Source organism: Symphalangus syndactylus, chromosome 8 (assembly GCF_028878055.3).
Source record: "Symphalangus syndactylus isolate Jambi chromosome 8, NHGRI_mSymSyn1-v2.1_pri, whole genome shotgun sequence".
Taxonomy (NCBI): domain Eukaryota; kingdom Metazoa; phylum Chordata; class Mammalia; order Primates; family Hylobatidae; genus Symphalangus; species Symphalangus syndactylus.
In genome coordinates this window covers 39,372,485-39,619,219 of record NC_072430.2, presented here as the reverse complement: position 1 = coordinate 39,619,219, position 246,735 = coordinate 39,372,485, and the positions used below count along the sequence as shown (strand labels likewise).

The 246,735-nt window shown below is 45.6% G+C and overlaps 9 protein-coding genes across 34 annotated transcripts; 3 read left to right on the top strand and 6 right to left on the bottom strand.

Moving 5' to 3' along the window:
- Positions 1-9,899: 9,899 nt before the first annotated feature.
- Positions 9,900-15,417, bottom strand: NGB (neuroglobin). Its single transcript, XM_055288659.1, has 4 exons — positions 15,060-15,417; positions 13,568-13,679; positions 12,819-12,938; positions 9,900-11,084 (listed from the first exon to the last, which is right to left on the bottom strand). The coding sequence occupies exons 1-4, from the start codon at positions 15,146-15,148 to the stop codon at positions 10,950-10,952; spliced, it is 456 nt and encodes a 151-aa protein (XP_055144634.1). The 5' UTR covers positions 15,149-15,417; the 3' UTR covers positions 9,900-10,949.
- A 3,812-nt stretch (positions 15,418-19,229) lies between these two features.
- POMT2 (protein O-mannosyltransferase 2) lies at positions 19,230-65,425 on the bottom strand. Of its 3 annotated transcripts, none has more exons than XM_055288615.2 (21): positions 64,883-65,425; positions 56,545-56,629; positions 50,964-51,068; positions 49,329-49,437; positions 47,476-47,584; positions 45,733-45,892; positions 44,091-44,197; positions 43,325-43,407; positions 40,805-40,914; positions 35,938-36,004; positions 33,064-33,133; positions 31,037-31,115; positions 29,781-29,932; positions 29,250-29,341; positions 28,103-28,179; positions 24,687-24,758; positions 24,317-24,376; positions 24,119-24,224; positions 23,045-23,185; positions 22,661-22,775; positions 19,230-21,831 (listed from the first exon to the last, which is right to left on the bottom strand). In XM_055288615.2, exons 1-21 carry the CDS (start codon positions 65,128-65,130, stop codon positions 21,726-21,728), a joined length of 2,253 nt encoding a protein of 750 aa, XP_055144590.1. In that variant the 5' UTR covers positions 65,131-65,425; the 3' UTR covers positions 19,230-21,725. The 3 variants fall into 3 exon arrangements, 2 of the variants coding, with proteins under 2 accessions (XP_055144590.1, XP_055144589.1); XM_055288614.2 differs by lacking the exon at positions 19,230-21,831 and adding an exon at positions 21,840-22,577; XR_008659386.2 differs by lacking the exons at positions 19,230-21,831; positions 22,661-22,775 and having other exon boundaries at positions 23,044-23,185; positions 23,854-24,224.
- Positions 65,426-65,466: 41 nt separating this feature from the next.
- On the top strand, positions 65,467-76,223 carry GSTZ1 (glutathione S-transferase zeta 1). 4 transcript variants are annotated; one of them, XM_055288657.2, is made up of 9 exons: positions 65,467-65,618; positions 69,288-69,339; positions 71,248-71,315; positions 71,883-71,963; positions 72,324-72,449; positions 73,800-73,878; positions 74,438-74,490; positions 75,045-75,094; positions 75,802-76,223. In XM_055288657.2, the coding sequence occupies exons 1-9, from the start codon at positions 65,604-65,606 to the stop codon at positions 75,926-75,928; spliced, it is 651 nt and encodes a 216-aa protein (XP_055144632.1). In that variant the 5' UTR covers positions 65,467-65,603; the 3' UTR covers positions 75,929-76,223. The 4 variants fall into 4 exon arrangements, with proteins under 4 accessions (XP_055144632.1, XP_055144633.1, XP_063500410.1 ...); XM_055288656.2 differs by lacking the exon at positions 65,467-65,618 and adding an exon at positions 68,796-69,041; XM_055288658.2 differs by lacking the exon at positions 72,324-72,449 and having other exon boundaries at positions 65,481-65,618.
- On the bottom strand, positions 72,811-125,022 carry TMED8 (transmembrane p24 trafficking protein family member 8). 5 transcript variants are annotated; one of them, XM_063644297.1, is made up of 9 exons: positions 124,608-125,022; positions 98,610-98,691; positions 91,335-91,464; positions 88,697-88,823; positions 88,174-88,479; positions 86,535-86,663; positions 85,191-85,306; positions 75,338-75,458; positions 72,811-74,896 (listed from the first exon to the last, which is right to left on the bottom strand). In XM_063644297.1, exons 1-8 carry the CDS (start codon positions 125,020-125,022, stop codon positions 75,372-75,374), a joined length of 1,392 nt encoding a protein of 463 aa, XP_063500367.1. In that variant the 3' UTR covers positions 72,811-74,896; positions 75,338-75,371. The 5 variants fall into 5 exon arrangements, with proteins under 5 accessions (XP_063500367.1, XP_063500370.1, XP_063500368.1 ...); XM_063644300.1 differs by having other exon boundaries at positions 88,697-88,838; positions 124,608-124,781; XM_063644298.1 differs by lacking the exons at positions 72,811-74,896; positions 75,338-75,458 and adding an exon at positions 95,993-96,071 and having other exon boundaries at positions 79,725-85,306; positions 91,335-91,457; positions 124,608-124,781.
- A 59-nt stretch (positions 125,023-125,081) lies between these two features.
- On the top strand, positions 125,082-135,854 carry SAMD15 (sterile alpha motif domain containing 15). 2 transcript variants are annotated; one of them, XM_055288616.2, is made up of 3 exons: positions 125,082-126,773; positions 128,053-128,151; positions 135,566-135,854. In XM_055288616.2, the coding sequence occupies exons 1-3, from the start codon at positions 125,082-125,084 to the stop codon at positions 135,800-135,802; spliced, it is 2,028 nt and encodes a 675-aa protein (XP_055144591.1). In that variant the 3' UTR covers positions 135,803-135,854. The 2 variants fall into 2 exon arrangements, with proteins under 2 accessions (XP_055144591.1, XP_055144592.1); XM_055288617.2 differs by having other exon boundaries at positions 128,053-128,160.
- A 2,743-nt stretch (positions 135,855-138,597) lies between these two features.
- NOXRED1 (NADP dependent oxidoreductase domain containing 1) lies at positions 138,598-174,191 on the bottom strand. The gene is made up of 7 exons (XM_055288649.2): positions 174,102-174,191; positions 169,503-169,674; positions 158,970-159,163; positions 152,578-152,758; positions 151,537-151,688; positions 150,765-150,987; positions 138,598-139,378 (listed from the first exon to the last, which is right to left on the bottom strand). The coding sequence occupies exons 1-7, from the start codon at positions 174,136-174,138 to the stop codon at positions 139,204-139,206; spliced, it is 1,134 nt and encodes a 377-aa protein (XP_055144624.2). The 5' UTR covers positions 174,139-174,191; the 3' UTR covers positions 138,598-139,203.
- VIPAS39 (VPS33B interacting protein, apical-basolateral polarity regulator, spe-39 homolog) lies at positions 173,405-205,316 on the bottom strand. Of its 14 annotated transcripts, XM_063644258.1 has the most exons (21): positions 205,074-205,310; positions 204,691-204,992; positions 201,601-201,693; positions 200,899-201,001; positions 198,479-198,625; positions 197,008-197,046; positions 196,589-196,653; positions 195,787-195,843; positions 191,622-191,714; positions 190,499-190,532; positions 189,927-190,029; positions 188,418-188,445; positions 185,137-185,210; positions 182,861-182,936; positions 182,278-182,412; positions 181,294-181,335; positions 180,875-180,964; positions 176,409-176,495; positions 175,735-175,824; positions 175,099-175,203; positions 173,405-174,366 (listed from the first exon to the last, which is right to left on the bottom strand). In XM_063644258.1, exons 3-21 carry the CDS (start codon positions 201,691-201,693, stop codon positions 174,346-174,348), a joined length of 1,482 nt encoding a protein of 493 aa, XP_063500328.1. In that variant the 5' UTR covers positions 204,691-204,992; positions 205,074-205,310; the 3' UTR covers positions 173,405-174,345. The 14 variants fall into 14 exon arrangements, with proteins under 14 accessions (XP_063500328.1, XP_055144610.1, XP_055144609.1 ...); XM_055288635.2 differs by lacking the exon at positions 204,691-204,992 and having other exon boundaries at positions 191,622-191,681; positions 205,074-205,311; XM_055288634.2 differs by lacking the exon at positions 204,691-204,992 and having other exon boundaries at positions 205,074-205,309.
- Positions 205,317-205,389: 73 nt separating this feature from the next.
- AHSA1 (activator of HSP90 ATPase activity 1) lies at positions 205,390-216,930 on the top strand. 2 transcript variants are annotated; one of them, XM_063644328.1, is made up of 9 exons: positions 205,390-205,466; positions 207,182-207,372; positions 209,642-209,724; positions 210,124-210,241; positions 212,085-212,173; positions 213,013-213,141; positions 215,551-215,652; positions 215,925-215,976; positions 216,534-216,930. In XM_063644328.1, exons 4-9 carry the CDS (start codon positions 210,175-210,177, stop codon positions 216,704-216,706), a joined length of 612 nt encoding a protein of 203 aa, XP_063500398.1. In that variant the 5' UTR covers positions 205,390-205,466; positions 207,182-207,372; positions 209,642-209,724; positions 210,124-210,174; the 3' UTR covers positions 216,707-216,930. The 2 variants fall into 2 exon arrangements, with proteins under 2 accessions (XP_063500398.1, XP_055144630.1); XM_055288655.2 differs by having other exon boundaries at positions 205,412-205,848.
- A 4,921-nt stretch (positions 216,931-221,851) lies between these two features.
- Positions 221,852-244,960, bottom strand: ISM2 (isthmin 2). Of its 2 annotated transcripts, none has more exons than XM_063644285.1 (6): positions 244,803-244,960; positions 232,068-232,310; positions 230,077-230,422; positions 226,036-226,176; positions 225,708-225,791; positions 221,852-223,578 (listed from the first exon to the last, which is right to left on the bottom strand). In XM_063644285.1, exons 1-6 carry the CDS (start codon positions 244,941-244,943, stop codon positions 223,061-223,063), a joined length of 1,473 nt encoding a protein of 490 aa, XP_063500355.1. In that variant the 5' UTR covers positions 244,944-244,960; the 3' UTR covers positions 221,852-223,060. The 2 variants fall into 2 exon arrangements, with proteins under 2 accessions (XP_063500355.1, XP_055144621.1); XM_055288646.2 differs by having other exon boundaries at positions 232,068-232,303; positions 244,796-244,943.
- Positions 244,961-246,735: the final 1,775 nt, after the last annotated feature.

The following is a 246,735-nucleotide window of genomic DNA, read 5'->3' as shown; positions in this document are numbered from 1 at the left end:
CAGAAAAAGAAGCTGAAGAGGGAGGGCGGTCACCCCAGGGATGGAACGTCCTCCAGGGAGATTAGCGTTGGTCAATCCTCTCTCCACTCAGCAGGCCAGGAGGGACCGGAGGCCTGAAGGTAGATTTACCTGGGCTGGGGACGGGACTGGGGCAGGGCAAGAGGGAGCCCCAGGAGGCTGGCTCCACTGGGCTGTGCCCAAGAGAGGATTGGAGCATGTGACCGAGTGCTGTGCAGGGAGGAAGCAGCGGGGCCTGAGAGTGCCCCATACCTCTGCCCAGAAACCAAGCCTGGAGCTGCACGGGGCCCCGCCAGGGAAGCCTGAGGCAGCTCACTTCTGTCCTGAGGAACCTCCTTGCTGGCCAGATTCCAGGTTTCTAGGTCTGCTCTGTGGAAGGCCTTGCGGAGGCGAGGAGAGAGCCTGGTCTACGGGGAGACAGGTTCCCAGGCTTTCTCAACAGAGGCTACTTTCAGAACATCTGACAGTCCCTCGGCCTGGACAAGCGGCAGTCCGGCAGCTCTCAGCCTCAATTTCCAAGGTTTTCCAGCCCAGCCGCAAACAAGAGTCACTCTCAATGTCCAGGCCCCATCCCTGAAAAACCAAAATTTCTTGGGTGGGGCCCAGTACCCTGTATTTTACAAAAGTCCCCCAGGTGGTAACAGACGGCACCTGGAATATCGGGTCAGTCCCATCCTAATACTGCGCTTTTCCAACGGGCCTGGAAAACGGCACACTAGGAGATCGTGTCCCGCACCTGGCTCGGAGGGTCCTATGCCCACGGAGTCTCGCTGATTGCTAGCACAGCAGTCTGAGATCACGCTGCAAGGCGGCAGCGAGGCTGGGGGAGGGGCGCCCGCCATTGCCCAGACTTGCTTAGGTAAACAAAGCAGCCAGGAAGCTCGAACTGGGTGGAGCCCACCACAGCTCAAGGAGGCCTGCCTGCCTCTGTAGGCTCCACCTCTGGGGGCAGGGCACAGACAAACAAAAACTCAGCAGGAACCTCCACAGACTTTAATGTCCCTGTCTGACTGACAGCTTTGAAGAGAGTAGTGGTTCTCCCAGCACGCAGCTGGAGATCTGAGAACGGACAGACTGCCTCCTAAAGTGGGTCCCTCACCCCTGAGCAGCCTAACTGGGAGGCACCCCCCCAGTAGGGACAGACTGACACCTCATTCAGCCGGGTACTCCTCTGAAACAAAACTTCCAGAGGAACTATCAGACAGCTGAATTTGTGGTCTCACAAAAACCCGCTGTTCTGCAGCCACCGCTGCTGACACCCAGCCAAACAGGGTCTGGAGTGGACCTCTAGTAAACTCCAACAGACCTGCAGCTGAGGGTCCTGTCTGGTAGAAGGAAAACTAACAAACAGAAAGGACATCCACACCAAAAACTCATCTGTACATCACCATCATCAAAGACTAAAAGCAGATAAAACCACAAAGATGGGGAAAAAACAGAGCAGAAAAACTGGAAACTCTAAAAAGCAGAGCACCTCTCCTCCTCCAAAGGAGCGCAGTTCCTCACCAGCAACAGAACAAAGCTGGATGGGGGATGACTTTGATGAGTTGAGAGAAGAAGACTTCAGACGATCAAACTACTCTGAGCTACGAGAGGAAATTCAAAACAATAGCAAAGAAGTTAAAAACTTTGAAAAAAAATTAGAAGACTGGATAACTAGAATAACCAATGGAGAGAAGGGCTTAAAGGAGCTGATGGAGCTGAAAGCCAAGTTTCGAGAACTACGCGAAGAATGCAGAAGCCTCAGTAGCAGATGCGATCAACTGGAAGAAAGGGTATCGCTGATGGAAGATGAAATGAATGAAATGAAGAGAGAAGGGAAGTTTAGAGAAAAAAGAATAAAAAGAAATGAACAAAGCCTCCAAGAAATTTGGTACTATGTGAAAAGACCAAACCTACGTCTGATTGGTGTACCTGAAAATGACGGGGAGAATGGAACCAAGTTGGAAAACACTCTGCAAGATATTATCCAGGAGAACTTCCCCAATCTAGCAAGGCAGGCCAACATTCAGATTCAGGAAATACAGAGAACGCCACAAAGATACTCCTCGAGAAGAGCAACTCCAAGACACATAATTGTCAGATTCACCAAAGTTGAAATGAAGGAAAAAATGTTAAGGGCAGCCAGAGAGAAAGGTCGGGTTACCCACAAAGGGAAGCCCATCAGACTAACAGCTGATCTCTCGGCAGAAACTCTACAAGCCAGAAGAGAGTGGGGGCCGATATTCAACATTCTTTTTTTTTTTTTTTTTTTTTTTTTTTTTGAGACGGAGTCTTGCTCTGTCTCCCAGGCTGGAGTGCAATGGCGCGATCTCGGCTCACTGCAAGCTCCGCCTCCCGGGTTCATGCCATTCTTCTGCCTCAGCCTCCCGAGTAGCTGGGACTACAGGCGCCTGCCAACACGTCCGGCTAATTTTTTGTATTTTTAGTAGAGATGGGGTTTCACTGTGTTAGCCAGGATGGTCTCGATCTCCTGACCTCGTGATCCGCCCGCCTCGGCCTCCCAAAGTGCTGGGATTACAGGCTTGAGCCACCGCGCCCGGTCTCAACATTCTTAAAGAAAAGAATTTTCAACCCAGAATTTCATATCCAGCCAAACTAAGCTTCATAAGTGAAGGAGAAATAAAATACTTTACAGACAAGCAAACGCTGAGTGATTTTGTCACCACCAGGCCTGCCCTAAAAGAGCTCCTGAAGGAAGCACTAAACATGGAAAGGAACAACCAGTACCAGCCACTGCAAAAACATGCCAAATTGTAAAGACCATCGAGGCTAGGAAGAAACTGCAGCAACTAACGAGCAAAATAACCAACTAACATCATAATGACAGGATCAGATTCACACATAACAATATTAATGTTAAATGTAAAGGGCTAAATGCTCCAGTTAAAAGACACAGACTGGCAAACTGGATAAGGAGTCAGGATCCATCAGTGTGCTGTATTCAGGAAACCCATCTCACGTGCAGAGACGCACATAGACTCAAAATAAAGGGATGGAGGAAGATCTATCAAGCAACTGGAAAACAAAAAAAGGCAGGGGTTGCAATCCTAGTCTCTGATAAAATAGACTTTAAACCAACAAAGATCAAAAGAGACAAAGAAGGCCATTACATAATGGTAAAGGGATCAATTCAACAAGAAGAGCTAACTATCCTAAATACATATGCACCCAACACAGGAGCACCCAGATTCATAAAGCAAGTCCTGAGTGACCTACAAAGGGACTTAAACTCCCACACAATAATAATGGGAGATTTTAACACCCCACTGTCAATATTAGACAGATCAACGAGACAGAAAGTTAACAAGGATATCCAGGAATTGAACTCAGCTCTACATAAGGTGGACCTAATAGACATCTACAGAACTCTCCACCCCAAATCAACAGAATATACATTTTTTTCAGCACCACACCACACCTATTCCAAAATTGACCACATAGTTGGAAGTAAAGCTCTCCTCAGCAAATGTAAAAGAACAGAAATTATAACAAACTGTCTCTCAGACCACAGTGCAATCAAACTAGAACTCAGGATTAAGAAACTCACTCAAAACCGCTCAACTACATGGAAACTGAACAACCTGCTCCTGAATGACTATTGGGTACATAATGAAATGAAGGCAGAAATAAAGATGTTCTTTGAAACCAGCGAGAACAAAGACACAACATACCAGAATCTCTGGGACACGTTCAAAGCAGTGTGTAGAGGGAAATTTATAGCACTAAATGCCCACAAGAGAAAGCAGGAAAGATCTAAAATTGACACCCTAACATCACAATTAAAAGAACTAGAAAAGCAAGAGCAAACACATTCAAAAGCTAGCAGAAGGCTAGAAATAACTAAAATCAGAGCAGAACTGAAGGAAATAGAGACACAAAAAACCCTTCAAAAAATTAATGAATCCAGGAGCTGGTTTTTTGAAAAGATCAACAAAATTGATAGACCACTAGCAAGACTAATAAAGAAGAAAAGAGAGAAGAATCAAATAGATGCAATAAAAAATGAAAAAGGGGATATCACCACCGATCCCACAGAAATACAATCTACCATCAGAGAATACTACAAACACCTCTACGCAAATAAACTAGAAAATCTAGAAGAAATGGATAAATTCCTCGACAAATACACCCTCCCAAGACTAAACCAGGAAGAAGTTGAATCTCTGAATAGATCAATAACAGGTTCTGAAATTGTGGCAATAATCAACAGCTTACCAACCAAAAAGAGTCCAGGACCTGATGGATTCACAGCTGATTTCTACCAGAGGTACAAGGAGGAACTGGTACCATTCCTTCTGAAACTATTCCAATCGATAGAAAAAGAGGGAATCCTCCCTAACACATTTTATGAAGCCAGCATCGTCCTGATACCAAAGCCTGGCAGAGACATAATCAAAAAAGAGAATTTCAGACCAATATCCTTGATGAACATTGATGCAAAAATCCTCAATAAAATACTGGCAAACCGAATCCAGCAGCACATCAAAAAGCTTATCCACCATAATCAAGTGGGCTTCATCCCTGGGATGCAAGGCTGGTTCAACATACGCAAATCAATAAATGTAATCCAGCATATAAACAGAACCAAAGACAAAAACCACATGATTATCTCAATAGATGCAGAAAAAGCCTTTGACAAAATTCAACAACCCTTCATGCTAAAAACTCTCAATAAATTAGGTATTGATGGGACATATCTCAAAATAATAAGAGCTATCTACGACAAACCCACAGCCAATATCATACTGAATGGGCAAAAACTGGAAGCATTCCCTCTGAAAACTGGCATAAGACAGGGATGCCCTCTCTCACCACTCCTATTCAACATAGTGCTGGAAGTTCTGGCCAGAGCAACCAGGCAGGAGAGGGAAATAAAGGGTATTCAGTTAGGAAAAGAGGAAGTCAAATTGTCCCTGTTTGCAGATGACATGATTGTATATCTAGAAAACCCCATTGTCTCAGCCCAAAATCTCCTTAAGCTGATTAGCAACTTCAGCAAAGTCTCAGGATACAAAATCAATGTACAAAAATCACAAGCATTCTTGTACACCAATAACAGACAAACAGAGAGCCAAATCATGAGTGAACTCCCATTCACAATTGCTTCAAAGAGAATAAAATACCTAGGAATCCAACTTACAAGGGATGTGAAGGACCTCTTCAAGGAGAACTACAAACCACTGCTCAATGAAATAAAAGAGGATACAAACAAATGGAAGAACATTCCATGCTCATGGGTTGGAAGAATCAATATCGTGAAAATGGCCATACTGCCCAAGGTAATTTATAGATTCAATGCCATCCTCATCAAGCTACCAATGACTTTCTTCACAGAATTGGAAAAAACTACTTTAAAGTTCATATGGAACCAAAAAAGAGCCCGCATCACCAAGTCAATCCTAAGCCAAAAGAACAAAGCTGGAGGCATCACGCTACCTGACTTCAAACTATACTACAAGGCTACAGTAACCAAAACAGCATGGTACTGGTACCACAACAGAGACATAGATCAATGGAACAGAACAGAGCCCTCAGAAATGATGCCACATATCTACAACTATCTGATCTTTGATAAACCTGACAAAAACAAGAAATGGGGAAAGGATTCCCTATTTAATAAATGGTGCTGGGAAAACTGGCTAGCCATATGTAGAAAGCTGAAACTGGATCCCTTCCTTACACCTTATACAAAAATTAATTCTAGATGGATTAAAGACTTAAATGTTAGACCTAAAACCATTAAAATCCTACAAGAAAACCTAGGCAATACCATTCAGGACATAGGCGTGGGCAAGGACTTCATGTCTAAAACACCAAAAGCAATGGCAACAAAAGCCAAAATTGACAAATGGGATCTCATTAAACTAAAGAGCTTCTGCACAGCAAAAGAAACTACCATCAGAGTGAACAGGCAACCTACAGAATGGGAGAAAATTTTTGCAACCTACACATCTGACAAAGGGCTAATATCCAGAATCTACAATGAACTCAAACAAATTTACAAGAAAAAAACAAACAACCCCATCAAAAAGTGGGCAAAGGACATGAACAGACACTTCTCAAAAGAAGACATTTATGCAGCCAAAAAGCACATGAAGAAATGCTCATCATCACTGGCCATCAGAGAAATGCAAATCAAAACCACAGTGAGATACCATCTCACACCAGTTAGAATGGCCATCATTAAAAAATCAGGAAACAACAGGTGCTGGAGAGGATGTGGAGAAACAGGAACACTTTTACACTGTTGGTGGGACTGTAAACTAGTTCAACCATTGTGGAAGTCAGTGTGGCGATTCCTCAGGCATCTCGAACTAGAAATACCATTTGACCCAGCCATCCCATTACTGGGTATATACCCAAAGGACTATAAATCATGCTGCTATAAAGACACATGCACACGTATGTTTATTGCGGCACTATTCACAATAGCAAAGACTTGGAACCAACCCAAATGTCCAACAACAATAGACTGGATTAAGAAAATGTGGCACATATACACCATGGAATACTATGCAGCCATAAAAAATGATGAGTTCGTGTCCTTTGTAGGGACATGGATGAAATTGGAAAACATTATTCTCAGTAAACTATCACAAGGACAAAAAACCAAACACCACATGTTCTCACTCATAGGTGGGAACTGAACAATGAGAACTCATGGACACAGGAAGGGGAACATCACACTCTGGGGACTGTTGTGGGGTAGGGGGAGGGGGGAGGGACAGCATTAGGAGATATACCTAATGCTAAATGACGAGTTAATGGGTGCAGGAAATCAACATGGCACATGGATACATATGTAACAAACCTGCACATTGTGCACATGTACCCTAAAACCTAAAGTATAATAAAAAAAAAAAAACTTGGAAAAAAAAAAAAAGTCCCCCAGGTGATTCCAGTGTGCAGGGAGGGGTGAGTGGATAAGGAAAACAGTCCCAGCCTCAGGCACCGCATGCCCTGGGTGGCCTCAGCATCTCACCATCGCCAGCTTAGAAATGACAGCTCCCTAGCTCAGGCAGGCTTCTGCCATCTTTATCTTCTTTTGCAATAAGTATGACTACCGTGTGTGCCCGAGGGCCACACACCAGGTGTCAGGGGCACTTCTGGCTACCTTGTCACCTTCAGCGAGAGTTCAAAGACTGTCCCTCTTCCCTCCCCTCCAAACACAGAGACCAAGTGGCTTCCATGACCACCTGCCCATTTCCGTGCAATAGAATGTGACAAGTGCAGTAAACAAACAGGCCTACATAATGGGGTGTCAGGGAGAGACAAACCCGGATAGGAGCAGGGGGTGCCTGGAGGCGGGGAGGGGATGCTTTGCACTAGAGGGGCCAGCACAAGCTCCGTGGGGGTGAGACATGAGTGCCAGCAAAGGGTCTGTGGGCACACATGCAGGGCCCAAAGAACCGGGCAGAGTGAGCGAGGGGAGGAGAGGGTGGGGCGAGGTCTGAGTGGGCAACGGGTTGTGCAGGCCACACTGGGACTCCAAGTTTCACTCATCATCTGGGAAACTATGGCAGGATTCTGGGTAGGAGTATGATCCCCTTACGTGTGTGTTTTCCAGGTTTTTTTGTTGTGGTGGTGGTGGTGGTAAAGTACACATAATCATATTCACCATCTTAACCATTTATGGGTTTTTTGTTTGTTTTTTGTTGTTGTTGTTGTTGTTGAGACAGAGTCTTGCTCTGTCACCCAGGCTGGAGTGCAATGGCGTGATCTCGGTGCACTGCAACCTCCGCCTCCCAGGTTCAAGCAATTCTCCTTTTTCAGCCTCCCAAGTAGCTAGGATTACAGGCACATGCCACCATCATTTTTGTATTTTTTAGTAGAGACGGGGTTTCACCATATTGGCCAGGCTTGTCTCGAACTCCTGACCTCAAGCAATCCACCCACCTCAGCCTCCCAAAGTGCTAGGATTACAGGCGTGAGCCACCGTGCCTGGCCACCATCTTAACCATTTGTAACTGTCCTGTTCACTGGTATGAAATACATTCGTAATGTGCAACCATCACCACCAGCCATCCTCCACAACTCCTTGTCTTGAAAAACTGAGACTGTATACCCATAAACAATAATTCCTCATTCCCTCCTCCCCTTGGCCCCTGGCAACCACCCATGTAACCCTTATGTGCTGAAATGGTTACCATCACCAGGGTGGGACAAGTAGAAGCAGAAAGCCCAGTTGGGGCCAGGTGTGGTGGTGCACACCTGTAATCCCGGCATTTTGGGAGGCTGAGGTGAGAGGATTACTTGGGGCCAGGAGCTTGAGACCAACCTGGGCAACAAAGCAAGACCCTATCTCCACAAAAATTTTAGAATTAGCTGGACATGGTGGCATGCACCTGGAGTCCCAGCTACTCGGGAGACTGAGGCAGGAGGATTCCTTGAACCCAGGAGTTCAAGGCTGCAGTGAGCAATGATCACCACACTTCAGCCTGGGCAACAGAGTGAGATCCTGTCTCAAAAAAAAAAAAAAAAAAAAAAAGCCCAGCTGGGACTGAGTCAGAGGCAATCAAGACAGAGAATATGGTAGGTTGCACCAGGACAGGGAGTGAATAAAGAAGCAGTTAAATTTGGAACAGAGGTCGAGGATTCACGGATGATTAGATGTGGGGTCTGAGGGAAAGCAGGATGACTTCCAGTTCTTCAGCGTGAACAACTCAGCAAACTCTGGTTTGAGGTGGAGAAAGCTAGGAAGAAAAAGGCCAAGGGAAACTCCAAGAGTTCCATCTTGAGCGTGTTCTGGTTGAGATGCCATGTGGGGATGTCGAGGAGGTGGGTGGATATAGGAGTCGGGCTGGAGATGTCATCAGCACCTGAGTGATTAAAGCATGGGACTGGCTGAAACTCTGATGGGAGCAGGTGCAGGTGAGGAGGTCTGAGGGCTGAGCCAGCACAAAGAGATGGGAGGAGAACTGGCAAGGAAAACCAGGAGGGACTCAAAAAGGAAGGAGGGTGTCCCCAGCTCTAACCACGCTTGGCAGTAAATGCGGCGCATAGAGGAGTAAGTCAAAAGATGCCACGAAGCAGCTTCGGGCAAGTGGAGAATGCTGGACTGGCCATTAGACAAATGACCCACTTCTCCCACACAGCAATTGTGAGGGGAAATGGCAAGAGGGGCCAGGCCAAAGTGAAAGAGTGAAGAGACACAATCAAATGCAAAGTGTGCATCCTGAGTTGAACAAACCAACTGCAGAGAGACGTCTGGGAAATCTACATGTGGATGAATGTGGGCCATCAGGGAATTTGAATTAGGTGGTGATAAGGAGATACTGTTCGTCTTATCAGATATATTGATGGCGTGGATTCATATGTGAAATAAGGTGCCAGCTAGAAATTCATATGGAAGAATTTACAGGTAAAAGAACATGAAGTCTTGGATTTGCTTAAAAACTCTCCAGCAAAAACAAAAAAAAAACAAAAACAAAAATGGGGGGGGTGGGTGTGGTTGGGGGAAGAGGTGCATGGAGATTCCCTTATCTCTTGTGTATGTTAACATTTTTCCATAATAAAAAGTGTAAAAGGCACGACCAATTTTTTCAAGTGCTGCTGAGCAGGAGAGGAAGATAAGGACTAAGATGTGACCCTAGCCCAGTCACACGCCCCACCTAATTGCAAGGGTGGCTGCATGACATCCAGCTGTGTGCCCAGGAGGAAGAAGAGCTGGGTTTGTGGTCTGCCAGCCAGTTTGGGCCACAGACCCCACAGATGTCTGCCACTGGCTTCCCAGAGCTTCCTCCCAGGCCCCTCCCTCCTGTTCCACCCACTCCAGCCTTGGCCTCCCTGACTCCATCCTCCCATCCTGCCCTGAGATCCACTGCCCTGCAGCTTCATCTGGCACAGGCCAAGATCCAAGAAAAGATCAGGCCCGAGGGTCAGAGAGGCACACAGACCAGTTTATTTCTCATGAGTTTATAGGACCACAGACAGCACAGAGCAAACGGTAGAAGTGCAGATGGCTGGGGTGAGGGCGGGGGCCTCTGCGGCTGCCTTCTCTTCTCTCCAGCTGCCTGAGTACTGGCACACAGCGGGCAGTGAATCTGAGGAGCTGTGGCCTCACAGTCGCTGCAGGCTGAGCCAGAAAGGAGGGCCGGGGGAGGTAAGACTCACTCCTGCAGGAGCGGGTTGGGGATGAAGGGCTGGGGGAACTCAGGTCTCTCTGGGATGAAGTCACCCCTCCTTCCTGGCCAGTCCCCAGCCCTTCCCCACCTGGCCAGCTAGCTGGGTTCCCGCAGCAGCGGAATAGTCAGGGAGTTCCCAGCAGAAGTGCTGAAGGAGGGAAAGGGAATGCCGCCAAAGGAAACCGACTCTGTCAGGGCATCTGCACAGCCCACGAGACTCAGGTGAGACCCATTGAGACCAGGTCCCCCTTCCCTTCCCAGGCAGTTCTGATTCTGCTCCCACTGCCTGGGATTCCACCAAGAAGGCTAAAGCTGCTCTTTCTCTTTATTTGTGAAAAGCAAGCCATCTCCGGGCAGGAAAGCAGTAAAGGGACTGGGCAGGCAGGATAGAAGGCGCTGGAAGCTCAGCCATCTCACCCCCGCCTTGGCCTGCACTCACCTGAAGAAGCAGGACAGATAGAAGAGCCCCATCCCCTCCCACCTCCATACCTTTCCAGCTCATCCCACCTCTGCGACCAAAACACTCCTCACGGGGTCAGAGGGAGTGCCAAAAAGGTAAAAAGAAAGGCAAGAAAGAGGCTACTGGGGATGAGGGGACACCCAGAAGCCCCTTCCTGGAGGAAAAGCCACTCCTTCTGCAGTTGGACTCTAGGAGACTGAGACCCAGCCCTGCCCCATTACCTCTCCAGTGTGGCCAAGGGGACAAGGACCAAGATGCAGGGAAGCTTGAGGAGCCTGGGCTACAACAGATACAGGCCAACAGACAGACACAGATGGATGGGGGCTGCCGGGCAGGGTCGCCTCTTACTCTCCGTCCCAGCCTCGACTCATGGCCTGCACTACGGCCCCGTAGAGTTGGCTCCAGGCAGCCCGTGTGGCTGGTGTGAAGGCAGGGCCCAGACACTTCTCCAGCATGTAGAGCAGAGACTCACCCACTGTCTGCAGAGGAAAGCGGCACCTTGTCACTTCCAAAGGCAGGAAGGCACTGCTCCATTCCACAGGTGAGAAAACTGAGGCCTAGGGCTGATGAGGGCTCCTGGGCCTTTTTCCTCTACTGCATGGAGTCCATGCTTCCTGAGCAGGGTCCTACCCAAATTTTCACCGCCGTCTTGGTCTTGCAACTACCCCGTGAGTGGGGCCAAGACATTGCCTGGGATCTCCCAGCTTAGACCAAACCAAGTCATTGCCCCCAGACTTGAGTTTTCTCATCCACAAGGCAGCAATGATGGGGTTTAGAGCCTGGGCTGTGGAGCCAGATAGACCTGAGTGCAGATTCTGACTCCACCCTTCATCAGCTGGGTGACCTTAAGTAAATTATGTAAACTCTCTGAGCCTCAGCTGCTTCATCAGTGATAAAAGGAAAGTAGAATCTCCAACTCCTGGGCCTGTTGGGATGATTAAATGGGATAATCCAGAAAAAGCTCTCAGCACAGTATCTATATACAGGAAGCCTACAACGGTAATAGGCCAGGTGCAGTGGCTCACGCCTATAATCCCAGCACTTTAGGAGGCCGAGGTGGGCAGACCACTTGAGCCCAGGGGTTTAAGACCAGCCTGGGAAACATGGCAAAACTCCATCTCTACCAAAAACACAAAAATTAGCTGGGCATGGTGGTGCATGCCTGTAGTCCCAGCTATGAGGGAGGCTGAGGTGGGAGGATCACTTGAGCCTGGGAGGTTGAGGCTGCAGTGAGCTGTGATCACATCACTGCACTCCAGCCTGGGCGACAGAGCAAGATTCTGTCCCCAAAATAAATAAGTAAGTAAATAAATAAATAAAGATAATGGCTCTCATTTGCCATTATTACCCATAATAAAATAAGGTTTATTTATCTCACAAATATTAACTGAATATCCACTGTAGCCCTGGTAGATCAGGCACTGTGCTGGTGCTGGGGATGGAGAGGAGGACAAGACCAACACAGCTCCTTCCTCAAGGTGCTCACCATCTGGCAAGGTGGCTGGACTGTGTGGTGGACTGTTATATCAGTTGCCCTCAATGGGCTACACCCCAAGGATTCATGCCCTTGAGTAGGGTCCTCCCACATTGACACTGGGCTTATCCATGTGAGTGGCTTTGGCCAATGGGACATTAGCAAGAGTGATGCAAGCAGAGGCTTTAGAGGCACTTGCACACTGGGGCTTGTCCTCTAAAAACTCCCCCTTGGAACTCAGCTGCTATTCTATAAAGAAGCTCAGCTAGACTAGTGAATGACAACAAATCACAGGGACAGAGCTCAAAGGCTGACAGGCCTTGGACATTCTAGCCTCATTTGAGCTCCCAGCTAAACACAACACACAAGTAACTCCAGCTACACCATGTGGAGCAGAAGAGCTGCCCAGCTGAGCCCAGCCATGAGAAATCGGAAAGCATTGTCATAGTTCTAGGGTTGTTTGATATAGAGCAATAGAAAATTGAGCAGACCAGCTAATCCCAAAGGCTTCTTAATTTTTATGGTTTTAAAAGAAGCCATATCAGAAAAGAGAACTTGGAAGCTCAGAGAGGTCAAGACCATGTCAGGGCCACACAGCAGGTAACAGATGCAGGCCCGCGGCCCTGGTTATCTAAGGATATGGGAATGGGAGAGAGAACAGGTGGCAAGGGGGAGGTCTGGGAGAGAGAAGTGGCCCCAGGTCAGGAGCTCTGGAGAGAGTCAGAGCTCCTTTACCCACCGAGAAGGAGCTGAGCTTCACACCCACTGCTCGGTGCTTCCTGCCCAGGCTGGCAAGGTACTCCTCCAGTGAGGACAGGTCTTCCACATTGGTCACTGCAGCATCAATCACGAGCATCACCTGCCAAGGCCAAGGCAGCAGTGAAACAGAGAGGCCAGAGCAGCCCCATCTGCTCACAATCACAGCCCAAGGCATGAGGGTCCCAAAGCAAGAGAGGCCAGTAGGACCCTCAGTTCTCCAAGATCAGGGGTCAAAGGCAGCCTGTGTCTACTACATATAGGGGGCACGTGATACGTGGTGGCCAAACTACTAATGTTATACCCATGAAGGAAGCCTCTCTCCTCTGAGGAATTCACATCTCTAAACACACCTACTGGAGAGTGTTGTCTGCTGGGACAAGGAGAAACTGAGGCCCTTTGAGAATCATGAGATTCTAAGAAAATCTCAGCCTGATTTTCATAGGCAGATGGTTCCCAATGACCAGGATCTGTGCTAACACAACCTATGGGTGCCAGAGGACAAAGGCAATGACAGAGGCTGGGACCAGCTCTCTGAACACAGGGTAGGGGAAGAGGCTGATTCTGATGTCCCAGACCAATCCAGCCCAGAGGGAAAGGAGCTGTACCCTGCTTGGGGGAACTGGAGGGGAGTAAGACTAGGCCTGGGGCAGAAAGTCATTTTCCCCATTCTCCACCAGGGAGGTGCTCTGCTGGATCCCAGAGGTCACAGCAGCTCTGCCTCCCTCTCACCTTCCTGATGTGGTCCAGGAACTCAGGCGAGGAGAGACAGTCCTCTGGGCTGGAGAACTGGCGGCAGTTGTACTGGAAGAGGGGCAGCAGGTCAGGCTCCAGGGCAAACAGCCTGTGGGGGTGAGGCCCTGGTGTTAGCCCTGGGGTGTGAGCCCCTGCAAGCCCCAGCAAGCCTGGCTGTCCTGCAGTCAGCGGGCGGGGGTGCCAAGCCAGGTCTCAGCTGCAAACCACAGCTGACTCTCCCACCTGGCACTGCTCCCCCGCCAGCTTCGGTAGTGCCCTCCTCCTCAAGCCTTCTACTGGCTCTGGGCAGCATCCTAGAAAGGGCAAATGTGTCCCAGGGCCTCTGGTAAGCAGGGGTCCCTCGGTGAATAGCTGAGGGGTGTGATATGGGACAGGAAGAGGTCCCCAAACAGGAAACCTGGAGTTACATTGTGTGGAGAGGAAATCTCCTCCCCCGCCCACTCCTGCGCTGAGTACTTTCCGTGTGGTTAACTTTTAACTGTATTCCTCACCGTCCTAAGCAGTGGGTACAACTGTTATCCCGGTTTTATAAAGGAGAAAACAGAAGCCCGGGGAGGCTAGAACTCGCCTAAGGTCACATAGCTTGGATGTAGTGGAGCCACAGCGGGTGCCTGAGAAAAAAGTGAGCTGGGGGGAGTCCGGAGGCAGAAGCAGAGGCTCTCCTCGGCATTTGGGAGGTCTCACCGGGTAACCGAATGTTTTCGCCTTTTGTCTTGGGGGTGGTTTTGCGGAAGCCTGGGCAGAAGTTCTGGACTCTCCAAGGGTGCCAAGGATTGGGAACACCACGGTGAGGGAAGCAGTGCCCAGTTGGTGATGGCGGAGGGGTTACCGAGACTGTGAGCTGAGGCTGGAGACTGGCCTTCCCTTCCCCCGGGGCCTGCGCACCCCCCACCTCTGTCCTCTGCGGTGAGGCTCCCGCATCTGTCACCCCTTCCCTGGCTGCTCTCTGGCTCTTTCCTCGGAAAGGTTTGTCTTGTTGGTTGTCAGGAATCCACACACCTGGAGCCAGACCTCTCACACGCGGGCGCAGGAGCTCGCCCCGCACATCTCCCTTCCCGGCACTCGGGGCACCCCAGTACCCTGATACCGGCAGCGGGGTACACCCCTGCAGTCGCTACCTAAGGAACACGCAGGAGACACAAGACGAGGTGGAGGCGCCGCGCGGGGACGGAGGTCCACCCGCCCAGATGTGGGGAGATCCGCGGGAGGGGATCCCGCCCGGCCCGGTGATCCCCGCTGGGAGCGGGGTGTGCGGCGCTGGTTGGCAACAGGCGCCCACGGTCGAGAGAGAGGCAGAGGGGCTGTGCCACCCGTCGCCGCGCCCCGCTCCTCTGGCGCACATCTGGCAGGCGCCCCAGCACCCCGGCAGCGGCCAGTTTTCCCTCCTTCGGGGCCAGTCCTGCCGCGTGACCCCTTTCCCGCCGAGGCAGCCTCCACCCGCACCCCCGGGCGCTCGGGCCACCCTCACCTGGCGAACAGGACGGTGCCGTGTTCCAGCGGGCTGCGGCTCACTGCCCGCCAGCTCTGCCGGATCAGCTCGGGCTCCGGGCGCTCCATGCTGTCCCGGCGACGCGGAGCGCGGGGCTGGGACCCTCAGGGCTCGGGTGCCGTCACCGCACGTGCCGCGCCATCTCCTCCGCGACGCGGTCCCCTCCACCCCCCGTACGCCCCCCGGGCCTCCGCCCGGCGGGGGCCGCAGCCGCTCCTTCCCTGGCGCGGGAGAGAAAAGGCGCGCGGCCAGCCGTAGGTGGAGGCACCCCAGCTGTGCTTCCGGGGACCCCGCTCGGCCGCTGCGCCCTGCGCCCCGCAGCCGCGAGAGCCGCCCCACCCCGCGACGCCTGGGCTGGGCGCTTTAAAGCCGCCACGGCCCCCGCCCCCTCCAAGCCAGCAAGGCGCGCGCTCCCTTCGCCACCCGCTATGGCCAGCGACGACATGGTGGCCTGGGAAAGGCCCGGCTTGCAGAATCTAACAGACATCTCCGAGGCTCTCCGGGCCTCAGTTTCTCCTCCCGAGCCCCGAGGGCACTGTGTTGAATTTGGTCGCCTCGGGTAGGCGCTGCATGCGCCCCCTCTCCACAGGCCCCTCAACTCAAGTATTGCCAGAGGCATTTGAGTTTGCCACCCACCTGGCCTGCAGGTCAGGCCTGGGGAAGCGGCCTAGGGGCCTAGTTCTCGGTCTGACTAGGGCACCGGCACACGTTGGGGGCCACCAGGGCTTTCAGCCGTAGGGACAGGGCCAAGACCACAGGCATTCCCAGCCAGGCCTGGGTTTTTTTTGAGACTCCATCTTTAGAAAGCCATGAGATCCAGTTCTAATCCCAGCTCTGCTTGGCCGGGGTGGAATCTTGAGGGAGTTCAGCTCTAACATTCTACCATTCCATGATTTAATTTTAATTTTAATTTTTCACCTCTTCCCTCCCTGGGCCCTCCCCACTTCCATGATTTCTCATCTTTTTGTTTGTTTGTTTTTTGTTTGAGACGGAGTCTCGCTCTGTCGCCCAGGCTGGAGTGCAGTGGCGCGATCTCGGCTCACTGGAAGCTCCGCCTCCCGGGTTCACGCCATTCTCCTGCCTCAGCCTCCCGAGTAGCTGGGACTACAGGTGCCCACCACCACGCCCGGCTAATTTTTTGTATTTTGAGTAGAGACAGGGTTTCACCGTGTTAGCCAGGATGGTCTCGATCTCCTGACCTCATGATCCGCTCGCCTCCGCCTCCCAAAGTGCTGGGGATTACAGGCATGAGCCACAGCGCCCAGCCTTTTTTTTCTTTTTTAATGGAAGTACTGTTTAATTTTTTCAACAGAAGTTCAGATAATAGAGTCCATGCTCCCCACTCAGGGTGTGCAATTGGCCACCTGTCAATTAGAACTAAACTTTTCTCTTTCAAGCACAAAGTTCCTCAAGCCCCAGCCCAGTGATGGTGGCCCAGGTTTGGGAGAGCAAGCCCGTTTTCACCTTCATTTCTCTCTCATTATTCCCTCAGGGGTCTCCGAGCCTATCTCCTCTGTCTGTCCACGCCTCTCTGGGCCTGTTTCCTCAGTTGTGCTGCAAAGGGGTTGGGTGGTGAGGTCTCTGGGGCCCTTTAGTCCACCGCCTTTGGTTCCATGGATAGAAGGTGGGTGTTCTTGAACCCCTGGTTATGAACAGCTGGGGCTCCATGCCCAGCCCTGTGCTAGACATGGAGTGGTGAGTCCCGGCCTTTAAAATTTCTCCTTCTGGCCTTGAATCAGAACTGAGTGCCTCAGCAGAACTCTTCTTTCCTACTCCCAGCCATGCCCAAGGAAACCATCTAGCTGTTCTCCCTCTTCCAAGGACTCAGGAGTTTGTGGTAACCCCTATTCTATTTCCCATTTCCTCACAAATCTCTGGGCTGGAGCAGGAGAGCAAGGCTATAAGGCAGCCTGGAAAAGCTGGTGTCCTAGGGTCCAAGAGGTCTCCAGCAAGAACACAAAGGGATGGGGGCTGAAGGAACAAGAGGTGACTAAACTTCCAGCTTGGGGTCCCGTGGACCTGCAGCCAGGGGCAGCAGGTCACAGGGCAAGGCCACATGTCACTGGTGACTTTCACTCTTCAGTGCCCAGATGCTCAGTGCTCTGTGCAGGCCACCTGGCTGGTCTCAGGTACCCCACTCTACGCAGCTCACGCTTGTTGCCAGCAGTCTACACTTAGGACCCATCTTGCTTCCTCTCTCCTCTGGACAGGGTCTGGAGTCTGATGAGGTAGTGGGAGTTAATGGTCCTAGCTAGTAAGTGGAGTCAGCACTCAAACTATGGCTTCACTCTTTGTCTTCCTAGAGCCAGGAGATACGTGCTAAGATAAGCCAAGGTAAGTGCACTCTATCCCTGCTCCCTTCAAGAAAGGCCTGAGAATCTGGATGGGCCTAAGCGATGAGAGTGATGTATTCCCACCAGTAGACCAAGGGTCCGAGCCCACATTTGAGGGGCTCAGTAAAAGTCACAGGGGTCTCCTCCCTGTGGGTCATCCGCCCAGGAGGTAAGAACCTAGAGGAGAATTCAAGTACTGTCCCAGAGCCAGTGCTGGTCATTGAGGTCCATGTATCATTAATAATAATACTAGCATTAATAATAGCATTAATAATAATAGCATTAATAATAATACAGAGCTAGCATTAATGTCTAGACACTGTTCCGGGCACCTTACTTCATTTCCTCTTTTCATCCTCACAATAACTCTACGAAGTAGGTGCTATTTATCATACCCTCGTTTTACAGCTGAGGAAATGGAGGCAAAGAGGTTAAGTAACAAGCCCAAGGTCACATAGGTAATAAGTGGTGGGGCCAGGATTTGACCTCAGGTCTCTCTGGCCCATCCTGTAGGCCTCCATGCCTCCCTTGCTTTACTGGGCTGTGGCCAAGAGCCGCAGCCGTAATTCAGACCAAGCCATGGTCACTGGGTCTGGGTCAGTGGTGTGCTGGAGCTAGCTTTTATATGGCTTTCAAGAACCAACTGTATGCATCTCTTTCCAACTTCTCATTCAGTGACATCAAGTTGGTAGCTTAAAAAGGAACATGTTGGGAATATTTACACCATGGAAATTGGCAAATGCTATACACACCAGTTTTTCCTCCCAGAACACCTGTTGTTAAACATCTACCAGCACACACTGATCTGGGTGCACCTGGGAGAGCCTGGAAAACCTGGGCCCTAGAGCGGCTGCTGATGCATTAAGCAGAAGGCCCACGGGAAGGTGCTGCGTCAGGGACCTCGAGCTGAGTGCTCAGGCCTTCTCCCTAGGGTATCTAGGGCTGCCAGGCTGTTCTGGGAAGGTGCTTCTAGTCCCAGGCAAGACTAGAGAGGCAGAAAAACCCCAACTTGGCACTGAGTCCTGGCTCTACTATTTACTCATCGTGGGACCTTAAGGCAAGTCATTTAATCTCTCCTGGGTAGAATGGGAACAAAAACATCATTGACTTCACTGGGCCTTTATGAGGATTAAATGTCAGAGATGTGTTGAGACTTTGTACACTAAGCTGTGCCACTCAAGGCAGAGAGACTTGGCCCCTTCCTAAACTGCCCGTCATAGGCATGTTCCACCTCCTGAAGATGCACGTCCCTCTCTCCCCACCAGCCCCCACCAGAGGGTGGCTAGGCAGCCCAGAAGCCCCCAGTTCCACAGCACAGTGCTACTCCCCTCCCCCACCCTCTGTCCAACACTCAGGTCAGCTCCTGCTGCCTTCAGCCCCTTAGCATCACTCTTGATAACAAACAGGAGACCCCTGTCAAGATGGGGGCCTCTGTTAGGCAGAATGGCAAGTTGCTACAGTGCTGGGATACTCGGCTGTCTGGGAAGGGGACAACTTCTTCTTGCACTCCTTTCTATACCATGTGAACAGGTTAAAAGAGGACAAATCAGAGGTCCAGCTTCCTACTTATTTTGGAATCCGTTTAAATACCAAAATGATGACCAACATTACTCAAGTAACTGTATACATGGGGAGGTCCAAATGCCCCCTGGAGTAATCAGGCTCACCTGCCCAGCCCAGGTCCTCTGCTGGAATTAGATCAGCCTCAGACATGACACACGGGGTGGTTCCTGCACTCAAAACATTCTCCTCAGGGAGGCCTTTCTGGGAGCCAGAGGGCAAGTCAGATTCAATTAAGTACAAGGACAACAAGGCATTCAAAACAAGTGCTATTTATTATAAAATCAGTGGCTTCTGATTAGAAGACTTTTTTTTTTTTAAACCAAATAATAGGCTCAAGAAGCTGGCTGGAGGTTGAACTGGCTGATGAACATCTTCTTCCTCCACCAGCAGTTTGTGGGACACATCACGTTTCTGCCAAGTGCTACGGCTGAAGCCCATATTCACAGAAGCACTCTGACAGCCTTTCTCCTGCATCTTCCAGAAAACAGAACCTGAGCACTCAAAGTCCATATTCAGAGAAGCACCCTGACAGCCTTTCTCCAGCATCTTTCAGAAAACAGAACCTGAGCACTCAAAGCTGCATCAGCCCATGTGGCTTGCCCCCAGAGAAGCATCTGCCAGTTTGGGCATGCAGGAACAGAAAGTGGGCAGGGAATTCTCCTTGGCTCCTTAGAAGGCAGTGGGAGCCCAGGGAAGCGTTTGGCCCTAGTGCAGCCTAACTGGGAGGGAGGGATGGGTAGAGGCTGGCCGGGCTTCTCCTTCCTCACCCTCATGCAAGGTGGCTGCCCCTCTGGCTCCTTCAGATCTCCTGCCTTCCAAGTTCCTACCGAGAAATAAGAAGGCACAAAGGAAAATCAGCCACCTCCTGGAGGTGACTATGGGCCGCCTGCTTTGCTAAGAGCCAAGCACAGACTCCTGCATTCTCCCTGCAGGAGAGCCCACCCGGCTCCGAAGAAAGCAGTTCTGCCTGTGGGGAGGAGAGGAAGGGAGGGGAGGGGAGGACACATGGTGAGGTGGAAGCAGGGAGCAGAGCTTCTCCATCCCTCCTCTCCTTCCCTGCCAGAAATGCAATTAAGCAAGCAGCCCAGACTCAGCCGCAGACAGCGCTTCCTGCTGGGGGAAGTCGAAAGGGCTGTAGCCGTGGGAAAGGGAGGTCATCAGGCCCCAGATCTAATTAACCAACCTGCCTTGCTTTTGACGTTGCTGCATTTCCTCTATTAACATTAATGATCGTTAGTCTGAATGTCCAAGCATGGCCAGAAGCTTCCCTCCCCACCACCCAGTAGGTAGCACAGCCTGTCCCTGGGACCAATATCCAGTCTCCGTGGCAACCGCCTCCCGAAGATGCTTTAAAGAGATCTGACCCTGTCAGAGTTGTTGGGAGCTACAGAGGAGGGAAAATGGAGTGTGGCAGATTCATCATTAAATCTTGAAGCATCAAAGTCCTCTGAGACAAAAGAAATATTTTGTCATGCACCAGGAAGGCGGAGGCAGGCTGAAGGGCTGGCCTTGGGTGGTTTGGTTCTACCACAGGGTTTTCTTCATCCCTTTTGGGGAGGAAGTGGAAGGGGCAGCTCTGAGCTTCTTGTTCGAGCTGCAGAGTGGTAGACACAGGAAACTGGCATGTATTTCTAGGTGCCATGGGTCTTCACTGCTGAAGCAGTGACAGAGAGAAAGGGAATTGCCCACGGAGTGAGGGAAGGGTGAGCAGAGGAGGACTGCAGAAGTGACACTGGGAAAGCTCAGCAGGTGACAGGAACATTAGTCTAGAGAGGCCAGAGTCCCCACACCCCAGCACCACGCAGATTCCCTGCCCTGTCTCTCATCTACCTTGGGCACTAAGCAAGGTTCCCACAGGCTCTCCCAGCAGCCAGGAGAATGCATCTGCCTTGCCCTCCAGGCCACGCCAGATGCACTTGTGAAGACTTGGCCTCTGGCACACGGGGCCTGGAAACACTGAGCAGCCCAGGATAGGACATCGTTCCTCCCCTGAGTCTCACAGTGTGACAATCCCAAAAAACGAGGAACCAAGGGCTAAGGTAGGCCGACGCTCCAGAGTCCGCTGCTCTCTGTGTGTCACAGGCAGGAAGTCCAGCTACCTGCAGCCACTGGGGTGCATGGTGGGAGCCAGGCCCTCCAGCTCGGGGCGGCGCGCCTTCCTCCACGCTGGATTCATTTGTTTGTGGGAGGGAGGGCAGCATAACTTTGACAGTCCCATCTGCTCTGCCTTTGGTGACATCCCAAGGTGAGGTCAGTATTCTCTGCCCTCAAGGCCCTCTTAGAGCTCTGAGAATTTTTGATGGATCTTACAAACCAAAACCAAAGAAATCCAACATGAAAATAACCCAGAAAATATTACTATAGCCTGGACTATTTCAGAGTTTATGACACTCAGCTGTCCAGTTACACGGTCTGTATTCCACAGGGATATGGACAATGTGCCCTCACATACACACACGCGCACCCACTCCCACCGTCTGGCACCCATCCTCCCCTGTGCTGTGCACAAGGGAGCAGCCCAAGAGGCGCTGTCCTCTCTGTGGTGCTGTGGACAGAGCTGCGGCTCTCTCCCGGCTCTCTCCAGTGCTGGATTCCATTCCAGCTGCACTCCCAGAGCTGGGTCCTGGTGGGCAGCAGAATTCTTGGGGCTCCTTAGGCAGCTTCCTCACAGCTGGAAGGGTCCAGTACTGCTCCCCAGCTGGCTCTCCTGGGAAGTTCTTAGATCCAGGCTGGAATCTTTGCAGTGGCCTCAAAAGTCCCACGAGTCCAGCCACCTTAGTCCTGCCATAGGACTTTGGGGGTCCTGGGCCAGGGGACCAACCATCCCGTAAGCCAGAGGGTGGAAGAGGTAGAAGCTGTGAGAGAGAACCAGCAGGAAGCAGTTGGCACCCCCAGTGCCTCGGCTGAGGGGCTTTGAATTCCATTCCTCCTGTTGGAGCTCCAGAGAAATTCCCCATCACCAAGCCCGGTTCTCTTTCATGGCCTTGTCTGTCTGAGTCCCACTGGGGCACACTGTAGCCAGAGAGCTTAGTAGATGCTGACTCAATGACAATCGTGGAAAGGGCTCTTCCCAGGAGGCCCAAGAGGGCAACCCTTCTAGGGGTCTTGTCATGGGCTATTTGGCCCGGGATGTTTGTCAACATGTGAATGTAACCCTCTTAGGCAGGCATGCGCTCACAGGCCACAGGCCCAGCACCAAGGCCAGGGAGTGGGGAAGTGGGGAGCCTTCCAAACAACTCTCCCTTCCAGCCACCCAGCCACACATTCCCCATTCCCACCCTTCCCACCTCCCTCACCCCGAGAGCTGTTCCGACAGAGGACCATGAGGACTAAAGAGGGGTGCCCTGTCCCCCATTCCCACCCTCCTACTCTGAAAGCTGTTCTGGCAGAGAGTCAGTGTGACTAGAGGGGTCCCCTTCCAGGTGTGCTGGGATGGCACAAAAGCTGAACCACCAGCAAAAGGGGAAAAGGCAGAGTTAACCCCTGCTTCTCCTACCTGGCTACACGTTAGGATCAGCTGGGGGACTCTGGAAACCACGGCCCCACCTGGGCCCGGGTGAAGCAGAACCTCCGGGCATGGGCACTGGTGGTGTTAAAAGCACTGCAGGGGATTCTTGAATGCATCAGGGCTGAGACACTGCTGAGCCCACACTGGGAGGGCATGTGAGGTGCAGGGATGCTCACCTGTAGGCAGTTCCCAGGAGCAGGCTCAGGATTCCTGCCATGTGTAGGCCCCTGGCCAGGGGCCATGAGGCCAAGCTCCAGGCACAGAGCCGCAGGAGGGTGTCCCACAGAATGCCTAGAGGAGAGGAGAGAAACCTGGAGTCAGCCAGGCAGGGGGTGACTTCTGGGCTACAGAAGAAGGCGCCACTCCAAGTCAAGAAGCAGAGAGTCACTCCCAGCACTGCTGCCCCACAGTGGCCTCCCGTCAAGGAGCAGAGTCACTCCCAGCACTGCTGCCCAACAGTGGCCTCCCGTCAAGGAGCAGAGTCACTCCCAGCACTGCTGCCCAACAGTGGCCCACCCTCCACCTGCTCTGTCTCCCAAGTCCAGGTGGGTGGCACTGACCTGTCAACATGCTTGAGAAGAGCATGGCTGGGAAGTAGTGGTGGAAGTAGAGGACCCGGCCCATCAGGAAAAACGGGAAGTAATGGAGTGTCCAGCCGAGCAGGACCTGGCCGCCTCCTCGCAGCAGGACCTGGGACAACCCTGGGCCCAAGCAGCACAGCCCAGTCAGAAGAAAAGGAGCCGGCAGAGATTCCAGGCTCTGGTCCAGCTCTGCCCCTTCCTTGCTGTGTGACCTTGAATATGTCATATCACCTCATTGGACCAACCCAAACCATGCTACAGAAACTGCAGAGGAACAGCTGGGGCTCGAGAGCTCTGGTCAGGGCCCAGCCTAGTGAGGCCTGGGCACCAACAGCAGGTGCACCAAGCACCAGCAGGAGGCAGTCCAGCCTCTAAAGAAACCCCTCTGCGCCTGCAAACAGCTTCACTCCCTACTTCCACCTCCCACATCTTTGCTGCCACACAGATCTTTGCAGCGGCAGACAGGCACTAAGGTGAGGTCACAGGTGAGGATGGAGTGAGGAGGTGTCTGGGACGATGACTGTTCAGAGAGCTGCCGAGGCAAAAGGGCCTGTGTGACTGTCTCAGGTGCTGTGGCCCATGGTCTGGCAGCCAAAGTTACCAAGAACAGCACTGGGATGGGAACCCAATAACCCTGGAGGCTCCTCTCTAGCCCACAAGAGGACAGGGCCATGGAACAAGGAGGTGACAGAAGAGAAAAGACGGGCAGCTCTGTACACAGCATGGGGCTAAAAGTGAGGGCTGTGAAGTCAGACTGCACGGGTTTGAGCCTCAGCTCTATCACTTACTAGCTGTATGTCCTGGGGCAAGTTTCTTAATCTCATGGTTCCTTGGTTTCCTAATCCATAAAATGGGGGTCATAATAGCCAGCACTCTAGTGTTATTGGGAGGAAGTAAAGTGTTTAACACAGCACTGGGTACTTGGGGGTTGTCGGCTTTCAAAAGTAAAGGATAAGGGAAGGTGTGGGGTGGTAAACGCAAAGGATGGCCCATCAGCAGGCAGCCGGCCCTGCCGCCGCCAGGTCAGGGGAGGGAGAGCCCGGAGGACCTGACCTGCAACCTCTGCTGGCAGCCGTGCCCCTCTCTGCATGGCTACAGCAATGATGCTCCCTGAGAGGAGGTAGAGGGCGATGCTCAACAGATTCAGCCACCAAACCACCTGTGCAGAAATGGGAACGGGCAGATGACAACACAGCCGCTCTCCACAGGCAAGTGCTCCAGGGCCTGAGCCGGGAATGTTTAGGTACTCACTGGGTTGCCAAGCAGATAGACTCGGAAATCTGTGTCATTGACCCCTGAGAAGCGTAGGCCCTGTGGAATAGAGATCACCCTGCTGACCCGGGCCCAGCCCATCCTCGGCCACACTCATTAGGGGGAGGAAGATGGTCACCTTCCACAGACAGGGAGCCTGGACATGAAGCTCAGGCTGTGCAAATTCTACATGAGCTCTCTGGGAAGCAGGGTCAGAATTAGGGCAGAAAACAGAGCCCCGCCTCTGGCCAACCCATCCCAGGAAGCCCCTCGCCCTGCCGCCCTAGCACACCCACCGCCACCTCCACCAGTCTCCCTGGTCTCATTCTTGGCTCCATTTCCTGGGAGGAGCCCCAGCCTCGGATCCTACCTGATAGTTGATAGGCCAGTGCCAGGGTTTGGACGTGAACTCATTGTCCTTGGGTTTGAGGCCACTGTTCCCCTGCATGAAGGTAGCAAAGAAAAGCTAGTCAAGACAGAGATCTAGAGGGCTGACAGAAATGTGAGGCCCAGGTTTTTCTGATACAGGGCCAAGCGCCGAGCAGAACCTTCTCTCCTTCCCTTCCCTTGCAGGGAAGAATCAGGCAGCCACTGTCTGCCTGCCTACAACAATTGCTTTACTTCTCCCAGACAAGCCTCCATTTCCCATAAAGGGTCCATTCCAACCTTCTACGCTAGGGAAAAAGAAGGGAAAGAGGAATGAGGAAATTGTTCCAACGGGCACAAAATATATACCCATCTGCCAAGCCAAGGACAAGTGTGAAAATGGTGGGAGAGAGGGGATATAAAATGAGGCTTACAGCCGGGCACAGTGGCTCATGCCTGTAATCCCAGCACTTTGGGAGGCCGAGGCGGGTGGATCACCTGAGGTCAGGAGTTCGAGACCAGCCTGGCCAACATGGTAAAACCCCGTCTTTACTAAAAAATACAAAAAATTAGCTGAGCGTAGCGGTGGGTGCCTGTAATCCCAGCCACTCGGGAGGCTGAGGCAGGAGAATCACTTGAACCCAAGAGGCGGAGGTTGCAGTGAGCTGAGATCACGCCATTGCACTCCAACCTAGGCAAAAAGACCAAGACTCAGTCTCAAAATACATAAATAAATAAATAAATAAATAAATAAATAAATAAAATAATAAGGCTTACTTATTTGTTCCCTTCAGGGGCCAATTTCAAACAGAAAAGTGGAAACTCTCATGCGTGCCTAGACTTGGAAGAGGTTACTTTAGCTTAGTGTTTCTCCACCTTTTTTTTCCACTACTGCCCCTCCACCAGGAACCTTTGTAGACAAGTTTCTCCCTAAACACCCTCCACGACATTTTAATACTTTATACTGTACATCTTACTTGTGCTTTATACATAAAAAATTAGGTATTTTGCCCTCCAAGAACATATTTCATCTATTGGGAGAGAAATCAACCCCAATGTATGCTTTGGTGTGAAGGACCCAGACTCAGCCTCCCTAATCCAGCAGCCAAGAACATCTGCTAACCTGTCTCTACAGGGCAAACCAGGTCTTTGCTAAAACAGGAAGGAGTAGGGTCAGGATCTAGGATATTAACCACTAGGACTGGGGTCAGCCTTATCACTGGGACAGACTAAAAAGGCATTTCCCCAGAAGGAGAGTCAGCTGCCATGACATAGGCTGTAGCTTCTCCACCTCAGCACTCCCGACATTTCAGGCTGGATGAGTCTTTGCTGTGAGGACTGTCCTGTGCATTGCAGGGTGTTTAGCATTCCTGGCCTCCACTCACTGAATGCCCGTAGCACTCCTACCCTCAAACCCCTCAGTTTCCCAGCCAAAAATTTCTCCAGACATGGCCAAAAGTCCCGAGAGGCAAAATCGCCCTCAACTAAGAACTGGTATAGCCTAAGAAAGATCCAGAAAGTTCAGTGGACTGCCACCCAGTGCCTTATGAATCCAGTTCATCAAGGGGTTGGGAATAGTTTACAGGCCTCTGCATGGTGGAGAGGTTGTGCCTCCAAGGTCAGCAGTGCATTCGGGGCATCAGACACAAAGGGGACAGCTGCACAGCCCCTGAGTCACTGTGGCCCTTTGAAGGACCTGGGAATGAGGAATGAATCATTCTGGACCCCTGGAGCAGTTGCTGAGGGAAACCAATTCCTTCAAATTGTACAGTTTGGTCCCAAACCCAAGGACTCCAGCCAGAACTGTACCAAGCCAAGGGAATCTTATTCACTACATTAAACTCTGAGAAATCCTGCTCTGTTGCTAAACTAAAAGAGGAAAGAAAAATCTGCAACCATCACAGGCGTATGTACTTGTAAGTTGTTTTCTATGGCTGAAATCTGGATGGGCTCATTCCTGTAACTGCACCAGGCAAGGCAGCCTTCTCCTCCAGGTCCCCGGCCACTACTCAGCCAGCAGAAGAGCCCTGCCCCTGCAGTTTCTATAGTCTGGACTCAGTGTTTTCATCTCTCTCTCCTCCCTAACTCTTTGTTGGCTGAATAAGAAAGCTCTCATACTTCCCTTTTCTTCTCTGACTCTACTTCTTAGATAATGAAAGACAAAATGAAACTCCTAGATTTAGTCTTAAAATTTGACCCAGGCCCAGAATGATATTCTGACTGACAGGCACATGTTCAAAAGAGCTATGTCATCAGGCCACAGTGACAGCTACAAGCAGAGAGTCAGAGAGGAAGTGACCCAGAGATGCTTAATGTCAACTCATCACCTCCCAATGTGCAAAAATGACAATATTTGAATTTTTAAAATTTAATCTGGTGAAATAAGTCAACTATATTTACTGAGTACTGCTTACATAATCACTTCCAGGGAAGTCCACTTGACAATGACTTACCAGGGGAAAAATAACAAGTGCTACACCTCCCTGCAATACTGTGGGTAGAGTGATAATCACATAGCTGGCTTGAGATAGTGATTCTTAAACATTATTCCTGCAGAACACAGGTTTTCCATAAGCCAGAATAAGGGGGTCTTCCACTAAACAGCAGGACTACAGCAGGGGAAAATTTAAGCTAGTGAGTAGAATTTCCTCAATTTAAAGATTTCTTCTCTGAATTTTTCTTAAACCTTTGATGCTACAACTGCTGTCAGCTACTAATGATAGACAGTGCAAACAATGTCTTAGAAAACCTTAAAAAAGAATCAACCATGCCCCGCCTAAGCAGTTTCTGTCCAGGAATATGAGTGGGCTCGTGGCTGGGATTTCATGCTGCATATAAACAACACACTCAAATTAGCTATCCATCCTAACTGATCCTGATTTCATATGATGGAATCAACTATCAGTATCTCATGATCTTCAACCAAGAGCACTATGATTTTCAGGGGCTCTGCCACTTGGGCAGATTTACAAATCACTTAGAGGTGAAGGAGTGTAGTAGTAACTAGCAGTAACTCTAAAAGCCTACCAGTCTGGCTCTGAGGGCTGGATCTACCTCTTACACTTAGCTGTGTGACCCTGGGCAAGTTCCCTGACCTCTCTGTACCTCAGTTCCCTCTCCTGTAACTGGGAATGATGGCAATCTCCACATGATTGTAATAAGTATCAGATGAGTATAGTGCTTAGCGTAGTGCCTGGCACATGAGCTGTACAAGCATTCACTGGTATCACCATCGTCACCACCATCCTCATTCTGTGGTGAGGGAAATGCCTTTGAGGATCACGGAAAACCGTAGTAAAGACGCTTTCAAATTCCTCCACAAGGGGGAATGGATCTGTAGCATGGCATTGACTTGTGATCCAAATTCATGGCTGCCCAAAAGCTCTTAGAGACGCTATGAAATGAGAAGGGGACACATACCCGGATCATGACCATGTGGGATTCCAGCAAGATCTCAGGAAAACTGGGCTGCAGCACATCCAGGCTGATGTTTGGCACTAGGGGAAAAAAAGGCAGGAGAAAGCCTTTGTCATACATTCTTTCCTCAGTCTGTCCATGGTGTCCACATTCCCACCAGAATCCAAGTGCAGCCTTGCTGACAAGTTGACAACTGTTGAGGAGACAGAAGAAAGCTTGGCCCAATTCTTGATCATTTACTTAGCTGTATAAAGAACTCATCAGGCATTCTGAGAAATGCAAAGGAAACAGACAACGAGGTTTCACCTGCTTGGTGTTCCAACAGCTCCCAGCACCATTGCTTTTCACTGTGGTACTGGCTCAAATGCTGCTCTCCTATTAGGCATAAGGGACAGCTGCACAGCCCCCGAGTCACTGTGGCCCTTTGAAGGGCCTGGAAATGAGGAATGAATCATTCTGGACGCCTGGAGCAGCTGCTGTCGGGACGGGGACCAAGTCTGTCTCCTCACCAATATGCCCACAGGGCCCCACGAGGTTCCTGGCATACTTGATAAAGAGTTGCTGAATTAGTTGATTGGTGGGTTTGGCTAGATTAGGTGGGAAGAAGAACAAAATGAAGGCACATATAAGCTTGAGGTGGGTAGTTCAGGAAAACAGATGATGAATCCAAATACTTACCGAGTTGAAGCTCACAATGCAGTGGAAATATCAAATTGGAGCTTGGATGTAGAGATGTGGGGCACAGATCAGGGCTGTGGGAGTCACTTTCTATAAAAGCGTTGGCTGGATATGTGGGGGGTGGGGGAGCGACTCTACACTGAGGCATAAAGGGAAAGTAGCAGCTTGCTCCAAGCCTGGAGGCTGGGGAGGTGCCCATGGTGCAGGGGAGAGAGGAGCCCAGAAGAAGACGAGACAGATGGATCTGCAGATGGCCACTGGCCACTTTAGGGAGAGGAGTTTACGGAGGGAGTGGATGAGAAGGAAAAGGAGTATGCTATGTAGGTACAGACAACTCATAGGAAGAGAGTGTTAACAAGGAACAAACAGCAACAAGTTGAAGGGATGGCAGAGTCTACAAACACTTTTCTAAGATAAGGGTTTCTTATGAATATTTCCCTCCAGAGCCAGCCCAGAAAGTGACCTAACTCACACTTGGGATTGATATGGTCCTCCACATTCCAGATGGAGTTGAGGGTTTCTTTCAGGTATGGGGTGCAAGTAACTTCCAACTGCTCCCAGCCCCTGTGAAAAGCAGAAGTCGCAGATGTCTCTCAGAAGACCTGAAATCCACCAGAGAGTGAAACTGTCTTCTGCTCTTAAATCCACAGGCTCCTTCTCTTTTCCACCTGGTGGCCATTATTTCTTCATGTTCCGTGTTGAACAACTATCCTAGGACAGTCTAGCATACAGTATTCCCATTTTAGAAATAGACATAGACCCAGAGAGTTATTAGCACCAGCCAGATGTGAAAATGTTGAACTACCAGAACACATAAAACACCGAAGCTCCCCTGGAGTTCTGTGCTCCATAATACACCCGATGCCTACTCTCCCTCCATCTGCCACTAAGAACAAGCAGACAGGAGGCGAACACAGGAAAACGAAAGCTTCTGGCATACTCCTTGTAGAGTGAAAGGAAAATCAGGACCCTCGATTGGGACAGCAAAACCCTAGAGACTTACCACTTGGGCAGAACCTTTCCCGAGGAGCCCAGGACACAACCTGTGACCAAATGGATGAAGCGAATTCGACTTCTCAGCACTTTGATCCGGTTTCCAAATTTTCTGTTTACAACCTCAATCCGCCAGAAATCATTTGAGTCCCCTGTTCCATTCTGCCATAAAAGCCAAGAAAAAAATACAAAGAAAGTGAGGGGACTTTCGGGAAAACGTGTCAGAAAGGGAAATGGCCACCTTCAGATGCCACCATGTTATGAAGGTCAAAGACCAAACTGGGCTCAATGATAGAGATGGGCAAGGTTACAAGAAGGCCAAAGAAATACCCCAGGTGATTGGCATTGTCCCAAAACTCACTATTACACCAAAAAACAGTAGTATGACTCCTGGAACCAGAAGTCCAACTCCTCACTTCATAGAACTAGAGTTCGAGTTCTAAATAGATGTCTTTGCCCTTCAACCAAACTCAAGACATCACTCTGAGCCAACAGAAACAGATCTGGGCCATTTGCATCCATTACCTTGGCCATCTAGGTATTCACTCATCTAAGCCAGAAAGGTCTGGCCTGGGTATTGCACTTTGTAAATTAAGACGTGTATGTCTAATTCTTCTCAGAAGATGCCCACAAAGAAGATGAGAATGTTCACAGTCTTGACCTAGCACAATGTGGGAGGAGCAAACAGAAAGAGGGCTGGGAAATCCACCTGAAGGCCAGAATCTGTATACAGTTTTCCATTAGTAGTTTTGGTCTTCAGTTACTCCCACAGCCATAAGTACTCATAGAGCTTTTGCTCTATTAGCTGCATCTCCTTGAGGTAGTAAAATACAAAAGCTATGGATAATATCCCTCTGCAGAACAGGGAAATGATACTTAAAAACAAAGCTAATGAGAATTTGGGATCTGGCAAAAGATAAACATACATGTTCGTCTGGGGCCATATTGTGGGTCCTTGGCTTCTATGTCCAATGTGATTTTAAAAGAGATCCAAATAGTATTCATATTTGACATTTATTAAGTATCAGAACATGTAAATGGCATGGTTATTATGTGAGGAGAGAGGTGGAGACAAACAGACTTCATAGGCTGCTTTTCCCACAGCAGGCCTAGCCAAAAAAGCGCCCAAATGTTAAGAGAGTCCCTGTGCAGCCTCTTATCCTCAGGAACATTCCAGAATTCTGGGGAGGAGATATCCCACCACACAGCCCTGGGCCAAGGCCCATAACTTTTTACATCCTGCTCACACCCCCGCTGCTTACTTACTATGCCATAGCCGGTGACCTGATAGTGCTTCCGGGTCAGGGGGGCCTCATGATAGTGACTGTGCAAGTTCCGAGAAGTTCTAGAAGTTAGAAAAGAGAAGTGTCATTATCCTATAGAAAGATGATGTGCAACATTTCTTATTTTACCAAGGATGTTCAGAGTCAACTGTCAGGATAAGAAAAATTAGAATCTGAACTATTAAATCCAACATATCAGGAACTTGTTTCGTATTTACTCACAAGAAATATCCTGAGAACTGGAGAAGAGAAGAGCCCAAACCAGGAGAGACAGATGGTAGGAGCACTGGACGGCATGCCAAGAAAGGGGCTAACTTTAGGTGCTGGCAGGGAGGTGGGGGGCGACTTTCACACATTTAGTAGCTTTGAAGCACTTAGCTTGCCTGACTTAGGAGGCAGGTTTGAGGAGAGGAAAAATTAAAACTTGTAATCTGCATGGCCTGAGCTAGATAACCTCCTCACTGTCACTTACTCTTTCTGCTCCCATCGCTAGATTTTTTAAGTGGACATCTGTGGAGGATGAGAGGGGTTTAATTTAGCTTTTATTTATTTAGTTTTATATAACAACTCTCCCTTTTATCTGGAATGAGTAATAAATGTTCATTATAAAATTTCTGAAAATTTGCAAAAGTAAAATTTAATTACAATAAATTTTTATTAATGACAAAATGAAATTTATTTAATAATAAAATAAAAATTTTAAGTATTCAAAATCCAGCTGACTCAAAAAAAAAAAAACATGGCTGATTGCTTCTCTCTATGTATGTGTGTGTTGTGTGTATATATATATATATATATATACACATACACATACACACACACGCACGCACGCACCCCCACACCCCTGATTTTTAAAAATTTGTATCCGATAATTCCAGTCTATGAAATGTTTACGGGGCTGCTCCTGCTGTCTGCCGTTTCAGCTTGTTCACGCACACAGTGCCCTATTTCCTTGTGTGCTCTGTTACTTTTGGGTGTGTACTATTGTCATTAAAAAACTATGGGAACGAATGACGTCTTTCCCCAAAGAGGGCTTACATTTGCTTTTAGCCATGCACCTAGGAGACATGACCGATCTAGGATCATGTTCATTTAAATTCATGGCTTGGAGATTCTGAGATCACCCAGGTGACATGAATTTGAGCTCCAAGTTTATGTGAGGATCAAATGGTAGTTCCAACTTCTCAGGAACTAAGGACAGTTCACCACCCAACCCCAACACTTAGCTGGGTCCTAAAGTAACTTTTCCTGGGCATAGGTGGATAAGGCAGATTTACCCTTACCCCAAGCCTTTGGGGGTTCCAAATATGGGGAAGGATAACTTAATAAATTTACCACTTTGGGTGAGCCTAGGTTTGACTTTAAAACCTCTTCTCTCAAGAGGCAGCCAAAAGTCAAGATTGTGGGATCAAAGCAAAAGTGGCTTCAGTGTCTCACTTATTTCTCTGGATTCCTCATTTCACTTAGGCTTTGGCCTGCTAACTCTTTAATATCTTGTCAGCCTTTTTATGCTCTTAATTATTCCAGCATTTTTAGTCATTTTCAGTGAGAACACTGGTTAAATAAGCTAGCTTGCCATATTCTCAGAAACAGACTCCTACGTCTTTCTAAAGGCAGCCACTTAAGAAGCAGCTTTGGGAGCCGGGTGTGATGGCTCATGCCTGTAATAGCAACCATTTGGGAGGCTGAAGCGGGAGGATCGCTTGAGCCCAGGACTCTGAGGCCAGCCTGGGTAACATAGTGAGACTTTGTCTAAAAAAAAAAGCAGCAGCAGCTTTGGGCAACTCAAATTTTCCTCTAGGAAATGGGAAACTGAAGGGTCCCAGGAAGGCAGGCAAACGCTGGCCTGCAATTTCATCACCTTCGTAACATGCTTCTCCTATTCTCGCACTGCAGCCTTGCTCCATTGACCAGAGCCTCATCGAAATCTAACTTCTGTTTACTTCTTAAAATAACTCCCTCCCCTTGGTGCTCATACCATTTATTTATCCAAACTGCAAATTGACTTACTCTTTGTGTTCTAGTCGAATAATGTCTCCATGTCTTACAAACTCCACTGGGAAGGAAGGGTCTAGGGGATCTGCCAAAAAGAAACAAGCATTGATATCCAAAATCACTCACCAGGCTAGTATTAACCCAGGGCCTACTGGTAAATGGTTACAGTACCATGTGGTATCTGCTAGAGGTACTAACCAGGTACTCTGAGACCAAAGAGGAAGGACCCCAGCCGGGTGCAGTGGCTCACGCCTGTAATCCCAGTACTTTGGGAGGCCGAGGCGGGCGGATCACGAGGTCAGGAGATTGCGACCATCCTGGCTAACACGGTGAAACCCCACCTCTACTAAAAATACAAAAAATTAGCCGGGCGTGGTGGCGGGTGCCTGTAGTCCCACCACTTGGGAGGCTGAGGAAGCAGAATGGCCTGAACCCGGGAGGCGGAGCTTGCAGTGAGCCGAGACTGCGCCACTGCACTCCAGCCTGGGCAACAGAGCAAGATTCCATCTCAAAAAAAAAAAAAAAAAAAAAGAGGAAGGACCCCTAAATTGCCTCAGGGGATTAGAGAAGGGTGTCCCAGAGATAATGCTTGAAACGACTCTTAAAGGAAAGGGAGAATTTTGTCAAGTGAACAAGCGAGGGAAAGGCACTAGAAGTGTGAAAGACGAAAATTTCTGGCCGCGCACAGTGGCTCATGCCTGTAATCCTAGCCCTTTGGGAGACCGAGGTGGGCAGAACACCTGAGGCCAGGAATTCGAGACAAGCCTGGCCAACATGGTGAAACCCCATCTCTTCTAAAAATACAAAAAACAGCTGGGCGTGGTGGTGCACGCCTGTAATCCCAGCTACTTGAGAGGCTAAGGCAGGAGAATCGCTTGAACCCAGGAGGCGGAGGTTGCAGTGAGCCGAGATTGCACGACTGCATTCCAGCCTGGGCGACAGAGCAAGATTCTGTCTTCAAAAAGAAGAAGAAGAAGAAGAAAAACTCCTTCAATGAATAGCAAATGGGTTTCATACTGTAAGGGTGGGTGGGGTGGGGGAAGAGTGGGAACAGATGAGGCTATGAATGAGTGTGGCCAGACTGCATATTCCAGGCTGGAATGTGGCCTTTACCCAATAAGGCACTGAAGCCCCCACTGGAGCTTAAGCTGGGAAACTAAATAATGAGACTTTAGTAGTAATAATAGCCTTCTAAACAATAATTCCATACAAATGACCACTTGCCCAACTGTCGTCAAAATCAAATAAACCCTGACAATTTTGCCAGTGAGTATCTTGTCTGTGGCAATAAACTTGCTAAATGTGAGGTGAAGAGTGATGAAATGATTAAAGGACTACTTCTGTATCATCTTAAAGTCAAGACCAATCAGAATCTAGACAGGTGATGACATGGAAAAGGAGCTGGCAGTAATCATAGCAACACAGAATGGATCCTTGCAAATTTCTGTCCGAAACAGTGAGATACCAACACACTATAAATAGATCAAGGTCAGGAAAGATAAATTTGCCAGTGCAAATCACTGGCTCTCCAAAGAATCAGAGAACTCAACTGCAGAGATGCCCATTTCCATGCTGCCTGTTAGGGTCTCTTAAAAGCATTAATTAGCAAGATGACAAATCAAATAAGTCGATAGGGAGGGAGGTTTTATTTCATATGCATTTGGTGGGGAGGGGCATTTATAGCCTTCAAGAACAACAAAGACCCTAGTCTATACAGCTCCCACAAAATCTTTAATCACTTCGATGAAATGCAACCATCTTAACTCGGAAGTCACAATGGAATAACAGACTAGGAATGTTCAAAGACTTGGTTCATGACCACACGATGGAAGTAAAACTGGTCTTCCCTCGTAACTCCCCACTGTGATAGAACACTCACGTTTGGCCTGCTGAATCAATCAATATCCATTATAAAGGTATAGAAACAGACTCTGCCCAATGGTGTCATAATTTATCCTACTAAGGAGCAGAATGCAGAAAGTGGTTGTATACGCCACATTTCTAGCCTACACGGCAATAAGAGGAGGTGGATTTAGGTGAGCAGCTGCCCATTTCTCCACAAAGGCCCAGGAGCAGCTGAGCTGGGACCGGCTAAGCCAGGTGGGATTTGCTGAGGAGTCACAGAGATACCTGTGGCACAGGACCGTCAGCAGAGATGACAGGCTCGGAAGGTGAGTGGAAGATGCCCTCTGTTCTCTTAGGTGCAGCAGAGGCACAGCCTGCAGGTAGCTAGCTGTCTGACCAAAGAAAGGAAGATCTGGCTCTAGCTCTTGCTCTTGTCATAAAGCCCTGAGAGCCTGATAGGTGTGCTTCAGAGCGACTTCACCCAGGCCAGTTAGGAGCGGATCAGCAGGCATCGAGTCACATCTCAGGAATTAGCCTAGACAAATTCCAGTCACAGGACTAGTAGCCCCTCAGATCAACTGACTGACTCAGGCCAGGGCTGAGCAGTGGGCGGGATTCTATCTTATCAAGACAACTTGAGCCGCACCACATGCTAGAGTGTGCAATGTTTGGTGTGCTCTATGTCAGAAATAACAGCAGCAGCCAGGTGCCCTCAGCTGGGGCCACTCACCAGCCCCCAGTGGCATGCTCAAGTAACCTCTACTTGGATTAAATCTGGGCTCTGCTATCTGTCTTCAAAATGACAGCCCTAAGAGCAAGTTCTTACCTGTTTTGCTCAATGCTTATCCCCTATGCCAGCAATAGTGCTTGGAACACAGTAGGTGCTTAATAAATAATAATTGAAAGGATATCTGAGATAAGTAAAGGTGTCAAAGATGCTTAGCAAAGCCCATCTCAGGATCATTCTTTTGCAGGCATGAGAAATCTTAAGGAGGACTCACAGGGAGTAATAGTACAAGAAGCATCAGTCTCTGACCACATTACCTGAGTTTGTGTTATGTTTCTTGATAATCCACAGGTTGTTGTAGTCCTTGTGCAAATAGGTGGTGACCTGGGTGGGGGGTGGAGGTGGATGGAAGAGGAGGCAGGAGGGAGAATACCATCACTATCAGCACAGCTGGCCAAGGACAATCAACATCAAACCAACATTGCTTAAGACAATTTCAGAATCCCCAGCCACCAACCTGAGGGGCCATGTTTCCCAATGGGGCTCATATGCAGCACTGGTGAGTGAGATTCTCTCCTTCCTTCTGCATTTGGAGGCTTTGTCCCACAAGAGCCTTTTTGTCTCTTTGTATCTTTCTGCATCTTGTCCTAAAAGTTCTATCCAGCCTTCTAGAGGGAGGAACCATGAGGCCTTATATAACCGACTCCAGCACAAAAACATAATGAGGATTTAAGTGCATTTTCAAAGTAATTAAGGCCGGGCATGGTGGCTCATGCCTGTAATCCCAGCACTTTGGGAAGCCAGGGTGGGCAGATCACCTGAGGTCAGCAGTTTGAGATCAGCCTGGCCAACATGGTGAAACCCCGTCTTTACTAAAAATAGAAAAATTAGCCAGGCATGGTACGTGCCTGTAATCCCAACTACCCGGGAGGCTAAGGCAGGAGAATCGCTTGAACCCAGGAGGTGGAGGTTGCAGTGAGCCGAGATCACGCCACTGCACTATACCTGGGCAATAGAGCAAGACTCCATCTTGGAAAAAAAAAAAAGTAATTACGATCATGCCTCAAACTTTCTAAATGAAAAATTCATGCTATTATATTTTCTATAATGTGGCCAAATGAAACTAAAAAGCTCCATAGATATCCTGTCCTAGAATTTAACTCACATTTTGTACAAAAAATCTGGAAACAGTATGACTGTCTAGTAATAGAAAAATAGTTAACATGATAGTATGTCCTGGGATAGAATATTATACAGCCATAAAAAATGTTTCAGAGCATTTTTTTAGCAACATCGGAAAAGGCTCATGAAATGCTGATGCTGAAAATGGCTACCATTTATTACCAGGCACTGTTCTAAGCATTGGGCAAGTCTTATCTCATTTAACCATTATTACAGCTCTATGCCGTAGGTACTATGGTTATCCCCACATTACTTACAAGGAAACTGAAGTTAAGTAATTTGCTCAAAGTCACACAGCTTATGAGTTGGGGAGATGGAATTCAAACCAAGGCCGCTAAATAAATGCTCCCAGGATAGAGACTATATAAATCCAATTATGCCAATTATGTAGACAAGTAGAGAACTCTTACAAATGAGTTTGTATAACCCCAATTGGATAAAATATGACCAATTTATAGTCATATGCCACATAAAGACATTTTGGTCAACAACAAACTGCATATATGATGGTTGTCCCATAAGATTATAATACCATATTTTTACTATACTATTCCCATGTTTAGATATGTTTAAGTTAATACAAATACTTACCATTGTGTTCCACTGTGTTCCAACTGCCTGCAGTGTTCAGTACAGTAACATGCTATACAGATTTGTAGTCTAGGAGCAATCAGCTATACCATGTAGCTTAGGTGTGTGGTAGGCTGGACCACCTAGGTTTGTGTAAGTACATACTATGATGTTCACCCAACGATCAAATCACCTAATGACCAATTTCTCAGAAGGTATCCCCCTGATGCATCACTGTACTTACAAAGAGATTTAGAATTAGCATTTAGGGGAAAAATTATTTTGCTTGCATTATGGCTGCTTCTTTTGAGTGGTATTTGCTTTGTTCCTCAGAAAAAAAAAATTAGGGATAATGGTATTAAGAATATTCAAGAAGCTAAAAAGTTTTGGTGCTCATAAAGAAATTAAAATGAAGTCTACATTCTTGAGAAAAAGCTCGATATCGTCCATCCAGCCTGGATTTGCTCAAGGAAGTTAAGGTTCTATGATGCTCATGTGTGTACTCTGTGTAGATGTGTGGTAGGAGAGCGGTCTTTGTGTGTCTGTTTTACAAGAGCAATTATGATTAAAATTCCTACAAGAAAAATTATTTATTTATCATGAGTACAGTCCATGGCCCCTTTTCCCATTGAAATGTTTGTTTTGACAATGGAGATTTTTATACCATGAGATTTCCTAAGAACACAGGTATCCAATTATAGCAGAATGTTTTATGTTAAAACATTCAGATAAACACTTAATCTTCTGGGATTACATGTAGCTTTTGTTTTCTTTTTTATACTTTTCTATATTTTCCAATTTTATAAATGCTATGCTTTAAAAACATTCTAAAACAGAGACCTAGACATGTTAACAAGACATTAAACTGCACGGCAGGAAGGGCCACTGGAGATTATTTAGTCCAATCCCTCAATTTACAGATGAGGAAACAAGATGAAAGGCTAAGTGATCTGGCCAATGACAAAGCCAGACACCTTCATCCCTTGGCCCAATGCACTTTCCCTATACAACCATCACGTTTCACACCTCCACACATGGGCTCTAAGTACATAATACTAGCTTAACAGTATTGTTAAGAGATTGGCCCTTCTCTCCCTTTGCACAGTGTAGATGTTCTGGTCACCATGTCTGTAACTGTAGTGTCTTCTACATGACACCTGCAGCAATTTATCACCACATGAGAACACAGAACAGCTAGTTGTCTCTGCCCGGGGTGTACATGACTTAGAATAATCTGGACAGTTTAAAACCAGACCAAAAATGCATAATACATGGGCCTCATCCTAGATCAATTAAATCATAATCTCTGCAGTGGAGTGCAGAATTTTTAAAAATCTCTCCGTTGATTCTAAGTGCAGCCAGGGCTGAAAACCACTGGGCCAGACATGAATGGAGAACTAAGGATAGGAAACTGACACTAAAATCCAATACCCTGTAATATGGTTTGGCTCTATGTCCCCACCCAATTCTCATCTTGTGGCCCCCTAATTCCCACGTGTTGTGGGAGGGACCCGGTGGGAGATGATTGAGTCACGAGGCGAGGTCTTTCCCATGCTGTTCTTGTGATAGTGAATGGTTCTCACAAGATCTGATGGGTTTTTTTATTTTTTTTTTGAGATGGAGTCTCACTCTTTTGCCTGGGCTGGAGTGCAGTGGCGCAATCTCAGCTCACTGCAACCTCTGCCTCCCCAGTTCAAGTGATTCTCCTGCCTCAGTCTCCTGAGTAGCTGGGATTACTGGTGCGTGCCATCAAGCCCGAGTAATTTTTTTGTATTTTTAGTAGAGATGGGGTTTCACCATGTTGGCCAGGCTGGTCTCAAACTCCTGACCTAAAGTGATCCGCTCACCTCGGCGTAAGCCACCGCACCTGGCCAGAGATCTGATGGTTTTTAAAATCGTTTTTAAAATGGGATTTTCTCTGCACAAGCTCTCTCTTTGCCTGCCGCCATCCACATAAGATGTGACTTGCTCCTCCTTGCCTTCCGCCAGGGTTGTGAGGCCTCCCCAGCCATGTGGAACTATAAGTCCAATTAAACCTCTTTCTTTTGTAAATTGCCCAGTCTCAGGTATGTCTTTATCAGCAGCATGAAATTGCACTAATACACACTGAGTCACTTTCTAGCAACTAAAAGGGAAATAAAAATAAAGCATTTGGAGAGACACAACTTTTTGCAAAGAACAAATCTTTGCAAAGTAAAGATTCCATGCTTTTTGCCTCTGTTCACTGTCCTTGGTCATAATTATTGCCTCCAAACTGGTTCCTTGTGAGCTATCACATTTCCACTAAAGTTACCTTTCTAAACTAGAGATCTAATCATAATCATAATAATTTTGATTGCCTCCCTAATGTCTATGGAGCAAAGTCAAATCTACTATAACACAGGCCTCTCCCCAATATGGCCCCACCAACCTCTTCAGCAGCCTGCTTCTCCCTGTCAGGCACCATCCACTGCAGCCACACAAACACTCCTTAACATGGACACAGCATCATTCACTCATTCAGATGATACTCACATGGCTAATCTTTCATAAGCACTTCACATTGTTATCTCATTTAATCCTCACAACTGCCCTTTGACGGAGAGAGGTACTACTCATTTTCCCCAACTTAAAGAGGAGGACACAGGCTGGGCGTGGTGGCCCATGCCTGTAATCCCAGCACTTTGGGAGGCCGAGGCAGGTGGATCACGAGGTCAGAAGATCGAAACCATCCTGGCTAACAGGGTGAAACCCCATCTCTACTAAAAATACAAAAAATTAGCCGGGCGTGGTGGCGGGCGCCTGTAGTCACAGCTACTCGGGAGGCTGAGGCAGGAGAATGGCATGAACCCAGGAGGTGGAGTTTGCAGTGAGCCGCAATCACGCCACTGCACTCCAGCCTGGGCGACAGAGTGAGACTCCATCTCAAAAAAAAAAAGAAGAAGAGAATACTGAAGCACAAGAAGATGAACGTGTCCAAAGTGACACTCTATATGAAAGCAGGCTTCACACCCAGATCATCTAGTCTGGTTCCCAGGTCTGTGTTCATAAATACCACACTTTACTCATCACCCATCCCATAGCAGGCACCATGCTAGGCAATTGAGCCTTCCAGGAGCTAGCAAGCAAGTACCAAAGAGACGGCAGGAAGTAAGCACGCATAGTTCCATATGAGAAGGTTTACCACATAGGCATGTGGAAGGTGCCACCAAGCCTCTCATCAGAGGGGCGCCCCACCCAGTACCATGGAGAGATGGGACACGGTTGTCACTGAAGAACACCTATGCTGATGCCTAGAGAAGCTGGAGTTAGCCAGAGAAAAGAGAAGGGTGCAGGGCTAGGAAGAATGTTTCAAGCAGGGGGAACAGGGTGAGCAAAGGACAGGAGGCAAGAGAGTGAACTGTCATGGCGAACAGCGTTGCTGCCGTGCAAGTGCGGAAAAGGCTCACTGACCTGCTGCTGACGGGCACCAATGCCCTCGGGGTAGAGGTGCCTGTGGGAGTGCAGATAGCCGATGGCCATCCGGAGGTTCTTCACAGTGATCACAGAGCCGTAGGCCAGGTCTGGGAGGAAGGGAGACAGCAGAGGGGTGAGCTGGCACAGTGCTAGAGACTGTCCCTGCCTGAGAGGAGCCTCGGAAGCCACAGGGCTCACTAACCCTCTGTGAGACTCCCCTGGGCCCCAGACTGAAGCCCAGCTGCCTTCTCACTCCCACGGAGCCGACTCAAGACAGAGTTCATCACAGGGCCCACTTACTCCCCTCCCTCCTGAGGGCTTCAGAAGAAGCTGGTGTTAACACTGTCATTATCAAAGCACTATGTGTAACAGCAAAAGATGAAAAACAACTTGTCCTTCTCAAGGTCTCCACATGGATTCAATGGAATAAAGAAGGAAGAAGCATTTTCTGTCTTCGCCTGGAATGTTCTCCAAGATACAGCATTTTGACAAACCGTTTTTTTCACTCTACATTCTTTCGTGCCTTTTGAATCTAGTACCATATGAAATAACTGTTCAATTGTGTTTTGTTTTACTCTGAATTAAAAAACAAAAACACAGAAAACCACTTCCCAAGAGCATCCCCTCCTCCTATAGCCCTGAGTTCTTGAGAAGCCTCTTTTCCTTAATACTGTCCCTCTTCCAATCTGCTGGAATGACCTGCTCCTGTTTTTCTTTCTTCATTCAGTGGACCAGAAGAATTACACACTGGATCCAAAGGTGGAGGAGGCCTGCCTGTGGCCCAGGAAGAGCCCTGTCTACAAGGAAAATGGCTTCACACACTGACAAGTATAGGACAGTGGGCAAGTGCCCCACAAAGGCGTGACAATGTGTGACACAGTGGGAGTGGTGGGAACTCGGAACAGGACAAATTCTCTCCCAGGGAGTAAAGAGAGGACGACTTGATCAAAGAGATGACAGCTGAGCTAGGCCTTTAAATAATGAGCAGGAATTTGCTAAACTCCACAGCTGTGTTCTTCTGAGTTCTCAGGCAGGCCAACCTCAGCAGCCCTGCACGTGGCTGACCACCTTTATTTCTTGAAATGCTCTCTGTTCCCGCTTCTCGACCGCACACTCTCTCAAGGGCTGCTCCTGCACAGTCTCCTCTCCTAATTCCTCCTCCTCTTTCATTCCCCAGTGATCTGACCTCAGCCCTATTCTTTTCCTCTTTCTACAGTTTCCTTACAAATCACAGCTACTGCCACAGCATCAATTACCATTTTACTTGTCTGATTCCTCCTTTGAAAGCATCAGCCCCAAATCCCACTGGCCCCATGGCAACAATTTCCCCAAGCAGCTCACCATCAACCCCTCTACTGTGGAATTCAGTATCTGCCCTTCCAACCCAACTTCTTCTCCTGCTTCCCTATTTCTCATTCTTCCCAGTCTGGGAGAGTCCGCTGCATTTTAGGCACTGTGCAAAGTCCTGGAAAGACTAAAATGAGTGAGATGCAGTCTCCGCCTCCAGGAAGCAATCACCTGCACTCAAGTCCTTAGTGACATCTTTCTTCCTTTCTTGCTGTGTCCAGATCTCCCTTGTATATGCCCATCTGCCTTATCCTGTGGCTGCCCCACCATACCCAGCTCAGGTTCCTGCAATAGCTTCCCAGAGGGCTTCTCTTGCCTACAGTTCTGTCCCTTCCCCACTCAGCCTCGACTCTCCCACCCATGTCATCTCCCTACAGCACAGCCTTCCTGGCCTCCTGGCTGCTCAAAGACCTCCACTAGGTCTGTTTGAGGAAGTCAAATACCTCATCCAGACACCTCAAACCCTCATAGTCTGGGCCCAACCTAACTTGCACATTTATCTTCCAGTAGTCTTCTGCATATAACCTGTGCCTCGAGTTTTACTCTGTCCTCAGCTTTGATCATGTCATCCCTCCTGCCTGAGATGCCCTCTCCTCTACCTGTTGAAAGCCACACATCCTTCCAGGGCCTGACTCCAAGGCAACCCACATCATGTACCTCTGATGCCCTTAACCGCCCAGCAGCCATGCTCCTTCACGCCTGTCAATCCCCAGAGCTGTGCTCCCTCTTAATGTACTCAACGCCTCCGGCCACACCGTGTGGAGCTCCTCTACACCAGGCTGCCTCTCTGGAGGGTGAGCACGTGCTCCACTACCATCTGTCATAGATGAATGGATGCGACACTCAGAAAGTGGTGCGGGAAACTGACAACTGGCTCTGAAGGGCCTAGTGCTGTCACCATATTCTCTCTGAGTGACCTTCCCACAGAGCTGGCTTGGAGAGCCACCAAGGAGAAGTCATTCTTTAGGGTCAGAGAGCTTGCTGCTCAGGATGTCTTCCTCTCCTCTGTCCTGATTCACTCTCGAGTATTTTTACCAGATCTATCTGGGTCTTTCTCCCCCCATGCCATCACAGGCTAAAATAACACAAGCCATCATATTTGTCTTTCCCAGTTCGACTCCCAGGAAGCCCCTCTGCCTTCTACCTTTGTAAAGGCCCAGAGACACTCACGTTCAGGGATGGAAGCATTGTGCAGGTTGTTCCCTGAAAGCCGGGCCTGGAAGGCAGAACTGAAGAAACCGTCACCAGGGCCACTGTGGGGAGAGGAAGAGCAGAAGAGAGCCAAGTTAAAGGAGTGAAAATGTGATTTCCCAGGAGCGCTGGGAAGAGCTCCGCTCAGTTAGTTTAAGGGAAGTAGAATCAGATCATGGGACAGAGGTGGGTGACGGAGTTGGAGAAATTGGGGTCCAAATCCCAACTCAGCCACTTACTAGCTGTGTGACCTTGGGCAAGATAACCTTGTTTAGCCTTAGTTCCTCATTTATAAACTAGAGATTTAAAGAAACCAAGAGAAGTCGCAAGTGATTGTGATTAAATGAGATACTGTATACAAAATGCGGAACACAGTTCCTGATTCTCAATAGCTACTCATTAAGTGAGAGCTGTTGCTGCCGGAGTTATTGTTATTGTTACCCTCACTCCTACTGCACATCTTACTGTGGCCTATCCCTGCTAAGTACAGGGGACTCTGTTTAGAGATAAGTGACAATTTGGCTATAAGGAAAATAGCTTCTTCCTTCAGGTTAGGGTGCTGGCCTTTCTGAGCCCTTAGCATATACCCAAAGGATAGAACATAGCGGGAAAGAAACAGGAAAAAGCCCCTGGGGTCCCTCTCCTATCATTTTAACCACAGACCCAGAAAATCACTCGGCCCCTCCACAGGCTTAGGAGCAAAAGGAAAACCAGACGCAAGATGCTGCAAAGGCTCTGTCCGTACCTTTTACTCAGCACCATGAAGTGAACAGCAAAGGTGGCTGTGTAGAGAGCCAGGGGCAGCACTATGAGGCACAGGACACGAGCAGTCAGGTGTTTTCCCATAGTCACCTGCAAACAGAGGCCAGCGTGGGGTGCTAGGCATGTGAGACCTCTTTATTCCCTAGGCACTGTGCATGCATTATATATAGCTTCTAATATGTAGTCATAATCATAAAAAATGGCCAAGAGGAGAGAAGAATATGTGGAAACCCTAAGCCTTTCTGTAACACCCACCACCCAAGCACTACACAAGATAAACATGGGCCAGCCCTCTGCTACCTCTCCAGGCTCTACACCCAAGACTCCAGGATGTCACTGTGCCAAGGACAAGGCACTGCCTGCAACTGCAACATAGCTGCTCATTAATCCCCTCCATGTTCCAGGGACACTAACCTCCTTGAACTTTCCCAGTGCTTCCTCTACTGTCCCAGCCCAACCCATCACATGACTAACGGCTCCTTATCTTAACTTCACGGCTTCCTCTCAGAGGCCTTCCTGGATTGCCTGGGACTGGCTGAGTGCCCTTTTCTGTGCTCTCCCGGCACTCCTGGCTGACTGTAACTGCCTGCTTCCTTATTTCTCTCTCTCCATTGACCACAGAGGGTGGGGACCATCTTGTATTCATCTGTATATTCCATCACCTCACACACAGTGGATGGTCTTTACATCTTTTCTGAATGAATGAATGAATGAATAAACTTGTTAGGAGTTGGTTCAGAGGTGATGGAGCAGCACCACAGCAGAGTGATGGCCTGGGGCCAACCGAACCCGGGCGTGACTCCTAGATACACCTCTCACTCCCTGATGGCTTGGGGAAGTCACTACCTCTGTAGGTTTTGATTTCCTCGTTTGAAAACCAGGGTAATAACTCCCCACCTCATAGGACTATTATGAGGGGTAAATGAGATAATGGAGGTAAAGCATTTTGCATAGTGCCTGGCACAGAATCAGCCCTTAATAAATAATAAAGTGTAAAGGCCCTTACTGGCCTCCAAATATGGAGACTGTGGGCCAGGAAATGAAAATTGTGAGTTCAGGCCAGGTTCGGTGGCTCATGCCTGTAATCCCCACACTTTGGGAGGCCAAGGTGGACGCATCACTTGAAGTCAGGAGTTTGAGAATAACCTGGCCAACAAGGTAGAACCCTATCTCTACTGAAACTACAAAAATTAGCTGGGCATGGTGGTATGTGCCTGTAATCCCAGCTACTTGGGAGGCTGAGACAAGAGAATTACTTGTACCCAGGAGGCGGAGGTTGCAGTGAGCCAAGATCGGCCCACTGCACTCCAGCCTGGGTAACAGAGCGAAACTCCATCTCAAAAAAAAAAAAAAAAAAGGACAGACAGACATTATAAAACAAATGCAAAAAGACAGACACTTCCAAGAATGTTAATTTATCCTCTCCCTTGAACCCTATCCAGTCCTCAGCCGGGCCCACTCCCTGATGTCCTGCTGTCTGCGGAGGGTGGGGGGGGGTCCAGCCCACCTGGGACCCAGAACACAGCCACTCTGCCACCTGCAGCAGAGACAGAGAAGGCCACCGGCTCCTACTCAGCAACATCAGGGAGCAAAAACATTTCCACAGCAAACGCTTGGGTGCTCACCAATGAAAGACTGAGGTCTCCGAACAGGTACCAAAGGTCTGCAATGGTGTTCAGCCCCACTTGAAGGATGATAAAGAGGCCAACAAACTTGACCCCTAAAGCACCAGCAAGACTAACGCCAGTCAGGCTGAGCCAGAACCACCAGGGGGCAGAGAAGGGCCTGAAAATCAACAAGACGGAGTTCAATTTGGCAGCTGGAACCAAAGCCAAACGCAAGCGCAGCAGGGGACAGAGCAGTTCTCAGACTTGGAGCGGCTGTGCTGTGCCCTGTCTTGGGGGCTCTTAGCCTCAAGGGACCATGGCATGGCTCCATGGAGGAGGCGGCTATGAAACCCCTGGAACGGCAGGCAAAGCACAGTCTGAGTGCGCAGGGTATTTTTCTGGGGAGAGTGTCCTTAGTGCTCCTGGCTAAGTACAGGGCTCAGGGTAAGCGGGGGCTCCTTCTTCATGAATGACCAGTCAGGCGGGAGGAAAAGGAGAATCCTTAGGTGCCCCTGGACTCAGGCAGTCCTCTCCTTTGTGTCATCTCTGCACCTGTCAAAGGCAGCATTTACCGAGTGCTTACTATGTATGTGTCAGGCACCATTCCAAGTACGATGCATATATTAACTCTTCTAGCCGTCACTACAGCACACAGAGGATCCTGTCACTAGGTCCTCTTTTTGCACAGGAGGAAATCGAGATACAGAGAGGTGGAGTAATACAGCTAGCAGGCAGTGGGGCAGTTTTAACCCAGGCAATTGGGTCAAGGTTAGTGCTCTTAACCATTTTGCTATTCGTATAGCACCTAGTACTCTACACTGTGATTCTCTGGCTCTCTGGCTGCCTCCTCTGCCAGAGTGAATATTCCTTAACAGCCAAGCCCAACAGAGCTCAGTACCTCCAGCTACCAGCATAGTACCTGGTACACAGTATGTACTCAAGAAATGGTAGATGGAAGTGGATGTGGCATAAGTACAACAACCAAAGCGAGAGTGGGCTGAGTCACTGATCAGGTTTGATTAGCACGATGGAGCTTAATGGGCCTGGCTATACAAAGTTAACTTCCAGAAAAGCCTACGAGGGCCAACTCTTCTGGTTTGAATAGAATGAATGACTTATTCTACATTTTCAGAAGTAGAAGGATGATCTGGAAAAGACTATTCTGGAAGTAGACCGGACCCTCCAAGTCAGCTTTAGAACTGACCAGGACCTGGAAGGATCCTCTTGGCTGGTATGGGCCATTCAAGCCAACCTTTACATACGCTATTCCCATCATTAGGTCAGGACTGGATGCAACCACTGACGGCAGGGAGACAGTTTCCAGGCAGCGTCTACCCTGGTGCCCTCCCTTCTAGGACAGCGTATGTGAAGGACAGCCCTGTCCCGGGATTTCCTAACCAGCACTGGTTACAGGAGGTGGGTGGGGAAAGCATTAGGACCCCTCCAAGATATCCCAAAACTCCTACCCAATTATACTCCATTGTAAACATGATAATAATAATACGCTTGAAAAGGACAACTGATATTTTCTCAGTCTTGAATATGGCAAAAATAAAATCATCTGTAGAAAACTTTTTAAAATCTATTTTATGATCTAAAATGGACAATCTAAGTTAAAAAAACAAACAAACAAAAAGTATGCTTGCCTTAAACTCAGCTTCAAGACAAGTCTCTGGGCACCCGCTCTGGCCCTGGCCATTACAGAAATTTTGGAGCTGCCACAGCTTCTGACCCTCCCTTCCCGGGGATAGAGTTTCTGACCTGTCGGCGCAGGAGTTGTACTTGACCATGCTCAGCATGGCAGCCATGATGAAGAACATCAGGATGGGGTCAAGGAGGATGTACTGGGACAGAGTGAGGCATCCCGTGTCTGAAAAACACGAGCTCACTGGTGAAAAAGCAAGGTAAGAGAAGGGCCCCCTGAAAACCAAACACCCCAGCAGTAGGAAACAGTTCCTCTTGCCACTTAATTGAGTGTAAGCGCTTGTGCAGTCAGGACTAGAGTCAACACTGAGTCATCAGGGAGGTGGAAGGCCACAGCTCTGGGAGACATCAAAGCCCAATGACAAGAAGCAGTAACTCACACTGCCTCTAGGCCCTCAACCCAAGAGAGGATCATGTCATTCACTCCCTCAGACCAACCCTGAGATGAGGGGTCTTCCTCATTTCCACCATCAAAAAGGGAGTCCTGCCACTCTGCTCATGTAACTGCAAACTATCTACACCTATGATAGAATCTTATCATTTTACATGAAGTCTCTCTTGGAGGTCGATTCTCCAGACAGATGGCAGAGTGATCTTCTTTTTTAACTTAAATCCTTAAATCTCATTATATCATGCCCCTGCTTAAACCCTCGAATGTCTTCCAACCTCACTCAAAGTAAAAAGTTCTCATGACAACTGCCAGAGTCTGTGCGGTCTCCCTACCCATCCAACCTCATCTCCCAACACCCTCTGCCTCACTCACTCTGCCCTCGCCATGCCAGCCTTCTTACTGGATTTGAACCCACAGAGCTCCACACCGGAACTACAGTACATGCACCTCCCCCTGCCTGAATGCTCTTCCCTCAGATCTCTGCAGGGCCTGATCCTTTGTCTCACTCAGGTCTCCGCTCAAAGCTTCCCTCTCAGAAGTTCTTTCCTGACTACCCTGTCTAAAATAGTACTGATCTTCATTATTCCATCCCTTACCCTGCTTTATTTTCTACATTGCACTTGTGGCTTAGGCCATCACAGACAGACTTATTCATTTATTTGTTTATTTACTGTCTGCCCCACGATGGGGTAAGCTCAATGAGACCAGAGTGACTCATCAGTGTATCCTCTGAGACTAAGAAAAGTGGCCGGGAGCAGGGTGGGTGCTTGAGAAATAACTATTGAATGAAAAGTGCATAAATGACTAAATGAATGAATAACTGAAGATGGAAATTCAAGATACAAGGAAAAAGCCACCAGTCCTCTATAGGGAAAGCCAATAATCTTGCAATCTATCTGTCAAAACAAAGCAACATATCTGTCAAACCCCTAAAGTACCCCATTTAAATTGGTCTAGACTTCTTTAAATGTTAAGTTCCACAAGGTCATGAATTCACTTTCATAGGAACAAAGCTAGCAACAGGATCAACTTCTACGATGAACTCTCATTTATCCATGTGAAGATTATTATCCAAGTTCCCATTTTGCTATCTCTTGCCACCCAGCTACTTCTGCATTTACCTTTATATTCAGTTGAAATTAGTTTAGGAATGCAAACTAATCTTAACTTAAGAGAAGCAAAATTAGAATTATAAGCTTCCTTCAAAAACACACATACTCACATACAAATCTATCTTATTACCCATTCCAAACTCAACTGTGAATAACTTGGAGGTAAATCTATTCCTTGGAATTACTCATGCCGATTCTCCCCTCCAATAATATAAAGGCTTGTTATATATAACTATTGATATACATTAAGTATTACTAGTGAATGAGATTTGTAGTACATTTTACCCAATCCTAAAATTAATTGAACTGGACCCACAGATAGGGCCCTTGAACATACTGATTTTCAGCTACATTCACAGGGTGGCCCCGCATTTCCCAAAAGCCATGGTATGGCTAAGACAACTTACCAAAGGTGAGGAGGGCAGCAGTGAGCAGTGCTGCCGAGAGGGACTTGGACAGATCCAGTACAGTGAGGTAGGCAAAGGGGACCAGCCAGGAGCCGAGAAATGCACAGAACTGTAGGAGGAAGAGAGAAGCTGTCAAATAACAAGCTGAGCTGGGTCAGGGACCTACTGGACTCAGTACAACCTAACATTTAAGACAGGGGACCTGATGAAGGCATGACTTTGGTAACCTAAAGTCACCTAGGATATCTATAACTAAGAAAAGAGTATTGTAATAGTGAAGAGCCAAATCAAGCAATATACATGTTCCCATTGTGCACTGACATGAAATCAGCAAAGTTCAGCCAGGAAGGTGTGGGTAGGAGAGAGGGAGAAAAGCAACCAAGTAGCTACACACCAGGAAAAGAGAGAAGGGAAGAAAATGAGTGTTATTAACACACAGATAGTAATTGATAGCCATTAGCTTCTATTACACAACTGTAGGTACAAGTTGAGAAAGACCCCTCCGAAGGTATTTCAGAGAATTTTAAGGAACCCCTAGTTCTTTTCTTCATTTACACCAGAAACCAGTCTTTAATCTACACAATGTACATATTTTGATTTTGAAAACAGGAATTGCTTGATACTTCAGTACCTGGATGCCTGTTTTATTTTTTGTTTTTTTAAGCTGCCGGCCCTCTTCCATCCCCTACCTGTCCATCAAAATAAACAGACAAGCCAGAAGAATGGGAAATTCTCACGTTTGGTTGTCACATCCAATTATGTATGGTATGTGGTGTTCAAAAGTTATTAGGAAGACACAGAATCACTTAAAAACATGAACTGGAGGGTAGGATATACTCCTTGTTTAATATACCATGATATGGCCATGCAAATCATCTAATGATGAGGCCAAATAAGCACACAGCCATTTATTTAAAATGCTGTGAAATCCTCAAGGAAAGGGGCTTGTAAATGCAAACTTGTCTGAGAGGTCCACACTGGAGGTCAGCTTCTGCTGGCTTCATTCAGCCACATGTTCGGGATTCCCAAAGAGTTGGGTGTTAAGGCCCTGCCATGTTCCATCAAGGCTGGTGCTGTGAATCAGGACACAGAGGGACTGCAGCAGACATTCAGCCTCCCTTCACATAAGGCTAGAAAACTCTTTCTGTGTGCCTGAAACCTTCATGGGGAAAGACACAGGAACATGGTGACAGGGTGTGGGGATGCCAAAATCTTCAGAAAAGGCTCTGAGATGTAGGCAACACTCCAGCAGCTGTGGCTGTGAGGGGAGGAGCAGGCAACGTGCCAGTGCCTGGAGGCATCGCTGGGGCTGCAGAAGACTCCTGACTGCCCGGGTTCCAGGCTGTTCTCCAACCTGAGGTCTGACAGTACACTGGGGCAGGGCAGCAGGTGACAGTGCGTGCTTGCTCCTATCTATGTCATCTCTGTATTATTTGCGGCCTCCTCTTCCCTTCTTCCTCACCTCAGTTTTGAGTATCTACACCACAGGGGAGGGTCTGATCATCCTCCCCTCTCCTCACCACCCAAAGTCCCTTTATTTACACCTGCCACCACGCCAGGGCTGCTAACTATAACATTTCTGATTTAGTGTGGCCCCAGGGTTCGGTAAGTCCATATCAAGTCAGGAAGCCTTACTCCTCTCATTCCCATGTAGCTGTGATGCTCATATTTATCCCCAGGCTTCTGGAACAAAAAGGTACCATCATATCCACTCAGGTAGCCAGCAAGACCTATCAGCATCTGAGGAGAGAAGAACAAACAAAAAGATGAGAAGCTTTTGGGAGAAGATTCCTCTGTCCTCTGAACTTCCCTCCAGCTGCACCCACAGACTTTGGGTTCCCTTGACAACTGTCCATAGAAAATGTTGCCAATGCGACATTTTCTCCTGCAGCTGCCACAGAGCAAAGAATCTTTTGTCTACAGAGCTCACTGCTTGAAACAAATCCTGTCTTGTATTATGGCCGAGATCTGGGAACAGCACAACCTAAACACTTAGGAAGGAAAAAGAGCCCCACAATTTGAAGGGTAGAGTCAGTAAGGGGCTCTCTGATTCTGCTTTCCTTCAGATGGTATAAAATAAAACACGGCAGCTCTTGGGTCATGGGCAGAGGCTGATTCCTGGGGAATTGGCCTTTTGAAAGGAAAGTGAGATTCCAAGTCACAGTGAGAGAGAAAAGGGACTAAGGAGCTACATACCAGGAATAGAGACAAGGGAAGAAAATCAGAAAGAGGAATGCAAAGACAGATGCTTTGCCCAGCCGGGAAGAGAAAAACTGCCAAAGGCCAGAGGCTGGTTTCTCCCATTCCTAATATTCCAAAGGAGGGCAACCTTGGTACCTCCCAAGACAGAACAAATCAACTAGAAACTGAGACTGTGAGTCATGAATCCTTCGAAATCTTTGACAAGATCAGCCATGTCTTTTGTATATTTCCTTGGCCATCGACTTATAAAATTATATTTTTCACACAAGCAATCAGAAGCAGCTGAAGTATAAAAATTGCTGGCAAATGCCAACCATCTGGGACAGCCCCAGGCTGCTCCAGCCTGACCCCTGGGCTCTGGCGGGCTGTGTTGGGGGAGGGAATACACTGGCTGTGTGGGGAAAGGCCCTCCTAGCCACACTTGTGGGACTTGGATTTAGACTACTAACCAACCCGCTTTTTTCTCTAAGTAGTTCTAAACAGAGCCACTCTCTACAGCTCCAGGTCAAGGTATAGAAGCCAAAGTCTGGCAGTAAAAGGCAACAAAGACTTGTTTTTAAAAAGGAAGGCAGGGACCCCAGGGTCCAGACAGGGTCATCCAAATAGCTAGATGAACTAAAGCTGCCAAGTGGCAATCAAATGGATCCCTCTTCCCACCTGGGATCTCGCAGGACAAGCTCACCTGAGGAGTGTCATACATTTCCAGACTGCTTGGCTGGTCTGGAGCGAAGAAATGTACAGATGCTTTGGATCTCAGTGCCGTGTATTCTAGCTCTCAGATCACGGACAATATTTAATATCTCTGAGCTATAGGTAATAAAAACTTCATCACAGGGGGCGTGAGGATTAGAGGTGCTATGAAGTAAACACCTAACACTATACCAAGCACTTAGCAGACACTCAAAATTCAGTTCTCTCTCAGTTCCTTTAAGGTTAAAAGTAGCCCCAAGTTAATTTCTTTTTCTATTTTTTATTTTTGAGATGGAGTCTCACTCTGTCACCCAGGCCGGAGTGCAGTGGCACAATCTCAGCTCACTGCAACCTCTGCCTCCCGGGTTCAAGCAACTCTCTTCCTCAGCCTCCCACATAGCTGAGATTACAAGCACCTGCCACCATGCCCGGCTAATTTTTGTATTTTTAGTAGAGGCGGGGGTTTCACCATCTTGGCCAGGCTGGTCTTGAACTCCTGACCTCATGATCCACCCGCCTCGGCCTCCCAAAGTGCTGGGATTATAGGCATGAGCCACCACGCCTGGCCCCAAGTTAATTTCTTAACTAAACAACTCTTTCAAATCAATAGAAAAAAATGAATTACTAGAAAAAAATGGCAAATTCATAGAAAACAAAATACAAATGCCTAACATATGAAAAAATGTTCAACCTAACTCATACAGTCATGCAAATGGAAACAGTGATATGTCATTTTTTACTTTCCAATTGATAAAGTTTTTTTTTGTTTTTTTTTTTTTTGAGACAAAGTCTCACTCGTCACCCAGGCTGGAGTGCAATGGTGCGATCCCAGCTCACTGCAACCTCCATCTCCCGGGTTCATGCGATTCTCCTGCCTCAGCCTCCCAAGTAGCTGGGATTACAGGCGCCTGCCACCACGCCCGGCTAATTTTTGTATTTTTAGTACAGACAGGGTTTCACCATGTTGGCCAGGCTGGTCTCGAACTCCTGACCTCAGGTGATCCGCCCGCCTTGGCCTCCCAAAGTGCTGGGATTACAGGCATAAGCCACTGCGCCCGGCCAACAAAGTTTTTAAAGTATGATCATGTCAGTGCTGGCAATGATGTGGGGAAGAAGGCACTGTCATATACCGTTGGTGGGAGTATACATGATTACAACATCTTTGCAGGAAAACTTAGCAATATCTAACTCAATTTTAAATGTGCATATTCTTCGATTTTTTAGCTTGGCTGTTAGGAATTTTTCATATATACCTGCACAACTATACAACGATATATGTACAAGGATGTTCACTGCAATATCTTTTGTAATGGCTAAAAACTGGAAATAACATACATGCCACCCACCAACTGAAGAGGGATAAATATTTACAGCACATCTACATAATAGAATGACACATGGCCATTAAACAGAATGAAGCGCATCTTCATGTGCTAATGTGGAAAGAAGATACATCATGTTTCAAACACAAGTTGCTGAACAACTGTAGTCTTATCCCGTTTGAGTTTTTAAAAAGAATTGTGTGTATATATAATGTGTTGTTCATATGTACATATATAAAAACATACACGCTTGTATTTGTATATAAGAATTCCTAGAGGAATATAAGAAACTATTGACAAAGATGACCGTGGTTACCTCTGCGGACTAGAAATGTGGTGGATGAGGCTTCTGACCTTGTACTTCCTTCTGTGCTGACCGCATTTTCTACTATATGCAGGCTTTTTTATGTTTTAAGTTCCTGTTTGACTGGAGCTGCCAGGCAGGTCTCGGCCTCAGTAGCAAAGGAGAAAACTTCCTGCTTGCCACTTGGAGGGGTTTTGATTCCTTGACTGGCTTGGCCTCAGAACCTGCAGAAGCTACTGCGCCCTCTCACAGGGTTTCCAGTTTGCTCATCACTCTCTTTCAACCAGACAGAACACAGAACCATCAGGAGATAAATTAGGGGTGCAGATGGGCCACACTCCCTGAGGACAGCCTTAGAAGCCTCACACTTCTCCCTTCACACGGGCAACCAGATGTGAGGAAGGCAAAGCCTTAGTATATTATTATTTTATTTATTTATTTATTTTTGAGATGGAGTCTTGCTCAGTCTCACCCAGGCTGGAGTGCAGCGGCACGATCTCAGCTCACTGCAACCTCCACCTCCCAGGTTCAAGCTATTCTCCTGCCTCAACCTCCCAAATAGCTGGGACTACAGATACGTGCCACCATGCCCAGCTAATTTTTGTATTTTTAGTAGAGATGGAGTTTCACCATGTTGGCCAGGCTGGTCTCGAACTCCTGACCTCAGGTGATTTGCCCACCTCAGCCTCCCAAAGTGCTGGGATTACAGGCATGAGCCACCACGCCTGGCCTAAGGCTTAGCTAAATTAAACAAATCAGCCAGTCCTGTGCACATGTCCACAGTGCGCTGAGAACCAGGAAAACTCCAAAAAAGAATGGGCAGTCCCCACAGAAAGACTGGGCTGGGTTTCCTATGAAAAATGTTCATCAGAAATCTGGTTCCCAGGCGAGCTCCATGCAAATACTCAACATGTTCTGTTGTTTAATTCCATGGTAGTAACAGATGTAGTCTGAGGAGTGAGCCAAGGCTAGCTTGCGAGGCACTGTGGTGTCATGATTAAGAGAGCAGGCTCTACGCCAGCCTGAACCTTGATTCTGCCACTTACTAGCTTGGTTCCCTATGGCGAACTACTTATCTTCCTTCAGTTCCCCATCTGTGTAATGGGGATGCAACAATACCTACTTTATAAGGTTGTTCTGAGGCTTACATGAGATAATGCCTCTAAGGTGACTAGAACAGAATAAATGTTTTTAATTGTTCTTGTTATTGTTGTTATAGCATAAAAGAGATAGGAAGAGGCATAATACGTTCTACACTTTTCTTGGGCTCAGAGCCAATTTTGAAATAGGCTACCTGTTTTATCTCCCTCCCCATCCCTCCACGCTGTAGGGCCCCCTGCTCTCATGCTTCCTTAAGCCCAACCATAGGTGATCTTTGTGATCTTTGATAAAAGATTACACTCCCTGCCTCCTCCTGCCTTCCCTGCTCCCGCCTTTATCCCCCAAGTACTACATGCTCCAAGATCCCTCCCCACTTAATCACAGGAAAATTCCTGTCCCCTTGGTGCCCCAGATCTCAGTCTCCAGTTAGGAAGAAAGCCTTGAGTGAAATCCAGGGCTAATCCGAGAGTCTTCTCAGAGGTTTTTGTTTTTAAAAGACTAAAATGGGCCAGGTACAGTGGCTCGCCTGTAATCCCAACACTTTGGGAGGCCAAGGCGGGTGGACCACCTGAGGTTGGGAGTTCAAGACCAGCCTGGCCAACATGGTGAAACCCCCTCTCTACTGAAAATACAAAAATTAGCTGGCGTGGTGGCGGGCGCCTGTAATCCCAGCTACTTGGGAGGCTGAAGCAAGAGAATCACTTAAACTTGGGAAGCAGAAGTTGCAGTGAGCCAAGATTGTGCCATTGCACTCCAGCCTGGGTAGCAAGAGTGAAACTCTGTCTCAAAAACAAACAAACAAAAAAAGAGTAAAGTGAATTCTAATTGGTGGAATTTCTAATGGTAAAACATGTGAGAGAAACAGATCAAACCATGTGTATGCTGGGCATGGGAAGGGAGAAAGAAGTCAGCCCCATGTGAATATCAGCCTCATAAGCTATTTCTGCTTCATGCAATGTATTCCTATTTCTTTTTTCTTTTTTAAAATTGAGACAAATTCACATAACATAACATCCACCATTTTAAAGTCTGCAATGGGTGGTTTTCAGTATATTCACAAGATTGTGCAATGATCACCACTACCTAATTCCATAACATGTCATCACGCCGTAAAGAATCCCCACACCCATTTGCAGTCACTGCCTAATCCTTCATCCCCCGAGATCCTGGCAACCACTAATCTACTTTGTGTCTCTGTGGATTTGTCAGTTCTAGATATTTCATATAAGTGGAATCACAGGGTATGTAACCTTTTGTGTCTGGCTTCTTCCATTTAGCATGTTTTCCAGGTTCATGTTGTAGCATGTATCAGAACCTCATCCCTTTTTATGGCCAAGTATTATTCCACCGTATGGCTGTGCCACACTTTGTTCATCCCTCCCTCAGCTGATGGGCCCTCTTTCCATTTCTGGGCCCAGAGGACCCTTAAAAAACACCAGAGATTTTCCATGAAAGTAGCTGGTCTGAAATGTTAGAAAATTCTTTCTACAAGTCCCAAATTCTTTCTACAAGCCCCAAATCCAAAATCAAGATGTGGCTCCAGCCCTTAGGAACAATCCTCCGGGACCAGAGAGCTGCTGTTCACCACACTGCTCACCTTTCCCAGGGGCGGGTGCACATCAAAGAAAAATGTACGGTTGATATAATAACTTCCCATTTTTCCAAAGTGAGTCTCATCCCAACTAAAGGAAACACAGAAAGAGAAAGAAGAATTTTAAAATTATCATAAAATCCAAATGGCCTTCATAAAGCATGGTTAAAATTAAAGGCTATGCATTTCAAACAATTAATGCAAAAGTTTGGATTTAAAAAAAAAAATCTTTTGACACAAGTGATTTTAGGAAGAAAGACATCAAGCTGCCCAGTGGTCTTCATTTAGATAGATGAGAAAGGCGAGCAAATATTCACCAGCCAGTTACCAATTGAGTTAAATATACATATACTTACTCTGTATCTTGAGTTTCTATTTATTTTAAAAGGACAAGATGTTTTCTCATAATATGGAAAGGTTTGTAGTAAGAGTTTTCTCCTGGCTGGGCGCAGTGGCTCACACCTCTAATCCCAGCACTTTGGGAGGCCGAGGCAGGCAGATCATAAGGTCAGGAGATGGAGACCATCCTGGCTAACATGGTGAAACCCTGTCTCTACTAAAAATACAAAAAATTAGCCGGGCGTGGTGGCAAGTGCCTGTAATTCCAGCTACTAGGGAGGCTGAGGCATGAACCCGGGAGGCAGAGCTTGCAGTGAGCAGAGATCGCGCCACTGCACTCCAGTCTAGGCGACAGAACGAGACTCCATCTCAAAAAAAAAAGAGTTTTCTTATCTCCAAGTAGCTAGTGTAAACAAAAATTTAAATTAAAAAAAGGTTCTTCCAAGTCTGCTAACTTCTGAGACAACATTTGCTATTAGAAGGTCCGTTACGACATTGTTGGGCTGCTGGTCAGAGTTGAGATTATAAACCATGATTGTCACAGGAGTCTCATTTTGCTCAGTCACCCTGTGACAAGTAAGCTGCTAACTGTGATCTGGCTGATCTTATGCTAACTAGTATATAAAAGTTGAAGGTTTTCTTACTAAATTAAGACCACATCTAAAACCTATCCTCATTGCTTAAGTTATTTTGCAAGTAAATAAGCGATTTGAATAAACAGGCTTTCAAACACAATGCAAAGTCCTCTTTTATACAACCACATACACCTTTCTACACCATACATGAGGGCTTTGGGAAGGCAGCCAAGTCATCCAGCAGAGGCTGGCCTTTTCTATTTGTTATTTTCTCCCTGTAGCTCAAAAGAAGGGTTACTTTCTAGTAGTCATGAATCCCCAGGTCATGAGCAGTCATTATTGACCTACTACATAAGGGGAAAACATGTTTTACCTAAGAATCTAGGGTTCTTTTTATATCTTACTTGGTGGGTCCAAGATAGGCAAAAGAATAGGTCTATTTCATCATCTGCTAAACACCTTGCTTGACAGGCGGTGAGGACATTGGCATGATGAGGTTGAAGAAAGAAATAACTTCAAAGCAGGGTAATGAAATTGATTTGCAGAAAGAGAGATCCAGTCCCAGCTCCACCACTAATTAATGGCACAACCTGGCAAAATCACTTATTCTCTCTACTCCTCTTATCTCATCTACAAAATGAAGACAATAATATTATCTGCCCTGCCCACCTCCCAGGGAGGCCTTAGGGCTCAACTCAGATAACACATGTGAAACAATTCTGTAGACTATAAAGTACCAGCCCTGCTGGGCCCTATTTAAACTGTCCTGACATTTCTGGTTAGTTTTTAAATCTGTTTGGGAACATACTAACAAAAGGATTCCAGTTTTGTTTTGTTTTGTTTTGTTTTGTGTTTGTTTTTTGAGACAGAGTTTCACTCTTGTTGCCCAAGATAGAGTACAGTGATGCAATCTTGGCTCACTGCACCTTTCACCTCCCGGGTTCAAGCGATTCTCCTGCCTCAGCCTTCCAAGTAGCTAGGACTACAGGCGGCCGCCATCACACCTGGCTAATTTTTGTATTTTTAGTAGAGATGGGGTTTCACCATGTTGGCCAGGCTGGTCTCGAACTCCAAACCTCAGGTGATCCACCTGCCTCAGCCCCGCAAAGTGCTGGGGATACAGGTGTGAACCACCGCACCCAGCCTGGGCTCCAGATTTTTACTTCAAAAGTTTCCCAAGTAAAACCAGTTGTAACATTCATATTCCCTCCCGGCTTTTATTGCTTGTGTTATGAGAGACAGTCCTCCGTGGCTCTCTTGTGCTCCTCCAGGCCTTGCAGGGTATGCCAAGAATGCTGTTTGCAGTAAACAACCTTGAGGGAAGAGTTAGTGTCTCACTCTGAGACAGAGGGCTGTCTTGTTTATTGCTTGCCATAAAACAGCAGATTCCCGCCAGGCGCAGTGGCTCACGCTTGTAATCCCAGCACTTTGGGAGGCCAAGGCGGGCGGATCACGAGGTCAGGAGATCGAGACCATCTTGGCTAACACGGTGAAACCCCGTCTCTACTAAAAATACAAAAAATTAGCCAGGCATGGTGGCAGGCGCCTGTAGTCCCAGCTACTCGGAGAGGCTGAGGCAGGAGAATGGCGTGAACCCGGGAGGCGGAGCTTGCAGTGAGCTGAGATTGTGCCACTGCACTCCAGCCTGGGCGACAGAGCAAGACTCCGTCTCAAAAAAAAAAAAAAAAAAAAAAACCAGCAGATTCCCTAAGCTTAATATCACCCAGCTGTGATGCAATCTACTGCATGTGCAAGCATTCATCCAGTCCCTCAGCACCACGTGGGACTTAGGGGCAAAGGAAACTGATGCCAACATGCTGAAGCGCATCCCACTTGCTGTGCCATGAGAAATAAAGTCCTCTGTCTCTGACCCAAGACTTTGTCTTCTGTCAGCATGCAAAAAACAGTGACAGGCTAACTTATTAGCTTCTAAGTAGGCTAAGATAAAATCCCAGCCCCTGACAGTATGGAGACAAGCATAGGATGAGGAGAGACATAGTCTTCGGTAAGAGAAAGAATGAGGGCCTCCATGGGCAGGCAATGGGGTAGTGAGAGTCCCCCACTGTCCCACTATTAGAGAGGCTGATGGAAAGAGGTAGGATTGAAACAAGCCATTGAATGTTACCCTGGTTACTGCCCTGTCCTCTGGGCAAAAGGAGGAAGAGGAGTGATCATGACAATAGCAGCGAGCCCAGCAGCCCCTGCCAAAAGGGAATATGGGACGTGGCTGCTCAATCAACAAGTCTCCAACGCTTCAACAAATGGTGCGGCAATAGGACCCTGCTACATAAGACAGAACTTTGAGTAAAATGAAAACAGTGAAAGATTCTTGGGGGAGCTGTGTACTCAAGCCAAAAGTAAATATAAATATGCCTTGCTTTCTGGCTCAGAGCCACTCTCTCCCTTTATGTCCCACCATCCCTCCCACTCTACCACAACCTCAGCTGCTTTAAAGACTGAGATGATTAAACTGGTAACGTTTGAGCCACTCTCCCTTGTAGGGAAGGGAAGTTAAAGTGACATTCCAGGCAGAGCTCTTTGGGCCTCTTCAATGTACTATTCCTGTGGCTTCCAGTGCTGAATGTATAGCTGATACTGATCCCATAAGTGTCGAAGAGGATTATCCTGTGCAAGGGCTGCTGTGTGTAGACAGGTGATCCTGTCCTCTCCTGGTGGTCCAGAAGAAAAAAATCTACATCCCTGGAAGGGAAAGGAAATAAATCACAGGCTTAAAAACTTCATGGCGGCTGGGTGCCATGCCTGTAATCCCAACCCTTTGGGAGGCCGAGGCGGGCGGATCACCTGAGGTCAGGAGTTTGAGACCAGGCTGGCCAACATGGTGAAACCCTGTCTCTACTAAAAATACAAAAAGTTAGCCAGGCGTGACAGGGGCGCCTGTAATCCCAGCTACTCGGGAGGCTAAGGCAGAGAATTGCTTGAACCCAGGAGGCAGAGGTTGCAGTGAGCTGAAACCGCACCACTGCACTCCAGTCTGGGCGACAGAGCGAGAGTCTCAAAAAAAAAAAAACAAAAAACAACTTTGTGGCTGCTAGAGTACTGACAGCCATGCACCAGAATCACAGTGCCACCTGCTGGACATAGGTACCAAGCACACCCTTTTTAAAAGTGCAGCTATTAACCTCTTACTTAACTACTCAACACTTTGAAATTGATTGCCAGACCCATAAAGGCCTCAGGACTCCCTGGCCTAGTATTCCCACTTTGGGGTGGGTCAGTGAGAATCTACTGATAACAAGGGAAGGGTTTACACAAGCCTCACTGATCTTATGGAAATAGTACATTCAAGAGTACAGCTGGTAATCCCAGCTATTCAGGAGGCTGAGGCAGGAGGATGGCTTGAGGTCAGGAATTCAAGACCAGCCTTGGCAGCATAGTGAGAACTCATCTCTTAAAAAATCTGTTTTAAATAGCTGGACGTGGTGGCACGTGCCTGTAGTGCCAGCTACTCAGGAGGCTGAGGCAGGAAGAGCCCAGGAGTTTGAGGCTGCAGTGAGGTATGATTGTCACTCCACTCTAGCCTGGGTGACAGAGTCAGACCTCATCTCTTAAAAAAAAAAAAAATAGTATAGCCAGCCTGGCCCTAGAGGCATCTTGGTTTTACGTGAAGAAGTGGCAGTTCCCACTCTGGGAGAAACAACCTTCTTGGCTACCTGAAGCCGAGCTGCTGTTCAGTAGGGCCCTTGATTCACAGGGGTTCCTGTAAATGCTTAGGCCTGGCTCACCAATGATTAGGCTGAGTTAAAAGCTGATGTTGCCCACCAGGCAGCAGCAGGCACTTAGCCCCAATGACAACTCTGGATGGCTGATGGCAGTAAGGATTGAAGCATTTGGTATGCCACTTGGAAGACTAAATACTGAGAGATGAAAGCTGAGAAGTGTGGAAACACATCATGGCTGCCTGCCAATAGGACAGACTGGATCACTCACGTAGGTGCCCACACTAAGGGCAGGTACTCTCATAAGACTGACTGGAATCAAACTCCTGATCCAGCCTGCACCACCAAGACTGCTGTCATAGCCACCCGGATTCATGCAACAGGTGTGGAAACATCTACCATCGTGGACTAGGCACAATGTAAGGGACTACGTGTTTCTGAGGCAGAAGCCCCCACTGCGTGCCAGGCTTGTGACTCCCGCCAAAAGTTGGCCTGCTTGTCTTGCAGTAAAGGAAGCCACGTTGCAAGGGGCACTGACCCCACCTGCTCCTGGGAGATTGACATTAGGACTTTGTTCCCTTCTCCAGGCTCTCATCAGTACCTTGCTACTGCTGATACTTTTTCAGTTTACAGTGCTGATGTTGCTTTTCCAGTCTAATCATCTGACTCTGTGTATACCACTGTGGCCCTTGAAACTAAACTCTGCCAGGTTTTCTGCTTTCCAAACCATCTACAGTCTGACACTGGCATTTCTTTTTGTCACAATGGCCACCCAACAGTGTCAACAGTCAATAGCCAAGGTATTCGATGGACCTCCCACACTCCCTACCATCCACAGGCATGATATTGTCAAGCACTGAACAGTTCCCTCAAAGATCAACTCAAAAAGACTTTTGATTCTATGTTTTTAACCTCCTCCTGGTCTGCAAACCTTACTGAAGCAGTTTGGTCACCTAAGGCAGCCATTCTCAGAAATGGGTCATCTCCTTTTGCCTACCAACTGGGTAATGATCAGGAAAAAGGGGTGGAAGGTTATATAAACCTATTTTGAAAATTTAAGATTCTCCCCTGACCATTTCTGGCCATGATTCATCTTTCTTTCCCCTTACAGAAAGCCCAGATCAGCTGGGAGGAGGAGGCTATCTATGTAATTCAGACTTAATTCTAGTTCAGTCACTAGATTGTCTTGTTGGAATGGCCTGGTGCCAGAACATAAAGTTAATGATCATTTGGTTGGGTATAGTGCTTTTAAAGTCCCCCTACAGTGGCCCACATGTGTCAAGGTAGAAGACATAATGGGCCTCTGTCAATTTTCTAACAATTGGATATTAAAATGCCTGCGTATTGATAGGGGATAAATGGAGAAAAGGTGAAGTTATAGGTACTAGGGTAGGACACACTCATTATGTAGCAATGGAAGGAAAGAAACAATCCTGGCATCTGGGGAGGGAACACCATAGGCCCCTGGAGATGTAAACAGAAGAGAAACAATGTTCTCTTTGTCCCCTATCCAGCACCAAAGACTGGCAAACATTCATATGGTCCACCTACGTCAAGTGGCAACTGTGGCTGGCAATCTGACCTGTGGCTGAGTTTGTCATCTCACTATGAAAACAGAAAAACTTTATCTAGTAGGTCAGTATAAAAAATAAAATAAAATAAAAACTCACATGGACATGGCTAGTCTTGAACTATTCCCTCATGCCTGATGACATCAACACCAACTCCCAAACACAGACCTCCCTCATAGGTGTGAAAACACACAGATCAGCACCACCTTCTATCAATGCGGCTGATACAAATCACATGCTTCTCCTGAGATCCTAGGGGCCTTACTTAGGTTATGCCTTGTCTAGTGATTGAGGCTGCAACTATTCAGTGACACTGCCCATGTGGTTTAAACCACTTTAATGGTAATCAAATTTGATGGTGATCCAAATAAAAATCTAACAAAAATCCTGGAGTGGCCTGCACTCCTCCAAGTAATGTTACTGTAAGGAAGAATGGGTCACAAAAGATCTTTCCATTAATCATGGTTTTTACTTTTTTTTTTTTTTTTTTTTTTTGAGATGGAGTCTTGCTTTGTCACCCAGGCTGGAATGCAATGGTGTGATCTTAGCTCACTGCAACCTCTGCCTCCCAGGTTCAAGTGATTCTCCCACCTCAGCCTCCCGAGTAGCTGGGATTACAGGCACCCACCATCATGCCCGGCTAAGTTTTGTATTGTCAGTTGAGACAGAGTTTCACCATGTTGGCCAGGTTGGTCTTGAACTCCTGACCTCAGGTGATCCGCCCGCCTCGGCCTCCCAAACTGCCGGGATTACAGGTGTGAGCCACTGCGCCCAGCCTGGTAGTTACTTTCTTAAAAATTTTTTTACAAGGGTAGTGGGCTATTGTAATTACTGGTAATGACACCAAAGATCAGAGATCAATCTGAACCCCTGTGCACAGGTCACAGTGGTTAATAGACTGGTCTTAGACTGCAGCACAGATGTCTGAAATAAGATTCCTCGGTGCCCCCAGGACTTATTCACAAGTGGCTGAATCCAGGACCCTGGAGGGCATGGTTGAGGTAAATACTGTAAGCTGGCCTTATTCTGCTGCTTAGAGTCCCATTGACAACGACCTTAATTAAATGCTGTAAGGGACAAACTGAAAAGATCTGAGTAGCCAGGGGAATTGCATATTCATGTGAAAATCTGCTAGAAGCCAAGACCATAGAATCGAGGAGTGAGAGAGGCTGTCAGATTGCTCGTGCCTCTACACATCATTCTGGGTATACCAAGAATGCAAGGCCCTGACTGCATCTCACCTGGGCCATTTCTCATGGTTGTGTTTGCAGCACGCAACCTTGAGAGAAGAGGCAGTGTCTCCCTCCAGGACAAAGAGGAGGTCTACATACTGCCTTCTATAAAACAGCAGATTTTCCAAGCTTGTTGTTCCTTCACTTGGATGCAACCCACTGCCTGTGCAGTCATCCATTTAAACCCATAGCGTCATCCTGTGGGACTTGGATGGCAAGGGAAACTGCTTCCAACATGCATCCTATTTCCTGTAACAAAGTCCTTTGTCTCTAACCCAGGAGTCTCATCTTCTGCCAGCAGTCACAACACAATAACAAGCTAATTTATTAAATTCTAAATAAAGCAACCCTGAAAGTCTGTTTTCTTGCCTGCTTTTTGCTTAAAGAATTCCATTTCAGACACCCAGTATCTGGATAGTACAAGCTAAAACCTTTAAGAAAATAAATCTCTTCTCACAAGAAGAGTTCTGTCTCATAAAATCCTTTTGGCACCATACCTGAACACCCAAACTGTCCTTGCCCTATAGGATAAAGGTACACAGTTAGGTATTTTCCCCTCTGTTGATGCCTGAAAATCCTGCAGATACAGGAACTCAGGCCTTAGAAAATTCTGTACCCTAAGAATTTGCAATTCTCTTTGGAAAGTTGAAAGCACCTTTAAAAGCCACAATTTGCAAGCCAGGTGATGCACTGTAGCATAACCTGGAAGACATGAGGGCTGCTTCCTCAGATCCTAAGAATCCCATTGTCCCACCACCAGAGCAAAACGATCCCACTCCCAGAGAATGCACCTCGCCAGAGGCCAACCCACCAGATACCTCAAGTTCCCCTCCACCACGGCCCCGCCCCTCCTCCTGTAGATCCCGCCCCCTCCGTACCCTCGGGCCAATCAGAGGGCGGCGTCCCCTCGCGGTTGCCATGGTGCCCGCCGAGTCCCTCCCATCCCTCACCAGATGTGCGGCGGCTCGTCCAGGCGGTGGAAGCGGGTGGCGAAGGACAGCAGCGTCACCAAGGCCAGCAGGGCCCACCGGCCGGCCGCCTCGAAGCGCCGCGAGCCCCGGGCAGGCCGTTTCGGGCTTCGCGCCACAGCCTCGGAGGCCACGTCCCGGCCTGCGGCCCTAGCAGCCTGGGGCCCACAGCGGCCCCTCCGGGGACGCAGCTCGGACTCTGCCAGGCCTCCGCCCGTGGCCGGCGGCATCCTCCCCCTCCTCCAGGTCGCCCTCCGGCCCGGAGGCACACTCTGTCTGACCAGCCGCCCCGCCAAGGAGTCACAGGAGGGCAGCTCGGGGTACCCCGGGAAATGCAACTCCCTCCACTGCAGCGGAGCGCGGAGCCCCGGGCTCGGGGCGGGGCGGGCAGCGTGGTCGCGGCCCAGGCCACTAGGAGGCGGCAGGAGGCGCAGAGCATGTCGGGACTAGGAGGGCCCGCCGGCCCGGGGCGGGGGGGTCGGGCTCAGGGAACTGCAACTCCCAGCAGCCCCCAGGTACGAGGCATGGCGGGAGAGCTGGGCGATCCAGAGGCGACCGGAAGGATCATTCTAGTCCAGCCCTTCGCTTTGCCCGGAGGAAAGCCACGGGCCTGATTTCGTCGAGTCTCACTGAGCCTTAATCGTCGGCGAGTCCTAGGCGCGAAGTTTCTCGGCCTGGAGGAGGGGGTCACGCGAAGTGCCAGATGCAGGCGGGGAAGGTCTGTGCCGCGCACCCGGGTGGAGGGAAGCTGGTTAGACACTTGAAGACCCTGGGGGGCGGGGTCAGAGGTGAGCTGCACCGCCCACCCGGGCCGACAGCGACTCCCGGCGTGCAGTGCGTTGCGCCGGGCACGCTCTGCGCCTGCGTGCTGCGCTCTGCCCGCTGCCCGCTGGGGCTCGAAGTCCCGGGAGGGTTGGGCCAGAGGAGGCGGTCCTAGTGGGGAGTGCGTAGCTGGGTGGAGTCGCTGTCCGGTCGCCCTTCACTTCTGCCCCTCCCTCCCTGCTCCCCATAACAGACCCCTCCACTAGGGCTTCCAAACGTCGCCCCAAGCCTCCCAGTTTCTCGCAGCCCTTCATGCTCTTCTCTTGGCCCTAGCAGGAGATGACCTTCCAGTAATGTTTGTATTTTAAGAGTCCCCGGGCCGGGCGCGGTGGCTCACGCCTTTAATCCCAGCACTTTGAGAGGCCGAGGCGGGCGGATCACAAGGTCAGGAGATAGAGACCATCCTGGCTAACACGGTGAAACCCCGTCTCTATTAAAATACAAAAAAATTAGCCGGGCGTGGTAGCGGGCGCCTGTAGTCCCAGCTACTCAGGAGGCTGAGGCCGGAGAATGGTGTGAACCCGGGAGGCAGAGCTTGCAGTGAGCCGAGATCGCGCCACTGCACTCTAGCCTGGGCGACACAGCGGGACAACGTCTCAAAAAAAAAGTCCCCGAGCGAGGAGAGGCAGTCATGACAATCACCTGGGGAGCTTCACGGCTTTCACATGTTCTTCCCGGGGCCCGCTCCAGAGCCACTCTGTTCATCTCTGGTGAAGCGGGCTCGAGAATCCGCATGTTTTTATAAGCGGTCCAGATGGGTCTTAACGCGCTGTGAAGTTTGAGAACCACTTTTGTGGCACCAAGGAAGGTGGCACGTTAGATGGGACTTTGCGTCACGTTAATAATGTATAGTCCTCCCTCTTCCAAATGGGATTTTAGGAGTCTTTTTCTCAAATCATGTGTAAGACATGGTTTAAAAATAAAATCTGCTAAAGTAATCAGAATGCATATTTGAATTGAAAACAGAAGTCTTCTAGGAGTGCTGATGAGATGGATACTTGGGCTTAAAATTTAGTTCTACAAGTGCAGAAAGGAAGGGGGCATGGTTTACATAGTTATCGCTGGTAAGAGAAGTCAGAAATTGCCTAAGAGATTTCAGGTTTCCTGCTTGTGGGTCGTGATGGAGGGCAGCAGCATTTACCATGCTTCTGGTCACTCATAGTACAGATCCAAAGGTGTAATCCAAAGGCATTTAGCCATTAGGTAAGGCATTTCTTCAGGGATTCTGAGCTAATTAATGTCTGCCATTCTCTAGTGGTCACCAGCAGTCCCTGTCCCTTGGCCCCAGGAGTCCCTGTAGCCTGGCTAGGTAACGAAAGGGAGTTGCATCTCCAAATAAGAAAGATCCAGTTGGGGCCACCCAATTCCTCCTCTTTGAAAGACACTTTCTGCCCATCACCTGCTTTCTGTGCCAGGACCATCTTTACTTTCTCCACAAAGGTACCTTCAGGACAGGCTGGGACTGCTGGGCTTGGGAACCACCTTGGAAGGGCCTAGGTTCCCACTTATACCCTTGCCATCTAGCAGACTGAGTTGATAGTACAGGGATGGCAAAAGCAGGTTCAGAGAGCAGCTTAATATGCTAGGGGTGGCAGAGGGGAGAGGGAGCTTTGGTGAAATGTCTATAGTCAGAGGGGTGGTAAACAGGGTATCTGAGAAGTTCTTTCAAGTCCTCGCCCATCCATAGGGATACAAATGTGTTCGTGGGAAGATTCGTGAGTGCTAATCACTGGTGAGTCTTTCCTGGGTTCCACTTTGAAATGCTAGCTCCCCAAGAAGTACCAGAGAAATTAACTTTGAGCCCCTTAAACCTTGGAGTAGAGATCGCACACCCAGCTGCCCCCAAGGGCCCAAAAGTAACAAAAATGAGAAAAGTGGGCCAGATATGGGCCATGGCAGACCTGAGAGCGCATACCCTGGTTGATGGGGGCCATCAGCCTGTTCCCATCGATTGCTGCTATTTAGGAACCCAAATCTGTCTCCAGATTTTTTTAAAGAAGAAAACAAACAGGTGTTGTATATAAAATGTCATGATTTTTATTTTTATTTTTTTTTTTATTTATTTATTTTGAGATGGAGTCTTACTCTGTCCCCCAGGCTGGAGGGCAGTGGCACGATCTTAGCTCACTGTATCCTCTGCCTCCTGGGTTCAAGCAATTCTCATACCTCAGCCTCCCGAGTAGGTGTGATTACAGATGCACACCACCACACCTGGCTAATTTTTATTTAGCCATGTTGTTTCGCCATGTTGGTCAGGCTGGTCTCGAACTCCTGACCTCAGGTGATCTGCTGGCCTCAGCCTCCCAAAGTGCTGGGATTACAGGCATGACCCACCATACTAGAATGAAATGTCCTGATTTTTAAACATTGGCAACTACTTGAAACATTTTAAACTACTGTGTTGAGCAAACAGAAATTCTGAGGGCCAGATAGAGCCCCAGTGGGCTGCCAGCTTTTGACCTCACCTTTGGGGTGAGTGAGCATATCTGCCAGCTGTTTTTATGGGGACAGCTGAAGCCTGGAGGACTGCTGGGAGGTGGGGTTGAAGGAGATAGGTACCAAAGCATCAAAAAATTAGAATTCCTCATCTTTCTGCATTGCTAGAAGGAATCCCTGCCATCATTTTAGGGCAACCCTTTGTTTTACAAATGAGGGAGCCGAAGATTTAAAAAGGCAGAGGTTTGTCCAAGGTCATGCAGAGCTGGTTCCTGCACCAGGTCCAGACTCCAGATGACAGCTCCCAGCCCGCTCCACCACTCAAAATACTGCATCAAAACCAGGCCACGCTCTGTGGGGGGGACACCAAACCTGGCCCCAGCAGGAGCGTAAGAAACTTCCTGCAAGTTGGAAAAAAATGCCTTTTTTTTTTTTTAAGACAGTCTTGCTCTGGAGTGCAGTGGTGCAATCTCGGCCCACTACGACCTCCACCTCCCAGGTTCAAGCTAATCTCTTACCTCAACCTCCTGAGTAGCTGAGATTACAGGCGCCCACTACCACACCTGGCTGATTTTTTTTGTATTTTCAGTAGAGACAGGGTTTCACCATGTTTGCCAGGCTGGTCTCAAACTCCTAACCTCAAATGATCCACCCACCTTGGCTCCCAAAGTGCTAGGATTACAGGCATGAGCCACTGTGCCTGGCCAGAAATGCCCTTTCTGACCAGAGTCAAAGTTCCCCCAATGCCTGGGTAGCCCAGCTTCCCCATTGGCTCCTGAAATCCACCCCTTTAGGTTTCCTTTCCCTGCTCAGAAGCTGTGCCAGAGGGGACATTCCCTGGGAGGCTGAGGGTCACCACGATACCATGACAGAGTCTGGCAAGGTAAGGAAGGCACTCGCAGGCTAGCTGCCCCTTTGGGGGCCTCTTGGACCTCAGGAGCTCAAAACAGCACAATTTTGGAGCCAAGGGACCTCATGAGCCTCTCAGAGAGCTCAGAGTCTGGCCTGAGTTGCCCAGATGCAGGCCTGAGAGAGGAGGCCTGGGAGGATAGGAAGAAACGGTTGACTCGTCCCGAGCTGGAGCCCACCAGCGTGGGTTAACACGTGCCTTTGTCCTCTCTCTCCTCAGCCCATCCTCTATTCCTATTTCCGAAGCTCCTGCTCATGGAGAGTTCGAATTGGTAAGAGCTGTGCCTCCTCCAGGATGAGTGCTGGAGTAGGGTGGACTGGGGTGGAGAAGCTCAGGTGCAAAGCTGGCCTGGGATGGAAGGGGTGCTCTGTCAGAGAGGACCTCACCCCCAGCAGCCAGCAGCCCCCAGCTCCTAGAACCCCCATCCCTGCATGGCGTCTCCACACCGGAAACACAGGGTGAGGGTGGGAGGAAGGGGGTTGTTTTTTCCTTGATACTGACACTTCTCCCGACACTGCTCTCCAAAGCCCCTTGGCAACCATGTTTAAAGCAGGGTCACAAAATCCACATGCCCCTGGTAACTGGCAGGGGAGCAGCTGGCCTCCCTCAGTTCTTATCTTATTTGAACTGGCAAAGCAAACAGAATGGGCCAGCATCAGCCTCAGAGGCTTCAGAAAAGCAGAAACATGGGCCCTGTGGCTAGTCCTTGTTTGACCCTTCCCTCCCTCAGCTTAACACAGCCTTTGGCAAAGGTCATAATCAAAGCAGCCTGTACTGAGGAAAAGCTCTGTGCTGAGTGCTTTTGTGTGCCTGATTCCATTTAAACCTCAACAACCCTAGGAGGGAGGTACTATTACTGTCCCCGTTGTATAGAGGAGGAAGCTGAGGCACAAAAACCTGAGGCAACATTAAGTAAGTTGCCCAAGATCTTTCAGCTACTAAGAGGCAGAACTGGAATTTGAACCAGACTGGCTCCAGAGGCCCATTAAGTTACTTGCCCAAGGCCACACAGTTAGCAAATGACTGTGATGAAATTTGAACCCAAGAAGCTCGCCTCCAGAGTGTGGAGGCAAAGCCATCCTCCTTGACCCCTCCTCCATCCTGCAGTCACTTGGTATTTGCTGGGATCAGTAAGCAAGAGCACTGGGTGCCAGGAGAAACTTTCCTCCAAGAATATGAACCCATCCCTGGGTGCCAGTGCCTCAGCCCTGGCTGAGCCAGAAGCCAGAGCAATATAGGTGCTGTCTGTAGGGCCTGTGTGCTTTGGCCTTCCCTCCTCCAGGTGTCTTCTCCAGCCCCAAACACTGTCACTCCCCAGACTGGAGCTGACCAGCACTAGGAGGAGCCTGGTATTGCCCAGGCTTTCTCTACACCATGACATGTCTGGTCCTCCTCCCCTCATTCCTTTGCCCTTCCCTGAGATTGGCCATCACCATACTTGAATGCCCAAGTGTGTATAATACACACATGCATGCACACGCATGCAGTCTTCTCCACTAGTGTTGACCCACCCAAGTTTTTTTACCCTCAGCTTGCCAGGGGAAATTATCGAAAGGGATGGAGAGGAAATCTGGTGACTGGAGTCATGGCAGATGCTCCGAGGCCACCAAAGAGCCTGATGCCTGTCTGGAATCTCTAGTAAACAGCCCTGAGAACAGAGAGAATAGATTGGAAGAGATTCTTCTCCAGCAGAACAAGAGTGCCATCTGTCTGTGTGTGCTGTGTGTGGCTACCTGAGCTCCTTCCCTTGGCCCTTAGTTGCCTTCCTGAGGGAATAATTGCATGTCTCCAACCAAGACACTGGTCATCACTGTTTAAGGCCCTGGGGGGGCAGAGGTAAACACGACACACCCTTGCTGTCCTCCGGGAGCCCACAGAGTGGTGGGGCATACACCTTTATCACCACCCAGGGGGCATGAGGGCCCCACTGGGGGGTCCAGGTCGTGAGGTCTCTAAGAGTTCAGGGGTGAGTGAGGCAGAGCATCGTGCATCTGGGGTAGGGAGCAGGTGGTGACAAGGAAAGCTGAGAGAAGGGGATAGTGCCATGGTGAGCCTTGACCACCCAGAAGTGTAGAGAAGCCTCCCCCTCTTTGGCCTTAATGTCACCCTAGAAGGGCTCTTTCCTTAAGATAATGGCGAGAGTCTGTTCTTTGACTCTGCTATCTGTGGTCTCTCCTAGCTCTGGCCTTGAAAGGCATTGACTACGAGACGGTGCCCATCAATCTCATAAAGGATGGGGGCCAACAGGTAAGAAGGCTGTGCCCAGACCATGATGTGGGAATTGGAGCCCTTGAACAGGCACCAGGCAGGGGAAGAAGGGGAGGCTCTGCCCCAGAGAAGTGAACCTGTGTCTTGTGGACTATCACTGCAGGAGGCTGCTGGCTCTCCCTTGTGGGACAAGGTGGCAAGCTGTGCAGTAGCAGGAAGCCTGGGAAGGGCCCAGGTCCAGGCTGTGTACCCCAGCCTGGGCTCTCCAGTGCCTGAACTTGGGAGGGTGGGTGGCGGGTGGGTCCCCACCCCATACTGGGCCCTCTGGATGGCTGACTAGGGTAGGAGCCGCCTTGGTGGCCACGGTGTGAGATGCAGGGAAAAGCCCATAGCCAGGCTGTTAGGATGAAGCCTGTGGCTCAGCAGCTGCTGGGGTTTGGGAGACTGCATGGATCCCCCAGGGATTACCCTGGGCCTAGGATTTAGGGCCTTCCCAGGGAAGGGAGATGGGGGTGGGTGGCAGGCCTGGGGTTCTCCTGCTTGCCTGGTTCTCCTCTGGCCAACTCAGGCCAGGCCACCCAGCCCACCAGGGCCTTGTCTCCACAGTTCTCTAAGGACTTCCAGGCACTGAATCCCATGAAGCAGGTGCCAGCCTTGAAGATTGATGGAATCACCATTTACCAGTCAGTGAGTGCAGGGCCTGGGGGAGGGCCCTCGTGAGAGTAGTGCCCTGAATGAGAGCACCTGACATCTCTTTCTTGCCTGTGTACAGTCAAGGTGCCTAGCACATAGGAGAGGCTCAGTACAAGACTTGTGGGGAGGGTGCGAGGTTATTTAGGAAAATAAGGGAAGATTCAAGCACATGGAGAACCAAGTTCTACAGGATAAGGTCCAAAAAGCCTTTATAGGGCTCGAGCTGAGGAGGAGCAGGGGGGAAGAGGTGTAGTGATGGTGCTGGAAGAGGAGGAGGAGGAGTTTGCTGGCCCCGTCCCCTCTGGTCTAGGGGTCCTGGGCCCTCTCCCTGCCTCACTGCTCCCCTCTGGACAGCTGGCCATCATTGAGTATCTTGAGGAGACGCGTCCCACTCCGCAACTTCTGCCTCAGGACCCAAAGAAGAGGGCCAGCGCGCGTATGATTTCTGACCTCATCGCTGGTGGCATCCAGCCCCTGCAGGTGTGGCACTTGTACACTTGCACCCTTGCACACCTGACACACTCTTATACTCACACATTGGCTGGGAGCTGCCCAGTGTGGGGATGGGGGTGTCAAGGGAGGGAGGAGGATTCTCAGGGGCTCTGACCTGGACCATGTGAAAGAAGGGGGCAAAGATCTCAATCTCAGAATTCAGCCACCCCAGCGGGTCCCCTGCTGCGTTCCGAGAAGCTCTAGTTTCCAAGGACGCATGTACAGGTGCTTGAGGTGGGGAAAGAGCCAGAATGGCAGGGGAGAGACTGAGCAGGCCCCAGTCCAGGCCTCCCGCCTTTAACCAGAGCAGCTTCCCTTTCATCTGTGCTATCTCAGTCATACACTGGGATACTTGTAGGATTTTATTTTTTTAAGTGTCACTGTTAAAACAGACAACTAAGTATTAAAAACAGTTCATCTGTGCCAGCTTCTACTCTGAATGAGGAAATAGCCCCAGAAAGGTGGAGTGACTTTGCTGAGTCCCACAGGTAGGTCATAACAAAGTGGGGACTAAGTCAGAATCCCTGCATGCCTGTGCCCTCTACTCCCATGTCATTTTTTTTTTTTTTTTCGATCTAGGCTCACTGCAAGCTCCGCCTCCCGGGTTCATGCCATTCTCCTGCCTCAGCTTCCTGAGTAGCTGGGACGACAGGCGCCCGCCACCACGCCCAGCTAATTTTTTGTTTTTTAGTGCAGATGGGGTTTCACAGTGTTAGCCAGGATGGTCTCGATCTCCTGACCTCGTGATCCACCCACCTCGGCCTCCCAAAGTGCTGGGATTACAGGTGTGAGCCACCGTGCCCGGCACCCCTATGTCATTTTAACAAAGGATGTTGGAGCAGACAGACGTCTCCATTTTATAATGAGGAAACAGAGGCAAAATGCCTCCGGGGTGCCAAGATGGAGCCAGGCTGGAAATCTCTGAAAGCCAGTCCTGTGGACCTCCCTCATCCCAGTGCAACCCTCTTTCACACTCCCTCTCCTCACAAGGGACCATACAAGGGAGAAGTGAGGGAGACAGGCCTCGAGTTGTGGGCACACCTGTCACAGCCATAGCCACGTCCTGTGTCACATGAATAGGGATTCTTGCACATCTCTGACGGAATCACATGGCTTTTTGAGGCCACTGGGGCAGCCTGCGAAGGTGGCTGCTGGGATGGCTACCTCCCTCCAACCTCAGAGCCTTGGTTGAAGGAAGGGGCTTGTGGAGCCTGGGGGAGAAGGGATAGACGTCCAGCCAGGGGCAGATGGGAAGTGAACTTTCCTGAGAGGGCTTGGCAAAGGGGCAGCCCCCATCCAGCTCTCAGAGCAATCACAGATTTTCTTTGGGCTGCACAGAACCTGTCTGTCCTGAAGCAAGTGGGAGAGGATATCCAGCTGACCTGGGCCCAGAACGCCATCACTTCTGGCTTTAACGGTGAGTCCTCACCCGTGAGCTGCCTCGCAGTGGCCTCTGAGAGGTATGGCCCTTGCACACAGGGGCCTGGGTATCTGAACCAGCCTCCCAGGCTGCTTTGGGCCTGACAGTTGCATGGATGAGGGCAGGACTGGAGAGGCGATGGGTTGGGTGGGCATCCAGACCTTAGCTCCAGTGCTTCTGGGAACCTTGGTCCCTGAGCCCACAGCCCACAGCCCGTCATAGCTGGATGGCCCAACTTCAGCTTCACTGCCTACTCCAGCTGGGAAACCAAGGCCAGCACAGTGCCAGCCATCAGAGTGAGAGCTGCCACCATGGCCAGTGGCAGGTCTTGTCCACTCTAGTGGGGGAAATGGTGACTGTCTGTGTGGAGCCTCAGGAAACAGAAGCTCATCCCTAGCAGCTCTCTCCAGACCTAGCTGCCACGTTCTCACCAGCAGCCATGCCCAGTCTGTCACTCAGTTGGGTGCCCATTTCATAACTATGGAGGCCAAGGCCCAGAAAGCTTTGTGTCCCTTCCCTGTGCCCAGAATAAGATGTTTACGTGGCCTCCCCACAGCCCTGGAGCAGATCCTACAGAGCACAGCAGGCATCTACTGTGTAGGAGATGAGGTAAGCTGTCCCCAGGCCTCCCCAGGCACAGCCACAGCATCTGTCTCCCTCATGCTGACCCCAGGCGATGACTCTCTTCCTCTTAGACTCAGCCATCTCCCACACCCTGAGGCAGGTGGGGCTCAGAGCTTCCTGAGGAGGCGTCTGCAGGGGGATCTCTGTACCGTGGGGCACTCCTCAGCTCACTCCCACTAAACCGTCTCAAGAGGGAGTTACTCAGGGTAGAAGACTGGCTGTGAGAGGATGAGGCGGGCTAGGCATCAGTTGAGGGACTGTGCTAGATGATGTCTGCGCAGTCAAGGCAATCCATCTTCTCTGGCCTTCTCAACCCACAGAGGTGGTTGTCAGGGCAACTGGAGCATGGCTGGGAGAGCACTTCAGCTCTGGGGGACAGACTCATGCAGGCCTAGGGCAGACAAGAATTGGGGGTGGGATGGGTGAAAGAGCCGAAGCAGATTGTTGGTACCCCCAGTAGAGATGCAGTGGACAAACCCAGTCCAGCCAGTGAGTCTGGGGTATGCACCCTGATGGGAACCCACCCGACCCTCTTTCAGGTGACCATGGCTGATCTGTGCTTGGTGCCTCAGGTGGCAAATGCTGAAAGGTAAGAGAGAGCCCCATGACCCTCCCTTCTTCTGGCTCTGCCCACAGTCAGGCCCCACTCAGCTGGTGAGAGCATCTCATGCAGACTCTTCGCCAACCAGCCAAAGAGCCCACCATGCCAGGCCACACAGCCACTTCTGCCTGGAAGAGGGCAGAAGAAATTGGGGCAGTGCTCCTACCACGCCCACCACAGCCCAGATGATCCTGTATAGATAGCCCGTGCTCCTAAGAGGAGGTGGCTCACCTGGTGGACCCCCAAGAGCACCTGCCTGATGTCCTCAAATGTGGTGTGTCTGTGCCCAGCAGTGAGCTCTGCCTCTGCATCCCTCCGTCAACCCTTCAATAGGGCATGAATGAGCACCTCTCTGGAAGGCATCATACTGGGCATTAGGGATATGGAAACGTATGGCACATTCCCTGCCCCCAAGAAGCTTACAACATGGGGGAAGAGAGTCTGTATATATAAATGCCTAGCACTGGGCCTTACACATAGTAGGTTCTCAAAGAAATAGGAACAGTAGGTAACAGATGCCAAATGACACTGCACAAGACCTACCCATCCCCTATGAATAAGGGCTGCCCCATCGTCCTTCCCTGGACAGCTCCCTGGACCTCATCCAGCCCTGCCTCTCTGCTCCCCCTGCTGCATCAGGGCAGTCTCCGTGTGTCCCTGAAAACCTTGGCTTAGCAGGTGTTTCTCTACTACAGATTCAAGGTGGATCTCACCCCCTACCCTACCATCAGCTCCATCAACAAGAGGCTGCTGGTCTTGGAGGCCTTCCAGGTGTCTCACCCCTGCCGGCAGCCAGATACACCCACTGAGCTGAGGGCCTAGCTCCCAAATCCTGCCCCGTTGGCACAGGGCCATAGGAGCAGAAGCTGGGTGGGCTGAAGAGGCCTGGAAGCAAGTGAGTCTTAATTGAGGAGACGGGAGACTCGAACTCTAGCCCTGGATCTGCCTTCCTGCTGAACCTTGTTCGACCTCAGTCCCCTCATGTGTCAAATGCATGTGGGGTGGAGTAGGGAGATGCTGCGAGCAGGGTGGGCAGGAATACTGTTATCTATGTGACGGGGCAGTCGTGAAGCTGAGATGAGAATGTGGATTAAAATGCCTGGCGTGCTCACCATAACACCACAGGGAAGCCTGTGTGCCTTTTCTCATCCGCTTTTGTTGTGTCTGACTCCAAAGAATGCCCGCAATGAAATTTGGCATGAATTAAACTGAAGCCCAGGCCTCTACCTTGTTTGTCTCAGACTGAGCTGGGTTCCAGAAGATGAACACTGTCCCTAGCTGGAATCCCCTGTGCCTGGACCAGTAGAGGAAGTCAGTCAGCCACTTGCCTACCCTGTGGCAGGCCTGGCCCATGGGACCTAAGGGCAATGAAGAGAAATATGCCCGAAAGCCTGCCTGAAAGAATCAGACAAGATCCAGGGAGATAACAGATAGAAGCAGGAAAGCATCTAGTGACCGGCTGAGTTCTCAGGGCTAGGAATGGTACCGTTGTTAAATGGTCCACTCCAGGCTGGCCGCAGTGGCTCATGCCTATAATCCCTGAACTTTGGGAGGCCGAGGCAGGTGGATCACTTGAGGTCAGGAGTTCGAGACAGCCTGGCCAACATGGTGAAACCCCGACTCTACTAAAAATGCAAAAATTAGCCAGGTGTGGTGTCAGGTGCCTGTAGCTACTCAAGAGGCTGAGGTGGGAGAATGGCTTGAACCTGGGAGGTGGACGTTGCAGTGAGCCAAGATTGCGCCAGTGCACTCCAGCTTGGGAGATAGAGTGAGTCTCCATCTAAAAAAAAAAAAAAAAAATTCCAATCCAGCACTGAGAGGCCATTTGGCCCTCTCAACCAGTCCCTCGTCTTCAGGGCCAGCATTCTGCAGACCAGTCCCAGGATTAGGCACTCAGGGTAAATCCAGTCACAAATGGTGCTGGGAATGGGAGGGAGGCTCCCCCATGGGCAGTGTGAGCGGCTACTGACCAAGCCAGCTTAGGAGACCAAGCAGGTAGCAGTGTACCACAGGCTGCCCTGGAGGGAGCAAGTTCCCATGCTTGGCAGTGTTCAGGCAGAACCAGGACTACCTCTGGGCAGAGACGCTGTAGGGAGATTGGGGTGGCTTCTGGGGATGAAATGAGATGACTTTTTAGGACCTTTACCTCCTGAAGGCCCCACCTCTGAATACTGTTGTACTGGAGATTAAGTTTCAACATGAATTTTGGAGGGGACATAAACATTTAAATCGTAGCAAAGACCATCACCTTTTTACAGGACATTTTCCAGTAGGGGCTTCTCTCAAACGGATGAGTGGTAAGTCAAGTCCTTCCTTTCCATATCACACCCAGCAGACACCTGATCCTGATATGCTAGAGGCACAGGGAGACTAGATACGTGGTCTTCCCAGAGTGGGAGTGGCCACAGTGAAGGAAGAGCAATGATGGAGGGGCCTGATACTGGTAATTCCAACTCTGTGGAAGTAACAAGTCCCCAGAAATACTTCAGAAGGAAGAAAGCAGTAGGGAGGTGCTGTCAGGAAATACCTGAGAACAAAGCAAAAATTATAGGCTGTGTTCCTCAGAAATTTTACATATCCATTAAGGAAAATGGAAAACTTACTGGATAAACAGGTGATACACATATTCATACTTTTTTTTTTGTGATGCAGTCTTGCTCTGTCATGCCCAGGCTGGTGGAGTGCGGTGGTGAGAGCTCAGGTTCACTGCAACTTCTACCTCCTGGGTTCAAGTGATTCTCCTGCCTCAGCCTCCCGAGTACTGGGATTACAAGCGCGTTGGTTAAGCTGGTCTCGAACTCCTAACCTCAGGTGATCTGCCCACCTTGGCCTCCCAAAGTGCTGGGATTACAGGCATGAGCCACCATGCCTGGCCAAGATACGGCTCCTCCTAACTTTTAGAGTTTGTTTTTTTTTTTTTTTTTTGGAGACAGAGTCTCACTCTGTCACCAGGCTGGAACGCAGTGGAGCGATCTCGGTTCACTGCAACCTCCGCCTCCCAGGTTCAAGGGATTCTCCTGCCTCAGCCTCCCAAGTAGCTGGGACTACAGGCCCGTGCCACCACACCCAGCTAAGTTTTGTATTTTTAGTAGAGACAGGGTTTCACCATGTTGGCCAGAATGGTCTTGATCTCTTGACCTTGTGATCCACCTGCCTCGGTCTCCCAAAGTGCTGGGATTACAGGTGTGAGCCACTACGCCCGGCCTAGATTTTTTATTTTAAAAAAATTTTTTTAGAGATGGAGTCTTACCATGTTGCCCAGGCTGATCTTGATCCTCCCACTTAAGCCTCCCAAGTAACTGGGCCGGCTCTTACTTCTAAACATAACTTATTTAGCTCTTGCTTCCAAGGTCACAGCAATTCTACTTTCAGAGAATACTTTGAACTAAGGATAGCTGCTGAGTTTAAGCCAGAACTGCACAGGTTAAAGAACATCAAGGCTGAATGTCAAGAGCTGTAATGTGTGAGCTGCCTTTTGTAATCCTTAGCTATGTCAAGGTCAATGATATGACACATATGAATGCTTTTAAAAGTTAAAAAATAATCTTAAGGCCAGGTGCGGTGGCTCACACCTGTAATCCTAGCACTTTGGGAGGCTGAGGCGGGTGGATTGCCTGAGCTCAGGAGTTCAAGACCAGCCTGGGAACGCAATGAAACCCTGTCTCTACTAAAATACAAAAAATTAGCTGGGCATGGTGGCATGTGCCTGTAATCCCAGCTACTCAGGAGGCTGAGACAGAATTGCTTGAACCTGGGAGGCGGAGGTTGCAGTAAGCTGAGATCGCGCCACTGCACTCCAGCCTGGCGACAGAGTAAGACTCCATCTCAAAAAATAATAATAATCTTAAGTATATTATGTGTTCACAGTGACATATTACATCCAGCATACCCAAACATGAATCACTAATGATCTCCAGCTACATGGAATCTGCCTGGGCTTTTTGTTAGTTGTAGGGGGTAGTTTGGTGATTACATTCATTTAACTAAATTGTTTCAGATCCCTTCCTCTTTTATGCTTCAACCTCTAAAATATGTTGCAACAGAAAGCAGAGAATGATCTAACAGGTTCATTTTAGCATCACAGATATCACTGAAGGAAATATTTAAATGCCACCCTTCCCTGCTCAGATGTGAGTCCTTATTCTGCAACAGACACTAGGGATGTGGAGAGGCAGTGTTTTAAAAAATAGCAAAGATATATTATGGTGTTACTTTTTGTAAATGAAAATAGGCTGAATTCATATCACCCAGATTACGTTAATGATTGGCCTGGTATCCAAAGTCAAGGTTCCAAATTTGAACAGAATATGTTCATGGGGAAACGGGCCTCACTGGGACCAAATGCTGACATAAAACTCAGAACTTATTAATTATCACTGTAAACCCAGTTTTTCCAATCCCAGTTCCCCGTTCATGATACTCTGCCATGAATTTAAATGCAGATGAAAGATCTATTATTAATCTTACTCTCAATTTTTTTTCTTTAGTTTTTCTTTTACAATCTTAATAGATTATGAAATAATTCATATGGGCTTATAGAATACCTTTCTTAAGGAAGATACATGAAAGACAAAGAATTTAAAATGTAAATCAGGTTCATGAAAATATAGCTCAGATGTTACCAGGTGCATAGTGAAAAAGTTTATTTATGACAGATTTGAAAACTCGGAAGAGATGACAAAGAATGCACAAAAGCATCACAAAACTGTTACATAATATAAAACACAAGAACTGAGCTATTTAAAGAAGCACAGCTCAGAATCATCAGTGTAATCGCAGTAACACACCCAGTGCCACAGGGTGATAAAAATGATATTTTAAAAGAAAAACCACTCAGCAGGACACAAGAATTAAAGTAACAATTTGGTAAGAGCTCTTAGAAATCACAGATGTTGGTAGCATTTCTTATGATAGGGGACATGTAAAACAAGCTGACCATAATAAATGATTAGTTGGGATACTTTTGTAGTTTAAAGAAAAAAGATAAAACAGTGACACGGTTTCCCTTCCAGACCCTTTTTGTAATGTCAGCAACAGTACATGACATAGAACAGTAAAGAAATAATGTCTTTGTGGTTGCCAATTGCTTAAATCTTTACGAAGAAAACATGATCATCTTTCAGTCAACTGACTGATCTGAGTACATGGCACCAAAGAAAGCCCTTCAGAAAATAGAAGCTAAATGGCATAAAGTAGTTTAGAAAATCTTCAAGCACCTCCCTTTATTCCAATTATCCTTTTCCAAAGTCTGGCTTTCTTATAATCCATCACTTTGATTACAAAACAGCTCTCTTCTGGAAATTTCAAAACACTTCCCGTTATGTTAAGGGAAAATGGGTACGCAAGAGTCATGGGTTACAGGATTGCTTTCTCCAGACTTGGCTTCTCTTTAACATGGCTAAATGGAAATAATTTAGCTTGGTTAAATGAAAGCTACTTCACTTACAGGATAATCTCAGGAGATATGAGTGGAGTTTTTCATATGGAATTTCTTAGTAAAATGTACTGTTTAGGATATGAGAGAAGGAATTAAGATAATGTTTTCCAGATGATTCTTGGCCTGATCCTAAGAATCAACAGTAACAATCAATAGCAAGGAACATTACACATTCAACCCTGAGTGATGAAGAGAGTTCAGGAAGAGAGCCCCTTAAACTCTGAATTAAGGGCTCTTTGGTAATATCATATAGTATAATATTTCAAAGCAAAACTTCAGAATGGTTCATGATCCCATTTCAGAACTTTAGAAAATATACTTTGTCCTCTGGAAGTAATTTCACATATATTATTTTACCCACAGATAAGCCACAACTACCTGCTTCAAATTTTTTTTTAAACTATGGAATTAAATAAACATGCATCTCTAGATTTCTAGGGCAACTTTTCATCATATCTTAGAATGAAGAGTCATGACATTAACTCTGGTCCACATACCTGGGGCCTAAAAGAAATCAGGTACATATAATAGGAATCAGATTGTGAGCCTAATTTCAAAGCCATGTCTTGCCTTTGGACTCAGTGTGTGAGGCATGCCTATTTGTAAATGAGCTCCACTATCATTGGCTTTAGGCAATAGTGTATTCTTAGCTTAGAAATTTCTTACCTTAAGAATTCAAACAGGAGGGGCTTTGTTTGGCCTTCTTGGTTTAGGCAGGGACAATGCAACACTTGAGAGGGAGCAGTGATTTCTGAGCAAAATTCTAAGATACATTCAATAGCTTTGCTCTCCCCTCCCCCCATACTCCTACCCTTTGCCCCCTCATTTTATTTTGTTTTCCCTCCTTGTGATCAGTTTTAAAAGATAGTTCTCAAGCAGCACAAAACGGTGTAACTTATGCCCCTCCCTTATGCTCCACGAAAACAAGTCTCTTATGTAAATATTAGGGTCACTCAACTCCACACCTTAGAACCACTGAGGTTAAAAGGCAACCTTTTGCAGATAAGTGGTCTTAACAAACAAATATAAAAGCAGACTTTAGAGTCTGGGTTTCAACTAATTCTCTCAAAGAGGGGCTGAGCAGGACTCATAAACTCATATTTCCTATTAAGACGCTTTATGATAATACCTAATCCCACTGCTTAATATAGGACAGCGTTCAGATTTCACTCTTCCGTATACATATTATAATGGGACAATATACACTTTAAGTTTTTTAACTTTTTTGAGTTTTTCTTTCCAAAAGAACAAAAATATTTTTTAAAGTGCATGTATCAATTCATTAAGAAAAAAAATAACTAAGAATGGTCTAATTCCAAATTGCTACTACTTCCATGATAAAGCTGTTATCTGAGGATTGAGTTTTAATATCAGAGTCCTGAGGACATGTCATCAAGCAACAGAGGTTAGCATAAAGCCCTTCTGGAGCAGCTTCACAATCACTCTTGTACTGACATGCCAGTTAGTAAGGAAAACAGCAGAGATCATGGCCTGAGGGAAGGGAGAAATACAGCACAGGTTTTGAAAGATGGAGACCAAGAAACAATTTTTTTTTTTTTTGAGACGGAGTCTTGCTGTGTTGCCCAGTCTGGAGTGCAGTGGCATGATCTCAGCTCACTGCAACCTCCACCTCCTGGGCTCAAAAAATTCTCCCTGCCTCTGCCTCCAGAGTAGCTGGGATTACAGGTGCCCGCCACCACACCCAGCTAATTTTTTGTATTTTTGGTAGAGACAGGGTTTCACTACGTTGGCCAGGCTGGTCTTGAACTCCTGGCCTCAGGTGATCTGCCCACCTTGGCCTCCCAAAGTGCTGGGATTACAGGCGTGGGCCACCGCACCTGGCCTCCAAGAAACATTTTTATGAAGACCACCTCCTGGGTAATCATGTTGAATGAAACAGGTCTGCTAAAAATCAGGGGCTCTCCAACAGAGCTGATGTTGTCTGTGCAGGGGACATTCTCAGCATTCTCTACTTGGACACTTGTCAAAAGGAACAGAATGTTAGAATCATCTTTGCCTAAGAATTGGTAGTTTAAAATTTTTACATTTATGTGGGGAGTGTGTGCATACATATATATATATAGCAAACCAAAAATAAAATTCTAAGCCTCCCAGCCGGCTGAATGGACCCCCCTCTTGGCCCAGGGGATCTCAAAGGAACCTGAAAAACTAGTCGATGATGGGAAGACGGGTCAGACATGCCTCATATTACCCTCTTCCCTTTGGAATTTAAATACAACTGACCAGCATTAACATTGAGAGATCTTAAGACTAACCAAATAGACTCTTTGTGGCAATAAAATACCAAATCCCAACCTGACTGGTATAGCATCACATGACAGCAGGCCCCAAAAGAAATTTACCCCCCAATATATTTATTTGGCATATTTTGAAATGGCCCTACAAAGCTGTATCTTGTGGGGGAAATTGCATTCTGTAGAGAATCTCTTTCTCTTATTAGGTCTTTTCTGGAGAGTCTGACACCTTTTAAGGCCTAAAAAGAAATATTCATCATCTGTTCTCTCTGAAGCCTGCTACCTGGAGGCTTCATCTACATGGCTTAAGCCAAGCCCCCCTTACTTTAACTTAAGCTGACTTCATCTTTTCAGGTAGAGCTTAACTCTTTCAACCAATTGCCAGTCAGGAACTCTTTGATTTACCTCTGACCTGGAAACCCTCATCTTCAAGATGTCCTGCCTTTCCAGGCCAAACCAGTGTATACCTCATACATATTGACTTATGGCTTTGCCTGGACCTTCTGTCTCCCTCAAATGTATAAAACTGTAACCCGACCACCTCGGGCACATGTTCTCAGAACCTCCTGAGGCCCCGTCATGGGCTCTGAACCTTGGCAAAATAAACCTCTAAATGTATTGAGACGTGTCTCAGATACTTTTTGGTTTACAATATATTTATATTTCTTTTAAGCTGTTTGCTGAAATTTTTTCACAATAAAACACTGGGGGAAAAAAGTCAATACTTTAAATATGTCTTCCTTTCTAAAAGCCCCATCTCTCAACAAAGTGGCAAAACTAAAACTAAAGAAATTTAAGAACTCAGTCACTCTCTATAGAGAATTCTAATCTCTATCCTACTATGAAGCAGTTTCTTTTAATTGTTTGTTAATATTTGTTTGTGCTCTAGAGAACAGGGTGAGGATCAAAGCCAACGGTTTTCATTTCATTGTTTGGATCTATAAATTTGGACTGGGAGGGGCTAAGGAAATGACTATCTCTTAGAATTTGCTGGGCTGTGGGTTCTCAGTAATTACCTGTGCTTCAGTAAATAATATCTTGCCCCTAAAGTTCAATTATTTCAGAAATGTAACGTGAGAATAGTGAATTAGACAGTGAAAATATCTTCCTTTAGCTATTTTGTGCTAATGGAACACAGAAGCCCTGACAGTTGGTGAAAAACCAGTATGAATGAAATGTAACCAGGCCCAGGACTTCAAAAGTGACCAGGCACACAGAGGTGAGGGGAACAAGTCCCTTAGGCTTCTCTGATGCAACAGAACTAGGATTCCAAAGAAAATAAGCAGAGAATCTCATGGTGAAAATAAATAATAACAAGTGTTATCCTTGGGAGCTTGCTGTGTATGGCCTGACAGTTTCAATTTGAGAGAAAGGCAGAAGTTAATAATAAACAGGAAAAATAAGCAAGGCTTTAGCTGACTAGAAAACAGCTCAGTAGAAAATTATTTTACAAAGATTATATTCAGTTAGCTAAGGCATGATTCAACTTCAATGATGCAAGAGCGGTCACTCAGCTATCCAATGGGATGACACACAGCAAATCTGCTCTTCACTGCCTCAACAGACAGTCACTAAAATAATTTCTTTAAAGGTATATAAATTCTGGCCAGTGTAATCCTCTACAAAACACATTTGCAAATATAAAATAATGGAGGTATGATGCTGCTCAGGGAATGGGAATGCTCTGGCAGTCCCCAACATCCTATCCCGCTTGGGGCTTTGCTCCGAGGGGAAGAGCAGGTGCAGGATATATTGCCCTTTGATGTGATGTAGATGCTACTAGGGACCCACTGGGAAGAGTCCTGTTCCTTGAGTTATGCTACTGTAGGGATAGACCCTTGATGTGAGGAATCCAACAACGAAGGAGTGAGTCAAAGGAAACATCACAAAGAAGGTGACTCCTCAGAGGAGACAAAGGACTCTGAAATCCTGGAATCACAGGATATCTCTGATTGGCTAGGCAATTCCTCTGCACTCAATCTCCAGCAAATGGGCAGATTCCCTCACAACTTAGAATTCTTCACGGGGAGTGCTGGACTGTACCCCAAACATGGAGTAAGGTGGCATCATCCATCTCTGAAGGGCCATACTCCTTGCAAAGCCATCACAGGACTGACCTACAGAAATAAAACATCATCGCTTCCCAAATTCTCCTAAAAATATCATCGTTAACTCCATAAAAGAGGGGGCTTCAGTGGCTCAGAACAGATGGGAAGCCTTCTGAGAAACAGATGGAAACTGTTTCAAAGGCAAAATGAAATGTGCTAAAAAAATAAATACAGTAATAAATAAATCTAATTATTCTTCAGAATTCGTAGGCAGTAACAGACATAACACGAGGAGTAAGAGACAGGGAGGTACAAACACAGAGCCTGCTGAGGTCCCATCTCACCTCCGTTTCCTTCTCCACCTGGCGTCCTGGCAGCTGGTGCTCTGGTGACCACTGGCTGCAGCACCACCTGCACTCTGTGGCACTCCTGAGCCTCAAGGGTGACACAGTAGGAAATGCTGTCACCAGGGAAATGCAAGCTTTGGTCAGGTAAAGAACAAATACAATCAGCAGCAATAGTGAAGCTTCATTATCACCTAAACTAAGGGACTCTGAACACCAAAAGCTTTAAGCCCTCAATGCAAGAAACCTAAATGCAGAAACTTTGGAAACCTGATTGGGTTTCACTGCATTTGATTCCGAAGCAACATTTCTAAATAGCACTCCTACTCTAAAGACAAAAAAAAGTGGTGGGGACTCTGGAGTGGTTTTTGTTTTTCATCTTCTCTGTCAGACGATACCATTCCTTCTTTGATTATACAAAAAAAAAAAAAAAATAGTAACACTTGACTTTCAAATATGTGGGTTCTGACATCAATTCAGTACCTAATTTCCACTCTCTCCACTTTGACTGCCAGTGCCCATAGTAAGGGAAACCAGCTCTTGGAACAGGAAATAATGGAGGCAGTTTTTCTTCCCACAAGATCTTAGGTTACATTGATCATCACTTGAGATTGCATGAAAGTTCTTGCTGTAATGGCAAAAACATAGACTTAGAAAGGAGGAGGCGTCTACCATCAGAAATAGTAATAGCCCTCCAAAGGCAGTGTGGTCTCCCAGCTATGCAGAGACCAAGAATAACCAGCAGGCAGGAATATGGCAGTGGTGACAGGCTGGATAGAGCTTTCTCCAACCAAAAGATTGGGTTCCTTCATGGGCAATGTGCTTTTCCCTCTTCTGGCACCTCAACAACTAAAGAGAGTGGGTGCCACTAAATGCATTGGCAATAAGGGCTGTGGGAGAGAAGAGGGCAGCAATCTGAATGATAAACCTGTGCCAAGATGAATCTATTTTTAAAAAACAATGCTCTGCTTCCTTTTAGGCTTGTGCCCGATAGGTGCCTGCAAGAGGGAATTTGCCCGAGTCTGAAGCAAGAAGAGTATGAGTCAGGGACCATAGAACAGGGGCACTACACCACCACCTGCAGAAGCCAAGAAGGGGAAAAAGCTACATGGGCCAATAGTCAGGCACGCCAGACAGGGTGTGAGGCTCAGGAGCCCCACATGAACCGTTGGCTCTTGCCTATCCCAAACAAGAGGCACCAGCTGGCAGCCTGCTTCAGCCAGCAAATACAGCCTGCCCCCGTCCCAGCAGTCCTTCAGCTGGTATAGTAGATGTGGAAGTAGAGAGTCTTGTTGCGCAGCAGGGAGTAGGAGTTGTCGAACTTGAGCAGGTAGATGCCCTCACCAGGGTAGTCATGGCTGCCAGCCTGCACATCTCGGTGGCTGTCCCGCCGGTACACAGGCATGACCTCCCCATAGCGACCCCGCAAGGAGCTCCTGGAGCCTCTCTCCACATCTCCAGCTGGAACAGGTTCTGCATGAGCAAAATGGCAGAGTGTTTGGATATGTGTTCAGAGACTGCGTAAGTCCTGCCTGAAGGTGAGCGGAAGGACCAGGTGTCCCAGTGGCTTTCACAGAGTGGGGAGGTTACTGCCCTCCTACAGACATTTGGAAATGTCTGGTGATCTTTTGGTCATCACAGCGACTATTAGGTGATATCTGCATTTAGTACCCAAGGGTCCAGGAGTGCTAAAATCAGGATAGTACCTACACAACAAAGAAGTGTCCCATCCCAAATGCCAATAATGTCTCCACCGAGAAACAATGATTTAGCCTGAGAGGAGCCTTCCTAGCTTCAGAAGTGTCTGGACATTTCTGAGAGGGAGAAAGAGATATTTAGAAGGAAAGATCCCGACATTCTTTCATTTAATAGGTGAAAGGACTAGCTAATGGAGATAGGAATTGCAGATAAACATGCTATAAAGTGACCCTAGCACCTTTATCTGGCTTCCTGAAAAGCAGCAAATAAGATACAGGGTTCCCCACTTTCCCAAATACCTGTAGATTTCCCTGCATGCTTTTCTATGAAGAAGCACGTTAAGGGATTGACTTTAAGATTATATAAGAAAATCAAGGAATAAGAGGAATAAGACTAATGCTTAGGACCTACTCTTACATTACCTGAAAAAATGCCTCTGGGCCATGCTTAGTAGACCCTACAAATAACAACTGGAATGGAGCCCGGAGACCCTTTTAAAACTTCTCTAGGCATGAAGTAAAGAAGTAACCAATAGTTAGCCAGCCATGAGAGTTTGGGATAGGGAGAGAATGGGTACCTTTAGCAAACTGTAATCAATCACTTTGGTTCCAGGCCAAGAATAAATATCTCCAAACTAAGACAGAGATGTAAAATAATCTCTGGCTTACATGCGACCTGAAAGACTATCCCTCCAAACTGCTGCATGACTCACCCTCTCTCTGCCCCCACCCCATCCCTGCCCTCAGGAAGGTGTTGGGAAAACAATGAGGTACTGATTAAAGGAAAAGAGGCTTTCTTTTTTTTTTTTTTTGAGACAGTCTCGCTTTGTCACCCAGGCCGGAGTGCAGTGGCGGGATCTCAGTTCACTGCAAGCTCCGCCTCCCGGGTTCACGCCATTCTCCTGCCTCAGCCTCCCGAGTAGCTGGGACTACAGGCGCCCCCCACCACGCCCGGCTAAGTTTTTTGTATTTTTAGTAGGGATGGGGTTCCACCGTGCTAGCCAGGATGGTCTCGATCTGCTGACCTTGTGATCCGCCCGCCGCGGCCTCCCAAAGTGCTGGGATTACAGGTGTGAGCGACCGCGCCCGGCCACTTTCTTTCAACTAAGGCAGCAGTATCAACCCCACCAGAACGTTCTCTTTGGCCTGTACCACTCAGCTTAGCTTGTAATGCTGAGTTCCTCAACTGCATTCAAAGGAAGAGGAGGACTGGTACAACCCACGAAATAGTCACTAGAAATCAGGTTAAGCCAGAAAACTGTAAATTATGTTAAAATTAAATTTACCTTCAATCTCTTCCTCCTCTTCCTCTTCTTCATCCTCATCGTCACTGGAATCACTGACCTGCACAGTTATGTCAGTGCTGGTTACAGGGGTCCAGTCAAAATAAACTCCAAAGCCAATGTCATAGTCATCGGTCGCAAACTCCCAGCAGACACGCTTCCCCTCTGGATGAGTAGGTACCCGGATGGTCACCACCTCACCACGCTTCACCACCAGACGGCTGTTCTTCTCTTTGCCCAGCTTGCTTTTGAATTCCTTCACCTTGGCAAAGGTCCAGATGCATGGAGGAGCCATCAGAGGTGGGGAGACTGAAAGGACAGGCAGCTTAGCACTGAGAAACCATGAGGAAACATGAGTACCCCAGGCATTTTGCTAAGAGAGGTTGGCACAGTCAGACATTCTTTCTACTGGCTTCTTTGACTTCCTTTCACAAGTCATTTTCTTTCCTTCCATTTGTCTGTCTGCCTGCCTTTCTTTAAGTATCTACTGGAAACAAACCACCTCCTATACTCCCAAAGGTCTCACCTTTCCTGTGGTCCCCCAGAAGATCTGCAGATTCCAAATCAGCTGCAAGAATATCTATAGCTCCTGTGTGTTCAGATTGGATCATAACGATGTCCCCAGACCTCTGTGGAACTTGATACTTGGCCATCTGCACAACAGAACTCTGGTTAAAGGAGTATTAGAGTAGCAGATTCTAATTAATCTCTTTTTGCATGAAGGCTGCCCCACCCCTGCTCTATTATCTCCACTATCCCCTCTCAAAGCTTAATGTACTAGTCAGTGTTCCCTTCTCTTTCTTCCAAATAGGAGTTGCTAATAAATTCTACTAATTTTTTAAAGCCATCAAAATATTCCATTGTTTAAAGACTGTTTCCTACCTTTTGCAACTTTCCTGCTCCAAACCCTTTATAAGGTCCTTGCCCGCCAACACCCTCGCAGGTTGTTGACAGCATTTGCATCAACTGTGATTCTGGGCCATGCCTTGGTCTTACCTCACCTGCACAGTACCTCCCTGTGGCTCCTCTCATTAATAGCTCTTGCTCCTAGGGTTTAGTTTGACTCCCACTGTGCCACACATCCTCCTGCTACAATTCCCACTCAAGGGTTACTTCTACATTACTGTCAATCAGCTCTCCAAAGCACTGCAGAGACAGAATCTGGATTATAGTCTTTCTCTCTCATCCACAGCCCACCTCGGGCTACAGGTTGTCTCAGTCTTGAAGTCATTAACAGTGTTCTATCAATAGTTACAATTTCACCTTAGACCAGCCCCAGGACTTGCATTTAAACAGTACATTTGCTGCCAGACGTCTGACTTACATGGAAGAATGCAAATGGCGTTTGATACCCAAAGCCCTCACTAACCCATGCAGGAGCTTACAATGTCTCCCTGGTGAGTTTCCTTCAAATCACTCAGATTAGTGTTCCTGGTTTCATGCTATTATACCTTAATTTCCTGCCCCTTCTCCAAACAGTTGGCAGGCAACTCAACAAGAAATCTATACCTATTGCCCACAGGGGAGAGCACATCAGTGAGTCAGCAATCCAGTTAAGAGGCTGGAATTGTATTTGTGAGAAATAAATAAATCAAGTTTGTAATCCTCCCAGGCTGTATTCTCATAATATCTGTTTCTGGAGAATAAGCCCTCCAGTTCTCATCTCCTTTGCTAACTGAAGTGAATCAGACTTTGGCTAGTGTGCTTAAATAAATCCTTCCTTTTCTAAAATGCTAAATAAAGGATTAGGTTGCAACATATTAGCTACATAGCCTTAGTAAAGTCTCTAACAGTCCTCAGCCTCAGTTTCCTCATTTCTTTCTTTCTTTCTTTTTAAGACAGAGTTTTGGTCTTGTTGCCCAGGCTGGAGTGCAATGGCACAATCTCAGCTCACTGCAACTTCCGCCTCCTGGGTTCAAGTGATTCTCCCACCTCAGCCCCCCGAGTAGCTGGGATTACAGGCACACGCCACCATGCCTGGCTAATTTTTGTATTTTTAGTAGAGGCGGGGCTTCACCATATTGGTCAGGCTAGTCTCGAACTCCTGACCTCAGGTGATCTACCAGCCTTGGCCTCCCAAAGTGCTGGGATTACAGGCGTGAGCCACCCACGCAGCCAGTTTCCTCATTTCTTAAATGGAGACACAATGGCACCTATCTCACAAGGTTGTTCCCAAGAGTAAATGAAGTGTTACAAATGCTTGTAAACTGTAAAGTATTATACAAATCTAATTATAATGCCTGGTGGTGTCTTCATTGACACTAATACCAACCATTATTCTAATACATATGCTAATAAATGATAGAAACAACCCCACCCCCCCATCCCTCCATGGCAGGGGCACCACTACACTATCACTTCCATACAGCTACTTGGAAGGCTGAGGCAGGAGGATCACTTGAGCCCAGGAGTTTGAGGCTGCAGTGAGCCATGACTGCACCACCGCACTGAAGCCAGGTGACAGAGTGAGACCTTTGTCTCAAAAAAAAAAAAAAAAAAAAATCAAGGCCAGGCACAGTGGCTCACATCTGAAATCACAGCACTTTGGGAGGCCGAGGTGGGTGGATCACCTGAGGTCAGGAGTTCGAGACTAGCCTGACCAATATGGTGAAGCCTTGCCTCTACTAAAAATACAAAAATCAGCCAGGCGTGGTGGCATACGCCTGTAATCCCAGCTACTCAGGAGGCTGAGGTGGGAGAATCACTTGAACCCAGGAGGCGGAGGTTGCAGTGAGCCGAGATCGTGCCACTGCACTCCAGCCTGGGCGACAGAGGGAGACCCTGTCTCAAAAAAAAAAAAAAAAAATGCTTCTGTGGAATCTTTATCATAAATACTAAATAGATCTACCACAAGAAAAGCAAGAGCAAAATAGTCCAATGACTTCAGGCTCCTCAACGAAGAGGATTTTAGAGAACACATGAACATTCATTCTAACACTTCATTTTCTGAATAGGTGCCTACTGGGTGCCAGTACAATGATGGGCCCTGTGGAAGATACAAATAATCATTCTCCAAATAATAATGAAGACCAAGATGCCCTAAATTAGAGGGCAAAGAGAATTCTGGGAGCACCCTTGCAGTGCTTTCTAATTCCAACCCATCCACTATGTGTCCACATTCTGGTGCCTCCTTTCATAAGAAAGAGCCAGAATCTTCCCCCTACCTCATTGAGGACCTGGGCCTGGTCTGCAGGCAGCAAATCCTGTTTCATCGAGGCCTGAGCCTCCAAGGGACCAGTTGCTTTCCGCAGATCTTCCGTGGCATCCTTACTCACTGGAGATACCATCTGTGGCCTCTCAGAGGAAGAGAGCATGTCAATTCAAGGACTCTTTGAAAGGACTCAATCATCCTGGAGAAACTTTGAAATAAAACATTCGAAACACCCCCAGCCCCACCTGCCCCTGGCATTTAGCTCTACTGTCACCTTAGCCGACCACTGCCCAGGGCTGAATTGGTCCACAGTAAAGTGTTGACAGTGTGAAAATAAAGACTAACAAGGCCAGGTCAAAGGCTAGAAGAACCATGGAAAACACACAGCTCCATCATCTGAGAGGGACTGCTGCTTGTTTTTTTTTTTGTCGTTGTTTCTTTATTTATTTTAGTTGACAAAGTGTATTTATGGTGTACAATATGCTGTTTTGATATATGTACACATTGTAAAATGATTAAATTGAGCTAATTAACATATCCATCCCCTCACATACTCCTTTTTGTGGTGAGAACATTTAAAATCTACTGTCTTAGCAATTTTCAAGTATACATTGTTATTAACTATTGTCACCATGTTGTACAAAGATCTCCAGAACTTGTTCCTCCTTCTAACACCTTATACCACTTGACCAACATCTCCCCATCCCACCCCCTGGCCCCAACACCTATTAACCACCATTCTGCCCTCGGCTTCTAAGAGTTCCAATGTTTTTCCTCACTCTGCGGCCCACAGGATTTTAACCCAGGAATTGTTAGAATCTCAGTTCAGTTCTATACACAAAGCCACTGGCTAGAAGCAAAAGGAGGAGGCCTGCCTAAGGGAGATTGGGCACCAAAACAAAGTACAAAGTGATGATCAAGACAACTCTCTCTGCAGTTATCCCTGAAGCAGTCTTTCAGCAGATCCATTTCATACCCTGTCCCCGTTCAGTGCTAGGGGTCATCACTTTCTCTCCTTTTTAAAGCACATTAATCAACAATCCCAATGGCTTCAAACACAGCTGTGTGACAGAGTCGACCAGTGATGCGGCTCACCACAACCTCTGCCTCCCGGGTTCAAGCAATTCTCCTGCCTCAGCCTCCTGAGTAGCTGGGATTACAGGCATGTGCCACCACACCCAGCTAATTTTGTATTTTTAGTAGAGACAGTGTTTCTCCATATTGTTGGTCAGGCTGGTCTTGAACTCCCGACCTCAGGTGATCCGCCTGCCTCGGCCTCCCAAAGTGCTGGGATTACAGGCGTGAGCCACCGCGCTCGGCCATGAATAGTTGATTTTAAAGATGCAAGGGAATGATTTATGCTGTCTTCCATTTCCCCTGGCCTCACAAAAACCAGAAAATTAGTGCCAGGGCTACAGCAAAATAACCCAGGCCTTTTGGAAATCTGTTGTCGATAAAAGGTGACATGGGTTTTTTTGAATGGCAGTTATCCAAGTACGGTCTGGGGACCCTTCAGGGGAGTCTGTGAAGTTCAAACTGTTTCGTAATAACACTAAAATGTTATTTCCCTTTTTTCATTCTCATTTTCTCAAGAGCGTGCAGTGGAATTTTCCAGAGACTATATGACATGTGATATCGCAATGGAATGAACTCAGAAGCAGAGCTGAGAATCCAACTGCCTTTTATTAAGCCAAACATTAAAGAGATTTACAATGTCTCTATTTGTACTACATTCTTTGCTTTGAAAATTAGTTGTTTTTAAGTAAAAACATGTTTTATATATAGCATGTAATGCGTTCATTATTATTTTTCAATGAACAAATAACCATATTCTAATTTTTCAGTTTTAATTTCTTTCTTTTTTTTTTTTTTTTTTTTTTGAGACCGAGTCTTGCTCTGTCACCCAGGCTGGAGTGCAGTAGTGCGATCTCAGCTCATTGCAAGCTCCGCCTCCCGGGTTCACGTCATTCTCCTGCCTCAGCCTCCCGAGTAGCTGGGACTACAGGCGCCTGCCACCACGCCCAGCTAATTTTTTTGTATTTTTAGTAGAGATGGGGTTTTACCATGTTAGCCAGGATGGTCTCATCTCCCGACCTCAGGTGATCCGCCCGCCTCGGCCTCCCAAAGTGCTGGGATTACAGGCGTGAGCCACCGCGCCTGGCTGTTTTAATTTCTAATATAGTAAATATTGATAGATATAACCCACACAAACAAAAATTCTTTGGGTCCTCAATAATTTTTAAGAGTATAAATGTCTGAGAATCCCTGCTTGAGGGCATCATTTCCTCAAAGAGGCTGAGTAAATGACTGGAAAATGGTAGTATACACCTCGTGGGGGAAACAGAAGGAGGCTTCATTTTTGAGTTTATTAGTTTGTTTCTTTCCTTTTTTAACATAAACAAGAAAAATCACTCCTTCAGATAAAACAGAGCCACCTTTTGGAATATCAAAAATTACTCCAACCTACCTCAGGACAGACAAGAGGAGGTCACTCCAAGAATCAGAGCTGTGGGATTCTGTTGATCTTTATAGGTTCACTTGGGTAATTCAGTGTAAGCTGTAAACTGGCCTAGGCTGTGGGTCTATTTTAATGCTCTTCAACCCAGAAATTATAGTCCATTTCTGTTTCTTGACACTGTGTATCATCTGCCTCCTCTACTAGAAAGTAAGCTTGGTGGCAGGCACGGAGTCTCACTGCCTCTATATGCACAGCACAGGGAACCAAGCCCGCCACCTGGAACTCTAAGGCCCTTTTTTTTTTTTTTTTTTTTTTTGAGACACAGTCTTGCTCTGTTGCCCAGGCTGGGGTGTAGTGGCATGATCTCGGATTGGCTCACTGCAACTCTGCCTCCCTGGTTCAAGCAATTCTCTTGCCTCTGCCTCCCTGGTTCAAGCAATTCTCTTGCCTCAGCCTCCCGAGTAGCTGGGACTACAGGTGTGCACCACCACACCTGGCTAATTTTTTGTATTTTTAATAGAGACGGGTTTCACCATGTTGGCCAGGCTGTTCTCAAACTTCTGACCTCAGTTGATCCACCTGCCTCGGCCTCCCAAAGTGCTGGGATTACAGGTGTGAGCCACCTCGCCTGGCCCTAAGGCCCTTTGCGCTCTGACTTCACCTCTCAGAATCCTCACTCTGCCCTGGTCCCTCCAGCCACAACAGCCTCTTCAGTCCTTGATAGTCCTCAAACACCCCAAGTACTCTCCCACTTGAGAACTTTTGCATTTGCTGTAACCTCTGCCTAGAATACTCTTCTAGGACATTAACTCTTCTTTAGTTAACTGGAGACTTCCTTCCTGCAGGTTTTCTGCTGAGAGGTTTCTCAGAGGTCTGTATATAAAATGGCTACCCTTTCCTGGCCTTGTCACTGTTTCTGCCCTTACCCGGCTTCATTTTTCTTCACTGCACCTATTACTGCCTGACATGACATGGGGCATATTTTGTTGATTGCAAGATGCACACTGGCTTTTAGATTTTAACACAACTGAAAGGATGTCTTAAAAATTGATGATATCTTAAAAGTGCCGTGGGCCTGGAATGACATCAAGTCTTTCCACAAGAGATTTGCATTGGCTTCTGCCAGTTCTTAGGAATGCTACCAATCTGAGACTCCTTGAAATTAAGTTCTCTGTTTAGGGTTTTGTTTAGATCATCCTGGCAGAGTGAATTTAGACAAGACACTGGCTAATACCAACTGGTGGTTCCTATTCTCAGGGGAGATATTATTTTTCTCCTACGACACAGTGTCAAGTTTGAGACAATCAAGTTTCCTTGCTGTCCTTTTCTGTGTGGGGGATTTTTTTCTTTATATTTTCACTGAAGGTGCAGGCTTTTGGTATCCCAGCTGCATATGGGGGGTCTATTAGACGATCTATCTTAAGCATTTCTTCCTCTCTTGGTGGTACATGAAAGTACATCTTACAGTTGATGGCAACTTAAGAGTCTATGAAGTATGATGTGTAATTGTTTTCTGTCCACTTCCCCCACTAGAACGTAAGCTCCCTGAGAGCAGTGATGGACTATTTTGTTCATTTGTGGTCTCTTTAGTACCTAAATGGTAGGCTCCCAACAAACATCTGTTGAATAAATAAGTATTAGCCCCAAAATATTTGTTGAATAAAAAATGAATAAGTTAATTTTTGCTTGGGAATAAAAGAGAAATTCTGGATCAGACTATCACTTATAATATTGGAAAGGTGAGACTACAACAGGCTATCTGAATCATTAGCCTGACTTACTGTGTGTGACATCTAAAATTTAGTCTCTTTGTCTTTGTGCATACTACTCTGAAAAAACTTGGTTCTGCTTATTTCAAAAACATATTTTAAGGCTCGGTGTGGTGGCTCATGCCTGTGGTCCTAACTACTCACAAGGCTGAGGTGGGAGGGTTGCATGGGTCTACGGGCTTGAGGCTGCAGTGAGTTATGACTGCCTACTGCGCTCCAGCCTGGGCAACAAAGCAAGACTCTGTCTCAAGAAATAATTAAATAATAAAATTATGTTAAACAGGATATGTGCCACCCACATAAATTTAATATTCACATTAGCATTTTATGCTCTGGAGAATTAAAAAAGGGCATTTGGGGAAAGATTAATTTCAAATTACTTGATGCTGGTGATAAGCCACGTAAAGGAAAAGCCTCCGCTTTAAGCTTCTGGTTTGTACTGACCTGGAGCAGGGAGGTCACCTCAAAGGAAGGGGAGATCACCTCAAAGGAAGGGGAGAGCCTGGCCGGCCAGCCAGCCTCACTAGAAAAGATAGAAAGTTGTGCCGTTTCCATTTCCAATAGACACAGAAGCATAAGAAGTAAGCCTCAGGCATCACATTCACTGGATTTTTATCTTCGCTCAGCAAATGTTAGAAACAAAAGTTAAAAATTAAATCCCTGGCCTGGTGCGGTGGCTCACACCTGTAATCCCAGCAGTTTGGGAGGCCGAGGTGGGCAGATCATAAGGTCAGGAGTTTGATACCAGCCTGTCCAATATGATGAAACCCCGTCTCTACTAAAACATACAAAAATTAGCCAGGTGTGGTGGTGTGCACCTGTAGTGCCAGCTACTCAGGAGGCTGAGGCGGGAGAATTGCTTGAACCCGGGAGGTGGAGGAGGCAGTGAGCTGAGATTGCGTCACTGCACCCCAGCCTAAGCAACAGAGTGAGAATCCGTCTCAAAAAAAAATTAAATCCCTCTGTGTCCAAAGATGTTCTGTGTTTCTTATTTTAAAAAATGTATTGACCCTCCAAAGGACAAAACAGTTCTGTGTACTTTGGTGATGGACACTGTAAATACCCTGACTTGATCACTGTGCATTATATGCACATAAAAAATGTATCATGGACCTCATAAATTTGCACAAATTAAAAAAAAAAACACCTCTGTGCCAAACTCATTACCCAAAGATCCTTCAAATCAGCAGGTATAGAAAAGGGATGATGGCAAGAAGATGGAAAGGAGTTCTCCTCAGGAGATTTGATGAAAACATGAATGGTCTCAAATAATCAAAGTCTTGAGGAGGCTACGTCTTCTACAGGATTATTAAGTATATTAACTGAGTAGGTTCAGGCATAGAACCCAAGACTCTCTGGCTGGTTATGAGAATAAGCTATAGAGCTGAACAAAACTAAAGCTATGTGAAGTTGGGCAAATTATTGAACTCACTGTTTCATTTGCTTCATCTTAAAAAAAAAGCAGGTATATTTATTTCATGAGTGCTGTTATGAAAATCAAATGAGATAATAAATACCCCTAGTATAGTATTTGGCAAATAGAAATGTCTAACAAAAGTAACTATTTCATTACCATTATTACAGAGGAACATTTAAAAAAAACCATGGCTATTATAACCAACTACATTATAATTATACTAATCATACAAATTATTTCACATGCAAAAGTAAGAGGAAATAACTTCTAAATGGAACTCATGAAATAACAGATTTTTGAAATACCTTGACATCTGCCACTACTCCCAGCCATCAGTTTTGTGTGGAGACCACAGTTTACTGGACAACACTGTCCCATGAACTGATCAGTTGGACTACAAAACTCACTAGCTCAGGGTTCTCCAATATACAGGTTTTCATTAGTTATTCTATTAGTGCTTCATGGTTTCTACTCTTTCCAGGGCTCAGTACACCTCTTCTCTTTCTGTTATACATTCTGATATCAATGATGGTGGTTGGATGAGATGGGCAGAGAAGGAAATTAAGAAAGACAACTTAAAGGCCATCATAATGGTTTAATCTGAAAATTACAGAATAAAAAAATTCCAACTGTTTTTGTGAGGGCATATGTAGGTATATGCATTTTACGGGTGAAAATCAAACATGCATTCTCTTGCAAGTCTACTTGGAATCTCCTTCAAATATTTTAACATTTGAACATGATCTTCAGGAGAAGATAAATGAGGACACTACACTAGACTATTTGTTATAGTTTTATTCTCTGAGAGTAAAGGAAAAATGTATAACCTGAAATAGACCTGACATTGCCCCTAAACACACTTGATGGTTGATTCATAACAAAACTACCCATATTTTTTTGTTTTTTTGTTTGTTTGTTTTTGAGACAGAGTCTCGCTCTGTCACCCAGGCTGGAGTGCAGTGGCGTGATCTCAGCTCACCGCAACCTCTGCCTCCCGGGTTCAAGCGATTCCTCTCCCTCAGCCTTCCGAGCAGCTGGGATTACAGGCATTTGCCACCATGCCCGGCTAATTTTTATATTTTTAGTAGAGACGGGGTTTCACCATGTTGTCCAGCCTGGTCTCAAACTCCTGACCTTGTGATCTGCCTGCCTTGGCCTCCCAAAGTGCTGGAATTACAGGCGTGAGCCACGGCGCCTGGCCAACTATCCAGTCTTTTTTTTTTTTGAGACGAAGTCTTGCTCTGTCACCCAGGCTGGAGTGCAGTGGCGTGACCTCGGCTCACTGCGAACTCCGCCTCCCGGGTTCACATCATTCTCCTGCCTCAGTCTCCCAAGTAGCTGGGACTACAGGTGCCTGCCACCACGCCCAGCTAATTTTTTTTTTTTTTTTTTTTTTTTTTTTTTTTGTATTTTTAGTAGAGTCGCGGTTTCACTGTGTTAGCTGGGATGGTCTCGATCTCCTGACCTCGTGATCCACCCGCCTCGGCCTCCCAAAGTGCTGGGATTACAAGCGTGAGCCACCGCGCCCAGCCCAAATTCTTTACTTTAACTTGCCTCTCCGCTTAAAGTCACTACCTATTTCTTTTACCAATTCCTCATCTCAGAAGATAAAACCTCTGAAAGCATTCTATCCAAAGTGGTTACCTGTGGGGTGAGGAACAGGGTTCTGGATCAGTGGCAGAAGCCAATAGAGAGGTATCCTTGTTGTTTTCTAGATCTTCATTCTCTAGAAAATCATAGAAAGAAAGAATTCAATATCTGAGAGGGAATACAATCATAATTATCTTGTATCTTTAAAAAAAAAACTAGCAATTTCAACCAAATTCTTCCCAAAAATATTCTGGTATGAACTTTATGCTCTCAGAGACCCAACACATAAATTATTCAAGTCATCACATCCAAGTATTCTCAGACAGTCATAACTCATTCATAAAAAAATAACTCATTTCTAAAACAAGCCTCCAAAAAGTTAATCCTAATTTAAGAATCATATTTCTGTCAGGTGAAGTGGCTCACGCCTATAATCCCAACACTTTGGGAGGCCAAGGCAGGAGGATCGCTTGAGACTAGGAGTTCCAAAGCAGCCTGGGCAACAGAGCAAGACCCCGTCTCTAAAAAAAATTAAGGCCAGGTGCAGTGGCTCACGCCTGTAATCCCAGCACTTTGGGAGGCTGAGGTGAGTCAGGAGTTCAAGACCAGCCTGACCAACACAGTGAAACCCCATCTCTACTAAAAATGCAAAATTAGCCAGGCATGATGGTACACATGTGTAATCCCAGCTACTTGGTAAGCTGAGGCAGAAGAATCACTTGAACCTGGGAGGCAGAGGTTGCAGTGAGCTGAGATCACACCATTGCACTCTAGCCTGGGCAACAACAGTGAAACTCTGTCTCAAAAAAATAATAAATAGGCCAGGCGCGGTGGCTCACGCTTGTAATCCCAGCACTTTGGGAGGCCGAGACGGGCGGATCACGAGGTCAGGAGATCAAGACCACGGTGAAACCCCGTCTCTACTAAAAATACAAAAAAAATTAGCCAGGCGTGGTGGCGGGCGCCTGTAGTCCCAGCTACTCGGAGAGGCTGAGGCAGGAGAATGGCGTGAACCCGGGAGGCGGAGCTTGCAGTGAGCCGAGATTGCGCCACTGCACTCCAGCCTGGGCGACAGAGCGAGACTCCGTCTCAAAAAATAATAATAATAATAATAATAAATAATAATAATTTTTTTTTTTTTTTTTTTGAGACGGAGTCTCGCTCTGTCCCCTAGGCTGGAGTGCAGTGGCACGATCTCGGCTCACTGCAACCTCTGCCTCCCGGGTTCACGCCATTCTCCTGCCTCAGCCTCTCCGAGTAGCTGGGACTACAGGCGCCTGCCACCACGCCCGGCTAATTTTTTGTATTTTTAGTAGAGACGGGGTTTCACCGTGGTCTCGATCTCCTGACCTCGTGATCCGCCCGCCTCGGCCTCCCAAAGTGCTGGGATTACAAGCGTGAGCCACCGCGCCCGGCCCAATAATAATAAATTTTTAAAATTAAAAAAAAAAATAGGGCCAGGCGTGGTGGCTCACACTTGTAATCCCAGCACTTTGGGAGGCTGAGGTGGGTGGATCACTTGAGGTCAGGAGTTCAAGACCAGCCTGGCCAACATGGTGAAACCACGTCTCTACTAAAAATACAAAAATTAGACGGGCATGGTGGCACACAGCTGTAGTCCCAGCTACTCAGGAGGCTGAGGCAGGAGAATCACTTGAACTCAGGAGGTGTAGGTTGCAGTGAGCTGAGATCACGCCACTGCACTCCGGCCTGGGCGACAGAGCAAGACTCCATCTCAATTAAAAAAAATTAATAAAAAGAAAGAAAGAAATCATATTTCTCAGAAAGCAGATGGTTAAATTAAGCAGAACATACAGGGTAGAGTGGGATGTAAGATAAACTGAATTTAGAATCAAAGTATAAAGTGTCACTTCTACATTCAATAAGCTCAGATCAATGTACCCAAGGTCAGGTAAAGGACTTTTGTATTTTCATTTATTTATTCAATCACTCATTTACCAATGATTTATTGAATAACTAGGTGCCCTCAAGGAGTATATAGGTGAAATGCATAATGAAGGCCATGTTTTCAAGCTCAAAACAAGCCTATGTATGGCTGGTCTTATCACAGCCATTTTTACAGTAAGGAACTTAAGGCATAGAGACAGGATTCAAACCCAGGCAGTTGTGCTCTTAACCATCAGATGCTACTTAGTTTTGTGGGTTATTCATTTAGCCTTTCCTTGAACACTCAGAGAGCATATGGTTTAGTGCATTTAGACAGCCCCTCATTTAACTCCCTCTGTGTAAGACAACAAGACACTGAAGACTGAAGTTTACTTCTCAATACAAAATGCAACTTAAGTAAACTTCAAACATTGAAAGTTTCAGAGTTTGGTAGCAAAGTCAAAGTGAAAATGACAGGCAAAATTTTTAATCCAAGCTTAATTTAGTCTCTTGTTTTATATGTGAACAAGATCTATTTTTCTTTTCTTTTCTTTTTTTTTTTTTTGGGGACAGGGTCTCCCTCTATCACCCAGGCTGGAGTGTAGTGACACAATTATGACTCTCAGCCTCTCGGCAACCTCAACCTTCTGGGTTCAAGCGATCCTCTCACCTCAGCCTCCTGAGTAGCTGGGACCATAGGCACACCCCACCATGCCAGACTAATTTTTTTTTTTTTTTTGTAGAGACGGGGGTCTCACTATGTTGCCCAGGCAGGCTTGTCTTTAATTCCTGGGCTCAAGTGATCCTCCCCCCTCAGCCTCCCAAAGTGCTGAGATTACAGGCGTGAGCCACTGTGCCCATCCAAGATCTATTTTTCTTTGGGTCAATTCAGTCTCATAGGCAGAAAGACCTTAGAGCTCCTGCCATCCAATTTTTCTCCCAACAAAGAAACTAAGTCTAAGACACTGTTCCCCAGTCTCTGCCACTCTGTAAAGAGGCCCATTCACTGAGGGAAAATGCAAAGAGAAAGTTCTCCCATCTGTTGACCTAAGTGAAATGTGCTTTCTAATAAATTCTACTCTTTGACCACTACTCCCCACAATATCCTTTCCCATATTGACAGCTGGCTGTCACATTTCCAGAAGTTCCTTCACCTCAGGCTGGTCATCTTCACACCACACAGCCTGTGACCATGCTGGCCCCCTTTAGCTGCTCCACTTAGTTTGTTCCATTTAAACAAAGGAGCCAAAATGAGCAACTTTTCCAGGTGTGTTCCAATCCGTGCAGACTATACTGACAATAACCTCTTAAAAAGGACACGATATTTCTTGACATCATACCCTAACCAGGCACTAGATTTCTTAACTGCAAACCTACTGTTGGCCTAAATAAGTCAATCAAGATCTCCAGGGCTTACAAAAATAAACTTTTTCCAAGCCCACTCTCTCCTATGCTCTATTTTTAAAATAGACTTTTGGAAAGTAATTGATTTTTTAACTTAAAACCAGGACTTTATATACCCTATTACGCATCTCAAATTAACTTTTTGAAATTATACTAATAATGCTTTGTTCATTGTAGAAAAAAGTAAGTACAGATAAGAAAACATTTTGCATCTACCCTTCCAGACTTTATTTCCTTTAAAATAATTTTTAATATACAGATAATCCATTGTTCACTGTAAAAAAAAAAATCAGGAAATACAGATAAGCAAAACAACAACAAACTAACCATAACCCCACTAACCAAAGATTACCACTGTTAACTTTTTTTAAAAAAGACACAAGGTTGGCTGGGCGCAGTGGCTCATGCCTGTAATCCCAGCACTTTGGGAGGCTGAAGAGGGTGGATCACCTGAGGTCAGGAGTTCAAGACCAGCCTGGCCAACATGGCAAAACCCTGTCCTACTAGAAAATACCAAAATTAGGTGGGCGTGGTGGCGGGCACCTGCAATCCCAGCCACTCAGGAGGCTAAGGCAGGAGAATCGCTTGAACCCTGGAGGAAGAGGTTGCAGTGAGCTGAGATTGCTCCATTGCACTCCAGCCTGGGTGACAAAGGAAGACTCCGTCTCAAAAAAAAAAAAAAAAGAAAGAAAAAGACATGAGGTTTCTTTATGTTGCCCAAGCTAGTCTTGACGTCTTGGGCTCAAGCGGTCCTCCCACCTCCCCCTCCCAAAGTGCTGGGGTTACATCATGGCACCTGGCCAACTGTTAACATTTTGATATATATCCCTTGAGAAATACATATATACATACAAATACATATGTATATGTATTGTATGTGTGTATGTGTGTTTCTGAAAGGACATGCACTAAACGCTTTTTTTTTTTTTTGAGACATAGTCTTGCTCTGTTGCCCAGGCTGGAGTGCAATGGCGTGATCTCGGCTCACTGCAACCTCTGCCTCCGTGTTCAAGTGATTCTCCTGCCTCAGCCTCCTGAGTAGCTGGAATTACAGGCACACGCCACTACACCTGGCTAATTTTTTGTATTTTTAGTAGAGATGGGTTTTCACCATGTTGGCCAGGCTGGTCTCAAACTCCTGACCTCAGGTGATCCACCCGCCTCAGCCTCCCAAAGTGCTGAGATTACAGGTGTGACCCACCGCAGCCAATATATACTTTTAATGAATATTTTTCAGAGTCAATAAAGGTAGGGCTATATCATAATTTTAAACGGCTACATATTATCCCATACATTGTCCCATTATTTCTTTAACCAATTCTTAATCTTCTACTGGTAGAGCTAGTGCTTATTCCAAATCTTTCATTGTTATACGCAATGATGTTGTCTATAACAATTAGAGATTGTTATAGACTGTTAGAGATAATGATGTTCTATTAGCGTATCTACAACCCTTTCTTAAGAACCTCCCCCGTCAACAGCCTTGGAAGTGGCAGTTCCTATGATCAAGGTACATTATGTTGGCCATAGTTAATTGGTTTCCGGTGAGCACCTGGCCAAAAGTCAGTCCGATTCTCTTCCATAAAATTTGGAGTTGGTATCCAAGACAGAAACAGACTGTGGAGAACTTTGTCAGTTTAGGAGCTGAGCCTGCCTTTTGGGAGAAGCCTTCACAGGCCAGGTAAAAGCAGATGACTAAGCAGAGGAGATAATTTTCAGAGAGTACGATGATGCATTCAAGTAAAGGGAAAGAAAAACAAGGGGACCTCTGGGTCTAGGAGAGAAACAGACCAGAGAGGCTACTTTGTAACCCCATAAGGTTCAAGTGTGCTCCTCCAATTGGAGTCCGTAAGAGGCCTTACATAGTAACAATGAGCTCTTTTCTTCTTTTTATTGTGAAATAAACCACACGTATGAAAGACTGCATGAAAAGAAGATACAGAGCTAAAATATTAATAATACAAATACCTGCATACCTACTAACTAGGTGAATTATTAGTACTTTAGAATTCCCCTACCCAATGCCCTTTCCTATCCTATATTCCCTGTTCCAAATTCTGAGTAAATTATTCCTTGTTATTCTTCATATATTTTAATTAATTACTGCTGTTTAAAAACCTTTCTTATAGAAAATGTTAAACATATACAAAAATCACAAAATTAGATCACAGTAGAATGAAGACTCATGCACCCTACCTATCTTCTCACCAAGATTTTACTTAGCCTGGTTTCCTCCATGCCCTACCTTCTTGCCCCACCCACCAACAGATTATTTCAAACAAAGCCCAGACATCATTGTATCTACCATTACAGTCATTTAGAACAAATCTCTAAAGAAAAAGACTTTCAACACAGGTACAACAACATTATCACTCCTACAAAATTGGCAATTCTTTAATATCATGTCATACCCAGCCCATGCTCCAATTTCTCCAAGTTGTCTCCCAGAATTTCTTTTTAGGAGGTGGTTTGTTTGAATAAGAATCCAAATAAGATTCACACACTAAATTTACCTTATAAATCTCTTAATCTACACCAATCCTCACCGCCATGGGTCTGTATACAATATATTTGTTGAAATTTTTAAAAACTGATCTGCAGACTTTTCAAACATTCTGAATTTGGCTGACTACCTTTTCATGGTATCGCTTAACAGATTATTTTATGCACTATATTTCCTATAAACCGGTCATAGATGTAGAGCTTCACTGTCCAGTATAGTAATTACTAGTACACGTGGCTAAATGTAAATTTAAAAGAATTTAAAATTCGGTCCACCTATCTCAACTAGCCACATTTCAAGTACTCAATAGCCATGAGTTGCTAGTGGCTACTGTTGCCAGGGAGCACATTTTCACCGTCAACGCAATTCTATTGGACTGTGTTGATCTAGAAGCTTGACTCAATTCAGGTTCAGTTTTGTTCTTGCAAGAATATTCCAGAAATAACATATGTAATTCCTATTGTATTACACTAAGAGGCACATAATCTATGGTTATCACAAGTTTAATGATACAAAGATTAGGTTCATGTTTTCAGCCTAATCCACCATCAAGCTCCTCATTAACCCTGGAACTAGTGGCTTTAGCAGGCATTCACGATCATTGTCTAAAATAGATACAGGATTTCATTAAAAACTAGAAAATGACTTTTCCAATTCTAGCACTTTCTACAGTTGTTCTTAGTTGGAATTCTACTAAAAACAAAACAAAACAAAACTTTCCCTCATCAACTATTTGGCTACTCTGACACAGTCATAAGAGAAAAGCAGGATAAAGACTTGATCCTTCGCCAGCTGAGTTAGAATCGTAACCTCCAAAGATAACCAATGATTTGTTCTTTGAAGTATTGTTAGAAACACATGAATTTTAACATATTTTATGTGCTTCAAGTTTTCCTAATTTTGGCCTGTGGGAGCTCCTTAAAGTTGGCTCTTGTGTCCTTTTAAGATGACACCAGTGGTCTTGCTTATAGCATAAGTTCTGAGCTTTAAAATCTTATAAATGCCTGTCCCACACTTGGAATCAACTATTTCTCTAAGGAGTCCTGGTTCTTTTTCATTAGAAATTATATTTAAAGGCTGGGCACAGTAGCTCACACCTGTAATCCCAGCACTTTGGGAGGCTGAGGCGGGTGGATCACCTGAGGTTAGGAGTTGGAGACCAGCCTGGCCAACATGGTGAAACCCCATCTCTACTGAAAATACAAAAATTAGCTGGGCATGGTGGCACACGTCTGTAATCCTAGGTTCTTGGGAGGCTGAGGCACGAGAATTGCTGGAACCTAAGAAGCGGAAGTTGCAGTGAGCTGAGATTGTGCTAAGGCACTCCAGCCTGGGTGATGGAGTGAGACTCTGTCTCCAAAAAAAAAAAAAAAAAAAAAAAAAAGAAATTGTATTTAAAGACCACAATCAACAATCAATGTAAAATATTACACATACATCACACACACACACACAAATATATATATATATATATCCTAAATGTCATATATTAATATCACACATAAAAATATACATGTGAAATGAATTCATGCAAATACTTCTAATTCAGATTACAGGACTTTTTTTTTTTTTTGAGACGGAGTCTTGCTCTGTCGCTCAGGCTAGAGTGCAGTGGCACAATCTCTGCTCACTGCAACCTCCGCCTCCCGGGTTCAAGTAATTCTGCCTCAGCCTCCTGAGTAGCTGGGATTACAGGCACATGCCACCACGCCCAGCTAATTTTTGTATTTTTAGTAGAGACAGGGTTTCACCATGTTGGTCAGGCTGGTCTCAAACTCCTGACCTCGTGATCTGCCCGCCTCAGCCTCCCAAAGTCCTGGGATTACAGGCGTGAGCCACCACACCCGGCCCAGATTACAAGATTTTAATCTAACCTTAATTCTATATTTGTATTTTTCAGTCTTGTTGTGGAAAATCCTGGATCTTAATAATATTCACATATATACATATTTGCTTTATTCTACAATGTAAATATAATAGTTTTAAAAGAATAACAATATTGGCTGGGCGCGGTGGCTCACGCTTGTAATCCCAGCACTTTGGGAGGCCGAGGCGGGCGGATCACAAGGTCAGGAGATCGAGACCACGGTGAAACCCCGTCTCTACTAAAAAATACAAAAAATTAGCCGGGCGTGGTGGCGGGCGCCTGTAGTCCCAGCTACTCGGAGAGGCTGAGGCAGGAGAATGGCGTGAACCCGGGACGCGGAGCTTGCAGTGAGCCGAGATTGCGCCACTGCACTCCAGCCTGGGCGAAAGAGCAAGACTCCGTCTCAAAAAAAAAAAAAAAAAAAAAAAAAAAAAAAAAAAAAAAGAATAACAATATAACTAAAGATATGGATATTATAACACTCTTCTCCTTAGCTTTTAATCTTCCATTATTTGTTTTTGAAAACATAAAGAAATACATATACATATAGTTTTATGTTGCCCCCATCTTAGAAAAAAATACACATTCTTCTTCTCCAACTTTTTTTTTTTTGAGACAGGGTCTTGCAGTGTCACCCAGGCTGGAGTAGAGTGGTGCGATCACAGCTCGATGCAGTCTCAACCTCCCTGGCTTAAGCGATTCTCCTACCTCAGCCTCCCGAGTAGCTGGAACCACAGTCCCACGCCACCACACCTGGCTAATTTTTTAAATTTTCTGTAGAGATGGGGTTTCGCCATGTAGCCCAGGGTGATCGCAAACTCCTGAGCTCAAGCAATATGCCCACCTCGGACTCCCAAAGCGCTAGGATTACAGGCATGAGCCACTGCGCCCAGCTACAACTTGTTTTTATCACTTAACAACACAGCCTAGAAGAGCTTTCAAGTTGGTGAATTTATCCACATTCAGTGGTGCAACCCAACTCCATGCAGACAGAAGCTCCTGCACTCAGGACCCTTCCAGGTCTCGCCCTATGTACCTCTTCATCTGGCTGTTTATCCTTTATAATAAACCAGTAAACACAGGCAGAAATTCTCCAGATGTCTCCCGGTAATGTCCAAGTTTTTATCCCAGTGTCACAAAGAAATATCAATGATGAAACAACATGACCTACCCAGGACAACCTACAATGACCTGAAGACATTTACTGGGGAGCTGTGTTGTTTTCATAATATCTGCTATCAAGTAAAAGTGAAGAGTGGCTTTCTACTTGATCAAAAAACAGTTTAAAAAGAAATATTAATGAATATCAAAGGAGTAATGAAACCTGGCCTCAACTCCATTCTGGTACACACAGGTGGAGGCAAACCTTGGTTGTTAGATGTCTGAGCTGCAAAGAAAAGATCCACATGATTATCTGGAGATGTTTTGATAAATGGAGTACCTCAATCTGCCAATTTCAAATGTAATTCAGGTTCTGTGGTACAGGATGATATAATCATGGGCACTCTGACAGTGAGAAAAAATTTACAGTTCTCAGCAGCTCTTTGGCTTTCAACAACTATGACAAATAATAGAAAAAAAATGAATGAATTAACATGGTCATTCAAGAGTTAGGTCCAGAAAAAGTGGCATTCCAAGATTGGAACTCCATTCATGGTGTGTCTGGAAAAGATTACACAGATCTTCCTCATTACTTTAAATTTTTTAATTGTATATGTTTAAGGTGTACAACATAATGTTTTGATATACATATAGATGGTGAAATGGTTACCATATCAAGCAAATCAATAAATCCATCATCCCACAGCTATCCTCTCTTTTTGTGATGTTGAACATCTTTTTAAATACCTGTTGGCCATTGTGTGTGGCAAGAGCACCTAAAATTTACTTTTAGCAAAATTCCCAAGCACAATATTATTAACCATAGTTCTCATATTGTACATTAGATCCCTGGACTTGTTCATCCTATGTATCTCTACTTTGTATCTTTTGACCTACACCTCCCCCTTTCCTCTACCATCACCACCACCACCACCACCTCTAGTAACCACTATTTTATCCTGTTTCTGTGTACTTTTCTTTTTTTTTTTAGATTACATATATAAGAGAGATCGAGCAGTATTTTTCTTTTTGTGTCTGGCTTATTTTACTTAATATAATGTCATCCAGGCTCATCCATGTGTGGCAAATGGCAAGATCTCTTTCTTTTATAAGGCTAAATAATATTCCTCTGTGTGTATGTATGTACACCACAGCTTCTTTATTCATTTGTCTGTCAACGGACACATAGATTGTTTTCATATCTTGGCTACTGTGAATAATGCGACAATGAACAGATATCTGGCAGTGATTTCACTTCCTTTGGGTATATACTCAGAATAGGGGTTATTGGGTCATGTAGTAGTTCTATTTTTATTTAGGAATTTCCATACTATTTTTCACAATGGCTGCATCATCTACATTTGTACCAACAGTTGTTATCTCTTACCAAAGATAAGTCATCCTAACAGACATGAGGTGATATATCTCATTGTGGTTTTAATTTGCATTTCCCTTGTGACTACTGATGTTGAACATCTTTTCATGTACCTATTGGCCATTTTTATGTCTTCTTTGGAAAAACACCCATTCATATCCTTTGCCTTTTTTTTTTTTTTTTTTCAGACGGAGTCTCACTCTGTCGCCCAGGCTGGAGTGCAGTGACACAATCGGCTCACTGCAACAACCTCTGTCTCCCAGGTTCAAGTGATTCTCCTGCCTCAGGCTCCCAGGTAGCTGGGATTACAGGTGCATGCCACCATACCCAGCTAATTTTTTTGTATTTTCAGTAGAGACGGGGTTTCACCATGTTGACCAGGCTGGTCTCAAACTTCTGACTTCAAGTGATCTGCCCACCTTGGCCTCCCAAAGTGCTAGGATTACAGGCATGAGCCACCACGCCCGGCCCATTTCCATTCTTTTGCATGTGGAAATCCAGTTTTCCCAGAACCATTTATTGAAGAGACTATCTTTTCCCCACTGTGTCCTCTTAGTGCCTTTGTCAAAAATTAGTTGGTCATATATGCTTGGGTTTGTTTCTAGGCTCTCAATTCTGATCTGCTGTTTTTATACTAGCACCATACTGTTTTAATTACTATAGCTTGTAATAGAATTTGAAATCAGAAAGTGTGATGCCTCAATGTTTTCTTTCTTAGGATTGCTTGTATATTTGGGGTATTTGTGGTTACATACAAATTTTAGAATTGTTTTTTCTATTTCTGTGAAGAATGTCATTAGAATTTGGATTGGGATTGTGTTAAATCTGCATATTGCTTTGGGTAGTATGAACATTTGAACAATATTAATTTTTCCAAATCACGAACACAGGATGTCTTCCCATTCATTTGTGTCTTCTTAATTTCTTTCATCAGTGTTTTACAGTCTTAAGTGTCCAGATCTTTCTGGTTAAGTTTATTCGTAAGTATTTTTTTTCTTGAGACAGGGTCTCCGTAACCCATGCTGGAGCACAGTGGCACAATCACAGCTCACTGCAGCCTCGACCTCCAGGGCTCAAGCAATCCTCCCACCTCAGCCTCCCGAGTAGCTGGGACAACAGGCATGGGCTACCACGCTAGGCTAATTTATTAAGTATTTTTTATGCTACTGTAAATTGGGATTATTTTCTTGATTTTTTGGATAGGTTGTTACTGTGTACAGAAATGCAACTGACTTTTGTACACTGATTTTTTACCCTGCAACTTTATTGATGTCATGTATTAATTCTAAGGTTTTTTTTGTAGAGTTTTTGGGGTTATTTACATATAAGATCATGTCATCTGCAAATGGACATAACTTCTACCATTCAGCTAATTGTATGCCTTTTTTTTTCTTGTCCGCTTGCTCTTGCTAGCACTTCCATTACTATGTTGAATAGAAGTGGTGAGAGTGGTCATCTTTGCCTTGTGCCAGATCATAGAGAAAAAATTTTCATTTTTCCACATTGATTATGACACTGGCTTTGGGTTTTTCATAAGTAATCTTTATTACGTTGAGTAAATTTCCTTCTACATCTAAAGTTGTTGCCAGTTTAAAATAAGCTATTCTAACTATAACTTATTCTATATAAGCCTCATGGTAACCACAAAGCAAAAAACCACCCCAGATAAACAAATAATAAAGAGAAAGGAATCAAAGCTCAGCATTATAGAAAATTACCAAATCACAAAGGAAAACAAGAGTAAGAAAGGAACAAGGGCTCTACAAAACAACCAGAAAACAATTAACAAAATAGAAGTAAATCCTTCCCTATCAATAATAAGCTTGAATGTAAATGGATTAAGTTCTCCAATTAGAAGACACCGAGTGGGTGAATGGATTAAAAAAAACTAAGACCCAACCTATATGCTGCCCACAAGAGACTCATTTTAGCTTTAAGAACACATACAGGCTGAAAGTGGAAGAATTGAAAAAGATATTCCACGTAAACAGTAACCAAGAAAGAGCAGAGGTGGATGTACTTAGACAAAATAAAGTCTAAAAACTGTCACACGAAACAAAGAAGGCCATTATTTGATGATAAAGGGGTCAAGCCATCAAGAGGACATAACAATTATAAATACATATGCACTCAACATCAGAGCACCTAAAGGTATAAACCAAATTTTAATAGACATGAAGGGGGAAAATAGATAGCAATATAAGAATAGTAGGGGACCTCAATATCCCATTTTCAACAACGGATAGATCAACTAGACAGAAAAGTAATAAGGAAATACTAGACTTGAACTACACTTAGGACCAAATGGGCCCAACAGACATACACAGAACTTTCCATACAACAGTAGCAGAATACACATTCTTCTCCATTGCATATGTAACATTCTCCAGAATAGATCAGATGTTAGGCCACAAAACAAGTCTTAACAAATTTATAACTGAAATCATAACAAGTATTATTTCCAACTACAATGGTAAAAAACTAGAAATCAGTAACAGAGGGAATTCAGGGAAAAATCACAAAGATGTGGAAATTAAACAACCTGCTCCTGAACAACCAATAGATTAAAGAAGAAATCAAAAGAGAAAACGTATCTTGAGACAAAAGAGAATGGAAATGTAATATACTAAAACCTATGGGATGCAACGAAAGCAAAAGCAGTTCTAAGAAGAATGTTGATAGCAATAAATTCTTACATTAAAAAAGAAGAGGCCAGGCATGGTGGCTCAGGCCTGTAATCTCAGTACTTTGGGAAGCTGAGACAGGAGGATCACTTGAGTTCCAGGCTGCAGTGAGCCATAATCATGCCACTGCACTCCAGCCTGGGTGACAGAGTCAGACCCAGTCTCTAAAATAATAATCATAATAATAGTATCACAAATAAATAGCCTAACATTATTCCTCTTTTTTTTTTAATGTTGCCTAGGCTGTAGTCAAACTCCTGGGCTCAAGCATTCCTCCTGCCTCAGTCTCCTGAGTTGCTAGGATTCAGGTGCATGCCACCACAGCTGGATCATTACTTTTTAAACTGGCATACTTGACTGTGTGGATGTACACCATACTCATGTACCTACTGATAGACATTAGGGTTATTTCCAGTCTATTAATATTACAAACTGTGCTAGAATGCCTTGTGAATATTTCATATTTTTGCTAGTGTATCTTTGGGATAGATTCCTGAGAGTGGAATTTCTGAACCAAATTCTCCGCAAGGATCATCTATTTTACATTCACTGCATCAATATATGAGTGCCCGTTTCCCCACACCTGGCACATCAGAGTATGTTGTCAAACTGTTGGAAAATTGGCAGAACTTGGTATGTGAAGAATGATATATTAATTTTAATTTGCACTTCTCTTATCTTTTAATGCATTAGAGCACTTTCTTTTTTTTTTTTTCTTCTTTTTTTTGAGACAGGATCTTGCTCTATCACCCAGGCTGGAGTGTAGTGTTGTGATCACAGCTCACTGCAGCCTTGACCTCTAGGGCTCAAGTGTACTTTTGCGATCACAGCTCACTGCAGCCTTAACCTCTTGAGTAGCTCCTAGCTACTCAGGAGGCTGAGGCTAGGACCACAGGCATGCATCACCACATCTGGCTAATTTTTAAATTTTTCTGTAGAGACAGGGTTTCCCTGTGATATCCAGGCTGGTCTCAAACTCCTAGGCTCAAGCAATCCTCCCACACGGGCCATCCATAGTGTTAGGGTTACAGGCATGAGCCATGATTTTTTCTTTAAGATGGGGTCTCACTGTGTTGCCCAGGCTGGAGTCTGGTGGCATAATCAGAGCTCACTGCAGCCTCAAACTCCTGGGCTCAGGTGATCCTCCTGCCTCAGCCTCCCAAGTAGCTGAGAATACAGGTACCCTCACCACCCCCACCTTGCATTTTGTTATTTAAGCCTTATTTTACTTCATTTCTATAGGACAAGTCCCCAGAACTGAAAAACCTTGTCAAGGTCTATACATTAACACTTTTATACACATTGCCCAATTTCTCTCCAAAATTCACTTCTACTAGGAGTGGATATCCGAGTGTAACCATTTCCCCACATTTTCACTAACACTAGATATAATCATTCCTTATAACTGCAGCCATTCTATAGATAGAACATGATGAAACAATACTGTTTTAATCTGTCATCCTTTAATAGCTCATATGGCTGAAACAAGCTCTTTTATGCATAAAAATCAGTTGCCTTTTTTGTTGTTTAATAAGTTAATTCTGACCACACATACTACTTAACCTACCTTTTCCACTCAACAATGATATTTATCCATTTAAAACAGCCCACTGAATCTCCTTCAGATATCACCCTGCCAAATATTTTGCCAAAATCAAAATATACTATATATACAGCAACCACATGAAAAAGGGAAATGTGAGTTAATGGCTTTGCCTAAATTCAACAGAACTTCACTGGGCCCCTGCTACATGTCAGGCAGTATATTCCATGTACGGAATATACAGTTAAATTAGACACGATTTGTTCCCTCAAGGAACTCAACACAGTGAGGAAGATAAACTCATAAACAGATAGTTGTAATATAAGCGTGGTATCCTTTAGGATAGAATTATGCACTAGATGTCACAGATACACATATAGTTAACTAATTTAGGGAATAAAAGTGTCAAAGGAGGTTTCCTGAAAGAGATGACAATTGCACTGAATTCAAGAATGACCAGGACTTGGCCAAGTCAAGTGGAAAAGGGCACTACAGGCAAAGGAGGCTGAATGAACAAAACCAAGAACATAAAAAAACACCACCATGGCAGTTCAGTGTGGCTGGAGGCCACTGCACAAATGCAGAGAGATGAGCTGAGAGCCACAGGTCCCAGTGATTTAACTTGATACTTACCAAATTCCTAGTAAGTGCCTGGCCACATCCTAGGTACTGGAGAGAATATCCAAAGCAGACATAGTTCTGGCTCTCATGATGCTTTCAATCTAGCAGGAAAAAGTGTGTGAAGGTCCTTTATCCCAAAGGTGATGAATAATTTTAAGCTAGGAAATGACATAGTCAAATCTGTATTTTTTTGGTACAATTCTATCGCAGCCATAGGTAGGATGGATTTTACGAGATCAGATAGGAGGCCTCTGCAGAAGTCCATCAGAGAGAGAAAGGACCTAACTAGTAATGAAAGACTAGAAAGTCTACAGTTAGAAAATAATTAGGTAGTCAAATGTGTTTTTAGTTCACCCATGCTGGCTCCTAGCAACACTTATTTTGTTTACATTCAAATGACATATTCTACTGAAAATCTAGATCAAGTTTAATGGTCTCCAGATTCTAGATTATACTCTTTCCCTTCAGGATAACTAGATATGTCCATTTCTAGTCCCCAACATCCCTCAAAGATGGTGCACAAGTATATTTTCAAGTTATTTCAGGACCCCAGACGTAGCAGTCATCTGTCAATCTTCTGGCTTTCAAAAATACTCAACCTTTTCCTCCTTGGGGAGAACTGTCACTGACAATAGTACTCAGTGGACGTCAGAATGGAAGAACCTTCTCTTCGTAGTACCAGGAAGTCAGGGAACAAGCACATAACCTAAAATATTCCCACCTGGAACAGGTGAAACAGGAGTGGGACAAACGAGAGACAGAATTCATCTAGTGGCAGCCAAACGGCCGAGTTGTTCTTGCTGCTTAGCCTCTGGAGTCCTCCAGCCTTCTAACAATTTGGTGAGCCTCCTTTCTCCTTCTAATAAATCCTCTTTCTGCTTAAGACAGCCAGAATTAACTTATATGGCTTGTAAAAAGAACTCTGACCAAAATTCCTGGATAGAATTTCACTGGGTCCAGAAATCTGAACTTAAAGTACCTAGCTACTCTGTCTTTATTCTGATCATCTTTGTTATTATAACCAAGACTCAGTGGTCACTTACTATATGTCAATTATTTTCTAAGTTTTTTGTAGGCATCATCATATTGAATAGTCACTGAATTGCACTGAATTATAGAGCCACTGAAGTTGATACTATTATTACTCCCTTTCTATAGTTTAAGAAATTGAAGCTTGGAGAAATCAAGATGCCCAAGATGACCAGCAAATACAAATAGAAGTGATATGCACTCAGGCAATCCAAGACCAAAGTCAGCATTCTTACAAACTACATTATACACCGACTCTTTTAAAAACCTTTTCTAGGCTGGGCGCAGTGGCTCACGCCTGTAACTCCAGCACTTTGGGAGCCCGAGGCAGGCAGATGGCTTGAGGTCAGGAGTTCCAGAGCAGCCTGGCCAACATGGTGAAACCCTGGCTCTACTAAAAATACAAAATTAGCCAGGCATGGTGGTGTATGTCTGTAATCCCAGCTACTTGGGGGGCTGGGGCAGGAGAATCACTTGAACCTGGGAGGCAGAGGTTGCAGTGAGCTGAGATCACACCACTGCACTCCAGCCTGGGTGACAGTGCAAGACTCTGTCTAAAAAAAAAAAAAAAAAATTTAAATCTTTTCTATTGTGAAATGTAACACAAATGTAGAAGAGTATACAAAAGTGTATACCTCAATAAATTATCACAAACACCACCCAGGCCAAGAAATAGAACATTTCTAATACTCCAGAAGCCCCACTCATGACCTTCCCAATCATTACCTGATCCTTTCCTCCTTAAGGTAAGAAAACCACTATCCCAACAATGGACATTATTTCCTTGCTTTCTTTATAGCTGGGCCACCTAAGTAAGCATTCCTAAACAGTGTTGCTTCACTGGGCCTGTTTTCTGAATTCTATATAAAGGGAAATGAAAAAGAATGTTTTCTTTTGGGTCTTGCTTATTTCAGTCATTATTTTGATGCATCCACCAAAATATGCATCAAAAGATGCACCCATGTAATTGTAGGCAGGTTTGTTAACTTTTTTTTTTTTTTTTTTTTTTTCTGAGACAGAATCTCACTCTTGTTCCCCAGGCTGGAGTGCAACGTTGCAATCTCGGCTCACTGCAACCTCGGCTCACTGCAACCTCCACCTCCTGGCTTCAAGCGATTCTCCTGCCTCAGCCTCCTGAGCAGCTGGGACTACAGGCGCCCACCACCATGCCCAGCTAATTTTGTATTTTTAGTAGAGATGGGGTTTCACCATGTTGGCCAGGTTGGTCTCAAACTCCTGACCTCATGTGATCTGCCCACCTCAGCCTCCCAAAGTACTGGGATTACAGGCATGAGCCACTGCACCCAGCCAGTTTGTTCACTTTCATTGCTGTACATTATTCCATGAATCCACCATGAGCTATCTATCTATTGTTGATGATACTTAGGTTAACTCCAGTTTGGGGCTATTATGAATAATGCTGCTATGAATATTCTTGTGTTTTGGCTACAGTGCATGCATTTATGTTGGATATAAATGTCATAATGGAAATGGTTAAGTCATAGAAATTTGAATGTTAAATTTCAGTAGATAATGCCAAACTATTTTCTGAAGGGGTTGTACCAAATATAATGCTACCAGCATTGTAGCATCATTTTCATTACTCTGGACCTTCTCTGACACTTGGTCATGTTAAAATTTTTTGGGGGGGCCATTCTGGTAGATGTATGCTAATTTAGTTTGTATTTCACTGATGACTCGTATTTCTTGGCCATTTAAAAATCTTCTTTTGTGAAGTGCCTCTCCAAGTCTCTTGCCAATTTTATTACTGGATTGTCCTTTTTATTATTTATTTATTTATTTATTTATTTATTTATTTATTTTTGAGGCGGAGTCTTGCTCTGTCACCCAAGTTGGAGTGCAGTGGCATGGTCTCGGCTCACTGCAACCTCCACCTCCTGGGTTCAAGAGATTCTTCATCCTCCGCCTCCCTAGTAGCTGGGACTACAGGCATGTGCCACCACACTCGGCTAATTTTTGTATTTTAGTAGAGACCGGGTTTCACCATATTGGCCAGGCTGTTCTCAAACTCCTGACCTCGTGATCCGCCCACCTTGGCCTCTCAAAGTGCTGGGATTACAGGCATGAGCCACCATGCCCAGTCCTTTTATTATTTATAGGAGTTTTAGATACAAACCTTTTGTCAGGTATATGTATTATAATTAACCTGCTTCCACTCTGTGACATGATTTTTCCCATTTAATGGTGGCCTTTGATGAAACAAAGTACTTTTGTGTACTCAAAATTTATCAAATTTGCCTTCCTTAGTCTTTGTGTGTCCTGTCTAAGATGTCGTTCACTATATTGAGATCCAAAAATATTCTCCTGTATCCTATAGGTGCTCATGTACTACCTTTCACATACTGTTCTATAATCTACCGAGTTGATTTTTTGTGTATGATGTGTGAGGTAAAGATTAAGTTTCTTTACTTTCCTTTCTCTTAGAATATTCAATTGTCCCAGAAACATTTACCTTCCCTTACCCACTGCTCTATGTTAACAATCTTTGTTGCAAAGCAAGTGTCCATATAAACATGTTTCTAAGCTTTTGATTCTATTCCTAAAGCCTGACTACTCTTTAAAAACTTTAAAATAAGTCTTGATGTTGGATGGAACAAATCTTTCCCTGTTGTTGTTCTTATTCAAGAGTGTCTTTGCTATTTGTGGCCTTCTATATGTATTTTAGAACCAGCTTGTCAAAGCCACCCAAAAATCCCAATTCGTGAACTTAGCTGTTTCTGAAGCTGAGTTGCACTCCCTGCAACGACCTACTTTTAAGGCATGGCCTTTCATGGCCCTAACCCAAAGGAAATGGAGTTCACCAGGCTCCCGCTTACTTGATGGGTCCTGAGCACTAATCCATTTCCTGTTACTTGAGTTCAAAGAGGCACTTTTCATGACCTTGTCACTCAGCTTCCCCACTCAGGAATCCAGCATGTACCCTCAGGGGACAAAAGAGCCCCAGAATAGACTCTTGTCCTTGGATCTCTATAGCTCTCGCATGGATCACAGCTAGGTAATTCTTCATATCTTTCTATCTCTCCAGTATCTTCCAGCAGATGTTTATATTTCACCCATATTTTCTAATTGTCCCCAATGAGACATAATTACCTAGTGTGCTATTGCTGAAAACAGAAATCCATACTGCCTATTTACCCGTATCAATCTGAATATACCTTAGTGAACAAAATAGAAACGAAAATAGTTCTGCCCTCTGCCAGGCATGGTGGCACATGCCTGCCTGTAAGGGAGGCTGAGGCGGGAGGGCCGAGGCGGGCAGATCACAAGGTCAGGAAGTCGAGACCAACCTGGCCAGCATGGTGAAACCCCATCTCTACTAAAAATACAAAAATTAGCTGGGCATGGTGGCACATGCCTGTAATCCCAGCTACTCGGGAGGCTGAAGCAGGAGAATCGCTTGAATCCAGAAGGCGGAGGTTGCAGTGAGCCGAGATCACACCACTGCACTCCAGTCTAGGCGACAGAGCGAGACTCCGTCTCAAAAAAAAAAAAATTCTGCCCTCTCTCTGTCATTAATAATATCAGTTTATCTACTATGTCTATCCCCCTTTGGCTTATCCTGTCCTTTGGATCGTAATGAAGACTTCAAAAAGGTTAAATTTTTAGACAGAAATGAAACTAGCACAAAAATAATGAAAGACACTAGTGGATTTAAAGAATAACACAAAATTAATCTCTAAGGAGACTTATAACCTTTATTTTATAAAAAATTCACTGAGAGAAAAAGGCCTATAAAATGTCAGTTCCTGATGAGCAGAAACAGAATGCAGACCTATAGAAAGGCTCTTATTTAGGATATAAACATAGTGAAGTCTCATGCCAAGCTTGTGTGTGTGTGTATCTATGTATACATATATTTATATATTTTAAAGACTATTTTTATTAACTATTTCTGAATAATTTATCCACATTATTCAAAATTGAAAACGCATATAAGTATACAGTGAAAATTTCCTCCCATGTCAGTTCCTACCTCCAAGAGCAATCAATGTTATTTGGTTTTGTGTAGTCTTCCAAAGATGTTTTATGCATATAAAAAAAGTTTGTGTGTCTGTGTGTGTGTGTGTGTACATATATACACTTTTTCACTATTTTACACAAAAAATGGGCATGCTTGGGTGTGGTGGTACGTGCCTGTAATCCCAGCTACTTGGGAGGCTGATGCAGGAGAATCGCTTGAACCCGGGAGGCGGAGGTTGCAGTGAGCCAAGATCACGCCATTGCACTCCAGCCTGGGCAACAGAGTGAGACTCCGTCTCAAATAAAAAAAAAAAGGGGGGGCATGCTGGACATACTACTGTGTACTTTGTTCTTTCCACTTATATCTCGAAGACCTTTCCATAACTGCACATGAAAAGCTTCCTCATTCTTTTCTACAGCTGATTAATATTTCATTGGGTGAATATTCCATAATGTATTTACCCAGTTTCCTATTGATAGACATTCATGTTCTTTCTAATCTGTTACCATTACAAACAATGCCATAATAACCTTGTATCTATGTCATTAAACAGGAGAATAAATTAATCTATAGGATAAATTCCTGGAAAGAATGAGTCAAAGGGGCCTATACTGTAATTTTGATGGATATTGACAAGTTGCCCTCCATAGAATCTGTACCAATTTACAATCTCATCAGCAATGCATGAGTGTCTGCTTCTGCACACTGACCAATAAAGTGAGTTAGCAAACTACCAAGTTTAGTTAGGATTTCCAATTCCCTTATTATGAGTTAGGTTGAGCATTTTTCACATGGTAAGCACCACTTCTCACAGCATTTTAACAACTTAATGTATACTGGGAAAAAAAATATGCTTTTGATTTCTTTCCATCCCGTAAGGAGTTGAACTTTTGATTTTTAATTTTAAAGGAATGCCCTAAGTTATTTTTAATTTTAAAGAATGCCCTAAATTACATAAGAACTACTGGTAAAACAACTTATAATTGGATTCAGAGAGGCAGGAAGTAAGAAAAGGAGAAAGAAAAACATAACTTTATTTCTAGAAGTATAAAGTGTGGGAGATGCAGCCCTGTTTCAGTGAGAGAGAATTATGAGCACAGCCTTTTAGGTTTCCTGAAGTTATTCCGTGAAATTTAAGCCACTATGAAGAAGAAAAAGCCAATTTTCCTATAGTATAGCTTTTATTATATTAGCCAAATATACGCCAATTCCGAAAGTATTCCTAGAAGAGATCAGAGAAATCAGGCCAGACTTTGCAAATTTAGATGGTATGTGGGGAAATGTTTTTTATTTTTAAAAATATGTATTCTAGTAAATATTAAGAAAAATGGATACATCAAACTAGTAATATCATAGGTATTATTTAGAATGAAACTTTTAAGTGTCAATTAAATGTCAAGAAAAAATAGTAAATAATTAATAGTGTAATGGTATTCTCTAGTGTGGCAAAGTCATTACCATGGTTCCTCAGTGGCCAAAATCTCAGAAACAATGAACGGAGGAGGAAAAATGGAAGCTTAACAATAACTTAATTGATCACTGATGGCCACTAAAGCAAAAGAGAGAGAAAAAGGGAACTCCTTAAAATACCTTATTTTATATTTGACAACTTTTTAAATGTGCATTTTCTTTCTACGTTACCAAAGGGTCTGGTTTCAGACATTCTGATCATCCTAGGCATTCAAACTTACTGTGTACTTCGTACTTTCCCTACAAGGAGAACCAAAAAGCAGGTTTTTTTTCAAAAGCATTTGAATATCAGGTCAGGGTTCTTTAGAACAGGCCTCAGAGGATTTCCCCCTCAGTAAACAGGCTGCAAAGAGATAATTAGCCTGTCATTTTAGATTCCAGTGCAGAGGAACTAAAAGCAGGCTATGTGGTTACAGACTCGAGAGGCTTAAACGAAAACAAATTAGGTGAGTTTATGTTCCAACCAAATATAGTGACCATGTGATCCAATTTCTCTTCAGCCCTTGAGTGGGATGTGCTCCTGAGAGGTCACTCAGATTGTGCACCTTTGGTTATACTGTTTAGACTGAATCACGACATGAATAATCAACTATCTGACTAATCGACTATCTGGACACTAAAAACACAACCACTGTAAGAAAAAGAAAGCCACAGGCAGACAAAATGTTAACGTTTTGACATAAAACCACAATAGAAAACTAAAAAACATCAAGGCTGTTTGTCATAGACTCCCTATTATTCTTACCATTCAACATGGTAGCCACCAAATTTTGAATTTTAAGTCATGTACATTGAAATAGCCACAGATATTTTATATATATATATATATATTTTTTTTTTTTTTTTTAATTTTATTTTTTATTTATTTTTTTTTTTGAGACAGAGTCTCCCTCTGTCGCCCAGGCTGGAGTGCAGTGGTGCAATCTTGGCTCACTGCAACCTCTGCCACCCGGGTTCAAGCGATTCTCCTGCCTCAGCCTCCTGAGTAGCTGGGACAGATATGAAATATTTTCATCACTGCAAAAAGACTTATTGTAATATTCTAACTCCTACCTTAGAACCATGAACAAGTTTACCTGAGCTGTTTCTATCCTCAACATCTAAATGTATCGATAGCTCTGGGGGACATACACACCTAACTAAGTTCTACTGCTGTCTTCAGGATCACAATAGAGTTTTATTTGCCTTTAAATTTAAAAAAAACAAAAACAAAAACAAAAAAAACCTGCCTTTAAGTGATGAAACAAGTATGCCTCACAGAGTTTCATAATTAAAGAATGATTTAGCTCTCCTCTGGGGAACTGAAGAACCCAGGTGCCTCAAATAAAAGACTATTAAAAACAATTACAATGCATAAAACAGTAAGAACACCATGACCACTGGAGAGCTTAGTTCATAATAACATAAATCCTTTTCTTCCTTTTCACCAAAACCTCAGCTAACAAACATGAAGACACTCAATAGGTATTCTCTGCAGAGAACACTTTCAAAAAACAAGTTATGGTTATTCTCTCTCTCTCTCCCTCCCTCCAACTCTCGCCATGTGACATACCTGCTCCCCCTTTCACCATGATTGTAAGCTTCTTCAGGCTCTGACCAGAAGCAGATACCAACACCACACTTCCTGTACACCCTGCAATACCATGAGCCAATTAAAACTCTTTTCTTATAATTATTCGGTCTCAGGTATTCCAAATGGACTAACAGACACCTGAATATCCAATTCTATTTCTTACTGCTGTTTTCTCTCTGAAAAGGTGAGAGAAATCTCATTAAATTTCATTCTTTCTTAGAGCTCTATTGCTTACTCATTGTATCATTTTATAGACAAAGATGGCAGAAGGATCCAATCAAACAAATTCCAAGTTTAAAGCAGTTTTTTGGGGTTTACGCCCAAGCCTCTGGTCCAGGCCAAATATAATATTTCCACACTGCTTTGGAAGCCCAGCTTAACTCTAACACAGGGTTCCCAAAAGCAGCACCACTGACATCTGGAGCCAGATACCTCCTCGTTATGGGGATTGCCCTGTGCCTTGCAGGATGTTTGGCAAACATCCCTAGCCTATCCTCACTAGATGTCAGCAATAGCTGCCATCACTTGTGACGAGCAAAAATGTTTCCAAACATTGCCATGCCCTGGGGATACAAAATCGTACCTGGCTGAGAACCATTGCTCTAACCCAAGGACCATTCTTGGTTATCTCAACCCTAATTCTTCACATTCATTAGATGCTCATCCAAATCTCTGCATCAAACTCTGCATCACATTCATTAGATGCTCATCCAAATCTTTCACCATCAAACTCAACAAATATTTGCGCAACCTCTAAAACACAACATCAAGGGCTCTAGATAAATAAGCAAGAGAGATTCCGTTCCTACCTTCAGGCAGGTTTCTTAGTAGATAAAGAATTGTAATAGAAGATGCCCAATTATATAATGTTTTGAATTGTTAATTGTTTCTCCCTGAAATGGATCTCTCTTCTCATCAAACTGAAAACACCTTGAGGACAAAGACCATAAACTGTCTGCGAGTACCAATACTTGATTCATGGCCAATAAAAACAAATAATTATAGACTTCATCATAACAAGATGACAATTTCATACAGACAGTAAAAGCTTGGCGCTAACTTGAACAGGTAAGTTAACCTTTCTCAGCTGTAGTTTGTTCCTATGTAAAATGGGAAGAAAATGATTGTTGACATGACTGAATCAGAAAATATAAGCAAATTTTTTTCCACCTCTGGCACAGAATAAGCATTCAATACCTGTAGGTTATCATTACTATTATTTTATCAGCAACAAATCCTACCTTAAGAGGAAGAGCTTGCTCTGGGCTACTATAACAAACCCCTACATAACATTAAAAACAAACAAACAAACAAAAAAAAACTATCACCCTGCATTCTGAGGGTAAGAGGAAGGAAAGTAAGCATCTCTACCAATGTCCTGGAAGGAAGTGAATGCAGGAATGAATTAGATGTCGGGGGAAAAAAAACACACTCATCTATCTAAAACGTGTGGGTATGTTTGCCATAAACACATGAGAACCTAAAGGGGAAGTAAAAACATGCTTAATTTGTAAATACTGGCGCATGCAAGGGACAAGTGTTATAAGACTTACCTTTCTGTGTTTACTTGCTTAGTCTTTTAGACATTACGCTTAGAATTTCTACTGCTATGTTAAATACATGCCAATGATTTTTAATTTAATACAAAGCAGAATTCGTAAGAAAAAAGGCAAACTTTGTTAGGTGTTTTAAAGTAAAAGAATATAAAGTCATGGGAAAGAGCTGCGTGAGTTGTGTGTGTGTTTGAGTAAGGCAGCATTATGAGAGGGAAGATACATGGGATCGGAGTAGAAAGAAAAAGGCACCATATTGGAAGCCATACATCCAGGAACACCTCTCGCAGCACAGGAAGTTCAACTGAACAAAAAGAGACCTTACTGTCACAATGGATGAGACGAGTATAGTGTGTACCATGGGCTACACACCAAATGCCTTAGACAAATCAGCTCAAGTAATCCTCACAATAATCCTATGAGGCAGATATTTTTAGTAATCACATTTTACAGATGAGGAAACTGAGGTTTCAGACTCCAATCCAGGCACCCTGGCTCCACAGTAGTGCCTCAACCATTATACTTTATGGTGTCTATTTTAATTTCAGACCTAGAAAATTAATTTATATTTGCTACTTAATAAGACCAGTTCTCTCCCCTCTACCCTTTCGTATTTCAAAAGAGCTTCCTTTCCGTTGCGTCGTGTGTGGTGTTCAGGAGGCTGAAAGAAGAAAGTGTGATGGATGGACTCTTTTGTCTTTGGACACTGAAATAATACACACGGAGGAACTCGCGTTGGTAGAAATGGAGACGTCGTCCTGGACAAGAAGAGGATGAGGGTCTTGAGAATGGGGGAGGTCGCCCAAATTTTTAATTCCTGCTCTTGCTTTGGCTACTGTGTTCAAGTAAAAGACCCCAGAGACTACCTATTTCAACTCTGCTTTTCATTTTTCCCACTCTGAGCGATGGAGAGGATGGCAGCAAGGCCAGGGGGCCTATGTGCAGGGAGGCTAGGGCGAAGTGGGCTTCTGGCAGAGGAAGGCAAGGCTGCCAACCCGGATGGGGGCCGAGAGGCGCGTGGGAAGGCTGGGGCAGGGGACTGAGGTGGGGATAGGGTGGGGAGCCAGAAGCAGGGGGAGGCGAGGCCAGTAGGGTTCGGGTGGGCAGTCTAGATGTGACCAGCAGACGGAGGTGGGACCCGAACGCCGGCTGAAGCTGAAGCTGAAACTGAAGCTGAAGAGGCGCCAGGGGCAGAGCCACCTTGTCACTACCATTTGGGCAGATCTCAGAAAGGAAGCGGGGCAGGAATCAAGGCATTTCGAAACAGGGGTAGAAAATAACCTCGAGCCCAGGGCCCGGGTGGTGGCAGCGGAGGGGAAGGGGCCCCGCGCGCGAAGGGGCTGCCGAGGTGGGTCAGCTCCGCGGGGGAGACCAGGACAGAGCGCGGCGGAGTCTCGCGCCGTGGTGCGGCGCCCTGAGGCCGGGCGGCACCCACCCGCCAGCGCCCCGGCCTTGCGTACCTGAGGCGGCCGCCTGGCTCCCCTCCACTCCCTGGCAGTCCCCGACGCCGCCAGCCGACCCTGGGCGGGCTGTGGGGCTCCAGGAGCCCGGCCCCTCAGCCGCCTGCAGGTCAGACATCTGCAGCCCGCGCACGGAGCTCTCCGCTGCCAACCGCCAGTGGCTCCGGAAACAGCCGAAGGCCGAGCGAGCGCCGAGCACAGCCGAGCGCAGCCCGCAGGCCGGAAGAAGCGGCGCGGCGGCCGCTTGAAAAGCTAGCTGACCCAGGGGCGGCCACAGGAGGCTGAGGCTGACGATGCGGCCGCGGGGAGGGTTACTGCGTGCTTCTGACAGACGATTTTTAAAGTCAGGGCTTGAAAAAACAAACAAAACCTGGGGAAAAGTCAGGAAGACACTGCCGGAAATCGTGGTATCCATAGAGACGTTATCGGAAGTTGGGGTTGCTAGGAAGCCACGGCGCGTCTGCTAAGCTGCAAATGGCTGAAGTCCCGGAGGATTATGATTCCGGCCCAGATGAAGATGGAGAGCCGGAGCCTGAGAGGCCTGAACTGCCTGGACTTCATAAATTGTATGAAAATGCCGAACCAGACACCATGGCAACGGCAGACTCGAAGCTACCAGCAGAGATTTACCAAGAGCCACAGCCAGAGACCCAGGAAGAGGACTTCAAAGAGGGGGAGCCAGACATTGCTAAGAACGTGCAGCTGAAACCTGGCGGGACGTCCCAGGAAGGAATTGCCAAGGAGTCCAAGAGAGACGTACCAAGCGAAACTGAACCAGGGATACCCCAAGACATAAAGTCGGAAACATCCAGAGAGATGGGAGAGTTTTTCAAAGATTTGGAGGCCCCTATGGATGAAGTGCATGAAGAGTCAGACCTAGAGCCACCAGAGGAGGCTAAAGCAAATGTTACAGAGGATGTGTTCCTAGAGTCAGCTATGGAAACAGATCCAGGTCCAGTGCCACCAACGGAAACTATGTCTGAGGTTTCGGGGGCCACAGTCAGAGAGATAAATTTAGAATTAATAGAGGAGGAGACTGAACCGGGGGTTCCAGAGGGATCACTTAGAGTGCAACATGAAGAGACAGGTCTAGAGGCTCCAGAGCAGACCAAACCAGATTTTCCAAGTGAGAAACCAAGAGAATCACTTGAAGAGACAGATCTTCAGCCACCAAAGATGACCAAACCAGAGATTCCAGAGGAGACACAAAGAGAGTCAACTGAGAAGAAAAGGACAGAGCCACCCGAGCAGGCTAGACCGGAATTTCCAGAGAACGAACCAAGAAAGTCTAGTGAGGAGGCAGGTCTAGAGCCTCCAGAAGAGACTCAACCAGAGGTTCCAGAGGAGATGCAAAGAAAGGCAACTGAGGAGAAAGGGACAGAACTACCTGAGTGGACTAAACCAGACTTTCCACACCACAAGCCAAGAAAGTCTACTGATGAGAACATTCCTGAGCCACTAGAAGAGATCAAATTAGAGTTTCCTGAGGAAGAATCAAGAAAACCAAATGAGGAAACAATTCTAGAACAATCAGAAATGACGAAACCGGGAAGTCCAGAAGAGATAAGAAAGTCAAATGAGGAAAAAAATCCACAGCCACCAGAGGAGACTGGTTTAGTGCTACCACAGGAGATCAACCCACAAGTTGAAAAGAAAACAGAAACAAAGCCAACTGAGGAGAAAATTCTAGAGTTACCAGATGAAACCAAACCAAGAGAGACACATGTAGAATTTTCCAAGGAAGACAGGCCAGAACCAATAAAGTTTAAGTATTCTGTAGGAAACGATGAGCTAGAGTACTGTGAGCCTAAAAGAGGAAAGTTGTCACTAAGTGACAAATTTAGAAAAGAATATTACGCATTAGGATCTATCAGAGAAAGTGAAGAATCAATTGGTACACATTATGAGTTTTTGCAACCACTCCAAAAATTGCTTAATGTCAGTGAAGAATGCTCATACTCAGATCCCTCAGAGTCTCAGACAGAATTAAGTGAGTTCATTCATGAAAAGGAAGTTGTAGATTTGTCCCAAGAGTTGAAGGAACTGGTCTCTGAAGATGACGAAACCCAGCCAGAAAAAGGGACTGAGTTACAATTTGAGCATCTGAATTGGGATCCAGAGGAAGTTGCAGAGTGGATTAGCCAGCTAGGCTTCCCTCAATACAAGGTATACAAAAATAAGATGTTTTGAAATCACATGCTGTCATCTGTCTACCTCTTATTCCTTCTAACCTGGCCTGAGCTCTTACCTCTTTACCGGAAGGAGTATCAAAAAGTCCTGGACTGTGGTAGAGGTAACTTGGATTTTAATTTTGGTCTTGCCACTGATGTATATTTGTATTTTGGGAGAGGGAGGGTCACATCGGTTTGTTTTTCCTCTTCCAGTGATTACACTTCTCTGCAATCCTTGAATAAAAGACCAAGAAGAGTATATAGACCTCCTTTCTTTTTTTTTTTTTTTTTTTTTTTTGAGACACAGTCTCACTCTTGCCAAGGTTGGAGTGCAGTGGCACGATCTCGGCTCACTGCAAGCTGCACCTTCCCCGGGTTCACACCATTCTCCTGCCTCAACCTTCTGAGTAGCTGGGACTACAGGCGCCTGCCACCACGCCCAGCTAATTTTTTGTATTTTTAGTAGAGATGGGGTTTCGCTGTGTTAGCCAGGTTGGTCTCCATCTCCTGACCTCATGATCCGCCAGCCTCAGCCTCCCAAAGTGCTGGGATTACAGGCATGAGCCACTGTGCCCGGCCTTAGACCTTCTTCCATAGAAAACTGTATTTTTAAGTAGATTTTGTTCAAGGCAGGCTTTCTGGTATTTTGTCAAGTTATTTTATGGCAGCTCCCTTGCTTTGAACTTGTGCTATTACTCTTTAAAGTGTCTGCCCCAAATATGTCACATGTATCATGAGCACTTAAGTCTATTAATTCAAGTTAGCCAGTTAACCAAAAATAGTTTTAGTAAAAAGACAGTGTAAACCTCTTATTTCACTGATGCCAACTAGGTTTAAGGCTACCACAAAACAATACAAGATCTGAAACCTTTTGTACCTACTACTATATTTACAAATGTAATTGAGACATGAAGAAGCACTGGTTGTACCATGCCAAAAAAAAAAAGAGCAGTGTAAAATTTAATAAAGAGCATACATGGAAAAATTGTGCCATTATTGGGATAGAAAATAAATTTAAGCTACTCAGGAGGCTGGGGTGGGAGGATTGCTTGAGCCCAGGAGTTTGAGGCTGCAGTGAGCTATGACTGCGGCACTGCACTCTAGCCTGGGTGACAGAGCGAGACCCTGTATCTAAAAAAGAAAAAAAAAAAAGAAAATAATATTTTTTTCTCAGTGTGGAACAAACATGATTTCTTCCCTTCCTCCCCCTTCCTTCCCTTTCTTCCTTCTATTTGCAGTACATTTTTAAAGTGATGTCCTTGTTGTATTGACAGGAGTGTTTTATCACAAACTTCATCAGTAGCCGAAAACTCATTCACGTCAACTGCTCAAACCTCCCTCAGATGGGGATAACAAACTTTGAGGACATGAAGATGAGTTGTGTCCAAAGTTTCCCTACAGAGCACTGTTAACAGTGCCACCATGTGTCTCAAACCAACCTTTTTTTCCTCCAGCCTGGCCTCCCACTTCTGTCGATGGTGTCATCATAATTCCAGTCCCTCAGGCTCACAGTGGTTGCCTCCTCTTTCTTCTTTGATCCCCATAAATATTCCAAGAACTGTCCATTGCTCCTGTGGCACTTACACCGTCTGGCTTTCTTCATTCCCACTTTTCAGACCTTATGGCCTCATACCTAGAACACCACAGTGGCCTCCCGCTTTTATTTTTAGCCTCTCTCCGTGAACTCTTTGGATTCAAGGGCCCTGCTTTTATGCTCTCACTTTCCACCTACTTATGTACTATTCAGAAACCTTCTTTGGATCCCTTCTGCTTACCAAGATAGTCTCAGCTCCCTAGTTTAGAATTTAAGGCCCTCCACAAGTTCTCTCCCCTACCACTCCTCCACATGAATTTTGTGTTCCAGCCTACCACCAGGTCTAACTCACACCTTTGCAAACCTGCCTAGTGCATTCTTCTCTCTATGTCTTTGCTCAGTTCCCCCATCCTCTGTATTACTAATATGAATCTTAATTATCCTTCAAGACCAGTTCCTCATTTGCATCTCCCCAAGAAGTCTTTTGTAACATTCCCAGCCCACAGTAGCCCCCATCCCAAGCTCTCATGACATTTCGTGTCTCTGACACCCATTTGGCACTTATATAACACCACATGTATTTTGCCTGTTTTGCTGCCTAACTTTGAAACAAGCTACATTAACCACTCTGAGCATCAATTTTCTAAAATCTCCAGCACCAACAGTTCATGATTATTCTCCTTTGCATAACAGTACCCTCCATTTGTAGTGCTTTGCAATTTACAAAGCATCACAAACAATCTCACGTGTAACCTCTCCTTTAACACCCCACCCCAATAACCCTCCAAGAATGGACAGTTCTTGGCATAACCATGGTTTTGCTCAGCACACCTATGCCCAGAAATGCGCCACCTCAGTGGTTTCCAAACTTGGGTCGTCTTCAGAATCAAATGAGATTTTTTGAAAAAGATACATTCCTAGGCTTCATCTTCCAGAGATTTTGATTCATTAGGGCTGGGTAGGCCCTGGAATCTCTTCCCTAGATGACTCTTCAACAGGCCTTATAACCCTATAATTCCGTAAGTCATATAGTTTAGAAATAAGAAAACTACACTTGTGAATACCTGAGTCCTTTTACTAGCAACAAGATATAACGAAACTTTTTAAATTATTAAACATATAGTCCTAACTGAGCGTTTATTTTCTTGAATTCTGCTAATAGCTATGCTTTGCTGACAGCTTACTGTGTTTGGGGCCTCTTATGTATATTATTTCACTAGTTCTCATTTTATAGAAGAGAAAACTGGGGCCCAGAAAGGTGAAACAACTTAACAAGCTATTCAGATAATACGTTTTTTCTGTTTTTTTGTCTTTGTTTTTGTGTTTTTTTGAGACAGGGTCTCGCTCTGTCACCCAGGCTGGAGTGCAGTGGTGTAACCTTGGCTCACTTCAACCTCCATCTCCTGGGTTTAAGCGATTCTCCTGTCTCAGCCTCCCAAGTAGCTGGGACTACAGGTGTGCGCCACCATGCCCAGCTAATTTTTTCTTCTTGTTGTTTTTCTGGGGGTATTTTTTTGAGACAGAGTCTCACTCCGTTGCCCAGGCTGGTGTGCAGTGACGCAATCTCAGCTCATTGCAACCTCCACCTCCCGGGTTCAAGCGATTTTCCTGCCTCAGCCTCCCGAGTAGCTGAGACTGTAGGTGCGTGCCACCATGCCCGGCTAATTTTTGTATTTTTAGTAGAGATGGGGTTTCACGGTGTTAGCCAGGATGGTCTTGATCTCTTGACCTCGTGCTCTGCCCGCTGCAGCCTCTCAAAGTGCTGGGACTACAGGCGTGAGCCACCGCGCCTGGCCTAATTTTTGTATTTTTAATAGAGACAGGGTTTCATGATATTGGCCAGGCTAGTCTCAAACTCCTGACCTTAAGTGATCTGCCGGCCTTGGCCTCCCAGAAGTACTGGGATTACAGGCATGAGCCACCACGCCCAACTTATATTCAGATAACAAGTTTAAGAGCCAGGATTTAAGTCCATCTTGTGTGACTTCCCAATCCATGTTCTATTTAACTGTATTTCCTCTCTAAGTGAACATTTTTGTTACCATAAACTTCCATGTACTATAAATATTATGATGTGGAAATGATCATTTATTTATTTTATTTATTTTTTTTGAGACAGAGTCTTGCTCTATCACCCAGGCTGGAGTGCAGTGGCTCTATTTCAGCTTACGGCAACCTCCGCCTCCCAGGTTCAAATACTCCTCCTGCCTCAGCCTCCCAAGTAGCTGGGATTATAGGCACGTGCCACCATGTCTGGCTAATTTTTGTATTTTTAGTGGAGACGGGGTTTCACCATGTTGGCCATGCTGGTCTCGACCTCCTGACCTCAGGTGATCCACCCGCCTCAGCCTCCCAAAGTGCTGGGATTATAGGCATGAACCATGCCCGGCCTGGATCATTTATTATATACTTGTATTTCCAACCATGCCCTCACTTAACTACCAAGAACTGCCAGATAAATATCTTGTTCTTTTTATGTTCAAAGATGATACAGCTGTTTTTATAAACTCTAATTTCTACTTAACGTATAATGAACTTTCCAGATAAAAATAAGGAACAGGCTGCTCTGTCTATGGAGCAGCCATAGTCCTTGACTTTCCTAATAAACTTGCTTTCGCTTAAAAAAATAATAATAATAAGGAACAGAATTAGCACAATAGTAACCTGTCAAATTCCTGGAACATTTAAGTACCAAGAATTTCAGCTTTTTATCATGAGAAGGCATTTTTAAGAGTCAGACAATTCATTCAGCTCCCTTGGCATTCTAATTCCAAAGGTACAATATCAACATGCAGTAATAAAAATTCTAATTATAGTTTTTCTTATCTTGCGAGACACAAGGGGTTTTAAAAATCTTCTGAAATCCTCAAGAGTAAATGACGAACCCAGTGGTCTGTCCTTTTATCTAAGAAATTTGAATAAGCAAACTTTGAGATACTCATTATCATAGTCACCTCAGACAAATGTGGCCTTCCCTTGAGGTCACTAGAGTAACATAAAGACCAAGACATTCAAAGGTATGTTAGATAAGCTTTGCTTGACACTTAGACCCACATGAAAAAGCTGATTATGGCCAGGCCTGGTGGCTCACGCCTGTAATCCCAGCACTTTAGGAGGCCAAGGCAGGTGGATCACCTGAGGTTGGGAGTTCGCCTGGCCAACATGGCGAAACTTCTTCTCTACTAAAAATACAAAATACAAAAATTAGCTAGGCATGTTGCATGCCTGTAGTCCTAGCTACTTGGGAGGCTGAAGCAGGCGAATAGCTTGAATCCGGGAGGCGGAGGTTATAGTGAGCCAAGATCGTGCTCTCCACGAACTGCATTCCAGCCTGGGTGACAGAGCAAGACTCAGTCTCAAAAAAAAAAAAAAAAAAAAAAACTTGATTATGCTCTAAGACACAGGGTAACTTCTAGGAGGTCATACATGCTGTAGCTGTCTTCCTTACTGATATACACAGCTTTTAAAATATCTCCATTGTACTTATAGCACCTAGTACACTCACAATTTATCCCATAACAACAGCTAAATAGTATAGCTATCTTTTTCATGCTGAGTCTCCCATATCATCATTTATGGACTTTTGGGAGAATAGAAGGAAGGAAGAAAGAGCAGATTGCTTGAGAGTACGGAATTCTGGACATGCTGCTAAGAATCTGAACAACATTGCCCCTGTGCACCTCCTATATAAGCCTTGCAGTTAATTTATGGCCATTTTCTGTTATCTTCTCAGCCCTTCTATGTTTGTTTGTTTGTTTGTTTGTTTATTTTTGAGACCAGGCTGGAGTGCAGTGGCGCAATCTCGGCTCACTGCAAGCTCCGCCTCCCGGGTTCACGCCATTCTCCTGCCTCAGCCTCTCCAAGTAGCTGGGACTACAGGCGCCCGCCACCACGCCCGGCTAATTTTTTTGTATTTTTAGTAGAGACGGGGTTTCACCGTGGTCTCGATCTCCTGACCTCGTGATCCACCCGCCTGGGCCTCCCAAAGTGCTGGGATTACAAGCGTGAGCCACCGCGCCCGGCCCCTTCTATGTTTAATTGGAACTCTTCTGTAAGGAATTCTTCTACATTTAATTGTCCCCTCTCTCCCATGTTTTAATCCATTCAGTCATTGATATTAGTATGGATTTATGGATATTTATTTTTGGGGTTATAACCCAGTACTATTGCTATTTATTTTGTTGCTCAAATTGTGCCATCTTTCACCATTGGGAGCTCTTTTAAATTGGCTCCTGTGGCCTTTTGACCTGTCCTCCCTTTTTTTAAAAGCATCTCCTTACCTTCTGGCAATATAAGTTGCTTCAGGCTCATCTTATATTTTTCCTGCTGCAGCCCCAGAATCAGCCATGTTTCTAAGGAGCCCTGGTTGATTTTATCAGAGGATGGTATTTAGAAACCAAGACATGGACACTAGTTGTGCTTGTTGCTACTGAGTGTCACTGCTTCTATGCACTCTTAACAGAAAGATCTAGGAAATAAATGTATATATACTAACCCATGTGTACACAAATATCTACCTTATTTCTGTATCTATCTTTGTATATACATATGTATTAAAATAAGCATGGGGGCTGGGCGTGGTGGCTCATGCCTGTAACGCCAGCACTTTGGGAGGCTCAGGTGGGTGGATCACCTGAGGTCAGGAGTTCAAGACCAGCCTGACCAACATGGTGAAACTCTGTCTCTACTAAAAATACAAAAACTTAGCCGGGCCTGGTTGTGCATACCTGTAATTCCAGCTACTAGGGAGGCTGAGGCAGGAGAATCACTTGAACCCAGAAGGCAGAGGTTGCAGTGAGCTGAGATCATACCACTGCACTCTAGCCTGAATGATGGAGTAAAACTCCATCTCAAAAAAAAGATTGATCTCTCTGATATCTCTAGTCTAACATCACAGAGTTCATTCTAGCCTTCCTTCCCATCCTTCCTATCCCCAACCCCACTTGCCTTTTTTTTTCTTTTTTGAGATGGAGTCTCACTCTGTCACCCAGACTGGAGTGCAATGGCACGATCTCAGCTCATTGCAACCTCTGCCTCCCGGGTTCAAGCAATTCTTCTGCCTCAGCCTCCCGAGTAGCTGGGATTACAGGCACCCACCACGGCACCTGGCCAATTTTTTTGTATTTTTAGTAGAGATGGGGTTTCGCCATGTTGGCCAGGCTGGTTTCAAATTCCTGACCTCAGGTGATCCGCCCGCCTTGGCCTCCCAAAGTGCTGGGATTATACCCCCTTGCCTGTTTATAACTACTTTTTCTGACATTGAGAAACTTGGCTCTCCTTATATGTAAATATGTTTCCCTATGAAAAACAGATTTACCAAATAGAGTTCAGTGTTTGTGTATAGCTGTTTCTGTCTTTAGCCTTACACTATCTAGACAAACCACTGTTTTCTTAAAGTTACAGGTCAGCACCTTTCTTCCCCACGCCCTTCAGTGAGATTATGTCTTACTCTGTAATACAGTTAGATTCATTTGTCCACAGCCTTTATTCCATCCCAACATCCTGGATTTTTTTTTTTTTTTTTTTTTTTTTGAGGCAAGGTCTTGCTCTGTCACCCAGGATGGCGTGCAGTGGTGCAGTCTCAGCTCAGTGCAACCTCCACCTCCCGGGCTCAAATAATCCTCCCACTTCAGCCTCCTGGGTAGCTGGGACTACAGCCACATGCCACCACACCCGTCTAATTTTTTGTACTTTTTTGAGGGGGTAGAGATGGGGTTTCGCCATATTGCCCAGACTGGTCTTAAACTCCTGAGCTCAAGCAATCCACCTGCCTTGGCCTCTCAAAGTGCTGGGATTACAGGCATGAACCACTGCGCCTGGCCTCTCTTCCGAGCTTTTTAAAAGTTTGCATGCAGTAAAACCATTCTTTGTTGTGTGTAGTTCTGTGGGTTTTGACAAATGCATGCTGTCATGTATCCACCACCAAAGAACCATACAGAACAATTCTGTCACTCTAGAATTTCCCTCTGCAGTCAGTCCATCCCTTTACCGTAATCCCTAATCTGTTTTTGATGTCACATAAGTGGAATCAAATAATGCACATTCTTTGGGTCCGGCTTCCTTTCCTTAGCAAAATGCATTTAAGATTAATCCATGTTGTTAGATGAATCAACAAGCAGATGTTAAGGAGACTATACATCTGCTTTAATAATGCTGGTATAGGCTGGCTGCAGTGGCTCGGACCTATAATCTTAGCTACTCCAGAGGCTGAGGTGGGAGGAATGCCTGAGCCCAGGAGTTTGAGGCTGCAGTGAGCTATGGTCATGCCACTACACTCCAGCCTGGGCAACAGAGGGAGACCTCCGTCTCCCAGGTTCAAGCGATTCTCCTGCCTCAGTCTCCTGGGTAGCTGGGATCACAGGCGCCTGCCACCACTCCTGGCAAATTTTTGTATTTTTAGTAGAGACGGGGTTTCACCATGTTGGCCAGGCTGGTCTCGAACTCCTGACTTCAGGTGATCCTCCCACCTCTGCCTCCCAAAGTGCTGGGATTACAGGCATGAGCCACCACACTCGGCCCTGAGTTATAATTTTTTTTATTAGTTGCACATTAACTGAGCCCCTTATAGACAAGTTATTTAATAGCCTTCCCAGAGATAGTCATGGCTCCTAATCTGAACATATTATCTGCTCTTGTGCTTGGTCAGATTGTTCAGCAAAAACAAAGAAATGAACCCATCCATGGCCATCTGATGCAAGGGCCTAGAAATGTCTTAAATGGTACTTTGAAAAGGATAATAAATCATGACATTTAAGAAATTGGTTTTGGTAAGGTTAGGCTAGTAAGCCTGTGAATTTATTTCATTATTTTATTTCCCCATAGAAATAAGGAATTGGCAGGGCACGGTGGCTCATGCCTGTAATCCCGGCACTTTGGGAGGCCAAAGTGGGAGGATCACCTGAAGTCAAAAGTTCGAGACCAGCCTGGCCAACATGGTGAAACCCCATCTCTACTAAAAATACAAAAATTAGCCAGGCGTGGTAGTGCACGCCTGTAATCCCAGCTACTCAGGAGGCTGAGGTAGGAGAATTGCTTGAATCCAGGAGGCAGAGGTTGCAGTGAGCCGAGATCACGCCACTGCACTCCAGCCTGGGCGACAGAGCGAGACTCTGTCTCAAAAAACAAAAAACAAAGAAAGAAAAAAGAGAAAGAAATAAGGAGTTAACATTTAGTTTTAGAAAACTAAATAAACCTTCTTTGATCTGGTTGTGTTTTCAGGTTAGTCTAATTAAAAAATTATCCTTGCATTTCAGGCAATTTCTCGGCATACACGGGAGCTCCTGGAAATTGAAAAGCCATTATTCAAATGCTCCATCAGCCTTCCCTATAGGGATATTATCGGCTTGTATTTAGAGCAAAAAGGTCATACTGGGATAAAATCTGATTCCTTGACTTTATCTGAATTTGTCAAAGCAGCAGGATTACAGGATTATGCTCCAGAAATAACTGCCCCTGAAGAGAATGAGAAATTGCCTTGCACTGAACCATAGGGGAAAGCCGCTTCACAGAGCTTGAAAGATCAAACTAAATTACTTGAGGGAAGAGGTATGGTCTTTTTTGGTTTTCTTTTTCTCCCTTTTTTTTTTTTTTTTTTTTTTTGAGACAGAGTCTCGCTCTGTCGCCCAGGCTGGAGTGCAATGGTGCAGTCTCAGCTCACTGCAACCTCCGGGTTCAAGCAATTCTCCTGCCTCAGCCTCCCAAGTAGCTGGGATTACAGGCACCCGCCACCATGCGCAGCTAATTTTTGTATTTTTAGTAGAGATGATGTTTCACCATGTTGGCCAGGATGGTCTCAAACTCCTGACAGTTGATCTGCCCGCCGTGGCCTCCCAAAGTGCTGGGATTACAAGTGTGATCTACCGTACCTGGCCCTTTTTCTCCTTTTCATTAAGGATCAGAGTTAGAACTGCTGGCTTCATTCCTAGTTGTGTCTCTGACTTATGGTACCTTCCCTTTGTTTTTGCAATTTAACGCCTTGTTAAAACAAAGATAGTCATGCTTATCTTTCTGGGTAATTATAAGAATTCCTGAGCCAGGCAAGGTGGCTCACGCCTGTAATCCTAGCACTTTGGGTAGCTGAGGCGGGCAGATCACCTGAGGTCAGGAGTTCAAGACCAGCCTGGCCAACAAGGCAAAACCCCGTCTCTACTAAAAATACAAAAATTAGCTGGGCATGGTGGCACATGCCTGTAGTCCCAGCTACTCAGGAAGCTGAGGCAGGAGAATCATTTGAACCCAGGAAGCAGAGGTTGTAGTGAGCTGAGATCATGCCACTGCACTCCAGCCTGGGTGACAGAGCGAGACTCTGTCTAAAGCAAACAAAGAAACAAAACAAAGCAAAACAAAATTCCTGAAAAATTCTAGTAATGCACCTTGTAGTAGGAACATGTTGGGGAAATATAATTAAAAATAAAATCTCCTGCCAACTCTGGAGAGATAATTCTCTCTACAAATGCAGAAGAGAAACATTTTTATTCTTGAATAAGCATTAAACTGTGATGCACATCACAGGCAAGCTGCTAAAGAGATTGCAAAGACAAATCTCACCCTTGTAGATGGCAGAGCAGATATAATACATGACATATATGTTAATTATCTGTGTCCAAAGGAAAAACAAAACTTCTATCTTGACAACAGACAGAAGTTACTACTTGGAGCCAGGTACCTAGGCTAAACTCCCACAGAGACAGGGAGACAAGGTACCAACCTCCTTAGTGCTCACATTTTAAAGAGATGTCTCCACGGCCTCCAAAAAAGAGACTGTCCTGAGGTATAAAATGGCTAGAAACTTATTCAGCTTTTTAAAAGATTTACATACATCTCAAAGACGTAGTAAAAGGATTTACAGTGACAAGTTCTTTAAAGGAAATGGTGGTTTTTTGTTTATTTGAGATGGAGTCTCACTCTGTTGCTCAGGCTGGAGTGCAATGGTGTGATCTCAGCTCACTGCAACCTCCACCTCCTGGGTTCAAGTGATTCTCCTGCCTCAGCCTCCTGAGTAGCTGGGATTACAGGCATGAGCCACCACGCCCAGCTAATTTTTTTGTATTTTTAGTAGAGATGGGATTTCACCATGTTGGCCAGGCTGGTCTCAAACTCCTGGCCTCAAGAGATCTGCCTGCCTCGGCCTCCCAAAGTGTGGAGATTACAGGTGTGAGCCACTGTGCCTGGCCTAAAGGAAATGTTTCACAAAAAAAAAGTAGAGAAGTTCTCTCTTCCTTTTGGCATCAGGGAAAATTTAAAAGAAAAAAAATTTTTTTAGATATGTGTGTATCTAAATATGTAAATATCCAAACATGGCTTACCACTATGAAGTAAGTTCTGTGGTTTGCTTACAGGCTTTTTTAAGTGGTACTTTCCAGGTCTTTATAATACAAATATTTAGGCTAGAGTCTACCTATGACTGCACTTCTCAAAAGAAATTATAGGCCAGGTGCAGTGGATCACGCCTGTAATCCCAGCACTTTGGGAGGCCGAGGCAGGCGGATCACTTGAGGTCAGGAGTTTGAAACCAGCCTGGCCAATGTGGTGAAACTCCGTCTCTACTAAAAATAAAAAAATTAGCCAGGTGTGGTGGTGTGCGCCTGTAATCTCAGCTATTCGGAAGGCTGAGGCAGGAGAATCACTTGAACCCGGGAGGTGGAGGTTGCAGTGAGCCAAGATTGCGCCATTGCACTCCAGCCTGGGCAACAGAGCGAGACTCCATCTCAAAATAAATAAATAAATAAAAATAAAAAAAGAAATTATAAAATATTTCTCGTTACCTGAATGGCTCTAGTTCCCCTCTAGTTTTACAGATTTAACTGCTCATTCTCTTCCTGAACTCACATTTTAATCCTGAAAACAACCATGGGCTAACACAGTCCTGAAGGACAGTGATGAACCTCCAGTTCCCTACACCTGAATGAATAGTAAAAGATAGGTTTTTCTGTTTTTCCACTGAGAGAAGCAAGAGTGCCTCAAATGAACATTCATGTCAAGTGTTAATATTTGATGATGAACCTAATATTTTCCCGAATTGGACTAACAAAATTTTATCAGAAACCATTCTAACACTATAGTATTGCATTTGCCTGGCTCACGATTATGTAAAAAAACAAAATGTAAATGATTAACCTAAGACCATAGTGATTTACATATATAGTGAATGGTTTTGTTCAAAAGCCATTTAGCATTTAGCAAACAGTGGTTATGTTCTATGACAGAGCATAGTGACATGCCTGTTGTTTTCAACTCTTATAATTGACAAAAAGTATTTGCAAAACATAAAGGAAATCAACAAATTTGCAGTGTAGATCTATATTTTGCAAAATGAGTTTTAGCCATTAAATACCAGTTTTTTAAATGGTTTAAATGGGAACAGCTGTAAATAAGATAGTACCAGAACAGTCATATATAGTCAAAATAAGCATGATACAAGCCATAATTCAGTTAAGATGGTTTACCATACCTTCACTTCTCTATCCAAAATTGTGAGAAAATCAAACTATCTTTTTCCAGCTACCTACTGCTGGCAAATGGATTGAAACTTGATTTATTGGAAAAGAAGCTGCAGTATGTAATTGTCTAAAACTTATAACATTACAACTTCTTGAATTTTAGAAGAGAAATAATTTGTATTAACAAGGCTTTTCTGTGGGAGCAGCTTACTTAAGTTAGGTTGTGTAGTTTCACTAGTTGCTTCTGAAAGCCAGATACATATTGATGGATAGGACCACTTGTTTTATTCTACATTTTAAAGAGTCATCAGTACAGTTTTCTAATTCCTGATGTCTATCATGTGGTGAACACAATACAGTCACAAGACTCCCACAGTCAATTGTGATAATCAGGGCACAACTATTATAGGGAAAATCTGTGAGTGGGAAAAAGTCCTGATTCCTGAGTTCTCTTATTGGGATGGAGAGCCTGTGGAAATGACTGGCTGTTCTTTGGTTAGGGAGATGCCAAATGAAGCACAGTATAGATGGGTAAGGTGGTCTTGGAGAACAGGACTGCTTGAGAGATGCTGGCTAAACGGAGTTTCCTTGAGTTGCACAGCAATCAGATCAAACCAGGGGAAAGGCCTGAGGTGAAAAAAATATTGTTACTTTTTTATGTCTGTTCAGTATATCTGATTTGGCTGTTAAACACATCTTTTAAAGAAAGTTTTCCTCATTACCTTTTCATAAACTAGAAATATTAATACCTTTTCATAAACTAGATGTAGATTTAAGTGTACTTAATGGTGATTTCTCACACTTATGTACATTTCTCTAAGTGCATTTGGAGAGGAATTCATTGTTAAAGAATTATTATAATATTGACATTGACACCCTTTGCAGAATATTTTTCTTTTTTTTTTTTTGAGACGGAGTCTTGCTCTGTCGCCCAGGCTGGAGTGCAGTGGCGCGATCTCGGCTCACTGCAAGCTCTACCTCCCAGGTTCACGCCATTCTCCTGCCTCAGCCTCCCGAGTAGCTGGAACTACAGGCGCCCGCCACTAGGCCGGCCAATTTTTTTGTATTTTTAGTAGATATGGGGTTTCACCGTGTTAGCCAGGATGGTCTCGATCTCCTGACCTTGTGATCCGCCCGTCTCAGCCTCCCAAAGTGCTGGGATTACAGGCGTGAGCCACCGCGCCCGGCTGCAGAATATTTTTCTCGAATTTAGAAAGAACATACATAAGATCATGGACATTAAGCAAGGAAGAAGTCTAATTGCTTTTAAGATATCCTCTTTAGCTGTATAGATTAAAAAATAGGCTGGGCGCAGTGGCTCATGCCTGTAATCCTAGCACTTTGGGAGGCCAAGGCAGCAGGATCACTTGAAGTCAGGAGTTTGAGACCAGCCTGGACAACATAGTGAGACCCCATCTGTACAAATTAAAAAAAAAATTAGCTGGATGTGGAGGGACACACCTGTAGTCCCAGCTACTCAGGAGGCTGAGGTGGGAAATTCCTTGAGCCCAGCAGGTAAAGGCTGCAGTGAGCTATGATCACACCACTGCACTCTAGCCTGGGCTACAGAGTGAGACTCCCATCTCTAAAAAAACAGAGAGAGAGGAAAGTTAATATGCAAATGAATACCTAACAGGGCAACGTTAAGTATTCGTCTATAGTGTAATTCAAGTTAAAAAGCCTTAAGACATAGGGTTTCGATATTTTTCAAAAGATCAGGAGAGACAGGCATGATGGTGCGCACTTGTAGTCCCAGCTACTCAGGAGGCTGAGAGAAGAGGATTGCTTGAGCCCAGGAGTTCAAGGCCAGCCTGGGCAACATAGTGAGACCCTGTCTCTTAAAAAAAAATCAAGAGTAAGGCTAAGGCAAAGATACCTGCTCTCACCAGTCTTATACAGAATAGTACTAGAAGTTCTAGGCAATGCAATAAGGCAAGAAAAGGAAATTAGAAGGCATGGACATTGGAAAGGAAGAAATGAAACTGTCTGTATTTACACATGACATTATTATCTATGTAGAAAACTCCAAGGAATCTTTTTTTTTTTTTTTGAAATGGAGTTTCGCTTTTGCTGCCCAGGCTGCAGTGCAATGATGCAATCTCAGCTCACCGCAACCTCTGCCTCCTGGGTTCAAGTGATTCTCCTGCTTCAGCCTCCCAAGTAGCTGGGATTACAGGCATGCACCACCACACCTGGCTAATTTTGTATTTTTAATAGAGATGGGGTTTCTCCATGTTCGTCAGGCTAGTCTGGAACTCCCGACCTCAGGTGATCCACCTGCCTTGGCCTCCCAAAGTGCTGGGATTATAGGCGTGAGCCACTGCATCCAGCCCAAGGAATCTATTTTTAAAACCTCCTAGAACTAATGGATTCAGCAAGGTTGCAGGATACAAAATAAACATACAAATATCAATTGTATTTATATATAATAGTGATAAACATGTGGACACCAAAATTGAAAATGCTTTTTCATTTATTGTCACTCCAAAAAATGATATACTTAGATGTAAATCCAATAAAACATGTACAAGACTTGCATAATAAAAACTATAAAATGCTGATGAAAGCAAAGAATATCTAGAGAGACATACTATATTAATAAGTGGGAAAACTCAACAAAATTAAGATGTCAGTTTTCCAAAAATTGATCTATAGATGTAATCATAAAATAAAAATTATTGACAACACCAGTTGCTGGTGAGGATGCAGAGAAACTGGATTATACATTGCTAGTGATAATATAAACTGGTACTACCGTGAAAAACAATTTGGTAATGTCTTAAAAAAATATGCAACTACCAAATGACAATAATTACACTCCTGGTCATTCATTCCAGGTAAGTGGACACTTATGTTCACACAAAAGCCTGTACATGAATGTTCATAACACCCTTATTCATAATAGCCAAAAACTGGAATCAACCCAGATGTCCTTCAACAGGTGAATGGGTAAACAAATTGTGATACAGCCATGCCATGGAATATTATTCAGCAATAAAAGCCAACTATTAATACATATAACAACTTGGATGAATCTCCAGAGACTTGCTGAATGAAAAAAGCCAGTTTCAAAAGGTGGCATACATATGATTCCATTTATATAACATTCTTGAAATGACAAAATTATAGGAATGAAGAACACATTAGTGGTTACCAAGTTTGCAGCTGTGAGGAGGCAATATGAAGAATTCGTTAGTGAAATGTTCTATATCTTAACTGTATCAGTGTCAATATCCTGGCTGTGATACTGTGCTACAGTTTTGCAATATCTATTTCCATTGATGGAAAATGGGTAAATGGGTACATGGGATTTCACTATCATTTCTTAACAATTTCATGTGACTCAGTATTTATCTCAAAATAAAAAAAATATATCTTGGCTGGGTGCGGTGGCTCACACCTGTAATCCTAGCACTTTGGGAAGCCGAGGCAGGGGGATCATTTGAGGTCAGGAGTTCAAGACCAGCCTGGCCAACATGGTGAAACCCTGTCTCTACTAAAAATACAAAAAAATCAGCCAGGCTTACTGGCTGTAATCCCAGCTACTCAGAAGGCGGAGGCAGGAGAATTGTTTGAACCCGGGAAGCGGAGGTTGCAGTTAGCCGAGATTGCACCACTCACTCCAGCCTGGGTGACAGAGCTAAACTCCATCTCAAAAAAACAAACAAACAAACAAAAAAAACTTGAATTCCAGTTTCTGGTCTGACATGTAAGAAGCTAGAAGTTGCCACTCTATCCTAACAATAATTAAAAAGCTGAACTAAAAAATCAATAACTCTTTTAGATGTGTAAGAGAGGTAAGGTCAAGGGCAAACTACTCTCCCTAAGACTGCAGGGACCAGAACGCAAATGCTCAGAAGTAGCTTGCTGGAGGAGAAACCCATGAGCTGAAACCTCTATGGGAACCCAGTGCCAAGATAGGGAACCCAGAACTGTAACTGAAAAATTGCTGGAGGTTCAGAGTGGACAAGTCTGAGAATAAAAATGTCAGGGGGACCCAATCACTGGGGACCCTCACACTTATGATTTTTACCTCTAGGAGCTCAACCAGGTTCTCAGTGATATCTGAGAAAAATCCCCTTGTGCTTCCATCAGAGGGAGAGGAAAAGGAACCATTTTGAAATATGCCAGAGCATTCTGTTCTTAGCAAGGTCTGCCCTTGGGAGAAACTACTTAACCAGAGCCAAACCTTCTGAGGTTTTATCTGAGCCTAACTGACCTGCAGGAAGAGAAATAGCCAGTTCCAGTCAGATCTACCCTTCCACGTGGAAGGAGGAGTGGGCTCCTCAACTCCAGCCCACTTTAGCCATCCTGTTCCACTGAAGAAGGAGAAAAACCCTGAGAAACACTTGTGAAGTTCACAGTCCAGAGCACAGGCTCACTCAAAGACTGAGAGCTACTCATAGGACTATAGAACACTTCCCCTCCTGAACTCCTTACTACATTATTAAAGGCCTATTTACAGGCCAGATGCGATGGCTCATGCCTGTAATCCCAGCATTTTGGGAGGCTGAGGCGGGCAGATCATGGTGTCAGGAGTTCGAAGCCAGCCTGGCCAACATGGTGAAACCCCATCTCTACTAAAAATACAAAAATTAGCTGGATGTGATGGCGGGCACCTGTAATCCCAGCTACTCAGGAGGCTGAGGCAGGAGAATCGTTTGAATTCAGGAGGCGGAGGTTGCAGTGAGCTGAGATTGCACTACTGCACTCCAGCCTGGGCGACAGGGCAAGACTCCGTCTCAAAAACAAATAAACAAAAGCTTATTTACAGCAGTTCTTTTTACCTGGTACATGATGTCTGACTATCCAGAAAAAGTTAACAGGCATACTAAAAGCCAAGAAACAAAAAACCACCAAAACCCATAATTTGAAAAGGTAGAACAAGCATCAGAACCACATATGAGAGGAATACTGGAATAATGAGACTGGGAATTTAAAATAACTATGACTGAGGCCAGGCGAGGTAACTCACTCCTGTAATTCCAGCAATCTGGGAGGCTGAGGTGGGAGGACTGCTTGAGCCCAGGAATTCAAGCTTGCGCAACAAAGTGAGACCCCAGTCTCTACAAATAATAAAACTAGCCAGGCATGGTAGCATGTGCCTGTGGTCCAGCTACTTGGGAGAGGTGGGATGATCACTTGAGCTTGGGAGATTGTAGCTGCAGTGAGCAGTGATCATGCCACTGTACTCCGGCCTAGGTAACAGAGCAAGACCCTGTCTCAAAAAATAAAATAACTATGACTAATATGCTAAAGGATCTAATGGATAAAGTAGATGGCAAGAACAGCCAGACTACGGAAGACGAAAGATGGAAGTTCCAAGAACCAAAAATAAATACTACTCATTAAAAACACTGTGACAGATATGAAGAATGTCTTTGAGGCCCCTATTAGTAGACTGTACATGGCCGAGGAAATAATCTCTGAATCTGAGGATATCTCAACAGAAACCTCCAAAACTGAAAAGCAAAGAAAACAAAGACTGAAAAATACAGAACACAATATCCAAGGACTATGGGACAACTACAAAAGATGTAACATGCACATAATGAGACTAGAAGGAGGAGAGAAAGGAACACAAGTAATATTTGAAACAATAATGACTGAGAATTTCCCCCAAATTAATGTCAGACACCAAACCACAGATCTAGGAAGCTCAAGAAGACACCAAGCAGGATAAATAATAAAAACAAACAAAAAACTATACCTAAACATATCATTTTGAGACTACAGAAAAACAAAAATAAAAAACCTTGAGACAAGCCAGAGGGGAAAAAACACCGTACCCATAGAAAAACAAAGATAAGAAAGCTGATTTTTAGGATCATGTAAGCAAGGAGAGAGTGCAGTGAAATATTTAAAGTGCAGGAAGAAAAAAAATCACTAACCTAGAACTCTGTGCAAAGTTATCCTTCAAAAGCGAAGGAGAAATAAAGACTTTACTGAACAAAAATTGAGGGAATTTGTTGCAAGTAGACCTTTCTTGCAAGAAATGTTCAAAGAAGTTCCTTAGGAGGAAAATGATATAGGTCAGAAACACGGATCTACATAAAGAAAAGAAGAGCACTGAAGAAGGAACAAGTAAAGATAACTTTAGTTTTCCTTACTCCTAATTGATCTAACAGATAACACTGTAAACCAGAAAGTATCTGAGACAAGCATCAGTCAATTTAAAAAGTTTATTTTGCCGAGGTTGTGGCTATGTGCCCATGACACAGCCTCAGGAGGTTCTGATGACATGTGCCCAAGGTAGTCGGGGCACAGCATGGTTTTATACATTTTAGGAATACAGGAGACATCAATCACTATATGTAAGATGTACATTGGTTTGGTCTGGAAAGGTGGGACAACTTCAAGTGGGGCGGGGATTTCCAGGTCATAGGTAGATAAGAGACAAACGGTTTTATTCTTTTGAGTTTTTGATGAGCCTTTCACTGAATACACAATTTACAGGAATAGTCTCTTATGACTTAGAATGGCTTAGTGAAGCAATAGGGCAAATGTTTAAATGTATGTTGCAAAGTTGTAGGATACAAGATTAATATGCAAAAGTCAGTTTCTTTTCTATATATCAGCAATGAACAAGTGGAATTTGAAATTAAAAACACATATCCAATTATATTAGCACCCCCAAAATGAAATACTTAGGTATAAATCAAACAAAATATGTACAAGATCTATATAAGGAAAACCGTGAAACTGATGAGAGAAGTCAAAAAACAACAAAATAAATATAGAGATTTCATGTTCATGGAGGAGAAGACTCAATACTATAAAGATGTCAGTTCTGGCCGGGCGCGGTGGCTCACGCTTGTAATCCCAGCACTTTGGGAGGCCGAGGCGGGCGGATCACGAGGTCAGGAGATCGAGACCACGGTGAAACCCCGTCTCTACTAAAAATACAAAAAATTAGCCGGGCGTGGTGGCGGGCGCGGTGGCGGGCGCCTGTAGTCCCAGCTACTTGGAGAGGCTGAGGCAGGAGAATGGCGTGAACCCGGGAGGCGGAGCTTGCAGTGAGCCGAGATTGCGCCACTGCACTCCAGCCTGGGCGACAGAGCGAGACTCCGTCTCAAAAAAAAAAAAAAAAGATGTCAGTTCTTCCCAACTGAACTACACATTCAACGCAATGCCAATCAAAATCCCAGGAAATTATTTTGTGGATATTGGAAAATTGACTCTATAGTTTAAATGAGGCCAGGTGCAGCAGCTCACGCCTATAATCTCAGCACTTTGGGAGGCCGAGGTGGGTGGATCACGAGGTCAGGAGTTTGAGACCAGCCTGGCCAACATGGTGAAACCCCATCTCTACTAAAATACAAAAATTAGCTGGGCATGGTGGCGGATGCCTGTAATCCCAGCTACTGGGGAAGCTGAGGCAGGAGAATTGCTTGACCCAGGAAGCAGAGGTTGCAGTGAGCCAACATGGTGCCACTGCACTCCAGCATGGGCAACAGAACAAGACTCTGTCTCAAAAAAAAAACTTTAAATGGAAGAGCAAAAGACTCAGAACAGGCTGGGTGTGATGGCTCATGCCTGTAATTCCAGCACTTTGGGAGGCTGAGGCAGGAGGATCACTTGAGGCTGGGAGCTTGAGACCAGCCTGGGCAACATAGCAAGATCCCATCTCTACAAAAAAATATAAAAAATCAGCTGGGCACAATGGTGTGCACCTGTAGTTCTGTAGTTCTAGCTACTCAGGAAGCTGAAGTGGGAGGATTGCTTGAGCCCAGAAGGTTGAGGCTGCAGTGAGCCATGATCGTGCCACTGCACCCCAGCCTGGGCAACAGAGCAAGACCTTGTCTCAACAACGAAAAAGACTCAGAATAGCCAACTCAGTATTGAAATGGAAGAACAAAGTCAGAGGAGTAACACTACCCAACTTCGAGACATCCTTTCAAGCTACAATAATCAAGACAGTGTGATATTGGTGAAAGACAAATAGAGTGGAATAGAATAGAAAGCCCGGAAATAGACCCACATAAATATAGTTAACTGCTCTTTGACAAAGGAGCAAAAGCACTATAATGGAGAAAAGACAATCTCTTCACAAATGGTACTGAAGCACTTGGACATCCACATGCAAAAAAGAAAAAATGAATCTAGACACAAACCTTACACCCTTCACAGAAGTTAAGTCAAAATGTGTCACATGCAGAACTATAAAACTCCTGGAAGACAATATAGGAGAAAATCTAGATGATCTTGGGTTTGGCAGTGACTATACAGTTGTTAACACCAAAGGCATGATACATGAAAAAAACAATTGACAAGCTGGGCATAATTAAAGAATTTAAATTAAATAACTAAAACTAAAAGCCTCTAATTTGTGAAAGACACTGTCAAGAGAATGAAAACACAAGCCACAGACTAGAGAAAATATTTGCAGAAGACAGATAAAGGACTGTTTTCCAAAACATACAAAGAACTCTTAAAATTCAACAATGGGAGCCGGGAGCGGTGGCTCACGCCTGTAATCCCAGCACTTTGGGAGGCTGAGGTGGGCGGATCACCTGAGGTCGGGATTTCAAGACCAGCCTGACTAACATGGAGAAACCTCATCTCTACTAAAAAAAAAAATACAAAAATTAGCCAGGCATGGTGGTGCATGCCTGTAATCCCAGCTACTTGGGGGGCTGAGGCAGGAGAATCGCTTGAACCAGGGAGGCAGAGGTTGCAGTGAGCGGAGATCATGCCATTGCACTCCAGCCTGGGCAACAAGAGCGAAACTCCGTCTCAAAAAAAAAAAATTCAACAATAGGAACACAACCCAATTTAAGAATGGGCCAGAGACCTTAACAGACACCTCACCAAAGACAATATACAAATGGTCAATAAGCATATGAAAAGATACTACACATCAAGCCAGGCATGGTGGCTCACGCCTGTAATCCCAGTATTTTGGGAGGCCAAGGCGGGCATCACCTGAGGTCAGGAGTTCGAGACCAGCCTGCTAACATGGCGAAACCCCATTTCTACTAAAAATACAAAAAATTAGCCGGGTGTGGTGGCACATGCCTGTAATCCCAGCTACTTGGGAGGCTGAGGCAGGAGAATCGCTTGAATCTGGGAGGCAGAGGTTGCAGTGAGCTGAGATCACACCATTGCACTCCAGCTTGGGCAACAAAAGTGAAACTCTGTCTCAAAAAAAAAAGAATACAAGGAAAATTTGACCGGAAAACTATACAGTTTACAACATTAATTAAATATTACAATCTTAGAGGAGAGGAGAAACAAAAATCTCATTAAATGCTTAAAAGGGAAACTGATAAAATTTGAAGTAGATTTTCTTAAAACTTGAGAAGAGTAAAATTAGGATGAGTAAATTAGGGTTGACAAACTACTAGAAGGAAACTTTTTGTTTTTATTATGGAAATTTTAAAACAAAATAGAATGAAACATAGAATAGTATTAAGTAAAAAAGAATATAACAAAAAATAGTATAATGAAACTCCGTGTGCCTATCACTCAGATTTAACAATTGTCAGTTTATAGCCAATCTTTTCTCATCCAAAACCCCACCCCTACTCCTTTACCCCCATCTATTGGATTATTTTGAAGGCAATCCCAGACACTATATCGCTTGATAGACTTATCACTAAAAATACAAAAATTAGCCAGGCGTGGTGGTGTGTGCCTGTAGTCCCAGCTACTCGGGAGGCTGAGGTGGGAAGATCACATGAGCCCAGGAGGTGGAGGTTGCAGTGAGCCAACATTATACACCACTGCATTCCAGCCTGGGCAGCAGAGTAAGACCCTCTATCAAAAAAATTAAAATAAAAACAAAAAAGTTAATGGAAATAAAAGGCCCACCAAGTGCTCAACATTTAATTAAAATAGACCTACATCATGGCACATCATAAAATTTCAAGATACTGAGGTCAAAAGATCTCATAAGCTTCCAGAAAGGAAAGAAACAGGTTTCAGACAAAAGATTAAGAATTAGAATGGCACTGTAACTCTCAGTAGCAACTCTAGAAGCTGAAAGACAATGAAGCAATGCCTCAAAATTCTCCCATCCAAGTACTAACCAGGCCCGACCCTGCTTAGCTTCTGAGATCAGATGATATCAGGCACGTTCAGGGTGGTATGGCTGTAGATGCAATGCCTCAAAATTCTAAGGGAGAATTATTTTCAACCTGCAATTCTATACCTGGTTATGTTCTCAATAAAATAGAAGGCTAGAACAAAAACCTCTCAAAGAGTCTCTGAAAATTATTTCAATGCACCCTTTCTCAGGAAGGTACTGCAGGACATGTTCCCCCCAAATTAAGAAGTAATTCATGAGAGAGAAACAAGAGATGCTTCCATGACAGGAAACAAGAGATCCAATACAACAGAAAAGTGAGGGGAATCCCTGGGATAATGAAGAAGAAAAATCTCCAAACCAAAAGTGAACCACAGGCATAGAGAATAAACTGTCCATTGATGATTGACTGGAATACAAAAGATAAGAGAGGAAGAAGAATCTAGGATTACTTCTAGGGTTCTGACTTGAACAACTTGGTGAAGCAGCATGTAATTAGGTAAGAAACATCAGAAGAGCAGGTATAAGAGCAGGTATGTTTTTGGACGTGGTGAGCCTGAGTGGAGATGGTGAATACACAGTTACCTAGGCACAGCATTGACATTTAGGCTACAGATACAGAGTTACATGCTGTCAGTGTAAAGATGGGAACCTAAGTCCCCAAAGTGGAAAAGATCACCAGGAACAAAGTATAGAATGAAAAGAAGTATAGCATGAAAAAAAAAGGGCCTAGGATAGAGCCCTGAAAACACCCAGATTTAAGGGTGAGGCAGAGGAGGAGCTAGCAAAGGAGGGGCCGGGGAGTCAGGAAGAAAATGAGGAGAAGGGGAGGGATCATGACACCCTAGAGAAGAGACTGCTTCAAGAAGGATGGCATGTTCAATAATTAAGGAAGAAAAAGAGTTTAAAGCATCCAGTGGATCTAGTGACAGGGAAGTCACTAGTAATAAGAGCAATAATCTTTGCATATTAGATTATCAAAGATGAAAAATATTTGATAGTTACCAGATATTAAAGAAGTGGCACCGTCATATGTTGTTGGTAGAAATGTAAACAAGTACCACATTTTTTATAAGCAATTTGGGAACACCTATCAAATATAAAATATGCATAAACTTTGACCCAGAGATTCTTTCACATATGCCACCGAAATACCGGTACAAGTGCGCAAAGTACAAGAATGTTCAAAGCAGGTCGGGTGCACTGGCTCACACCTGTAATCCCAGCACTTTGGTAGGCCAAGGCGGGTGGATCACTTGAGGTCAGGAGTTGGGAGACCAGCCTGGCCAACATGGCGAAACCCTGTATCTACTAAAAATACAAAAATTAGCCAGGCATGGTGGCACACGCCTGTAATCCCAGCTACTCGCGAGGCTGAGGCACTTGAATCACTTAAACCCGGGAGGCAGAGGTTGCAGTGAGCTGAGATCGTGCCACTGCACTCCAGCCTGGGTAACAGAGCAAGACTGTCTCAAAAAATAAAATTAAAAAAAAAAAAGAATGTCAAAGCAGCCTGTAATGCAAAATTGGGGATGGGAGGAGGAACTACATCTCTATCAAGTGGAGACAGGGTGAATAAATTTAACGAAATAAATGTGTCCGGTGGACACCTAGGTAGCTGCTCATAAATGAAGTGGCTATGATTGTACTAACATAGAATGCTAGCTGTGATACAGTAAGTAAAAAAGCAGAATATATAGTTCCCATGTGTCTAACACTATAGGAATAGATATGCATATACATTATAACAATATAAATGTTTGTAAATGCACAGATAAAAATATAAAAACTGTTAGAGGTGAAATCTATGAAACGGGATTTGGAAGGCAAAGGATGGCATTTACTTTTCTACTAGTTGAAATTCTTTACAAAAAGCTATGATTTTTATCAATATTTAAAGAGAACATGAAAGGATAAAAGAAGAAAAGCATTAACTGAGAGAAGAGTCTGGGAGAAATGAGAATGGCCAGCTGTCTAATGCCTTACCTTTCCCCACACAAGTTCTTGCCATAGGCTTTGCTGACAAAATCTGTTAATTGAAACTTTGGGCAAGATGCTGTGTCTTTCCCACAGTCTTCAAAGTGCACGGAGAGAAAGAGTTCACTCAGAAGCTGCAGCACTTGGGAGTGGGCCATGTTTCTTGCTGTGCATATGTTTAGGGCCGCATAGAACACTCCCTCCAACCACTTGATATTGAGGATTATTCCCCCTACACATCAATGAGAAGGTAAATACCAGTTAGCACCACCAAAAATGAGTTGCAGAGAACCTAGAATAAACCCCTGACAGTGAATAGCCACCTTTTTTCCAAGACAGATTGGTAATATGAACCACGAGATAAGCAAACATTCCTTCCTGAGCCACAAGCACTACTTGTGCCCTTTATAACACATCGTGTGTTGACCATCCCAAAGGTGGACAGATACGACTAATGTGGACATTGCTAATGGCAAAAAGTGTCTCTGGAATATTGTTGCTAATATGGAGAAGGAACTGGGGAAAACTGCAAGATTAGAACAGGGAAAAGCCATTTTAGTCCAATATTACATCCTCCTATTGAAATAAGCTATCTCCTCTTTTGGTTTTAATTTGTCCTTAAGAAGTCCAAATAATCAAGCTTCTTAGCTCTTCCTAAGTAGCTCTCGTGCAGTACCTTGTGCCTTACACACACACACATACAGATTGATTTAATAAGATAGCAATGGGCCAACAGGAAAGTAATTTTCAAAAGAATGCCAGAAATATGTTGAGCCATGACCAGCAGGACTGTAGGGACAGGTAGCTTGAAGAATCGTAGGATCTTGGAGAGCAGCTACGACTTCCTTATTGGCCCCCCAGACGCTGACAGAATCTTCACCATACTGATACTGAGGCCGCAAGATATTGGTGTGGTTCAACAGTAGTTTCAGCCTGGAAGTAAAGCCAAGACAGGGAGTGCAATGCCAGGACTGGAATAAATGACCACATAACCCACTGTGTTTACATCCAACCTCATCAACAGACTCCCCCGCACAGCTCAGAGATAAATTGCGGGTCTGGGTCTGTGCTGAGAGCACTAATTAACTGGACTGTTCATCCACCTAACAAATCCTTTTTTTTTTTTTTTTTTTTTGAGACGGAGTCTCGCGCTGTCGCCCAGGCTGGAGTGCAGTGGCGCAATCTCGGCTCACTGCAAGCTCCGCCTCCCGGGTTCACGCCATTCTCCTGCCTCAGCCTCTCCGAGTAGCTGGGACTACAGGCGCCCGCCACCACGCCCGGCTAATTTTTTTGTATTTTTAGTAGAGATGGGGTTTCACTGTGGTCTCGATCTCCTGACCTCATGATCCGCCCGCCTCGGCCTCCCAAAGTGCTGGGATTACAAGCGTGAGCCACCGCACCCGGCCTACAAATCCTTACTTATTGAATGTTATGTGCTAGGCACTGGGCTAGAAACTAAGTGTGCAGAAATAATATTTGTCACATACTTGCAGTAACTTCATGTTATTGACCGATGGTTTCTCTTCTCATTGATGCACCAGGAGAATACTTCAGTGTTCAAGTAATGGGAGTAAATGTTCTATTGCAATTTTAAACCTTTGTACAGCAATAAAAATGGTTTGTGGGTACTATTTGTGGGTAAGTAGGGAAGTTACGAAAAAGATTGGCTAACTATGTTCTTCTACAGATAAAGCTGCTTCCTCCTTATTACTGGAAACGACCAACTCTAAGAGATAGGGGCTACAGTGGAGGTGGGAGGAAGAAGTCAGAGATAAGGAGACAGAGCAGTTGTGCCAGTTCCGTTCTCACCCTAACAAGATACCTGGGTAATGGGATGGCAGCTACAAAGCTGTACACAATGCTGGTCTTCTCAAGGCTGGTGTGAATTTCTACGCAGATATTAGGCAGCTGAGACGGCAAGCAGCAGAGGAATATCACGTCGGCCCAACTCACCAGATCAGCATTATGGTAAAAGCATTTGATTCCCAGCTTCTGGAGCTCACCTGGGAGGGATAAAGGAAGACAGGAAGAGCACAGTACTAAGGAGTTTGACCTGAACATCAACTATGGGGAGAGGGTGATCATTATTTTACCTCAGTAAATCAACCCATCTTATTGCTCCATAAATCAGAAGATGTTCCTTCCTACAGACCTTCTAAAAGCCATGCAGCAATGCCCTAACTCTATTACTAAAGCAGCAGTAGTACTTGAAATTATAATTCATCTTTGTTTTTTTTTTTTTTTTTGAGACGGAGTCTCGCTCTGATGCCCAGGCTGCAGTACACTAGCGTAATCTCGGCTCACTGCAACTTCCGCCTCCCGGGTTCAAGCAATTCTCCTGCCTCAGCCGCTCGAGTAGCTGAGATTACAGGCACGCGCCACACGCCCAGTTAGTTTTTGTATTTTTAGTAGAAACGGGGTTTCACTATGTTGGCCAGGCTGGTCTCAAACTCCCAACCTCAGATGATTCACCCATCTCGTCCGCCCAAAGTGCTGGGATTACAGGCGTGAGCCACCACGCCTGGCCTATAATTCATCTTTATCTTACTTTTAGATCAAGTGCTAGAATTTTTCTGATTTTTTTTAAGACAGGGTCTTGCTCTGTCACCTGTGGTGTGATCACAGCTTACTATAGCCTCAACTTACTGAGCTCAAGGGATCCTCCCGCCTCAGCCTCCCAAGTAGCTGGGACCACTGGTGAGTGTGACCATGCCCAGCTAATTTTTTTATTTTGTGTAGAGACAAGGTCTTACTATGTTGCCTAGGCTGGCCTCAAACCCCAGGACTCAAGTGATCCTCTCACCTCCACCTCCCAAAGTCCTGGGATTACAGGCATGAGCCATTGTGTGCTGCCCAGACTTTCTTTAAGAAAGAAAAAAATCTCAGAGAAGCCTTTTACTCCAATGTATTGCAGGATAACCATGTGTCAGATAATGTACAAAGTACCTTACAGTTTCTAAGGTGTAACTCCCACAAGGACCTTATGAAGCAGAAACGAGTAGCAGTCCCATTTTACAGATGAGGAGACTGAGGATTCAAGAAGTTATATGACTTGTCCAAAGTTACAGAGCTGCTGGCTTGAGGTGGTGGAAAAGACTGGGAGAGTGGAAGGTATAAATCAGAGGCTGAGAGGAGTTTGCAAAGATTTAACAGTTTCGGTAAAGTATATACAAATTGATTTTATTAGGATATTTATAAATGAGGAAAGACTGATAACTCATGTAGTTGCATAAAAACACTCACTGGTAGTTAATTTTTTTTTTTTTTTTGGCTAGAGATGGGATCTCACTATGTTATCCAGGCTGGTTTCCAACTCCTGGCTTCAAGTGATCCTCCTGCCATAGCCTCCCAAAGTGCTGGGATTATGGGCATGAGGCAATATGGATTTTCAAAAGTATAAACCTAAAGTGTACACTCACATCTGGTGGTATGTCATAAATGTCATTGGAAAGCAGAATATAACAGACATTGGAGAGTGACTTCTTATGTTAACCACTGAGAGTACATGGCAAATGTAATGCTGAGGTTATCTAGATACTGATAAACCTGGAAGAAAGACAGATGATTTGGTTTGGCTCTGTGCCCCCACCCAAATCTCATCTCGAACTGTAATCCCCACGTGTCAAGGGAGGGACCTGGTGTGAGGTGATTGGATCATGGGGGCAGTTTCCCCCATGCTGTTCTCATGATAGTGAGGGAGTTCTCATGAGAGCTGATGGTTTAAACATGGCACTTTCCCCTGTGTGCTCTCTCCTCCCGCCTTGTGAAGAAGGTACTTGCTTCTCCTTCACCTTCCACCATGATTGTAAGTTTCCTGAGGCCTCCACAGCCATGCAGAACTATGAGTCAATTAAAACTCTTTTGTTTATAAATTACCCAGTCTCAGACAGTATCTTTATAGCAGTTCTAATACAACAGGACAAAGTTTAGAAAACAGGCATATCTATCATTCTCTCTTGCGGTGTTCTCATTCTTTTCATGTGCATAGAAGCTGATGTTGAGCATTTTGAATTCTTGTTTCCTTACACAACACATAGTGATATTTTACAACTATAATTTTATTCTAATAAATATATTGCTTCGCAAAGAATATATGTACTTTGTTGAAATATCACATGTATTAGTCCTATTGATGGGATAAAGAAATATACCTTGAGTGGTAAGAATTTTTTTTTTTTTTTTTTTTTTGAGACAGAGTCTTGCTCTGTCATCCAGGCTGGAGTGCGTGGTGCAATTTTGGCTCGCTGCAACTTCTGCCTCCTGGGTTCAAGCAATTCTCATTCCTCCCCTGTAGCTGGGATTCAAAGGTATGTACCTTAGCAGAGATGGGGTTTCGTCATGTTGGCCAGGCTGGTCTCAAACTCCTGGACTCAAGTGATCCACATGACTCAGCCTCTCAAAGTGCTGGAATTACCGGCATGAGCCACCACGCCCAGTTGGTAAGTTTTTTTTTTAGTTTCCTCAGGAATATAGGAAAAAAGAAAATGGCCAGGTGTGGTGACTCACTTCTGTAATACCAGCACTTTCAGAAGGTGAGGTGGGAGGACTGGTTGAGCCTAGCAGTTTAAGACTAGCCTCGGCATTAGAGTGACACCGTCTCTATTTATAAACCAAAAAAAAAGAAAAAAATAAACCTGGGCACTGTGGCTCACACCTATATCCCAGCACTTTGGGAGGCTAAGGCAAGTGGATCACTTGAGGCCAGGAGTTCGAGACCAGCTTGGCCATGGCAAAACCCCGTCTCTACTAAAATATTATACAAAAATTAGTTGGGCATGGTGGTGTGTGCCTGTAATCCCAGGTATGTGAGGGGCTGAGGCATGAGAATCACTTGAGCTTGGGAGGCAGGGAGGTTGTAATGAGCCGAGATCATGCCACTACACTCCAGGTGACAAAGTGAGACTCTGTCTCAAAATAAATACATACATACATATATAAATACATAAATAAAGTAAGTAAGAAAAATACGGGCACTCCAACAGAAAAAATGGTCAGAAACAACTCAAAAAAATATGACACAGTAATAAACCTAAGAAAATAAAACTCTTCTAGTGATTAATGAAAGACATATTAATACAAGAAAACAATTTAAAGCATATTAAAATGGTGATGTTAAAAATGATCCCAGCACTGACCAGGGTGTAGTGAAATGGGTGTTCTTATGCAATGTTGGTAAAAAAAAGTATACCTGAAAACCTTTTGGGAGGTCAATTTGAAAAAATACATTAGAAGTTTCTTTAAATATTAAAGATATACCTACCACATGACCTAGCCATTTCACTGCCAGGTATTTACCCAAGAAAAATGAAAGTAGTTGCCCACATGAACACTTATATACATGTATTCATGGCAGCTTTATTTGTAATAGCCAGAAACTGGAAACAGCCTAAGTCAACCAAATAAATAAACCGTGGAATAATCATGCAGGGAAATACTACTCAGAAATAAAAAAGGATATTGATACATTAAAAACTTGGATATATTTCAGCTGGGCATGGTGGCTCACGCCTGTAATCCCAGCACTTTGGGAGGCTGAGGTGGGAGGATCACTTGAGGTCAGGAGTTGGAGACCAGCCTGGCCAACATGATGAAACCCCATCTCTATTAAAAATACAAAAAATTAGCCAGGCATGGTGGTGAGCGCATGTAATCCCAACTACTTGGGAGGCTGGGGCAGGAGAATCGCTTGAACCCGGGAGACGGAGGTTGCAGTGAGCCGAGATCACACCACTGCACTCCAGCATGGGCGACAGAGTGAGACTCTGTTTCAAAAAAAAAAAAACAACTTGGATATATTTCAAACAAATTATGCAGTGTGAAAGAAGTTAGACTAAAAAAACACTACGAACTGTATGATTCCATTTATATAAAATTCTAGAAAATGCACACTAATCTATGGTGACAGAAATCAGATTGTTGGTTTCATGGGTGGAGAGCTTCAGGGAAGTGGACAGAAAGGGATTACCAAAGACAAGTGGCAACTTTTGGGGGTGATGGGATACATTCATTACCTTGTGATGGTTTCACAGGTGTATACATGTCAAAACATCAAATTGTACTCTTTTAACTGTGTGCCATTTATTGTATAGAAATAATATTTTAGGGCCGGGCGCAGTGGCTCACGCCTGTAATCCCAGCACTTTGAGAGGCCAAGGCAGGCAAATCACCTGAGGTCAGGAGTTCAAGACCAGCCTGGCTAACATGGTGAAACCCCATCTCTACTAAAAATACAAAAAAATTAGCTGGTTGTGGTGGCATATGCCTGTAATTCCAGCTACTCAGGAGGCTGAGGAGGGAGAATTGCTTGAACCCAGGAGGCAGAGGTTGCAGTGAGCTGAGATCATGCTCTCCACGATCTGTACTCCAGCCTAGGTGACAGAGCAAGACTCAGTCTAAAAAAAAAAAAAAAAAAAAATTTAATAAAGCTGTACCAATTCTTTGACCTAATAACTTTATTTGGAAAATTATGTACAAGGAAGTTCAACTAAATAAGGCATAGTTACATAAATTATAGTACATCCATACTTTGGGATACTATACAACCTTAAAATCTTTTTTTTTACATTAATCTCTTACTAATATAATTAAAATTTTAAATCCTGAGATGAAAACAGAAAAGAAGAATGGTGTAGGGTGTCTAGTGGTCTTAGCCACTGCTGGGCACAACTACAAAGTCTGTGCATCCAAACACCAGGTACAGCAAGCACACTCTGCTAGGGAGATGCAAGGGAGTGTACTCAAAGCCTGCTGGGGTAACCTTCTACTGTGGGAAAGTGGAGGGGCTTAAAATCATTATTTCTTATTGATTGATTGATTGAGACAGAGTCTCACTCTGTTGCTGAGGCTGGAGTGCAATGATGCGATCTCACCTCACTGCAAGCTCCGCCTCCTGGGTTCAAGTGATTTGCCTGCCTCAGCCGCCTGAGTAGCTGGGACTACAGGCGCCCACCACTACACCTGGCTAATTTTTGTATTTTTAGTAGAGACTGGGTTTCACCATGTTGGCCAGGCTGGTCTCAAACTCCTGACCTCAGGTGATCTGCCCACCTCGGCCTCCCAAAGTGCTGGGATTACAGGTGTGGACAAATCATTATTTCAAAAAATGTTAAACGATATGAGAATATGCTCATGATAACATTATGTAAAAAAAAACAGAATACAAACAACTATATACAGTGTCAATTACTGATATAATTAGAGAAGAAAAAACACAGGAAGGAAATGATAACCCGAGTAGATTATAGGTAGTTGTATCCTTCCTTAGAGACAAATTTTCTACAATATGCATATTATTTTACATTTTTTATTATTGAAGTGTAATTTACATATAATGCAAAACACAGATATGAAGTGTACAGTTTGATCAGTTTTGACAAAAGCATACACCCATTTAACCCATACCTCTCTCAAGATATAGAACATTTTCATCTCCCCAGAAAAAGTTGCTTTGGGACTTTCTCAGTCTATCTCCCAGAAGAAATCATTGTTCTGATTTCTATCACCATAAATGGAATCATTACAAAACTTTTTTTTTTTTTTGAGATGGAGTCTTATTCTGTTGCCAGGCTGGAGTGCAGTGGTGTGATCTCAGCTCACTGCAACCTCTGCCTCCTGGGTTCAAGCAATTCTCCTGCCTCAGCCTCCTGAGTAGCTGGGACTACAGGCATGCACCACCATGCCCAGCTAATTTTTGTATTTTTAGCAGAGACAGGGTTTCACTATGTTGGCCAGGATGGTCTCAATCTCTTGACCTCGTCATCTGCCCGCCTTGGCCTCCCAAAGTGCTGGGATTACAGGCGTGAGCCACTGCGCCCGACCACAAAACATTTTTTTAAAGTCAGTGAATGTCATTTTTAAAAATATAAGGCCAACTGCAAATGCCTGGAACTGTGTAACACCCAACCAGACCCTAACTGATTCAGTTAGAAGATCTGAACTCTGTATGGAAAGCTTCCCTGTATCAAAGATCCGGAAAGATACTTCACCACCAAGGGCACAGGGAGGAGACACGGATATAAAACACATACATGGAGAAAAAAGTTGCTTTAAAGAACAAGAGAGAAAGCCATGCTTCTAACCTTTCTTAGGGCCAGCAAGCTGAGAACTCCACACGCGGTATGCAAGGATTCCTCTTTGAAGGACCCTTTCAAAATGGCTTTGTTGACACCTACACAGCACAACCAAGCCCCCTTTCTACCACACACTGCTCCTCACCCAGAGTCTCTGGCCTCCGAGTGGAGATCCGCAGGCTTTCAGCAGGGATGGGGCCAAGCTGCAGCAGTGTGCCAGCCAGCTGCTTCCCAAGGTGGCCACCTCCAATGATGCCCACCTTAAACTCTTCAGGAGTGGCTGAATTAAGGGAGCCAATTGAGAGATGTCTGGAACTTTGATTCTCATTTAATGATGCTCTGGAGAATGAACACACAGACACGTACATAAATACATGCACACACTGTAGTTCTTTTTTTTTTTTTTTTTTTTTTTTTTGAGACAGAGTCTCACTTTGTCGCCCAGGTTAGAGTGCAATGGGGTGATCTTGGCTCACTGCAAGCTCCGCCTCCCAGGTTCACGCCATTCTCCTGCCTGTCTCCCAAGTAGCTGGGACTACAGGTGCCTGCCACCACTCCCAGCTAATTTTTTGTATTTTTAGTAGAAACGGGGTTTCACCGTATTAGCCAGGATGGTCTCCATCTCCTGACCTCGTGATCCACCCGTGTTGGCCTCCCAAAGTGCTGGGATTACAGGCGAGAGCCACCGCACCCGGCCTAGTTCTTCTTAACTGTCAATCTCTGACGTTTTCTGCTTTGTCATTTAAGGTGCTTGGTGGCACCTTAAGTACTTCGGAGATAAGACATTTCAACTGTGTGTCATTTATCCAGCCTCACTAGGGAATGAAATGTTCCTCCTGAGTTAATTTTCCAGAAACAAAAGTATAACCCTTTTCAAGGGACCAAAATTTAAAATGTTTTAAATGAACATACTTTGTTACATGTATTATACTTGCCTGGCTAAACAGTCTGAATATTTAATCATTTCACTGGCTCAGGACACCATTGTGAACAGCCACTATTATACAGCATACTGTAATGTCTATAACACATTGTGGGCCAGTCCCCTCATGTTTTGTGCAGACAGCTTTCAATTTTTTTTTTTTTAATCGTGGTTAAAAAACACAGGCTGGGTACGGTGGCTCACATCTGTAATCCCAGCACTTTGACAGGCCAAGGCAGGCAGATCACTTGAGCTCAGGAGTTTGAGACCAGCCTGGGCAACATGTAAGACCTCGTCTCTACAAAACATACAAGAATTAGCCAGGTATGGTGGTGCACACCTGTAGTCCCAGCTGCCCAGGAGGCTGAGGGGGGAGGATTGCTTGAGCCCAGGAGTTTGAAGCTGCAGTGAGCTGTGCTCGTGCCACTGTACTTCAGTCTGAGTGACAGAGCAAGACCCTGTCTCAGGAAAAACACACACACACACACACACACACACACAGAGCATGAACTTTACCATCATAACCATTTTTAAAGTGCACAGTACAGTTGTGTTAATTATATGCACATTGTGGCTAGGCATGGTGGCTGATGCCTGTAATCCCAGCACTTTGGGAGGCCAAGGCGTGTGGATCACTTGAGGTCAGAAGTTTAAGACCAGCCTGGCCAACACGGTGAAACCTCGTCTCTATTAAAAATATAAAAATTAGCCCAGCATGATGGTGTAAACCTGTAGTCTCAGCTACTCAGGAGGCTGAGGCAAGAGAATCTCTTGAACCCAGGAGGTGGAGGTTGTAGTGAGCCGAGATCCACTACTGCACTCCAGCCTGGGCAACAGAGCAAGGCTCGATCTCAAAAAAAAAAAAAAATACATACATATATAGGTATAGATATAGATATAGATAGATAGATACATATAGATATAGTTGTGCAACAGCTCTTTAGAACCTTTCCATCTTGCAAAACTGGAACTCTATATGCTTTTCTTTTTTTTTTGAGACAGTCTCCCTCCACTGCCTGAGCTGGAGTGCAGCGGCACAATCTCAGCTCACTGCAACCTCTACCTCTCACGTTCAAGCAATTCTCTGCCTCAGCCTACTGACTAGCTGGGATCACAGGTGCGTGCCACCACACCCCACGCCCAGCTAATGTTTGTATTTTTAGTAGAGATGAGGTTCTCCATGTTGGCCAGGCTGGTCTCGAACTCCCCACCTCAAGTGATCCGCCCACCTTGGCCTCCCAAAGTGCTGGGATTATAGGCGTGAGCCACCGCACCTAACCTGAAACTCTATACAATTTTTCTCTCTCCCCAGCCGCTGGAAACTACCATTCTACTTTTTGTTCCACTACTTTAGATACCTCATGTAAGTAGAATTATGCAGTATTGTCTTTTTGTACATGGCTAATTTCACTTAGCATAATGTCCTCAAGCTTCATCCATATCAATTTTTGGATTTTTTTTCTATCTTCATGAAAAATGTCATTGGAATTTTGATAAGGATTGCAGTGCATCTGTAGACGGCTTCAGGTAGTATGGACATTTTAAAACGAAGTCTTCCAATCCATAAACATGGGATGTCTTTCCGTTTATTTGTGTCTTCCTTAATTTCTTTTAGCAATGTTTTGTAGTTTTCAGTGTAGAAATCTTTCATGCCCTTGTTAAGTTTATTACTAAGTATGTTATTGTACTGGAGGCTATTATAAATGTGATTTTCATAATTTCTTTTTCAGGTTGTTCATTAGTGTACAGAAATGCAACTAATTTTAGTATGTTGATTTTGTATCCTGCAACTTTGCTGAATTTGTTTACTATTTCTAACAGTTTTTTTCTTAATGGAATCTTAAGGGTTTTCTACATGTAAGATCATGTCAGCCTGGGCACAGTGGCTCATGCCTGCAATCCCAGCACTTTGGGAAGCCATAGTGGGAGGATTGCTTGAAGACAGGAGTTTAAGATTAGTCTGGGCAACACAGCAGGACACTGTCTCTACAAAAAAATTAAAAGTTAGCTGGGTGTGGTGGTGTGCACCTGTAGTCCTCGCTATTCAGGAGGTTGAGGCAGGAGAGTCACTTGAGCCCAGGAGTTCAAGGTTATAGTGAGCTATGCTCATGCCATTGCACTCCAGCCTGGGTGACAGAGCAAGACTTTGTCTCAAAACAAACAAACAAACAAACAAAACATGTCATCTGTGAACAGAGACCATTTCTTGCTTTCCAATTTTGATGTCTTTTGTTTTTCTTGCCTAATTGCTCTGACTAGGACTTCCAGTACTTAAATAGAAGTGGAAAGAGTAGGCATCTTTGCCTTGTTTCTGATCTTAGAGGAAAAGCTTTTAGTTTGTTTTTTTTTTTTTTTTTTTTTTTTTTTGAGATGGAGTCTCACTTTGTCGCCCAGGCTGGAGTGCAGTGGTGTGATCTCGGCTCACTACAACCTCCGCCTCCCGGGTTCACACCATTCTCCTGCCTCAGCCTCCAGAGTAGCTGGGACTACAGGTGCCTGCCACCACACCCAGCTAGCTTTTTATATTTTTAGTAGAGACGAGACCAGGATGGTCTTGATCTCCTGACCTCATGATCCACCTGCCTCAGCCTCCCAAAGTGCTGGGATTACAGGCATGAGCCACCACGCCCGGCAAGCTTTTAGTTTTGTACCATTGAATATGATGTTACCTGTGGGCCTTTCATATATAGCCTTTATTATATTGGGGTAATTTCCTTCTAGTCCTAGTTTGCTGAGTGTTCTTATCATGAAAAGGTGTTGAATTTTGTCAAACACCTTTTCTGCATCAATTAAAATGATCATGTGATTTCTGTTCTTCATTTTGTTGATGTGATGTATTATGTTGATTGATTTTGCATGTTGAATCATTGTTGCATTCCAGAAATAAATCCCACTTGGTCATGGTGTATAATCCTTTCTCTTTTTTTCTGGGACAGAGTCTTGCTTGGTCACCCAGGCTGGAGTGTGGTGGCACAATCACAGCTCACTGCAGCCTTGACCTCCCAGGCTCAGGCAATCCACCCACCTCAACTTCCCAAGTAGCTGGGATTACAGGTGTACACTACCATGCCTAGCTAATGTTTACATTTGTTTGTAGAGACAAAATCTCACCATGTTGTTGCCCAGGCTGGTCTCAAACTCCTGGGCTCAAGTGATTCTCCCACCTCGCCCTCCCAAAGTGTTGGAATTCAATAGGCATGAACCATTGCACTTGCCATATAAATCTTTTAATAGGCTATTGGACTCAGTTTGGCAATATTTTATTGAGGAATTTTGCATCTGTATTCATCATGGGTATTGGTCTGTAGTTCTATTATTTTTGTCTTGTTTTGGTATCAGGGTAATGCTGGCCTCATAAAATGAGTTCAGAAGTGTTCCTTCATCTTCAATTTTTTTGGAAGAGTTTGAGAAGGATTAGTATTCATTCTTCTTTAAATGTTTGGTAAGGCCAGGTATGGTGGCTCATGCCTATAATCCCAGCACTTTGGGAAGCCAAGGCAGGCGGATCATCTGAGGTCATGAGTTCAAAATCACCCTGGCCAATATGGTGAAACCTGGTCTCTATGAAAAATACAAAAATTAGCCAGGCATGGTGGCAGGCGCATGTAATCCCAGCTACTCGGGAGGCCGAGGCAGGAGACGGTGGAGGCTGGAGTGAGCCGAGATCGCGCCACTGCACTCCAGCCTGGGTGAGAGAGCGAGACTCCATTTAAAAATATATAAAAAATAAAAATAAATGTTTGGTAGATTTTTCCAGTCAAGTCATCAGGCCTGGGGCTTTTCTTGGGAGTTTATTATTATTATTATTGAGTCAATCTTACTAGTTATAGTTCTGTTCAGATTTTTTAAATTTCTTCATGATTCAGTCTTTCTAGGTTGTATGTTTCTAGGAGTTTTTCTGTTTCTTTGAAGTTATCCAATTTGTTGGCATATAATTGTTCACAGTAGACTCTTACTCTTAAGATCCTTTTTACTTTGATGGCATCAGTTTGTTTGTTTTTGTAGACAAGGCATTGCTTTGTTTCCCAGGCTGGGATTACAGGCGTGAGCCACCACACCTGGCCTGTGGCATCAGTTTTAATGTTTCCTCTTTCATTTCTGATTTTGTTACTTGATTCTTCTTTCTTCTCTACCAGTTAGTTTAGGAAAGGGCTGTTAGCTCTTATTTTTGTTGACTTTTTTCCCCATTGTTTTTATAGTCTTATTTTATTTCTATTCTAATCTAATTATGTGCTTCCTTTTGCTTACTTTGGGTTTAGTTTGTTCTTTTTGTAGTTCTTTGAAGTATAAAAGGTTAGGTCGTTGATTTGAGTTCTTATTTTTAATGTAGGCATTTACCCCTATAAAGTTTGCTCATAGTACTGCTTTTGTTGCAACCCGTAAGTTTTGGTATGTTGTTTTCATTTTCACTTATTTTCAAATTTTCCTTGTGATTTCCTGTTTGATCCATTGGTTGTTCAAGAGTTGTGTTGACTTCCACATATTTGTGAATTTTCTAGTTTTTCTTCTGCCATTTCTAGTATCATTCTATTATGGTCAAAAAAAGAAAACAAAAAGATGGTTGGTATGATTTGAATCTTCTTAAATTTGTTAGGACTTGTTTTGTGACCTAACGTGATCTATCCTGGAAAATGTTCCATGTGCACTTGAAAAGAACGTGTATTCTGCTGCTGAGTGGAGTGTTATGTACTTTTTTTTAGGTTCTAATTGGTGTATCGTGTTGTTCAAGTCTTCTGTTTCCTTACTAACCTTTTGTCTGGTTGTTCTATCCATTATTGAAAGTTGGGTATTAAAATCTCCTACTATAATTGTATATCTTCAGTTCTGTCAATATTTGCCTCATATATGTGGATGTTCTGATGTTAAGTACATATATAATTGTTGTATCTTCCTGGTGAATTGGTCTTTTCATCATCATGTCATTCTTTGTCTCTCATGACAGTTTTTGACTTAAAGTCTATTTTGTCTGATACAAGTATGACTACTCCTGTTCTTTTTTGGTTACCATTTACGTGGAATTATCTTTCTCTATGCTCTGACTTTCAGCCTATGTGTGTCCTAACATCTAAAGTGAGTCTCTTGAAGACAAGATATATGTTGGATCTTGTTTTTGTTTTTTATCCATTCAGCCACTTGATATCTTTTGATTGATGAGTTTAATCCCTTTACATTTAAAATAATTACTGGTAGGGAAGGACTTATCACTGCCATTTTGTTTTTTTCTCTATGTGTTGCAGTTTTGTTCTCTTCCTCTCTTGCTGCCTTTTGTATTTCACTGATTTTTTTTTGTAATGACATTATTTTCTTTTTGTTGTTGGTATTTTCTTTGTAGTTACCACAGGAAATTGCATAAAAATCATAACAATAGTTGTAACAACCTATTTTAAGATGATAATGTCAATCATATACAAAAACTCTACTTCATCTTCCCCTACCCCTGCTTTTTGTTATTTATCTCATGAATTATATCTTTTGGATATTTTGTATCCATTAGCATGGTTTTATAGTAATAGTTTTTTTTTAGTATTTTTATTTTTGAGACAGGGTCTCACCCTGTGGCCCAGGCTAGAGTGCAGTGGCGTGAACACAGCTCACTTCAGCCTTGATCTCCTGGGCTCAGGTGATCCTCCCACCTCAGCCTCCCAGGTAGCTGGGACTACAGGCACATACCACCATACTTGGCTAATTTTTGTTATTTCTAGTAGAGACAGGGTTTTACCACATTGCCTAGGTTGGTCTCGAACTTCTGGAATCAAGCAATCCGCCTGCCTCAGCCTCCCAAAGTGCTGGATTACAGGAGTAAGCCACTGTGCCAAGCCTGTTTTTAATTTTTATTATTTATTAATATTTATACTTATTGATATTTATAATTTTATTTTATACATTTTATTATTTCTATATTTACATTTTATATACATTTTATTTATCTATTTATGAGACAGGGTCTCACTCTGTCACCCAGGTTAGAGTGCAGTAACATGATCATGGCTCACTGCAGCCTCAACTTTCCAGGCTCAAGTGATCCTCTCACATCAGACTACCAAGTACCTGAGACCACAGGTGTGTGCCACTATGCCCAGCTAATTGTTTTTTTTTTTTTTTTTTGAGAGATGTTGTCTCCCTGTGTTGCCCAGGCTAGTCTCAAACACCTAAGCCCAAGCAATTCTCCTGCCTTGGCCTCCCAAAGTGCTGAGATTACAGGTGTGAGCCATCACACTTGGCCAGCTTTTATCTTTAAGTCGTATACCACAAAATCCTATACCACAATTAAAAATGATTTATGTACCACCCATCACAGTATTATGTATATGGCTATATATTCACCTTTGCCAGAGAGCTTTTTATTTTTATATACTTTTGTGTTGTTGACTAGCATGTTTTCATTTCAACTTAAGGTTTCCCTTCAGCATTAGTTGTAAGGCAGGTCCAGGAGTGATGAGGTTTTTTGTTGTTTATCTGGGAAGCTCTTTCTTTCTCCTTTTTTTTTTTTTTCTTGAGATGGAGTTTTGCTATTGTCACCCAGGCTGAAGTGCAGTGGTGCAATCTCAGCTCACTGCAACCTCTGCCTCCCTGGGTTCAAGCAGTTCTCCTGCCTCAGCCTCCCAAGTATCTGGGATTACAGGTGCCTGCCACCACGCCCAGCTAATTTTTGTATTTTTAGCAGAGACAGGGTTTCACCATGTTGGCCAGGCTGGTCTTGAACTCCTGACCTCAGGTGATCTGCCTGCCTCGGCCTCCCAAAGTGCTGGGGTTACAGATATGAGCCACCATGCCCAGCTTCTCCTTAATTTTTGAAGCACAGGTTTGCAAGAGATAGTATTCTTCGTTGATAGGGTTTTTTTTTCTTTCCCCTTTCAGCACTTTGAATATATCAAGCACTCCTTTCTGGCCTGTAATGTTTCTGCTGAGAGGCCACTGATAGTCTTCTGGGAACTCCCTTGTGTGATAAGTTGCTTTTTCTTTGCAGCTTTCAGTATTCTTTGTCTTTGACTTTTGATGGTTTGATTATAACTTGTCTCTGTGTGGTCCTCTTTGGGTTCATCCAAACTGGAGTCCTCTGAGCTTCTTGAATTTGGATGTCCATTTCCTTCCTCAGATCTTGGATGTTTTTGGCCATTATTTCTTCAAATAAGCTCTTTGTACTTTGCTCTGCCTCTCTTCTCCTTCTGACATTCCCATAAGGCATATATTGACCCACTTGATAGTATCCCGTAAGTCATCTAGATTTTCTTCAATTTTCTTAATTTTCTTTTTGCTCTTCTGATTTCATAATTTCAAATAACTGGTCTTCAAGTTTGCTGATTCTTTCTTCTGTGTGATCAAGTCTAATGTTGAACCACTCTAGTGAGTTGTTTCAATTCAATTATTGTGCTCTTCAGCTCCAAATTTTGGTTCTTAGTTTCTCTTTATGATATTATTTTATGCATGTATTGTTTTCCTGATTTCATCACTTTTTTTTTTCATAGAGACAGGGTCTCACTATGTTGCCCAGGCTGGTCTCAAACTCCTGGGCTCAAATAATCCTCCCACCTCAGCATCCCAAATTGCTGGCCTGTAATCTGTAATCTGTAAAGTGTGCAGCCTAGTTGTTTTTCTGTGTCTTGTAGCTCATTGAGCCTCTTTAAGATTATTACTTTGAATTCTTTGTTAGGTAACTCACAGATCTGTTTCTTTAGGGCTGGTTTCTGCAGTAGTTTGTTCCTATGGTTGAGCAATATTGCCTTTTTATTTTTCGGTGGAATTTGGGCATTCGAAAAAACAGTCAGGCCTCTCCCAATCTTTACAGACTGGCACCATACAGGGGAAGATCTTTCCCAATCAGCCCAGCTAGAGATTCTGGGGCCTGTCATATCTTTCCAGGAATGTGTCTTCGCTGGGCTTGAGTTTGCAATTTCCCAATTAAAGAGTTTTGCCTGTTTCTATTGCAGGGGCTGATAATCTTTTCCTCACTTTAGTATCTATCTGCAGTACTGCAGGTTCTCTGTACTGCAACAAGCCACTGAGTGATCCTTTGTTTTCATCCAAAATATGTTGGTTCCTCATCAGTGCTCCAAGTCATGTGAGACAGAAATCAATCCCTCAGGCAGCCCCCAAAAAGGCAGAACAGTGGACAAACATTCCATTTTTCTTTTTGCCTCCAAAGGAGAAGCCACAAATTAGGCATTTTCTCCTGATCACCTGAGGCTGGCTTGAGGAAAGGGATATCTTAGGTGAACTGCAATAGCTTTTCTTACCCCTGTAAATGCAGCTGTTCTTTGATTTGTACCTCTCCAGGGCACTACAATTTCTTAAGTGCTTGCTGGAGTTTTCATAAAGGCTTTTTGGACCATATATTGTTGTTAAGTTAGTGTCTCGAGGTTACAAAGTCTGGAGCTTCCTATTTCTTCATCTTACTGATACCACTCTGAGACAGATGTCAATTTTTATTGCTATTAGATGTGAGTGCATTCCTTTCCTACGATACGCCCACTCTTTCTAGTTTGCTATTTCAAATCTGCAGACTTGAGAAACCAGATAACTTGGCTTCTTAAGAAGGTTATGACTTATAAACATAAATCGTTTATAAAAACAAAACAGTGTTCATTCAGGGTACAAATTTAAACAACAAAAACAAAACAAAACAAAAAAGAACAGAACTGAGGAACTAAGGATGAAGATTTCAGACCACTATTTCCAGAGGTTCACTTACCGTTGGTGCTGGATGTGTTTCCTTGGCCCAAGATTAACAAAGTCAGACTTCTGAATACATAAGGTATACTTTCATTGCTATACGACAGCCTTATATTTGTTCTGTATTTCTGTAAAAACCAGTGTCTTAAAGCTCTGGATTTGGCTTCTAAGCAACATAAGTCACACTCTATTTAAGCCTTCTCTCCTGGTTGAAAGAACACTTTCTCTTAGTGCCTGATCCTTCCAAATATAAAATGCCACCTGCAAGTTTCATATATTGTTTTCTCACCAGTCATATTGAGTACTACCAATAGGTTTATGCATCCTTATCAGTAAGCTAATCAGTAAATTCACTGAGCAGCCTGCCTCCTTGGACATATGCTGTATCTATAAACATGTTCAATTCAAATCTGGTCCCACCATCCAGGAATTAATCTAACTTAGTTAAAACTAAGAAGTAGAGTGAGGAGGTGACATATGCTCCCAGAGTGACCTGGAGTTGCAGAATTCAGAAGCCTAATTATAGGTACCTGCTTCACACACATTTCCTATTTAAGTGTCTGAAGCCATATTGTAGAAAGATATCAGAATCAAGACTGGACTGAGAGCTTTTCTGCAAATCAATATTCCTGGTTTCAAGGAAGTCACTGGCATAGGGCCTGTGAAGTCCCAGGTAGCCTTCCTGTAAGGGAGCATTCCACTATTACCTCAGCCCCAAAAGAAAGAACTGATTCCATTTGCATTCCTTGCCAATAGATAAGGAATGGCTAGACATTAGCAACTGTGGAGGGCAAGCTGGTGGTCATGATGAGTGAGTGAATGGATGAATAAATGATCATTTAATCAATCCATCCACTAAAAGGTAATCACTACTAATCCATGCTTTATTATGTAACCACAGCCAGGGGACCCTGTTATAGATTTTCCTGTCCTTTTAGACCAGGAGTCATTGACTCTGGGTTGGAAAAGATAGGATGACAATCCACCAGCCAAACTTACCCTCCAATATAAAAAAAAATTTAAGACATTTGAATTCTCAGCAGTGAGATTCTTGTCCATCTTCCTGAATTTGGATACTTGGCTTACCTCAAATTATATAATAGTTTGCAGAAGAAGGTTGCATGGGCACAAGCCTCGATCATCAGTCCCCGAGAACGGCCCTGCAAATACAGCCAGATACGATCTTCCTCTGGAACCCCATACTCAAACTGCAGGGACTCAAGGTCCTGGAGCATGTCCATTTCCAAGCCACTATTTCCTGCAGTGATAGACACTAATCAGTTTGGCTCCTTGTCCTGGTAGGAGAGGGGTCTGTGTAGGAGGTGTGTGTATAATGGTGTGTGTGCCCAGGTCACAAGCACTCATGATGGTGGGCTTCAGCACCTCTCTACTCCCAGATTCTGAACTTGGAATTCACCTCTCTTGAATTCACACTCTAGAGTGTGAGTGTTTGAGGATTCCTAATCACTGGCTGCCCATGAATCCTGGACTCATGAAAAATCTGTACAGAAACCCACAGTATTGTTTCTCCACACAGGTTACAGGCACCATTTTCGGCAGATGAATTTACAACAGCAATTGAATTTTACAGGTATTCTTGGGCCAGGACGTTTTCCCTTCCATTCCCTCCTGCATTTTGGAAATAGGACTGAACACACAGAACCACATTTCAAAGAAATGCTTCCCTTTCACTAAACTCCATACTCCACAGGGTACAAAATGACCCAAACTAAATATCATTGTCCCCTGTCTAGGGCAGGGACATCTAGATTTACAAACTAAACTCAAAGTCATATAAACCCATCTACATATATCTATCACCAAACAGAGAAGATTGGCTCTGCTCCTCAGTACTTCTGATCCTGGAAGGTAAGAACTACATTTCTAAGGAGAATTACCCAAGAAACTTGTGATTATGACTCCTTAACTACCAGATTACAGTCTCTGAGTCTTAAAGGGGCCAGCCCCACTTAGAGGTTTTCCTGAGCTGAATATCAGGACATGAGTTCCTTCCACTGTTTCTAGGAGTACTACCCTAGAGCAGTATGAGACCCTCCTTTTCCCAACAGAAGATTCTGGATTTCTAGGGGTTTTTTTGCAGACTAGAATATCTTACAGATCTTAGCACTACTTGAGTTAGTTTACAACTCCTTCTTTTTGTGTTCAAGAAACCAATAAATTTTTTTCAGGTGAAATCAACATAACATAAAATTAGCCATTTTAAAGTGAACAATTCATCAGTACATTCAGAATGTTGTGCCACCACCGCTATCTTGTTGCAAAATACTTTCATATTCCCAAAAGGAATGCCTACACCCATTAAGCAGTTACTCCCTATCCCTCCCCACCCTCAGCCTCTGGAACCACCAATCTGCTTTCTGTCTGAATGGATTTACCTATTCCAGATATTTTATATAAATGGAATCACACAATATGTGACCTTTTGTGTCTGGCTTCTCTAATCCCTTTTATAGGAAGGCTGTTATATGACAACACCATCTCAAGGAAAGTCTCACCCGGGCATGGTGGCTCACGCCTGTAATCGCAGCACTTTGGGAGGCCAAGGCAGGCAGATCACTTGAGGTCAGGAGTTTGAGACCAGCCTGACTAACATGGTGAAACCCTGTCTCTACTAAAAATACAAAAATTAGCTGGGCATGGTGGCACATGTCTATAATCTCAGCTACTCAGGAGGCTAAGGCAGGAGAATTGCTTGAACCTGGGAGATGGACGTTGGTTGCAGTGAGCCGAGATTGTGCCATTGTACTCCAGCCTGGGTGACAGAGGGAGACTCCATCTCAAAAAAATAAAAAAATAAAATAAAATAAAAGCAAAGCCTCTACACTTGAAATGAGGGGCATGGACATTCTCATCAAACCTAAGAAACATTTCCTTACACCAAAACAGTCAGTAGGTCATCCTAATGTTGCCAAGTAATACTTCCTGCTCCGAAGGAAAAAGAAGCTCAAAACCTAGATTAGCATGACCAATGCAGCATACGAGTTGTACAGACATGAATTCTAGGCCTATCCTTTACTTATGCATTCTCAAAGGTGGGGATCAGTTGTTACTGTTTTGTATTATGTCACCTTGGCTAGGCTGAACTGCAATTTCCAGAATTCCCTTCCCTGTATGTTTCCGGTTAAGGTGGACCACCAGAGATATTTCTATGCAAGATCAGGAGGGTGGAAATGAACAGCAACCAGCCTGTGTTTCAGTGTGCATAATCAGGGGAAGTACTTTTGTAGTTCACACATGTTGTTGTTTATCTGCTGAGTACCTTGTTGGTGAGGGGCAACAGTTGGGCCTGTAACTGCTACATCTTCCCTGGTTCCTCCTTCAGTTGCTCACTTCTGGGCCAGGTGTTTTTCAGTTCCATGACAAAGGCCACTAGCTTTTCCAGCAGCAGGACACCCACCTCATCAAGGTTTGAGGCTGTGAGAACTGACATGGGTCCCAGTCCCTTCTCATGGTTTCGAGCTTGTCCCTGCTCACTCACTTTATAATAATCTTCCCTTCTTCACGGCCTTCCCTATGGATTTCAAGCTCTACCACTGGACATGAAGACAACTACCTTAAACAGACCCTCCAGCTGCCATACTTGAGTGGAAGTACTCAAACAGAAAAGACAGGCTGTACTCCTCAGTACTTCTCATCCAGTTTCTCTAACAGGTCAGAGAAAGGTCAAATTTCTCTAACAAACTGCAGATATAGATTAGATTAGATTAGATAATGTATATATATACCTAGTGGTTCTGCTTCTCTAAATGAACCCTAACCAATATACTAGTTAATAAAGTAACCACTGTTTGTTTGAAGATGAACCAATAATTTTAGTACAGTCTAGCAAATTAAACTCTTGTTTCTTCAATAGCAAGAAGGATGATCAAGAAAGGAACTAAATATGAGGTTACCTGGAATTGCAAAGTGGAGGAGCAAAAGATGGAGTCTGATCCCCTTAAAGCAGAGTTTCTCAACACTGGTGTTACTAACATGTGGGCAGGATAATCCTTTGTTATGGGCTGTTCTGTGGATTGTAGGGCATTTAGTAGCATCCCTGACCTCTACCCACTGGATGCCAGTAGCACGCCTAGTGTGGCAACAGAAAGCAACTTCGAACATTGCCAAATGTCTCTTGAGGGGCAAAACTGCCTCCAGTTGAGAACCATATTGCCTTAAGGCATGGTATGTGCCTCTGTAGGAGCATCTTCTCTTTTCCTTCTATGACTTCACCCACTCCACAGTCACAGGAACACAGAACTCTACAAAATGTTAGCTGGGTGTGGTGGCACACACCTGTAGTCCCAGCTACTCAGGAGGCTGAAGCGGGAAGATTGCATGAGTCTGGGATGTCAAGGCTGCAGTGAGCCATGAGGGTGCTGCTGCACTCCAGCCTGGGTGACAGACCATGTCTATTTAAAAAAACAGGCCGGGTACGGTGGCTCACGCCTGTAATCCCAGCACTTTGGGAGGCCAAGGCAGGCGGATCACCTGAGGTCAGGAGTTTGAGACCAGCCTGGCCAACATGGTGAAACCCTGTCTCTACTAAAAATACAAAAATTAGCTGGGCGTGGTGGCAGGCTCCTGTAATCCCAGCTACTCGGGAGGCTGAGGCAGGAGAATCGTCTGAACCTGGGAGGTGGAGGTTGCAGTGAGCTGAGAGCGCCACTGCACTCCAGCCTGGGCGACAGAGCGAGACAGCATCTCACAAACAAACAAACTCTACAAAATTTTAGATTACCTAATGAATCCAGAGAAAGAAAGGGACTCACCCAGCATCACATAACTAGTTAGTGGTAGAGTTGGAAAAAGTTAGGTCTTGTGTCTCCCAGCACCGTGCTGTTTCTGCTTTGCCATAGCACTGTTACTCTATAACCTGACATGTGCTGACAGGCTGCTGAATGCAGTCACTAAGGAAGACTTGTAATGATCCTAAGATCCTGGGCAATTATTTCATCATTCTGCACAAAACCACCAGGAGCGGAAGAGAAGGCACCAAGGAAGAAATACCTTTATTAGGAGTCTAGGCATGTCAGAAAAACCCAGTTCAGTCACAGAAAAGGAGGCAAATATTGGTACAGAGCAAGAATCCAAGTGCGAAAATAAAACCTCCATCTAAATATCCTAAAAGAAATGCTGCTGAGTTTAGCCCAGGTGAAACTTCTGAAAGCTCCTGGTGAAATGAGATTTTTGCATAAAGAGAGAGCTCTCCAGCACTGCTGCATCTGAACTTCTTATAAAGTGACGGGTCTGGGCTAGCAGTAGAGGAAGAGATAAAGGGGATGTCTCATCACCCAAGCAAAGTCATCTGTGTTCAAGTGAGAGAAGAACCTTAGGCTTTTGGACAGAGTAAACTGGGGCAGCAGAGGGAAAATGGCTGAGGAAACACAACGTCTAGGCCATGTGTGGCATAATGTGGAGGGGTCTGTGCAGTCTGGTGTGAGTGCATCTCCAGCAGGTCTTGGGAAACACTGGCATTCCTTCCTGAGGCCATTTTGGTTCTGTTCTGATTTCATTCAGAGCAGAACTGCCAATGTCCAGCACCAAGTCCTGGATCATAATTAGCTGAGTAGAATGGAGTGGCCACCCTATGACTACTGTACCTCTTCCTTTCTGGAGCAGTCACTTTTCTCAGACCAAGTGAGATCTTACCCAGTAGGGGCCCAATCTAGAAATCACTCCCACCTTCATATGAGCACCAGGTGGAGAGAATCATTCTCATGAGTCAGAGCTTTAGATCTCGATCCTCAGATGATGTTCCTTGGACAGAAGATCAGTCTGAAGTTATCTATGTCAAGAGTAGCTGGCACTGCCTGTGGACAATGGGACCAAGTGATGTGATGCTGCAACTCTCCCAAAGAATAGCTCTCTCTACTTTCACAGGCAGGAGAGGAGGAAATGAGGCAGGTTTCAGGGTAGTCAATGCCACTTAATTCTTCCATCGAATTTGCTGTGGAAAGGAAACAATGAAAGTGTGTGACCGGCTTTCACTTATCCCTACAGCAAGGCAGAGAAAATGCAACAAAACAAGCCTCATAGCTAGATAATGTAAGGAAAAGAAAAAGTAGAATCAGATCAGGAGGTGGGGGATGTTGAGAAATTTTTAAAAATACATGGGGGAGTTCATTTATTCAAAGATGCACTGAACACCTATTTTGTATTTTACAAGCCTAATTTTGGTCATTTGACCCTAAGGTAGGTCCCAAAATACCTGACAGGGAACTAACTTTCATATTAACAAAAAGCTTAGTAATTTCCTGCTGTGAGAGATGAACCAGCTGTGCTCCCCAGATACCTAACATCTATTTCACCCACTTCTTATTTTCAACAGGTAGGTCCCATCCATCCCCATGAGACCATACAGTTTGGATATTCTGAATCTGTAACATGTTTTCATACTTTCAATATTTAGTTTCTCCTACCTGCTAGGTTTAACTATTATCACAGCATTACAGTTAAGTCTTAGCTTGAGGTCCCCAGATTACCCCCCATCATACTGCATCTCAGGAGTAATTTCTGCTATTCAAAGCAGTGCTTTTGATATTGTGGCCAGAGAAGAGCCTTACATCCATGTGGCTTAGCCAACTGCAATCCTTCCAGACCTTGGAAACATACACTTGGTACTATTTTGTGAACTGTCTGTCTCCTGAGCCTGCTGGAGGGGTAAACTGTAGCTGCTCACCGAGCTGCTGAGAAGAGCATCAATCTTCTCCTCCTCTGCTGATCCTTTATCTACCTTACTCCTGTATGCTAGCAACTGTTGACGATCCTTCAGGTCCCGGCAGGTCTGTGCATCAAAACAAACAATACAAACCTCCAATCAGCCTTCTATACAGGTTTCTTTTTGCCCAGGATGGTCTCAAACTCCTGGGCTCAAGCAATCCTCTCTCCTCAGGCTCCTGAGTAGCTGGAACTACTGGTGTGTGCTACTGTGCACGCATGAGGGCTTATTTCTTTTTGTCATTATCACTTTGACCCAAGGCTCAAGGACAGGCTAAGAGGCTATAGTGGGATAACAGTGGGGTCCAATGCCCACAGAACTCCATGTTGGAGAGAAGACTACACAGCTTGTACAGCTTTATTTAGTTCTATGAATTCTCCAAGTACGACAAGTTATAAAAACACAGAGAAAGCAGTCAGAGGGCTGGGAAAATAATACAGGAGTGCTGGTCTCCAAATGAATTCCTGCCAGATTATTCTGTCCATTCAATCAAAACTGGTGGGAGCACCTCAGGATCTTGGACAGAGAATATTATAATCCCCACCCCGCCTCGCCACTGAGGATCTAACGGAGGACTCCCATTTCTTGGGGACTCACATCAATGACGACATCATGGCACTTGAACTTAGTGGCTAAGTTCAACTTTGTGTCCACATCTTCCACCAGATTGACATACTCCTGTAATATCTGTGGGAAGAGGTACTTCCGATTAATGATTCAAAGACCCATAAGGCACAGAGCTCTACAAGGTAGAAAAGAAAGTCCTGAAGAAAGCAAAAGAGTTCAATAGCTAATGTTTCCAATTCCCATCATCAACCACAGGACTAGTTCTGCAATGGGAATGAGGTAATGCTACACAGTACTTCCATGCTGCCTCAGTAAGCAGGAAAGAGCACACTTCTGATCCTAGAGCCAGATACACATGCCAGCAATGACAGTACTCTAGCTGTGATCCAGTGCTCTGCTCATTTCTCCCTGATGTCTTTTCTCCACGAGTTCTCCTTTTCTATCATTTGAACAGTACATCAGTATTCCACTTGGGCTAACACAGTAGATGCTACTCAGAGAGGACAGTTTGGAATTGTTTCTAAAGGGGAGAAAGGGAGAGAATTTCACTCCCTGGCCTTTTTTATCTTGAGGCCTATTGCAGCCATTGTGCTGCCTTTAAGGGAAAACAAGAGCAGATCGGGTCTCCCATCACTGACCAGTAAGAGGCTTAAAGTTAGGTCTCCGAGAATATCCTGCACCCAACTCTCTTTAGGAACCATTACCTGCACAGGGGCATTGTTCTTGTGCAAAATTTCGACAACCCGATGGAAGCCAATGGGTGCTCTCTTCTTGGTATAGCCCAGCCAGTTCTGAAAGAGGAAGATGGGGTAGCGGTAGGTAGGCCAGGCACACTCAACACATTCTAGGTTAGTCTATGTTTTACGATCAGACCAGAATAACATGGTGGGTAGGTGGGGGTGCTGAGGGATACAGAAATAATGAGAAATGAATTTTTCAGAAAAATCAAGGGATCTGAGAGAGTGGAAATGAATCGGGTTTGAAATAACTAGAAATAACTATAGGTCTATAGAAACGAATGCAAGGAAAAGTCGTGAAATACTACTAAATGGGTAAGTAACTTACTTAATATTTGTAGTATGAACTTTTCAATGTAGAAAATAATTCCATCGTCCATATCTTTATAAGTACAGAGGTTTATTTGCAAATTCATGAGGGAAGGTCTGGAAAGCTACCCATTAAACTTTTAACAGTGTTTGCCTTGAGAAAGGGGGTGAGATAGGAGTAGGTAGAAAATGAAAAAGGAACTTCACTCTTTCTATACTTGAATACAGTGTTTGATTTGGACAACAGACACGTATTGCTTTGTTAGTTAATATAACTAATTGAATAATTAACAAATAGGAAAAACAGAAAATTTTCAAGCCCATAATGGAAAAACAGATATTTAAAACGTAAACTAATTCATATGGAACCACCAAAGATAGCGCATAGCCAAAGCAATCTTTGTTTTGTTAAAAGAAAAACAAAATGGAGGCCAGGTGCGGTGGCTCATGTCTGTAATTCCCAGCACTTTTGGAGGCCAAGGTGGGCGGATCACTTGAGGCCAGGAGTTCGAGACCGGCCTGGCCAACATGGTGAAACCCCATCTTTACTAAAAATACAAAAATTAGCCGGGCGCGGTGGCTCACGCTTGTAATCCCGGCACTTTGGGAGGCCGAGGCGGGCGGATCACGAGGTCAGGAGATCGAGACCACGGTGAAACCCCGTCTCTACCAAAAATACAAAAAAATTAGCCGGGCGTGGTGGCGGGCGCCTGTAGTCCCAGCTACTCGGAGAGGCTGAGGCAGGAGAATGGCGTGAACCCGGGAGGCGGAGCTTGCAATGAGCCGAGATCGCGCCACTGCACTCCAGCCTGGGTGACAGAGCAAGACTCTGTCTCAAAAAAAAAAAAAAAAATACAAAAATTAGCCGGGCATGGTGGTGCATGGCTTTAATCCCAGCTACTCGGGAGGCTGAGGCAGGAGATTCGCTGGAACCCTGGAGGCAGAGGTTGCAGTGAGCTGAGATTGTACCACTGCACTCCAGCCTAGGTGACAGAGCAAGACTCTGTCTCAAAAAAAAAAAAAATTAAAAAAAGGGGTAGGGGTAGGAGGCAACATGGCTTCATGATTTCAAATTATATTACAAAGTTATATATAGTAATCAAAACAGTACGGGGCTGGCATAAAAACAAACACATAGACCAATGGAATAGAATAGAGAGCCTAGAAATAAACCCAAGCATATATGGTCAGCTAATTTTCAACAAAAGCACCAAGAGGACCCAATGGGGAAAGGATAGTCTCTTCAATGAGTGGTGCTGGGAAACTGGATTTCCACATGCAAAGAATGAAATTAGACCTTTATCTTACACCATACACAAAAATCAACTCAAAATGGATAATATACCTAAGCATAAGACCTGAAGCCATAAAACTCCTAGAAGAAAACATGGGAAAAAGCTCCTTGACAAGACATTGCCTGGGCAATGATTTTTTGGATATCACACCAAAGGCTCAGGCTACAAAAGCAAAAAATAAATGGGATTACATCGAACTAAAAAGCTGCGCATGGCAAAGGAAACAATCAAAATGAAAGGCAGCCTATGGATTAGAAGAAAATATTTGTAAACCACATATCTGATAAGGGATTAGTATCTAAAACATATAAAGAACTCACACAATAGCAGAAATAAAAATGACCAGATTTAAAAATGGGCAAAAGACCTGAATGGACATTTCTCCAAAGAAGACATGAAAATGGCCAAGAAGTATATGAAAAGGTAATCAATATCACTAAACATCAGGGAAATGCAAATCAAAACTACAATACGATATCACCTCACACCTGTTAAGATGGCTGTTATCAAAAAGACAAATGATGTGTTAGCAAGGGTGTGGGGAAAGGGAACTCCTGTACCCCTGTTGGTGGGAATGTAGATTGGTGTAGCCAATGTGGAAAACTGGCTGCAGTGAGCTACAGTCATGCCACTGCACTTTGGCGTGGGTGACAGAGTGAGACCCTCTCTCAAAAAAATTGAAAATAGAACTACCATATGACCCAGTAATCAATCCTTCTTTTGTGTATATGCCCAAAATAAATGAAATCATCACCTCATGAAGATACTTGCATTTCCACATTCATTGTAACACTATTCATGAGATGTTAACTATTCATGAAATGTAACTATTATAAATTATTGCTGAGAATTGAAATATCTATAACTTACAAAAATAATAAACAATAATTCCCTCCCCCTAAAAAATAGTCAAGATAAGGAAACAACTTAAGTGTCCATTGACAGACAGATGGATATAGAAACTATGGAACTACGGTATATATATACATACATGCTGGAATATTAGCTTTAGAGATCTAATTACAAGATGAGGACTGTAGTTAATAATATTGTACTGTAATCAGGACAATGAGTAGATTTTAGCTGTTTTTGCCGCAAAAAAAATTTGAGATGATAGATACGTTAATTTGCTTCACTGTAGTAACCATTTTACTATCTACATGTATCTCATAACATCTTATTGTATAACAGAAATATATACAATATATAATAACATTTATCTTAAAAAAAGAAGAAAGATAACAAGTGTTGGCAAGGGCATAGAGAAAAGGGACCCCGGTACACTGTTGTCGGTGGGAATGTAAATTAGTGCAGCCATCATGAAAAACAGTGTAGGCATTCCTCAAAAATGTTTAAATAGAACTACCATATGATCCAGCAATCCCACTATTGCATATAAATCCAAAGGAAATGCGATCAGCATCTCACAAAAACATCTACACTCCCATGTTTATTGTGGCATTATTCACAAGAGCCAAGATATGGAAATAACCTAAGTGTCCACTGATGGATGAATGGATAAAGAAATTGTGGTACATATATACAATGGAATATATTCAGAACTTAAAAAATAAGGAGATCCTGACATGTGACAGCATGCATGAACCTGGAGGACATTATCCTAAGTGAAATAAGCCAGACACAGAAAGGAAAATAACCTCATGATCTCACCATGTAGGATCTAAAAAAGTCAAATACACAGAAAGTAGTTTCCAGAGGGGGGAAAACGTAGGTCAAAGGATGCAAAGTTGTAGTTATGCAGGATGAATAAATCTAGAAATCTAATGTACAGCATGAGGACTACAGTTAATAATAGTGTAGTGTATACTGGAAATTTGCTGAGAGTGAATTTTAGAGTCTCTTACCACACTCACAAAAAATGGCTAACTGTGAGATGATGCGTTAATTGGCATGACTGTATAATAATTTCACTATGTATATGTAGATCAAAACATTATGTTGTACCTTAAATATATACAATAAAAATTAATTTAAAAAAGGCAAATCAGTAAAGACATGACAACCAAACTCAATCCAAGGTCTTTGATTGGATCCTGATAGAAAAAAATACAGAAGCAAACCAAAACAAGCTATAAAGAACTAATTTAAATATGGACCATGATTAAATATATATTATTATATTAATGTTAAATTTTTTTAGTGATAATTATATTATGCTTTTTTTTTTTTTTTTTTTTTTGAGACAGGGTTTTGCTCTTGTTGCCCAGGCTGGACTGCAATGGTGCAATCTTGGCTCACTGCAACCTCTGCCTCCTGGGTTCAAGCAATTCTCTCGCCTCAGCCTCCTGAGTAGCTGGGATTACAGGTGCACATCACCACACCCAGATAATTTTTGTATTTTTAGTAGAGACGGGGTTTCACCATGTTGATCAGGCTGGTCTCAAACTTCTGACCTCAGGTGATCCACCTGCCTCGGCCTCCCAAAGTGCTGGGATTATAGACGTGAGCCACCACACCCGGCCCAATATTGTGCTTGTGCAGTATTAAAGGAGAGGTGTTAAGATGTCTACAACTTACTTTCAAATGATTCAGAAAAGACAAACACATAGGTATAGAAAAAGAGAAAGCATACATGGCAAAATTGTTAATAAATTAGTGATGTGGAGAAAGACTATTATACTATTATAGTATATATTTGATTATTATATGAACTATAAAATTCATTCTTTCAATTTTTCTTTAGGTTTGAAATTTTGGAAAATAAAAAGTTGGAGGCAAAATGTAAACTGGTAACTAGAACTTCTAACATGATAGAACCCTTCTGTCTCCCCAGGCCTCAGCAGCACTAAACAGTTCCAGGGCACACACCTTTGTGGTGAATAGGGCATCTACATCATTCCAGGCTCGAAGCTTGGCACGAGCAGCCAGGGCTGTCAGCACATACTGTTTGTCTGGGATCTGGAAAGCAGAGACCAAGAAAAATTAAGGGGAAGTAGAAATACATCAATGGGGGTGCTTGAGAATTTTAGAAAAGACAGACATTAAATATTTTCTGATATTGACTCTGCCCCTTAAAATCAAAAAATTTCTCAGTTCAAGAACTTCTTAATTCCCAAGCCCCAGCACTGCTATAGGCCATTCAGTCTTCTCTCACTTTCCCAAACTCATTCCTTTCCACCTTTAACCTTGAATATCAAAGGACACACTGTACAGGGTTACAAAGCAACATCCACTCCATGTAGTTACCCTGATCACTACTTTCATAACACTGACCAATTTGTATCTACCTTAAATGTCTTCTTCAGGTTGATGGGACTGCTGAATGTCCCCTAGGATGAAAGTGAAAAAGGAACTTTAGTGATATTGACTTTCCCATGTACCACCCAAGCTCTCATTTTCTTTCCCACTACAGAGACTTTCTACATCTTACTCTGTTGCCATTTAAACATAGAAATTAATTTCAGGGAAAAGCTCCATTGGGAATAGTCAGATACCACTATAAGCTGGCTTATCAAGAACTGGATTAATAAGTATGGTGCTTTTTCCCATTTTCTGCTAATCCAAATAAGGGGAAAATGTCTGCCTATTATCGTGGAATCCAAACTTCTTCGAAAAATTTAGAAAGAAAAAAGAGTGGCCGGGCGCGGTGGCTCTCACTTATAATCCCAGCACTTTGGGAGGCTGAGACGGGTGGATCACGAGGTCAGGAGTTCAAGACCAGCCTGGCCAACATGGTGAAATGTCTCTATTAAAAATACAAAAAAAAAAATTAGCAGGGAGTGGTGGTGCACACCTGTAATCCCAGCTACTCAGGAGGCTGAGGCAGGAGAATGGCTTGAACCCGGGAGGCAGAGGTTACAGTGAGCCAAGATCGCACCACTGCACTCCAGCCTGGGCGACAGAGCAAGCCTCCATCTCAGAAAAAAAAAAGTATCCACAGCTACTTGCCACCCTGCTGCTCTTCTCCACACCAGGCTAGTCCATTCGAAATCGTGGACCTTTGAACAGAGACTTCTACAGGTAACAGCACCAGGGACAGAACTTGCTATGCTAGCATGCCAGCTCACTTGAAGCCACAAACCTTACAAACCTCTTTTCCCTCCTGGCCAGATGAGGCCCTCTTACCCCTGGTGAGGGCCAGGAAAGCTTCCAGGTGGATTTCTGAGAACTATACATACCCATTATTAATAGAGTACATAAAAGTACTGGGTTTGAACTATGTTCTTTTTGTGCAATGAGAGTTTGTGGAATCTTCCATATTTTGCCTGTACCTCAGCCTCTGTGTAGTGATAGAAGCAGGAGTAGAAAAGCGTTGTCACTAGTGGCATGTTGAGGATGGAAGCTTTGCGGGGGTGCTTTCGGAAGATCTCAGTCTGTCCTGCTGATTCTAGATGGCGATCATTTGCCTATGGTGGAGTGAGCCCAGTAAAAAAAGAAAAAGAAAACAATGTCCATGGAGTAGAGGCAGGAGAAAAATCTTTTAATACTACAGCAGTTGTGTTTCCCACCCTAGGAGTGAAACAAAGAACAGAAAAAGAAAGAAATTGCCTAGGATATCCCCAGAGTAGTTTAAAATCCATAAAATGATCATGGATCCACGTTGGATGGAAACAAATAGAAGTGGTGATGACATGGGAGATTTGGGATGAAGAAGAAATACTTCCAGGTTAACAGCTGCTAAGAGGAAAAAGGATCCTAAAAACAATGGAGGAAGGGGGCTATTGTGTACAGGCAGAAAATGAAAGGCTTTTAGAAACCAACAAGAAATGACCCACGTGCAGAGCATAAAAATCTCCTAGATGCTGAATGGCACTGAGCCTTGGCACTGAAGCAGAAGATGTAGAGGAGTCTAACCTCAATAATGATCTGACGTTCCAGGAGCGTGTAATGGTCCTGTATGTGTGCAGAATCTTCTGCTGAAAATGGCAAACTGGTAGAGTGCCAGAAGGTTAGTACCTTTCTCTATTCAAACAAGGAAACAAACCCAACTAAACCAAATCGCCAGCCTAAGTATAAGAGGCTCATGGTGCCTCACCATGAGGCTGATCTCAGTTCACCTTTAGAGCGTCCCTTAAAGGAAGAAAGACATAGCATGAATGGCGTGAATTTCATATTAAAGGTTTTGCCGATTCAAGAGGGATCCTGAGAGTCCACAAAACACTTATAATCACTCATAATTTTGCTGATAAATGAATTAGAATCCTCTCATTTTGGGAGTTGGAGTATTTGGTGAATGAGTCACAAAGCTAATGAGTGAGCCTAGGCAACTGCCCATCATCCACATCCCAGTGAAATTCTGTGGCTTGTGCTTAACTTACTGAGGGGACACCTAGATTTGTTAGCCATTTTTTTATGGCAGAGTACAAAAGGTAAAGTAAATTACATGCCATGGTGGTATGTTCATAGATTGGCAAATAGCACAAATGTCAAGGGTCCCATCTTCAACACTGCATTATTTTTTTGTTTGTCTGCTTGTTTTGAGATGGAGTCTCTCTGTGTCACCCAGGCTGGAGTGCAGTGGTGCGATCTTGGCTCACGACAACCTCCACCTCCTGGGTTCAAGCAATTCTCCTGCCTCAGCCTCCAGAGCAGCTGGGACTACAGGCGAATGCTGCCACGCCCAGCTTATCTTTGTATTTTTAGTAGAGAGGGGGTTTCACCATGTTGGCCAGGATGGTCTTGATCTCCTAACCTCGTGATCCACCTGCCTCAACCTCCCAAAGTGCTGGGATTACAGGCGTGAGCCGCCGCGCCTGGCCGCATTATTGTTATACATGAAGATGCCGAGGGACAGTGTCTTGCCAAAAAGTCATGTGGTCAATGGGGAAGGCCAAGAATAGAAGCCAGATTTTAAATGCCCAGTTCACAGATCTATCTTTTAGAAAGTGCTGCATTATTCCCCATACTCTGCTCACTCCAGGAAGAATTCTGAGTTTTAATTACACTATTCCAGGTAAGTTTTAGCCACAGTGAATTTTTAGAAGAGATAAAGAGAGATGCTATAAATTCTAGTTACTTCACTATTTTAACTTGTCTCCTTATTTTCCAGAGGCCATATAACATATCTCAGTATTTCGTAACATTAAATGGATTTCACTGATACAAAAAAATTTCTAAACATGAAGCCAGGAAATCATGTCACATGAGGAATGGTTGAAATAACCATGAGCACTGAACCTGAAGAAGCAAGGACTACTGGGTAGATGCTACACCTGTCTTGAAAGATACAGGGAAGCAAGTTTCAGCTTAACATAAGGAAGCACTTTCCAATAATGAAAGTTGTTCAAAAACAGGCCGGGCACGGTGGCTCAAGCCTGTAATCCCAGCACTTTGGGAGGCCGAGGCGGGCGGATCACGAGGTCAGGAGATCGAGACCATCCTGGCTAACACAGTGAAACCCCGTCTCTACTAAAAATACAAAAAAAATTAGCCGGGCGTGTTGGCGGGCGCCTGTAGTCCCAGCTACTTGGGAGGCTGAGGCAGGAGAATGGCGTGAACCCGGGAGGCGGAGCTTGCAGTGAGCCGAGATCGCGCCACTGCACTCCAGCCTGGGTGACAGAGCGAGACTCTGTCTCAAAAAAAAAAAAAAAAAAAACAAACTGAGCCGTTTCAAGAGCAACGGGCACCCTGTCACAGGAATATGTGGAGCTGGGTTTTGTAATAATTTAAATTCTGGATGAAAGTTTGCCCTGGATCAGTGGTTCTTGGGACTTTGGGGTTTCAAGGACCAGTAACACTGAAAAAAATGCATGAGGTCCCTAAAGTATTGCTATCTTTTTATTACTTAAGGTCATAAAAAAAGTACAGCTCATTTTAGTACCAAATAAGAAGAGAAAAGTGAGGACAAAGTCCTACAATAAAAGATAACCTTTCAAATTAAATAAATTTAGCTTTAGGAAAAAAAATCTCTCTACATTTGTCTTTTATTTTTCTCAGTTTACCACCAAGCAGTGGAAACTCTGCTGGGGACTAGTGTGTGAATATCACTGCATGAGGCGACCCTGAATGATGCTGGTATGATTCATTGTTAGCCCTTCCCTTCCTGCCTATCCATTCCACCCTTTTTAATTTTCTTCATTCCTTCTGGGTAAAGGTATTTATACTTAAAATCATTTCTCCCCCATACTTACCCAACACAGGTCTTAAGAAATTCTTTTCGTTTGTCAGGGTCCTGAATGTTCAAATGCTCTCGATAATGAGATAGCTACAAAAAGCAGAAAAAGGCTTTGAGGTATTTTGTCTCCTTAGATGAGGGAGATAGCTGAATAACTGAACTTCCCATGCTTTAAAAAAACAAATTCTTCATTTCTGGGTATAGATGGTTATTGGAGGCAGGTGGGGGGATAGGCAAAGAGTGATTAAATATCATTAGTAGGTTTATCTATAACTGCACTGTATGATACAATAGCCACTAGCTACAACTATTTCTTTAAATTAATTAATGTAAAAATTCACCTTCTTAGTTAACACTAGCCACTTTTAAATAACTCAATAGCTACATGTGACTAGGAGCTACTATAGTGGACAACACAAATATGGAAATTTTTTTTTTTTTTTTTTTTTTTTTTGAGATGAAGTCTCTCTCTTGTTGCCCAGGCTGGAGTGCAATGGCACAATCTCAGCTCATTGCAACCTCTGCCTCCCGGGTTCGAGCGATTCTCCTGCCTCAGGCTCCCAAGCAGCTGGGATTACAGGCGCCCACCACCATGCCTGGCTAATTTTTGTATTTTTAGTAGAGGCAGGGTGTCACCATGATGGCCAGGCTGGTCTTGAACTCCTGACCTCAGGTGACCCGCCCACCTTGGTCTCCCAGTGTGCTAGGATTACAGGCGTGAGCCACCACGCTGGGCCCAAATATGGAATATTTCCATCATTGTAGAAAGTTCTATTGGCTGGTGCTGATCTATAATAAAGCACTGAGTAGATAGAGTACTGAGCTTTACCTGTAAGTTTCACTTTAGCCTCAGTATTTAACCAAAAATGAATATTTTGCTTCAGCTTTAGAATTTGAAAAGTCAAAGAGCTAAGCACCTATTTCAGTGTTATTTTTGGCATCCTTGACCATGTACATGATCAATGGTAGTATGATCATATAAATATCTAACAATTAACATCAGTAATACAAATAGGGCATGTCATTCTGACTCACTGTTCATAAATATTCACAGATCGAGCCAACAGATGTATATAAAAATGTAAATGTATATAAAAATGTAAATGTAAAAATGTAAATAACATAAGACAGAATAGAAATTACATATCATAATCCAATCTTTGTAAAATATTTCATATAAAATAGTTGGTATACAATCATTCCTAATATTAAAGAAAGTAACCTTTAAGAGCTATAGTTAATTTTTTGTTATTCAATTCCATTTCATCCTTAGGTCTTTCAAGAAAAGTTCTACATGGGAAACCTTCATATTCTGTGGGCATACACTAAAAGTGTACTATCAGCTTTGCCACTTAAGTTTACAAGGTTGAAAAACTCAAAATCTATATACAACAACATGCATGATAAATCATCTTCAATTCAAACATAATGAGTATAAAGAAAATAAAGTTTCAGATAAAAATGAGTTGCCCAAAACACATTTATTCTCACTAATGAAATTCAAAACAAAAAACTTTATAAAAATGCTGTAAGAAGAAAAATCCTTATAGTTTTGAACTTACAGAGATTTAAAAATATAAACAAACAGCTTCTCAAATGATTACTACAGGCTGCCAATCATTTTCAGTTGATTAAGAAAATGGATTTTTCAGATTCTCTCATGCTTTGAATATTAAGTACAAGTTCCTTTCAGAAAACATGTTACTGAGCCAGGTGAGGTGGTTCACATCTGTAATCCCAGAACTTTGCGAGGCCAAGGTGGGAGGATAGCTTGAGGCTAGGAGTTCAAGACCAGCCTGGCAAACAAAGTGAGACCCCTGTCTCTACAAAAAGATTTTTAAAAATTAGTCAGGTGTGGTCGTGTGCACCTGTAGTCCCAGCTCCTTGGGAGCCTGAGGCTTGAGCCAGGAATTGGGAGTCTGCAGTAAACTATATGATCACGCACCACTGTACTCCAGCCTGTCTCGAAAAAAAAAAAACATGTTTCTGAAAAGCATTTTCAGTATTATATATATAATCATGCTATTCAAAGGTTAACAATATTTAATGTGCCAACTGAATGTATGTATGGATATCACAAATGTGTTGTACAGTAACTCAAAAAGCAATCCTGTCATCAACAGTACTGAGAAATTCTTTTTTTGAGACAAGGTCTCATTCTTTCACCCAGACATGACCTCCCAGACTTAAGCGATCCTCCCACCTCAGCTTCCCAGGTAGCTGAGACTACAGGCATGCACCACCATGCTTTGCTAATTTTTAAAATTTTTTTAGAGATGGGATCTCACTATGTTGCCCAGGCTGGTCTCCAACTCCTGAACTCTAGTGTTCCTCCCACCTCAGCCTCCCAAGTGCTGGCATTACAGGCATAAGCCACCGTGCTTGGCTAGAAATTCTTATTCCTGCATTATAATGACAAGTTTTTTTTTTTTTAACATGAATTGCTGAAGTTTTAATAATACAATTGAGTTTTTGGTAAAATTTCAGATTTATTCTTGTATTCCAGGAGTTCATTCTATGACTGTGAAAATCTGCCAAAATTCAATCTTAACACTTGGCCATTGAATTCTCAGCCAAAACGTGTATTGGGTGTATCATCAACTTGACCTATCTTCCTTCTTGACCTATATCTGGTTTCTTATCCTTTTAGCCTTCAACATTTTCTTTGTGAGAAGCCAAAACCCCAAAACTCCTACCAACCAGGACCTGAAAACAACCTAAAAACAAATTACAAATTGACCTGGCCAATTTTCACATATTTATTTTTTAAAATTTATTCATAAGCCCAACCAAAAGAGCATTTAAAAAGAAAGAATACATCATTTGGATTAAGTTTTCAGGTTTTCCAGGTGCCTCTCTTTTCTGTATATAATCAATATCAAAGGAAATAGTTCAATCAGTCTGGGATCTTGGAGGCTGGGGTTTGGCTTAGATTTCTGGGTTTTTTTTTTTTTTTTTTTTTTTTTTGAGACAAGAGTCTCACTCTGTTGCCCAGGCTGGAGTGCAATGACGTGATCTCAGCTCACTGCAACCTCCCCCTCCAAGGCTCAAGCAATTCTCCTGCCTCAGCCTCCCAAGTAGCTGGGATTACAGGCGCATGCCACCACACCCAGCTAATTTTTGTATTTTTAGTAGAGACAGGGTTTCACCATGTTGGCCAGGCTGGTCTTGAACTCTTGACATCAGGTGATCCACCCACCTCGGCCTCCCAAAGTGCTGGGATTACAGGCGTGAGCCACCACGCCCAGCCTAGATTTCTGTTCAACAGGTCCCCAACTGAAACAAAGGCCAACTTACCGCAAGCTCTTCTGTTCTATCTAGGAACCTGGGAAGAAGCAGAAGGGAGCAGGGCATTTGTATCTATTGATGTGTGGCAGTATAACCTCACAAAATCGAGTGCCTCCTCTAGGAGAAACACAATTCAAACTCATTTCCCTCTATACACAAGATAAATGGTTGATCAGATATCACTGTTCCCCTGGTCTCTCTGGCCGAACAAAAACCAAGGACAAGAAGGTACTGCAAGGAACTAATAATTTTGTTAACAGGTCTGACAGGGAGGCTCAGAGCCACCTACTCTAGCCCACAGAAAACTTGGTGGTTGTTTTTTTTTTTTCCTAAGATTAAAGCACTATTCTCTGTCAATACAATCTTGAAAACATTTTCTATATTGTTCTTTACTGTTTTCACGGACAGAGTACGATGTGTTTTGTCTCCCCCAAAGGCTTAGGTAAGACCTTGGAGAACGAGGACTTTTGTCTTCTGATTCTTCTTTACTCTGAATAGACCACCATAGTTAACATTACCATTTTGGCATGGAGGTGATGCCTGATAAAGCCTTGTTGGTTGGGAAAGAGGAAGGAAGGGAAGGAGGGAGGGAGGAAGCAGCCAGCCTCTGTGACCATGTCTTCTTTTGCAAATTCCTAGCTAACACCTGTGATCTTGACCCTAACCAGGTAACCTGCTTTTCCCCACCTCAGTCTTTTGGGGAGCTCATTGCTGTGCTGGAGTCACTGGGTAATCAGGGTTACCTTGGGCCACATATCAGTCTAAACAGAGGTTCTAACCCTTTCCCTGACACTGAAGAAAGGACATCATGTGCACATATTTTAATCCAAAGGTGGGATATAGTCCCCACTGACTGGAATTAGAGGGAAGAAAAACATGATAGAAGACCTCAGCCCTCTTTACCCCCAGCAGATATGCCTACCTCTCACCTATCAGAATCCTACCTAGTTTCATAGGCCCATGCAAATCCTAATCACCTCCATGAGGCTTTCTTTGGGTATCCTGACTGAAAACATTTTCTTCTTCTCTTCTGCTGTACTTCCCACTAGTATCACTTAGAATCAAGTAATAAAAGATACCTTTATTCTAGGTCTTTTATAAGAAAACATTTAATAAATATTAATACTACAAACTAGGTATTATGCTAAGTGCTGGCTGACATCCTAGCCCTTCATCTTCATAATAACCCTGTGAGTAGGTGTTATCATCTCCATTTGATAGATGTGAAAACCTCATGAAGAGGGTTGGTAACTTGGCCAAGGTCACTCTATGAATGATGCGGGAGACCTATAATAGCATTCAACCCAAGTGCGTGTGACTCCAAAGCCTGGTTCTTAACCAACTTGCACCTTATCATAAGCTATGCTGTACTGCTAGTTATCCCCTCACACTTCAATAGCTTGTCTTCCAAGTACTTCCAGGTAAAGGGCAGCTGGTGTCTTCTTTTCCTTTGTAACCCTCAGAGTGCTTTGAAACAAGTACTTACTAAACTTTATAGACCAGATGATCAGTTCTTACCTGAAGAGGTCTAAAAGCAACTTTTGATCCCCTATTTCCTTAAGGAAGTGAATAAGATGTCTTAGGGCAACCTGTCGCACCTCCAGCTCTCGGAAGAGGATCTCTGTCAGACAGTCAGGAGTTAGGTTGAGAAAGATTAAAGACTATTAGTCAAGTGTGAAATTGGTCTCCCTACTCACACATTCCAAACATTATCTCATCAAAGCCTAACAAAAGCTAAAAATGGTTTACCCCTATGTCTTAATTCACCATCAATACACTCTGTGGTCTTGGGCAGCTCATAGCTATTGAATCAGCTTTTCATTTCACACCAACCCAAACAGCAGGCACGTAGCACGGACTCTGACTTCTTCAAACCAACACAGCCATCTGAGGAGGCTCTGTGGTTAATGTAGTCATCACCCTAAAGAATGCCCTCAGAGATGTGATGTGTGCTCTGAAGTCTCAGGCCACCCCAGTTGTCTCTGAAATAGACTTGACTAATGAATTCTGGTATGAAAGGCACACGGCATTCTCCCCTCGAATGTGGCAGACACCTTGCTGACTGAAGATTTCCTGCAAGCCATTCTCACCTTTGCTCAGTGTCCTCTTCAGGAAAATCAGAACCTACAGGAAAAAACAACAAAGACTGTGCAAACTTTCCAACACAGAGTCATGCCCTGAGCACTACAGACATGGGGCCAGCAACTCATTAGCAATCTCTGCAGGTACAGCCAACAGCTCTGTATGTGATGCAAGGAAAGCCAATGGCTATCTGGAACTGAGCTGTGTCTTGAGAGTCCACACACCCGTGCCCATGCTGCTGAGAGACACCTCCCTGTGAAAGAGGATACGCTCACATCTCTCCTCCCTCAGATTGTTTTATATAACACATAGTAGCCAACCTTCTGTGTCTTGGTTACAATCAAGGGTTTCACATAGGCTGGGCATGGTGACTCATGCCCATAATTCCAACACTTTGGGAGGCTGAGGCAGGGAGATTACTTGAGCCCAGGAGTATGAGATCAGCTTGGGCAACATAGCAAGACCCTGTCTCTACAAAAAAATTTAAAAATTAGCCAGGCAAGGCCAAGCATGGTGACTCACGCCTGTAATCCCAGATCTTTGGGAGGCCAAGGCTGGTGGATCACCTGAGGTCAGGAGTTTGAGACCAGCCCAGCCAATGTGGTGAAACCCCATATCTACTAAAAATACAAAAATTAGCTGGGCATGGTGGCCCACGTCTGTAATCCCAGCTACTTGGGAGGCTGAGGCAGGAGTATCGCACAGTGAGCCGAGATTGTGCCACTGCACACTAGCCTGGGCGACAGAGCGAGACTCTGTCTCAAAAAAACAAAAAAAACTAGCCAGGCATGGTGGTATGCACCTGTGGTCCCAGCTACTCAGGGAGCTGAGGTGAGAGGATCACTTGAGCTCAGGAGGTCAAGGCTACAGCGAGCCATGATCATACCACTGCACTTCAACCTGGGCGACAGAGTAAGACCCTGTCTCCAAAAAAAAAAAAACACAGGGTTCCACGCTTAGTGCATGTGGCACCAGCTAAGCCCTTAAAGCACAGATTACTTAGAATCCTACACCTCCAAGGGGAATCCAGGATCTTTACTTAACATTTAACACAAAATGTTATTCTATTTGATTGGATTTTCAGAAACTAGTGAAAACAATAATTAAACAACAACAAATCCGACAACTCACTGCAGTAATGACGTTTCCATCATGCATGCTTACTGCCTCTTCTAGGAGTTGTAGTTTGTCCTGTAAGGAGCGGAATCTCTCTAGTGAGCAAACCTGGCAGAATAACACTAGAATTAGTACATAAGAAGACAGTTTTCTTTATTCCTTTGTTGCTGGATACTAAAAAATGAGCAATAATGAAACAAAATGTCCCCAAGGAGAGTCTTTATTTTTACACTATGGTCCCCAGCACTTATAAAACAGTAGGTTCCCACCACCCTCTCTAGTTCAGCCTGCTGCCCTATAAGATGCTAATGTCCTGAAGTCTTGATAAAGTCAACAGAAATCACTTGTTCTTTTAGAGACAGAGTCTTGCTCTGTTGCCCAGGCTGGAGTGCAGTGGCGCAATCTCGGCTCACTGCAAGCTCCGCCTCCCGTGTTCACGCCATTCTCCTGCCTCAGCCTCCCGAGTAGCTGGGACTACAGGCACCTGCCACCACACCTGGCTAATTTTTTTGTATTTTTAGTAGAGACGAGGTTTCACCATGTTAGCCAGGATGGTCTCAATCTCCTGACCTTGTGATCCGCCTGCCTCGGCCTCCCAAAGTGCTGGGATTACAGGAGTGAGCCACCACGCCCAGCCAGTATCTCACATTTTCTTGATAACTATAATTTTAAGTATCTTTTAAAGTGATTATTGGTCATTCATGTATCTTCTTTTGTGATGTGTCTGGTCAAGTCTTGTAACTCTTGTGCCAATTTTTTATCAGACTGTCTACTTATCACTGAGCTAAGAGTTTTGTTTTTGTTTTTCTTTTTTTTTTTTTTTTTGAAACAGGGTCTCACTATATTGCCCAGGCTGGAGTGCAGTGGCATGATCATGGCTCAGTGCAGCCTCGACTTCCTGGGCTCAAGCAATCTTCCCACCTCAAGCCTCCTGAGTAGCTGAGACCATAGGTGAGTGCCATCACACCTGGCTAATTTTTATTTTGTAGAGATGGGGTCTTGCTATATTGCCAGGTTTAATAAGAGTTTTATATATATTCTGGCCAAGTACAGTGGCTCATGCATATAATCCCAGCACTTTGGGAGGCCAAGGCAGGCAGATCACCTGAGGTCAGGAGTTTGAGACCAGTCTGGCCAACATGGTGAAACCTCGTCTCTACTAAAAATACAAAAATTAACCAGGCATGGTGGCATGCACCTGTAATTCCAGCTACTCAGGAGGCTGAAGCAGGAGAATCACTTGAACCTGGGAGGCGAAGGTTGCAGTGAGCTGAGATCGTGCCACTGCACTCCAGCCTGGGCGACAGAGGGAAACTCTGTCTCAAAAAAAAAAAAAAGTTTTATATATATTCTGGATGAAAGTCCTTTATAATACACGTGTTTTGAAACTACTTTCTCTGAGCTATGGTGGTCTTTTCATGGTTTTAACAGTGGTTTCTAAAAAAAAATAAAAGTTTTAAATTTTGATGAAGTCCATTTTATCCATTTTTTCATTTATGGTTCATGCTTTTTGTGTCCTAGGTAATAAATCTTTGGCTAAGTCAAGATCATAAAGATTTTAATCTATATTTTCTTCTAGAAGTTTTATAGTTTTAACACTTAATTTACATTTAGGTCTATGATCCATTTTATTTATTTATTTTTACATTCCCAATCCTTAGAACCCGTGAAGTATAATCCATTTTATCTGCTTTTTTTTGAGAGACAGGGTCTCACTCTCTTGCCCAGGTTGGAGTGCAGTGATGCAATCACAGCTCACTGCAGGCTCACCCTCCAGGGCTCAATTGATCTTCCTGCCTCAGCCTCCTGAGTAGCTGGGATTACAGGCACAAGCCATCACACCTGGCATTATGATCCATTTTGATCCATTAATTATTATGATCATTGCCAATTCTACCAAAATTGATCTGTACACTCAAGGCAATCCCAATAAAAATCTCAGCAACTCTTTTGTAGACACTGCCAAGCTGCTACTAAAATCAATATGGAAGTATAAAGGATCTAGAATAGCCAAAACAATTTTGGAAGAGAAGAACAATGTTGAAGGTTGAAAGTTTCAACAAAGTTGAAGTATCTTGATTTCAAGATTTATATAATAATCAAGACTGTAGTATTAGCTTAAGGATAAATAATCCAATGAACTAGAATAAAGAGTCCAGAAACAGGCCTACACGTATATGATCATTAATTTTCTTCTTATTTTTTTCTTCTTGAGACAGGGTCTTGCTCTGTTGCCTAAGCTGGAATGGAGTGGCACAATCTCGGCTCACTGCAGCCTCGACCTTCAGGGCTCAAGCAATCCTTCCATCTCAGCCTCTCAAGCAACTGTGACTAAAAACATATCCTGCAGCCAGGTGCAGTGGCTCACGCCTGTAATCCCAGCACTTTGCGAGGCCAAGGCGGGCAGATCACGAGGTCAGGAGATAGAGACCATCCTGGCTAACACGGTGAAATCCCGTCTCTACTAAATATACAAAAACATTAGCCGGGCGTGGTGGCAGGCGCCTGTAGTCCCAGCTACTCGGGAGGCTGAGGCAGGAGAATGGCGTGAACCCGGAAGGCGGAGCTTGCAGTGAGCCGAGACTGTGCCACTGAACTCCAGACTGGGAGACAGCAAGACTCCGTCTCAAAAAAAAAAACAAAAAACAAACATATCCTGCTATAAGATTATAAGTTACATTTATATATTTATAAATTATAATATACATTTATATTATAAATTAGCCACACTTGGCTTTTTTTTTTTAAGATGGAGTTTCGCTCTTGTTGCCCAGGCTGGAGTGCAATTGCACAATCTCGGCTCACCAGGTTCAAGCGATTCTCTTGCCTCAGCCTCCTGAGAAGCTGGGATTACAGGCATGTGCCACCACGCCCAGCTAATTTTGTATTTTTAGTAGAGACGGGGTTTCTCTGTGTTGGTCAGGCTGATCTCAAACTCCCGACCTCAGGTGATCTGCCTGCCTTGGCCTTCCAAAGTGCTGGGATTACAGGCATGAGCCACCATGCCCGGACGCACGCCTGGCTAATTTTTTTTTTTATCATTTGTAGAGACACGGTCTCACTATGTTTCCCAGCCTATCCTTGAACTCCTGGGCTCGACAGATCCTCCCACCTTGGCCTCCCCAAGTTCTGGGATTACAGGCATGAGCCACTGTGACTGGCCTGATTTTCAACAAAGGCATCAGCAGGATAATTCAATGGAGAAAGGATAGTTTTTTCAACAAATAGTGCTGGAACAAATGGAGATCTACATGGGGAAAACAATGAAACTCAAACCCTTACATCACACCATATGCAAAAATGAACTCAATGAATCACAGTTCTAACATAAAAGATTGTTCTCACTCTTTTTTTTGGGCAGGGGGGCGGACTTTCACTCTTGTTGCCCAGGCTGGAGTGCAGTGGCACGATCTCAGCTCACTACAATCTCCACCTCCCAGATTCAAGTGATTCTCCTGCCTCAGCCTCCCGAGTAGCTGGGATTACAGGTGCACACCATCACGCCTGCCTAATTTTTTGCATTTTTAGTAGAGATGGGGTTTCACCATGTTGGCCAGGCTGGTCTAGAACTCCTGACCTCAGGTGATCTGCCTGCCTTAGCCTCCCAAAGTGCTGGGATTACAGGCGTGAGCCACCACGCCCGGCTTCTCTTTTTTTTTTTTTTGAGATGGAGTCTTACTCGCCAGGCTGAAATGCAGTGGCGCAATCTCAGGTCACTGCAACCTCCACCTCCTGGGTTCAAGTGATTCTCCTGCCTCAGCCTCCCAAGTAGCTGGGACTACAGGTGCCTGCCACCATGCCTAGCTAATTTTTTATATTTTTAGTACAGATGGGGTTTCACCATGTTGGCCAGGACGGTCTTGATCTCTTGACCTCATGATCCACCCGCCTCGGCCTCCCAAAGTGCTGGGATTACAGGCGTGAGCCACCGCCCCTGGCCCCGGCCTCTCACTCTTAAACGTACTTTCCCCTCTCATCCATCACTCTTTTCCCACTACCCCATCAAAACAACAGTAATGGAGAACCAGAAATTTTGCCACTGACTTTCAACCTTAGTGGATTTATTTTCCCCCTGAAATTCATTGAACAAATGAGAACTGAAGAGAGGTCAAGAAATCTTCCCTGTGTGAACAAGCTGGCCAGCTTCCCAAAGAACCTCACAAAAATTCTCTCTCCTTACCTTGCCCTTCCGGAGGCGTCGCACTGTATCACTGGGGCTCCAGTCATTGCTGTAATCCTGGAATATTAGCAATACATGAATCCCAGGAAGTTAAGGAATCAAATTTATCAGTGTACCCACTCCTCAACTCAAACTCAGTCTTAGTGTCTAAGGGGGAAATACTTTGTGGGAGGGAATGGATGTGAAAAAAATGAAGAAATGGGACGGTTTTGTTTTGAGTTTCTGAAGGAACTAGAGCAGGGGCAATATAGATAGGAGGAGATGGATCAAAGAGGGAAGAGCCAATTGACAAAGCCAGTAGCCCCATGCCTACTGGTTCAGGACTGCAACCTCTAAATGAATTAGAATCACGTTTTAGGATTCTAACAATTAATGCCTTTGGCCAACAGAAGGAAAGAGAGGGACATTGGAGACATGTTCCTTTTCTGACCTTAGGATATGGTTTCTTCCTTATGGATCAATTTGCTTTTTTATTTGCTTCATGGGAATATGAGCTCTACCAAGCTTCCAGACTGCAGTGATGATCACTGGGTTTCAAAGTACAGCCTTCAGGTGGGCACATAATGAGTTAGCAAAGTATGGCAGAACTGAGTCAGAATATAGAGATTATAAGTCTAAGTTGCACCCTTTCCTAGCTCTGAGACCCCAGGTAAGCCCTAATGTTTAGAAACCCAGTTTTCTTATCTATAAAACAGGGTTAAAAAAAAATCTACTCAAATACTTGGGAAAATCAAGCCAGGTAACATATGTCAAGGTACTTTATACTGTGGAAAGTGTTACACCAGTGTATGCTGTAACTCACCCTATACTCCCCTTTGGGTCTCCCCAGCTCTGGAGCATAGCTTTTGGCAGGTGTGTCTGACAAAGCTGAAAAAGAACAAGCAGCTGGTTCAGAAGGGCACCATGAATCCTGCTTGTCACTCCTTCCCTCTACTGCTTCCTTCTCACATTTTTTTGACTTGTGGGCTCCCAATGTTAACTTTATGGCCAAAAGCAGATCTCCGTTCTTCCCCAAAGACAGCATCCCTAGAAGTCACCTTTGCCCCTGTAGCTAGAATGATTTCTACCTCCTTAGTCAGTATCAGAAAATTCCTCTAATAATGACAGTAGATGCAGAAGAAAGTTCATCTTGTCATCTAATTACTACCTGTCCCTGTAACTCCCCAGACTGTACCAGATCAGTAACATTTCCCACAGCAATTAAGAGGGTTCAATGCCTACCATCAGAAAGGGACTGGAAACTTCCAGGTCTAGTTCTACCTAAAGGTAAGGAACACAAGAGGGAAAAGGTCAACAGTTTAAATCAGAGCCATCCAAACTTGGTTAAAGACACAATGTGTACAGAACTCTATAATGCAATATAGGAACTTAAGGCTTAAAAAAGGTTTTATTCATCTGTAGAAATCTGAAGTGCCATTAAAAAATGGAGCAGGGAGAAAATATTTTTTAATTATGGTAAAATATACATAACAAAATTTACCATTTTAGCCATTTTTAACTGTATAAGTCAGTAGCATTAAGTACATTCACACTGTTGTACAACCATCACCACTATCCATCTCCAGAACTTTTTCATCATTCCAAACTGAGACTCTCTACCCTTTAACCAACTCTATACCCTTTAAACAATAACTCTCCATTCCCTCCACCCCAACTCTTGGTAACCACCATTCTACTTTCTGTCTCTATGAATCTGACTATTCTAGGTCATACATAAATGGAGTCATACAATATTTGTCCCTTTGTGCCTTATTTTATTTAGCATCACATCCTCAAGGATCATCCATGTTGCAGCATGTATGGGAATGTCGTTCTTCTTTAATGCTAACATTCCACTGCATATATATGGCACATTTTGTTTATCCATTCATCCATCAATGGCCATTTGGGTTGTTTCCATCTTTTGGCTATTGTGAATAATGCTACTATCAACATGGAGGTACAAATATCTATTCAAATCCCTGCTTTCCATTCTTTTTGATATATACCTAGAAGTAAAATTGCTAGATCATATGTTATTTATTTATTGAGATGGAGTTTTTGCTGTGTCACCCAGGCTAGACTGCAGTAGTGCAATCTCAGTTCACTACAACCTTTGCCTCCCAGGTTCTAGCAATCTGCCTCCCTCAGCCTCCTGAGCAGCTGGGATTACAGGCGCCCCCCACCACGCCCAGCTAATTTTTGTATTTTTAGTAGAGACGGGGTTTCACCATATTGGTAGGCTGGTCTAGAACTCCTGACCTCAGGTGATCCACCTGCCTCAGCCTCCCAAAAGTGCTGGGATTACAGGCGTGAGCCACCACACCTGGCCAGTTATATGTTTGCTGTTTAATTTTTTTTAAAAAAACCACCATACTGTCTTCCACGGTGGCTGCACCACTTGGCATTCCCACCAACAAGGTTTTCCAACAGCAATGCGCAAGGAGTAGGGAGGAATTTTGATCTAGGCAAATTTCTTCAGTATCAGTCACAGAGTTAATGTCGATTTCGTTCATCGTGCTCTACAAAACCAGTCCAACTCCTCCGAATTTCTCGCATTTATCTCGCTCCTAATACCCAGCTGCCAGCTCCAATGAGAATGCTTTATCCTTCAATAATCTTTTTCTTACAAAGTAAATGAAAATTATGGCCTAAGATTTTCCTGAAAAAAGAGAAGGAGGACTTTCCTATCCATTTAAGCATCTCTCTTTACCTCTAAAAAAGCTGCTCAGGGAGTAGGTAGAAGTAGGCTTGGGTAGTTGTGCATAGGAGGAGAAGCTGTTTCGGCTCTTTAGCTGTTCACGCCCCTCATGGGTTGAGCCGCTATTACCAGCAGTCTCTTTGATGGACCACGAGATACCTGTGAGATAGTAAGAACTACATCAGCAATTCTCATTCACAATAAAGCCTTGACATCCAACATTCAACAAGCTCTAAAAGCTTTTCACCAGAAGCCCTGGTCCCTTGGCCAACTTGGGGCAGGGAGAAAAGACAGAATCAAATAGACTAATCGGCAGAAAATGGAGCAAGGACATGAATAAGTGGATCACAGAAAATTCAAATGGCTCTTAAACATATGAGAGGATGCTCAACCTTACTCTTTTTTTTCTTTTTTCTTTTTTTTTTAGAGACAGGGTCTCACTACATTGCCGGAGCTCTGGAGTACAGTGGCTATTCACAATCATATCTCACAATCATGTCTCACGTTGGCCTCAACTCCTGGCCTCACGCCATCCATCGCCACTACCCTCCAGAGGCACACACCACCTGCCCCCAGCTTTGCTAAGAGTACTACAAATTAAAAATATAATGAGAACCCATTAGTCCCCTATAAGATGGGAAAAGATCCAAAAGCTTGATAATACCCTGTGTTGGCCAGGTTATCGGGAAACTGGAACCCTCCTCCATTGCTGGTGGTAGTACGAATTGGTACAACCCCTGTGGAGGTCAATTTGGCAATATCTACCCAATACAGATGCAAACATCCTACGTGAGTAATTCCACTCTAAGAATTGCTCTTTCATTTATGCATCTATGGTCAGAATATAAAGTCACTGATAGAAATATAAAGAGCAAAGATTGAAAAATCTAAAATTCAACAGTAGGCTGGCTAAATAAATGATAAATCCATACAATTTAATACTATGCTGCTATTTAAAAAAAGAAAGAGAAAATGAGAACACTATATAATGACATGGAAAGATCTCCAAGCTATATTAACACATAAAAAGAGCAAGGTATGAAGTATGCTACTGCTTGTGTAAAAAAGGGATGAGAATACATGTTTCTATATACATTTCCAAATGCAGAAAGAGTCTTTGGATGCATACACAGGAACCAAGCAACAACGATTGTTTTTTGGGAGGACAGGAACTGAAAACTGAGAAGATACATAACAATATGGAACGGAAACTTTTCACTGTAGACCTTTAATTTTTTTTAAATCTTTAGTCACATTATAGTATGGCCTGTTTTTTAAAAACTTTCAATTAAAAATATTTCTTAAAAATCAGATGGGGGCCAGGGACAGTGGCTCATACCTATAATCCCAACACTTTAGGAGGCCAAGGCAGGCAGATCATTTGAGGTCAGGAGTTCGAGACCAGCCTGGCCAACATGGTAAAACTCCATCTCTACTAAAAATACAAAAATTAGCCAGGCATGGTGGATGGCGCCTTTAATCCCAGCTACTAGGGAGGCTGAAGCATGAGAATCACTTGAACCTGGGAGGCAGAGGTTGCAGTGAGTCAAGATCGCGCCATTGCACTCCAGACTAGGCAACAGAGTAAGACTCTATCTCAAAAAAAAAAAAAAAAAAAAAAATCAAATGGACTCTGAAAAAGTATTAAGTGGTATCATATACAGCTAAGCAGTAAGACTTGGTGGGTAAGGAAGTCCGTTCTGTCAATCAGTTATGAGTATACTGAGTTAAGTCAGTAGTTCCCAAATATGGCTACATATTAGAATCACTTGCAGTGTTTATTAAAACTTGAGGCCGGGCGCGGTGGCTCATGCCTGTAATCCTAGCACTTTGGGAGGCCAAGGCGGGTGGATCAGGAGATCAGGTCAGGAGATTGAGACCATCCCGGCTAACATGGTGAAACCCCGTCAGTACTAAAAATGCAAAAAATTAGCCGGGTGTGGTGGCGGGTGCCTGTAGTCCCAGCTACTCGGGAGGCTGAGGCAGGAGAATGGCATGAACCCGGGAGAAGGAGCTTGCAGTGAGCCGAGATCGTGCCATTGCACTCCAGCCTGGGTGACAGAGCAAGACTCCGTCTCAAAAAAAAAAACAAAAAAAAACTTGAGACCCCCTCTACTCCGCAGAAGACCTAATGAACAGAATCTCCAAGATAAAGCCTAGGAGTATGTCATTTTAACAAGCACCCCAAATGAGAATGAAATAGCCAGCCAAGCATCAACCCCTGAAGAGCAGACCTATACAGCCATGTGGGAACTCCTGCTGCATTTCCCAAGTATCTTCTCCTGGAGTTAAGTTTCCAGATGTATGCTTATCTGAAAATAGTCTTATCCTAGTCCCTCTCCTAACTAGCATTGAAGAGACAAACAAGTAGAGCCTTCATCAGTGATAAGAATCCTGAACATCTATCCCTGCCTAGGGACTCTTCTACTTACTTCCCACAGGTTCCCCACTCCAGCTGACTCGCTCCAGGTCATCATCGTCATCATCATCCACGAAGTCTCGGAGGCTGTTCACTGCCCGCTTGGACTCCTTTAACTGCAGAGGGACACAAGGCTAGGGCGCTCAGGCAATCATTTCCCACCTCTCTTCTGACAATCAAGAAGGCTGAGGAATTGGGGCCTGAAGGTGGCCAACACTCGCCCTGTGCAATTCAAAGCCTATCATACTAGATATCTGCCAAGAAAACAAACTGATTTTTAGCCAACACTACAGTCCAGTGGTAATAGAGTTAGGAGGAATAAAAGTCACTTTTGAATTCTCATCATATTCCTGGCAATGACTTCCTATGTAAACCTGAGTGAATTTATTCACCTCTCTAAAAATAAATGATTCCTCAATTGCAAAATAGACACAACAAAGATAAATCTTCCAATCCAGTTCATCTTTCAAAAATAAAAAAAAAAAAATCACATGAATAAAAGACTTGGGGTTCTTCAAAAAGAAAAAAAACTGTAGGAATAAATCATCTTAAAAAGGTAAATTAAGAAAGGCAGTGAGCTGGATTTTACAATCCTTCTGGCTCTTTCCTGAGCCTAATGAAGACATGGTCAAAAGCCTAGTTACCCAGAATGCAAGAGGAAGGAATTTTAGAGTGGCACTGTGGAGAAAAGTACAAACTTCAGCAGTTGACCTACCTGTGAAAGCTCATCATCTTCGTCATCAAAGGTAAAAGCCTTGAACTTGGAGCTGTTCCAATACTCCTCCTCATCACCCTTTGTCCGATTCATCTACAGTGACAGGAAGACATACATTGTCCCTTTCTGGGTTTCTCCCCAAAGAGTTCCAAAAGCTTTAGTTTCCTGTACCACTAACTGCTCCCAAAAATCAAGGATGCAGAAAAGAATCTGGTAAAACAAATATTGAACCTGCCATATAAAACCAGATTCTTGGGTCTCCAACTGATCAAATCATACTTCTAATCTTCTAATTACCCAGAAGTAGTCATCCATTCTTAGAGCATCCACTTTATCCAGGGCACTCTCTCAGGTGTTGTAAGGTATATAAAAAAGTGCCAGAGGCTGGGTGCAGTGGCTCAGGCCTTTAATCCCAGCACTTTGGCAGGCCGAGGCGGGCAGAACATCTGAGGTCAGGAGTTCGAGACCAGCCTGACCAACATGGAGAAACCCCATCTCTACTAAAAATACAAAATTAGCTGGGCATGGTGGCGCATGCCTGTAATCCCAGCTACTCAGGAGGCTGAGGCAGGAGAATCGCTTGAATCCGGGAGGCAGAGGTTGCAGTTAGCCAAGATTGCACCATTGCACTCCAGCCTGGGCAACAAGAACGAAATTCTGTCTCAAAAAAAAAAAAAAAAAGTGTCAGACATGGGGACCCTACAACAGAGCTAGGGCATTCAGCATAGGTATGTATTAAAAGCGACAGTGCAAGGCAGGCAAATGCTATAGGAATCTATTACAAAACTTTGCTGAATACACAAGGAAGAGCAATCAGAACATGCACAAAACAGACAAAAATTGCATTCACATTTTCAACAAATACTTATTGAGCACCATCTCTGAGGCACTGTTCTAGGCTCTGGGAATACTACAGTGAATGAAACTGACAAATATTCCACCCTCATGTATGCTTTTTAAATGCCTGAAAGAATGGAAAGCAAAGCAATTAAAAGAAGAACTATCTTACCTAAATCTTCAAATTATGACTTTTATTAACAACTGTTGGCCAAAATTTCAGAAATGAGGGGATGGCCAAGAAAAGCAAGTATATAAAGAAGTGGTCAAAAGACCACAAGTCCCTGTTATAACTACTATAAAATTCAATTTTGCCCTGCAAAAACAAGTTTTGCCCTAGAATTACAAACTAGGCAGGGCACAGTGGCTCATATCTGTAATCTCAGCACTTTGGGAGACCGAGGTGGGAGGATCGCCTGAGCCCAAGTTCAAGACTCGCCTGGGCAACATAGTAAAACTGTCTCTAAAAAAAATTTTAAAAACAAAACAAAAAACTAGCTGGACATGGTGACATAGTCCCAGCTACTTGGGAGGCTAAGGTGGGAGGATCACCTGAGCTTGGGAGGTCGAGGCTGCCATGAGCTGAGATTACACCACTGCACTCCAGCCTGGGTGACACAGTGAGACCCTCCCTATCTCCAAATAAGGAAAGAGAATTACAAACTAAACTATCAATGCCAACTGGATTACAATGAAAACTATGATTTAAGCCAAGGACTGGGTATAAAACTCCCACAGCACCAAAAATAACTGTAAAGGCTAAACAGCATCAAGTTCTAAAAGAACCATTTGCTTTTCCTTTTAATAGCACCTTCATCAATAAAAGCTTGAGAAAAGCCTTGTCATGGTAGTCCTATTGAGGCTTTTGATGGCCCTTAAAGATACTCTACTGTTACTTCCTGACTCTGTTTTCAACTCAGGGGATATAGGGATAGCAAGGATATTGTGGGAATTTTCTACTATCTGGTCCCTTCCCATGGCAGACATCACTAATTGATTTCTACTGGAACAGTGTTGTTTAAAAATCCTTTTCTGTATTTAATTTTAGGGAGATAAACCAAAAATGCTGGCAGACACCATGAAATCATCCCATACAGACATTGTAGTCAGGCAACCTTTAGTTCAAATCCTGGTTTCTCTTAATTCTGAGCAAACTGGATAAATGACTTTACTTCTAAGCCTTGGAGAAAATCATATCCTATCTCACAGAGTTGCAGGGAACATCTATAAAAGTGTCTAGCAGAAAGTAAATACTAAATGTTATTTCCTCTTAATATGGAATATCATACTGAGATTTTTCTGTCTTGGTTTCCCCATCTGTAAAATGGGCATAACAGACGACCTACCTTAGAAATGGTTATGAGGAGTAAACCAGTTAATACATGTAAAGTGCTTAGTGCCTGACCCAAAATTAACACTTAATAGTAACTTTTATTATTAATACATCATCCTGGTACCTTGGGAGAAGCTAAAAAACAAAATATTTTTTAGCAATCCTAAAGATTAAAAAAAATACAAAAATTCTGAGTGGCCACAAATGCTGAAGATGTGTATAGAACATATAAATGTCTCTGGCACACATGTCAGTTCATAAATCACTCTCATTCATTTGATCCTCGGAACAATCTTGTAAGGTAGGCCTGGGAGATTCCATTTCCATGTTACTCACGGGGAAAGTGAGGCACAAAAGAGTTCAGTATCAAAGCCACCTTGTTAAGTGCTCCTATTTCAAATTACAGTCCAGGCTTTCTGGCTCCTAGACCATTTCTAGTGTCTTGCATGGTCCTTCTACCTATTTTTCACTTTTCGGAAAACTAGCGATCATTCCTTCACTATAGTAGTTGTCTACAGATAAACATAGAATGTGTCTAACAAACACAATAATCTGCCAGAGGATTTCTGGAATCCTTTTAACCATGCAATGGCAGTAGACAACTGCCATCAATTTTTATTTATAACGCCAAATGAGAAGCTAGGTTTACTTGGCAAGTACAGATAATGATCTAATGGCTCTAGAGTTATAAAGTAATCAGGTACAATCTTAAGAGTGACAGGTGCTTCAACATGATTTAAAATACTTCAGAGGCTTGTCTTTATCGTCTCCTGTTTACCGACAGCCCACAAGGCAGGGTGAGAGGTCTCGGGGGAGAACAGGAACTTTACAAAGGAAAACAGAAGAATCAGCAAGAAAACCACAACATGCTCCCTGCCTCAGAAAACTCCAAAAACCAGCTACTGAGAAGTCAGACTTGCTTTCAACTATCTTCTGAGCCAGGAAGATACAGGTGAGGCTTCTGAACTGAGACCAGGGAACATGAGATAAGCTAGGATGACTCTACGGGTGAATGTCCAGGAAGCCATGGATCTACCGCAGTCGTCAGAGCCCAGCGGATCCCTGGCAGAGTTAAATGCTCGTTCTGAACCAAATGTCCGCTTCCGAACCAATCGCTGGTGCTCACTCGCAGCCCCAATCCCAAGCGTACTCCAGCGCCCAAGGGTCGCCCTGACTGAAAGAAGAGAATCAGGCCTGTGGTCGTAGGGTGTAGGGATGCCTCCTAGAAGAGGGGAAAAGATCAAGATGCGGAGAGGCTGGACTCAGCCAGATACGCGACCCAAGGGGGTTGGGACACCCTCACCTCTTCCGCACACAGCCCTCCCTCTCAGGACAGCGCCAGCCTCCGCCGCCGCTGGACCAGCCTTTCTATTCAGGCTGTGCAGCTTAGAGAAGGGGGCGGAAGGGAATAATCGCGGGGCGGAGAGAAAACACGAATAACGAGACCGCAGGGCATGCTGGAAGTTGTAGTTTCCTCTGCCTCTGCTGTCAGGCGCTGTCCCGACGAACCACAAGGCTTCTTGACTACAGCCCCCAGAAATCCCAAGCACCGTGCTAGGTCATTTCCTCTCCTTTCCGCGCGACCTTCCGCGGTTATCCAGCGGGTCACGTAACAAGACTACAATTCCCATGAGGCTCAGCAAGGCGGATTTAGGGTCCAGGGAAGCAATGAGACGTGTTCTTTGTTTTTCCATGGGTGAGGAATGGTTGTATGAGCAGTTGGGTTTCGGGACGCTTTTTGGGGAGAACCCGAGGGAGTCTGAAGGATCTCTAAATCAGACGGAACCCACGGTGCGGCGAGTTGGGACGGAAGTAACCGGTGGGAGTGGGGAGGAGCCGGAAGTTAAGGAGGGGAGGGGGTGGAGGGAAAAGCAAGCCAGGAGGTGCTTGCGGCCGCTTCTAGTAGTTTCCAGGCGCTGCCGGGCGGCTGGCACTAAACGGTCCTGAGGCTGTGGCTGCGGCTACTCCGGAGCTGGTGGCGCCGCGATAGGAGAGCCGATGGCCAAGTGGGGTGAGGGAGACCCACGCTGGATCGTGGAGGAGCGGGCGGACGCCACCAACGTCAACAACTGGCACTGGTGAGGGCTAGCAAAGCAGGCCGGCCTTGGGAGACCTGCGGCCGGGCCAGGGTTTCAGTGTTCCTGGAACCTCGGCCCGGACAGAGCTGGGGCTGAGGTAGTCCTGTCCGGAGATGGGAGTGGATCCTTCCTGTGGCAGGGGTCCGTAGCCCCAGGCCTCTCTACTCCCCGGTCACCTTCTCAGTGCTTGAGGGGAGGGAGATGGACGTGGAGGGCTGCGCCCCAGAGGAGGGTTGTCAGAGAGACTAGGAGATAACGCCCTGGCTGCTGCATCCAGCCCGAGCAGGGAGGTGCTTACTACACGTGGCCAGAGGAGTCACTGACTGGAACCTCTTTTGATTGTGTTGGGAGATAGCTGTGAAAGGCCTAAGGCCAGGGGTCTGTAATTCCTATTTTGCGGCCTGCAGTAAAATTAAAAGTCATTCATAGGGGACCGCTGCAGCGGTCCCGCGGGAGATTGAGAACGTGTTGTGCAGGTGCTCAGAGCTCAGATAGCTGCGGCCTCTCACCCGGAACTATCAGGTCGGGTGTGTTGGAACTCCAGGTTGCCGAGCAGCCGTGGTTTTATAACCTGACCGTTCTTAAAATAACTGCCCTGCTTCATGAAATCTTCCCAAAGTAATGTTTCCTTATTTTTGAATTCCACTGAACTTTGTTCGTAATGTTTGTATTGTACCGTTACTTTGTTGCAGCTTTTTTTGCTGTTTTCTCTAATAGTTGATAAGTAGGAAGGCAGATAGTGATGTTTCTTTTCCATATCTCACTTCGTATTCTCTCTTAACATGCAGAGTAGTTGACCTAATTTTTGTTGTTTGTTTTGAAGCCCTGGACTTAACGTTTTTGTGGCCATCCAGGGGGCAGTGAATGTGTAGGAAGTTTATAATACAAGTGCGAATCTGATAGGTCAGAACACTGTGCCAGTGAGGTCAAGGTTATTGGTTTAATCCTTTCTGGGCCTTTTAGCTAAGTACTATTCTTTCATGGTCCAGTCTGTGTTCCTGATCTCAGCAATATGTGCAGTTTTCCACTTGGTCAAATGGGGGCGCCATGTTAAAGTATCGAGTATTCCCCCCGCACCATCATGCCGAGAAAGGAAAGCATAATTTTCCATTGAGTTTATACCATTCCCTACAGCAGCTGTCTTTGTTGACAGTGCAATCCCTTGTCTTGCTAAAAAAGAGTGACATGTTTGTGGACATACTGGAGTGGGACTGGGAGTTTTTGTGTTCTTTTCAAACTATTTGTCAGGCCTCCTTTAACCTCGTATTCTCTTGCATAGAGCAGCGTATCCTCTATTTGACTGCTGGTTCATAGCTTTGTTTCTGCTTTGCAGGACGGAGAGAGATGCTTCAAATTGGTCCACGGATAAGCTGAAAACACTGTTCCTGGCAGTGCGGGTTCAAAATGAAGAAGGCAAGTGTGAGGTGACGGAAGTGAGTAAGCTTGATGGAGAGGCATCCATTAACAATCGCAAAGGGAAACTTATCTTCTTTTATGAATGGAGCGTCAAACTAAATTGGACAGGTAAGTCTAAGCTGGGCTGTCAGAGATTAACTGTGTTTTGTTTAACCTGTTAAGTAGCTGGAGAGAACAGTTTTGAGGAGTTACAAACCTTGAAGGGAGAAGGCAGATATTGCTGCTTTGGAGTCCTATGTAAAGCAGTATTGAGTCCTGGAATTTCTTTGCCATTGTGGGATGCTAAATGGATTTTCTGTCTCTGGGTCTCGTAAGTCCCTCCATGAAGTGGCCAGGCCACTGCATCTTTGGGCCTTGGTCTTTGTTGGGACACCTATGGTGATACTTCTTCAGAACTAGCTACTGTATCTTGTGAGTGATTTAAAAGGAGGAAGGAGGGGGTTTTTTTGGTCTTCATCTTTTTTTCACTCTCTTCGATGTGAATCTTAACAGATTAAACTACTGCGCTAATGAAGCTTGTGTGTGACAGTAATTTGGGGCTGTTTTATCTATCTTCTAGTTTTATGTCCCTTCTGTATGACATTAGGGAAAAATTGAGGTCATGCATATGACCGTTTTGGACAGTCCTGACTGTTGGGAGCCTGAATGTAAAAAGGCACTAAAGCTAAAGGAGTATGAGATAGCTGCTGTCTGTGTATGGGGCAAAGCATGAAATTTGTGCTTTGATAAACATTTCCGAAGTGAATAGTCATATCATAAAGAAGGGTGAAAGCAGATCTATCTGTCCATGATGTTTGTTAATTTGTTTTTAAAGTACACTTGAAGCATAGTAGTATGGAAGGAATCTTTGGTGTCATCTTGCTCAGACCTCCTTTTTTTTTTTAGATGGAGTTTCGCTCTTGTCACCCAGGCTGGAGTGCAGTGGCCACCACCATGCCCGGCTAATTTTGTATTTTTATTAGAGACAGGTTTTACCATGTTGGCCAGGCTGGTCTCGAACTGTGTCTGGCCGACACTTTTTTTTTAAATATAGGGACTAAAAATTGGTAGCATAGTTTTGTGCACATTAAATGGTAAGAAATAGATAAATATAGGCCAGGCGTAGTGGCTCACGCCTGTAATCCCAGCACTTTGGGAGGCCAAAGTGGGCGGATCATGAGGTCAGGAGATCAAGACCATCCTGGCTGACACAGTGAAACCCCGTCTCTACTAAAAATACAAAAATTAGCCGGGCGTGGTGGCATGTGCCTGTTGTTGCAGCTACTCGGGAGGCTGAGGCAGGAGAATTGCTTGAAACCAGGAGGCAGAGGTTTCAGTGAGCTGGGATCGCACCATTGCACTCCAGCCTGGGCAACAGAGTGAGACTCCATCTCAAAAAATAAATAAATAAATAAGTAAATACTACAATAAATATGGTGCTTTACCATGAAAAAGACCTGAAGTTTATTTGTGAAAGTGGGTATCAAAGCCAGGCGCAGTGGCTCACGCCTGTAATCTCAGCACTTTGGGAGACTGAGGCAGGTGGATCACGAGGTCAGGAATTGGAGACACACCTGGCCAACATGGTGAAACCCCGTCTCTACTAAAAAATACAAAACTTAGCCGGGCGTGGTGGTACGCACCTGTAATCCTAGCTACTTGGGAGGCTGAGGCAGAAGAATTGCTTGAACCTGGAAGGTGGAGGTTGCAATGAGCCAAGATCGTGCCACTGCACTCCAGCCTGAGCAACAGAGCAAGACTCTGTCTTGGGGGGGAAAAAAGTGCGCATCGGAAGGGTTGCAGCTTGAGGACTACTACGGAATGGTAGAATGAGAGTCATCCACAATCAGAAGGAACGTTACACTAGTTGAGGATGGGTATGGCTCACAACACACGCTGTAAACTGAGGTCACTGGCAGATAGGTGTTTGAGATGTGTGTGTTTTATGTATCCTATGTAGCTGGGTGAGGCTTTCTGTATTCACCTAGTGTTTCTCATGGATGGAGTCACATATAAGCAAACGTGAACTTCTCATTGTAATCAAATTGTTCCCTAATATTTCAGTTGCACTGAAATAAATTGATATTTTCAAAACAAGTATTCTAGCAGAACTACTGGCTTTTGACCCAAGTTCTCATGGTATAACTCATGCTAGTACCAAATCTGTAGCTCTTTGTCCCACATTGTAATAACATAGTTGGTTTCTGGTAACCTGGTGAGGAAAGGCATTTCTTTTGGGGGTGCGGGTGTTGATTGCATCTGGCATGTGGCATTCTCAGAATAAAGAGGATCAGTGCAGCCATCCAAAAGCAGCAGAAGTGAGGTAGCAGTTAGGACCCTCGATCAGAGACCTTTCCTGCCTAGGAGTGGACTAATGACATTGCATTGGTTTTGACAGGTACTTCTAAGTCAGGAGTACAGTACAAAGGACATGTGGAGATCCCCAATTTGTCTGATGAAAACAGCGTGGATGAAGTGGAGGTTTGTGCTTCATAACTCCTAATCCGAGTCCTCTATATCCTCTTATTCTCAGATGAGAAAAGTGACCTGTCATTCTGGATTCATAGCCCAGGCTTGGTCCAAGCATTCAGAACCCTAGTCTGCAGATAATTTTCTAGGCATATGGTGCCATTGGAAAGTTCTAGAGCAATTTGTACTTCTTTAATTTCTTCACTTTAGCTAGTGACATGGGTTCTAACTAACATTAGCCACTTGACAGAGAGGACTCAAGAAGGAACACTAATGGGGATTGTACGAATACTGCAGTACTCATGCATTTCCTTTGGAAATGTCAGCAGTTACCTGATTGCTCAGCCCCCACATGCCATAATGAGGGTGCCCCTCAAGTTATTTACCACCTACTTCTCATCTTTCACCCAGATTAGTGTGAGCCTTGCCAAAGATGAGCCTGACACAAATCTCGTGGCCTTAATGAAGGAAGAAGGGGTGAAACTTCTAAGAGAAGCAATGGGAATTTACATCAGCACCCTCAAAACAGGTATCCCTTGAGTAGTTCTGTATGCCTTAAGGAGATAGTTTCCACCTGTTAGACTCTGGTTAAGGGCCTGGACAGTCCTTCTTTGGCAAATGGGTAAAGATTTGGGGGGAGGGGGCTTATTTCATCTTAAAGGCAGTCCATAAGCTCGGAGTAAGGGAAAGATCTGGAGCTGTGTTGTCGAGTATTGATGGTTGAGCATTTGAGATGTGGCTAGACCAAACTGAGATGTGCTGTGAGGGCCCAGCGCGGTGGCTCACACTTGTAACCCCAGCACTGTCAGAGGCTGAGGTGGGCTGATTGCCTGAGCTCAGGAATTCGAGACCAGCCTGGGCAACATGGCGAAACCCTGTCTCTACAAAAAATACAAAAATTAGCTGGATGCGGTGGCCCGTGCCTGTAATCCCAGCTACTCGGGAGGCTGAGGTGGGAGAGTGGCTTGAGCCCAGGAGGCAGGGAGGTTGCATTGAGCTGAGATCATGCCACTGCACTCCAGCATGGATGACCAAAAAACACAAGAGATGTGCTGTGAATATAAATTACACTATGGGCTGGGTGCAGTGGCTCACACCTATAATCCCAGCACTTTGGGAAGCCGAGGTGGGCGGATCACCTGAGGTCGGGAGTTCAAGACCAGCCTGACCAATGGAGAAACCCCATCTCTACTAAAAATACAAAATTAGCCGGGCATGGTGGCGCATGCCTGTAATCCCAGCTACTCAAGAGGCTGAGGCAGGAGAATCGCTTGAACCCGGGAGGTGGAGGTTGCGGTGAGCCAAGAACGCGCCATTGCACTCCAGCCTGGGTGACAGATGGAGACTCTATCTCAAAAAAAAAAAAAAAAAAAACAAAACTATATTTGAGGCTCACATTATATTTCTAATGGACAGTACTAATCTAAAGACTTAGCATCTCTGGACTCATTACTTGAATATAGTCTGGACTATCTTTGATATGCATTCTCCAGGGATATTTAGATGGTTGGAATAGAAGTCAGCTCAGCTTTCCTCTGGGATTCCATTTCTGCCAGTGTGTTCTGATCTTTGTGTTGGAATATGTATAATAACCATCAAAGAAGGTGATGGAAGGTGATAGACACCTTTTTGGGGAGGACCAGTACTCCAGTGCCATAACTAGTTGTGGCTTTTCTACAGAGGTAAGGCAGAATGGAGGAAAGGCACTAACTATGCATCCATAGGTGCTGGGTAGATTACCCACTCTTGAAGTCATCAAAGTGCCATGGCGTTCACGCCATCCTTCCATAGTAGACCTCACATGCACTTAATATGTTATAATGTTTCCAGCTGAGTCAGGAGGATAAGCTTTTAAAAATAATCCCAGTGGCCGGGCGCAGTGGCTCACACCTGTAATCCCAGCACTTCGGGAGGCCGAGGCCAGTGGATCACAAGGTCAGGAGATGGAGGCCATCCTGGCCAACATGGTGGAACCCCATCTCTACTAAAAATACAAAGATTAGCTGGGTATGGTGGTGTGTGCCTATAATCCCAGCTACTCAGGAGGCTGAGGCAGGAGAATAGCTTGAACCAGGAAGTCGGAGGTTGCAGTGAGTTGGAGTGCAGGCTGCACTCTGGCCTGGCGACAGAGTAAGACTCCGTCTCAAAAAAAAAAAAAAAATGATAATCCCAGTGAACATACTATATTCTATAGTATATACCCAGATACGAGTCTGGCATAGACCAAAAGTAAAGATGTAAAAATAGCCTCTTCCTTTTCTGGTCATAACCTCATTCTGTGGTAGGATGGCTGTGTTTGTCAAGCTGTAATAAAACTCCAGATCTCAGCTACTAAGAAGTAACTTCCATGAGCTGGAATTTTATCTTTTCAGAGTTCACCCAGGGCATGATCTTACCTACAATGAATGGAGAGTCAGTAGACCCAGTGGGGCAGCCAGCACTGAAAACTGAGGAGCGCAAGGTAAGTGGTTTTCCCCTGGGGTGGGAGACTGTCTGCAAAGGAACTTGAGAGACCGCCTTCTTAATTCCACGTATCAGCTCTCTGTGTCCCTAACCTCTAAGCCAGACCAGCTTGTGATCTGCTCATGGTGCTTTTTTAGAGCGCCTGCAATGTGCATTCATTCACCCATCTTTAACCTGGTTTTAATTCATTTATCGCAGACCCCTAGAGCAAGTAGAGGCTATCAGATAGTTAAAAGTCTGACTCTTGCTTGCATTTAGCATCAGTTAGGAGGTTATGAACAAAGGATGGTCTTCACCTATGTAAGTCTTCAGTCTAATTGGTGTGTTGATATTTCATACTTTGATATTAGAGGTCCCATCAAGAAATGGAGTTATATCCCTGTCTTCACCCAATCTCCCCAATTTACAGGGTGAGCAAGTACTTTATCTAGAGATGGAACTTTGTGGTTCTAGCTCAGCACTTGGTTTAGAGCCCTGTTGTTCTTTTGTCAGCATAGTGAAGTGGATACTCTGGAAGTGGGGAGAAAACTGCTTTCCAGCTATTTAATTGTTTGAGAATTACACTGAGCTCTTCAAAAATATCTCGATTTGATTTGTTATTTGACTATCAGGGTCTTCCTTGTAGAGTGGTTATTTTTACTGGGAATTGAGGAGGTTTGCAGAAACATTACCCTCATGACTAAAGCACCTACACACTTAAATTCCCTTCAAATCCCTTGGAATAATTACCCTTGGAGGTGAAAATTTTTATGAGAATGAATGGTACAACTGTCTCTGAAGCCACGTTGAGGTTGTATCATTACTCTCTATTGATCATTTTCACTGCCACTTTCACAGGCTAAGCCTGCTCCTTCAAAAACCCAGGCCAGACCTGTTGGAGTCAAAATCCCCACTTGTAAGATCACTCTTAAGGAAACCTTCCTGACATCACCAGAGGAGCTCTATAGAGTGTTTACCACCCAAGAGGTAAGTCAGTCTTGTCCTTCAGGCCTCATGCCATCTGCCCTTCTAGGTGACTTGAGTTGGGGGCATATCCCCTCAGCAGTGTACAGAAGAGGTACTCACAACTGGAGCCATGAGGCCTTCATCAAAGTGAATTTCCCTCCCTCTATTCTTTTTTTTTTTTTTTTTTTTTTTTTTGAGACAGAGTCTCGCTCTGTCACCCGCCCAGGCTGGAGTGCAGTGGCACGATCTCGGCTTACTGCAACCTCTGCCTCCCAGGTTCAAGCGATTCTTCTGCCTCAGCGTCCTGAACAGCTGGTACTACAGGCACACGCCATCACGCCTAGCTAATTTTTATATTTTTTAGTAGAGATGGTGTTTCACCATATTTTTTAGTAGAGATGGGCTGGTCTGAAACTCCTGACCTCAAGTGATCTGCCCGCCTCAGCCTCCCAAAGTGCTGGGATTACAGGTGCAAACCACTGTGCTCAGCCATATTTATTTATTTTAAAAACAAAAGACCTGGTCTTGCTATGTTGCCCAGACTAGCCTTCAACTTCTGGGCTCAAGCGATCCTCCTTCCTCAGCGTCCTGAGTAGCTGGGACTACAGGTGCACACTACCATGCCTGTTCTAGTTTTGGGTCATATAAGTAGAAACCACTGAGTGAATCTTACTAGAAAAGTGAATGGCCATTCTTGGTTACTCTGTAGCACAGAAGAATTCCTGGCTTCTTTGTGTTGCACAGCTGACTTGTGCCATTCTGCTGCTATAGTGTGGAGTTGAGAAACATGACTGTATTCAGCTTTATTATCTGATAGTAAAGGCGGTTAGGATACGTGGAAGTTCCCACATACTCGGGGACAAAATTTCAAGATCTTATTTTTTAAACAAAAATGTTAATACAGCCATAAATTAAGAGGTACCATGTAGTATATGGGTGTTAGTATGTCTGTGTGCCTGCACCCAAAATACTCTCATGATAGTTCTGTCCCCCTTAGAAAACCAAGAACTGGAGAAGCAATTAAATGGACTGGGTTTTCTAGAAATTTGAAAAGACGTATATAAACAAAATTGTACTGTACTTCAGAAAGTTATCTTAGTTGACTCCAGAGATGTGCTATGACCTGGCTATGCTGAAGACTGCATTCGATGGCTAACTTGGTTCTATTCTTTGTGCCTGCTGCCTTGAAGGACTTAGCAGCATAGTGGTAGTCTTCATTTGAATTGAATTTAGCACTTCAACACAGACTTCAGTTGAATCTCTGCTTCCAAACTAGCTAAAGTTTTCAGAGTTTTAAAATACTTTTGTGTGGGAGGATTCCTGACATTTTTAACCTTCTGTTTATTTTTAATTTTGTACCGTGTATTTGTATTACCTACTTTAAAAAATAGTAAAGTCTTTTTAAAAGTAAAAGCGGCACTGTTGGGTAATCGAACACAGCAAAATGATACTGATTTGGTATATATGGAGTAGGCCAGGCACAGTGGCTCACATCTCTAATCCCAGCACTTTGGGGGGCTGAGGCGGGTGAATTACTTGAGCCCAGGAGTTTGAGACCAGCCTGGCCAACATGGTGAAGCCCTGTCTCTACAAAAAATACAAAAATTAGCCAGGTATGGTGGTATGTGCCTGGAGTCCCAGCTCCTCAGGAGGCTGAGGTGGGAGGATCACCTAAGCTTAGGAGGTCGGGGCTGCAGTGAGCCATAATCATGCCACTGCACTTCGGCCTGGGCAACAGAGCAAGACCCATCTCAAAAAAAATAAAAGGGCTGGGCGCGGTGGCTCACGCCTGTTATCCCAGCATTTTGGGAGGCCAAGTCGGGTGGATCACGAGGTCAGGAGTTCAAGACCAGCCTGGCCAAGATGGTGAAACCCCATCTCTACTAAAAATACAAAAAGTTAGCCAGGCATGGTGGCATGCGCCTGTAATCCCAGCTACTCCAGAGGCTGAAGCAGAGAATTGCTTAAAACCTGGACGGGCGGAGGTTGCAGTGAGCAGAGATCGCACCACTGCACTCCAGCCTGGGCAACAAAGCGAGACTCCGTCTCAATAAATAAATTAATTAATTAAATAAAAGATGGAATAGATCTATTTTGGGACACGTTCTCAGAAATGATAATAGAAGTCTCAAACATTTACTTGAGAATTTTCTTTCATAAGCTCATTCTTAATATCTTTCTGAACCATATACAATTTCAAATAAATAAAAGTAAGTGGGTCCAAAGTAATGGCATCATCAGATCAGAAAGAATTCCCAAAGTCAAGTCCTGGCTGGTATTAGAACAGAATAGAGGGACACCCTGGACCCACCTGTGGGGCAGACTGGTGGAAATGAGAGTTGAGGCATGCAGCCTTCAGCTGGCATTTGTCCCTGGGTCCCACTGAAAGCCATGTATCTTCTGCCTCTTTTTTTTTTTTTCCCCCTGCAGCTGGTGCAGGCCTTTACCCATGCTCCTGCAACATTAGAAGCAGACAGAGGTGGAAAGTTCCACATGGTAGATGGCAACGTCTCTGGGGAATTTACTGATCTGGTGAGTACCTGCTGGCCTTAGACTCAGGTTGTTGCCTCCGGTCAGATGAGTGACATTTCTCTTTTTCTCAACTCTATAGGTAAAATTTAAGGCTTTAATCTCTTTGTTAATAAAACATTTTGTTTTTCAAAAAAAGGCTGTGATTTGAACTCTCTTGCAAGTAATATAATTGCACAGATGGTAGACTCCGTATGAAGGGCAGAAGACTGATCCTAGCTAGGATTGGATACATTGTAGTATATAATACAGACTGAGCTGTTTGATTCTTTTAGGTCCCTGAGAAACATATTGTGATGAAGTGGAGGTTTAAATCTTGGCCAGAGGGTAAGTAAACATATTTATTGCCATTACCCCCAGAACTTTTTCTCTTTGCTGTATTTTTTTTTTTTTTTTTTTTTTGGAAACAGGGTCTCACTGTCACCCAGGCTAGAGTGCAGTGGCATAATCACAGCGAACTACAGCCTTAACCTCCCAGACCCAAACGATCCTCCTGCTTCAGCTTCCCAAGTAGCTGAGACTATGTGTGCCACCATGCCAGCGTTTTTTTTAACTTTCTTACTTTTTTTGTAGAGATGGGGTCCCACTACATTGTCCAGGCTAGTCCCGAACTCCTGGGCTCAAGTGATCCTCCTGTCTCAGCCTCCCAAAGTGCTGGGATTACAGGTGCATGCCACCACGCCCAGGTGATTTTAGTAGAGATGGAGTTTCGCCATGTTAGTCAGGCTGGTCTAGAACTCCTGACCTCTGGTGATCCGCCCACCTCAGCTTCCCAAAGTGCTGGGATTACAGGCGTGAGCCACCAGGCCTGGCCAGGTTGCCCCAGTCTTAAACTCAGATGGAAACCCTAGATATGAAACCTCCGTCCCCTCTGCCTTTCCCAGGGCACTTTGCCACCATCACCTTGACCTTCATCGACAAGAATGGAGAGACTGAGCTGTGCATGGAAGGTCGAGGCATCCCTGCTCCTGAGGAAGAGCGGACGCGACAGGGCTGGCAGCGGTACTACTTTGAGGGCATTAAACAGACCTTTGGCTATGGCGCACGCTTATTTTAGGGCCAGCGGCAGGGGACTCCAGCCTGCTGGACACTTCAGTCCAGCTGTCTTCTGACTGGGGCTTGTGACTCACAGGATTGCATCGTCCCCAGCTGCTAACTTGGGGCCAGGGCCCCTCCCCTCTACATATACCTTGGGTTTGTGCATGTTTTCTGCTGGGTGGGTTCAGAGGGCAATTTCTCTTTTATGTGTACATATGCTAAATAAACATAATTTAAAAAACATGCGTGTCTGGAACCTATGTTGATTGAGTGGCTGGTATTGAGAACTCCCTTGAAGGTTTTGAATTCAAAAAAGGATGAGGTGGACAGCCTTGTCTCTATTCTGGGTAAGTGTGGGTAATTAAGAGGCACAGAGACTGCTTCTCACTACCAGGCATTCCTGAGCTAGTCTTTCTTACTGGTAAATAGTTTCTGCCTTTTTACCCATAAAAGTAGGGGAGGGTTGTTACTTGGGTAGAGAGTGCTAACAAACACTATGCCTCCACTGCCAGTGCAGTTGACTTCTCACTTTGCACTGCCCATGGCGTCTTACCCTCTTGCAAAGATTGCTGGTTTGGGATATGGGAAGGTGGGAGATTCCTAATTTGTGGCAGCTTCTGTTACACTGCATAGTTACTGAGCACCTGGCACTACACTGTTTACTTGCATTAACTCATTTGATCTCCATAATGTGAAGTAGGTACTATTGTCATTTGTTTTACAAGAACTTAAGTCTTGGCTTTTAAATACATGTATTTTACATATAGCCAGGTGCAATGTCTCAGGCCTATAATCCCAGCACTTTGGGAGGCTGAGGCAGGTAGATCACTTGAGGCCAGGAGTTTGAGACCAGCCTGGCCAACATGGCAAAACTCCATCTCTACTAAAAATACAAAAATTAACTGATGTGGCGCATGCCTGTAATCCCAGCCACTCAGGAGGCTGAGGCACGAGAATTGCTTGAGCCCAGAAGGTGTGAGCCAAGATTGCACCACTGCACTCAAGCCTGGGTGACAGAGTAAGACTGTCTCGAAAAATTTAAAAAATAAGTATTTTACATACATATTTGCTACAGGTGAGCCTTGGATTTCTTAACACCCAGATCCAACAAGCAGAGTTGAGATTTGCAACAAGGACTATAACTGCAACAAGGACTGTAACTGCAGAGCCCATACTCATCAGGAAATTGTTGTCTTTATTTAACAATATGGTACCATTAAGTTTGCTGGGCACTGACCATGAGCCAAGTGTTGGGGATATAGTGGGTTCAGACTGCCACATTGCAGGAAGAGGTAACAGTACCTGAACAGGGAGAGTCACTCCTGGACAAGCCTCGCTCTGACTTCCTGCACCCCAGTGTGAGTCAGTGCTCTCTAAGCCAGACGCTACCTCCTGCAGCTACAGCTATTTCCTTCGTCTATTTATGGCCTGTTTTATTGGGTGGCAGCAAGACCTTGCAGGCTAAAACCGGTTAAAGCAGAGTTCAAGATCGGGTTCATTTACACTTCCCAAAGCCATCTTTGGCTTGAATTACTCACAAGAGTGCTGGGCTGAACTAATCCACATCTAGTTTGACATTACATCTGCCTCCTAGGGGCCCAAAATGACGCCTTTTGATGAAGAACCTGGACTCTAGCTTGAATCAAATCAACAGGCCCTTCCTAACAGACTCCTAACACACAGACGATTAAAAAATAAGACTTTGGGCTGGGCGCGGTGGCTCACGCTTGTAATCCCAGCACTTTGGGAGGTCAAGGTGGGTGGATCACGAGGGCAGGAGATTGAGACCATCCTGGCTAACACGGTGAAAACCTGTCTCTACTAAAAACAAAAAACCAGCCGGGTGTGGTAGTGGGCACCTGTAGTCCCAGCTACTCGGGAGGCTGAGGCAGGAGAATGGCGTGAACCCGGGAGGCGGAGCTTGCAGTGAGCCGAGATCACACCACTGCACTCCAGCCTGGGCGACAGAGCGAGACTCTGGCTCAAAAACAATTAAAAAAATAAAAATGAAACTTTGGCCGGGAGCGGTGGCTCACGCTTGTAATCCCAGCACTTTGGGAGGCTGAGGCAGGCGGATCACAAGGTCAGGAGTTTGAGACCAGCCTGGCCAACATGGCAAAACCCCGTCTCTACTAAAAATACAAAAATTAGCCGGGTGTAGTGGTAGCTACACCCTTGTGTAGCTTGTACACTTGTAATCCTAGCTACTCGGGAGGCTGAGGCAGGAGAATCGCTTGAACCTGGGAGGCAGAGGTTGCAGTGAACCAAGACCAATCCACTGCACTCCAGCCTGGGCGACAGATGGAGACTCTGTCTTAAAACAAACGAACAAACAGAAAAATGAGCCCTTTCAGCCAGGCGTGGTGGCTCACGCCTGTAATCCCAGCACTTTGGGAGGCCAAGGCGGGCAGATACCTGAGGTCAGGGATTCGAGACCAGCCTGGCCAACATGGTGAAAACCCATCTCTACTAAAAATACAAAAATTAGCTGGGCATAATGACAGGTGCCTGTAATCCCAGCTACTCAGGAGGCTGAGTGGGAGAACTGCTTGAACCTGGGACACGGAGGTTACAGTGAGCCAAGATCACGCCATTGATTGCATTCCAGCCTGGGTGACTGAGCGAGACTCTGTCTCAAAAAACAAAAAAAAAAAAGAAAAAATGAGCCTTTTCACACACACCTGGCTGGAAAGTTACCAGTTCCAGAATACTTAGAATCAATCAAGTAGAGATGACCAATACGTTCGTTAAACCCAAGGCACCAGGCTAAGTGCCTGCCATGTGACATGCGCAGTTGCCATTACATGCCAGTATTCATGGCTATTCAATTCTTACCATTGCCATTTTACTGATAACATTTTGGTTAGCCATCTGAACCTAAAAAGCAAATGGCATAGCTAGAAATAAAACTGTGGACTTCGACTTGTGTTTGAATAGTAAAAGTTCCACTTCCTAACAAATGGGGTGAATATCCTTATCTGTAGAATGTGCATAATAGGTGTCTTGTGAGAGCGTTCGAGATGATACATGTAGAAACACTGGCACCTGGTGTCATTTAGCAAATAGTCCCTGCTGAATCCATTCAAAAGCCCAAGTGTTTTCCCTTAAGCCAGAATGCTATTTTGAAAAGCTGGCTAATTTTAATCCAAATTGCATATCTTGGGCTAAGAGCTCTTCATACCTGACAGGAAGAACAATGCACAAAAGTGGACTCCACTCCTAGAGAGTCTTACTCAGTGGGTGTGGGGTGTGGCCCATAAACAGAGTTTAATAAATATCCCAGGTGATTCTAATATCAGGGATGCACTTTGAGAAGCACCTCAACATGTTAACAAAACCTCACTGTAAAGGAGCCACGGCAGCACATTTGGGTCCTTTTTGTGACTAATGGGGCAAAGGATCTAATCATTCTGTCTTTCAAGAGACAGAGGTCAGCAGCCTCTATACTGTTGGTTACCTAAAACTCTAGGAAGAATTCAATCTGACCAGTCTTGCCTAGCCTAGGGCCATCTGTGAGGCAAACCAGAGGGGGTAAAATTGGGCAAAACCATCTTGGTTGCTGGGGTAGCTGTTAAGGTAGAAACAGTCAGTGGTATTCATGCTGGATTCATGGCCATGGATGAACTCCTGGTATTGCGGACAGGAAGAACAGCTAGTCAAGCCAGTGATGTGACTGACACTGGAACAGAACGGAGTGGAGGGACCCTCTCTGGTTTCATGGGCTTCCTCTGGGCTCTGATACCAGCTGCTCTGGAAACCCTCCCTTCATCAGGCTCACTGCTCCCGCCGTTGGCGCTGCTCCTCACACACAGGTGCTCCTAAAGCCTGCAACCACCTGCGCAGTGTCTTTCTCCTTTGCGTTGCTTGAATAAACATAATTTCATAGCTGACCCACTCCCCAGCCCCTTTTGTTTAGCTTCTCTCATCTGTGGCCTGACATGGTAGCAATTTAGTGTGCCACTTTAAATGTACAGATTTAAAATGGGGTTGGCTAAATTCAGTATGGGTAATAGAAAACCATTAGATATAGATTAAGACAGTATGTTTGAGTGCCAAAGTGAGTTATATTAGAAAGGAGGGGAATTAGCAGTTTCCTTAGAAAGTAGACTCTGGGATTACTCTGTCTTGTTACTTTTAAAAGTTTCTGCTGAAAAATAATTAGCCTCGAGCTGGGCGCAGTGGCTCATGCCTGTAATCCCAGCACTTTAGGAGGCCAAGGTGGGTGGGCTGCTTGAGCTCAGGTGTTTGAGACCAGCCTGGGCAACAGGGCGAAACCCCGTCTCCACCAAAAATACAAAAAAAATTAGCTGGGTGTGGTGGCGTGGGCCTGTGGTCCCAGCTACTCAGGAGGCTGAGGTGGGAGGATCACTTGAGACCGGGAGGCAGAGGTTACAGTGAGCCGGTATCGCGCCACTGCACTCCAGCCTGGGCGACAGAGGGAGACCCTGTCTCAAAAAAATAATAATAATTAGCCTGTGCTAATCTTCCTGAATTCCTCGGACAAGAGAAAGGGAGTGAGCATGGCTCCTGTCTGGCAGCCTGAGACACTGCCCTCTCTAACCCTCTCGTATTTCTAGTTGCAGGTAGAGTATTTTTAGACTATGGTTCAGGACAGACTAATAAACTTACCTCTGGGAGTGGCGGTCATTGGAAATGTCTGACTCTCCGAGTGTCTCCAGTGGCAACTCGACACATCTTCCTTTACTGTGCTTCCTGATATATCCCTCTCCTTCCCCACATGTCAGGAGTGACAGTGGAGTGTCCAGTTGGGGTGCCAACTGACGCAGCGCACAGATACACCTCTCATCTTAGAGCTGTAGTTCTTTGGGCAACTCTTTGTTGGATCCCCTGACAGCAAATTACTTCCTGGTGGAGTAAACGTGATTTACCTCTCTGACAAAGCTCAGAGTGAATGTGCCCCTGAGGTTCAGCCAGCTCCTCGTCCATCTTCTAGGCAGTGTGAATAAGGATAACTGATATTTAGAGTCTAACCCCTGCATGCCACAAGCTCTGCCTGCCCAGCTGGTCCAGGAAATGAAAAGGAGCCTGCTGTGGGTTAGGTAAATTACATGCACACCCATGGGAGTTTGACTTGGATCATAAGCAAGGGTTCCTTACACTCCTCCGCTCTGCCGGGGCCCGAAAGTCTTCATCAGGCAGAATTTGAAAATAAAGTGCTTTATTGCTGAGGAGCCCAGAGAGCTTCAGGGCGGCCATCTGGGGGCTAGGATTGAAGTCCCCTACCTTTTGGTGGCTCTTGTGAACAGAGACAGTTGAGACTTCAATATTTCAACCCCATAGAAGGCAAGGAAGTGTAGTCGGGAGGATGGGGAGGCAGGGAAGAGGCATGAGGTGTGCCGGGAGAGCGATTACGTGCATCTCTTCCCAACTCTGATTTCAGTGCATTCAGTGATGCTGGGAGCATGACATGGGCCACTGCTGGGAGAATTTACAACACAGAAGCTGCCCAAATGCAACAAATCAGGGCTTTTTTCCCCTCCCAGAGAACTGGTTTACTATAGACGTGTGACACACTGTCCTGAGCTAGTGCTGAACCCACCCAAGCCTGGCTACTGTGACAGGCTGTCACCTCCCCACTCGGGGGGAGTGCCAACTCCCAGCCCTGCACATCCCTACAATCAGCAGAACAGAGAGGGCTGAGCAAAGAAGAGGGACCAGAATTGGGCAAGCCATTCCCTACCTGGAGTCCACTTCGCCTCAGCTGGGCTGGCTTGCAGCCCAAGACTAAAGAGGTGTCCAACAGAAAGGCAGCTTGGGGCTACAGATAGCCTCCTGTGCAGTGGCTCGTGGCACGGAGTGGGGAAAGAAGGGCATGTGCACCACCCAGAGATTAAGGAGGGGTGGCCACCCAGGCTGGATGCCCCCCTGGCAAAGGATGGCTGTGCCCATGAGAAGAGTGGCCCTTTCTCTGCTGGCCATCAGGGTAGGGTGTGAATGACTCATGGCAGATCCCGGGAATCGGGATGTTTCTGGAGCTGCTGGCTAACACCTATGTGCAGAGCCAGGGCAGAAGAGCCCAGCTCCCAAGGAGGAGAAAAATGAGTGGCCAGGGTCCCAGCAGGCAGCAGAGGAAGGCCCCGGCAGACATATGCACATACGCACATTTCCAGGGCCCCCAGGGACACCCACCCTGGTCCCTACGTACCCTTCAACCTTCTCACTAACCCCACTGAGATATCTGCCTTGGGGTCTCTGGCAGAGGGCACGCAGCCTCGGACCAACCTCACTGGGGGAGCCCTTTCCTCACCTTGTCTGGGCAGGGGCAGGTGAGGGCCCTACCAGGAAAGTTCTCCCGGGCAATAGCAGCAGCTGCCTGCCCTCTCCCTGCAGTGTCTGTTCAGCAGCCCCGTCGCTAGTACTCCTTGGCCTCCTGCAACTGTGCCAGGTACTCCTCCTCCAGGGGGTTGTCGGTGCAGGCCCGGCCGTTGTTGGGGGGGAGCACAGCGTGGAGGCGGCTCCAGTCTCCCTTGCACAGGATCCAGGGCGTCGTGTCGAACTTGAAGTGCAGCTTAGGTGAGAAGTCGGTGCTGATGAGGTTGGGCATGCCGGCGCCCTTGCCACGGGTCAGCAGCCGGCTGTCCTCGTCATAGCAGCAGTGCTGGGCGGCCAGCGTGCTGCTCTCCCCAGACAGCATGGAACGCAGGCAGAAGCGCGCTGTGGGCTGGTAGATATCCAGGCGCTCGCGAGGGCCGCTGGCATCCCTCCACCGGAAGCTGCGGCCCTGGTGCTCGTCCTGCAGGCTCACGGGGCTGTCCATGGCCTCCAGTGGGTAGGCACACGGGCAGCTGGGCAGGTCCCGCAACATCTGGCTCAGGTACTTGATTAGGAAGTCGCTCTTGCAGTTCAGCCACTTCTCACAGCTGTCCACATCTGCAAAGGACCGCGAAGTGCAGGAGGGAAGCCAGTGAGAGAGCCAGGCCCATGTGGGGCGGGGACTGATTAAGGGCCAATGCATAGGGAGAGAAGGCCCAGGCCCCAGCTGGTGCAAAGGCGTGGCTTGGTAGGGCATTGGGGACGGAGAGAGGCTACCCCACACCATCCAGACAACCTGAAGCAAGAAGCTCTTGCTCAGAATGGACACGGGCCAAGGGGCTAGAGCAATGACCCAGATGTCCTCTGAGGTGCCATATGTCACGTGCTGAATGGTGGGAAAGGTTTAGTTGTCATGTGCTGAATGGTGGGAAAGATCCTGAGATCTTGGAAAAGGATCTGGGGTGAGTGGAGACAGGGACAGCAGCTTTTCACCAACTGGTAAGAAGGTTTCATTATTTTAGCCACTGGCCCATTCTTGTTCTGAACGCTGCCTTTCTCAGGCAGTCTGGCCTGGGCTGAGTCACTTGGCCACTTTGGGCCTCCTGTGGCCCCCTCTGTCTATGCTGCTGTCCTCCCCATCTCCACCTCGGGAAACGTGGCCTTTTTTTTTTAACTATATTTTTATTTAATTTTAAAATAAATTATATCCCTCAAAACAAAAACCTGAGGCTAAAGTACATCTGTCTGAGGTTCTCTTAAATAGAAGAGCTGGGGGGCCAGGTGCGATGGCTCATGCCTGTAATCTCAGCACTTTTGGAGGCCAAGGCAGGAGGTAGAAGTTCAAGACCAGCCTGGCCAACATGGCAAAGTCCCGTCTCTACAAAAAATACAAAAATTAGCCGGGCGTGGTGGCGCATGCCTGTAATCCCAGCTATTCGGAGGCTGAGACACGAGAATCACTTGAACCCAGGAAGTGGAGGTTGCAGTGAGCTAAGATCACACCACTGCCCTCCAGCCTGGGTGACAGAGCAAGACTCTGTCTCACCATTTCACCCGGTCCCCATGGCACAGCACAGCAGAGGCCAGGAGCCTTCATAAACCAGAAAGAGGTGCCCCCCAGACTCACCAGAGCCCTGCAGTGAGCAGGGAAGGGGAAAACACTGCAGTCACCAGGGAACAGCAGAAAGAAGAAAAATGGCCTTGGGCGGCTGGCCACGTGAGAATGCGCAGAACCTTGCTCCCCACTCCCCAGAGTCCACCTGAGTGGATGCTGTTAACCGGGTCTTGTTTCTCGTTTTCCCTTCTGTGCCCTCATCCTAATGGGATGAGCTGTCCAGCACCGGACACTGAGGGACTGACTTTGATAGTTTGAGGCCCTGCACATCTCCAAGGGACTGGAACCTTCCCCAGGATCCAGATGCTGGGATTTGGGTTTTGACTGGGAGTGAAGGAGGAGCCTGGGAAACGGTAACACAGGAGAGGGGAAGAGACACACATTTCCCAGGCCCACCCCTGCACCGGAAAACAAATTGCTCCTTCCTCTCTGCTCCCAAATCTTTAGGGCCTTCTTTGCAGTGCAGTGCTCATATGGGTTATATGTGTCTTTCCCCCATGGGACCTGAGCTCCTTGAGGACAGGGACCAGGCCTCAGGCTGCTGACATCCCCTGCCCCAGCACCGTGGCCAGGCACATGATACAGGCTTAGTAGGCTCTTGCTGTGCTGAGTGCAACCCTTATCTGCAAGGTGGGTCTCCCCGCCTTCCTTGCAGGGTGCAAGTAAGACCAACAGACACAGACTCAGAGTGTGCAGGTGGAAGCCTGGCCCACGCCCAGCTGCCTGGAGGAGCAATGCTGGAGTTCTGCACACTGACCCATTTCTGACTGTACTGCATCCCCCTCTCCAGACAGAGCCTGCCCAGGAGCCTCCCAAGGGTAACCAAGGAATGGAAGTCAGAACGTCCCCACCCCATCCTGCTGCCAGGGAGGATAGGATATGCCCCACTAGATGATCTCTAAGCTCTGCCGCTCCCATTAAGACCTTCCCAGTAGGAATACCAGGCTGAGAAAGGCCAATGGGCTGGCTCAGAAATGCCAGGGCCCCCTGTTGGGGAAGCAAACCTTCCAGATGGAAGCTGTGCTCTCTGCCTCGTGGAGAGAAGCCAGGTTCCTGCTGTGGAATAATACCCCACCCTCCCCTGAGAGCTCGTTCCCCAAACCACCAGGGGCAAGCCTAGCCCCTCACTCACCTTGGTCATGCATGTCTGTAGCGTTGCGGGCCAGGAGCTGCCACTCCTCACTGGGGAGGACCAAGGTGTCCTTGTTCTCAGTGCCTTTGGGAAGAAAAGAGGCAAGGCTGGTGGCTCCACAGGCCACCTCAGTGCCCCTGATGGGGCCCCCACCTTAATAGGCTCTCAGTGCCCACAGCAGCCAAAATAGGCCTGGGACAAGGCAGGACCACCATGTTTGTGAGCTTCCTGCATCCCATCTCCCAAGCCCACCCACATTCCCAGGGGACCAAGCCTCCAGCCTAAGCCACACCAGCCACTCCTAGGCAGGGGTAGGGGCTCATCTCACCAGGACAGGAAGGCAGGTCACAGGTACGGGTCTCAGTGGCAGCACAGCCATAGCCACAGGGCCGAGTCCTCTGCTGGTTGCCAATGCTGCAGTTCCCACTGCAGGGAGACCAGGGACTCCACTCCTCCTGAGGCTCATAGTCTGGGTTAAGGCAGGGAGTTGGGGGTGAGTGCACATAGCCCACAGGGCAAATCAGTACAAATCAGCACAGGGCACCCTTTCCTCAGGTGGATGCAGCCCACGCCAGGGCTTCCAGCCTCATGAATGAAGCTGGGCTGGATTTCAGCTTCCACCTGCTCCCTCAACTGGATTCCCTTCTGCAGTGAATAACCTGTGCAAATATATCAGGTGGCCCTGAAAAGATAGTATAACCCCTAGCCACTTGCTCTGTGCCAACACAGCAATAAAGAGGAAATGATACCTGGGGCTGGGAGCTATCTGACCACTATTGGTGTGACCTTGGGCAAGTCCCCCTACATCTCTGAGCTATAGGTTTTCTTATTTGTTTTCTGTGTCAGGGTCTTACCCTGTTGCCCAGGCTGGAGTGCAATGGTGTGATCATAGCTCACTGCAGCCTTGACTTCCTGGGCTCAAGCAATCCTCCCACCTCAGCCTCCCTAGTAACTGGGACTACAGGCACGTGCCACTAAGACTGGCTAATTTTTTCTGTTTTTGAGACAGAGTCTCATTCTGTCACCTAGGCTGGAGTGCAGCGGCACGATTTCGGCTCACTGTACCTCCACCTCCCGGGTTCAAGCGATTCTCCTGCCTCAGCCTCCTGTGTAGCTGGAATTACAGGCGTGCGCCACCATGCCTGGCTAATTTTTTTTTTTTTTTTTAAACGGAGTCTCGCTCTGTCACCCAGGCTGGAGTGCAGTGGCGTGATCTCGGCTCACTGCAACTTCTGCCTCCTGGGTTCAAGCAATTCTCCTGCCTCAGCCTTCTGAGTAGCTGGGATTACAGGCGCCCGCCACCATGCCCAGCTAATTTTTGTATTTTTAGTAGAGACGGGGTTTCACCATGTTGGTCAGGCTGGTCTCAAACCCCTGACCTCGTGATCCACCTGCCTTGGCCTCCCAAGGTGCTGGGATTACAGGCGTGAGCCACCGCACGGCTAATTTTTGTATTTTTAGTAGAGGCAGAGTTTTGCCATGTTGGCCAGGCTGGTCTCGAACTCCTGACCTCAAGTGATTAGTACTGTAAAATACTGGGATTACAGGCATGAGCCACTGCTCCCGGCTAAGCCTGGCTAATTTTTAAATTTTTTGTAGAGACGAGGTTTCACCATGTTGCCCAGGCTGGTCTTGAACTCCTGGGCTCAAGTGATCCTCCAGCCTCAGCCTCCCAAAATGCTGGGATTACAGGTGTGAGCCACCCACCTGGCCTGAGCTATAGTTTCTATGTCAATCAAAACCAAGGGTGACAATATTTCCCTTGCACTGGATCCTATATTTAATAATTTCCCAGGCTGGGCATGGTGGCTCAGGCCTATAATCCCAGCACTTCGGGAGGCTGAGGCAGACAGATAGCTTAAACTCAGGAGTTCGAGACCAGCCTCGGAAATATGGCAAAACCCCATCTCTATAAAAAATGTTTAAAAAGCTACTGAGGAGGCTGATGCAGGAGGATCATCTGAGCCAGGGAGGTTGAGGCAGCAGTGAGCTGTGATCATGCCACTGCACTCCAGCCACAGCCACTGTGTCTCACTCCAGACGCAGTGAGACCCTCTCTCAAAAAAAAAAAAAAAAAAGAAAGAAAGAATTTCCCTGTTACCCATATTAGGGACCCACTTCTGATCTGAGGGAGCTGAAATACACTGTGGCTGAGCCCAAATCCTCAGGCTGTGCAGGGCCTGAGACCCAGTGCTTTCTGTGAAACCCTCAAAATACTGAGAGCTGGTTCCACACTTCACAGACAGGCCAGCACTGGTGCCAAGAGTTTAAGGAAAATTAATGAGAGAAAAGCTGAAAAACATGGCAATTTTTCCTTTTTTTTTGAGATGGAGTCTCGCTCTGTCGCCCAGGCTGGAGTGCAGTTGTGTGATCTCCACTCACTGCAAGCTCCGCCTCCCGGGTTCATGTCATCCTCCTGCCTCAGCCTCCCAAGTAGCTGGGACTACAGGTGCCTGCCACCACACCCAGCTAACTTTTTGTATTTTTAGTAGAGACGGGGTTTCACCGTGTTAGCCAGGATGGTCTCGATCTCCTGACCTTGTGATCTGCCCGCCTCAGCCTCCCAAAGTGCTGAGATTACAGGCTTGAGCCACCGCACCCGGCCCCCCCACCCTTTTTTTTTTTAGAGACAGGGTCTCGCTCTGTCACCCAGGCTGGAGTGCAGTGGTGTAATCATGGCTCACTGCAGCCTTGACCTCCCAGGCTCAAGTGATCCTTCCACTTCAGCCTCCCGAGTAGCTGGGACTACAGGCAGGCGGTGCTATGCCCAACTAATTTTTGTGTTTTTTGTAGAGACAGGGTTTCAACATGTTGCCCAGGCTGGTCACAAACTCCTGAGCTCAAGCAGTCCACCTGCCTTGGCCTCCCAAAATGCTGGGATTACAAGGCATGAGCCACCGTGCCAGGCCGTCATGAAAATTTTCTGTGAGTTTACATTATTTTAGTGAATTGGGAAGAGCCTGTCACAACTTAGTCTTAACCATAGGCTCCTCTGTCCATTGACAAGACACCAGGGCTCCAATGGAAATGGCTGCAACTATGCATAAAACATGTCTGCACCCAGAGGAAACCTGAACCACAATATGCAAAAATAAAAATCATTATCTTGGCCGGGCACGGTGGCTCATGCCTGTAATTCCAGCACTTTGGGAGGCCAAGGCAGGCAGATCACTTGATGTCAGGAGTTCAAGGCCAGCCTGGCCAAGTTGGTGAAACCCCATCTCTACCAGAACTACAAAAATTAGCCAGGCGTGGTGGTCCACACCTGTAATCTCAGCTACTTGGGAGGCTGAGGCACGAGAATCGTCTGAACTTGGGAGGTGGAGGTTGCAGTGAGCCGAGATTGTGCCACTGCACTCCAGCCTGGGCAACAGAGTGAGACTCCACCTCGAAAAAATTTTAAAAAAAAATCTGTCATCATGAGAGGCTGGTAGGTTTAAGGTAATATTTTCTGAACAGTTTGTGCTGTTGTTATGTCTTTTTCTAACAAAAATAATAAAAATAGCCAATACTTTCTTTACTCCATGCTGGCACTGTATATGTCTTAACTCAATACTCTCTACAGCCAACTCCATGTAGTAAAGATTATACCATTCCCCATTCTATAGAGGAAGGAACTGAGGCACAGAGAGTTGAAGAATCTTGCCCAAGGTCATTCAGCTGGTAAGCAACACAGCCAGGAGTCAAAGTCACATACACAATCTGAAAATAAGGTCAGTCATGAGTGATGGAATTTGTAATTTCTCAATCCTTGGAAACTCACAGATGTAAATAAATATAATAGTAGCAAATGTCTTTTGCTTAGGGGATATCAGGGATTTTTGTGAGGGTCAAATGTTGTTTAGAAAAAAAGGAAAAAAAAAAAGGCCGGGCACAGTGGCTCATGCCTGTAATCCCAGCACTTTGGAAGGCCGAGGTGGGAGGACTGCTTGAGCCCAGGAGTTTGAGACCAGCCTGTGCAACATAGGAGACCTCATCTCTACTAAAAATAAAAAAATTAGCCTGCCCTGGTGGTACGCACCTGTGGTTCCAGCTATTCGGGGGCTAAGGTGGGAGGGCTAAGGTGGGAGGATCGCTTGAGCCCAGGAGTTTGAGGCTGCAGTGAACCATGATCATGCCATTGCACTCCAGCCTGGTAACAGAGCGAGACCCAATCTCAAATAAAAAAATTAAAAAAAAAAAAAAAGGAAAAACTCTGCAAGCTATTGGCAATGTTACTTTTGAGTTGATGATGGTGTTTGAACAAAGCCTAAGCTCCTGGCTTCCTCAGGTGGTCTTGCCTGGGAAGCCTCCACCCTCTCCCCCACCCCCATTTCCACTCAGTACCTATAGGGGAGCAGCCTGGGGATGCCAAGATGGGGGTGCTCACCATCGTTGACAGAATCCTTGAGGACCCAATCCGTGGGGGCCAGCCAGCCCTGGTCCCAGTTGTCTGTAGTTCCATTGAACCAGAGCGCCTCCTCTTCCTCATCTTCCTCTTTATCCTCTTGGTCCTCACCCTCGATTTCCTCTGAAGGATAATCCTTGTCTTCCTCCTTTTCCTCCCCCTTCTCCCCTGGAGACCTGTCTTTTTCCTCTCCTTTGTAGTCTCCCCAGAGGAAGGACCAGAGGGCAGGCAGCCAGCTAAGGGTATCCTGGGGCGGGGGATTGCTGGGCTCAGCCAACAGGTCTATCTCCACCTCGGCCTGGGGGTCTTCCACCACCTCGATGGTCACCTGTAGGAGACAGGCCAGGCCGGCCAGTGAAGGAGGTCTTAGAGCTGCATTCCAAAGAGACGGGGGATGATGGGGTCAGGGCCAGAGGCAAGAGGCCCAACCTTTCCTTCAAACCAGCTGTCTTCTCTTGGCTGACATTTTTGGCTAACCTTCCTGGCCTCTTAGGGCACAAGAATCACAGCTTACGGCCTGGAGGTGCGTTAGAATCACCTGGGGACTCCTAATTCCCAGATGCCAGGTATGGACTGAACTGGTCTGGGCTGGGGCCAGGCATGGTGGTTCTAACACAAGCCAGGGTTGACATTCACTAGCTTAAGAGAAGCTGGCTTTGAATCCTGGCTCTGCCAGCATGCATCTGCTGGGCCTGGGCAGCTCTGAGCCTCCAATTCCTCATGGTAGGGCTGGAAGCTGGGCGCTCCCGACACAGCAGACCTCGGAGGAACTCTCTTACACCACATTATGGATGGCAAATAAGTAAAATAAAATCATTTATGTGAAACTGAACTTCGGAAACATTATTTTTGGCTATTCAATAAAGTAACATGAGGTTCACTGAACAAAATTTGGAAAAAAACAGCAAACTATGAAGAAGAAAATGAAAATCACCTATATTCTGGCTGGGCTCAGTGGCTCACGCCTGTAATCCCAGCATTTTGGGAGGCCGAGGTGGGCGGATCACGAGGTCAAGAGTTCAAGACCAGCCTGGCCAACATGGTGAAACTCCGTCTCTACTGAAAATACAAAAATTAGCTGGGCATGGTGGTGCACCCAGCTACTTGAGAGCCTGAGGCAGGAAAATTTATTGAACCCAGGCGGCAGAGGTTGCAGTGAGCTGAGATCATGCCATTGCATTCCACCCCGTGCAACACAGCGAGACTCCATCTCAAAAAAAAAAAAAAAAGAAAGAAAGAAAAAAGAATATCACCTATATTCTATCACTGACAGAAAACCTTCCAGTTTTTTGCGTGTGTGCATGTGTGTGTGTGTGTGTATGTGTAGGTAAGTAGAGAAAAGAAGAGAGACACTTTTAAATAATTTTAGAATTGTGTTTTATACTTTTATGGTCTTTTTTTCCCCTTCTGGGGAAAGTGTTTTGTAAACTGTAGCTGCTACACAAACATGCAGAATTATTATCATGAAGGACTCATGCCAGGCAGTGGAGCCTGAAACTAGAATTCTGCCAGCCGCTCTAATTTCCTCTCCTATAAAGCCCTTCAGGTGGCTGTCCCCCATGCCACCAGCCCACTCCATTCCATACTGAACCCCTTCTTTGGGGGATCAGAACTGCAGATCTTTTCCAGGAGGCCTCCTTAGATTCCTGGAATCCCCTGTAGCCTACAAAGCATTTCCCACTCACTGGTGCTCACATAGCCCTGCTGGGTTGGTGCTGTTTGTCTCTTGCCATGGTCTAGAGAACAAAGGCTCAAAGAGTCAAAAGACTTGCCCAAGGCCCACAGCTAGAAAGTAGAGGGGTAGGTCCTCTGCCCCCTACACCACAGGGAGAGCATAAGGAGCCTGCCCTCTGACCCCACACAGCAGCCCCACCCTCCACGGAGTCCAGGAGGCAAGGTATCCTGAGCCCACCTTGTCAGCCCTGCTCCTCTCCAGGTGTCTGCAGGGCTACTGGCCCTTCTGTAGCTCTCACCTGGATATCAGGGTTAGAGGTACTCAAGGTTGTGTTGGCCAATCCCGGCAGCTTCTGCAGCTCCAGCAGCAAGGGAGTAACCTCTGGGGTCCTGGGAGGGGTGGCATTGCCTGGGGTCAGGGCTGCTGGCTCAGTGACAGTCCAGCGTCCATGTTGGTGTGGCTCTACCTGCAGGTGGGTTCTGGGGAGCAGTGGTGCCTCCTCCTCTTCCTTCAGAGGCCTAAGATCTGGGGAGGCTAAGACCTGAGGGAGAGAGAGGGAAGGTAAGGTAACAGGTCAGGTCTTACCCCACGGGGACCCGGAAAAGGCTGGCCAGGCAGATCCAGGAGCCCTGGGGTCTGACCGGGTCATAAACTCACCCTGTGATTTACACCTCTCTGGAGTGTGTATCTGTAGTGTAAAATCTGCACACCACCTGCTTTAAGGCCCTCAATGGGTAAGTGAGGGTGTAGCTGGTCAGACAGTGGACTGTGTCCACAAAGCGCTTTCACAGAGGATGCCAGTGTGAGGCATGAAAAGGAGTGTCATTTCTCACAGATGAAGAAACTGAGGCTCAAGAAAGGGAGAGAGTTGTTTCAGAGAGTGGTGTCCTTTGCAGACAATGTGCCTCCCGCTCCCCAGGGCCCTCACAGGCCAGAGCAGAAAGGCCTCAGGGATGCACCTGGTCCTATTGGGGAGTGGGCAGCAGGCCTTGGCCTTTCCCCTCAGCCTGCTCCTGTCCACTAGGCCCCGCCCAGGCCATCCATGTGAGGGCTGTGTTCCTCCGCCTGCCTGGGTCCTGGCTCCTTTTTCTACTCCAGGCTGCTGGCACGGCTGACTCAGCCAGTTCATCCCTTCCAACAGCCACTGGCCATGGTGTCCTCACCAGGACAGTCCTTGCCTCAGATCAGATGGTAAGTGAAAAGCGGATCCATGTCATCTCTGACTCCTGTTCCAGCATTCATCTGCCCAGACAGTGGGGCACTAGGGGCTCAGTGGCTGCCACCTGCCTCCAGGCTATAGCCACTGCCCAGGTCTCTATGCTAGGGCAAAAGGAGCACCTCCCAGAGCTGCCTTATGAGTCTCTGGGACCTGCCACCTGTGGACCCTGCTTCACTCAGGCCACACCCTTGCCACCCCTCCCGTCTCATACCTGGGCAGTATGGTATGGCTGACAAACACTGGTTCTGAGAGCCAGATAAGCTGGGGTTCAAATCCCATCTCTGCCTCTTACTAACTTCTTCAACTTGACAATATCCTCGTCTGCAGATTGAGGATAATCATTCTTCCCTGCAAGGACTGTGAGAATTTTATTTATCAAACATTTCCACAGCATTTACTGTGCACCAGGCACTATTCTAAACACTTCGCCACTCATTTCATCCTCCCTGTCTTACATCCTCATTGTCATGCCTGTCTTACAATGGAAACTAAGGCACAGAGAGGGCAAGTAACCTGCCTGAGGTTGCACAGACATTTAGCGATAAAGCCAGGATTTAAACCAGGCAGTCTGGGCCTAGAGCCTATTCTCTTAACCCACATGCTATAAAGTGATAGTATTGCATCCCCTTCAAAAATCAGGAGCTTAATCAGCCTAGTTTCTCACTCTCACTGACTTTTTTTTCTTGAAAGTTTGGAAACAGATTCAGAATCTTCTGTCTCTCCCTCTTTGACCTCCCCTTCTGTGGTGTCCAAACACCTGGCTCCAGGGCTCCTGCACTAAACGCCCGGTCCCAGGGCAGCCGTGAGCCTATCTCGGCCCCAGCCTGGAGTCTCTTGCTGAGTCAAAGCCCTCTAGTCTAGACAGCAGGGTGGATGAGTGGAAGGTGGAAGGGTGAGTAATGCAACAACTCAGCCCCTTCACTGACCAATGAGGGAGGCCTGGAGCATCCCCAAGTGCTGGCTTCCTGGCAGCTCCCACCCACAATTCCACCAAAGCCCTAACTGTGCCTGTGACTTTGCTCAGCATCTCCACTGTCTGCAGTCTCTGGGGCATAGAGACAGGCAGTCTCGGAGCAGCAGGTGCTCAGGGTTGTGCAGCCTTTTGGCTGATTGGGACACCCTAGCCTGGTGGTGGCTGGACCTGCCTGGGCAGGTGGTACAGTGGTTATGCAGTGGTTCTTATCTGGGGACATGTGGCACTGCCTGGAGAAATTTGTGGTTGTCACAGCTAGAGGGGGTTTCTACTAGCATCTAGTAGGCACAGGCCAGGAATGCTGCCACATAGCCTGCAGTGCACAAGGCCACCCCACAAGAATCAACCAACCCAAATGTGAATAGTGCTGTAGTTAAGAAAGCATGCTCTAGGCCAGGCACGGTGGCTCACGCCTGTAATCCTAGCACTTTGGGAGGCTGAGGCGGGTGGATCACTTGAGGTCGGGAGTTTGAGACCAGCCTGCAACATGGTGAAATCCTGTCCCTACTAAAAATACAAAAAAAAATAGCTACTCGGGAGGCTGAGGCAGGAGAATCGCTTGAACTGAGGCAGCGGAAGTTGCAGTGAGTGGAGATCACACCATTGCACTCCAGCCTGGGCAACAGAGTGAGAATCCGTCTCAAAAATAAATAAATAAATAAATAAATAAATGAAAAGAAAAGAAAAGCAAGCATGCTGTAGATTGGGCTGCCTGGTCTGGGTTCTGCTGGCAGCCTGGCTTCTAACCTGTGGGGCCCTGGCAGGAAAGAAGCCTCTGTGAGCTTCTTCATCTGCAAAATGGGAATGATGACAGGACTAAGCCTAGCCCAGGCCCTGCTACCCACTAGGTGCTCAAAATGTTCATTTCCAGCCCTCTCTACCCACTCCTCTCCCTGGTGCCCAGTCAGACCATAGGGTGGGCAAAGGCCAGAGAGGTCCTGGCCAAGTGTCACAGCCACACTTGCCACCTTTCCTCTCTGGAGCTGCTCTTGGGAGTCTCCCTCTCTGTGCGTCAGCCCTTGCGGAACTCCTGGGAGTGGAAAGAGATGTGGGGAACGTCTCATCTTAGTTGGGGTTCTCTCGAAGCCCACCCCGAGACAAGGGTTCCAGTGCAGGTGGTTCCACTGGAAGGTGGCCCCAGGAGATGCCAGAAGAGGGTAGGGGAGTGAGACAGGGAAGGGGAGGCGGCAGTCAAGGATGCAGAGTAAAGCAGCGCCGTGATGGGCACCTGTAGCCAATCCCCCTGGGCTCCTCTGATACCCCTCGAGCAGGGGCGGAGCTGGAGATTTATCTGCCAACTCCACCAGTCCTGGGTTAAAGGCTCTGGGGCTAGAAGGGAGGATTTGCTCTCCAGGCACTTCAAGTGAGCCACCTACAGCTCCCAGCAGGGCTGAGGGGATCAGGGCCGGGCACCCAGAGGCCCAGCCCATAGCCAACCTCTGGGCACATCTGACACACCAGGCCTTCCTAGGCAATTTCCATACCATCTGTCACTTTTCCCAACTCAAAGGTAAGTTCTGTGCAGACAGGAATTTTGTCTGCTTTGTTCACTGTGGGGTACTGTGCTGAGCACAGTGCCTGATACATTATAGGAGCTCAATAAATCACTGCCATGTAAACAAATGAACACCAGCAACCCTGAGGGGTGAGTGTGATCACCTTTATGTTAAAGATGAGGCTATGGAGGCTCAGGGAGGGTAGAGGACTTACGTAAGGTCTTAAAGGTTACAATAAGAGAACTAGGATTCAGCTCAGCCCGGCCTGATCTCAACACCTGCGCACCGGTGCACACTATGCATGTGTGGACACACACTGGTGACAGTAACCCCTCGTGGGCCACCATCTTCTGTCTTCACAGAGCAGTTCCACTTTCATCATCTCAGCTAAATGTGGTGGAAATGAGTTCAGGCAGGAGTCCACATGACCGGGGTTCAATCCCAACGCGTACACCTACTAGCTGCATGACTTCCAGCGGTTATTTAATCTGCCTTAGTTCCTTCCTCTGAAATTTAGGGAAACACCAGCACTTGTCTCATAGGGTTGTTGAATTAGAATAGTACCTTGTAGGTGGTAAGCATGCAATGAACGTTACCCAGAGGTGGCGATAGATGGTACTCAGAAGGCAGACAGAGGAGACATCAGGGGTACCCCCCTTGCCAGGCAATGTGCCAGTTCTTTACACCTCATTCAGGTCCCCCGAACACTGCTGCAAAATCACTCGGCAGGTGTATTCTCATGGCATTCTGAGGGGAATTCTGAGACTCCAGGTTGTTGAAGAACTCCAGTCCTATCTCACAAGACCACCTCTCTCCATCTTCTAAGCTTACATGTGGAGTTGCATGCATGTACAAACACACAAGGCCATTCTTCTGGGGAGTGGTGTCACTGCCCAAATAGAGATACATCCTGAGGTGTATCTTCACCAGTTCTCTCTCTCTCACCCCTATGCTTACCTTCCCAGGCTTGGCCAGGCAGCCCCTGACCCACGTGTTTCCAGTTAACAAAACAGAGTCCCAATCCCCACAGACGTTTATTGCATTGCACGAGCCCACCTGCTAACCTGTTTCAGCCCCTTCACAGTTCCCTGTTCTCCCTTCTCCTTTGTGCCTCAGGGGTCAGAAACTTGTTCTGGATAATTAAATTCAGTTACCGAGTTCAGGTCCCGCAGCCCTAGCTGTTGAAGCCCAGGCCCAACCACACAGATCCAGGCTGCACACTAAGTCATGCTGGCGGGAGGTGCTGGAGACCCTGCCTACAACAGCAGTTGCCTCTTTAGCCAGGCCTGAGACCCTGCATACAATAGCAACTGACTCTTTAGTCAGGCCTCTTTAGCCACAGGCAGAGGAATAGGGCTGGATTTCATTCTCCCTCAACCACCTTCCTGATTGGTAAGCACTATTCTTTTTTTTAAGACTGGGTCTTGCTATGTTGCCCAAACTGGCCTCAAATAATCCTCGCACCTCAGCCTCCTGAGTAGCTGGGATTAGGTATGTACTATTCTAAGCCAACCCACCCTGGCACCCAGTGGAGGCTGCAAAGCTCCTCACTGTAATAAGAGTAGTGCTGACCAAGCATACTACTCCCTGCACAGGGCCGGCTTCATGGTGTGCAACCTGTCTTTGCACCAAGCCCCATATTTAGTTTAACGCCCTGCTGTTTGTTGCCCTTTGGAAATAGCTAAGAAGCCCCATATTTTCTTTTTTTATTTTTATTTTTTGAGACGGAGTCTTGCTCTGTCGCCCAGGCTGGAGTGCAGTGGCGCAATCTCGGCTCACTGCAAGCTCCGCCTCCTGGGTTCACACCATTCTCCTGCCTCAGCCTCCCAAGTAGCTGGGACTACAGGCGCCTGCCACCACGCCCGTCTAATTTTTTGTATTTTTAATAGAGACGGGGTTTCATCGTGTTAGCCAGGATGGTCTCAATCTCCTGACTTCGTGATCCGCCCGCCTCGGCCTCCCAAAGTGCTGGGATTACAGGCGTGAGCCACCGCACCCGGCCAAGAAGCCCCACGTTTTCATTCTGCACTGGGACCCACAAAAAATGTGGCCAGTTGGCTTTCCCAGGTAAAGGCAATAAAAAAAAGAAAGAAAAAGAAAAGTAAACCAAAAAAACGTAGCCAGTCTTGCCGATCACCCTATATGTACAGACTCACTGGAATCTCACAACAACACTTTAGGTAGGTATGAGCATCATCTTCACTTCATAGACAATGCAGCCAAGGATCAGAGAGGTAAAGTAACTTGCCTGGAGTCACACAGCTTGGGGCTGGCAGGATGGGATTTGATGTCAGTGGTCTGGCTGGAGTCTGTGCTCTTAAGCCTTGTGCTTTGCTAACTCCAGGCAGTGGCTGAACCTTCTGGTTTGCCGCCTGCTGCTCTGCAGTGCTGAATGTGCTGGATGAACAAAACACTACACAGGATGTTCAACTCTCCGTGTCCATCTTTCCCTTTGATCCTCATAACAACCTGAGACTGAGATCGGAGAGGCTGGAGACTTGCCTGGGGCCTCTGAGCAGCCAAGCTTCCAGGCCCCATTCCTGTCCTTCCCTCTCTCCCTCCCTGGGGGCTTTTCCAACCCTTTAGAGAAAGAATGCTCTGGAGGGACAAGGAAGGCCATAGCTGAGGTCCCGGGAGGTGGCCAGCTGCAGGAGAAGGCTAGCAGGTGAGGCCACAGGCTTGGCACCACACAGACCTAGGTTCTAGTTCTCCCCTGGCACGCACTCACTGATTGGGCTAGAAAGATCCCCAAACCAAATAAAATCAGCCTTTAGGAAATGCATCCTTCTCATTGCCACCCACCTGGCAGGTGAGACCTTGCAAATCTCCAGCAATCCAGCCCCTGCTTCAAGGCAACAGACTGGACAATGGACTGGGACTGAAGTGCTGGGGGGGCACCCCCACCATGTGCATGACACTGCCTCAGGTTTCTCAGGGACCCCAGGCTCCTTCCTCTGCCCTTTGTTCTGTCTCAGCCCATACCCTCAACAAGCACTTCTTTCATGGCCATTTAACCCCGGCTGTGGCAGCACGAACCACCCCCATCCCACACCAAGTGGGACAGTCTTTGCAGACTGGAAGAGCAGTCCTCTCTCAGGTCTCCTCTGTTTATTTATTTATTTTTAAATAGAGATAGGGTCTCACTCTGCAGCTCAGGCTGGAGTGCAGTGGCATGACCTCGGCTCACTGCAACCTCTGCCTCTCGGGCTCAAGCAATTCTCCTACCTTAGCCTCCCAAGTAGCTGGGATTACAGGTGGCTGCCACCATGCCCGGCTATTTTTTTTGGTATTTTTAGTAGAGACAGGGTTTCACCATGTTGGCTAGACTGGTCTCCAACTCCTAACCTCAGGTGATCCACCCGCCCTGGCTTCCCAAAGTGCTGGGATTACAGGCATGGGCCACCGTGCCTGGTCTTTTTTTTTTTTTTGAGATGGAGTCTCACTCTGTCACCCAGGCCAGGGTGCAGTGGCACAATCTCGGCTCACTGCAACCTCACCTCCCAGGTTCAAGCGATTCTCATGCCTCGGCCTCCTGAGTAGCTGGGATTACAGGCCCCTGCCACTAAGCCCTGCTAATTTTTGTATTTTTGGTAGAGACGGGGTTTCACCATGTTGGCCAGGCTGGTCTCGAACTCCTGACCTCAGGGGATCCACCTGCCTCAGCCTCCCAAAGTGCTAGGATTACAGCCCTCTCCCCCGCCACCTTTTTTTTTTTTTTTTTTTAAATAAAGACAGAGTCTCACTCTGTAGTCCAGGCTGGAGTGCACTGGTGCAATCACAGCTCACAGGAGCTGTGAACTCCTGGCCTCAATCCTCCCACCTTGGCCTTCCAAAGTGCTGGGATTACAGGCGTGAGCCACCACGCCCAGCCTCTCTTGCCTAATTCTAACCCCCTCAACCCCTTTGTGGCATCAAGTCCCCAGCTCTTCTTTCTCCCATGCCAAGGTCTTCCCTTGCCTGCCAGGGAGGTGGTGGGTGACAGGTTTAGGTGCCCAGGGGCTCTGGAATTAAGCAAAACTGAGTGGGGATCCTGGCTCACCACATACTAACCTTGGGTTAGTTATTGGGCCTGCTGTCAGTTTTCTCGTCCCTAAAATGATAAAATGATAACATGATAACATGGCAGCTGTTTGAGTGGTGCTCTCATCCTAACTAGAATAGAAAATATCCAAGACAGAGCTGGGTCACTCTTTGCCTGTCCAGCACTCAACAAACTGGCCCCAGCATTTTTTTTTTTTTTTTCAAGACAGGGTCTTGCTCTGTTGCCCAGGATGGAGTACAGTGGTGCGTTCACAGCTCAGTGCAGCTTCAAACTCCTAGTGATCCTCCCACCCACCCTCCAAGTAGCTAGCACTATAGGCATGCACCACCCATGCCTGGCTTGGCCCAGCCTCTTTTATTTAGTTAATTTATTTATTTGAAGACAGGGTCGGCCAGACACGGTGTCTGGCGCCTGTTATCCCAGAACTTTGGGAGGCTGAAGCGGACAGATCATCTGAGCTCGGGAGTTCGAGAGCAGCCTGACCAATATGGCTACTAAAAATACAAAATTAGCCAGGCATGGTGGCATATGCCTGTAATCCCAGCTACTCAGGAAGGCTGAGGCAGGAGAATCGCTTGAACCTGGGAGGCAGAGGTTGCAGTGAGCCAAGATTGCACCATTGCTCTCTAGCCTGGGCAACAAGAGCGAAACTTCATCTCAAAAAAAAAAAAAAAAAAAAAGACAAGGTCTCATTCTGTCACCCAGGCTGGAGTGCAGTGGTGCAATCAATCACAGCTCACTGTAGCCTCAAACTCCTGGGCTTAAGCAATCCTCCCACTTCAGCCCCCAGCAGCTGGGATTACAGGTGCATGCCATTACGCTTGGCTAATTTTTGTATTTTTAGTAGAGACAGGGTTTCTCCATGTTGCCCAGGCTGATCTTGAACTCCTGAGCTCAAGTGATCCACCTGCCTTGGCTTCCCAAAGTACTGGGATTACAGGTATGAGCCACCGTGCCTGGCCCCCAGCCTCTTTTTATGATGATGTCACCATCCATGTGTCTGGTGCTTTTTCACCCAGCACTGCATCTGACAGAATGGGTTCTTATTTTACTGTGGGAGTAAACTGAGGCTCAGCAACAGGCCTGCCCAGAGAAGCAGGGGCCACATTTTGTTCACAAGGCTAATTATTTATTTATTTATTTTTTTTTTGGAGAGGGAGTCTCACTCTGTCACCCAGGCTGGAGTGCAGTGGCACGATCTCAGCACACTGCAACCTCTGCCTCCCCAGTTCAAGCAATTCTCCTGCCTCAGCCTTCCAAGTAGCTGGGATTATAGGCGCCCACCACCACGCCCGGCTAATTTTTATATTTTTAGTAGAGATGGGGTTTCTCCATGTCGGCCAGGCTGGTCTCGAACTCCTGACCTCAAGTGATCCGCCCGCCTCGGCCTCCCAAAGTGCTGAGATTACAGGTGTGAGCCACTGCACCCAGCCTGGTCAGTTATTTGTGACACACCACCCAAGTCCCTAGAATAGCAATCTGCATTCTCTCAATGTGGCTCCTTAAACTAACACCTTTGCCATAGACAGCTTTAACACAAATCATGCAGACTCATGGAACAATGTCAGAGCTGGACAGGACCATAAAGATGACTTAGGCTCTCTTAGCTCTCTTTTTTCATTTTATTTATTTATTTTTGAGACAGGGTCTCGCTTTGTCACCGAGGCTGGAGTGCAGTGGCGCGATCTCAGCTCACTGCAACTTCCGCCTCCTGAGCTCAGGAGATCCTCCCACCTCAGTCTCCTGAGTAGCTGAGACTATGAGGGTGCACCATCACGCTCAGCTAATTTTTGTATTTTTGGGGGGCTAGAGATGGGTTTTCGCCATGTTGCTCAGGCTGGTCTTGAACTCCTGGGCTCAAGCAATTCTCCTACCTTGGCCTCCCAAAGTGCTGGGATTACAGGTGTGAGCCACCACGCAGGCCCCTCTTTTTAAATGTGAGGAAATCATCCGAGGTGAGTCACACATGCATTAATGACCCACTGGGACCAGAACTCCAAGCCCTAGACTCCAAGCTCTGCTTTTTCATTGTGGCACTAATTTGTTTTCACATGTTTTTGATGACTCTGCCAGGCTTTGTACTGGAGCTGAGGATATGATTTTGGCTCTGAAATAACTCATCCTCTAGGGTGTTCTTGTTAGGGGAAGATTTGGCAAACACACTAAAAATAATTACAATACAAAGCAGTAAGTATTAAAATAGAAAGTATTCATGCCAAGTGAGCAGAAACAATGCCAATTTAGTTAATTTTATTATCACTGTCATCTCTATGTAAGAGGAGGGACTGGCGAGAGGCCTCATCTGTCTACAACAGTCATTCTCCACTACGGGCAGTGGGGATAGGGTGCCCACAGGAGCACTGGTCCTCATGAGGAGGCGAGTGCTACAGGCACCTAGTGGGTAGAGGCCAGGAATGCTGCTAAACATTCTGTAAAGCATAAGACAACAGCCCCTACCACAAAGAATTATATGGCCCAAAATGACAAGGGTGCTGAGGCTGAGAAGAGCCAGTCTAAAGGATGCATTCTCAATAGGGGTAATAACTAGATCTTGTAAGAGACCAAAAAGTCTTAAGATACTACAATGGTTTGTAGCATTCCAAAGGGCCATAATACATAGACAGTGTATCTATGGTATTAAAATGTCATGGGGAGGTTGGGCATGGTGGCTGACACCTGTAAGCCTAGCACTTTGGTTGGCCAAGGCAGATGGATCACTTGAGGTCAGGAGTTTGAGAACAGCCTGGTCAACATGATGAAACCCCATCTCTACTAAAAAAATACAAAAATTAGCTGGGCGTGGTAGCAGGCATCTGTAATCTCAGCTACTCGGGAGGCTGAGGCAGGAGAATCGCTTAAACTTGGGAGGTGGAGGATGCAGTGAGCCGAGATTGAGCAAGACTCCATGTCAAAAAAAAATTCGGCTGGGCATGGTGGCTCACGCCTGTAATCCCAGCACTTTGGGAGGCTGAGGCGGGCAGGTCACCTGAGGTCGGGAGTTCAAGACCAGCCTGACCAACATGCAGAAACTCCATCTATACTAAAAATACAAAATTAGCTGGGCGTGGTGGCGCATGCCTGTAATCCCAGCTACTCGGGAGGCAGAGGCAGGAGAATCGCTTGAACCTGGGAGGCGGAGGTTGTGGTGAGCCGAGATCACACCATTCATTGCACTCCAGTCTGGGCAACAAGAGCAAAACTCCGTCTCGGAAAAAAAAAAAAAAAAAAGCCGGGCGTAGTGGCTCACACCTGTAATCCCAGCACTTAAGGAGGCTTAGGGAGGCCTAGGCAGGCGGATCATGAGGTCAGGAGTTTGAGACCAGCCAGTTCGAGACCAGCCTGGCCAACATGGTGAAACCCCGTCTTGACTAAAAATACAAAAATTAGCCAGGCGTGGTGGCGCAAGCCTGTGATCCCAGCTACTGGGGAGGCTAAGCCAGGAGAATTGCTTGAACCCGAGAGGCGGAGGTTGCAGTGAGCCGAGATCGTGCCACCGCATTCCAGCCTGGGTGACAGAGTGAGAATCCATCTCAGAAAAAAAAAAAAATTAATGGGGAATGGGGACGGGAAAAAAGCCTAAAAGACTCCTTAAGGAGGCATAAAAAAAGGTAGCAAAACTGGTCTACAGACACATCCTCAAGTGCAGCCAGTCTCCCCCTTCCTTCCCACGGCCTTTGGAGGGTTTCAGCAGCCTGGACAAGTTCTGGCTCTCACTCACTCACAATCTCCCACACCCTGCATGCCTATATGGACCCTCAGTGTCGTCATCTCAAAAATGGGAAGAATTGCCGTGTGCGGTGGCTCACATCTGTAATCCCAGCACTTTGAGAGGCCGAGGCAGGTGGATCACAAGGTCAGGAGCTCAAGACCAGCCTGGCCAAGACGGTGAAACCCCGTCTCTACTAAAAATACAAAAATTGGCCAGGCGCAGTGGCAGGCGCCTGTTATCCCAGCTACTCGGGAGGCTGAGACAGGAGAATAGCTTGAACCTGGGCGGCAGAAATTGCAGTGAGCCGAGATGGTGCCACGACACTCCAGCCTGGGCGACAGAGTGAGGCTCTGTCTCAAAAAAAAAAAAAAAAAAGAAGAAGAAGAAGAATGGCTGGGCACCATGGCTCATGCCTGTAATACCAGCACTATGGGAGGCTGAGGCAGGAGGATTGCTTGAGGTCAGAAGTTCAAGACCAGCCTGGGACACATAGTGAGACCCCCGTCTCTACAAAATAAAAAATAAAAAAAATTAGCCAGGTGTGGTGGTGCATGCCTGCGGTCCCAGGTACCCAGGAGGCTGAGGCTGGAGGATCGATTGAGTCCGGGAGGTTGAACAGCGAGCTATTACCACACCACCGCACTCCAGCCTGGGTGACAGAGAGAGACCCTGTCCCAAAAATAAAATAAAATAAAAGAGAGGGAGAAAGAAAGGAAGGAAGGAAGGAAGGAAGGAAGGAAGGAAGGAAAAATGGCAAGACGGGAAGAGCTATTCGAGCCTCCTACAGCTTAGTACATGGAAGGACCCAGGACCCAAGACCTAAGACCACCTGCCACATAGGACTGCTCTTGCATACCCTAATACAAGTCTGGCTGTCTTTGTCCCCATGGAATGAACGTCCGCTGCATTCCAGGGGGCAATAAGCTGGACTGTAGACCAGTGACTGGAAGTGACTGAAGCCTGTGTCTTCAGTGACTGGAAGACACAGGCTTTGACAGACCATGGCTTCTCTCCATGGCCAACACCACTCTTCCGTCTCATACCTGTCTTATACCCCAACGCCCTCCCACAGGCCACGAGGACAGAGCCAGTCTCAGGCTAGCCACCCCTGCCAGCGGCTGGAAAGCCCCACTGTGCCTCCGCTTGTCTCATGGTAGGGGCTCACCTGACCGTTTGAACCTCAGCGGCCCCGGCCCGCCACTCCGCAAGGCGCCAGATTCCTCGCACCGGCGGGACTCCTCTCCCCGAGCCAGCGCGCACCTGGAAAGGGGGCTGCAGGCGAGGTTCGCTCAGGGCGAGGAAGCCCGGCCACCGCGGAGTGTCGGCCACCTCACTCGGCACAGAAGTCAAACTTGTCACCCGGCTGGTCCGCGGCAGCCCGGCTCGCGGCCACGCGCGAGGAGTGGGAGCTCCGAAGTCTGGCGCACCTGGGCAACGCCCGGTGTCCGGGAGCTTCCGGCCGGCCCCAGCCCCTCTCTGTCCCTCGGGGGGTCGCTTCCTGTGTGTGTCCGGGTCCCGCTCCCCGCACGGCTAGAGCCAGCGGGCTGGAGAGGAGGGACCGCGCGCTCCGCAGCCGGGTGCCGCCGCCACTCACCTCTGCGAGCCTCGTAAGGCTCCCAGGCCGTCGTCCGCGGAGCCGCGGCTTCTTCACGGGGAGCCCTCGCGCCGCGACCAGCAGCGCCGCAAGCAAAAGCACGCAGAGGAGGAGCCCGGCTCGGTCGCGGAGCGCACGCATCGTCTCGGTTCCGAGGCTGCTCTGCCTGCGCCTCTGCCCGCGGCCGCGAACCCAGTCGCGCCCCGCCTCGCCTCCTCCGGGGGCGGGACCCCGGGATCCTGAGGGGCGCGCGGGGCGGGGGCGCGCAGCTCCCACAGCCTCTCTGGCCCCGGCTCCTCCCGTGGGCGCCCGCACAGCTCTAAGGTCCGCGCACCTGGACGTCCCCCGCCCTCCTCGGAGGGGCCCCTCGGCCCTCCCCGACCTGTCTTGGCCCTGCAGGCGGCTCTCTTTGATCTGGCCGCCTCCCCGCTCTCAGTCTCCACCGCTGTCGCCGTCGCAGCCCCTAGCGAATTCCTGTTCGCGGGAAGCTGCGGCCCGGCGCGCTCCGGCCCTGCGCTGAGACTCCTGAGGGGCCCTGAGGGTCTGACGCCACCTCTGCCCTCCCCGACCGCCCTCCAACTGCGACCTGGACCGGCGGTGCCGCGCTGGCGAGGGAGGCGCAGCCTGACGGGAGAGTGGCGCGAGTCTTCGGATGCCGGGCAGATGTTTGGTTATGCCTCGAGGAAGGTTTGCTGGGGAGGAAGCCTAGAAGTAACTCTCCCAGGGCTCTTCCCAGTCTACTGCCGGAGGTGGAGACCAGAGCAGAGGCACAAGCCAGCACCTGCCACTCTGCGCCCAGTGTCCTCGGAATGTTCTCAGAGCACTTTTAAAAACGGGAGAGCCGGCCGGTGGCTCACGCCTGTAATCCCAGCACTTTGGGAGGCCTAGGCAGGAAGAGCACTTGAGGTCAGGAGTTGAGACCAGCCTGGCCAACAAGGTGAAACCCCGTCTCTACTAAAAATACAAAAATTAGCCGGACGTGGCGGCGCGCACCCGTAGTCCCAGCGGGTGGGAGCCCCGAGGTCCGGCACACCTGGCCCACACACAGGTGAGAGAATCGCTTGAACCTGGGAGGCAGAGGCTGCAGTGAGTCGAGATTGCACCACTGCACTCCAACCTAGGCGACAGAGTGAGACCCTGTCTCAGAAAACAAAACAGGAGAAAGTTGAGACTCAGATGTGAGGATAAAGTCCCAGAAGGACAGCCGGAGTCTGGGAGTGGCCTAGTTGTATCCTGGGTGAAACAGTGAAACTGCCCACTTCATCCAGTGGGAACCTTGGTGCAGGGATCCTCACGTAGGCCACGAGGGTCACCAAGATGGCCTGCCTCTGAGCAACCGACACAAAACCCTAGCTTGTGGCAAAGATCAGGAACTCTGAGAGACAGTGCCAATCTGGATGAGGCAGCTTGGGAATGTGAAAGCAGTGACATCAGGTAGGGGGAGGGGTTGGGACAGGTCTGTGAGGAGCAGTCACAAGGCATTGGGGACATGCCCACCCAGGGGCCATAGCAGGGCGCACAAAAGATAACTCAAGTTTCAGGGCAGGGTTGGTGGATCCCCAGGGGTGCTAGAGAGGATGAACAGCAAGCCCAGCTACTGGCGTAAACTGCTGGGTCTGGGTCAAGTTAGAGTAAGACTATGAGGGGACTGTGTGCTTTTCTGGAACTACTCCTATTCCCAGGGGCACAGCTGCAGGGTTTTGAACGGCGCATCACAGGGATGACAACCTGGGTCCGGATTCGGCCACGGGGATTCGAATCTTTCACCATTTACCAAGTAGGTGATATTATTGGACAAATTATTTGACGTCTTCGTGCTTTTGTCATCTGTAAAGGTGTGGGGGCCCGGGAGCAGGAGGGGTTACCCATCTCACCTGGGCACCAAGTGTGAGAAGTGTAAGTAAATGAGAAGTAAATGTGAGTAAATGAGAAG

Excerpts from the sequence above, each read along its gene's own strand:
- NGB (XM_055288659.1), bottom strand. The coding sequence starts at position 15,148 with ATGGAGCGCCCGGAGCCCGAGCTGATCCGGCAGAGCTGGCGGGCAGTG. Across the intron at positions 13,680-15,059 it reads GGCACCGTCCTGTTCGCCAG|GCTGTTTGCCCTGGAGCCTG; the intron begins GTGAGGGTGGCC and ends TCACCCCCACAG. Across the intron at positions 11,085-12,818 it reads TGAAGCTCAGCTCCTTCTCG|ACAGTGGGTGAGTCTCTGCT; the intron begins GTGGGTAAAGGA and ends TTTCCTCTGCAG.
- POMT2 (XM_055288615.2), bottom strand. The coding sequence starts at position 65,130 with ATGCCGCCGGCCACGGGCGGAGGCCTGGCAGAGTCCGAGCTGCGTCCC. Across the intron at positions 47,585-49,328 it reads TGCTGCCCTCCTCACCTTTG|ACACGGGATGCCTCACTCTG; the intron begins GTAAGTTGTCTT and ends CGTGTTTTTCAG. Across the intron at positions 23,186-24,118 it reads GCTGCCAGCAGAGGTTGCAG|GGTTGTCCCAGGTCCTGCTG; the intron begins GTCAGGTCCTCC and ends GCTTGGGCCCAG.
- GSTZ1 (XM_055288656.2), top strand. Across the intron at positions 71,316-71,882 it reads TAAAGGATGGGGGCCAACAG|TTCTCTAAGGACTTCCAGGC; the intron begins GTAAGAAGGCTG and ends TTGTCTCCACAG. Across the intron at positions 75,095-75,801 it reads CAGGTGGCAAATGCTGAAAG|ATTCAAGGTGGATCTCACCC; the intron begins GTAAGAGAGAGC and ends TCTCTACTACAG.
- TMED8 (XM_063644297.1), bottom strand. The coding sequence starts at position 125,022 with ATGGATACCACGATTTCCGGCAGTGTCTTCCTGACTTTTCCCCAGGTT. Across the intron at positions 88,824-91,334 it reads AGGCCCAGGTCCTCAATGAG|ATGGCCAAGTATCAAGTTCC; the intron begins GTAGGGGGAAGA and ends TCTGTTGTGCAG. Across the intron at positions 75,459-85,190 it reads AGGTGGAGAAGGAAACGGAG|AGAGGTGCTCATTCATGCCC; the intron begins GTGAGATGGGAC and ends GATGCCTTCCAG.
- SAMD15 (XM_055288617.2), top strand. The coding sequence starts at position 125,082 with ATGGCTGAAGTCCCGGAGGATTATGATTCCGGCCCAGATGAAGATGGA. Across the intron at positions 126,774-128,052 it reads TAGGCTTCCCTCAATACAAG|GAGTGTTTTATCACAAACTT; the intron begins GTATACAAAAAT and ends TTGTATTGACAG. Across the intron at positions 128,161-135,565 it reads AGGACATGAAGATGAGTTGT|GCAATTTCTCGGCATACACG; the intron begins GTCCAAAGTTTC and ends CTTGCATTTCAG.
- NOXRED1 (XM_055288649.2), bottom strand. The coding sequence starts at position 174,138 with ATGAGAATGATTCTCTCCACCTGGTGCTCATATGAAG. Across the intron at positions 152,759-158,969 it reads TCGGAGGCCAGAGACTCTGG|GTGAGCTCCAGAAGCTGGGA; the intron begins GTGAGGAGCAGT and ends TATCCCTCCCAG. Across the intron at positions 151,689-152,577 it reads GCTGCCATCCCATTACCCAG|GCTGAAACTACTGTTGAACC; the intron begins GTATCTTGTTAG and ends CTTTACTTCCAG.
- VIPAS39 (XM_063644257.1), bottom strand. Across the intron at positions 190,533-191,621 it reads ATGGAAACGTCATTACTGCA|GTTCTGATTTTCCTGAAGAG; the intron begins GTGAGTTGTCGG and ends TTTTTCCTGTAG. Across the intron at positions 181,336-182,277 it reads ATCACTACACAGAGGCTGAG|GGGACATTCAGCAGTCCCAT; the intron begins GTACAGGCAAAA and ends CTTTCATCCTAG.
- AHSA1 (XM_055288655.2), top strand. The coding sequence starts at position 205,769 with ATGGCCAAGTGGGGTGAGGGAGACCCACGCTGGATCGTGGAGGAGCGG. Across the intron at positions 209,725-210,123 it reads ACAGCGTGGATGAAGTGGAG|ATTAGTGTGAGCCTTGCCAA; the intron begins GTTTGTGCTTCA and ends TCTTTCACCCAG. Across the intron at positions 215,977-216,533 it reads GTTTAAATCTTGGCCAGAGG|GGCACTTTGCCACCATCACC; the intron begins GTAAGTAAACAT and ends TGCCTTTCCCAG.
- ISM2 (XM_063644285.1), bottom strand. The coding sequence starts at position 244,943 with ATGCGTGCGCTCCGCGACCGAGCCGGGCTCCTCCTCTGCGTGCTTTTG. Across the intron at positions 226,177-230,076 it reads CAAGGATTCTGTCAACGATG|ACTATGAGCCTCAGGAGGAG; the intron begins GTGAGCACCCCC and ends GCCTTAACCCAG. Across the intron at positions 223,579-225,707 it reads TACAGACATGCATGACCAAG|ATGTGGACAGCTGTGAGAAG; the intron begins GTGAGTGAGGGG and ends GGTCCTTTGCAG.